The sequence below is a fragment of the Eschrichtius robustus genome, chromosome 12 (assembly GCF_028021215.1).
Source record: "Eschrichtius robustus isolate mEscRob2 chromosome 12, mEscRob2.pri, whole genome shotgun sequence".
NCBI lineage: Eukaryota > Metazoa > Chordata > Mammalia > Artiodactyla > Eschrichtiidae > Eschrichtius > Eschrichtius robustus.
The window spans coordinates 75,964,097-76,237,841 of record NC_090835.1 but is presented as its reverse complement, the minus strand read 5'-3'; the positions used below and the strand labels follow the sequence as shown (position 1 = coordinate 76,237,841).

Genomic DNA, 273,745 nt, shown 5'->3' with positions numbered 1-273,745 from the left:
TGCTTCCTCCCGTACCACTGAGTGTAGAGGCACTTTCCCACCAAGCCCCAAATCTGGCTGGCCAGGTCCCCGTCTCACACACAGGGCCACACGCCTTGCCCCACGCGGATAGACAGACACACAGCACACCAAGAGGGACCCAGTCTCCTGGCACTCCCCTCAAGGGTGGACCAGGCCCAACTATGCCAAGAGATCACAGATTAAAAAGAATAAGCCCCATTCCAGACTGACTCTGACCCAGCATGCCTCTCCCTGACACCTTGGTTTCCACTGGACTCTGGACTCACTGGTGGCTCCAGCCCAGGGCCCCTGTCCTGTCCCAGAAACTGCACCAACAGCCCCATCCCTCCCTGCACCATTTGGCTGGCACCAAGCAAAGGGAGATGATGGGGGGTGAGGGGCGGGGCGTTACAGTACGTTGGGCCAACGTTATAGGGGGCTGTATTGCATGATGGGGAGGGACAGGGTGTATGAGTGTGTGATTATTGCGTCCTGGGAAGGAACCACGGTCTCTGCCTGCTCCCCAGCCCCCCCCCCACCTGCCCCCTCCAGGAGGGGGGGGGCCCAGCCTAGGTCTTGTGCGTGAAGCGGGCCCACACCTGCTGCAGCTGTGACCGCGAGATGCGGAGCACCGAGGGCACGAGTCTGTGGTTGCCGGCGGCCAGGGGCGCGTGGCGCCGGTGGGGCGCCCGCACGGGGCTGCTCTCCGCCGAGCGGCTGCGCTGAATGAGGGAACCGGAGGAGCCGCCGCCGCCAGGGTGAGGGTAATGCTCGGTCTCCAGCGTGGAGGAGGAGAAAACGGAGGACGCCAGTCGTCGCAGGGGGCTGTACCGCGGGAGGGAGTGCCCCGAGAGTCTGTCCTCCTCCAACTGAAAGAGACCAAGAGAGTGGAGGGAAAAGAGGCGTCAGGCACAGACTCGACAGCTCCGTCTCGGGGGGCCACCCCACCGCTGACAGCCCCTGCGGCACCGGCGTCCCGGGCAGGTCGGCAGGGTCCAGCAGGGTGCAGAGGGGTGCAGACTGTAGTACTTTCCTGCCTCACAATCTAGGCTCCGGCCTCCAATGCCCTTTCCCGGCCTCCTCCTCACACCATGGTCTCCTTGCAGAGACCTTGGTCACTCACTTTCTCCAGGATGCCTTCCTGGCTTAGCTCTACATAGCTCGGGGTTCCCTCTGGGCTGGGGAAATCCTGCCCCCCAGGAAGGCCGCTCTAAAATGTATTAGCATCTGGGCACCATCTGTCTTCCCGGCTGGACTCCATGCCCTTCATGAAGTCTAGAGAACACCAGCTACAAGCCCTCTGGGGTGGCACTCCTGCCCCCATGACAGGGGCAATCAGGGTCTCAGTGGCAATGTAGCAGAGGGTAGGACTCTGAGGTCCGACTACTTATGTTTGAATCCCAACTCCACCACTTACTACCTGGGTGACCTCAAGCAAGTTACTTTACTTCTTCATGCCTCAGCTTCCTCATCTGTAAAATGGGGGTAACTATGGTTCCCACATCATAGGACCTTTGTAAGGATCAGATGTTATAGTATGCAAAGCCCTTAGAACAGTGCTGGCCATGGTGTAAATGCTGTGTCATGTGAACTGTTTTATTACCCTTTAAATCACTCTTGAGAATGAAGAAAGAGATAGAGGACTGGGGGGTGGAGGAGTCGATCGAAATCATTTCTCCAAGGTGGCTTTTTCCCTGTCCTCTGCAAGGTCAAGCGGCATGGCAGGGTGTGGCCGCCTCACTTGGCCACCGTTGGGAAGAATCCCGCCTGTGCCCTGCTGCCCTCGTGCCCTCAAAGGGAAAAGGGAAAGTGGGGCTCAGTGTCCCAGGCTTATGGGGATGGAAATGGTGACTTGGCTGTCATCAGATGTTTCCCATCCTGACCCCTAGCTCTTCCTGGGACTGAGGCCAGTTTACATAGCTTTAGGCGGGGCCAGTGAGGACTGGCTGGGCCAGCTGCTAGAGGGCTGAGGAGGAGGGGGCCCCTGAGGCCATTGAATGGGGGTCCAGGGACCCAGCATGGAACCTCCAGCAGAAAGGCGAGGAGACAGAATATTCTGTAGGATCGTCTTTGCCCTCACTCTGCTTTCCCTTCCAGCTTCTTTGTGGCCAAGTCTAGGATCCTTCTGAACCAGTCCTGTCTGCACTGAGGGTTAGGGGTCCCAGGCCCACCTGGGGATACTGAGGGCCAAAGGTATCCACAGTTGCCCACAGCCCCTCTCACAGCACAGGCGGGTGGCTCAAGTTCAGCATCTCAGCCAGAGTTTGGTCAGCTGCCAGAGGGATTTAATCCCAGCGTGCTCCTGCCCTTTCAGGCCAGGTACTTCTTGTGGCCACCTCCCTGTCCTCAGTGCCCCACTGAAGTGTCATGTCTCTGAGGCCACCCCAGCTTCCCAGGCAGGCTGGCTCCCTGTTCCTAGCAGAAGAAAGTTCTCTGTTATCTCCCTATGTCCCTTGACTGTAAACACCGTGTCTCCACGTTTGCATCCCCACCCCACCCCCTTGACTGTAAGCTCCGATTCATCTTTGTCCCCCAGCCCCTCGCACACGTGGCAGGGAAATGCTCTAGGGGCTGCCAAACAAATGTCCATGTACTCAGGGAATGTTGACCCACTGGGTTATCAGCCAGAGACAACCTGGAAGGAGGGTAAACATCCCTCCCCCAAATCACACACTCTGTCCGCTGCTCTCTCCTCTGCCCTGGCTTTCCCGGTCACTTCTAATTTGCACCGTAAATTCCGGAGAGAAGAAAACAAGGTGTGTGTAAGAAAAAAATTGAAGTATCATGCTCTGCACACCAAAGAACAATAGATGCTCTAAAACTGCCTGCTTCCACATTATCCTCGTCCCGGCTCCCCACGGGGGTAGGTGACAGAGTTGCAGGTGCTCCTATCTTAGGAGCTGTTAGGAGGAAGTTCACACATCAGACACCAAGCAGACGGAGCTGGGACTAGGAGGGGCTTCCTTGCAGAAAGGCGGCAGGGTGGGGTCCCTATAGAGACTTCCTGCCTGCCCTGAGCCGCTTAATCTAGTTACATTACAGGATGGGGGGAGTTCCACAAACTGGGATTCCAGTGTGCAGCCAGCTTTGGATCCCCCACCCAGGCTGGGCTCAGGACTCTTTCCAGACCAAAAGAAGGAGAACATGTGCCAGTCCATTCCTCCCTCTTCCCCTGCCCTTGGCGAAGGAAGGAGTCAGCTTCACCCTGCTGTACTGAAATACTCCAAGACATGTCCTGCCCCATGTGCTCACACCCAGACACACACAGAGACTGCACCACACACAATGACACGCCCACAGGCACACCTGCTGCCACAGTCCAGCCAGCAGGCGCACACACATGTGTGCATGCAACACACACACACCCCCCACAAAGGCTCTTTCTGATCCCGCACAAGTCATCTGCTCTCTCCGGCCTGTGTTTGCTCCTCTCTTAAACACACAGGCCTCAGACTGTGTGGCTCCGGGCACAGCCCTGGAGCCAGCTGCCTGGATTCAAATCCTGCTTCTACCACTTAGCAGCTGGTGACCCTGGGCTAAAGACTTAGCTACTCTGAGCCTCAGTTTCCTTACCTTGTAAATGGGGATGGCCTCTGCACAGTATTGTTGTGAGGAATACACGTGTAGAATATGGAATTTTGGGAGCAGTGCCAGCTGTTATATCCTCATTAGAACTATCATGTACTGTGATGATTACCCTGCCAGCTGTGACGTTCTAGGCTTCCATGGATCTCCACACACTCGCAGACCCACTACGCGCTCTACACAGACACTCCGACGTGCACCCACATGCATGCGTACACACACGGACACGCCCACACACCGCTGCACACTCTTGGGTAAGCTGACACTGACATTCTATGGCACACACGCAGCCATGGAATGCTGACCAACCTCCCTCTGTACAGTGTGGGGAAACCAAGGCCCGCACACACCTAACATCCCCTCCAGACTCACACGACTCATCAGCTCATCGCTCACTGAGACAGGCAATGCCCGCCCTTGTCACGAGCAGGACCTGAGCCCAAGACTGACTGTACGACAGGCCTGAGCCTGCTCCCCCAAATCTCTCCTCACCCCCTTGGCTGGAATTCCCCAGTGTGAGGCTGACTCCTAGGACAAGGGGGGTTGCATCTGAAGGCGAGAAAAACCTCCCAGATAGCTCAGCACCCCGATTCTGAGACCCACTTGGCCTACAGTCACCAGGAAGGGACTGGAAGAGCCCAGGTCCAGAACTTGGCCTCCTGATTTTAATTCTGGGCTTTCTCTCCACCCCACACCACCACCACCTGTCTCCTTTCCTCCACTCTGCACCTCCCAAGAGCACGACCGATTGTGTGTCTGATCTCTGATGCCTCCGGTCCCCGGCACAGAGTAGATGCGCGGTAAGTAGGGAATGACTAGGTGATGAATGAATGCGTGAATGAATGAGAGGGGAGCAAGGGAGCCCAAACAGATCTTGCTCCTTCTCCTGCTTCCCAGGGCTGGTTCTGGTGGGCACAGTGTCCAGGTCAGCAACACAGCCATGCTGCCCACATCCTGCCCCAGCTGAGCCTCCAACTCAGGCTGGCTAGGACCTCTCTGGGTGGAAGCTCATGGTCCCCACTTTTTGAGCCCCCAGTTTTCCAGTGTCCAGGGCAAGGCCAGAACGAACACTCCTCAGGATCTTGGGTCAGAGGTTGTCTCTTCTACACACAGGGATGGGGCCTAAAGACAGCCCTGCTTGGAGCTGCCTTCTCCAGAGCACCTGCGATCTCCCGGCCAGACCTCCCGATTCTGAGCACACAGCGGAACTGGCCCCGGCCCTGCACCTGGCATCTCCCAGAGCCTTGTGCGTGCATGCCCCCGACGTGGGACAGTCCAGTGGAACGCGGCACAGCCCCTGAGCCCTCTGGCATCACCTCCTTGGCTCTCCCCAGTCCTCTGAGGGAGCACAGACCCCATTCAGCACCCAGGGTGAGTGTTGGAGCCACTTCCTGGATCAGAGGTCAGCCTCTACCCCACACAGAGAAGCCAGGCCAGGCCAGCGGCCTTCTGCCCATTCTGACACCCCATGTTTGCCAGAAGAAAATAACCAAAATACCATGAGACATGCTGCGGACCCTCACCCTGGCATTTATGATGCAACCACCATCTGGCCCCTCCCTGCCCGTCCTGCCTTGTCCCCCAGTCCCTCCCACACAAGAAGGTGCCATGGCAGCCTGACCAGGTCCACCCAGGGCCCCCAACATGCCCGCCCCTGTGCCCAGTTTAGGGTCCCTGCTGCCCTGGCTCCTTTTCTCCCCATCACTGTCTGAGCGTCCTGGTCCTCAGGGCTCACCCCCCACATGGAGCCTACCCTGACCACAGGACATCCCCTGCTGCCCTCACCCCCTTTCAGCAGCTCCTTCGCTGACTTCCAGGAGCCCTCTCCCCAGGTGTTCCACGCTCTGACCCCTTCATCTCACTCTTTTTCAAGGGCTCCCTTTCCTTTCACCCCTCCCCTCCCAGGTGTGAATGTTTCCCAGCTCTGCCTTCACCCTTGGCTCTCCCCACCCTCTTGGGTGTCCTCTTGGGTGACATCATCCACTCCTGTGGACTACAAGACCCCCAAATCCATATCTCCTGCCGAGATCTCTCTCCTGAGCACTGATGCCTCCACAGTGGACATCCCACAGGTACCACGAGGTCATTGCATCCAAATCTGAGTTGATACTCCTTTTAAAACCACTCAGTGACGGCACCGCCACCCACCCAGAACACCGGCATCAGTGGAGAACCCCTCTGCTCCGTCACAGCTCCCTCAGTCCTCAGCCAACACCTCTCGGCTCCATCCACCTTGCCCCGAATCCAAAGTCCCCACCCTGGTCCAAGCCGCCAGGGCACTCTCCTGCTGGCGCCTGCCATGTGGCCTTCCTGCTGATAGTTTTGTGCCCCTTCAATCCATTTTCCACACAGCAGCCAGAGGGATCCTTCAAAAGTACCAATGTCATCATGTCGCACCCCTGTTTAAAAGCCTGCGGTGGCTCACCAAGCCTTCAGAATCCAGCCCCAACCCCAAGGCCCTCCCAGACAGGGCCCCAGGACCCACCTCGCAGCCTCATGTGCTGCAAAGTGCAAGCAGAGCAGTGCTTTCTGATTGCCACCTCTGGGCCTTTGCACACCCTGTCCTCTTGGCCTGGGAGGTCTTTCTCTTGCTTTGTCACCTGGCTGACACCACCCAGAATGCAAGACTCACCTCAGACCTGGGAGGGTACTTCCTCTGGGAAGTCTTGCTGCCCCCATAAGGTTGGTTTCAGACCCTTAAGCCTGTCTCCCTTCATCAGAGCTGCAACAGTTGGGTGATAGTCGGCAGCCCCCAGGGAGCACACAGGAGCACTCCCGGCTATGTGCCAGGACTCTGGGCGCCGGGGGTGGGGAGTGGGGTGCAAGCCCAACCTTACCTGCCTCTGCGGGCCCGTGGGATCCGACTCTCTCCGTCGAGGGCGGGGTCCGGAGTGCAGGGGCGAGTGGGAAGGGCTGCCGGGCGTGGGGGGCTGTGATGTCTCTGACCGGCCATCGGCCTGGTTCAGCTGGGGTGGCAGGGGCTGAGCCGGCGTGAGCCGCAGGTCCTCCTCGGCCAGCGCGTGCATGCCGCGTGCCCGGGGCCGGACGGCGGGCTCTGGCCCTGGCCGCCGACGCTCCTCGCCCTCCTCGGGCAGCGGCCGCAGCTCCTCGGGCTCCTCATCCGTGGTGCCCGACGTACTAGGCTCAGCCCCCGGGGGGAAGTCCTTCAGCTCTGTCTCCTTGTCAATGATGACCCACTCCTTGCTGTCGAAGTCCTCCTCCTCGGCCAGCGGCACCGAGCGGAAGGCATTGCTCAGGGCCTCCTGTTCCACGGAGGCTGACACGTCCATGCGGCCGCTAGCCTGCCGATCGGCGTGGCCTGTGTCCACTGACAGCATCTGGGCCGGCTGCGAGGAACAGGCCTGGCGCGAGGGTGAGCCAGGCAGATCCATCCGTGACCTGCAAAGCCACCCAACGTGGGGCTCAGTGCCCAGCCTCTCTGGACCCCCGAGGACCCCAAGGAGGTGGCAAGGTGGAGCCTGATGCCTGAGACCCCCCTGACCACTGCACTTCTCCCACCCTGGGCCAGGCTCAGCCACTTCCTGGGTTGCCACCCTCCAACCTCAGTCCCTGCAAAGATCTCATTCATTCATTTAGTCATTCATTCAACACACATTTTTGAATGCCTACTGTGTTCCAGGAATCTAAACAGGCAAAAAGTAAAATCTGGTTCTTGTGCCCAAGGAACACTGTCCTCCAAACCACCCCCAGGAAACTGGATCTTCTGATCTTCCTAAAGGCAATCTGATGCTTGCCCAGCCAGGGCTCCCACCCCACGCGGGCTCTCTCCCGCTGCACCCAGGGCAAACACACCCACCTGGCCCTCGAGTTTGCTGATGGTTTTCTAGCCTCTTTTACCACCACCCTTCAAGCCTACCTGGCTGGTTTCACCACCTCCAACAAACTCCAGTGACTCCCAGCCCAGGACAATGTCCACATGCCTTAGTTTGGCATTCAAGGCCCCTGACGGCCAGCCAAAGGCCCCATTTCCCCCTTCCCCTAGCCAGACCCATCTCAAATTCACTTGCTTTTCCCCAAATTGCTCACACCTCTGTGCCTTTACGAATGCCACTCCCCACACACAGCCTGTCCTCCCACCCTTTGCTGTCCACCCCAGCTCGATGTCACCTCCTGCAGGGAGCTGTTCCCTCCTGCATTGATGGGGGTTAGTTTGCCTTCCCAGCGCTGCCTGTGTCCCTTCTCGTCACAGAGAGGAGCACGTGTATGTTTACGAATCTCCCGCCCCAGTAGACTGCGAGTTCTGCCAGGCAGGGGCTGGGTCCCTTCTGACTTTTGCTTCTGGGACCCTGATCCTACCTGGGGACATCTCTTTCATCGTTATCTTAACCTGTGCTGTGAATCTCACGTTACTTGCAGAGGTTCTCAACTGGGGAGTACCAGCCCAAAGGTGAGGGTATTCCTGGTTGTAGGATGCTATACAAGGAAGAATTGTCCTCTCCCAGATGCCAGGGTGCCCCCCCTGAGAACCACGGAGGCCTCACTCACACTCAGGCTGTGGACAGGGGGTGGACTGCCATCCTCCCCCCCGCATCGAGCCTGTGAGGGGAGGGGTGCAAGATCAAAGCCTCCTGTGGGGCTTTCTCAACATCCTCCTACCCCAGCCTATGTGGGACCTGCCAACTCCAATCTGCACAACATTTTTATCAATTTGTTCATAAGGCTTAAAATAAAAACCCCGGAGGGAGGTCACCCAGGTCTTACATTCATACTCCCATGTAAGTGGCTAATGTCACTTCCTTTCCCAAGAGCATGGTTTGTTTAAATGGATGTGAAGGAGAGAGGAAGCCAGAGGAAGAGAGGGGCCGAAGATTGTGGGGGGAGTGGGAATTGAAGAAAGCAGGGAGGTGGGACCCCCTGATCCCACCAGCTTCATATGTTCTCCTGCTCCCAAGTGCCCCAGAGCACCCCAAACCCTTTTGCCCTGCCTGAGATCCTGAACCTTCCAGGAAATCTCTCCTCGGCCCTCTCCTCTCCCCAGCATCCCTGAAACAAGGGTTCAGTCTGAGCCAAACCAATGTGCTCTTCAGAACTGTCTTTGCTCAGGGCATTTCCCACCTCCCTTCTCCACTCGTATCCCTTCCAAACTGCCCCTCCTCATTCCTCCCTGTTTCCTGGACCCTCTGGGCGACCATGGATGAAAATGTGGTCTTCTGTCCCGGGTAGTTCAACCTGTGAGAGTGTGAGTGTGGTGAGGGTGTGTGTGTATGAGTGTGTGAGTGTGATGGGCATGTGAAAGTGAGTGTGTGTGAGTGTGTGGACATGAGCGTGAGAGTGTGCGTGTGAGTGTAGTGTGTGTGTGTATGAGTGTGTGAGTGTGGATGTGAGTGTGAGTATGAGTGTGGGAGTGGGAGTGTGTGTGGATATGAGTGTGTGTGTGAGGGCTGTCGGCTCCCTCGGGACAGGGCCTGCGTCTCTTTGTCCTGGGGTCACCACAGGGATTGGCACAGGGCTGCCCTGACTCGGGCGTCTCCACACCCCAGAGGGGCACTGTGCCCATCCCAGAGGTGGCGTGCAGTTTGGGGCAGAGTCCAGAGAGGGGTTCCCGGCTGAGGTGGGGCATGAGGAGTCAGGGACCTCCTACCCCAGGGCTGGGCCACAGGAAGAGAACTCTTTCCTGGTGCAGAGAAGGCCCCAGCCTTGCTGTGAGGTAAAGCCCCACCCAGAGCCAAGGGAGGTGGGGTCATGTCTCCCACCCGAGGTTGTCCCACCCATCAGATCTAAGGTGAGGATGGGGCCCTGGTCCCTAGCGGCCATCAGCCACCCAAGGTCAACCAGCCACCCTCTCATCCCCCATCCTAAAGGCTCACTTTGACTCTCAATTCTCCAACACTCCCACCCACCAACCAGGTCCCTGCCTGACGTTCAGATCCCTGAGGCCTGACCCCCAAAACTTGGTCTGTCTTCTCCTCAGGCACTCCCTGAATCCTTCTCCAGGCCCCTCCCCCAGAGCTGAAGGGAGCCTCACCAGCTGCTCTGAGGCATCTGTAATTAGTCCCCAGGGAAAGAGGTTCTGGAAGCACGCCCACCTACCATCTCAGCTCTCGCCTCCTCCTACACCTTCCTCCAGCCCCACGCCCCTCCGTGGTCTGAGCTGGGCCCTCTGCATCCCCCACCCCCTCTCCAGGCTGGTCACTGACTCAACTGAGTCTGACCCCAGGCCCAAGTAGAACCCTCTTAACGCTTCCAGGGTCCCCCCACCTCTGCCTGGAATCTGAACTTTCCTCCAGACCAGCCGTGTGAAGGTGGAGGGGACCAGGGGCCCCTGACCATCCCCCTGGCTCCAGACCCACCTCCTCTCATGCAGTTCCACCCGCCCATCCACCGTGGACAGCCTCTCCGACTCAGGGCTGTTGACCCTCCGGTAGTGCAGAGAACGGACTGGGGTTGTCGGTGAGTCTGGGGGGGCGCGCACCGGGGAGCTGGGGACCCCCGCAACTCGGCTCTGCTCCTCCTCCACCACACAGGGGGTCTGCAGGACAGGGGAGCTCCATGAGTGGGGCTGACAGGGCAGCTGTGGGCAGGTGATCTTCTGGGGTGAAGGAGAGAGAGGGAGGTCCGAGCACTGGGATGCCGGTGATCCTGGGATGGGGCCGGGCCAGGCAGGCAGGGCGAGCAGGCAGGCGGCTGGGGAGAGGGGCCCACGGGTGGGGAGCAAGGTGGGAGGGGGAAGGCCACCCGCGTCCCTCTCCGCAGCTGCAGTTACTTTGCCAATGTTGATCCGGAGTTTGTTCCGGTTGACATCTGTCTCCTCCCAGACTTCAGCCTCAGGACCCCCAGGGTGAGGGACGAGGTGGGGGCTGGAGCCCGGCCCCTCGGGGGGCCGCCCCAGCAGGATTGGAGGTGCGTTCTCCTGGTCACTCAGGTGCTCGCCCTGCAGCACATCCTCGGTGTTTTCCCGGAGCAGGTCGCCGGGCACCGGCGTCACGTTGACCACCCTGTGGAGGCCAGGAGGGGGCCGTGGGCAAGGCTGGCAGGGGTGCCCTCTCCTCTAGCACAGGCCCTGGAGACCACCCGCCACCCATGAGAGTGGGCACAGGCAAGGTCCGGCAGGGTCGGGGCGTCCGTAGGCCCATCTCCATCCCTGGCTCGCAAACCCTCTGGGACCAGACCACCCTCAGGTGGCTCAGGTGGTCAGAGGGCTGAAGGGCAAGTATGGCACCACCTGGCTCTGTTTATGTAGGAGATCTCGATGCTCTCCGGCCCTGCCAGCTCCCCACTACATTTCACTGGCTGGCTTCCTTGAGACTAGGAAATGGGTCTAAATAAAGAATCACTTTGGAGTTCCTGGACCAATGTCTTTACAGACCCGGCACCTCATGTGCTGGCAAGTCCTGTGGAGTCTCCGCAGTGTGTCCCCTGGCTCACCCCTGGGGCTGGGTGGGGAGCCCTTCTCACTCTGGCCCCTCCCTGGGCCACTCTATCTTTGTTCTTTTCAGTTAGATCTGAAATCGTTGACCCATCGATTACAAACATCCCAGACTCAGCTGAGAGCACTTGGAGGGCAGGGGCTGCACATCTCTTCTCGAGCCCCCACAGGGCCTGGTGCCAGGGCTCAAGACCTGTTTGCTGAATGGATGCGTGTGACCACCAAGAAACAGACAGACTGTGGCGCTGGGGGAATCTCACTCAGGGTTCTCTGCTCCCCAGTAAGGTCAAGAACTCCAAATAAGGGTGCCCCCTCCATCCCCAGATTGAAGGTAGAGATGCGGCAGAACTTCCTGGGATTCAAGAACCCCGCTTTTGAGCACCAAGAACAGGAGAGACAGCCAGGTGTGTCCAGGTAGGAAGAGGAGGAGAGGGTGGCTTCTCAGGTGACACCTCGGGGCAGGGGTCGTCTGCCCCCCCGTCACCCCTCCCAAGACTCACCCAAACATGGCTGCCGTCTGCCGGGTGTTCTGCTGGGGCGGGGTGGAGGTGCTCGTGGACAGGAGGGCGTCATTGCCCGCCTTCTCCCAGTCAAAGGCCTCGTTCTCGGCGATGCCCCGCTCCTTCATGCTGTTCTCAAACACTGACATGATCAACTGCAGGGATGGGGGTGGCGGGAGGACAGAGAGGTGACCCAGGGGCTAGCCAGGAGGAGGGGGCAGCTGCTGGGATTGCAGGGGGAAGAGAGGGGCCTTCCAGGACAGGGATGGGCCACGAGGGGGGTATTGAAAGAAGGGCACATTGATTTTAAATGAAAACATGCACAAAGTATGCAAATCAGCATGCAAATTATCGTCTTGACTTAAGCTCCACTGGCTGGACACAAGCCCTTGGAGATCTGTCCCCTGATTACCATCCCCAGCCTCCTCTGCCAGCTCCACCAACTCAGCAGAAGCAGCAGCAGTAGTTTCCCAAACCCACCACCTGGGGTCATGCCTCTGCACAGGCTGCTTCCTCTGCCCGCAGTGCCTTTCCCACTGTCCTCTCCACTCTGGAGCCTTCCCTGAACCCCCCGCCCACACGACTGGGCACAGAGCAGCGGTTTGAATTGTTCACAGGCCTATCTGCCACCTCTACACTTCTAGCAGCCAGCCCAGGGCCCAGCACAGGGTGTGCTCGAAGCTGTGTGGTCTGGGGGAACCCATGACGCTGAGCTAGGCCTGGGGGGCTTGGCCTCCCACTGCCCAAGTAAGGGATCTCTGCCAACAACCGGGTCCCTGGGTTCAGGAGGTGGCGGCCCCACAGACCTTTCCACTTCTGACTTAGCTTTCTCCAGAGGGTTCTCTCTGCTAGCAGGACCCCCTTCACTGCGAGCCCACTGTGTGCCTGACACTATCTGTGCTCCCACATAGTGGATCCTGGGCAGAACATTCTCTGATCAGTGGGTCCCATAGGGGTGTAGTGATGGCGCCTTGGAAAGAGCACTGGACTTGGAGTCAGATGTGCCTGAGCCCTGCCCTGCTCCTAACCAGGCTGTCAGGCCTCAGTTTCCTCATCTATGAAATGGGGATAATCATCCCACTTGGCCTCCTGCAGCGTTTCAGTGTAAAGTCCTTGAAAGCACTTGGCTTCATTAATTGTTAAGTGCTGGAATAATAACATAAAGAACACGCAATATCACCAAAGGCTTGTTTTAAAGCTTAAATGAGTTAATGCAGGAAAAGTACTGAGAACAGGGTGAGCTCTTGATAAATCTTAGCTGTGACTACTGTTTACAAGAGCACAGAACAGTTTCTTTCGTGCGGTTGGAAGACCGGGGAAGGTGCTCAGGGCCAAGCCGGCAGGGGCGCAGGGCCTCGGCAGGATGGGTGGCGCTGGAGACAGTCACCCATAGAGAGACGTCGGGGGTGCAGGAGCAGGCAGGCAGGCTCCCACCTGGTAATCGGGCTTGGTGAAATAGTCAAGGCTGGCGATGTGGTCCAGGAAAAGGTGGAACTCGGAGGGCATGTGCTTCAGCAGCATCCGGTGCTCGTACTTCTCCTTGATCATCCCTACCTGCTCCTGGAGACAAGAGGGCACTGGGAGATGGAGCCCCAGCTGCCCCACACCCCCTCCCTGCCCTCAGACCCAGCTGTACTGCCCTCACCTTGTCCTTGATCTTCCTCCAAGGTAGCTGACCCACTGCAAACTCCACAAGCATGTAGAAGAGGGACCACAGGTCATCGTGGCGGCCCATCTCCTGGGGGTGGGAGCAGGGAGGGGGTCACCCATGGCTCCCAGGTCCTTCCCCGGGAGTGGAAGCTGACCCTTCACTGAGGGACACCAGTCAGGGTGCCTATGGGCAGAGCTGGGGTCTCCCTGAAGCCACGGCTCCATTCCTGACCCGCCAACACACAGAATCCCATAGTCAAAAGTTCCGTGTGTGCTTTCTCATCCACAGAGGTTTGTGGTGGGGACAGAGAGGAGGGGATCCCCAAAACAAGGAAGAAGGTGACGTCAAGGGGAGACGCCCTCTGAGCCCTCTTCCAATCAGGGTCTCTGGACGGGCATCTTCCAGCCCCTGCCCTGCACTCCTCTCCCCACCTCCCATCACAGCTGCCTGCCCTGCCCTCTTCCTCAGCAGCATACTCTGCCCCTGACCTCTGCCCTTACTGTCCCCACATCCCTCAGTCCCGCCCTGCCACTCACCCGGTTCTTGTGAGCGTTGACCGAGGCATAACGAACAGTCCCGCGAAACCCGGCCACATTCCGAGGCTGCAGAGGGGAGAACACCACCAGGAACGTCACCCACTGCCCCTGACCTCGGCCACATCTCAACCCTGCTTACCAAGCCTAATTCTGCCTACTTTAGCCCTGACTGCCTCCTCCCCCATCACCGCCCCCCACCCCCCCCTCCCCCGCCACCCCGCACTGCCGAGTCAGCCTGGTCAGGAGCAACCTGACACACCAGGCCCAGTCCTAAACCCGTCTCGACCCTGCTCACTGTCGCTGCGTCTGCCCTTGACCAGGCAGACCACAGGGCGTGGAAGTGGCATCCACCCAGGCCAAGGGGGAGAGGGGGACAGGCCGAGTGTGGACCCAGCACTGGGTGACACTGAACACAAGGCCAGGCCTGTCTAGGCAGCTGCAGGGAAAACTGGTGAAGGGTCCCCAGATCAGGCGGTGGGGCGAGGATGCCAGGATTCCCGTGAGCGGCGGTACTCACGGGCCGAACGTCCCCCGTGGTGTTGGTGTACTGCCGGGCCAGCCCAAAATCCAACATGTAGCACTTTCTGTAGGTGGAGGGCAGCCTGCCCATGGCAAAGTTTGACTGGGGGAAGACAGTAGCTGTGAGTCTTGGGGCTCCAGGCCCACCTCAGGGGACACCAAGAAACAGCTCTGGTGAGGGGCCTTCCACCCCACATACACTCACATGAGAGTAAAACATCAACATGTACAGCAGGTCACGGACCTTATCTGAGGGGCAGGTGTGATTATGCTCATTTTAGAGAGGAGGAAACTGAGGGCAAACTGCAGGCTTCTCCAAGATCACACAGCAAGAGGTGACCCAGCCGAGGTCCGCCTGGCTCCGAATCCTCGGAACTCCCAGCGAGGCTGTGTGGCTTAGTGTAACTGTCCTGCCCTGAGGCATCAGGAGACCAGCACTGTTCTTGCTGTGTGACCTTGGGCCATTCAGCCAACCCTTCTGGGTCTCAGTTTTCACCACTTTAAATTGGGTCCAAGCACCAAGATCCAAGATGTTACAAAATCAGCTACTTGGAATCTCTTACCAAGCCCCAGCCCCTCGTCCCCCTTCCTTCAATCCTTCCATCCTTCCCCAACCCCTTCACCTTTCCACAGGTCAGGGGTGAGAAAAAGGAAGAGAAGAGAAAAGAGGGGAGGACACGGGCACGCCCAAGGGGCAGGCAGGGGTGCTCCTGAGAGGCAGGGGAGAGGAAGAGATGGAGCTTGGGATGGAGAACAGGAGGAGGGGACTGGTAGTAGAGGCTGTCCCCACCCAACCACTGTTCTGGAGAAGAAACCAGGGGACCCAGGGAAGGAGAGGAGGTGGGGTGTGTGCTTCAGAGGAGGGGGCAGCCCTCACCGGCTTGATGTCGCGGTGCAGGAAGCCCACGGAGTGGATGGCCTCGATGGACTCCAGGATCTGCTTGCCCAGCCGCAGAGTGGTGCTCAGCGTGAAGGTGCCTCGAGGCTGGCTGCGTCGCAGGTCAGCCAGGTTCCGGCCCTGGGGTGGGGGAGGGGGTGGGGACAGGCCCAGCTCAGCTGCCATTCCGACCACCACCGCCATGACACTCTTCCCAGTCTCGTCCCAAAGGCTTGCGCCCACTCCCCGTTCCTCCCAGGGCCACAGTCTCCAGCCCACCCCGGGAGTCACCACCAGAGCTCCTGGGGGAGAGTGAAGGGAGGATGGGCCACGGGGACTCACCTGGAGCTGCATCACTACATAGTTAAACTTCTCGTTCCGGCCACAGCCAATGAACCTGCACACGTGGTCTTTCCCTGAGGGATACAGACAGGGGTCTGCCAACTCCTACTCCTTCTTCCTCACTCCCAGCCCTAAGGTGGGCTTCCCGTGCACTCTTGATTCCTGGTTCCCCCAGCCCTGGCCCCATGGCCACTTCTCCCACCTCCCCCTGCCCTTAGGCCCATCATCACTCTTGGACTCTGTTCCCATATCCCCTTGCCCATCACCTCTCAGTCCCTGGCTCCATCACCTCTTCCCTCCCATCTTGCCCTGGACCCGCACCTTGCAGCTTTTTGAGCACAGCCACCTCCATCTTGAGGACCTGCTTGGGCTGCTGGGCCGACTCCACCTTCAGGGCCACATTCTCCCTGGTCAGCAGGTCCATGGCCTCGTAGATCTCACCAAAGCCCCCGCCCCCGATCTTTTTGAGCTACAGAGACGGGTGAAAGGGAAATAGGGGACCCAGGGATCAGGCTGAACAGCTCCTCACCCCACCCATTACTGGGTCACCTCCTTCACTGCTGGGGGCAGGGGCTGTCCTTGAAGGGGAGGACCCCATGGCTCCCTTCTTCACCCCACCCACCCGTGCTCCCACCGCCTCTCCTAGTGCTGGAGACAGAGAGCCCAGTCCATGGGTGTACAACTATTCACAGACACAGACACAGACACAGACACAGACACACAGACACAGACACACACACATGCATGGGGCTACACGTCAGAGTGGGCAGTGGGAAAGTTATGAGACCTGGGACTCCACAGAGACAAGGAGACAAGCCGATGCAGGATTCTGAAGAGATAATGGGCCGTCGTGAGCCTTTTAAGGACAATAAATATCACGCTCCCCCCATCCCCCACCTAGACTGAGCAGCCTCCATCCAGAAGCAAAACTAATTTCCAGAACCTTGCAGCTTCAGGTGGGTCCCTCCCCCAGGGAGGCCAGCCCTTCCTGGGGTTGGCAGTCTCCTGAAAGATGACACCAGGGGCAGAGAGCATTTAGAGAGGAGTGTTTGGGGGAGGGGACTCAGCAAAGGGTGTTCTCTGCCCAGGCCCCCTGCTGAAGCTCACATCACTCCCGAGGCCCCAGGTCAGATGCCCAAAACCAGGGTGAGCCTCCTGTCCAGGGGAACATGGTGGGGATGGAGGTTTGAAGAGAATCTGTGTGTTCCCAGGGAGCATTGCAGTGGAGCTCTGATGCTCTGGGCCCCCCCTCCCCTAGCATCTCTAGGCAGGCAGTGAGAAAAGGCAGAGGGGAGAACTGTGACAGAGGAAGAATTGGCCAGGGGAGATGAGCAAAGCTGAGTTATGGGGCGGGATTAAGTCAGGGGCCCAGGGGTCTTGGAGAGTGAGGGTGCTGCTGGCAATGATGGGGGGACAGGGGAGAAGATGCTGAGTTCTAGGTTGGGACTCATTTGGTTTAAGAAAGATGTACACCTCTTTCCGCCATCTTTCCGTGTCGCCATAATGGTGCGCACAAAGGTCCTGGCTGATGCTCTCAAGAGCATCAACAAAAGTGAGGCAAATGCCAGGTTCTTATTAGGCTGTGCTCCAAAGTCACCGTCCAGTTTCTAACTGGGATGCTGAAGCATGGTTACATTGGCGAGTTTGAAATCACTGATGCTCACAGAGCTGGGAAAATTATTGTGAACCTCACAGGCAGGCTAAACAAGTGTAGAGTGATCAGCCTCAGATTTGATGTGCAGCTCAAAGATCTAGAAAAATGGCAGAATAATCTGCTTCCATCCCGTCAGTGCGGTTTCACTGTACTGATAACCTCAGCTGGCATCATGAACCGTGAGGAAGCAAGATGAAAAAACACAGGAGGGAAAATCCTGGGATTCTTTTTCTAGGGATGTAACACATCTGTGCAAAGAAAATGCCTCAATAGAAAAAAAAAAAAAAAAAAGCTATACAGTTCAATTCTCACCTCCCCAGGGAGCCCCCCACCCATGGCTGGCCTGCCCTCTTCCAGAGTCCTCACTTGTGTCCTGTTGGCTTGTAACGTGCCAGCCGCAGCTGGGCTTGCTCACGATTGGATGGAGGCTGCTCTGAGCATCTGTAAACTCCTGACTCTAAGCCTCTTGCATCTCTGAGCCCTCCCCTTGGCATTTATTCAGCAAGCGGATGCCCAATAAATGTTTAATGGTGGTTGAAACATGGGAATGGTGAGAGAAAGGGGGCAGGGCAGAGCTGAGGACTGGGAGTTCCCAGCAGGTTACAGTTGTAAACACTCTAGAAAAAGAGAGAAGGATGAAGGGAAGATTTAGAAGACAAGTGGAAGGCTGGTTGGGTTCTTGTGCCCAGGAAAGAGGAGGGAGGAAGAACAGTGAGAAACCAGGGTTCCTCTCTACTTGAGATGAAAGTTAAGGTCAGACTTCTAGAAGAATTTCAGAACAGGAGGAGACAGATGCAGACTCAAGGGAAGCAATGGCATGTCTTCCTCTGGGAATGTGAAACTCAGGGGAGATTCTAGTATCTTCTAGATTCCTCTACGGTTTTCTCTGTGGGAACATGGAGGAAACACCTCGTTTTCTGTGCTCCAGACTCACAGATATCATCTCAGCTCATCCCCAGAGGCTCCCAGCAACACAGGTAAGGAAGGTCACAGGAGTTGTCATTTTGCACAAAAGGAAAACTAAGGCACAGAGAGTAAGTACCTTGCCCCAGTTCACACTGCCAGTAAGTTGCAAAGCCGGGTTTCACTTAAACCCAGGCAATCTGATGCAGAACCCACAGTCTTAACTGAAATAATGTAGGAACCGTTGACTATACTGTGATTAACAGTGTGAGTGCTGAGATTCAAGGCCAGATCCGCCAGGCTCCAAAATCCTTGCTGGAGATGGTAAGGAGGGCTCGGGGCACCCAAGACATTTCTGACACCTACTCTCCAATTTCCCAGGATGCCAAAGGGTATTTCTCTACCACCTCCACTTCCAAACAGAGTCTATTTCTCTTTCCTTAGTTCCTTCCTCACCCCCCACCCACCCATTACAGAACCTCTGGGGGCAGGGGAGTACAGCAGGCACCCTAATAATACTTTTAGGAGGACATGAAAATGTTTCCATTTCTTTTACAATCAGAAGGGGAAAATGAACTTTTAGATCAAAAAAATTTTATTATATAGTATTAATTTATTCCTCATTATAGCAATGCAGTCATACAATTGCAATCTTTAGTACTTTATTATGTTGGAAGGGGCCGGTAAGGGCAAAAGTGCCCACGAAAGTCACAAAACAGCTTTGCCCACAGCCCAGTGACAGGAATGTTCTCTCAACCTCCCTGCACCAGACCCTATTCCTCCCCTCCTAAATTTTTTCTGGACCCTCTCCCCTGCCGAAGGACCTCAAGAAACACGACACAATAGGACTAGCATTCACTTAGGAAAAAGGATACCAGGTTTCTTGGCCCAGCCCTGGGTGAACTGGGGTGAGTTTCCGCTTTTCCCTTTCTGTAAAATGAGAGTTGGACTAGAATATGTGTCACAACTCTCCCTCGGCTCTCTGATCCTGATTCTCAGATGGGCTAATTCTTAGGAAGCAACATAGTTCAGTGACTGTTGCCCCAGCAGTCAAACCTGGTTCCACCGACTAGTCATGGGAACTTGGCAAGTTAGCTAATCTCTGTGCCTCAGTTTCCACAACTGTGAAACGGGGATAATAACAGTATCTACTCCATAGGTTGGTGAGATAATGCATGTAAGGCAGTTTGCATAGCACCCAGCCACAGTAAGTGCTCAAAATAAATGCTAAGTTTTTATTGTTATTATAGTTTGACATTCTGATTCTAAGGGGCACCCCTCAAGAAGAAAAAAATGCTATTATTTTTAAATACTCCACCAAGTGCCATGGACACTCATTTTCTCCTGGCACAGCCCATCTGGGCAGTTTTCTTGGTTCCTGAGCTGTGCTTCACTCTCTGTCTGTTCCTCGTGGAGACTGGCTGAGGGGAGGCATCTGGCACCCCACCCTCTCTATTTCTCCAGGGTCCAGGGAGGGAGGGGAAAGCGAGGTCACCTGGCAAAGACTGAGGGCTTGCCCCTTTCCCCTCCACCCCTGCCACTTCTCTCCCCACTCTTCTCCCACCCCCTCCCTCAAAAAGCACAGGAAATTTCTAACCCAACTTCAGTATGTGCGTGAATACCCTCTTTTTCTCACCTCTTCAATGCAAAAGTCCTCCTGCCTCCAATCTGCCAGAAAGTACGCCCTGAGCAGGACCCGGAGGGGGTGAGGGTGGGGTCTTGGAGGAACACTCTTCACTTTGCCAGACCCTCATGCCTTTGATTACTGCCCTGGCTCCTCCTCTCCCAGTTTCTGTCCCCTTCCTCTGCCCTCAGAAGTCCCCCTCTGGGACATAGACAGCCCTTTCCCTCAGCTCTCTGGCTCCACCAGCTCCCTCCCTCACCTCCTCCAGTCCCAGAGACATCTCTGACAACGTTGCCACCTTTGCCCCTCTCCCTGGCCACTAGGAGACCTGCCCACTGGGTAGTTGTTGCCATGGAGACCTGCCCGCAGCCAGGCCCCACTCTCCTCTCAACCCCGCACCTCCGGTGAGCTGAGCACCCACCCTATGCAGACCCACAAGCTCACATAGTCACCCCAAATTCTGCCCCACATCATCCTGCCCCCATAAAAAGAGGACATCAGAGTGCCCTCAAGCATCGGAAAGAAAGGGGGGGCGGTGGGACAGGGATTGATTTACCATAGGTTCCGCTCAACATACACTACACTGCCTTTGCCTCGACCCTCACGTGTTGCCCTCCCATCCGAGAGGCAAAGCCCTGAAGAGGCTCGGACTACAACTCCCAGCAGACCGAGCAGCCCGAAGTCCTGGGCTGGAGGAGCAAGGCACGCTGGGAGATGGAGTCTCGGCATGTTGCACCTGCCGCAGGAAGCAGTGAAGGGAGGAGGGTGGATAGAGAAGATGGAGTGCGGATGCGGTGGGAGCCGCCTTCAGGGCCTCTTTCCCCGAACCCAAGCTTTTCTGTCCTCTGCGGAAGAGGAGGGGCTCACTCATTGCCCTTCTCCAAGGTCCAGCAGAGAAACGGCCCCCTCCCCCACCCCCGCCCTCCTCCCCTCTATGAGCTCTGCAGCTCCTGCTCCGACATCCAACCAGGAGTTGTTGCAGGCTGGGCCCGACCAACGTGATCTAGCGGGGAAAGGGGTGAGAGACGGCGGGGTTGGAGAGAGGGCACTGGGAGAAAGCGATTGTCCACAAGTGTAGGCAAAATAATGACCTGCAAGCCATATACAAATGAGCTTAGGGGCACCTCCCTCTTAGGGTAGGGGCGCCAAGGGCACCTGTTTTAACAGGTCTCTAGATCCTCTCCTCCCATCCTCCCCCACCCCTCCCTCTGCCCTGCTGGGTCACTCACTCACCACCTTCCAGCGATCCTTGACCACGTAGTTGGCCGGCAGGATGTCGGCCTGCTCCCCTCCCCCACTCATGTTGGTTTCGTCCTTAAGAGCGGCCGCTAGGCACTGCATCCGCCAGCCGGAGGGAGGGGTGTCCGCAGGGCCTGCCCTGAAGGGGCCATCTACCTGGGGGAGTGGGGAGGGACTGTGAGGGGGGCAGGTTAGGACCCGGGACCCACTTGCAGATATGGAGGAGGGGAGTTCCATTCTCCTGGCAGGCATCCTTCCCTGGCCCACTGGGTGGATGCCCTAGGGGTCAATGGGGGAAGCAATGTGTAAAAACCAAGGGGAGGTCAGAGGAGAAGACAGAAATGCCATTCACAGGAAGGGAGATACAAACTACAAACTGGAGATGTGAAAACCAGCAACGGGCACACACATGTGGTAGAAAAAGGAGAGGAAAATGATGTGTGAACAGGCTGTGGGGAAAGGGTTTCCCAAAGAGACATATGCTAACTAATGTGGGGAAGACTTGCTGACCGAGGGGCGCACCAGACTGGAATCAGTGCTTAGGCAGGGGAGACCTGAGCCAAGAAGGACCAGTCTGGGGATTCGATCTGTGGCCCCCACACCCGCACATTTCCCGTGCCACACCGTGCCCAAGGAACTGTGTATCTGAGGCTTATTGAAAGGGGAGACCTGCTGAACCAAAGGGTGGCCCAGGGAAGACACACACCAGAGTGACAAGAGACCTCCAATCAACCATGGGAGATGTGATTATCCGAAAATGAGGAGCTACCCAACAGCGCCTTGAGGATGGTGCTGAGTGAGGAGGCTGCAACCGTACTCAGAGCTGAGCCCAAACCACTGACACGGCCACGGCGGTGAGAAGCAAGGATGTGAGTGATGGGGTGAACATAAGGCGATGGATTCAAGACATGGATTTTAGAGGTATGGCAGCCCCGTGGCCACTCAGAGGGAGAGAGGCAGGCTGAGCTGGAGGGAGGTGAGGACAGCAGGGAAGTGGAAGCGGCCTAAGAGAAGGCAGATGTGCCAGGGAGCAGTGGGTCTGGATGGCCGGTGGGTGAGAGAGCCTCTGCCCACACTTTTCTGTGTCTGCTAAGGAAGAAACATAGCTCTTGTCGCATTCGGATGGGTAGAAGTTGGATATCAGGGGGAGTGTCCCAAGTGTGAGGGCTGGGAAAGCCAGCCAGTGTTACCCAGGGAAATGTCAGTGTGCGCATGTGTGTGTCTGTGTGTGTACCCTCTGTATGAGTGTGTATATGTCTTTGTGTGTCTTTTTGTGTGTGTCTATGTGTCTGTGTCTTTGTGTCTGTACATCTGTGTCCACGTGTGCTTATGTGTGGTTTTGTGTCTGTTGGTGTGTGATGTGCCCGTATGTGGGCAGGGGCCAGAAGAGATGGCTCTTTGAGATCTCTGCCACCCCGGTACAGGAATGGATCTTTTCCTCTCTCCTTTCCCCCTACACTTTTTATAAGTACACAGCTCTGGCCTCCCAGTGACCCTGGACAGTCACAGATGGAAGGAAGCTCCTCAGGCTGGGTATGGTGGGGGAGGTGGAGAGGAGGAAAGTGCCTAAGATACCAATGGATGGGGCGGGAACTCCATGAGCCTGTCTTTACTTGGGATGGACTCATTCCCCAGGGCTCCTGTGTCTGACCATCCTGGTACAGGGGCAGCGTGGGATAGCGAAGGCGTGGAAACAACCTTCCACAAGTCATGGTGTGCCGTGAGGGATCTTCAGGGAGAGGGACACTGTCACTCTTTTTCTGCCAAATGACTCAGCTGACTGTTTCCTCCAATCCACACAACTTCAGAGTATCAGGACTGTGAGGATATTAAATAGGCCTCTGACTTCCTTCTGCCAAGTGGCAAATGGGGCATCAGGAATTCAGAGGGCAGTGAGAGCAATGGCAGGATGAAGGGAGAGGGAGTGATGGGGGATTCTGGAATAAAGGTGGAGAGACAGAATGAGGACAAGATTGAAGAAGCAATTGAACCAGTAGGGAGGGAGCCTTAAGGAGTTAAACAGGGTGGCCTCTGGTGGGCCTTCCAGTCCTGTGATGGTGGATTCTATAGGTTGATGAGGAAGATGTGAGTCCTGCTCCCATTCTATAGATGGGCAAGCATAGAGGAACAGGTGAGGTGGGAAAAGGGGGAGTGGAGGCAAGAGGATAAATGAGGGTTCCCTGCCTCTCCCTGCCCACCATCCTTCCCACTCTCTGCCTCAGAGGACTGCACTCAGCCCAGGCTAGGGTTGGATGACACAGACACACGGAACCTGGCTGCCCCATGACCGCCCCCTCAGGACCCTTTAGTGTGTGGAGGGATGGGTGTGTGGAGAGAGAGGGCTTGTGGAGGAGGTTTTATATCTGTCAGCAAGTGTGTATGTATGAGAGTGTGGGACCGATGATGTGTGTGCGTGCGTGCAGGTGTGTGTGTTGGGGGTGTATATCTAGGTGGTTGCGAGCTCATCATGGCATGTGCATATAAGTGTTGGTGTGCACCTGTGCAAGGTGTAAGCCAGGTGTGTGTGGGAATCTGGGAGCCCAGGTGAGGAGAGGTGAGGAAGATCAGTGAGGGGTAATGGGAACAGGTGAAGAGAAGTGTGGAAGGGGGCACAGGGAATGCAAGGGACAAGGGTGACAGGATCAGAGGAAGGGGTTGCATAAGACAGAGACAGGTGAGGGATAATCATGACAGATGGAGAGGGGACAGGACCATGAGAAGGGCTTCTGGGCACAGTTGAAGGGATGAGGAAGTAGGCAAGGAGGCTGGTGGGAGGACAAGGGAGAGAGGTTATGGAGACAGCAGGGAACGACTGTCAGGGATGTCAGGAGAGTGAAGCCATAGGGATGGGGACAGAGATGAGAAGCGAGGAGCAAAACCCCCGGAGGACAGGCTGGAGAGGGTGGATGTGCTGGGGGGCAGGGCGCCGATCCAGGCCTCGGGATGCGGCCCAGGCTGTGTAGGCCAGCGTCCCACCTCGGGCGGAGCTGGAGACGGCACAGGGAGGGGGAACTGGAGAAGGCTGCGCTGGGAGGTGAGCCAGGGCGGAGGCCCGATGGGTTCACAGAAGGAGACCCCTCCCCGACCCCCGCCCGGCCGGCCGGCCCCGCCCCGCCTCGCCTCGGCTCGCCTCGCCTCACCTGCTCTGAGCCCGCTGCGGCTGCGGCTGCGGCTGCGGCGGCGGAGGCAGCGGCTCCGGGCGGCGCATCCCCCGGGGCCGGGGCGGAGAGGGGGCGGGGGCGGGGGCGGCTCAGTGCGGTGCTGGGCGGCCCGCTCCCTCCGGCGGCGGTGGCGGCGGCCTCCCGACCGGGACCATCCCGGCCCGGCCCGGCCCGGATCCTTCTCGGGCGACGGCGACGGCGGCGGCAGCGGCAGAGCGGGGAGCTGCCCACAATGCACTGCGCCGCCAGCATCAGCACCAGCCCTGACATCACCTCCTCACCGCCCCGGCTCTTACATCACCGCCCTTGCTCTGACATCACAGTCTACTCTGCTCCTTTCTCCACTCCTGCGGCCCTAGGACTCTCTCTCGTATGGACCTGTTTCTGCTCATAGATTCTCTTCACTGGTCTCTGCCATTCGCTTGACCCCCATCCCCCTGCAGGGCCCTGTCACTCTTTACCTGTCCCCACAAACCTCACCTGTCTCCATCCTGCTTTATCTTCACCACTCCCAGCATGTCTCTATCACTCCTCACCTGTTCCCATCAGCCTCAACTGATTTTCCCACATAATCTTCCATATGTTCATATTACTTTCCTCTAAACTCATTTCCCCTCACCTGTACCCATCCTCTCATAAGCCCCCCCCCATTTCTTCTAACACCATCCCTCACCTGTAACTCTCACCTCGCCGTATGTATATATATATACTCCTTACCTCCTGTCTCAACCTGGCCCTTTCTTTCTTTGATCCTTTCTCCCATCTGTTGACAAACTCTTGTTTCTCTTAGCAAATTAGATGCACACTCTTTACTGTGACATGAAACATTCTTCCCAATATGGGCCCAGAGAGGCTATTATTACCCTTCTGACAGATTGGATTACTCAACATTCCCTGAGCATACTTTTGCAGTTTGTCTCTCTCAGGTCCCTTCCTTCCATCCTTCTTGTCTTCAACAAATGCACACTGAGTAACTTCAACAACAACCACAACGACAACAACAATAATAATAGCAGTAACGATTTACTCCTGCCAGACACTGTTCTGACCTTTCATATATTAACTCATTTAACCCTCATAACAACCCTTTGAGGTAGCGTACTAGTGTTATACCCATTGTATAGATGAGGAAACTAAGATGCAGAGAGGTTGAATAATTTGCCTTAAGTTATGTACACAGCTAACAAGTGGCAGAGCTGGGATTCAAACCCTGGCCCCAGGGTGCATGCTTCTAACCTCTATGCTGGCAAGAAGGATCATTGAATCTGCAAAAGTAGCCAGAAGAGACTTCTTGGAGGAGGTGCACTCGACTGTAATTTGAAGGATTAGTAGGAGTTTTTCAACAGATGAGTGGGGCCAGAGGGTGGGACAGACTTCCAGGCTGAGAAGACAGTGTGTGGTGAGCTCGGGGTGACCTTGTGCAAGATCATGAAAGATGGGCCTTGTGTGCTGTGCTAAGGAGATTAGCTTCTCTCCATTTAGTTTTTGGAAACATAGTGGACAATGTGGTGAGCCATCCAGATCCTCCTTCAGAATCCAGGGACTCATTTCCCTGGCTGCCTGGGGTGCTGAAGACTGGCTCTCTCAGCTCACTCTCTGTCTGGAATTGCCCTTGACCAAGGGAGCTGCCATGCCCAAGATCATGTGCCCTTCCTGGGGCATCCCATAGCCAATCGATGATAGACCCGTGAGTACAAAGGCCTGGCACCATCACCCCAACTCAAGGCCGCTCTGAAGGAACATCCCATTTACGAACCCCCGATAGGGTGAGCCAAGGCTTCTGTTGAGGCTGCGTCAAAACTCAGCATCTACTCTGCCCAGTGCTGCTTCCTTCAGTCCTCCCCAGATGTTGATCCTCAGAGCACATCCCAATAAGCCTACTGCATGAGCATCTCTGTCGCAGAGTCAATGTACGGAGGACTCAGACTTTTAGACAGGAAATCACTGAAGAACTTTGAGCAGAGATAAGACACAGTCTGATCTGAGTATTAGGTTAGAATTCTAGGTTGACTTTTTTCTTTTTCAGTATTTTAGAAATGTTGCTGTACCGTCTTCTAGCTTGCATTGCTTCTGATGAAAAATCTGCAGTTATCCTTATCTTTGCTTCCTCTGTATGTAATGTTTTCTACTCTTCTGGCTACTTTTACGATTTTCTCTTTATCACTGTTTTTAAGCTACTTGATTATGATGTGCCTTGGTGTAGTTGTATGCATGTTTCTTTTTTTTTTAAGTTTTTAAAAAATATTTATTTATTTATTTGGCTGCGTCTGGTCTTAGTTGCAGCACATGGGATCTTTCGTTGCAGCGCGCGGGCTTTGTTGCCGTGCACGAGCTTCTCTCTAGTGTGGCATGCGGGCTTAGTTGCCTCTAGCTGTGGCATGGCATGTGGGATCTTAGTTCCCCGACCAGGGATCGAACCCGAGTCCCCTGCATTGGAAGGTGGATTCTTAACCACTGGACCACCAGGGAAGTCTCTGTATGTATGTTTCTTGTGCTTGGGGTTTGTTGAGCATCTTGTATCTGTGGATTTATAGTTTTCATCAAGTTCAGAATACTTTTGGCCACGATTTACTCAAATATTTTTTCTGCTCTTCTCTTTCCTTCAGGGACTCCAAATACTCTGTCTACTAGGCTGCTTGAAGTTGCCCTGCAGCTCACTGAGCTTTGTTCATTTTTTTCCCAGTCTTTTCTCTCACCGTGTTTCATTTTGGATAGTTTCTACTGCTATTTATTCAACTTTATTCATCTTTGCTTTTGCAGCATGTAATCTGGTATGAATCCCATTCAATGTATTTTTTTTTATTGTAGTTTACATTTCTAGAAGTTTGACCTGGGTCTTTTAAAAATCTTCCATATTTAATTTTCCTTCTAACTTCTTAAACACATGGAATAGTAATAACTCTTTTAACAAACTGTCTACTAATTTTATTATCGGAATCATTTCTGAAACCATTTCAGTTGGTTTATCTTTCCACTGTAGGTCATACATTTCTGCTTCTTTCCATACTGTAATTTTTTAAATTGGATGCCAAATATTGTTAATTTTACCTTGTGGTGTCCCGGATATTTTTGTGCTTCAGTAAATACTCTTGAGCTTTGATCTGGGATGCAATTAATTTACTTAGAAACAGTTTGATCCTTTCAAGGCTTACTTTTTAAGTCTTCATTAGGAGGGAACTGAGAAGCATCTAGTCTGGGCCTAATTTTCCCCACCACTGAGGCAAACCCTTTGGTATCATTTACCCAATGCCCCAAGAATTATGAGGTTTTACTCCTTCAGCTGGAGGGAAAGGCATGATTTGCATCTTGTGTGGGCTCCAAAGATTGTTCTCTCTGTTCATTCAGATGGTTCTTTTCCCACCTCAGATACTTTCCTCACACATGTGTGCTGATCAGTCCTCAGCTGACTGTCCCAGGGAACCCTCTGAAGATTCCAGAGCTCTCTGACCTATCCTGTGCTCTATCCTGCAAACTAGCTGCCTTGGCCTCCCCTTCCGTCTCCTCAGCTCAAGGAGACAGCCAGGCTCAGCCTGGATCCCTCCTGCCTGCAGCCTAGAAACCCTGCAGACAATACTCTCACCTGGCTTGTTTCGTCTTTCAGGAGTCACTGTCTTAGGCCGCCTGATGGCCAATGTTCAAACGTCATTGTTTCATGTATCCTCCCAGTTTTTTGGTTGTTAAACATGGGAAGGTATACAGCAAAGGAAACCATCAACAGGATGAAAAGGCAGCCTACGAAGTGGGAGAAAATATTACAAATCATATATCTGATGAGCAGCTAATATCTAAAAAATGTAAAGAATTCATACAACTCAAAAAAATCTGATTTAAAAATGGGTAGAGGATCTGAATAGACATTTTTCCAAAGAAGACGTACAAATGACCAACAGATACGTGAGAAGTTGCCTAACATCATTAATCATCAGGAAAATGTAAATCAAAACCACAATGAGGACTCCCCTGGTGGTGCAGTGGTTAAGAATCCACCTGCCAATGCATGGGACACGGGTTCGAGCCCTGGTCCGGGAAGATCCCACATGCCACGGAGCAACTAAGCCCGTGCGCCACACATACTGAGCCTGCGCTCTAGAGCCCACGAGCTACAACCACTGAGCCTGTGTGCCACGACTACTGAAGCCTGCGCGCCTAGAGCCCATGCTCCGAAACAAGAGAAGCCACCGCAATGAGAAGCCTGCACACTGCAAGGAAGAGTAGCTCCTGCTCTCCACAACCAGAGAAAAAAGCCCGCGCGCAGCAACGAAGACCCAACGCAGCAAAAAAAAAAAAAAAAAAAAAAAAAAAAATTTACAAATGAACTAATATGATCTTCAATTTGCTTTTTCTTACATAACTTCTCTTTAATTCATCTGTATTTGTTACAACTTTTAAAGGAGGATGTGACTTGAGCACTACATTTCTATTCACAAAACTTGCTCTCAGTTACTTTTCAAACGGCTTTACAACATGCCTAGGTAGGATTATAATCTTGCTACTCTAAACAAGACTTTTCTTTGGAAAACAAGCCCTATGTATGGATAGTGACTCCCATCAAGTTGGTTCAGTTTAACATACTAATTTCTAGAGGCCTGGCACATGCAGTTGATAACTACAGGGGATGGAAGTTTTAAAAAGTAGATCCCAGAAGATGAAAAGTTGCTTTAACGAATATTTTTCTTTTAATCATCAAGGTATATGCTTCAGAACACTTCAGTGACAAAAGATTTGGTCTACTAAAGAATCCGCTTGATAGCTAGACACTTCAGACCACGAAGTTAACATAGGTTACATACACCTTACAACAAACGCTACTTCCGTCTGTTAAAATAAAATTCCATCTGTTAAAATGCCAATATGAAACTAGGAAAGAAGAACTAGCTGTGCCTTAATGCCTAAAGTATCCCAGTATCACACTTAGTAGAAAGAAATCTTATCTTCCCCTTAAGTAGTTGTCAAGACATACAGATTTTTACATGTAACAACAAAAGAAATACTTGAAAAAATATTATCAGAGGGAATGGAGACAGTGTTGAACACGTAGCCAATTTGCATCGCAATAGGACAGCGGGAAGTTGAATATGCATATAGGTGAAACAAGATCATAAATTGGTCATAAATTGATAATTGTTGAATCTCATTATATTGATACTATTTTCAGTACTTTATTTTTGCCTTTTTAAAAACAGCTTTAGGGCTTCCCTGGTGGCGCAGTAGTTGGGAATCCGCCTGCCAATGCAGGGGACACAGGTTCGAGCCCTGGTCCGGGAAGATCCCACATGCCGCAGAGCAACTAAGCCCGTGCGCCGCAACTAAGCCCGTGTGCCACAACTACTGAGCCTGCGCTTTAGAGCCCGTGAGCCACAACTACTGAGCCCATGTGCCACAACTACTGAAGCCCGCACGCCTAGAGCCTGTGCTCCGCAACACGAGAGGCCACCACAATGAGAAGCCTGCGCATTGCAACGAAGAGGAGCCCCGCTCACCACAACCAGAGAAAAGCCCACGTGCAGCAATGAAGACCCAATGCAGCCAAAAATAAAATAAATAAAATAAAATAAGTTTATAAAAATAAATAAATAAATAAAAACAGCTTTATGAGGAATAACTTACATGTCAATAAAGTTTGCCGTTTGTAAGTGTACAATTTAATATTTTGTAAGTTTATAGACTTGTGCAATCTTCACTACAGTCCAGTTTTCGAACATCTCCATCACCCCAGAAGATTTCCTTGGGCCCTACCCTGCAGTCAGTTCCCACTCCCACCCCAGCCCTCCACTGCTCTGCTTTCTGTATCTCTAAATATGCCCTTTCTGGACATTTCACTTAAATACAATCATGCAATAGATAGTCTTCTGCTGCTCCCTTTACTGGTATATAAGTTGGATACACTGACCTGCCCACCACCCTTGGTCCCCCAACCCATCACTTAGTGCCCTGTCCCTCCAGCTCAGGCCTCTCTGCACTGAGCCGAGGATCTGAGCTGCCAGCCATGGCTGGCTCTGCATCCTCACCCCAACTCAACTATGGACACAGAACCAATCGCAGGGCTTTATATCCCATTTAGAGAAACAGACAAAATATCTCTCTCCTCTTTCTCCTTCAGCCTGAGGTGGGGATGCCAGGCACATCAGAAGTGCGGGAGCTAAGGAGATGGAGGCCGGCATATTTTCTTGAAGACACCGAGGCAGAAACAAGATGCTCTGTGTCTATATGTGAACATGTGTTCCTCACCTGTGGCGAGAACCAGAGGACGGCATGACTGAGGGTAGGGAGAGTGAAGGAGGTTGCCCCTCAAGGCCTCTGGCACCTGAGGCCAGCCTCCTAAGTATGCAGCTGTGGCTGTGTGTGCGAAGGTGCTGAGACCACTAGTGCACAGCTGTGCACACACGTTTGCCGCATGGTTCGTGTATCTTTGGAGCTGGGTCCATCAGAGGACAGAGATAGCCTAAGATGTCTTTGCCTTCTCTTTGTGTCTTTGCATTTTAAAAAAATGGTTATTGTGTCTGCTCCGTCACCCCATGCTTTGGTGTTTTATAGTTAATCAGGAAGAATTCAGAAGAAACCTCCGATGATGCGCTCCTCTGGGGAATGGGATTGGGGTCTCAGGACTCCCTTTCCACTGTGTACTCTCTCATTCCATTTGAAGTTTTTGTCCTATATTTGTGTAATTTTCAAAATAAAATGAGGGAGAAATCATTGTTATTACCAGTGAGCCATGGTGTGTTTGCCTGGCTCCCTGCAGACTCTGCTTCTATTAGCTTAGTCTAGGGCTGAGCAGATTACAAAGTGCTATCAAATGCAGCTGCTCATTTAATCCACTCGTTCATTCAACAAATATTTGATAAATGTTTCCTATATGCCAGGCACAGTTTTAGAAGCTGGGATAAAAAAATAGAGAAAAATGCCTGTCCTTCTGGGGACTTACATTCTACTGAGTGTAGAAAGACATACAACAAAATTAATCAGTTATATGGTAATGAGAGGAGAAAAGACAAGGCACAGGAGGGTGATAGAGATGGAAGGCTGCCATATTGAAGAGGGTGGTCAGGGAAGGTGACCTGAACAGACTTGGAGGAGGTAAGGGAGTGACCAGGGAGCTCTCTGGGAGAAAAGGGCTCCAGAGAACAGCAAATGCAAAGGATCTGAGGAAGAGCATGTCCAGCTTGCTTGAGGAAGAGCCAGAAAGGCAGCGTGGCTGCAAAACAGCCAGTGAGAGTAATGGAGCTGGGATGAGAGAGGTAAGAGGGTCACCAGATCCTGTGGGGCTGGTGGGCCACTGCAGGGGTTTGGGGTTTTACCCCAAGTGAGGTGGGAGCCATTGGAGGGTTTGGCTGAGGAGGACATGACCTAACGAATGTGTTCACAGGGTCCCCCTGCTGGAGACCAGACTGTGTAGCAGGAAAGTGAGGTGACTGTGAGGAGGCTGTTGAGAGAGGTGGTGGAGGCTTGGAGGAGGGAGTGGCAGCGGAGGTGGTGGAGGTGTAACCAAGCAGGACCTTATGGGGTCTTCCCGGGACAGACCCCTCTCCCATATCCTCTGCTTTAGCTGCTCTCTGAAGTACCTAGATAACACTATCTGCACATTTTCTGAGTTGTTTGGCAGATGCTCAAACCACCACCAAATGGAAGAAATTAACTACCTGATGACCATGCGCTCGTAGCCCCCAGACCTAAGGGAACCTGAGGATTGATAATGTTCACCCCTGTGACACGGCCCCGTTACCTCACCATCAACCAATCAGAGAATTGTGCTCGAGTTAATCTCCTACCCTGGGACTCCCCTCCCTCGCCTGGACTTTAAAAATGCTTTCCTGAACCCCAAGGGGGAGTTTGGGTTTTTTGAGCACTCCTGTCCTGAACTCCTTGCTTGGAACCCTGCAGTAATCGCTGCCCTTTCCTTCACCACAACCAGGTGTCTGCAGAGAGGCTTTGGGGGGGAGGGCGGGGGCGGCTGATCCAAGGTTGGTTCCCCAACAGGTGGGCGTCAGAGTCTGTATTTATTTGGAAAGGAGAAGCCACCCGTAGGGGTTGCCGATAGATTGGAGGTAGGGTTTGATGGAAAGAGAAGAGTCAAAACTGACTCCAAGCTTTGGGACCTGAGGAGCTGGGAGGATGAAGTTGCCTTTGGCAGAGATGCGGTGGCCTGGGGGCGGCGGGGAGCAGTGTATAAGATCGGGAGGACCCCGCCTTCTGCCTGGACGAGTTAAAGAAGTCCGGGAGGCGGTGGATTCCCACACGTGGGTACGGTTGACGTCTCCATTTCACAAGTGTGGACACTCCTGCACCGGAGCCCCGCGGGCGGGCCGGGTCACGTGCCGTAGGCGGGCGCCCCCTGGCGCGGGGAGGGAAGTGCGGCGGCGGCCGGAGCGCTGGGAGCCGCGCCGCCCCTCCTTGTACTTCGGCGGGAGCATCCCCGGCGGACGCGAGGACCGGGAGCTGTACGGGAGGATCGTGTCGCGGCTGCGGCGCTTTGGGGCGGAGCTCACCGAGCACGTGGCGACCGCCGATCAGGGCGCGCGCGGTGAGGCCGCCGGGGCGCGGGGCGCGGTCGGCCGGGAGGGCGAGGGCAGGTCCGGCCCCTCGACCCAGGCCCGCTCTCCTGCGGGGAAGCTCCCGGCAGGGCCCCTGCCCGATAAGGAAAGGCGGCCCGCGTGCGTCCTACCTGTGAGCCCACTCTCCGCATTCAGTTACTATCTTGACCTTTGGGTCCTTCTTGGAAAACTTTGTCGGGCTCTTCCCGGAGGCGTTTGTAGAGAGGAGCAGAACGGAGTGGGCCGGGCTGCTTCAGCGAGATGCCTCACCCGCTGGCATCTTCTCTCCCACCTAGGACTAACGCTTTCCCTCGTGCTACCCCTCTTTGGGCCGAGGTATCAGCCCTCCCTCAGACCCGACAGACCGCAGCTCCCGCGACCATCGTCTCTCTCAAGCCCTCTGATCAGACTGTTACCAGTATGTGCTGCTCCTGCGGCGTGATTGGCCCGGAATCTGGCTGACTTTCTACTTTGGAAACGGTGCCAGAACTCTCGTACTTCTCAGAAAACAAGTGTTTTCCCCTTTCCCCACCAGGGGCAGATCCAGGATCTGAGGGACCCAATGCAAGTCTGGGCGACCTCTTTCAAAAGAGGAAATCACAATTGCTGGGGCTTTGGGAAGGGCCTGTGCAAGCCAGGGACCCTGAAGCTTAAGTCTTTTTGGTTTCGGGGTCTGTGCCCCCCTGCCTGGTGGCTCTCCAACTTTACTGTGCTCAACAATCATCTGCGGGAGCATGTTGAAAATGCAGATTCTGGGATAAAGCCTTAGAGTCCACTTTTAACAAGTTCTCCAGTTATTCTGCTCTGATTTGGGGGGCTGTGAGCCTCGTGCTCCTAGTGGATTTTAATCAAGCTGGAAAGCTGGGCTCCTTGCCCTGTGACCCCAGCGCCTCGCCTGCCTTCCTTGCCAACACCCCTACTGGTTACATTCTGCATTCCGGCACTGGTCCTCAAACTTACCTGGCTATGAGAATCACCTGGAGAGCGGCCTGGGCTCACTGACACCTGGGTCTTTGTAGTTTGGTCAAGTTCTCGGGTGGTTCTCATACCCACCACAGCTTGAGAGTCTATGAGGCCCTAGTTTCCCTGCACGGGGCCAGCCTCTTGGTACTGCCTGCCTTTCCCCCACCTGGGATGCGATTCCTCATTCTCTCCACCCCGATCACTGACCCACGGTGAATTAGTTCTTCCTTCCCTTCATCTCATCTGTATCACTCCTCTGGCCCTAATCACACATCCCCTTGCACAGGAGTGAATTTTTCTTTCAGGCTGTTTCATTTCCTCACTCATTTTCATGGAATCTTAGTGTTGGGTGGGCCCCTGGAGGTCATCTCTTCTGTCTCCCTGCTTCCATGAGCAGGGTGGGCCTGGGAGGGTCGAGAGCAGAGGAGAGGAACTGAGGACCAGGGCGAGCCGTTGACCAGCTTTCCCTCAACCACAGGGGAAGAGGCTGCTGGGGGCGACAGGCTCATCCATGAGAGGGACCTGGCCTGGCTGCAGCAGGCAGAGGGTGAGTGGCGCTGCCCCCTGCCTGCAAACTCCCCTGGGGTCTTAGATCCCCTGGACACGCCTGGCCTCCCCACCTAGAAGGGACTTTCTAGAGCTCCCTCCCCACTACAGCTAGACTCTGTCATGTCTCCCTTACAAGCCCGAGTGAGCCTTGGTCTCCTCTGTCTTCCCAGTGGTTGTGTAGAAGTGGCCCAGCCCTCTCTGGGTGTAGGCTACGAGCTGGGCCGGGCCGTGGCCCGCAATAAACCAGTCCTGTGCCTGTTCTGCCCGCAGTCTGGCCGAGGTGAGCACCCCCAGCCCTGGATGGCCGCCCCTGCCTCCCTCCCCAGCTCTCTGAGGACCCCACCCTCCGCTCCTTCCTTGCGGGGGGTGGGGGGTCTGAGCACAGTGCCCACCCAAAAAGGGACAGGAAAGGGAGGGGAGGGGGGGAGTGTGGGAGGGAGCCACCTTCACCTCCCTCCTCCTTCTCAGGGCTCTCAGCCACAATCCGGGGAGCAGCCGAAGGCTCGCGGGTCCAAGTGTGGGGCTACGAGGCGGAAGAGGCAGCGGCGTGCTGGATGGATACTTTGCAGTGGATCCTCCCGAGCGGGAGGCTGCTCCCCTGACCCCCCCACTTGACCTCACCCCAGCTTATTAAATTCTCCTGACCCCAGACTTGCTCTAGTACCATTCCTACCCCTTAGCCCCAGTACCAGATTCATGGCATGTTTACAATTCTAACTTTCCGTCTGTGTGAGAGTGGGGTGGGGGCAGGTCCCCCATAATATCCTAACACCCCACTTCACTTCAAGATGTAGAGACCCTTTAAAGGTCCACAGGCCCCCAAGACGAGGATACTTCCTAACGCCCTCAAGCTCCCCTCAGGAACACTCAGGAGTGTGGAGGAAGCTGATCGATCGTGGGAGTGGCCATTCCTCTCTGTCTCTGATGCAGGGCTGGGTCTGAGGCAAGTGGGCCAGCCTGTCCCTGGCCCTGTACAACGTGGACCTTTATTTCCCTTTATCGGTGTAAGTCACACAGGTCTGCTGTGGACTTTCTCTTAGGATGGAAGTCTGGACGCCTAAAGAAAACAGTAAAGGAGGAGGAGGGTTGGGTGTGTGCAATGGAGGGGGAAGTTGAAGTGGCCCATTGAGGAAGCTGTCTGGTCTGCTTCCAGAGAAGTATATGAAAAAAAGTTTATTCAGTGAACAGAAGACGGTGCCGCAGACACTGGTAACCGCCTACCCTCAAGCCAGGGGGAAGGGTGCACTCCTGAGCCCGTGGCCCCAGGACTCTGGCGGCTCCAGCGCTCCCTGCATCCTACCCCTCAATCGTAGCCCTCGTCGTCTTCCTCCTCGTCGCCAAAGAAGAAAGTCTCTCGGTCCAGGTTCTCAGACTCCTCGTCATAGGAGAAGCTGTCATTGTCCAGCTCCTCTTCAAACTCATCCTGCTGCCACTCAGGCACATCGTCCTCGTCGTCGTCGTCGTCCTCCTCCTCCTCCCCCGCCTGCAGCCCCGAGGAGCCCTGGGGCCTGGGAGAGCGCCACGCTCAGCCCCAGAGGAAGCCTGGCGCCTCCCACGCCCCCTCCATGGCTCTGCCCCCTCCACTCACTGACTGCCGGGCACGTTGGATCCTTTCGCCTCCCGGGCCTCTGATGATGGGCTCTGGAGACCAACCCGGAAATCCTGGCAAGGAGACGGGAGGATGCGGGGAGCAGGAGAGTAGAGGACACGGGGCCTCTGTGCCCAGCCTCGCTTCACCCAGCGTCCCCTGAGGGCCGAGGGGGGCCCGGCCCCTGCCAGGAATGCCCCCCCCCTCAGCACTGCCCTCCACAAGCCACTGCCTCTGTGTAATGTGACTCAGAGGTGGTCTCCAGGGACCCAGGATACTGCGGTGAGGCACCACCCCTGCTTCCCATGTATGTTCACGCCTTTTCTGCCCAAGTTACTACCAGTCCGTAAGCTCTCTGAGGGTGGGATTCTTAGTTTAGACTCGACATCAGAGTATTAGAGCCAGAAAGAACCTCAGATCCCCTATTCCGGCGGATGCCAGTCCCCTGCCCCCAGTCCTAGGATTCTAAATCCACGTCTGCGAAGAATCTTCTGAAAAAGCTCCCCAAGTGATTCTGGGGAGCAAGCAACTGGCCAAATACCCTTGATCTGGGATAACCAACTCCATTTTGCAGGAAATGCCAGGTGGCTAAGGGGCAGGCCTGGGAGCTGGGATGCACGCCAGGTCCATTTGCCCTTGACGCCTTTCCTTCAGGATCCCCCAGGGCGGCCGGGCCGGCTGGGCGGCTACCTGGGTGGAGTGCTGCAGGATGGCCAGCAGCCGCTCCTGGATCCGCCGCAGCAGCTCCAGGCCCGTGCTGAGGTGCTCTGCCCGCAGGAGGCGCAGCGAGGAGGCCAGGTCTCTGCAGCGCAGCAGGGTCTCTTCTGCAGAGGGGGCAGGGTACGGGGGCTCCCTCCCTTCTTCCCGTCCTTCCACAGATGCATACTGGACGCCCACTATGTGCCACCCACATCTACCGGGGCCTAGTGCCTAGAGGTGGGGACAGGTCGTAACCAAAGCAAAGGTCGGGTGAAGGTCTGTGTACTGTGTACCTGAGGACTGGAACTTTATAACGGCGATAAGGCTATGAAGGGCAGGAAGGGGACAGAATGAAGGTGGGCAGCTGGCTCTGGTCACCCACCCGTTTGTGTGTCGGGGCTGGGTGCTGGGGGAGAGGGGGCAGGAGAAAGCACCGAGTGGGCAGGGGGCTCACCCAGGAGGATCTGCAGGGCGTTGGTGTGCAGCTCCAGGGCCTCGGTCTGCTGCTCCACCACGTCCATGTGCTCCGTGTCCTGATTGTAGAAGCTGTACACGCAGGCGTAGGCCAGCACCTGCGGAGCCCAGGCCGCCGCTCCCGCTGAGGCCGCCTCCCGCCAGCTTCTTCCTCCCTCCCTCCCTCCCTCTCCCAGCCCACCAGACCCCTGGGCACATCGCCCCCCTGCCCCGCCCCACACCTTTCGAGCCTGCTCGAGACCCCGGCAGGCGTCGCTGAGGAAGGTGAAGGATCTGGGCGGGGGCACCTCGTGGATGGCAGACGCGCGGTTCCGCAAGTTCACAGCAAAGTCCTGTGCAGGGAAGGCGGTCAGTGCCAGCACGCGCATCCCCACCCAGTCAGAAGAGCACTCGTCTCCCTGGGACCTCTAGCCTCTGCCCGGCCATCTGGCCCAGCCCTCTGACCTCCTCACCGACCCAGCCGTCTCCGCCCTGCTCACCCGGGCCTGGAGATGGAAAGTACACCTCTCATTATAGTCCTGGAACCGCTTCTCCTGGCGAGCTGCTTTGCTTACCTGGGAAAGACACGTCGAGAGGGCTGTCGGGTGCTTGGCAGGGCAGGATGAGGTTAATAATCAGACCAACTACCATTCATGGAGGCCTTCTGATGCTTTACCCAGGTTTTCTCATTCAGTTCTCATAACTGTGAGGTAGGTCAGACTATCATCCTCTTTTACAGATAAGGGCGCTGAGGCCTGGACAGGTTAACTGAGTACACAGCGGAGCCAGGCTCTGACTCAGAGTCCTTGCTCTGCTCTGCGCTGGTGCTTCCTGGGAGTGCCCAGCCCGCCCCGGCCTCTGTAGCCACCTCGGTGTGAGATGTCCGACTCTGGAGCTGAAGGTCTTCGTGTACAGACCTCCCAAGATAGAACTCTCAAGCACCTGTAGGCCCAGGTGGCTTCTGTCTTCTCCCCACTGAGCCTTCGTCCCAACAGCTGTTCGGCTGCTTGGGACACAGAGACATCTGTGCCCAGGCCCTGCGGCAGCATCTCATCCTCACTGCCCTTGGGCCTCTGCCCCCTCCTTCCGGCGCCAGCCCCTTACCATGGCGGAGCAGTTGTAATAGTCTTTGTGATTTGGCTTCCAGGACTTGAGGCAGCGCCAGCAGAATCCATGGTTGCATTTGGCACAAGTCATGCTGTGGAGGAAGCTAGCTGGTCAGAGGGCTCCTGCCTCTGGCCAGGGCCACACCAGGAATGCCCAGGGCCTGGACACACCACTGAAGATGCCCTGGTCCCTCTCATGCCCTCTTAGTCTCCTTAACCGTACCAATCCTTGCTGACCACACCCTGGCTTCTGAATTCCCCTATACAGCGTAGGCTTAAAAGTGGGGGAAGGAACACTCAGATCCAGGAATCACTCTGGAGGGTGCCGTGAAGGTGGCTGAGTAACTGCCCTTGTCTGCTGAGCTTTCGGGTAGGCCCACTGCCCCTTCCTTCCGCCAGGCCTCCCACCCTCTCCCATGCCCCCCGACCCTGCCGGTGCCCACAGTACCCCCTTCTTACTGCAGACACCCCTCGTTCTTCTCGATGGGAGCCTGACAGCTGGGACAGCGCTTGGAGATGAGCTTGGCCAGATGCTTGCTCTGGGCCTCCACGCTCATGCCATCGTAGTAGCCACCATCATCCACCCACTGAGACATGTGGCCACAGCTGGCAGGGTAGTGTGCCTAGAGCAGGAGGGGCAGTGAGGACGCAGCCCAGCCTTACTGCCGGGAGGGAGGGAGAGGTCAGGTCTGGAGGATGGCAGTGTGGGGAGGACAGGGAAGAGTCCTTGTGGGTGGCAGGGAGAAGGGTAGATCCCGGCTCCAGGGCAGAGCCAGGGTGGGCACCCACCTCAGGGAAGCTACAGTTGAAGCAGGAGGCCCAGCCACACTTGGAGCAGGTGGTCCCACAGCCCAGGCCCTGGCGGCACAGGATGCGGTCGCAGCCCTGGGGGTTGGTGCACCAGGTCAGGTTGGCACAGCTCTCCACGTAGCCACGCAGAAGGGCCTTTTCGTACTGTGGGGACGCAGGTGCCACGAGGTGAGGGCCTGTCTCTCCGGATGCCACACCTCCGGGCCCCCCGCACCCCGCGTGTCAGCCCACTCCCTGGGGCTGAGCACTGGAGCCTCTCCGAGGAGGCGGTACCTTGGAGATGACCTCTGGGGAGGAGACGATGGTGCGGATGAAGGCCCCCGTGGGCTGGGCGGGGCAGTCAGCAATGGGGCAGGTGCAGTTCAGCACAAGGTTCTGCTCAATTCGAGTTGTCAGGTACTCATTCCAGCAAGACTGGGAGGGACACAGGAGCAGCCGCTCAGGGGCGGCACGGGAGCAGCACAAGTGTGACTCACCTAGCACCCCTCCCCGACGGCGCACGAGGCCAGAGACAAGCCTGCTTCTACGTCAACCTCGAAACTGACCCTAAGCTTTCCGGCCTCCGTGAGTCTTCCTGAGATTGGTCCAAATTACAGTTCACTTTGAGGATGAGCGGGCCATGGTAATGTAATTATAATTATTGTTGGGATGGATGTGAAGGGAATGGGTAAAGAGAATCAAGAAAAAGGAGAAGATTGAAGTTCTAAGAAAGATTTGGAGACAGCAAGAAGGTCAGAGAGAAAGGAGGCCTGGGGGGCTGGCCAGGGTCACTGCGCTGCAGCTGCAGCCTCGCCTCCCGGCTCCACAGCTCACCTCAGTGCCTGTCTCGATGCTCCCGCTTCCCCAGACTCAGCCTCCTCCACAAAGCAGCCTCGCCAGCTGCACCCCCAAAGCCTAATCAGCCACCCCACCGCTCCCCCAGTCCCCAGTGCTGGAGCCGTCGCAACTCTTGAATCCTTTTCTTGCTTCCACGTCACTGCCCCCGCCAACCCAGGCCATCATCCCCTCAGCCCTCAACTGCCGCGGGAGCCGGTCCCATCAGTGCGCTTCCTTCTCCCATCGCTCCTGACACCATGAGCACCCGAGCCTCCAAAAGACTTCATTAATGACCCTTTCCCTCACACTGCCGATGGCCGAGTTTCCCCAAATGATGCATCCAACCCCTGGAGAGTCCCCCAGGTGGTTTCAAAGCTCCAGGATAAATAAGAAGCACTTCACCGGACTATTTTCACTCAAAGTACTAAACAAAACCAACCCCTTCTATAGTGAAACAAGCCCAGATAAACTGGGAAGTTGAATGCAAAATTCTTGCATTTTTGAGATCATACAGGGGAAATTTCTCCAAATTCAGACCCCCACGCTTGCAAGCACACAGGCCATGAGGGCCCCTCACCACCATGGGGTGGGAGCCCTGCCCTGTAGGACGAAGGCCAGCATCTCAGTTCAGAGCCCACTCCACTCCCACAAGGAGTCCCTCTGCTTTGGGTGTGCCCTTGGCTTTTGCTGCCCAGCCAAGTGGAATAGGGTCTCCAGCCTGGACTCCTCCTCCCGCTCTCTGCCCCTCAAGCCTCACCCTGGGAAGCCACCTCCAGCTGCTCCAGACCCCAGGATTTCCCGTCTGATCGCTCCTGCATTGCCACTGGCTCCCCTTTGGCTGGGACCTCTGCCATCAGCCTGCTTTTCCTCAGTCCCATTTTCTGGCTCCCCGTCTCTTCACCTCTACAGGATGGGGGTACAGTTTGGGCCTGCTCTTCTCTCCCTGGGTGTTGCCAGCCAGGCCTCTCCACTTAATTCCAAATTCAAAGATCCACTGTCCACTTGCCAGTCCCACACAGGTGTCCAACAAAGCAAAAGCAGCTCAAACTTCACTTGGCCAAAACAGACTGAATTTCCCCTCAAAAATCTGCCCTCCAGCCCAAACATTTCCCCCAACTCAGTAAAAGATGACACATCCCCTCCTCCCAGATGCTCAGGTCAAAAACCCAGGAATTGCCTTGATTCCCTTGTCCTAAGCCACCAAAACCTGTCAGCTCTATCTCCAAATGCGTCCCAATCCGTCCACTCCCCTCTTCACTGTCCCTAGGCCCAGCTGCCACCAACTCTTGCCTCTTTGTACAACAGTCTCCAAACCAGTGTCCCTACTTCCACTCTTGTTCTGTCCAAGTCTTTTCTCCACAAAAAGTGATCTTTTCAAAAATGGAAATCAGATCATATCATCTCCCTGCTTAAAACCCACCAGGGCTTCCCATAAATTAAAGGCCACTGTCCACCAACCCAACCCATCTGGGCCCCTGTCCACCTCCCAAATCGCCTCTCCTTCCGCTGTCCCACCAGCTTGCTCACCTACCTCACAGAACTATTTTGGGAATTAAGCAAGATGATGTGTGTAAAACAGCACAATGGCCCAGAGTGAGTCCCCCATAAATATTAGCTGTGGTTAGTATTAGCTCTCGGGTCCTTGCCAGTTGGGGTTTCCCCACTCCCTCACGCAGCACCCAGAGCTGTGCACGTAGTAAGTCCATGACAAGTATTAGTTGAATGAAAAAGTGAAAGTGTAAAGGAAATAATTAAGAACCTGGAAAAAGGGAGCAGAGGCAACTATGTGAGAAGAGTAACCTGAAGCCGAGCAAAAGGGAAGGAGAAAAAAGTACAACTACACACGCATGCAAACACACACGGCCCCGGTCACCCACCACTGGGGCAGCGCTGCTGAGAGAGGCGACTAGAATTCAGGGCAACAAGGGAGCTCATCCTGCTAAGTAGATGGGTTTGGGCACCGGTCCTACAAGCTGTGAGGCAGGGAAGATGAGGCACTCAGTACCCAGCTTCCTGCCTCAGCCCCTCCCCATCTGAGGACTACTCCCTCTCCATCTACAGCCTTCTCTGCCTCAACTTTACAGCAGCCTGACTTCTCATACTTCCCTCTGCTTTTGTGCTATTTTTTGGATTAAACCATTCCTTCTTATTTTTATATTAAATGAGAGTATATATGGTAAAAAAAAGTGATGATGTTCTGGGATAAAGAGCCTTGAACAGTGATAAGGAAACCATAAACTACAGTCATCACCAATTTCATAACACTTTTCATTTAGAAAGTACCTTGATTCTGTATATGTGTGTGTATCTACCTACCTACCTACCTACCTACCTACCTATAGTTCTCAAATTTGGCTGAACACTGGAATCACCTGAGGAACTTTTAAAACTCCAGATGCCTGGGTTTCACCTTCAGAGATTCTAATTGGTCTGGGGCATAGTTTGAGCATCGGGATTTTTCAAAGCTCCCAGTAATTATAATATGCAGCAAAATTTGAGAACCACTGACACATACCGCCAGATCCTAACAACCTGTAGAGTGTCAAGGCACCACTTACGATGACAAAACCAGTTTAAGGGAGACTAAGAGACTCGTTCAACATTGCCCAGGATGGGAAATGGCAGTGCTGGGGCTGGAGCCCAGAAGTTCCCAAGGAGTTGTGTTGTCGGGCGAGAGTCGGGAAAGGAGAGCAGCTGGCAGGGCCTTACCTTACAGCAGTAGTGCATGCAGCACAGGGAGGGCAAGTCGTCGTTGGGCTCCAGAGGGCTGACACACACAGGGCAGTGGGCCGGGCGTGCAGGGGCAGCCTGGGCCTGAGGGACGCACAGCCCGGCCGCCAGCAGCAATGGCTCGGGGTTATCGCTGTAGCGCTGCAGCAGCTGTTCGGCGCCCCAGTGGGAATGAGCCAGAAGGTGCTGAGCCACGTCTGGCTCTAGGTTCAGCATCTCCTGCACCTGCCGCACCGTGTGCTCCATCAACCCTTCCACCTCCTGGGGGCTCATGGTGCGGCCCGCAGGCAGCTGTAGGGATGCTAGGGCAGCCACAACTTCCGGGCTTGAGGGAGAGAAGAGTCAGCGGTCAGTCTCGCTGCCCTGCTTATCCAACCTGCTAGCTGAACCCCACCCTGGTCCCACAGCCCCCGCTTGCACATCTCCATCCACACTTGCTTAACCAACCTGAGGATAACCATCCAACCAACTGTCAGAGCACAGCCTCCACAGGAGCATTTGTAAGAGGGGGGGGGCTGGCAGTTGCAATGACTGGGGGCACTACAGGAATCTAGTGGGCAGGGGTCACGATGCTAATTGACCTACAGTGGATGGGACAATCCTACTGCAGGTCCCGCCCAAAATACTACCAGGGTGTCCGGTGAGAAACAATCTACAGCTTTACACCTCAAAGTGCGGTCTGTGGACCAGCAGCCTAAGTGTCACCGGGAGCTCAACTGAATTTGAACGTGTGTGCGTGTGAAAGCTGGAGAAAGATTACTCTAGAGAACTTGCTTTACACACAGTGTGAACAGCAGGCATAAAAGTAGAGCCGTAACAACTCCTGGTGAACTGGAGCTGATGTAAAAAGCTTTAGGGGTGCCAGCTACTTAGGGGAATCCTATGGCAAATTCCTCTGTAGAACAGACTTCCTGAAAGCTAGAATTTGTATATTTCACTGAGCAAAGTGCACGGTTAGTACTCAATACATATCTGCATAATATTTCAATTTTGCTTAGAACGAAAGACTTCCAGAAAGGAGTTTACATGTCTGGGTCCCTTGCCTAAGGGTTGGCTTTAGGAGGCTGGGGAGAGCAAGGGCCCTGCTTGGGAAGGAGGCAAAGAAGGGGATGACGGTGCTGGGAGGGGGAATGAAGACTAGCAAAATGGGGGAGATAACAGGGACAGGGAAAACGGGGTTAGACAAAGAAAGAAATGAAATATTTTTCCACTGGGAGCCTGACTTTGGCGCTACGACCCCTCCCATGTCACTGCAGTGCCATCCGTCCTGGGTGGCAGTAGGGGGACAGAGATAGGGGTGGCTACCTAGGCTTGGAGGTCTCGGAGGTCTGGCTGCCACATAAGGGGACCTCTGCCTGACCTCGGCAGGGCCCCATGGGCTCCGGACTGGCATACATCAGGATCTGGGGGCGGTCATCCCGTCGTTCCACGTAGCCCTGGCCCAGGAGGTGCAGGATGCAAGAGAGGACATCGGTGCTGGTAGAGGCCACGCCCCCGGCAACAGCGCGGCCCAGGCTTCCAGGGGGATTTGGACCCTTCTGCCAGGCCTCCAGCACCTGGACGGGAGGAGAGGAAACAGGTGGGATGCTTTTACCCAGAGAAGCCAGCTTGCCTGGGTTCAATGCCCGGCTCTGCCCTTACTAGCTGTGTGACTATGGATCAGTTACTAATTCATGCCTCATTTTTCTTATCTGTCAAATGAGAACAATCATAATAATAGTAATAATAATAATAACTCCACCACCACCTATCTCATAGTATTTTTGTGTGGATTAAATGACTTAATCATGTAAACTCTTAGAATAGAGCCTGGCACATGGTCAGCACTCATGTCTGGTCTCTACCTTCTGTCTAACTGCCCGTCGGGAACAGAAAACCCAAATGGAAATGTCATCCTACCAGGTCTCGGGCTGAGACAGTTCACCTTCCCTGTGATGACCCCTGCCTCCAACCCCACCCCCAAGCACGACTCCCTACCTCTCCCACCACCATCACAGTCTCCTCTGCCTACCAGACAAACCAGCTGGTCGATGTGGAGGCCCTTCTCTCCGTGGGCTTTCAGAATACGGACAAGAAGACAGCTCAAGAGGTTCCTCTTCTGCTCCAGGGTTCGGCCCTCATCCTCCTCTACGTTCAGGTACGTCTGGGGAGGTAGCAGCCACAGGGCCTCCCCATGGGGCCAGAGCCCAGGCTCACGGAGCTGCAGCACGCCTGGAACCCGCTCCCAGTCAGCGCCCGAGGAGGGGAAGGGACAGAGGAGTGGGGGCAAGGGGGACCCCATTCTCATTCCCTACACCACCCCCACCCGGAGAGCCCCGCCCCCTCGGAGCAGAGGCTCAGCCCAGCCCCCCTCGGACCTACCCCCATGTGGGAAGTCCTGACCCTCCTGCAGGGTCAAAGGGCCGCTGTCAGCGGTGAGGGGCAGGAGTGCCTGGAGCAGCAGCTTGGGGCTGAGGTCAGAATTCTTCAGCAAAGCCTCTACTGACACCTCCTGGTCAGGAGAAACAGGGCCAGTCAGGAGAAGACAGTCAAGGGAAAGGAAAATAAGAGGGAGGACAGAAGGAAGGAGGGAGAGACTTGAGAAGAACAGTGACAGACAAAGCAGAGAAGAAGACAGCTAGAGGCCAAGGAGCTGAGGCACCTCCGTCTGATTGAAATTCAACAGCAGCCACATCTGCACGGTGGACACATGGAGGGTCTGGTCCCCAAACTGCAGCTCAGCCCGGCCCAGCCACGTCCACTGCAGTCGCCGATGTGGTCCCACGTCCAGGACTGGATGGTTCTGACCTGGGAAAGTGTTGAGGGAAAATGTGGAGACAGGGTAGGGGAAACAAGGGGTCAGCGTTGAGGGGAGGGTGCACCATTTGCCAAACTTTGCTAGTCTCTGTGGGGATCAGGGCCCAGCATTCACAGACACAGAGGTGCCTCGTCCAGTGCCCAGAGCTCAGCCTCCTCTGTGTCTGCCACAGGGACCTGGGAGCCCACCCTGAGCCTAGCCCTGTGCCAGGCGAGCTCCACGGCAGAAACACCAGAGAGGAGAGCTGGGTTTTGCTCCCAGGGAGCTGACAGTTTTAAAGACCCGCTGGGCTGGGTCTCTTCCTTCTCCTGTGAGCCTGGGCTGTTTGTTCAGACTAGAAAATGAGGATGCTGTCAAAGGGAGAGGGTATCAAAAGGAGCCAGCCTGAGAGGTGCTCTCTGGCCAAAGATGGGACAATGTGAAGATCAAAAAAAACAACACCTGCGATGAATTGAAACACATGAAATGTTTTAAAAGCCATGAGTTCATAATGATATATTTTTTTAAAAGACCTCACCAGTCATCTTTGGAGGAAGCTAGAGAACCAACACATTATTTTGAAAACTGGTTAAAAATAAGGGGGAGGAGAAGAGAATCAAGCCTTTCCTGTATAAACAGTACTTCAGGGTAACCAAAAAGCTGATGAGAGGAAGTTTCTCTTTATAGAGGAAGCATTCTGGCTAACAGATGGAGAGGGAATGACAAAAGTAGAATGTCACTAGTTCCTAACCCTAATGGCAATGAGAATGAATGAGCGTCTAGCGAACAGCTAATGGGAAATTATACATAACGTATAGATTGGACAGACAACAGTGAAATCCACTGATCCACTTTAACATCACAGAGAGAGACAGCCTCCAGAAGGAAGTACACGATACTACCTATGAAGTGTCCTTGCCCGAGAAATCAACCCTGAATCTGAATAAGCTCCTACATCTAAATATCGGTCTTCGGGAAAGCAGACAGAGTACTGTGCCTAGAGAACACCGTGTAGACACAATCAGCAAAATTCAGCCAGTGGACAACTCTATTTGGACAACTACCCAGTTTACTCTACAAACAATTGCAAGGGGGAAGAAAACAGAGGCAGGAACCTATACATTAAGGGAGACAGGAGATATATAACTCATCAAATGTAATGTATGGGCTTTGTTTGGATCCTCAATAGGCAAAAAAAACACCTTAATTTTAAAAGCTCGAGATAATTAGGGAAATATGAATATTGACTGTATATTTGATAATATTAGGAACTGTTACTAATTTCTGTAAGTTTGATAATTGTAGTGTCCTTGCTTTTAAAAAGAGAGTCCTTACCTTAAATTTGAGGGCTAAGGAAAGCGGGTGGGGTACAAATGAAGCAAAATTGGCCATGAACTGATATATGTTGGTATACTGAAGTTTATCTATTCTGTCTACTTTTGCGTATGTCTAAAGTTTCTCATAAGGCTTCCCTTGTGGTGCAGTGGTTAAGAATCCGCCTGCCAAGGCAGGGGTCACAGGTTCCAGCCCTGGTCCGGGAAGATCCCACATGCCACGGAACAACTGAGCCCGTGTACCACAACTACTGAGCTTGCGCTGTAGAGCCCGCGAGCCACAACTACTGAAGCCCTCGTGCCTAGAGCCCGTGCTCCACAACAAGAGAAGCCACCAGAATGAGAAGCCCATGCACCACCATGAAGAGTAGCCCCCTCTTGCCGCAACTAGAGAAAGTCTGCGTGCAGCAACGAAGACCCAATGCAGCCAAAAATAAATTAATTAATTAAATAAAATTTCTCATAATAAACTGATTTTTTAAATGACGGTGAAAATAAGCCATTCTGAAATAAAAACTGATAAAAGTTTTCCAACAATATTCCATCAATTAAGAGACTTCTTCGTAAATGAAGCGACAAAGGATTAATCACCAAAATATACAAACAGTTCATGCAGCTCAATAACAAAGAAACAAACAACCCAATCAAAAAATGAGCAGAGGGGCTTCCCTGGTGGCGCAGTGGTTGAGAATCCGCCTGCCAGTGCAGGGAACACGGGTTCGATCCCTGGTCTGGGAAGACCCCACATGCCGCGGAGCAACTAAGCTCCTGTGCCACAACTACTGAGCCTGTGCTCTAGAGCCCGTGAGCCACAACTACTGAGACCACATGCTGCAACTACTGAAGCCCACACGCCTAGAGCCCGTGCTCTGCAGCAAGAGAAGCCACCGCAATGAGAAGCCCGCGCACTGCAATGAAGAGTAGCCCCTGCTTGCCGCAATTAGAGAAAGCCTGCTCGCAGCAACACAGACCCAACACAGCCAAAATAAATAAATAAAATAAACAAATAAATTTTAAAAAAAAATGAGCAGAACGATGCTTTGTGACCACCTAGAAGGGTGTGATAGGGAGGGTGGGAGGGGGACACAAGAGAGAGGGGATATGGGGGTATGTGTATATGTATGGCTGATTCACTTTGTTATACGGCAGAAGCTAACGCACCATTGTAGAGCAATTATACTCCAATAAAGATGTTGAAAAAAAAAATCATTATGATGTGACAGCCACCATCATCCATTTAAAAAGTACAAGACAAAAAAAAAAAAAGTACAAGACAAGCTCTTTATCAGACATTTTACATCATTCCTTTTACTCCTTGAAATTAATTTCCATTTCACTTCCCCCCCAAATTTTATCCTGATGTAATACATTGATATTTTTATGCTTGACAGTCTTTTACTGATCAGTCTCTCATGTATCACAGCAACAAAACATGGTATGCAAATTTGTTTAAAATTTGTTTCCCATAACCGTAAATAATAATTATTAAATTTAAAAAAATGAGTGGAAGATCTAAATAGACCTTTCTCCAAAGAAGACATACAGATGGCCAAAAAGCACATGAAAAGATGCTCAACATCACTATTACAGAAATGCAAATCAAAACTACAATGAGGTATCACCTCACACCAGTCAGAATGGCCATCATCAAAAAATCTACACACAGGGCTTCCCTGGTGGCAGAGTGGTTAAGAATCCGCCTGCCAATGCAGGGGTCACGGGTTCAAGCTCTGGTCTGGGAAGATCCCACATGCCATGGAGCAACTAAGCCTGTGCACCACAACTACTGAGCCTGCGCTCTAGAGCCCACGAGCCACAACTACTGAAGCCTGTGCTCCTAGAGCCCATGCTCTGCAACAAGAAAAGCCACCACGATGAGAAGCCTGCAAAACGCAACGAAGAGTAGCCCCCACCTGCTGCAACTAGAGAAAGCTCACACGTGGCAATGAAGACCCAACGCAGCCAAAAATAAAATAAAATAAAAATAAATAAATTTTTTTAAAAATCTACAAACAATAAATGCTGGAGAGGGTGTGGAGAAAAGGGAACCCCTTCTACAATGTTGGTGGGAATGTAAATTGGTACAGCCACTATGGGGAACAGCATGGAGGTTCCTTAAAAAACTAAAAACAGAGCTACCATATGATCCAGCAATCCCACTCCTGGGTATATACCCAGAGAAAACCATAATTCAAAAAGATACATGCACCCCAGTGTTCACTACAGCACTATTTACAATAGCCAGGACATGGAAACAACCTAAATGTCCACTGACAGAGGAATGGATAAAGAAAATGTGGTACATATATACAATGGAATATTACTCAGCCATAAAAAAGAACAAAATAATGCCATTTGCAGCAACATGAATAGACCTAGAGATTGTCATACTGAGTGAAGTAAGTCAGACAGAGAAGGACAAATACCGTATAATATCACTTATATGTGGAATCTAAAAAAATGGTACAAATGAACTTACTTACAAAACAGAAATAGAGTCACAGATGTAGAAAACAAACTTATGGTTACCAGGAGGGAAGGGGGGTAGGGATAAATTGGGAGATTGGGATTGACATCTACATACTACTTATATATAAAATAGATAACTAACAAGGACCTACTATACAGCACAGAGAACTCTACTCAATACTCTGTTATGACCTATATGGGAAAAGAGTCTAAAAAAGAGCGGATATATGTGTATGTATAACTGATTAACTGTGCTGTACAGCAGAAAGTAACACAACACTGTAAATCAACTATACTCCAATAAAAATTAAAAAAAAAAAAAACAACTTCTAAAGGATGTACTTTAGGAAGAAAATTGAACTCAGAAAGAAGGATCAAGATGCAAAAGGAGGGACTTCCCTGGTGGTCCAGTGGTAAAGAATCGGCTTTCCAACGCAGGGGACGTGGGTTCAATCCCTGGTTGGGGAACTAAGATCCCACACGCCACAGGGCAACTAAGCCAGTGCGCCACAACTACTGAGCTCGCACGCCTCAATGAGAAAGTCCATGTGCCGCAAACTACAGAACCCACGCGCTCTGGAGCCCATGCACCACAACTACAGAGCCCTCACGCCGCAACTAGAGAAAAGCCCACACGTTGCAACAAAGAGCCTGCATGCCACAACAAAAAAATCCTGCATGCCGCAACTAAGACCTGACGTAGCCAAAAAAATAGATAAAATAAATATTTTTTTTAAATGCAAGAGGAATGGTGACTAAAGCAATTGGTATGATGGCAAATCCAAACTGAATAAAACAATAATAATGATGACTAGTTGGGAGGTAAAAAAAGATACAAGATGGGAGTTAGAGCTGGAATTAAGATTTTCTATCGTCCTCTTATTGTTCAGAAAGATGGGAAGTGATAGTAACAAGTTAAGTTTACATTAAAAATATAAGGGCAATCAACTGTAGAAATAGAATGCATAACTTCCAAAACTGATAGAGACAAAAAAGGAATTTTTAAAATCCAAAATAATAAAATGCATAAAACCCCAGGGCAGAATCACATCTATAAAGGTGTTCCCTTTTTTTTTTTTTTTTGCTTTAACTGTACATTTTATATACTCTTTTGTGTATATGAAGTAACTAAAATTTAAAATAAGAAGGGTGAACTAAGAGGTTAAAAAATAAAAGCCAAATACGTCATTACTCATAATAATTATAAATAGACAAAAATTGACTGAATCAAAAAGAGATTATTAGGTTGATTAAAAAAACAAATTCTGGGGCTTCCCTGGTGGCGCAGTGGTTGAGAATCTGCCTGCCAATGCAGGGGACACGGGTTCGAGCCCTGGTCTGGAAAGATCCCACATGCCGCGGAGCAACTGGGCCCGTGAGCCACAACTACTGAGCCTGCGCATCTGGAGCCTGTGCTCCGCAACAAGAGAGGCCGCGATAGTGAGAGGCCCGCGCACCGCGATGAAGAGTGGCCCCTGCTTGCCACAACTAGAGAAGGCCCTCGCACAGAAACAAAGACCCAACACAGCCAAAAATAAATAAATTAATTAATTAATTAATTTTTAAAAATGTATATTAAAAAAACAAACAAACAAATTCTAGGTATTTATAAGACACATTCCTAAAATATAAGAGTATGGTAAAGTTAAAAGTTAAATGAGGGAATTCCCTGGCAGTCCAGTTAGGACTCTGCGCTCTCAGTGTGGGGGTCGGGGTTCAATCCCCAGGGAACTAAGATCCGCAAGCCACAGAGGCAGCCAACAACAACAACAACAAAAAAGTAAAATGCTACTGGGGGAAATTCTGATGAGAGTAGACTATTGGCATGTTTTAAAGTATACTGTCAACAGGTTGCTTATTTTTTTTTTACCTTTTTATTTTATATTGGAGTATAGCCGATTAACAATGTTGTGAATAGTTTCAGGTGCACAGCAAAGGGACTCAGCCATACACACACATGCATCCATTCTCTGCCAAATTCCTCTCCCATCCAGGCTGCCACATAACATTGAGCAGAGTTGCCTGTGCTATACAGCAGGACCTTCAGATTGCTTATTAATAGTAGCAAGGGGAAAAATATTAACTATACAGTGGAGAAATCAAACAAACTCTTGACCAGGTTGTCAAAATTAACATCACAAACAAGGGGCAGATGGTAATCCTGTGCTTCCAGTTGTAATACCCTGAGAAGTATATAATATCAGTTAGTACTCTGGCCAGGAATGCATAACTTGAATCTAATCATGAGGAAATATACCAACTTAAAATAGGAACTACTTAGAAAATTTTAAAGGACTATATTCTCCCAAAATGTCAACATCATAAAAGACAAAGAGAGGCCGAGGAATTGTTCGATTAAAGGAGACTAGAGACATGACAACTAAACATAACAGGTGATCCTCTCCTGGACTGGAAAAAAAAAAAAAAAGAGAGATTATGGAGTAATTGACAAAATTGGAATATGGAAAGTAGATTAAAAGTATTACATGAATGTTAAATATTTGAAAGTAATAAATGTACTGTGGTTTTATAAGAGAATATTTTATTCTGAGGAAATGTGTATTATTTAGGGGCAAAGAGCCAGCATATATGCAGCAGTTCATGAGAAAAAAGTATACACACACACACACCACATATACATACATATACACATTTATAGATATGTACATGTACACAAAGAACAAATGATAAAAGCAAATGGAGTGAAAGTTAACAAAAAGTAAACTTGGATAAGGAATATATGAGTGTTCTTTGTAGTATTCTTACAATTTTTCTGTAAATTTGAATTATTTCCAAATAAGAAAATTTTCAAGTAAAGGAATAACTGAATTTTATACTTAAAATGGTTAAAATGGCAAACTTTGCTATTCATATTTTACAATAAAAGAGACCTAAAAAAATGATGAATCCAAAAAAAAAAAAGTAAAAGGATAGAAAAAGATATACTAGAAAGATACTAATCAAAGAAAGCTGGTATAGGGACTTCCCTGGCAGTCCAGTGGTTAAGACTGCACGTTTCCACTGCAGGGGGCACGGGTTCCAACCCTGGTCGGTGAACTAAGATCCTGCATGCCGTGCGGCGCGGCCAAAAAATTTTTTTTAAAAAAGAAAGCTGGTATACTATTAATACCAGATAAAAACAGACCTTAAGAGAAAAAACTTTACTAGAAAGAAAGATGGTCATTTCACAATAATGAGGCTTAACTGACCATGAAGATTCTAAACATGCAAAGTCCATTATGGTAGCCACTAGCCATATGTGGCTATTTAACTTTAAACTGGTTAAAGTACATAAAATTAAACATCGAGCTCCTCAGTCACACTAGTCCCATTTCAAGTGCTCAACAGACATGAATGGCTGTCATATTGAACAGCACAGAAAAGAACTTTTCCATCATTGCAGAAAGCTCTATTGGACAGCACTGTTAAATGATTTTAAGCTTGTATCTGATAATACAGTCAAAAAATATATAAAGCAAAACTGACATGATTAGAAGTTTAAAAATTCACTATTATAATGGTAGATTTTAGCATACCTCTCTAAGTAATAGAGCAAACAGACAAAAATGAGTAAGGTCACAGATTTGAACAACACAATTAACAATGTCAATTTAGTGGAATATACAGAAATCTTATATCCAACAGTTGAAGAATACACATTCTTCTTTATCACACATAGAACACTTATAAAATCTGACCATCTACTAGGCCGTAAAGGAAGTCTCAATAAATTGCAAAGATTCAGAATCATAGAAATCATGTTCTTTGGCCACAAGGGAATGAAGGTTAAAATCTAAACCAGAAAGATAACTAAGCAAAATAAAAGTTTGAAAATTTAAAAATATACTTCCGGGACTTCCCTGGTGGTCCAGTGGTTGAGAATCCGCCTTCCAATGCAGGGGATGCGGGTTCGGTCCCTGGTCGGGGAACTAAGATCCCACATGCCACAGGGCAACTAAGCCCACGTGCCACAACTAAAGAGCCCACGTGCCGCAACTACGGAGTCCACCCGCTCTGGAGCCTGCATGCCACAACTAGAGATCCCGAGCGCTGCAACTACTGAGCCCGTGCGCCACAACTAAAGAGAAGCCCACCTGCCTCAAGGAAAGATCCTGCATGCCGCAACTAAGACCCAACACAGCCAAATAAATAAATAAATATTTTTAAATATACTTCAAAAAAACTAATAAAGAAATAAATATGGAAGTTAGAAAATTCTTAGAACTAAACAATAATAAGGTACTACATGATAAAAACATATGCAACATCCCAAATGTCCATCATTCATGCAGTGGAATATGACTAAACCATGCAAAAGAACAAAGTAATGACATAACTGACAACCTGAATAACTCCCACAGACGTTATGTTGAGTGAAAGATATCAGACACAGCAGAATACATACTCTATGATTCCACTTACCTGATGCTTAAAGGCAAAAATCTATGATGATAAAGGGAAAAAGAATAATTTCTCTTGGAAGAAGATACTGACTAGAAAGGGGACATGAAGGAGGAAGCCTTTTGGGGAGCTGGAAATGTTCTGCATCTTCATCTGGGGAGTGGTTATGGGAGGGCATATGGACATTAAATTCATTAAGCTTTAATTAAGATTTGTGCACTTCACTGAATACTAATCATACGTCAAAAAAAAAAAAACTCTAAAGAAAAACAAAACCAAAAAACTTACTGAATGCAGCTAAAGTAATGTTGAGAGGGAAATGAATAGCCTTAAATAGTTTCATTTGAAAATCAGAAGTCTGAAAGGACTAAAAATTAAGTAAGCATGCAACTTGAAGCTAAAAAAAGAAAAATAGAACAAATTCATATAAAGTTGAAGAAAATAAGAGAGAAATTAATGAAGATCTAACCCACACTTTTCCACCCTTCCTTAGGAGATGGTTCTCTCTAGAGATTATTTTTCTTCATATCTACACATTCCTGTCCAAAGATCCTCTCCTCTTCCTCTCTGAGATGCCACCCCAAATCTCACCCCAATCTCCAACTGCCTGTCCCTATCTCCTCACTCTGGTTGTAGAAATTGGAGAAGCGGTCAAGGGCATCACAGAATTCTGTGGGAAGGCACTTTCTGGGATGGTACAGGTAGCAGAGTGGAGAGACCGGCCAGCAGCGTGGTGACAGGACCAGTACAGAAACTGTTGGACTTGGATCTTCGATAAATAGTTCTTTCTCAGCCTCCTCTTCCTCCTCTTCCTCCTGAGAGACAGAAGGATTTCAAGGGCTCTTGGGCTCTTCTTTGGTCTAGTCTTCTCCTGCTCTCCCACTCTTTCCCTTGCTCTCACCTCCTCTTCTTCCAGGCCCTGTTCCTCCTCATCCTCCTGCTCCAAGAGCAGCTTGTCCAGCTGCTGCAGCTGGTGCACGTGGAACTGGCGCTGCAGCTCCTCCGAGGTGCTCAGGCTCCGCAACATCTGCTGGGGGAGGCGGTTGGGGAAGCAGGGGCCGATCTGCTCCAGCACGGCCCCCTCCAGCCAGCTCGAGCCCACGCTCAGGAGACGGTCCGCCATGTAGTGCCTGCAGCGCGCACAGCCCAGGCCGAGCCTCAGTGTGGGTGCTCAGCATGGGTTCCCGCTCCAGAACATAGGTACCTCTGTTGTAGCCTGCCTGGGTCACAGGCCATCCCTCACCTCATCCTTCCCACCAGTGCCACGGCCATCTCTGCATCTTAATCTCTCCTCCCTACTGCTCCTCCCTCACCTTTCCTCTAAGACTCAGGTTTCCCCCTTCTCTAGACTCTATGCCTCCCATGTCCTACTTCTCCAGCCCCGCACTCACTGGTAGAAGTGCTCAAAAGTCGTGGCCAGCTCCAGGCCAGAGAGGACCATGATGGGCTCCAGGTGCCACTGGAGCCGCCCCAGCATTTCCACTCCAGGGGTTCCACCCATCAGGCCACCCTGGATCTGCTGGTCGATGTGCCTGGCGAACTGCTCACTCATCTGGGGGCAACGGGAAGGGCAGCAGCAAACCATGAAGAGGGAGTGGAGTAGGAGGGTGGCGGGTGGAAGGAGGTGAAAAGGCAGAGCAGAAATGGACTGGGAAGCCAGCGGTCCCCAGCACTCACGTGGGCAGCGGTGAGGAAGGATTGCTGTAGCAAGGCACCCGAGAAGCCGCTGTGCAGGGCCAGCATGAACGCTGCTCGGGGCCCGAAGAGCTCCGAGCCTGCTCTCTGCAAGCGCTCGTAGAGTTTACAGTAGCGGGGCACGAAGTCTGGCGCCCTCCAGGCCGCAGCCAGGAACCTGCTGACCTGAGGAGAAAGGGGAAACTGCATCCAAGGGGCAGCCCAGCAGCCTCGGTCCCGCCCGGACCTCAGCTCCCTCTGCCCACCTGCTCCTGCACCACACTCAGCCAGCACTGGGTTATGTTCCTCAGGCTGCTGCTTGGAAGAACTGGTGAAGGCCCAGGGCTCCGGTCCTGACCCTTACTGTTCTTGCTGACTGTGGACACAGAGGTCAAAGGACGGGGTTCATCTCAGCCCCTGGGCGAGTCCCGGCATCCTGGGAACCGAACCCTTGGAAGGCCCATGGCAAAGCAGAAAGGATGAGTAAAACCCAGGAGAGAGAGGAGTCAGATATCACCGCTGCCCAGATTCTTAGTTCAACTGGCCATGACTGGGACTCACAGGGCCGAGTGGACGGCTCAGGAGAAGGCCCAGGAGGAGGCTCCACGTGCACCAGCAAGTGGCAAAGGCGACGGACTCGAGAGGCAAAGGCTGCTGCTCGACTCAGGGGGTTCCGAGAGCTCTCTCTTTGCTCTAAGTACTGATCCAGCAGCCACCCCAGGGAGCTCACACCTTCCACATCTAAAAGAAGATGGGTCAGGAACAGGTCTCCATGGGTGATGGGGAAGGGAGAGCCCAGGAGAAGGACAGAGAAGGAGTGACTGTACAAAAAGGATTTGGGGGCAGCAGGGCCTTCGTCCTCCCCTCACCAAGGTTTGCTTCAGCTGGAGTCTGGGGACATGGGAACAGGTTGGGGGGTGGGGGTGGGGGGGGTGGAGGGTGGAGAATTCAAATACCAGAGTCTCAGGGAGCAGTCCCTGGGGCAGGAAGGAGAGGAACACTGAGGTGACAAGCCTTCAGGGACAAAGACAGGAACCAAAAGAACCAAGAGCATTAACTCAAGTCAGCCCTGGGAATAATTACAAGGAGCGGGTTAGTTGGGCCAGGGGTGGGGACGGTTACCAGGGGAGGTGATGTTCTGCACCAGGGGGCTGACCAGGGCCTCCCAGCAGGTCTTGCCCAGTGCTTGGGCGGCCTCATCGTCAGGGAGGAATCGATCGGCAAAATTCTGCTCGTGGCGCAAAACCCTGTTCAGTCTGGGAACAAAGAGTGTCTGGTCAAGGATTAAAGACTCCCCTGAGGCCTCCACTCAAGCACGCTCAACTCCCAGTCACCCCGAGCCGAGCCAGTCCCTTACCCTGCTCCCCTTGCTCCCCCACCTCAGCACACACGTCTCATCTCTGCTCTGTCCCCGATCCCGGCCGGCCGCTGCTTTACCCTTCAGACTCCCCCGAAGCACAGCTCCTGCTCCCTTAACCATCCCCTCTCCTCCCTGCCTGCCTCCTGCCCACTCACCTGGGGCAGAGCTGGAGGAGGCGCTTGCGGTCCTCTGCAATGTCCCGGCTCCAGGCTTGCGCCCGAATTGTGTAGAAGAGACATGTACGGCGACACAGCTGCTCTCGGAATAGTGGCCAGAAAGTGGGCTTGGGGCCCAGGACCTCCACGCCCCGAACCCGGGTGTCGATGCCGCCCTGCAATGTGCACAGGCCTCACACCCTCGGCTCCCTGGAGACATTCCCACATCTCTGGAACTCAACAGGTTCCTGGGCCATCCACAAGCAGACCAAGGAGGACCCTTGGCCTGAGCCTGGCCTGAACGCTGGAGAATCCAGGCACTGCGGAGACCCTGTGCTTCCTCCTGGTCCCCAGCCCCCAGCCTTTGCCCTCGCCCCACCTGCTGGCAGCGCTTTATGCGGATCTGGATGACAGGCCAGAAACGGTTGAGGTTCTCCAGGAGGACCACCCGGCTGGCGGAAGGCATCACGTTCACCTGGTGGGGCAGGGGAGAAGAGGTAGAGAGAGAGCTGTCACCTGCAGAAGTGGAACGGGAAGGACTGTTGACAGCAACCAAGTCTGTGACAGTGTGTGCCCTTCACCTCACCCGCCCTGCGCCCGTGGATCTACACGCCTCCACAGCCCTAATTCTATTCTCGCTGCTTACGAGGCAGTGTCTGCCTGGGAGGAAGGGATGTGGGAGCTCCCCACGGACTGGGTCCTTCCGATAAGGCCCCGGGACCAACAGAAGGATGGAGAGTAAGGGGAAGCGGGTCACAGGGTCCCCACCGTATTGAGCTCCGTGCTGATGCAGCTGGCACTGTCACCCCCAAACACCACCACCCTGGCCGGCATGTAACTTGAGTCCTCACTGGCCACCAGCAGAGTCAGCTGCCTGGCAGAGGAAAAAGGAATCAGTCAGAACCAGGGCCCTGGTCTTGGTTCAGAACTTCAGCCCACCACTTCCTCTTCAGACTCCTGTCCTATGCTTAAGCGTCAGTTTTCCCCAGACCCCCGCTCTTCCCTTTATCCTCCCCCAAAGTGGCTTCATTTAAACCCATAGTTTTGGCTGAAAGTTCACACCCTAATGACTCCAAATCCACATCACTACCCTAGACCGCTCTCCTGAGCTTTCACGCCATGCATCCAACAGACATTTCTTCGTCGTGCCCACAGGCACCTCCAAGCCTACATGCCTACACGGACCGGTCGTCTGTCTGTAGAAACCTGCTCCTCTTCTTCTCCTCTCCTCTCTCCTGGGAAAGAAAACTGCCATCCACCTAGTTCTCCAACTAGAACACATGACTTCTCCCTCACGGCCACCCTCATCCAGTCAGTGGCAGGCGCTGTAGACGCCACCTCTCAAGCTCTCCCAGTCCACCGCCTCCTCGCCATCTATTCCCGTCCCCTCTGCCTCACTGAACGCTCATCACTCAGTAAGCCTTCCAACTCTCTCCCAGCCTGCCACCCAAACTCGCATAATTGCCAGAGTTCTCTAAATTAAAAAGTCTACTTTTGTCTCTTTCCCTCTTAAAATCCTTCAGTGGCTCCTCAAGTTTCAGAATAAAGCTCAAAGTTGTTAGATCACAGAACTCTGTGGTCCGGCTCTGCCTCCGTTTCTGGCTTCCTCTCCTGCCACTCCACTACACATACCCTTCGTTCCAGCCAAACACAATTACTTAAAGTTCCCCCAAATACATCATTGTTTCTTGCTTCCATTTTGCACATACGCTGTCCCTCGGCCTGGAGTATCCGTTGCCCTCTCTTTACCTCGTCAATTTCTACTGCAAACTTAACCCAGTCAGCCCCTCCTTCCGGCAGCCTCCTCTGAGCTCTCAGCTGGCATCAGGATCCAGTGCACACATCAACCGTAACTTTTTTCTTACTCTATTTCTTACTGATTTTCCAGCCTGGCTCCCCAACAAGACTGTAAGTTCCCTGAAGACAGGCCCCTTATCTTACTGTCCGCGCAGCTCCAGACCCTTGCAGGGTGCCTGGCACAAAGTACACAATAAACAAATGCCCAAGGGAGGAGTGGATAAGCGAGTCACTGCTCTCCCTCGACCAAAACCACAGGGCAGTGACATGTGACCTGTAGGGGGAGCACGGCACAGGCTTGGGGAGTAAGGGGAGGTCTACACTTAGCTCAGGGAGATTAGGCCAACGTGTCTATCTGTTCACTGCACAAAATGGGTTTCAGTGTGTCCCTCAGGCATAGGGGTTCGGTCGGGGTTGTGTGTACGTGGGCAATCCTCTGAGGATGTGTACTGGGGCATATCAGAATATTCGTGTGTGTGCACACGCGCGTGTGAGGGCACACATGCACACATGGACATGGGCACGCTCACACCTAACAAGAACACCGCGGTGCATGTGTAGGGTGATGTAGTGGGAGCCAGTGCTGCCGTTGGACTCCCAGTAGGTCTTGGGGTTTCGGTCTGTCAGCTTGCTGGCCCGGTGCGGGTTGGAGGACACCTCCACCTTCTCCCAGCACTTGTCCTCCTTCACCTCCACGCTGGAGCCTGCGGGCAAGCGGGAAGCCTGGTTAGTTGAGACAGAAGAAAGGAAGGGGACTAGGGAGCAGGAAGGGAAGGGGGGAACAGATGCTGGGGTGGCAGCAGGAGAAAGTAGATGGGGGCACGAACCCTGGCAGAGATGCCTGAGGAACACGTCAAAGAAGGGGATGTTGATGGGGCGGTAGGTTCGTCTGTGGTCTTCGATCTGGCCCAGCACCATCTGCAGCTCAGACATTGGAGAGAAGGGGTGTGAGGAGGGGGCAGAGACACGGAAACACATGTGGAGAAAGAATCAAGGGGCAACAGAACACTCAACCCCTTTCTTCCCAAATTTTGGCAGAACAGAACCATGTGGGGTAAAGGCTGGGGAACAAGTGCCCTAGATTTGCTACTACTTATGCCAAACAGGGACATGCACTGAACCACCTTCCCCTGCTTCTGGCTTACTTCTCAGCTCCGGACCCACACACCTCCTCACCTGAATGCAGCCAGCCAGGATGCTGGAGGTGAGGTTACTATAGAGCTGGGCGTGTTTCTCACACTCTGTCACCAAGTCCCGCAGCTCACAGGCCAGCAGCAGCTGAGCCGAGTGCTTGTCCAGGACTTTGGCGAGGGCCTCTTTGGCTCCCAGGCAGCAGAGCACCACTGCATAGTCTTTGTGCATGGAGGCCAGGCGATACAGGAAGCAGAGCAGCTCCTGAACAATCTGGCCCAGAGCCACAGAGATTAACGTAGGGAAACAAAGGGCAGGCTGTACAGGCTGAGGGGTGGGTTTAGAAATGGGGATGTGGTGGCTGAGATTTTGGAGAACGTGAAAGCAGAGTACCAAAGACAGGCTGGCACAGAACACTGGGGTGCCGGGACTCCAGAGTGAGTTGGCAGGGGCAGAGCTCGGGCACAGCTCCCCAGGCTTCTTCCTGCCAGGACCAAGCTATCTCAGGAGCCAACCTCGGTGTCTGAGCCTTGCTGCACAAGGCACAAACCCCAAAGGCGGAGAGCAAGGACTGTGTGGACTGGCGAACGTGGGCTTCTCCTAAACCCAGAATCTAAAATTCAGGTGCAGCCAGAAGGCCTCAGTTCTGGAGACACTCAGATGACGCTGGTCTCCTTCCTACACACCCCTCCCAGTTTCCAGACTCATCCAGGAAGGCTGTGCTGCACCCTCCAGAACCTCACTAGGTAGCTGGTGTCCAGAGGCTGCCTTTCCCTCCCCCACCCTTGCCAAGGCTCTGGTACCTCAAAGTCACTGCTAGGGCCACTCAGACAGTTGAGGCAGGGCTCCAAGACCTCGTGCCAGGGAAGGACCATGGCCTCCGGGTGATCCAGCAGCCGGGTCATGACCCTGGCGAGGGATGGAAATAAGTGAAGTCCCTGCAGTCTGCCAGCTGCCCTTGCCCCCGACGCACGGGTGCCCCCGAGCTGGCCTCTCACCTCAGCGCCGTCAGCAGCAGAGTTTTGTTGGGCCCGGGGGCGTCCAGAGTCCGCAGAAACAGGAGGAAGGGCTGGCTCTCCTGCTGGAGGCGCTTGAGGAGGGGTCTCATGGCACCCCCTGGGCTGCCCTCTCGGCACAGCACACGCTCCAAGTCCAGGAGGAGCTCTGCAGACGGGCCCCCCACCAGGGATCGGATCAGTAGCTCAGGGGACCCATCCTGGCCCTGGGCGCCAGGCGTCTCCAGTGCTGCTGCTCAGACACACAGGAGGCAAAAAACGGGTAGGAAGCAGAGTCATACAAATTGGTCAAACTCAGAAACTGGCAGATGCAGAAAATAACCGCCCACACCCCCCAATTTTCCTCCCGTTGTGAGGATGTCTGAAGTCTCTACTCAACTGTGGGGGATTTTCTTTTCTGGCACCAAATATATACCTAGCTACATCTGTAAAAAAAATTAGTATGGCAAAAACAGTCAAGTTAAACAGCACAGTTTTAATCTCATACGGTCCCACAACTACCTTTTATTATTAACTGTCAGCTTTGCTATTACAGAAGTCAATAACTATTAGCTACTACAGTCACATCCCTATACTACCTAGCATGGTGGCTTCAGATGTACAGACTAAAAGACACAGTGCTTATTCTGATTTGCCCCCATACTTCCAGGTTTCGCTTGTTTGTTAAATACAAAAGGTTTCTTCCCTATGGCATCAATATTTCACATTCTAGTCACCAACTTTCTGTACCATAAGCTACAATTCCTCTACAGAAGGCCTCTCTAGAAGTCATTTCAACCAACCTTCCAGTGTCCAATAAGAGCGGACCAAACCCAGCCCAGCCAGATGGGAACCCTTTTATGTTTAAAGCCATTCAGAGAAGGCAATTTCCTTGTACCTATTCTACAGTCCCCCTCTCCTCTTGGTCAGGAAGTTCTACTTGAGACCCAACTTGAGCACCAAAACCCTCACTCATTTCCTGAAGGTTCATCGTGTCTTTCCAGCACAGTACTAGGATGTAAACCTGAGCCCTCCTGGCCGCGGGCGGGGACCGATTCCTCAGCACAACCACCGCCTCCCCAATGGTACCTGCACGCTCGGGACTGCCCGGTGGCTCCGAGTAGCGATTGAGAAGCATCATGAGGATGGTGCGTGTGGTGGGCATGGCTTCTGTCCCCGGTGCTATCCCTGAGTGTCTAAACAAGGTGTCTCTCAGCTCTCGGGTTATGATCTGGTCTCCCAGAGTGTGGTGGTTACACAAAAGTAGGTTGAGGAGGAGCAGGCCGTTTCTCACCGCGGAGGAGCACCTGGGAGGAGGGAGGTGACCCAGGAAGAAGTTGAAAGAGAGTGAATGCAATGGAAGCAGGAAGCCAGCTTCCTGGAGGGAGGAGCCCTGCAGCTGGGGAGGGAGGGGCTCCGGGGGTCCCCCTAAGGCCAGGCATCTGGCCTCTTGACCTCAGGTCACTCCTCCCAACTCCAGGAAGGAAGAGCAGGTGTCTCTGATCTCTCTGGAATCTCCCTACCCTCAACCACTGGCCTCTCTTCTAACAACAGCCAGAGAGGGCCACCACATTTCATCCAGAGGCAACGACGTGAGAGGAATTTCTGTGGAATGCATGAGATCTGGGCAGGGGAGCAGCAGGGCTTGGGGCTTAGCAGGAGTTTGGAGTTTGGAAGGGGAGGTCCTGACCCCTCCGTGTTCAGCATCAGGATCACGGCAGCAGGGACGGCGAGGAGCAGGCTCTCAGCGCCCGGGCGTGTGGCCGAGTCAATGCTGGCGAAGATCTCCCTGGTCATCTGGGCATCAAACAAAGGGTGGATAGAATCTCGGCCGGTAACAAGAGTGGGGATCTCCGAGGAGCTGGCAATGGCCAGCATCTTCAGCGCCTGCGAGGGGATGTGAAGGCAGAGTCAGGAGTGGGCAAAGCCACCATGCAGAGGAGGGGAGAGCCGGGCCGTCATTCTAGGCCTCAACCTTCGGGGCAGCTGAGCTGTTTGCAAATAGAAATGAAAGAGGTAATGATGGGACGTCAAAAAGAAAGAAAAGAAAAGAAAGCCAACCAAAAAAACCTAAGGCTCCATGGTAACGTGAGCCTGCAAATTCTCTCTGCCAGCACCGAGGCTCACCGAGTGCTGGGGTGGCCGCCCCTCTGCAACTTCCCCTCAGGACGTAGCCCTTTCACAGCCTCTACTTGTCTTCAAGGCTTTCCTTTAAGCTGTCTTCCATCTCGCTTGGCCACTCCTCCCTTTGAAAAACCTCTCTTCCCTTGAGTTCCGTAACTTCTTGTCCTCCTGGTCGTCCTACCTCTCTGGAGTTTCTCTGCTGCCGGGTCCCAAATACGGAAGTTCCTTGTCCCCCTTCTCCTCGATCTCTGCACCCCCTCCCCACGCAACCTCGGCCATTCCCCCAACTGCCGCTAGCACCTGTGTGCCAACACTCCCACCCCTATGTCCCCTGGCCTCCAAAGGCAGTATCCAGCCTGCCTGGACGAGGCTACTGGGGTTGACTCACAGGCAGAGCAGCTGGAATTATAGGAAGAAATACTGGTAATATGCCAACTTGCTGCTGGTACTAAAGAGAATCTTAAATTAGGATGAACACTAAACCATCAGGGTGGAGAATGTCTTGGCTGGTGAAAGGGTTGACTCTTGAGAAGAAACCTTCTAAGGATGAAGTAAATTAGAAATAATTCTCAGGATGATCTCCCTTGTGAGGGCTGGATCCTTCAAGCAAATGCTACCTCATAATGAGGCTTTTTCCCTTTGGCTACCTCCCCCTCCCCCAAGCTGAATTCTGTAGACCTTGAGTTATAAACAAAAAGATGCAATTCTGTTATAGGGCAAGAGTTCAAATTTAGAGGCCAATGTCGTATTTTGGTCATGCAGTTTGAAAGGATCAGGGAATTTTTTGAGCAGACACGGCCTCAGCTAGGAGTGCTTGGCTGCTCTTGGGAGAAGCAGCATCAGGCTGGCCCCATACAGGACGAGCCTCCTGGCCTCTCCCTGGGAAGCCTGCCCTGGGAGCACCTGTGCTCCAGTCCATGCTGCTGCCGTTACACTGCTGGAATCCATTCTCAGAATGGACTCTGGACGAGGCCTACCTGTCCCCTGCCCATACCTCCCTACCAGCCAGCCCTTCTGTCTGGAGAACTCAGGAAGCCAATTCTTCCTCCCTGAACGAGGGCTTCCTCTCACCATTCTCTGGGCCCGGTAGGGGCAAGGCAATGGCAATGCTGGCTGGGCTTTACCCACGTCTGGTGAGGAGGTATTTTCTGTGTACCGGTACCGCTCAGACAAAAGGGTTAAAAAATACCCTGTCACATCTAGAAATTTAGTCTTTAATCAGACACCTAGTTGTAACTAAAAAGCCATGGGAAAGTCAGCATACCTAGAAATTCAACCTGACCTTCTCTCCACACCTCTTCCTCTTCCAACATTCTCCCCCTTGGCAAATGACCACCTCATCCACCCCTGCGGCTCAATTTTCAACCTGGGAGTCATTCTCAAAAACATTCTTCTCCCTTCCTCCAAATACGCATTCAATCACCAAGACTGTCCAGCTGGATCTCTTCCATCCACCTGCATCTTTCCATCCCAACGTCTCCCCCTTGTCCGAATCACCAGAGAACCTCCTTGAGATCAGCCACGCCCCCAACCTGGCCACCCTGCCCATCACTCTCTACCTGCAGGCCCGGTCCACTCACCGCCAGCCCTGCCTGCTGCACCAAGACAGAAGTCTTATATTCTTGCATGCAAACCAGCACAGCGTAGATGCCACCCTCCCTGGCGAAGAGTGGGCGCCACTCGTGCTTGGTCATGAGCAGGTAGAGGAGGCGCAGGGCCAGCACCACCACCATCTTCTCTCCCACCTGGTTGGTCAGCAGCTCCACCAGCGTCTTCACTAGCTTCTCTCTGAGACAGAAGAGACATCAGGGTTCCCCATCCCAAGAGTCATGTCTGGCTGCCCGCCCAACCCTGTCCACCAAGATCCAGTCCATCACCCCCCACCCGCCTCCATCCTACTCTCCCTGCCTCAGTCCCAGTCCTGCTGCCCTCTCCTCTGCAGTCTGTCTCAGGCTCTTCACCTCATCAAGTAGGGAGTACTGCAAAAAGGTTATGAACTCTGGTTCATCTTTTCAAATAAATCTATAAATTTAGTATAATGCTAATCAAAATGCCCAAAAGGTTTAAAAAAAAAAAAAATGACAGGCAGGTTTAGGTACAGGAAGAGAAAATATGCAAGAATTGTCAAGAAATGTTTGGAAAGAAATAAGTGTAGACTTGCTTACTACTTATCAAAATATAAACTTACAATAATTAAAACTCTGGAAACAATACAGGGTAGCCAAACAGATGAATAGATGAGAAGAGAGATAAGGGTAGCATCTCAGACAGTGAGGACAGGAAGGACCATACAAAACGTGAGGCAGAGACATGTGGCTATCTATCCGAAAAAACGAAGGCTGGAGCTCTGCTTCACTCCATTTGCAAAAATAAACCGCGAACAGATTTTAAAATAAACATGAAAGTAAAATCATAAATATTTTTAGAAAGTATAAGGAAATATTTTTATAATCTTAGAATGGAATAGACCCTCTTAAAACCCAGAAGCCATTTTTAAAAAGTTGAAAATATAGCAACATGAAAATCTGAAACTTCAGCATAATGAAAGATACTATCCACAAAATTAAGCGCCCAGCCACATAAGCTAGGGAAAGGGTCCAGTGAAAATGCTGATCTGAAGGGAAGGAAGAAGTGTCTCCAGAGTTCCTAGATCACAGTGAGCATCACAAGAGGAAAAAAGCTGGGACTGACATTTTTCTCCACAGTGACAGAGATGCATATTGAGGGGGTGGCCTGGGAAATAGGAAGGAAAGGAGGACAAAAAGAGAAATTCTGGGAAATAAGGCAAATAAAAGCACTGAGAAAGTTCTGTGTTTATCTCTGTCTTTTCTGTTGTCATTGTACTGGGGTCTCGAGGTCCAGAGGTCCTGGGGTCCATAGAGCCCTAACTCGACCAGGTGCCGATGGGGACCAGCGGTCAGAGTGCTAACAGCCCCTCCCCATGTAGAGACGCTTTCTGTCTTCTCTCATGAGCTTTATGATGACTACAACGTGAATCGAATGTGCTTTAAATATATATCCCTCTCTGTAGCCGTGATTTACTATAAACAAGTTAACATACATATGAATGCATATGAATATGAATAAATAAATATAAGTAAGGATGTTTACTAAAATGTTAAGTGACTACCTCTGCATAAAGGGTTTTCAGATGATTGTTATCCTCACAACTTTCTATTTTTCTTACAGTAAGCATGTATTATTTTATATTCAGAAAATTAAGCTAATATGATTTTGACAGAAAAAGACAAGCAAAATATTTGAAACGGAAGTAATGGATTAATATCCAGAATGTCTGTAAATTAAAAAAAAGGCTAAGACCAGGGACTTCCCAGGTGGCGCAGTGTTTAAGAATCCACCTGCCAATGCAGGGGACACAGGTTCGATCCCTGGTCCGGGAAGGTCCCAAATACCATGGAGCAACTAAGCCCGTGCACCACAACTACTGAGCCTGCGCGCCACAACTACTGAGGCCTGTGCGCCTAGAGCCCGTGCTCTGCACCAAGAGAAGCCACGGCAATGAGAAGCTCGTGCACCGCAACTAGAGAAAGCCCACAAGCAGCAACGAAGACATAACGCAGCCAAAAATAAATTAACTAATTAAGAAAAATACATTAAAAAAAAAAAAGACTAAGACCCAATAAGGAAGTGGGCAAAGGATAAGAATATTTATAGCAGAAGAAATACAATGCATGCAAATATGCCTAACTTCTCTAGAACTAAGAAATTAAAACAAGGAGATACCAATCACTTCAAATTTCCCCAACCTGATAGATTTTAAAAATGATTAACATCCAGTGCTGGCAGATGTGAGGAAAAACAGATCGATTAGAACACTATTTGAGAGAACAGACTTGTGGTTGCCAAGTGGAGGAGGAGAATGGGGGAGGGAAGGATTGGGAGTTTGGGATTAACAGAGGCAAACCATTATATATAGAATGGATAAACAACAAGGTCCTACTGTATAGCACAGGAAACTATATTCAATATCCTGTAATAAACCATAATAGAAAAGAATATGAAAAAGAATATATATATATATGCATAACTGAATCATTTTGCTGTACAGCAGAAATTAACACAACATTGTAAATCAACTATACTTCAGTAAAATAAAATTTTAAAAAAGAACGCTATATTTGAACTTGGATATAATCCTACTGCAGGGTCCGAGGCAGTATTGAAGAATGAGGCAGCGCCATGCGGACTGACATACTGAGTGTAGACATACTGCGTGCAGGGGGAAAGCTGCAGAAACAGGCAGAGTGTGATCACATATACGAAAACACAAACTCAGAAAACACACTAACCAATATCAATCTCTATAAGGTCTGAAGGATATGTGCTGGGACATGACAACAGCGGTAAAAACGGACCTTGGCTTTTCATTCTCTGTTCTTTCATACTCTTCAGATCTTTTAAAATAAGAATGCAGTTGTGTATTATTTGTATAACTAAGAAGTATTTAAAATTTTTTTAATAGATAGAAAGTAGGGAGGGAGGAAAAAGAGGGGAGAAAAAAGAAAAGAAAACTCAAGCTCAAAAGCCAAAAGGACCTAGATTTGAATCCTGACTCTGTTATCTGTCAAACTGGGCAAGTTACTTAAATTCTCTAAGCCTCAGTTCCTGACCCACACAATGGATAAGAACAGCATCAAGTTCTCCTCTGGAGATAGGAGGATTTAATGAGAGAATGCTTATAAAATTTTAAGCACAAGGCCTGGCACAGAACAAATGCTCCAAGAGTATTAACCATCGTTAATATTCCACCCTCCTGCTCAGCTACCCCTCAGGCTGACCCTTCTTTCCTCCCAGCCTTTCTAACTCTTGATCTCATAGCTCCTTCCCTCCCCCACCATCCTCCCCCACTGACAGCTTAAACCATAACCTCCTCCACCTCTCCATGGTTCTAACCTTAGGGATCTGTCGGGACTGACCAGAGGGTGGTCCCGTTCAGTGACTTCCTCCACAGCCTGAGAGAGGGCATAGAGTCCCGAAAGCTGCAGATTTGTGTCCAAGCTGGATATCTGCACAGTGGCCACGACCGCTGCCACATGCTGATCCAGGGAACTGCGTGGCCCAGGACCCCGCAAGGCTCTAGCCATTTCTGAAAGCGGTGAGGGAAAGGCAGTGCCTTAAAAAAACTGTGGCAACTTCACGCTGGAAGTCTTAAAAGGTCAAGTCCAGTTATCCTACTGACATTTTAACACACTGTTCACTATTGTAGCTTGCACCTAGAACTTTCCCAATTCTGTGTGAGGGATTTAATAGTCAAGCAATGAAGATGATAATACTCTGGAATACAGACCCTCCTTTTCCAGGGATACTGAAGAAAGGGAGCAGTGATCAATTACAGATAATCAAGGTCGAAGGAAGGAAAATGGATGCACGCTTCCAAAGCATTTTCCCATACAAAAGTGACCTCCCTCCACGGCTTGCCCTCTGCCCTGACTACCCAATTCTCTGGGGACCACCCGGGCCTTGCTCCAACCTCTTTGCCCTCCCCTCCCAGCACCTGACTCACCACTGGCTGCCTCCTTCATCTCGGCGGGCAGAGCCATCCCCTCAGTTACCAGAAGCTGGTTAAACAGCTGCGAATCACTCTGTGCCATGGGGGGCTCAGTTTTTCCCCTGGCAGGCTCTGCCTCTAACTTAAGGGGCTTTGCTTTGGGGGACTCAGCCTCTTCCTCTGAGAAGTTGGCCTCTGACTTGGACTCCTCTTCCAGATCTGGGGAACTGGAGTGACTTCGCGAAGAAGACGAGCTGCTCAGTGCCTTGGGTGGCAGCCCGTACTTGGTGTAGATCTGGGAGTTGAGCAGGTCGCTGAGGGCGCTGCCCTCAAACCGATTACTGAGAACCTGCAGTAGACCCTCAGCCATCGCTACGGGCACGGAGATTTCACCTAGGGCCTTCTCACCCAGGGTCTGGCAACAGAATGGTATGTATTTTTTAGGAAGGAGCAGACACAAAGGCCCTGGGGACAGGAACAGAAGGGCGGCCACCTCCCACCGTGCCTTGCACACCTGCTACATACTAGACCCTCCCGGCATTTGCCTCCTCCCCCAGCAGGACCCCTCGGGCTCTCTAACCTCTTGCTTCAGCCTTCCCCTAGGCAGTTCCATATGGCGAACTACCTTAGAGGATCCCGCCTCCAATGCCATTCCAAACCCCCCCAGGTATCGCAGGCCTGTAATACCTCATCCAGGTTCTCCCGAAGATTCTGGAAAATTGGCTGCTGCTCACATACATCCAACTTCTTGATGAAGAAGAGGAGCTCCCACCACTCAGCCTGGGTCAGGTATCCCAGTTCCTCGTTCTTCTGAGGCTCGGGCTGGAGGTACGGCAAAGAGTAGAGCCCATCCACCGGCTTCCAGTCCCAGGAGGGAAGTGCTGAGGAGACAGGCATGAGGGGCCTCAGCTCCGCCAGAAACAGATTGAATTTCTGAATCTCTGGGGCAGTTCCTGGTCAGGAAGGGCTTCATTCCAGCCACTCCTCCTCTGTTCAGAGACACGACGTCCATGTCCCCTCCATGGCTCACCTGTGCCCAACACAGTGGCCCCCGACCCCTTCTCCACAGCTGCTGAAGCCAGATCTTCAGCAGTTTCCTCGGGGCCCAGGATCTCCAGCATGTGCCAGTGCACCCAATAGGTACGGCCTGTCGACTGCCAAAAGACCTAGTATGGAGGGAGGAAGAAAGAGAGAAGAAGAAGACAGAAGGCTCAGCCCTGTGAACCCTGAGCTGTGCAGGCTGGAGAGGACACGGCTGGACCCAGACCTGGGGCACACAGTCCTCAGGGGCACACGTGGCTAGGCTTGGGAAACCTCCATACAGCAAAAGCCTCCCTTCCCCTACCAAGGTAGGCCCTGCCTCTCATCTCTTCCTAATCCGGATGGCCTCCGCGCCCACACTCCCTCCTAGCCAGCTCCACTGGTGGGGGTCAGGGTGTCTGAACATATCAGTTCTGCTTCCTGGGTGGGAAGGAAGAACTGTTTCCTTGACCTCACAGCCCACCCACTCCTGCCAGATTTTCTCAGCCCTACAAACAGCCCCCCTATCCATCACTGACCCCCTCTAAACCATTCCAATTTTCTTGGGGTTTTCTCCTTGGGTGGCCTGCAGAAGCCCCCTATGTGGATGCCCCACCTATGCCTCACCCAAGACAGACCCCCCAGTGGTGGCCCGCCACCGCACTCTTGCTCACCTGCACAGGGGGCACGCCATTGTTGCTCTGCCGGAACTCGCCCTCATCCCCGGCACTGATCTCCTCGTAATCGTCCAGCATCCGCACTCGCATGCCCGGCTGCAGGGTCTGCTGCACGTACTCACCGTAGCCACTACGGCTAGAGAATTCAGCGCGCTGGCGGAAGGCCCGCCCTTGCCTCCTGGGGGCGGCAACGTTGGTGGGGAGTAAAAGGCTGGGGCCTGAAATGCCGGGCTGAAAGATGGACCGGGTTGCCCGGGGTGGCGATGCGGCCTGTTCACTGAGGTTCCGGGCCCAGCCCATGCTCCGCACGAGCTCTGAGATGAGGTTGCCCACAGCCATACTGAACTCCAGCTCCCGCTGCCCCCGGCTTTTCTCCCGGCCAAAATCCTCCCTTGAGGATTGGGAGCCTCGGTCTCCAGCCCCTGGCTCTGGACTGTTATTCAGCTGATCCAGCAGGGAAGTGACACATAGGTAGCGTTTCACCAGGGAGAAGAGCAGCTTTCCTGGGATCTGGAAGACACAGTCCATGGGGTAGGCTCCCCTTCTCCCAGCTTTAGCCCCTCTCCTTTCCCCTCAATAACACCCTCTCCAGAAAAAGATAAAGGCCTCATCCCCATACCTGTAGTTCTCAAACTGTGATTTATAGAAGAAACACACAAGGAGTGCCCTAAAACAGAGATTCCTGATTCTCATCTCAGAGATTCTGAGTGGGGAGGGTAGCACGAACCTTCATTTTAATAAGCTCCCCAGGCTGACGCAGTCCTGAACCACATTTTCAGAAATGATGCCCTAGGCCTTGTACACAGCATTTCCCCCACAGCTGCCAGGGTACCTGAGGCAGATGAATGCCCTCAAAGGCCATGCAGTGCTCCTCAGAAGACGTGGTCTCTGCAAACAGCTCCAGCAAAGTATAGCGGCTGTCAAAATCCATGTGCTGCTCGATGCCATCTTGCTGGCTCAGTGACAGAAGGACATGAGCCCGACTCCCTGTAATCCACACCCAATCTGTATCTTCTCCTCAATCCCCACTACTTACCCGCTGCCTTCCGCCAGACTCTCTATCCCCTACCCCCAGAGGCTTTCAAACTTCTCTGTGACTGAGACTCACAGGAACACATACATTTTACATGGTAACCTAATACAAGTGTACACATATGGAACTGAAACATGTATTTCAGGTTACAAAACTTACATTACTAAGTGCCATGTGCTGATATTTTACATTTTAAAAAATGTTGGTTATAACCCACCAAACTGATTTCATAACCAACTAACAAATCTCAAACCAGTTTAAAAATATAAACTTATTCCCTTCTCTTCTCTGCCACTGCACTGAGAATGGACAGATAAACCAGGTGCTATCACTTTATCCTGTTTATGCAGGTGCTATCACTTTACCCTGTTTATGCACCTGTGATAGCTTATTTTATATTTTTCCCTTGGCAATGAAACTGATGTCCACCAAATACTAGGTATTCTTACAGAGATGGGAAATCCCTCCTCTTCCTGTTCTTACTCCTGTAGCCTCATTCTCCCCAGTGTTTACCTTCTTCCCCTGGCTGTCTCTTACCAGCATCATGGGCTGCCAGGGCCTGCAGCATCTTGCCCGCACTCCGACGGATCTGAGGCTCAGGGTTGCACAACATGTGCATGAGCAGGTCTAGGGCGCCTGTCTCTCTGAAGACACCAGTGAGGGGCCCGATGCTGGCGTAGGCGCTGAGCACGTGGATGGTGTGGAGCACAGCGGCTGTGAGGCTCGAGGTCGCACCTTCTGCCAGCTGCCTGGCAGCCCTGCGCACCAGCGCCCGCACATCAGCCTCCATCTCTCCCATTGCCACATCATCCAGGCCTCCTGGATCTCGGGGAAAGCTTCCGGAACCCCCAGCTGTTTCATGCTGAGGTCCCTTAGATAATGCCCGCTCACCTAACAACATGGGGCAGTTGGCGTAGACCTCGGGGGCTGACAGCCACATGAGGATGTGCTCTGCCTTGCCCTCTTCCACACCCACTCTGCCCACTTCCCCACACTTCAGGACACTCCATCGGATCAGGTATTCAGGACGCCCATCATGCCCAGGCCGCTGTCGGAGAAGTTCTTCAGGATATGCTTGCAGCCGGGGCCCCAAGGGCACCATGAGTTCCCCAGGGCGCCGCTCCCCCACCATCCTGACTTCCTGGGACACACAAGGAGAAAGACAGAGGCTGTGTTGGAAAGGGAAAAGGCTACATAAAGGGGGTGGAATCTTGAGGCGTAGACAGGGTGGGTGGTGATTGGTAGGTTGCATGGAATTTAGAAGCCAAAGAGAAAAGGCCAAGAATAGGATGGAATGACTAACTTGAACATACTTTGGGATTTATAAGAGAAGGAGAATGGAGTGAAAAACGGCAATAGAAGGAAATGAAAAGATTTAAGAAATAGAAGAAATTACAAAAGAGGATGAGAAGAATAAAACGCAAGGTAACAAAAAGAGTTGACAGTTAATCAGGACAATTTGGGCAGAACAGTAGGGTGGCTGAGGGGTACAGATCAGGACTTAGAAGGATGACATGGGTGAGCAGGTAGGACAGCAGCCTGTGAGATGGTGGGGCCAGAACAAGCCAGGAAAGGCAGGATGGGGAAGTGGTAGGACAAGGAGTATAAATGACAGGGTAAAACTGGACTGTGGATATAAAAGGGTGGGCCACGGCAGATACAGAGAACAGAGACGAAAGGAGGCCCCCACGTGCAGATGGCTGGATGGGAAAAGGGTATGAGAATATTGTGAAAGGAGGAGGGGACTAGGGGGCCAAGTAAAATCATGCGAGAAAAACACCAGGTCCCACCCTGCACTTATGCAGTAGGTACGGTGAGGCTGTAAGTCAGGTAGTTATAGACAGAGGTAGTAATCATGGAGTTGAAGGCTAGGGAATGAGGTCAGGAGACAGTAGAAATTCTAGAGAGGCAATATATCAATAGTACAGATTCAGAGTCAGATAAATGGGACTCTGAATTCTGGCTCTTTCACTTACTGTGTGCATGCTTTTGGACAAGTTACTTAACTTCTAAGCCTCAGTTTCCTACTCTGCAAGATGGTAATAATATTCATACCCAACTCACGAAGTTGTTGTAAAAAGTAAGATCACATATATAAAGCATTTATAACAGCCTCTAACATACAGTGAGCGCTTAGTAAACAGAATCTAATATTATTATTCTTAGAGAAGAAGGTAGGATCAGTCCCCAGATAAACGGAACGCTATTAAGTCAGAAAAGATTATAAACACGTGTGGAGTGATGACTATACTAGTGATCAAGGAACACTATGAAGCAGTGTGGGGGCAACAGGGAATGATGAGGATAAGAACGGACGATACACCAAGATGAAGAACTGGTGATCAGGGCAGGGATCATGTTGGGGTACAAGGATAGAAGATGAGAATAGAAGAAACGCGTGAAGAGGAGGGGAAACATGGGATGTGGACCTCGATGGGGGTAGGGGTCCAGTTAGCATGGGGGGCAGGACAGGGAGGTAACCAGAGATGTGCGATGGACAACTGATGAGCAGGGTGAAGTAACACCATCGGAAAGGCCTAAATGGGGGGAGAGGGAGGGCCTAGAACAGGAGCAATAAACTGAGGTGTGGAGGCGAGGTCTGGATGCGGGGATGAGACAGCAGGTAGGCGTAGGTGGCAAGATCAGGCCCGAGCTTGCAGGCCAGCAGGGGCCGTGGAGGAGGCCCGCATCGCCACAGGAACAGGCTTGGGGGGCGGGGTGAGGATGGAGAGGCGCGGTCGGAGGAGGCTGACTGGTCCGAGAATCTCAGCAAGACCTGGCTCCTGTCGTCAGCCCCACGGAGAGTGGGCAAGGGACCGGGGAGGGAACGAGGCAGGAACCGGGGAGGGAACGAGGCAGGGACCGGGGAGGGAACGAGGCAGGGACCGGGGAGGGAACGAGGCAGGGACCGGATCGGCGCAGAACCCTCCTCTCACCTCCCACCGCCCGGCTCGGCCCTCGCTGGGACACAGCGCTGGTCCCGCCGTCCTGGTCCCGCCGTCCTGGCCCCGCCGTCCTGGCCCCGCCTCCTCAGCAGCTCCCTTCCGGGTCACGTCGCGAGTGCACGCACGGCCGGGCGGCTACGGGTCCCACCGCGGCCCACAGCCGAGCGCGGCAGCAGTGCCGCGCGTAAACGGAGCATGCGTAGTACCCGAGGACTGCTGCGCTGGGGGCGAGCTGCCCCGGGAAGGGTGAGTGGGGCGCTGCCCGCGGAGCCCAGGGTCGTGGTCACGTTGCTCCTTTCTCAGCAGCCGTAGGCAGCCCTTTCCATCCAATATCAACTTTGAAGCCCTCCCTCCTCTTCACTAGGTCTGCCTTCCTCATCCCCCACCGAAACCCCCACTCCCACCCTAGGGCTTTCCTCTTATTTTGCACTAGGTCACGTGGCCCTGAGTTTCCCAAACCCGATGCTTTGGATTGGTTGCGTCAATTTTCCTATTAATTAAAATTGCTCCTCTCTGTGTTGACCTAAGCACCTAGCACAGCTGGGGCCAAAGATAAAGGCCCGAGCCCCGCCGGAAATGTTCCTCAGGTATAATCCTAGAATTTCAACAGCCCAAAGCACTCCTTAGCATTTCATCAAACAGCCAGGCTTGCTTCTCAGAGCAGCAACTTTTGGGGTTTGACTCACGTTCACACCTCCCTCCCTCCAATATGGGAAAACAAAGGCAAAGACCCCACAGTCTGTGCACAAAAATGATACATTTATTGAAAGAGTATTTTTTCTTAATACAAAAGAAAGCTCTGTACATAGGACTGTGACCATGTCCACTATTCCTGGGTCAGCATCCCAGGGAAGTAGAAACCACTAACATACACACCCCACATTCACACACACACATTCACTCAGGCACACACACACACCCCAGAGCCATCAAGGAAGGGAAACACCAAGGGTCGCTGCACATATAAATGCCACCTCGTCCCTGACACACACATGTTCTCCCAAGGCCACGCTCACACAACACACATTATAAGCACTTTGCCTGATTCACTCACTGGGTCTGTCTTTTGTGGGAAGGAGAGGAGGAATTCATCAAGGTCTCCTCCCCTGGGTGGGAGGGGGGAGTGAGTAAGTGATGGTGGAGTGAAAACAAGAGCAGAGAAAAGGGGCTGGGCAGTTACAGACCTGAGTCCCAAGCTCCCCCACTCTCTAGCCCCTGATTTGCCATGCCCCAATCTTGTAAGCCACCCATAAGCCCCCAGCTATCTCCAGGAGAAAGCCAGAAAGATGACTTCCATCTTGGCACCCCAAACTGGGGCAAGACAGCAACGGGGGGTTAGAGGTTCGGAGGTTCTCAAACATGTCGGCAAATCATCCCCTTGATAACTAGGCTGTGCGTAAAAATTTCCCCCACCCCTTCACCTAATCACAGAAGCAGGCTTGTTCCTACTGAAGGCAGTCCTAAGGGGTTAATAAAACTCCACTCCACCGCTGCCCTGTTCTGAAAAAGCTCCCTCTCTGGATACAGGTGGTAAAGGTAGGCTGTGACACAGGGTAAAAGACCCTCCCCCTATGTTGGCCCACCCTCAAGGTCTACCCCAAAGCGGGTAGAAGGGGTGGGGCACGGCCCCTGTACAAATTACATAAATACTGAGGTTACACTTAGAAAAATAAAGTCATTTTCTTCAAGGCTTTTTGTCTTAATTTTAAAAAGTTACAGTAGCTGCTCACTCCCTGGGAGAGCTGCCATTTCTGGCTCCCCTATCCCCACACTCAGCCCAAGAGCTGCTCCCATTTCTTCTGCCCCCCCATTCCTGCCTTCCGCCCCCTCCCAGACCCCACCCTGCTCACTGCAACTTGGGCCCCAGGCAGCTGCAGGCCTGGGGGCGCACAAGGCTGCAATGCCCATGCGTGTGGCACAAATGAAGTCGGTTGCCTCTGACACCCTCCCACCCCCATCCCCACATTTGGTCTCCCTTTTCCCTCTCCCTAGCAACAGCCCTGAAGGACAAAAAGAGGCCCAGAGCTGTGGGTCACCCTCCCCACCCCGTTGGGGCATGGCCTGAGGGCCCCTCCCCCGGTTTTCTCCTGGAAACAACCCAGGACCGGGCGATCCCAGAATCTCCCCCACACACTGGCGGGCCCCAAGCTCATGGGGCGGCTCTGTCCCCAGAAGCCCAGCCAGCTCCAGGGAGCCCCAGGGCTCCCCAGGGAAGGGGAGCTTGGGCAGGGAGGGGGACGAGAAAAACGCCATAAAAAAAAGTTAAATATTTTAAAAATATATATTTATAGATTTGTTTTCACTTCGTCTCCTCAAATAAAAAGTTCAGAATCAACTTTAAGTAAAGCAGCTGGGAGGAGGGGGGGAAGACAGGGGGAGAGGGAACACCGGTGGTTCCCTCCAACCCAGTAGCCCCCGGAGTTCCGAGGGGAGCGACAGGGCAGGGCAGGTCACCCCAGGAATCTGCTCTGTGCACAGGCCCCACTACTCAGGAGCTGCAGGGGCCATGGGCACGGGCAAGTCTTGAGGGAAGAAGCCCCATCTCCCCAGCTGGCTCCCTGAGGGGCAGGGTTAGGGCTCTTTTGACCCAGCCTGTGGCAGACGCAGAGCTGACGTGGAGTCAGCAAGGAGGCTGGGGAGAGGACCCCGACTGCTTCCTCAGGGGGACACAGTGCCTCGTCCCACAGAGACCTGTGTGTGGGAGGGGGAGCACGGTCCCATTGGGTAAGCTAATACTCATGGCAAACACGGAGCCAAGCTGGCAACGGGAGTCTGAGGAGGCAGGACAGCCCCACCATCAACAGAGATGGGAGGTGGAGCTAGAAGGAGGGGAGGGTGAGGGAGGGTGGGGTGGAGGGCAGGCTGGCCCATTTCTTTGGCTGGAGTGAGAGGGCTCAGTCCCGTGGCTGCCCACTGCTCCTCCCCGCCTCCCTCCTGCGGCCCGTCAACATGTGTGTAAAGAAAACGTGAAAAGGCAACAATAAATAAGTGGTGCCGTCCCTTGGGCCATCTGTCCAGGGCGGCAGGGCGGATCAGTCACTCTTGGTGCTGTGGGCGGCATCCAGGTTCACCACCTGTAATTCGGTGAGGTTGCTGCTGCTCCCGGCCTGCTGCCCTATCACAGCCATCTGGAGGGAAGGGGATGGGTAAGCAGGAGGTAGGGGGCTGGAACTGACCAGCCAGCTCAGGCTGCCCCCTGCTCACCTGCCTGCCTGCCCACCACACAGGCCTGACCAGGAAAATGGATAGGCCTCTCGGCTAAGGATCTTGGCTTGGACCACCCAGTAATGGAATCCCTGAGGTCAAGATAAAGAAGGGGCTGGCTGACTAGGGTGAAAGGTGCCCCCACCTACCTGGTGAAGCTGAACTGCAGAAACAGGGATCTGCACTGTCCCAGATGGCGCTGTCAGGAACACCTGGGGGACGCCACCTGCATTCAAAAACCACAGGAGAAACTCAAATCACTAGCTCAAGAGAAACTTCCAGATCTTGGAGGTGTGGTGATAAATGCACAAGTGACTGGGTGAGTCTCAGATGTAAGTGCCCAAAGGTAAGTGTCCAAATGTGTCTAAGTACGTATGTGGGTGTGGGTGTTCAAGTGTGCATGAGTGTCCAAGTGGACAGCCTGGATGCTGGAGTGTGTGTGCAAGCATCTGTATGTGTGTGTAAATGTGTAGGTATATGTGTGAGCACCTGGTTTAGGTATGTGAGTGTGTGTATCTGAGTTGGGGGAGGCATTTGAATGTGTGTGTGTGTGTGTGTGTGTGTGTGTGTGTAAGGGAGGAAATGGCCCTCCTTTCGGCAGCCCTGCCCCCCCCCAAACTCACCTTGCTCCTGGACCTGGCTGTGGGACACCTGCATGGTGGATGGTGCCTGGGAGAAGGCATTGAGCACGGTGAGGCTGCCATCAGCCAGGCCCGAGGTGGGTGCATACATCACCGCATGGGGGCTGGGGTACATCATGTGGCCTCCCACAGTTGTGGGCACAGATGACGTCATGATGGTGGCGGGCAACGTCACTGGCAAACACAGACACACGTCAGGGAGGTCGGCACTGGTCCATATTGACATCCCCCATCCCACCCCTAGGAACTACAGGCCTCCAGAGCCCTCTTGCCATTTCCCAGGTCAAAAGCTAGATAAAACTTATTCCTTGGTTGCCTGTCATCAACTAAGAATATCCATATTTTTTCTTGAACACAACCACACCAACCTTTAAGTGTATCCTATCACATCGTTCTATTCCATTATCTATCTGCTCTGTTCCAAGACCCCAAGGCCCTGGGAAAAACAAAGATTACAATGACTGACCCAACCCAAGCAAACTCAGATACTCTTTTAGAGAGCTCCCTCATCCCATTTTTTACTTGTTCTCACTCCTCTTCTCTCTTCCTCAACATGTGGCTAACAGATTCAGCTTTTAAATAAGCACTTCTCCAATGTTAATGTGCATACAGTCACCAGGGGAACTTGTTAAAAATGTGGATTCTGATTCAGTAGGTTTGGGGTGAGGCTTAAGAGTCTGCATTTCTATCAAGCTCCCAGGTGATGCTGTGATACTGGTCCTCCTTCCACAGACCAAACTTCGTGTAACAAGGTTGCAAATAACTTAAAGTACTTAAAAGTACTTCTATTTTGAAAGTGTCTCATCATTTCTGAAATGACTAGAGACACAGAGGGGAATTATGGTTACTCAAAAGCTAGGACACCCTCCCACGAGGAGACAACTACTCTATGTAAGTCCTTCCTGGTAACTGAGCAAACGTGTGTCTTTGGGCAAGTAACTTCTCCTTTCTGGGCCTCAGGCTTCTCGCCTAAGTAAGGAGTGTAGCTTCAATGGTCCCTAATTTCTTCCTGAAATCCACAGCCCTGCTGCAGGGCAGGAGTCAAAACCCAACCATCCTCACCTGACTTTCTCATAAGTATTAGGGTAAGGGTTAACCCAAAAGCCTCAGTCTCCACATTAAGAAATTCTCTGACCTTAGTTACGGGATGGATACTGCTGGGCACCTGCTGCTAGGCCTCATGAAGGAGGCAGAGCAGGGAGGTGACAGAGCTTCGAGCTATACCTGTCCCGCTGGAGGAGGTCTGCGTGAGGTCTGTGCTGCTGTCGCGAGAGGGAGACGCTTGCTGTGGGGCCTGGTGCACCTGAATGGCCTGCACTGGGACCTGCTGGGCCACTGCCCCACCTATGAGACACAGAGACTTACTCGTGCTCTGTCCTACCCAGCCACCACCTGCACCAAGCACCCTCAAACACCCCCAGGCCCAAGGTCTGGCATCCTATCCCCGACTCCCATCACCATCTTTCCTGGGAGCCAAAGAGGCCCTTCATGACCAGAATCTTGTCTCCAGGGGCTTCCACGCTCTGCTCTTGCCCTTCCCTCCTCCTCCTGCCCTAGGCCCTGACTCTACCCTCTTCGGTTGACACAGGAGCAGGCACTGACCCATCAAGGACATGATCTGCCTTCCAGTCAAGGTAGGGAAGTGGTAGAATGTCTGCTGTCCTTGTGGCAAAGGAGGCACAGGGCTGGGTTTGCTAGACAAGGCCAGAGCATACGGTTGAAACTTACTGACAAGGATAGTTCAAGTCCCAGTGGGGAGGGACCCAGTGCCTACCAATGGGACATAGAGGCTTCTCTCAGGCTCTGGCCCCTGTTCACCCTCTTTCTGAGTGAGGAAAGTCATTCTCCTTGTGCCAGCCCTAAACCCACTCTTAGCATGCTCAGTTTGCCCCTTGTGACTCACCAGGCATCAGGGTGAAGCTGGTAGGCAGCTGCATGAGGCCCCCGGAGGAAACAGGGCCACTGCCTGTACTCTTCAGCACAGTCCCGTTGGCACTGCTGACAGCGCTGGGGCTGACGCTAGCAGACACTGGTGCCAGGTAGTTGGTGATGGGAAAGGAGGGGCCGCTGCTGACTTGCATGGTGGTAGAGGTGCTGGGTGCTGTCTGGATGGTGGAGGTGGTACCCGGCAGGTTGGTGACAGTAAAGGCCGGTTTCAGTGTATCCTACACCCAGAGTAAAGATGGAGTGGTGAGCCTCTACCAGACCCTGCCCCTTCAAGAAACTGTGGATTGACAGCCCAGAATGGAACCAGTGTGCTTGCGTTCAAATCCCAAGTCCACCATTTACCTGCAGCCTGACTCTTAGACAAGTTATTGAGCTGCTGAGCTTTTTTCTTTAGTCTTCTGTCTGTAAAAGAAGGATAATACCTACCCCATAGGTGTTGTGAAGATTAAACAGGTTAACATATGTAAAACACTTAGAATAGTGCCTGGCTCATAAAAAAAGCAGTAAGTATTTGCTGCTGTTATAATGATGACGATGATAACGTCACCTGAGGTCTGTTCCCAGCTCTGGCAATGATAATCTGTGTGACCCTTGGAAAACCTCTTCTTTCTGAGCCTCAGTTTTCTTCTTCTGTAAACATGAGGGGGCTGGGCTACTATGTCATCCTTAAAAGGGTCCTTCCAGCTCTGAATTGCCAGGCTTCTGAGATAGGGACCGACAGTTTTTCAGGGAATTTAGGGTTTGAGAGCGATCTTGGGGGTTTGGCAATGAAGCACCAAAAGAATTTATTCATTCAGCAAAATTTCATGGGAATAAATTAGCCCTACTGCTAAAAGAGTGGGGAGCCTAGAGCACTGACTCTCCCCTCAGGGAGGCTTTGTTCTTCGAAGAGGAAGGAGGAAGCCAGGAGCTGAGAACCAAGCCCAGAGAACTGAGGGGGCTCCGATACTGGAGGTGGGTCAGCGCGGGATGTTTGCTAAGCAGTGGAGCTCGAAGCCCCTGATTGGCGGAGGCGTTGCTAAGGCAAACAGTGCCGCTTCCTCCGATTGGCCAGTTAGTGAAGGGCCACCCGGAAGGTGGCGCTCCCCAGAGCAGCAAGGGAGGAAGCTCCACCCCCTCTCCTTACCGGGAAAAGGAAGGGGGAGGCGTAACCACGGCCGGCATCCCTAGCAGCCGGGCGAATACACTCCCTAACGTGTGCAGACCCGGACATCCTGAAGAGGCAGGCGGCTGGCTAGTAAGGTAGTCTCCCGCCTAGTCAGCTAGCCTGCCTGCTGACAGTGCTGGCTTCCCAGGACCCTGGAACCCATGAGCACTCCCTTTCTACTCCCCGGCCACCCAGCCGGCCAGGAGGGCAGGGCTAAGCGACGCCCCCGCCCCCAGCAGGGAGACAGCTGGCGGGAGGAATGCAAGGGCCCTGCCAGGCGGGCGGGCTGCAGGCGGGAGGCCGGCGTGGAGCCGGAGCCGGCCTTATATGGGCACGGAGGCCGCCCGCTTATCTAGGGGGCCGGCCTCCTGTCAGGATAGAGAGGATGGACACCTGTACCCTAAGATGCGGGGCACTAACCCGGCTCCACTCCACATCAGTAGGCACCTACCCACCTGTCCTGGGCGAGGGTGAGAGACCCCTTCCCCTCTCTGCCGGTCAAGTCCCTCCCCTTCCTTCCCCTCAGACAGGGGACCCAAACACACCTTGGTCTCCCCACTGCTGTCGGACTCCGACACCTGGTAGGTGAGATCTGTTTCTTCAAAGCCCGTGGCACTCATTCTCTGGTCTGTGGTGGGGTCTGAGCGGGGTGGAGAGTCTGGCGAGTTGAGGCAGGTCTGAATCAGTGCCTTGCCAGTCTCACTGGTGATCATGGGCTGCAGTTTGCGGGTGGCAAAGGTATACACATGGCCTGTCTCACTGGCCACCAGCAACAGCACCTGTGTCCCTGTCAGCGTGGACAGCTCATAGGCCTGGGGGTAGGGGGGGAGATGGGTAGGTCAGCAAAACTTTTAATCTCTACCTTCCTTGGGCAGTGGGAAAGAGAGGGAAGTACACAGTGATCTCAAGCCCCCACTCCCATAATTACCTTCCTCTCCAGTGACTCTATAGGGGTCTTATCTGAAGGATATCTGAAGGTGAGCTGAAGAGTAGAAAAACCCCATGCTTCTCTTTTGAGGAACAGCCTCACTGACCTGCAGATACCCCAAGCAAATAGCCACAGCTCCCGGTGACAGAACATATAACACCTCAGCAGACACGGAGGGGCCCAGGTAGCTGCTCCTCACTACAGCTTGGTGCCCAGAGCCTCACGAAGAGATGGCTCCCACTACCTCCTCACCGTCACTGGGACCAGGATGAAGTCGCTACTACACTGGAAGTCACATAGATATTAGGGATAAGGGGCCACCTAAGCTCTAAAATGTCCCATGTTTCTTCCCAGAAACTGCACAGGCACTAACCTGTTGCCATTTTGTCCTGCTCTATAATACTCTGCTCCCCCTTTTCTCTTTCCTTGTCTTGATTCAACAGTGTCTGGAGTGAGGGGAGATGGCAGCTAGATTAGCGGCTACTACCCTGCCATAAACCCAGGAAGGGGACCTTCACAGACCTTCAAGGATGGCCCCATAGGTAGCATCCTCACTCCCAACAAAGTTCCACCACCCACTGGAAGCAGCCTTGGTTTCTATATGGGATAAATATAAACACCAGCCAATGTTCCCAGAGTTCTAGCTTCTTGTTTCCCAGTTCCTCTGCTTTCATCCCTTCCCATATCTTCTATACCCCAAGACAACTCCTTTCCTCATCCTTTTCACTGGATAATCAGCTAGAAGAGGAGGCATTTCTAGGTACCTCTGCAAACCTCCCCAAACTCCGTGCACAGATTTTTCCCTAGGGCTGGAAATCCCACTTGTTCCAGGGGCAAATGATTCTGAAGCCTGTCCTGCAGGGAGTGTGCTGGCTTCCAGTGGATGCACGGAAGACACATGGCCATCTCAGGACTTGGTTTCTGATGCTCAGGGCAGCATCAGTTCTCCTGCCCTGCTCCCTTACCTGGGGCTCTTGAGCCCCATTCGGTCATCAGCCCTGCCCATCCTTCCAGCCAGCACTACTCTAGTGATGCCCACCTTCCTCCCACACATGTTCGCTCATTGTTGTTATGCAGCTCCAACCTCCTCACCTCCATACCTTCTCTTCTCCCTGCTTTTCCGGCGCCTTCCCCCCCAACACCAGAGCGCACTGGACCTACTGACCCCCGGGTCTCGTTAACCACCTCCCGGGCAGCCCCGCAGTCTCCCATTACCACTCCTCACTCCTCCGCTCTACGAGGGCCCCGGTCCTCTGTGGCGCCCGTCACTCCCACCTCGGCGCCTTTCCTCTCTTTTCCGGACATTCCCGGCATCTCCCCTCTCCCCACATTTCCCTGGCGGCCCCTCCCCTTTCACCCTACTGGGGCAACAGCCATCCCCTCCCACACACCTCCTGCGGACTTGCCGCCTCTCACCTCCGCCTCGGCTCTGCCTCCTTCCCGGGCTCCCCTTGCGCGTCCCCACCCTCCCGGTCTCCCGTGGCCGGCCAGCCTCCCGGCCCGGTACCTTCTTCATGATGCCCGTCTTCCTCTTGCTGAAGGTCGTGTAGCGCCGCAGCTTGTTGTCGATGAACTCCATCTTGATCTTCACACGGCCCCGAGTCTTCTTACCCGGCTTGGCCCCGCTCACTGCGCCGCTCACCGGCCCGTAGCCCCCGGTGGCCGCCGCGGCCGCCTCGGGCCCACCGACCACCACGCCGAGCTCCATCTCGCTCAGGCTCCGCTTCAGGCCGCGCCGCTCCGCGCCCAGCTCCTCCTCCTCGCCAGACTCCGAGTCACCCTCGCTGCCGCTGTAGAGGGCCCCCGCGGTGGGCGCCGGGGTGGTTGTCGCTGCTGCTGCAGCCTCCCGCTCAAGGCGGCCCGGGCCGAGCCCCGCGCCGTTCCCGGGGACCCGGCCCCCGTTAGCCCCGCGAGTCCCGCCGCCGCCTCCACCGCCTGGCCGCCCCGTCGGGGTCCGGTTCAGGCTGCCCCCCAGGGCCGAGCCCCGGCCCAGCGCCGCCGCGGCCCCAGCTTGGCTCGGTAACATGGCGCTCAAAGTAGGAGGGCGGACGGGCAGTCAGCGAGGAATCGGAGCCGCCGCCGCCGCCATCGGCTTCCCGGCTCAACCCGGCGCTCCTGCTGCTGTTTAGTGCCGCTATCGCTGCCGCCGCTGCCGCTGCGAACCCGGGGCCCCTGCACGCCCGGGCCGACCTGGGCCCTCACTTTCCTGCCCCTGTGGCCCGGGTTGCCCCAGGCCGCGCGGAGCGCCCCCTGTCCGTACGCTAGGGCGGCGCGCCCGGCGGCCGTCAGTGTCCCCCGGGGGGCAGGGGCTGCTGGCCGCGGCCGAGACGGCGGGTGGAGGGGGCCGGGACCACGCGCTGGTGGCAAGGGATCCCCCGACCCTTCCCCCCATATAAAGAGATACAATGTTTCCTTTTATGGCGAGGCCGCTCCTTATATGGTGAGCCCCTGCACCCCCGCCCCATTGGTCCGCGGTTCCAGCACCTCCGCTCCCCATTGGCCCACAGGGGGCGCTTATTTGCATAGACATACCGAACTCGCTGCTGTCATCGCGCGTCAGACGGCAACTCCGAAAGGGGAGGAGCCGACGCCTCTTAAAGGAACAGGAGAGGAGGTACGACTCCGCCCCCCTGACCAGAGAATGGTAGAGAGAATTGGGAGGAACCTGCGGTAGAGGAAGTCTGGAAGAGCACTGGAGCACAGTCTTGCGGAGGAGAGGGAGCGGTACTGGGAACCCGGTGCTGGAAGGGCTGGAAGCTAACACTGGGATAGTCCCTGAGTGGATTGTGCGGATTGCAGTAAATGATGTGCAGCCCAAATTCCCAGGGACTGCAGGGATTAGAGCATTTCCCCACGCCTTCCCGAGGGAGTCAACGTTACTGGCGGAGCAAAGGGGGCTTGTGTCCCCGCTGTCTACACTCTTCGCCCTGCGGCCTCTCGGCTCCACCGCTTCCCCTCCCCCCCACCACTTCCTTTCCCTTTCCCTCTCTTTTCAAGGCGACGACACTTTCCCACCAGGCCGGCTCCCCGGTCCTCATTCATCATTCTCTATGCTGGTTTTGGGGGGGGGGGCGGGGATCTTTGGCAGACGTACATCTGGAAAAGACCGGGGGAGACAGTCGGCCTCCCGGTCCCCAATGGGGGCAGGGAGGAGAGACGATGATCTGTAAAGACTTCCAGCTGCGGCCTGGGCTGGGGGAGGGGGTGGTCGTGGGGATAAAGCCCACCCCTCAACCAGTGCAAAGGCCTGGGAAAAAGTGTAGCCGGACAGAAAGTTTAAGCAAGCAAGCAAGTGCATGCGTCACACACATACTCTCTCTCTCTCTCTCTCTCTCACACACACACACACACACACACACACACACACACACACACACACGCCCTTCTCTTGAAAGCCAAGAAAAGTCCATAGGAGGAAAAAAAAAAAGAGTGGAGTGCTGCAAAACCCAGGTTCAGGGTCTGGGTCTGGTTCTTAGCTCCAAGGCAGTGAAAATAGCTTGAGCTTTACTATTACAGAAATTATTAAAATCTGGAAGCTGCCTCTTCCTAGCCCTGTGCCTGGAAACAAGTTTTTGACCTCTCCAAACTCCACATTACTCATTGTTGGTATGAGGTCCTTAAAAAGATTAGATGAGATATAGATTAAAGTGCAGTGGGCTTCCCTGGTGGCGCAGTGGTTAAGAGTCTGCCTGCCAATGCAGGGGACACGGGTTCGAGCCCTTGTCTGGGAAGATCCCACATGCCGCAGAGCAACTGGGCCCGTGAGCCACAACTACTGAGCTTGCGCGTCTGGAGCCTGTGCTCCGCAACAAGAGGGGCCGCGACAGCGAAAGGCCCGCGCACCGCGATGAAGAGTGGCCCCCGCTCGCCGCAACTAGAGAAAGCCCTCGCACAGAAACGAAGACCCAACACAGCCAAAAATAAATAAAAAAAAAACAACAAAAAAAAAAGTGCAGTGGTGGTCTAAGTAAGTGGTTAGGGAGGTAATCACCTTGTCCCTAGGATAAACAGCCTCTTGTGTTTAAGGGGATGGCATAGGATGATGATTCCTGCCTTAAAAATTGTTATGGAGATTAAATAAAGCAGTCAGTTGTGAATAAAGTGGTAGTGATAGTGAAATCAATTTAGTATACTGCAACCAGCATTTAAATTAATAAAGTAATGGGTCTCACAAAAAAAAGAGACAAGAGTAAATATTGTTGCATAAAACTTTTCTTTGTATTATTTTTAGTTTGAACCATATGAAATTGCCATTTTATAGGTCAAGAGGGTAGGATACTGTCAGTTTCATATGATTCAATGTGTGTGTACTGGATGACAACGTCAACTGCATTTCTTACTGTGAATCGCAATCCAAAGACTTTCTTTTCCAAAGAAAATACTGAAATAAAGTATGTTCAAGTGATTTGTGAGATATCATGTGTGTATATATACATACATATACACATACATACTAAAAACATGGCTTGTTCATCAAACCCCTAAATACAGGAATTAAGAGCCCTCCTCTCCCCCCCTTTCCCAATAGTTTTTTAAAGAGTTTTTTTTTTTTTTCTCTTTTCCTAATTTACTCTGCACAACAGGTAGTTAAACATATGGAATGTGTTAGCTCAAGAGGAAGAACAGGTCAAATAGATAAATAGGTTCCAGACGGGCTTCAGGGGCCACAAATGTTTGCTTGGGATTTGTCTAAGCCGCACAGTCTTAAAATCACAGCCGTTGGGGTTCATTCTTGCCTGGCTTCTAAAGACTTTTACATTTGAAAAACCTACTTCAGACACGCAGGGTGGGCAGCCCTAAGCGGTGGCACCCCACTCAGCAGAGAACACAGCCGTCTGCCACGTCCACAGGGAAGGGGGTCCAGGATGACAAGAGTACTCAGCTTCACTTCCCAGAGGCTGCCACCTCTCCCATTTCACCGAACCCCAGGGCAATTGCACAGCAGCTTAGTGCCACAGCTCCTTCACAGCCCTTTATCACCAGCGGGGGAAGGGGGGCACCACTCCACCCACACCACATTACTGCAGGTTCAGGAAACAAAACTGCTGATGTGGATAAAGTTACAATCAAAAACTGGCTCATAGGTGTGTCTTCTTTGGACCATAGAATATTTTAAAATCAGGAGATTTTACATAGAAATCTGATTATCTGGCCTCTCTCAAAAAATTGGAATTTTTAGCAACCCCGGGCTTACGTGCCTGCAGGAGCACAATACTCTGGAGCAGAGTTGAATGGTGGCCAGAGAAGAGGCATCTGCTCCCGGGTTCACTATAGACTCTGCACAGCCCACTGAACTCAGATAAGTCCCCTGCCTGGCCTCCCTGGAATGTGAGTTTGGTGCTTCTCCGATAAGGCCTCAATCGCAGTAGCCCCCTGTCCATCCAGACCATGAAGGACCTCCAGAAGGGCATCAGGATTTCAGCCAGATCCCCTCATTCTACACCATTCCCACCCTGAACTTTCTTTCTCCTGATTTTTATCACCCAAATAAAATCGGAACAAAAATTTATTACTTTTTAAAAAAATTAATTTATTTATTTTTTGTCTGTGTTGGGTCTTTGTTGCTGCGTGCAGGCTTTCTCTAGTTGCAGCGAGCAGGGGCTACTCTTCGTTGCGGTGCGCAGGCTTCTCATTGCGGTGGCTTCTCTTGTTGTGGAGCACGGGCTCTAGGCGTGTGGGCTTCAGTAGTTGTGGCACATGGGCTTCAGTAGTTGTGGTTCTCGGGCTCTAGAGTGCAGGCTCAGTAGCTGTGGTGCACGGGCTTAGTTGCTCAGCGGCATGTGGGATCTTCCCGGACCAGGGCTCGAACCCGTGTCCCCTGCATTGGCAGGCGGATTCTTAACCACTGCGCCACCAGGGAAGTCCAAGATTGCTTTTAAAAGAATTGCTATCACCAAAAAAAAAAAAAAAATAGTAACACTCTAAAACTGTCTTCATTGGGAAATAACCAATTAACAACGTTGTGATAGTTTCAGGTGCACAGCAAAGCGACCCAGCCATACATATACACATATCCATTCTCCCCCAGACTCCCCTCCCATCCAGGCTGCCACATAAGATTGAGCAGAATTCTACACAGGGATTCTTAACTTCACATAGAAGAAAAGAGGTCTCAATGGTGATGGCAGCATTAGAGGGGATGGAAAGGTCATGAGTCAGTGTGCCCAGGAAATGTCAGGAAAAGCCACGCTGCAAACACTCATCGTGCTTTCCATCAGACGAGAGGAATGTGTTTTGTTTATTTTTTTAATTTTTACTGGCGTATAGGTGCTTTACGATGTCGTGTTAGTTTCTGCTGTACAGTAATGTGAATCAGTTATACGTAAAAATATATCCCTTCTTTTTTAAGAGTTCTTTCCCATTTAGGTTACCAGAGAGCATTGAGTAGAGTTCCCTGTGCTATACAGTAGGTTCTCATTAGTTATCTTTTTATACATAGTAGTGTATATATGTCAATCCCAATCTCCAAATTCATCCCACCCCCCTCTTCCACCCTTAGTATCCATGAGTTTGTTCTCTACATCTGTGTCTCTATTTCTGCTTTGCAAATAAGTTCATTTTTTGGATTCCTTTTATTTCTTTTTCTTCTCTGCCATGGCTAGGACTTCCAAAACTATGTTGAATAATAGTGGTGAGAGTGGACATTCTTGTCTTGTTCCTGATCTTAGAAGAAATGCTTTCAGTTTTTCACCTTTGAGAATGATGTTTGCTGTGGGTTTGTCATATATGGCCTTTATTATGTTGAGGTAGGTTCCCTCTGTATCCACTATCTGGAGAGTTTTTAATCATAAATCGGTGTTAAATTTTGTCAAAAGCTTTTTCTGCATCTATTGAGATGATCATATGGTTTTTATTCTTCAGTTGTTAATATGGTGTATCACATTGATTGATTTGCATATATTGAAGAATCTTTGCATCCCTTGGAGAAATCCCACTTGATCATGGTATATGATCCTTTTAATGTGCTGCTGGATTCTGTTTGCTAGTATTTTGTTGAGGATTTTTGTGTCTATGTTCATCAGTGATGTTGGCCTGTAATTTTCTTTTTTTGAGATGTCTTTGTCTGGTTTTGGTATCAGGGTGATGGTGGCCTTGTAGAATGAGCTTGGGTGTGTTCCTTCTAGAGGAATGTATTTTTTGCTTTATGCAAGTCTGTACCACTTGACTTCTTCCATGATCAGTATTACTTTTATGCAAAAAATTTTCCCTTAAAATTAAGCAAAGATAGAAACAGGGCAGAGGTAGAATAAATGGATCTTGGTGATGGCCTGCATGGGAAGGGGGTGCACAGAGAAGAGGGCTCATGACGGGTTGAGATTCTAAGTAAGGGTGACTATTCTCCACCAATAATGGAAACAGGGAACTTGGCTTAAAGAACAGGTTTGGGAGAGAGGTAAGTTCAGTTTGGGCCCAGGGAAACAGGTAGAGAGAAATGTCCTGTAGAAAAACGGGAGTGTGAGTCTGAAGCTTGAGGTAGAGGCTGGAACTGGAGCTAATGCTTTGGGAACTGTCCACACTGAAGGGCCAGTTAAAGTCACATGAGGTAAGATGAGATTCCTGAGGGTGAGAATGTAGAGAGAGGAAGGTCAAGGACAGAAGCCAGGAGAACAGCCATCTCTGGAGCAGGCAGAAGAAGGAAGCCACAACCAGGGCTGGAGAAGGCCTGGTCAGAGAAGGTGGATACGGCGTACCATCACCAAAGGCAAGAGAGGAGAATTTGAAAAGGCAGATGTGGCCAGCAGTGTTAGCCACTGCAGAGCGGTCAAGGAAGACCAGGCATCTTCCTTGACGCCTCTAAGAAGAGGCTTAGTGATAAATGACCTTCTACAGTACTGCCTTCCCAGTACTTCTGAGTGCATCCCACAGGAGGAAATAATTTTTACATCACAACATGGAGTGAATTCAATTAGTGTACCCCATTTTCACACCCTGTGTTGGAATAAGATATCCACATCCTTTGCAGTCACATCCTACTAGTGCTGATGTTGGGTTTTGACATGTGACTTGCTTTGGCTGATAAAATGTTAACAGACCGACGCTTTTAAATGTGCTGGCATGATCTGGCGGGACTTCTTGTGCTCCTGCTACTGCATGAGAGCATGCTCTGGGGGCCAGCAGAGTAGACCCAAACCAGACCTACCACCTGGTGCCAAGCCTGCCTGAACTCAGTTAAGTCCAGCCAAGATCAGCCAAACCTCACCAACTTGTAGATCTGTGAAAAAAATAAATTGTTGTTGTGAGATTTGGGGTTTTTATGCCGCAGCACCACCTCCATAGCTGACATAAGCTAACATACCCAAACACATATCAAATATAATAAACAAAATTTTGTAAAACAATACTTACCCATAAGGTATACAATGTACTCAGATAGTTTTTTATTGTTTCATATTTTTAAAATGATGGTTACAACCCACAATTTGAAAAGCACTGCTCTAGAGAAATTGTTCTTATGGTTTTTTTTTGTTTTTGTTTTTGTTTTTTTACACTCCAACACACCTGAGGGATGTACCACACTGTATATCTACAACAGTGGCTCACTTACCATTTGTGCAACCTTAGGGAAACTACCTGACCTCCCTGAGCCTTGGTTCCCTAATCTGTGAAATGGGAACAATAATATCTGGCTAACAGAGTGGTCACAGAAGTTCAGTAAGATAATGCATGTTAAGTGCTTAGCAAAGTGACTGGTACAGAGCAAGTATTTAATAAATATTAGCTGTTCTTTTCATTACTGAGAAATTTGGTGAGGAACAGAAGGAACTAGAGCAATTCCAGGGGTCAGGACTTATCTCTTTAGGATGGGGGACCATGCTGAAGTTACGATATGGTAGAGTGTAACTGATGACACAAGGTCTAGGTAATGAAGAGGCAGGAATCAAACCAGCTGAGGGCTGAAAGCCCTGGAGCAGTGAGGCATTAAGCGCATCTCTGCTCAGTCCTATCTCCTCCATCACCTTCCTAGAGTCTTAAAGGGATTCAGAGACCTGAATCTGTCACTAACTCCTTCTCCAATCCCACTCTAACTAGTTCCCTCCTCACACTCCTATGCTCAATACCTGAGCATGAGTACCAGGCCAGCCAGCAGAGAATAATTAGTTGGCCTCAAAGAGCAACACAGGGTCACATGAACAAGAGGTGGCCTCACCTCCTCTGAGCCCACATTCTCAACAGCCCCAGGAGGAAACTCCCTGGCAGTCCAGTGGTTAGGACTCCATGTTTTCACTGCTGTGGCCCGGATTCAATCCCTGGTTGGGGAACTAAGACCCTGCAAGCCACGCAGTGTGGCCAAAAAAAAAAAAGTATTCAACTGCTCCACAAACCAGAGAGAAGGACCAGTGTCTGCCAGTTATCCCTGCCGAAGCACCCCCCAAGACTCCGGGAAGGCACATGGCCCCTTCTGATAAGCGAGGGAAGAAGGCACATCATTTATGGGCAAAAAGTAGGGAATGAGCATCAGAAGCAGGTTGTAAAAAACGCTTCTTTATTGAGAGCAGCGAGTGTAAAAAAAAAACCAAAACAAACAAACAAACAACAACAACAACAATAAAGGTGTGAGGCAGGGGTGGCCCACTGTCCCATCTCCTCCAGGACCCACCCCTGCGTCCCATGCCCTCCCACCCCACGCTGCAATTACATACAAAAGCCGCCCACGGTGCATACAAAAAGGGCGGGTTATATAGTGTCAAAAGCTCCTGAAAACTCCTTCATCTGCCAGGCACTTAGGATGAGAAAAGGAGAGAAGGGTGGGGAGGAGGCGCAGGTCTGGGTCAGCGTGCACATGTCCATGGAGGGAGGGGGGGACTCGCTGGCTGGGTCCTCCATGATCCTAGTGCAGACCCCAAAGTGGTCCCCAGGGGCCAGAACAATCCAGGACTTGAGTATATTAAGGAACTCCCCTTGAAGCCAGCTCACCTCCAGCCTAGCCCTCCCCCAAGGAAGTTGGCAGGTGAGTGGCAGAACTGGACCTGGTGGAGGGGAGGAGACCCAGGCCAGAAATTGGGGTTACCTGAGGCACCCACACTGTCCCTGATGGGGGAAGGGGTGGCAGAGAAAGCTGCCCAGCCCAAAGCCCCAGTCACCCAGTCTGGGTCCAAATCAGCCTCCCCAAGGGCTGAGGGTGAGGAAGAGGAAGAAAGCCCAGGCCCTGCCTGACCTCAGCAGTGCCTGTGGTGCCCGGGTGGGGCCCCTAGGGCCCAAGAGGACCAGGATCTTGCCCATCATGCTGTGGGCACCCCTCAGGAGGTCCTCCCCTGCCCACGCCATCCTGAGGCACAGCCTGCCTGGGCTCCCTCCTCACGGCTTGTTATCCGCGGGGCTGTCTCCCAGGGTGTTGGCGATCTCGCTGAAGGAGGGCCGGTCCTTGGGGCTGAGGGCCCAGCAGCGCTGCATCAGCCGGTAGAGCTTGGAAGGGCAGCCCTCAGGCTGCGGGAGTCTGGCCTTCCCAGCCTGCAAGTCTGCAGAAAGACGGTGTGAAGAGGGTTAGTCAAAATATTTAACCGCCTGTCCAATACTCTGTGGAGCCTGCAGTTCCCACAGGCAACCACGTGGGGGAGACTCTGAGGGACGCTGGCCAGTGTGGGTGAGCAAGGATTCAAGGAGCTTATAGAAAGCATCTTGCAAGCAAAGGGGAGGACTCCCCTGGTCCCAGCTCTCTCTGGCTGGAGGGGGCAGGGTCCAAGCAGCACAAGAAGCAGCCAATGAACAGGGGCTGAAGTGGGATCAATAGGCAGGCACCAGAGTAGCTAGAGTGAACGCTGGGAACAAGGACTATTTACCAACCAGTATGAAGGTATTTCGGTAATCTAACAAGTGGAGTGGCCGTATCCATGTACGTGCTGATACCAGCCCTGAGAGGGGTGGGGGAGCTGAACTGGCCCCGGGACCCTGAGCAAGCTCTCCACCTAGAGAACATCTGGAATTGTCTCTCGGAAATAGAGCTGCCTACCTGCCAGCACTTCATCATCTGCCTGCCCACCATGGGGCATTTCCCCGTGGGTGAACACTTCCCACATCAGCACGCCGAAGGCCCAGACATCAGACTTGGTGGAGAAATCACCCTCTAGGATGGCCTCAGGGGACATCCAGCGCAGCGGCACCCAGGCCTGGCGGAAGTGGTAGTACTCACTGCGGGACAAGAGGACACACAGGCATGGGGGTGGGGGGATGAGGGGCACAGCCTGGGATCCCAACCTCACCCCAGGTCTGGGTCTCATGCCCAAGCTACAGCCCAGATTTTCTGTATCAAGGCATTCCGGGAAATTGGAAACATTTTTGCTTAGCAAGGGGTTGGGTGGGGGCGGGTTGTATACTGGATGAAATCTGGAGGCATCCACGTGGGGTCTGACAGTTAAAAAATTCCCTTAAGAATCAGACTTTGCCTAATGTCAATATTTAAAAGCTAATAATCATACATACTTTCTATACTAGTTTAAAAGTGTGAAAAATGAACACGTTAAATGGAAAGAAATCTTAAAGGGCTTTACTAGTGAGAAACCAATCATGAATAAAGCAACAGTCAGACAAACCAGGGTGAGTCAGAACTGGGATGACTCGAGGGGAAGTTCCCGGAGGCACTAGGTAATGTATATTCCAGCGCGATCTCTGGCTATGGGTGCTAAGCTTTAAGTCTTAGCCTTAAAAATAATAATTACTGAATTCAGGAAGTTACAGAGGGAACCATATGAATAGTTAAATTCTATATAAAACTATATAAAGTGTGACTAGTTACTTTTGAAAAAGGTTTATAATTTTTTTTTATCACTAGAGAAAATGTGTAAGATCAGGGAGCTGTGGTCCACTGGCTGGGATGCCTACTGCACCCTTGGGAGAGGGTGGGAAGGTTCTGCCCCTCCCGGGGCCTCCAGCTTTGGACTAAGCCCTTTCCCATCCCCCACCATCTGTGTCTGCCCTCTGCCCCTCGCCCACCCCACCTGTGCCCCCTACCTGTTGTACACGTCCTTGCTGAGCCCCAGGGCCGACACCTTCACCTGTCTCTGAGCGCTGACCAGGCAGTTTCGAGCGGCCAGGTCCTTGTGCACAAAGCGGTTGTTGGACAGGTGCTCCATTCCCAGGGCCACTTGGGTACACAGAGCCACCTGGAACGAGAAAGGGGGCTGTCAGAGCAGATCAGGACTGGGGTATCAGCGGACCGCCCTTGACACAGCTCTTGGTGGGGTCTCAGCACCATTAATGTGATGCTGAAGGAAGCCCCAAAACAAAGGCACAATAGCCTGTTCCCTTCTCTGTAAAATGGGAATAACAGGACCTGCCCTCCTGGGTTGTTGGAGAACTGAATTGAATGAAATAAAGTTTTCGGCCCCACTCCCATGCACAGCAGGTGCTAGATTAAGTGAGTGGCAGGTGGGGTGGGGAGAACACATAGTGACCACCTGCTGAGTGAAAAATAACTGGGCAGTAAGTATAGCTCACATCTTTAGGGGTTGCTCCTCTTTTTTTTTTTTTTTACTTCGAAGTTACATATTTTCTACTAGTTGCATTTCATAAAAAACAAAATAAACAATCATATATATCTATATATAAAATATATGTGTGAGCGAAAGTAGATAGATACACACACACACACACACACTGGTTGCCTCTGAGAAGGGTAGCTGGAGGCCAGAGAGAAAAGGTAGGGAAACTTTTGGTTTATATTTTTGGTGTGAACTACATATAGAAAAGCTCATAAAATATATGTCTACTTTCACGAATAACTATAACACCCACACCCAGGTAACAGTCACCAAGTTAAAAAAAACAAACCAATGATAGGCCCCCAGAAGCCCCCCACTGGCTCCTTCCCCATCACAAATTCTCCTCTCTCCTCAAGAGGTAATCACTATCCTGACTTCTATGAAAATAATGTCTTGTCTGTTCTTTACAGTTTTACTGCTTATGCATATGTTCCTAAACAAACAATACAATTCCATTTTGCCTGTTTTAGAACCAGATAAGGCTGCAAGCATACAAATATGTATATTCCTTTGTGCCTTGATTCTTTCACTTAACATTGCAAGGTTCATCCTTTTTATGGGATATCATTGTACTGAGTTCTTTTTCATCATAAACACATCATAATTTATTCCTTCTAATGTCGGTGGAAATTTGTTTCCCCCACCCCCCGCCAGATTTTCGCTATTAAGAACAGTGTGGGGGCTTCCCTGGTGGCGCAGTGGTTGAGAATCTGCCTGCTAATGCAGGGGACGCGGGTTCGAGCCCTGGGCTGGGAAGATCCCACATGCCGCGGAGCAACTGGGCCCGTGAGCCACAACTGCTGAGCCTGCGCGTCTGGAGCCTGTGCCCCCACAACGGGAGGGGCCGCGATAGTGAGAGGCCCGCGCACCGCGATGAAGAGTGGCCCCCGCTTGCCGCAACTAGAGAAAGCCCTCGCACGAAACGAAGACCCAACACAGCTAAAAATAAATAAATAAATAAAGTAGCTATTAATTTTTAAAAAAAAAAAGAACAGTGCTGGGCAACTACCGAGCCCACGTGCCACAACTACTGAAGCCCGCACGCCTAGAGCCCATGCTCCACAACAAGAGAACCCACCACAATGAGAAGCCCATGCACCGCAACGAAGAGTAGCCCCTGCTCGCCACAAACAGAGAAAAGCCTGCGTGCAGCAACGAAGACCCAATGCAGCCAAAAAGAAAATTAAAAAAAAAAAAAAAAAGAAAAAAGAACAGTGCTGGGTACTTCCCTGCTGACACAGTGGTTAGACTCTGAGCTCCCAATGCAGGGGGCCCGGGTTCGATCCCTGGTCAGGGAACTAGATCCTACATGCATGCCGCAACTAAGAGTTCGCATGCCACAACTAAGGAGCCCATGTGCCGCAACTAAGGAGCTGGCGAGCCGCAACTAAGGAGCCCACAAGCCACAATTAAGGAGCCCACCGGCCACAACTAAGACCCAGCAGTGTGGGGTCATGGACTGTGAGTAGCTCTAGCATTACAAAATAATGCAAAACTATTTTCCAAAGTGTAAGAGAGTTAGGGAGATTTTTCACTGATACCTTTTAAAAGTGTTTGAGCCATGTGAATGTATTACATATAATACATTATATAACATATTAAATGTAATTATAATTAAGAAATATTAACATTTTAAAAATATACACCAATGCACTGAACGAATATCAATTAAGCATCTACTATACACCACATACAACTGGGTGCTGACAGAATATAACAGGGATGGCAAGACTGGGCTCCTGGTGAGAGGGCAGTCTAGAAGGGAGGTCAGAATTGTACCTGCAGAAGGGTGCCACCAATTGGGGGAAGGTGAGCCATGCCAGACAGAGGTAAAATCAGAGCACCAGGAGAGTGCTTGTAAAAACCAATGGTCCCTATGCCTCTGTCACCTTATCCAAACCTTGGGAGCAACACCAAGGGACACAGGACATGTAGCATTTCCTTGTGTATAAAAACAAGACAAACAGAAATGCAAAGAGGTCCGCATGGAAGGTTATTTTTAACAAGTTCCTGGCCAGCTGTGTATTTCTTCCAGCACACAGACTCACTTTTCAGGATCCATAAGGGAGAAGCCACCCACCACATACGCAATCATGGAGAGACAAACGTGGACAATGACCAGTATCATGGGTGATTCACAGGAGAATACTAATCAAGACCCGACAAGGTATCATTTGCCACACATATGATTGCAAAAGGTCAAAAGTTGGCCTCTAACTTACCTCCAATGGTTCAGAAAAGTGCATAAAAATAATAATATACAGACACAGAGAATAATAAAGCAAATGGGGCAAAATGTAAACAATTGAATCTGGATAAAGGGTTTGTAGGAGCTCCTTGAACTATTCTTATAGTCTTTTAAGTTTGAAATATCAAAATGAAACAAACATACACACATACATACACACGCCAATAAACACATTAAAAAAATAACAATAACTAAGTAAAAGCAGCCTGTGTGTGGACCAATGACAGTATGTCACAGATTAACCAAGATTATGGTTTATCTGATTCTATGTCCCTGAAGTTCAAAAAGGAACAAAGGTGAATGTGAGTGGTAGAAGGGCTGCTCCCACATTACCCAGGGCAAGAAGGAGACCACCCAGTCAGAGAGAAGGGGGTGGGAACACTTGTTGTGCACCTACTGTGTGCCCGGGCCCTGAGCCAGGCTAGCTGCTCCCCTGCTTGCTCTCTGTGAGGTGGGCTCCTCCTCAGCTTTGCCCACAGTCCCAGCCAAATGCCAAAGCCTGGCTCTTTCCTCAACACTGCAGCCGCCTTTCCTGGGTCACCTCACTGTGGATGGGGGCACAGGAAGGGCTGTCTGCCATCAGTGACCCCAGGGGTGGGGTGCTGGCTGTGGACTGGCCCTTCGGCATCGCTGGCTGGCTCCGAGCAGCTTCACCAGCCTGGCTCCCAGGGTCACAGAAAGGCCAGGAGAGGAGCTGAGTCCAAACACTGGGAGAGGGGTCACTTCAAAGACAGATCTTCTCAGTCTGTGTGCTCTGACCAGTGAGATCCCTGCAGGCCCCACTGCCTCCACTGGAGGTTTGCTAATTGTGGTCACAACCTACTAGTATGGCATAAAACCCATTTAGTGAATCTTAACCAGCATTTTCTTTTTTTAAAGGAATAGAAAATATCAGAGTGTATCACACGTGGTAAGGATAACTATCATTCATGGAACTTTTTTCATTTTTTAAATATACATGTCTGGGACTTTCCTGGTGGCGCAGTGGTTAAGAATCCACCTGCTAATGCAGGGGACAACAGTTCAAGCCCTGCTCCAGGAAGATCCCACGTGCCGAGGAGCAACTAAGTCCGTGCGCCACAACTACTGAGCCTGCGCTCTAGAGCCCGCGAGCCACAACTACTGAGCCCACGTGCCACAACTACTGGAGCCTGCGCACCTACAGCCTGTGCTCTGCAACTAGAGAAGCCACCGCAATGAGAAGCCCGTGCACCGCAATGAAGAGCAGCCACCACTCGTCACAACTAGAGAAAGCCAGCGTGCAGCAACAAACACCCAACGCAGCCAAAAATAAATTAATTAATTTTTAAAAAGTGACACTTTAGAATATTTAAAATAAATAAATAAATATGCACGTCTGTGTTGCATTGTGATGTAAAATGTGCTTTTCTTTTTTTTTTGCTACTGTGTCTCAGTCAAAAAAAGTTTAAAAACAATGGTTTACACCTGCGCTGTCCAAAACAGTAGCCCCCTAGCCCCGTGTGGCTATTTAAGTTAATTAAAACTTAATAAAATAAAAAATTCAGCTTCTCCGTCTCTCTAGCCACATGCTAAGTACTCAGTAGCCACATGGGGCTGGTGACCACTGCACTGGACAGCACAGGTATGGAATGTTTCCACCACCTCGGGAAGTTCTATTAGGCAGCACTGATCCCAACCACGACCAGTCTGGACCCATTACATATCCAATATATCAACTGACACTGCATGTGCAGACAGGCTGAACACAGGCCACTACCAAGAGTTAGGAGAGGGCTTCCCTGGTGGCGCAGTGGTTGAGAGTCTGCCTGCTAATGCAGGGGACACGGGTTCAAGCCCTGGTCTGGGAAGATCCCACATGCCGCGGAGCAACTGGGCCCGTGAGCCACAATTACTGAGCCTGCGCGTCTGGAGTCTGTGCTCCGCAACAGGAGAGGCCGTGATGAGAGGCCCGCATACCGTGATGAAGAGTGGCCCCCACTTGCCGCAACTGGAGAAAGCCCTCGCACAGAAACGAAGACCCAACACAGCCATAAATAAATAAATAAGTAAATAAATAAATAAATAAAATTATTAAAAAAAAAGAGTTAGGGGAAATCTCATCTTCTTCGTGTATTTTCTTTATCAAAAGTGAAGCCACAAAATCTCCGGAGAGCTTCCAACCAAATGCATGAGCCAATGAGAACAGGTCCACCGGGATTACTGAGCCGTCCCTGGGTGCAGAGCCGGGTACTGGATCTCCAAGGAAAAGGAGAGGTCATGCTCCCAAAAGAGCTCCCAGGCTGCCATCCTCAGGAAGCCCCAAGTGACACTGGTGGTAAAAGGCATTATAAATGGACACACTCTACTTCAGGCTTCAAAACGCCAGGGCATTGTCCAGCCTTGCCCGGTTGTCTGTAAGGGGCAGACAAAGGCTTTTGTAACAAGCCCTCATCAGACTTGGCTTTCCCCTCAGCCTGCCCTCTCTGCTCTGGCTCACAAGCTAAACAATCTGTTGCTAGTCATGGGAACAGAAGACAGAGGTCTTGGCCCAGTGACTAACTTGCTATCTTTCCAGAGAAGCAGTGCTTCTGGAAATACTGGCTAAGCGAGGACAGTAAAAGGGAATTCTGTTAACCCAAGCCAGTTAAGTGTTTCCTTACTGCTGGGCAAGGCGCCATCAGATGGCAAGGGGATTAATTTTCAAATGCTGTTATAAACACCTGCACTTTGGTAAAGACCAGATCCACCCCTCCTTTCCAACTTTAACACCCTGGGGGCTCGCCCGAGTTCTGGCTAAGCCACCATGACACTTCCCTGCTCTTCCCAAACAGGCTGCTGCTTCCCATCCGGCATCTGACTGCTTAAAGCAAAGCGCTGTCCACCAGGTGTGCTAAGCTGCCCCTGCTCCTGGTCCCATCATTAGCTTGCAGGTGATCCATGGAGATATCACAGGATACAGTGCTGAAACTTCAAAATCTCCATCATCTTATCAGCTACTCTAACAAGCACCACCTACAATTATGCCAGCGCCCAGGGCGTGTGTCTTCGATTGCGATCACGATCCCACAGCTATCCTGGAATCCTCCCGAGGCTCCTCCCAGTCCAGGCATGGCACCCTCATTCCAGCTCTAGCTGGCCAGGGAGCAGCCTGCTTACCACTCCACCTCCCTTTAAAAACTGAACGTTTTCTCCTTCTATTCCCCCAGGACCCTAGGAATATAAAGTGGCACAGTAGCTCACTAAATTATTAGCGCAAGAAAGCATCTACAAATTTTAATATAGCTTTCCTAAGAATTTTCATTTTCATGGAATCCCCCAAAAGAAGTGTTTTTCAAACTACTGATCGAGACTCATATGGGTCTCAAAACTAATTTAGTGGGTTAAAAAACGAAAGGATAGGATAGGAAATATTAAGTGCATCAAATATAGGGTTGTGAAAGATTAATTTTAGTTGCGTGTGTGTGTGTGTGTGTGTTTGCTGGGCCATGATGTGAAATGCATTTTTTAAATAAATTTATTTATTTTATTTATTTATTATTTTTGGCTGCGTTGGAGTCTTGGTTACTGCGTGCGGGATTTCTCTAGTTGCGGTGAGCAGGGGCCACTCTTGGTTGCGGTGCTCGGGCTTCTCATTGTGGTGGCTTCTCTTGTCGCGGAGCACGGGCTCTAGGCACACGGGCTTCAGTAGTTGTGGCTCGCGGGCTCTAGAGCGCAGGCTCAGTAGTTGTGGTACACGGGCTTAGTTGCTCTGTGGCATGTGGGATCTTCCCGGATCAGGGCACAAACCCATGTCCCCTGCATTGGCAGGAGGATTCTTAACCACTGCGCCACCAGGGAAGCCCTAAAATGCATTTCTTGTAGGGGACTTTAACCAAAACCATTACAAAGCCACTATCCTACTCCTGGGCTCCTTGAACCTTAATGAGCTTAAGAATCAGCTGGAGAGCTTGTTTAAAGAATGCGGATCCTCAGACCCCACTCTCACGGATTCCGCCCTAAGTCTGAGGTACCATCCATAAATCTACAATTTTTTTTTAAAGCAATGCCCTTCCCCCCACCATCCAATGCAGAATATTGTCCTTGAAGAGTATGAAACCCAACTTACTGAATTTTCCCCGTCAAGTTCAAGACACTTGGGCAAAAAAGTGTGGAGAGATCTTCAGCAACAGTGGTGACGACTCTCAGCCAAAGAGAGTCCCTTGGGTCACGTGATGGAAATAACTTCCTGTCACCTGCCTACGCCCCTGTCCCAGCCAAAGCAACATACCTAAACTCCTCTTCTTCCCACCATTCACCTACTTCTCGTCCTTGAGACTTGAACTCGAATGGCTTTCTCTACCAGGAGACCTTCTTTGTTAACCACACTGTCTGTCCACCTAAAGGACATGGACGTCTTCAACGTCTCTTATTTTATGTCTCTCACTTGCTTTCTGTGTCTTACCTGAAGTCTGTAAGGCACACGCCATACTCACTTACCCAAGCTCTCCCACTAGATCCTAAGTGCCCCAAGGACATGCGGCAGTCTCAATTTTGCATCCCCAAGGGCCCATGATGCCAGATTCACTGGCTCCACACGTGTCCTGATTTGTTAGCTCTGGGGTCCTGACATCCCACCCAGCTGGAGAAGCACGTCCTGTCCTGTGGCTTTCCATATACAGCCATAGCAGACAATCCTGTGGATTCTCGGAGATGGAGGCAGGGGCACCATGTCAGGAGGCCAGTTCACACGCGGAGGATGAAGAAACACGCTCAGGGCCACGCCCAGCCCCGAAAGCCCCTAGACGCCCAGGCTGCCTGCTGCTCCTCCAGCTCAGCGTCCCAGGCAGGCGACAGGCGTCCTGCTCCAGCGGCCAAGGTGAAGGGCAGCTCTTCTCCCCGAAGGCAACGTGGCCACACAAAGCCACTCACAGGCTCCATGACTGGGACAAGTCACTTAATCTAACTAAACCTTGGCGTCTTCACCCACAACTCGGATAGCGACGTGTATCGCAGAGGATCACCGTGATCACTGAGGTAGGTACTTACACGGGGCCTGGCCCACAGGCTGCATTCAATCAGTGCACTCCTGTTAGGTAACTGTCCCGGGCCCTGGCCCACCTTGGGGGACTCGACCCCACCCCCCGTCCTCACCTTCTGCTTCGTGCTGAGGGGCTGCGACTTCAACTTTTCATCCTTGCTCTTGGAAATCCTCAGGAACTGTTTGAGGTCTCCCTGAGGAAAAGCCAAGCGTCTCTGTCAAGTCAGAGTACAGCCGGTATCTCCAAAACATCCAACCCAGCAGGTGCTCACAAGGTACCCGCCCTGGGGGGATGGGGGGGCGGGGTGAGGAGCCCCGACCTGAATGCCCAATCCCCACCCCAGACCCCCTCCAATGGGGAGAGTCCAGTGGGAATTAAAAACTATAGGAAGTGCCTCCTAGAAGCTCTCAGTCGGAAAGGGAGGAGGACGGTCATTGCGACCCTCAGGGGAGGCCCTAGATGGGCAGGTGAGGAAGCCCCTGCCCTGAGGGAGCCAAGAGAGGAAAACCCCACAGCCCCCAACCCTCTGTCTTCACAGGGTCTTCACGGACCCCAGACAGGAAGGCCGTGCCCTCCAGACATAACAAAGAGGGGACACCAGCGGCAGAAACATGCACAAAGCGCTCATCAGCACTCACTAACGGAAAGACGAGGGTCACTCCGCCCCCTTCCTGCCCCCGAGCTGGGGAGTTTGACAAGCAGCAGTTTGAGAACCAAGGGGATTAGGCCTAGATGGGCCAGGGAATGAAGAGCAAGGGGTGGAGCTGGGCATGACAAGCAGGGTGGAAAGAGAAGGTTAGTGGCGGGGTTAACACTGTCCCTCAAGTGGTACGGGCTGCAGGGAAAGAAGGAAAGCCAGTTTCTGACGTGTTTATTCTCAAGGGCTGACAAGCCCTGGGGAGGGAAAAAAAAAAACCAAAGAAAACGAGAGTCAGAGAAGAGGACCTGGAAGGCAACCAGGCAGTGGGCAGAGGGAGAAGCCGGAAGAACCTGGGCCCCACCCCCAGACCTGGGGCTGGCAGACGGGGTGCGGGTCAACGAAAGGCGGGTGTCGGAGAGCTGGGGGGACAGGAGGCTGAGCATCTCAAGGTGGTGACAGCAGGTTCCCACGGTGCCCCCCGCCCCCCAGGTCAGAGCACTGCCCAGCCCGAGACAAGCAGGGCCCCGGCCAGCAGCATACCAGGTCCACATACTCCAGCACCATGTAGTGGGGCTCGGCCTCCCGGCACAGCCCCAACAGCCGCACCACGTTGGCGTGGTTCAGCTTCCCAAACATCTCGAACTCCCTCCGGAAGTCCAGCTGCTGCTGCTCGTCCCGGCTCTGCAGGCTCTTCACAAGCACCAGGGTCTCTGGCACCCCCTCCTCCAAGCCCTGCGCCTTTGCCAGGAACACCTCCCCAAACTCGCTCTTCCCTGCGGGCACACGTCTGAGTCGGCCAGCAGCCTTCCCCCAAGCAGAGAAAAGCCCCTGACTTGGGAGGCACCTGGCCTGTGTCACACAGCAGGGAGTCTCTCTGCTCCACCCACCTGGACTGGGCGGTGGCCCCAGCTGTGTGGGTGACCCTGAGCAAACCACTTCCCCTTCTGCCCTGGGCTTGGCAGTCGCTAACAGTGAAATAAAGGGGTCAGATTAATAGTATTTTCTAGAGGGTGGTCTGTATGAGAATTTTAGGTCGTTCACCATAAACAGATCTTAGTTCTACATTCTAACCTATGCTCAGAAAACATTTAACTAGCACAGATCCGTAACTTCTCACAGTTCTTCCTAAAACAAAGCTAACTTTAGTTAGATTTTTTTTTTAAAAGGTGAGGGAGAGTCAATCTAAAGGAAATATCAAGTGAATAATACACAGGAATGACAAAATCTGTGGAGGTGGGGTGTGGACAACAGGCGGGGGACACACTGGACCGGGCCTCCCCAAAGCTCCCTCCATTTCTGATGTTCTGGGCCTCAGGGGCTCCAGAGCCACCAGCCCTAGCGCAGCCCCAAGACAGACCAGAGCCTGTAGTTAAGCAGGGGTGATGATGGCCAAGGCAACACACCCAGTGTGGTGATGGGCTGCAGGCTGGCCCGAGGGAAGTGCATCTTGTCACTTGTGCTGTGGCGTTTGTTGGTGGCCGCGGAGCCGGAGCCCAAGCTGGTCAAGGCCACTTCCTCTTGGATCTCTGCTGAGGGCTGTCCGTTCTGCAGAGGCCCGCCTGGGAAGAAGGAGCAGGGAGGGTGTCAAGATAAGACCTGACACTCTGGCCACCACGGGGACAGCAGTTCTTTCCCACAATCTCCCACTTCTACCAAAGGGGTCCAATCCTGGGGTCCACACAAAATCCACACACAATCCAACCGATGAACTGATGGGGCTGGGGCGAGGGAGACAGGCATCCCTTAGGGTATGACCACTTATTGACACAGCCGATTACAACTTCTGAAATGGAACAAACTGCACAAGTTTCATCTGAGTCACTGGTCCCTGGACAGCATGGTGACATAAGGGTTTTTGCTTTCATAGGGTCTCCTACAGGCACAAAGGGAAAATCACAACAAGGGAAACCCAGGCCCTGCTCCTGAACTCCTGAACTGAGAGGGGAGACTCAGCAATGTCCGCAGGGGGCCCCCAGTCGGAGGAGAGAATGGCAGGAGGAGGGAAACAGGCAGACAGATCGCCCCTGGGGAAATTCAAAGACTAATAGGGGGAGACAAGGTGTACAAAGAAACATGAACACATATACTTAAATTATGTCTGTGGTTTAGAACTGCAGGGAGAAGGCAGGGAAACGTAGGAGGCTGGCCCAAGAGGCTCCAATGAGCAAGATGTAAGCCAGGTTGCACAGAAGCCAAGGCCCAGGGAATCGGCCAACTCCAGGCTTCCAGCTGGGATTGGGGCAGGCGGTGTGGCTCTGCTCTGGCTCCAGCTGTTCCCTCCAGCGCCACAGCGCTGTCCTCCGTGGCCACGGGAGGGCGCTCAGCACCCGCGCACAGCACCGCCTCCCTCTTCCTCGGCCTCCCTCCTCCAGGGCCCCTCACCATTGAGGCACTCCATCTCTGGCTCTTCGCCCTCCGGCTGCTTCTGAAGCCGCTTGGCCTTGCAGCGCTTCTTGCAGTAGAACATGAGGCCCAGCACGGCAATGATGTAGGCCACGGCGGCACCCACCGACAGCCCGATAGTCTGGATCATCTTGTAAGGTGGAGGGCTGCCCAGGCCCTCCGACTCCTCCAGCACCGGTTTGTCTGAGAGACATACAGATAGGTGTGAGCAGGGACTGCTGAAGCAAGCCCAGCACTACTTCTCTACTGGCCGCTCCCTACTGCACACATACGACAACCTCCCAGACAGACACTTGATAGCCTGACCAAGCCAGAGCGACCCAGGGAGGGTCACCACCATCAGTGGCGTCAACAAGGGCCAGGTCCTCAGGGCCCCACCAAGGCCAGAGGGAGCTCTGCAGGAGTTGAGGCCAGTGATTCCCAAGCTGGCTCTGCATCCGGACACGAGGCCGGGGACACACGTAAGAAGCACACCTGTTGGCCCCACCACAAACCCACACTTTGTTAACAAGCTTCCTTAGTGACTTGACATCATGAGTCAGGCTCTGAAGAGCTGCATCTGGGAACTTTTGGTTTAGAATCCCAGCCATCGCCCAGCACAGAGTGGTTCTTCAAGAAATGTATTGGTAGGGACTTCCCTGGCGGTCCAGTGGTTAGGGCTCTGCAATTCCACTGCAGGGGGCATGGGTTCAATCCCTGGTCAGGGAACTAAGATCTTTCATGTGCGGCACGGCCAAAAAAAAAAAAAAAAAATTAAAAAAAAGAGAAACGTATTTGCAGAAGGGATCTTCTAGTCTAGGGGCTTTCAGTGGCCTCAGGTCCCATGGAGAAAGAGGTGCCAGGAGGAAGAGAGGCCCAAGGGGGAGGCCATGCAGGATCCCCCAACTCTCACACACACCCAGTGGCTTCAACCAAGGAGGCTGTCACTTCACCTTACCCATTTAAAGTTCCACATAAAACTTTGTCTAGAAAACCAGTTCCGCTGCTAAACCAAAAAAAGTTTGAAACCTCTCATATAAACCACTCCCACCTTACAGAGAAAAAAGCCCCTGGGGAGGAAATAACACCTGCAAGGGCACAGAGATGGTTAGCAAGAGAGGCCAGACCCAAACCCCAAGTCCCTGACCCTAGTCAGGGTGTTTCACCTGACACATCATCCTCTCTGGGCCTCCAGGGTAAAGGAAACTCGTGCTGCTGCATCCTGGCCTGATCCCCTCCCCGCCCACCCAGGGACCTGTAGGGAGACCTGGGAGGAAGCATTTTAGGACAAGGGCACCATCCCCCTGACTCCCCCGGAACAGACACACACCCACTAGCCATGGAATGTTTAAGGGAGAGCCCAGGTCCAGGCAAGGAACCTGAGACTGACTGTGAGGTGGCCCGGTGGAGGGGACACAGCTGAATGCCCGCGCCCACCGCAAAAATGGTTTCGTGCCTTCTGTGTACAGGGGCCAATGAGTACAAGGATGAGAAAGAAGTGAGGTGCCCCCACTTCCTGTGCAGGACACCCCTCCGGGTCCCATACCCACGACATAGAGGGGGGCCTCCGTGTGCTTGATGTTGCAGCTGTTGCCCGCGATGCAGGTGTAGCGGCCCGAGTCCTCGGGGGCAACATCGTGGATCACCAGGGAGCCGTTCTGGAAGATGTGCATCCTGCCAGGAGAGAAGTCACAGCGTTGCCCACCAGGCCAGCTCCAGGGAGACTGGGCTGCAGGAGAGGCGGGGTGGGTATGGGAAGGAGACAGCCTACCTGGGTCCCAGCTTGGTGGGGTCCAGGATACGGTCTTTGCCCTTCCACTGAATGAGTGGCTTGGGGTCCCCCTGGGCCTCGCACCGCAGCAGGGCCGTGTGGCCCTGGTACACGGTCGTGCGCTCCGGCTCCACCTTGAAGGTGATGAACACTGGATGGGAAGAACCCGGTGAGGGGCAGGGAGCACTGAGCAAAGGGGCTGGCGGGGTGCAGGCAGCTGCCCCACAGGGCCCGCCAGCCCCAGCCCCAGCACCCTGCACGGTCGCACCTGCCACGGTGAGCTGGACGTGGGCACGGATCTGGCCCTGCAGCCCGTTGGAGGCTATGCAAGTGTAGTTGCCAGCATCATTGCGGGTCACCCTGGAGAAGTGCAAGGTCCCGGCGTTGTCTGTCACCCACTCTGGAAGGCTGCTCCCATCTACAGGGGCAACATTGGGGAATGATGGGATGGACCAGAGTCCCATGGGTGGCCAGCAATGCCCTCAGTCACTCACCTCTACTGAAAAACACGCCACCGCTCCTGGCAATTCACAGACAAGATCCAAACGCCTGAGCCAGGCATTGGGAGTCCCTATTACTTACTCCTTTTCTGATTTTTCAGTCTCACGTCCTTCTACTGCCCTGTAAAACGTTCCACTTCCACCAAACTGGACTTCTGCTTGGGCTTGGAATTTGCCTTGCTCTCACCCTCACTGCCTGCCACTCTCCACTCCTAGAACCCATTCCTGCTCTTTGCCATCGTCCCACCCATTCTGAGCCCCACCCCCCACAGACAGCTCCCCCAGACACCTGAGCAGAGACAGCCCACTTGCTGCTCAGAATCTACAACCCCACTCTCTCTCACTGTTAATGGGAATGTAAAAACCTTTTAAAAAACAATTTGGCCATTCGCATCAAGGGTTGTAAAAATGTGCATACCCTTTTATACATAATTATTCCATTTCTGGGAATCTTTCCCAAAGGAAATAAACCCAAGTCCAGAAAAAACTCTGCCTCAAGATGTTTACTGCAGCAATAAAAAGACAGAGAGAGAGAGAGAGAGAGAGGCAGAGAGAGAGAGACAGAGAAAGGGAGGGAGGAAGGGAGGGTGGTTAACAACCCAAATGTCCAACATTTAGGGGATATTTAAGTAAATTACAGTGAATCCAATCATTGGAATATTATTGCAATCATCAAAACCAATGTTTATGTACAAAACCACGGGGAAATGCTTGATAATGTTAAGTAAAAATAGATAAAATTACATACAGTTATCTGCATCTTCCATTTCTATAGTAAGCATGACTTACTCATGGAAGTATAATAAGTGAAAATTATATGTACAGTAAAACTGCTATGTAAAAACAAAAAGACGTACACAGAAAAAGGTACACACCCAGAGATGACTGATGGTGGGATTATGCATTATTTTCTGCCAAAATTTTCTAAAGGATTACTTTTACGTTGGAAAGGATGACTATTTTGAAAAGCGGGAAAGGACTTTACGGCCCTGTCTGGACCAATCCAATCATTTGTTGCCTTGAGTCGTCTTATACGTTGTCTAACGCTGTAACCTGACCTCTTTTGTGTCTGGCTTTTTTTTTCTAACTGGACCAGAAATCGGCCCCTACATTTCTTGTCTATCCCAAAGTTTCGGGCACTCAGCTGGTCCTCAGACAGGCATACATCTGACCGGTGGACTGCCTGCTGCCCCCCACCCCATGCTCACACAGTACCCACCTGCCCGGACCCACTTAATAGTGGGCTTCTCTCGGCCTGTAGCTGAGCAGGGAACCGTGGCCTCCTTGTCAAACTCCATGCACTGCTGCGGCCGGGGCGGTGGTGTGAACTTGAGCTTTTCTGTTTCAGTAGCGGAAAAGGGGAGGAATTGAGGCGGCAGGCCTGAAGATTCTGGACCCTGCTGCTCCCTCCCTGGTCCTCTCCTGCCCAGGAGGCCAGGCGCCAGCTCACCCAGCACTTGGACGCGGGCCTGGGCCTCGATGCTGCCAGCGGGGGTGCCGCTCACGCAGCGGTACCACGTCCCGTCGTACACCTCCACGCTGTTGATGCGCAAGGTCCCGTTCTTGAAGACCTCGAACCGCGAGTCCTGCAGCACAGGAGATGTGCCTGAGAGCGGGTCTCGGCCTGCCCCCCACCATCATCGCCCTGGGGGCAGCCTCGGGGTTGGGGGGAAGCGGGCCTTGGAGGTGAGCACAGAGGACTCTGTGTCCCCGCCCCCCCCAGCAGTAATCCCCGTTCTCACCTCAGAGATGAGCATCTGGTTTCTGTACCAGGAGACTGTGGGTTTGGGTGTGGCCTGGGTCAGGCAATGCAAATAGCCTGGCTTGCCCTCCTCCAGCTGGCTGTCTTGGGGCTTCTCCAGCCACGTGGGCACAGCTTAGAGGGACAGGGAGGAAACAGAAGGTTGACCAACACAACTGCAAAACCAACAGATCCAATCCCAAGAAATTCTAATACCCTCCCCGCCAACCCCGGCCCTGAGTTTAGAAACCCTTGTCTGCTCCGGTGATAACTGCAGCCATTACCCCTTAGTGAAGGCCCATGTGCCAGCACCTTTTGAACATTATCCTAGTTAATGATCACAATATACCCCCAAGGTATTTATTTTTATACCCATTTTATAGATAAGACAACAGAGGTTCAAAGAAGTAATGGTGATTTATTAATCCATGATAGAGAGAGGATTGAAAACTCTGGTCTGCATGACTCCAAAATCCTTGCTTTCTTTATTACACCATAACGTTCCAAGGCTCGGTCCTTGAATCTCTGTTCCGTTTTAGCCATGCTCATCCCCTGAATGATCTCATCCAGTCCACGGCCTTCAGTACTATCCAAGTGGATAAGTCCCAAATACACAGCCTGGCTCCTGACCTCCCCCCAGTGAACTTCAGACCTGCAAATAGTACCAGCATTTCCAACTGGATATCTAATAGGCACTTCAGGCTTTATACGTGCAAAAGAGAATGCTCAATTTCTCCCCAAACCTGCTCATCTCAGTTTTCTCTATCTCAGTAAATAGCACCACTATCCAGCCAACTGTATAAGCCAAAAACTTAGTTGACTTCTCTACGGCTTCCCCCGCCATCACATTCAATCTACACAAACCTCATCTACCTCAGCTCTAAAATGTATCCTAAATTTCACCACCTCCCACCTCCACCGCTACCACCTCTGTTCAAGCCCCTTAAACACCTCCCCTAGATGATTACAGTCATCTATTAACTGGTTTCCTGTTTAGACTCTTGCCCCTAACAGTCTAGTCTTCTCAGAATAGCCAGAGTCACCTTTTGAAAATGTCACTCTCACACTCAATCCCTGCAAGGACTTCTCATCCTCTGACTTGGTGGGGCAGACTTTGCAAAGATGGCTTTAAACACTCCTCCCATCTCTTGCTTCTCTTTGTAATGTGACGTTGCCACTTTCCCATCAAGAGGCATGGTCTATTTCTCTACTGCCTGGAATCTGGGTGGCCTGTGACTTGCCCTGTCCAATGGAATATAGTGGACAATGTCTAAGCTAATGCCTTGAGAAGGCTTGCAGCATCCACTTTTGCACTCTTGGAACCCAGCCTCCACGTGAGAAGCCTGAGCTAGTCTGTTGGAGCGGCCGTGTGGAAGGGAACCAAGGCACCCTGGTCGATATCCTCCCTCAACTGCCAGACTGAGCGAGGCACCTGAGGGGGGACATCAGGGAACAGCCAGCCACCAGCTGATGTATCAGCTGCCGCCAACAGCACATGGAGCTGAACCATACCCACAGAATCAATCATGAGCAAATCAGTGGCTATTGTTTCAAGTTTTGGACTGGTTTGTTACACAGCAGTAGATAACTGGTACACTTGTATTACAAGCCAAAGTCCTTACCATGATCTTACAAAGCTTCATATGATCTAATCTCTGCCTCTCAGACAACCTCAACCACACTCACCATCACTTATTCAACACAAGCCACACAGGCTACTGCTGTCCCTTCAATTTACAAGCCCATTTTTTGCTCAGGGCCCGTCCACGTGGTTCCCTCTTTAATTTAAGCATCAGCTCAAATACCACCTTCTAAAGAAATCTTCTCTAAACTCCCCTTGGCCCTCATGCCGTCTCTCTGCCACTTACCCTATTTTATTTTTCTTCATGGCTCTGCTGCCACCTAAAATCATGTATTTGTTCATTCAACTGTTTTCCTTGTTTGCTGTGTTGCTCCTATTAGACTACGAACTCCACAAGGGGAAGGATTTTTGTCTGCTTTGTTTATTGCTGCATTCCCAGTACTGGGAGCAGTGCCTAGCACAAAGAAGGCACTCGATAAATCTGTTGATGGAATGCAGGGATGGAGTCCTCCCTCCTCCGGACTGTACCCCCTACCCCTTCGCACCAGTCCAGCCCTGCGTGCGTCACGTACTCTAACTCCACAGGCCTTCTTCTCAGGGAGCAGTGCAGGCACAGGGCACTGTTGGTACCTGTCAAAAGACTGATCAAAGCCAGCACTCCCACCTCCAGCACGCATATGCCTCACTTGGAGCATTTGTTAAACACTCTTTGGGCCCACCCCCAGAGAGGATGGGGGCAGGAGATGTGGAGTGTGGTCCCAGATTCTGCATTTTTAAAAGCATCCCCAATAAAACAGGTGAACAACAGACCCCGACTGGAGAAAGGCTGATCGTGGCTGCTTGCATTTGTCTGCGTGTCGCTGTGGAAGTGTCCTGAGCGCGTGTTACCTGGGTGCTGCAGCTTCCCACCTGAACCAGGTACCTGAGCACGAAAGCGCATGTCTCCTAGGTTTTAGTATCTTAATGGGAATAATACCATCACAATTTACAAGTGTACAAAGCTCTTTTCATGTTTGAAATCTTTCTGAATTTTTGCAATTTACCTACTTGGAAAGATGTAGAGGTAAATGGAAGAAGCAGGTTGCAAAATAGTATGGGTGTGTGTATGACTTTGTCTCAGATATCCTTTTAAATTATCACAAACGTTTGACACAGGCATGGTGTAAATAAGTGTATCTCTATGCCTGTAGCAAGGGTATATAGGTCTTTATCATTTATTTCACAAGTCATATGTTCACTGTAGAAATCTGGAAAGTATAACAACAAATAAAATAATTACTACATATAACTCCGACACATCACCTTCCCAAAAAAGAAAAGGAAAAATCTTTTTTATCTACTTCACTGATCTTTCTGGCCATCTAGTAGGGAAGGTAGTGAGTTATTAAGCCCTATTTTATGGATGAGGAAACTGACCCCTGGCAAGGCAGGTGACTTTCTACCCATGGTCATTCCATGCACTGGGGACAGAGTGGGACCTGGGTCTCAAGACTCCCACTCCGTTGCTTTGTCCTCTGCAGCCAGAGGACCACTTTTCTGGCACTCCAACCTCTGTGCCTGGCTTGCCACTGTCCACTCCAATATCACCTCCCAGCGGCTGACTGGTTCCTAAGCCGGCAGGGCTCAGAGCTGAGGCGGGGCCTCAGGTGAGCACCAGGGAAGCCTCTATCCATCACACCCAGAGCCTAAGACCTCCTGGGACCTGGGCTCCCCTCCTCGCCTCGCCCTTCAGGGCAAAGGTGCTCACTGGCCACGGTGACGTTGACATCCTGTCTCCGCCCACCAGCCAGATTGGCCGCATGGCAGGTATAGACACCAGCATCGCTCTCAGCAGTGCTGGCAAACACCAGCTCATGGCCCTGCTGGTAGACTCTGCCGTGGGCAGGCAGACGGGCTCCCGCGTGCTCCCACCACACACTGGGCTCCGGCAGACCCTGGGGGGGCGGGCAGGCCACACGCTCCTCGCTGCCAGCCGTGAACACCCGTGGCTCAAATGGTGGCATATCTTCAATCTCTGCAGGGATGGGAGCAGACAGCCTGGTTATTGTGGGGCCCAGGGTACCTGATGTTCTCCCGCAGCAAGCCTTGCCCTTTCCAGCACGAGCCCTCCCCGTGACCTTCAGCATTTCCTCTTCCAACCCCAGCATCCTCTTCCTCCCTCTGCCCTCCAAGCTGCTCTGAGTGGAAACAGGAGCCTAAATCTCTACATGCCCACAACGTTGAAGGCGGCTCCCACCTTGGCACCCCAGACCCAGGAACCCACCTGCCAGGTGGAGAGTGGCCTCCAGGATGACAGGAGGGCCCCTCTGGCCCTGGCCTACGCAGCGGTAGACCCCTGCATTGCGCGGCCGGACCTGGGTCAGCAGCAGGGACCCGTTGGCAAACACGGTGGCTCTGCGAACGTGCGGGGGGCTGTGGAGGGGAGAGAGTGCTCTTTGAAAGGAGTGGCCCACAGGCCTCCTTCTGGAGAGCAGCCAGTGGAACCCCATCCTGCACAGGTCAGATATGCAGGAAGGAATCAACCAGGAACAGGGCAGAGAGAAGGAAGCCAACACGCCACGCTGGTGTGTGCGTGTGTGCCTGTGTGTGCACGTGTGTGCGTGCGCTTGTTCGTGTGTATGTGGAGGTGTGTATTCTAATTACAAGAGACGCAGCTTTGGGGCAGCCAGGCGAGCAGCAGTGCAAGTGGGAGGCAGCAAGCAATCTATGTGGAGACACAGGGGCCACCTTCCCGCTGAGTCAAGATACGCCTGCTGGTAAAGCAGCAGCTCCAGCACCACAAGTCCCTCAGACGCACCAGATGGACTACTGATGATGTATGTCCTCAGGGCTGCAGCCAGGCGGGATCCCAGCCCACAGCCTAGGGAGCCACACCTCCAAAGGACCATGGCCACACCTGGCACCACACAGTTGCTCTCTGCTCTCATAGGGCCTGGATGAGGACAGAAGTCCCTATAGAGGGCCTGACACCTCCCAGAACCTTCTGGTAATGTTTGCGTCTTCCAAAATATGTGCGTGTGCGTGCATGTGTGTAAGTAAGGTATCCTTGCCCTCCGGGACCTTCCTGTCCAGGCTGTGATCCCCCAGGTCCCCTGTGTCCCTCCATCCTTGGGTCTCTACACCCCCATCCCAGAAGACCCATGTGGGCAGAAGGGGAGGGGAGAAAGTAGCAGAGCCATCGCTGGCTCACACAGTGTGTCTGTGGGACCTGGAAAAAGATGCCCTTCCTGGAGACCCTTCCCTTTGTTGGACTCATTTTGTAACAGGAAGACATTCTACTGCCATCTGCTGGAAAGTCGAAGTAATACACGTATAGATCTATGATATCTGTGATAAGAACTTCATTCCCTTTTAGAGAACCATATACAACTTTTATCACCATACTGGAAAGCTGCTGCCAGATGCCTTACCGGCTGCGGTTAGTGATGGGAGTGTCATCCTCAAAGACCCACTGCAGGCTTGGGGGCGGGTGGGCTGAGAACTGACAGTGGAACATGGCCTCCTCATTCCTTGCCACTACCATGTCCTGGGGAGCCAGTACCACCCTGGCAAAGCTCTCATCTGGGGTGAGGGAGGCACAGACACATGAGCAGGCAAGGTGGGGAGGCCCCTCCCCCATCCCCAACTCACCTTCTCCATCCCTGCCCCATGCTCACCAGCAATGCTCAAGGTGAAGTTCTGGCTGCTGCAGGCCTGGCCAAAGGCATTGTGGGCACAGCAGGAGTAGATGCCACTGTGCTCAGGGCCGGCCGGCCGGAGGGTCAGGTTCTTCTCCTTACTGCTGATGGTGTGGTTGCTCTGACCATCAGACAGGGCGCTCCCATCTTGGAACCACTGGTAGGTGGGCCTGAGGGGCCGAGGGGGTCAGCAGCAGGGGGGCAGGGGGTTCTCAGGTGGCCGGTAGGGAGGGCCAGAATCAGAGGGTCAGGGCTGGACCCCTCAGTTTACAAATGGGGAAACTGAGGCCTGGAGAGGGACCATGACTTGCACAAAGGCACACAATTCAGGGGCAGAATCTGGCTGAGATTCTAGATTTCCCAGCTCCCAGAATCCAGGATCGCTCCACAGCACAACGCTGCCCCTTCTCTGGTGACCAGGGCCCAGTGTGGAGCAGCATGGGGCAGGGGCGGTGGCAGAGTCCACAGTTTGGGGAGACAGCTCTGTCAGTCCAGAATAACCCTTTCCCTCCCCATCCTCAACGTCTCCTTACCGAGGGTGCCCATCAATGTGACAACGCAACATGACCTGGGTCTGTGGCTGGATCTCGGCTTCCGAGGCTGGATGCTTCAGGACCACGGGACCGGACTCAATCCCTGGAGCAGAGGCCATGGTTGCAGAGTGAGGGGCGGGGCAGAGCAAGGGTGAGAAAGCAGAGGAGAAGGAGGACAAGCAGGAAATGATGGAACCTGGAGGCTCTGGAGCCAAGAGACACTGGACCACACTGCCTCACTGCTCCTGCCATTTGCAAAAGCATCCGGCAGATCAATGGGTTCAAGACTTGAAGGGGAAAAGAAATAAATTCTGGAAAAATTAAAACTTTTTAACTTCCTCTTATCCACACAAGCAGAGAGCTGACCCCAATTGCATTCTCCCTGCCCCATTCAACTGGAAATGGGAGAAGCTGAGGCAAAGGAGGAGTCCCGCAGGGCTCAGGAGTTGAGGGTCTAGAGGGAGGGGGCGGGCACAGCCCCCGGCTCTCACATTTGATGTTGAAGGAGGCATTGGCACTGTGGGCCTCCTCTCCGGTGGCATCATCCCGAGCCACGCACTGGAAGGCTCCCGAGTCCTGCAGCCGGTCCACAGCTGCAAAGCTCAGGCTGCTGCCCTGGGCGAAGCGCCGCTCGGTGTCCTGGACAGGGGCCCCATCCAGCAGCCAGTACACGTGCACTGGGCCTGGGGCCTCGACCTCACAGCGGAGCAGCGCCCGGCGCCCCTGCAGCGCATCCTGGGAGGATGGCTCCTTGATGAAGACAATGGTTGCCTGGGCACCTGCAGATGGGGAACACGGGAGAGGCAGGGTCAGGGGGAGCTGCAGCCACTGTTCTAACACAGGACACCCACTGTCCTGTGCACAGGAGACGTCCAATAAGTGCAAGTGAGAAGGATCATGAGACCACAATTGCCAAGTGTCCACTGAGGAACGTTTACACTGTGCTGGGCGCTCCGCAGGATACAAAGATGCAGTACCCTCCAGGACGCTAGTCTGGAGGCGGACACAGGATAAGGCAAAGCTCGTGCCAAATGAATGATGTGGGCAGTCAGTGCCTCTAGAACACCGAAGAGGGAGGGAGCCCCAAGGACTAGGGGAAGGAGGGGATTAATGCCACATGGGACACTCCCTAGAGGAAGAGGGCCTTGGAGCTGCGGGACCAGATCATAGGAAATGCCAGACCAAGGAGCAGAGAACATTAGCAAGCAACCCTCCCACCATCTTCAGAATGCAGGACACTGAGCAAAGTTAAATCATGATCCAAAGAACTTCTTGGAAGGATTACTGGCATTCACATACCCGCTGAGGGTCCAGCATCAGAGATGGCCACAGGTCAGGGAGGCGGCTTTGAATCCCATCCACAGACCACTCTGCAGCCCAGCATTCCCCAGGGGCGTCTTTGGGAGAACCCGTCCCATCACAGGAGAAGCCAATATTCTCTTGAACTGGCATTATTCCCAAAGACATGCCAGGGCCACCCCCACGTCCTTCTCTCCATCCCTAAGGATCCGTCTGTGGCCAAGGCTGGCTCTTCTGTGCTAGGTGAGAGGTGAGCTAAGTGGTCCCAGGTTTTCACCTGAATCCACTCCCCCTCCTGCATGGCTACAGTTCAGCTCTGGCAGGGGTCAGGGGGGCACCCTCGGAGGAAGGGGCCCTGCAATCAAAGGTGGAACTGTAGCCAAACAAAGGGGAGAGTGAAGAGCCTGTGCAGAGCGGCAGATGGGCTGGGGAGGCGGAGGGCAGGGCCAGACAGGTGGCATAGTTACCAAGCAGGAATGATACACTGGGCTTTGCTCCTGGTCCGCGTGGGCGCCCTGCAGAGGCCCGGAGCTGCGGAGCCCGGGACACCAGCCGCCTGGGGAGTTTGGGGTGGGGGGGGCCGGTGATGGCACAGAGGAGGATGTGCTGTCCCTCCAGGAAGAAGCAACAAGCCACCTGGGGCTGCTATGTGAAGAAGCAGGCTCTGCCTCTGGCCAAACTGGGCCTAGCAAGGGCAGGAAGGAAGAGGCTAATGGGGTCCTGCCCATCCCATCCCAAACCACTGGAGACTGATCTTGGCCCAAAGAGCACTCTTCCAAGTCCCTGGGCGGAGCGGGGGGAGGGGGGTTTGGTTCTTTAGGGCACAGGAACCTGTCTCCTCATAAAGTCAGTTTCAAGACAAGTTCAGGATCCCCCAGGGCTGGGCCCAGAGGAGGGGCTGACCCGATGTTGGTCCGCTTCCCAGCATTCCAGAGGGGCCGGCCCGCAAGACACAAAGAGCTGAAAGGGGCTGGGAGCTCCTGCATTACTTCTCATTGGGTTCCTGCTGGCTCTCTGGATGGAACAATTCTCCACCACGCTGGGCTACCCCACCCACTGTGCAAGTTAGCAAATCTGCACCCAGTCACCCTAACAACCCAAACACCCCTGCTCGCTTCCAATCTCTGCACAGGAGTGTGGTCCTGACCCCGCTGAGCAACTTGGTACAACCCCTGTGTAGTACAGATGGGTGGGTCAACTGAGGTCCAGAGAGATGAAGGGATTTGCCCGAGATCAAACAGCTAATTTGTGGCAGAGCCAGGACCATGACCCAAGGAGGCCAACTCCACACCCCACGCTCTTCCAAGCCCCGCCCAGGAACTCAAAACCAATCCTGGAAGTATCTGATCTCAGAATGGGACCTCACTCCCCGCAGCCAGGTAGTGAGATAGACACACCTCCTGCAGACAACGCCAGGCTCACAAAGGCACTCAGCGAACACTAGCTGAACTGAGGTGACCTCAGAGGAAGTGTGGGGCAAGAGCTGGCGGACACAGGCACGTCTGGAACACTTCCCGACCCCCACTCCTGACACAGATGGGCAGCCTCGTGCCGAGGCCTCAGCGGGCCTCTGCAAACGTGACTCACCCAAATCTTGGGACCCTCGACCCAGAACCAAAGATGCTCATCAAAGACCAGAGAGAGATCATCCGCCTCAAAGTGTAGATGACTCCCCACTTCGCAGCTCAGCTTCTCCAGACACAGTGGGGGCCAGGAGTCTCGTCCACACACAGGAGCGTTAGTTAAGCGTTTGCAGTCAGGTCCGACTCGATCCTGACCATCACACTCAGTGTGCCTGACCTTGCGTAAGGAACACAGACCGTGCCCCAGCTTCCTCTGTCTCTCCCATGAGGCTGTCGTGACCCGAAAACGCAGTAACACGTGTGAAGTGCCTTGGATGAGCTCGCTCGGCGGGCGGCTACCGTGATCCTTACCACTATCACCCATCCTGCCCAAGGACTCGAGTTTTAGGGATATTAGAAAGCTCCCCCCATGCAAGGCCCAGCACCATCTCAGACCCCAGATGGGAAGGGATAATCAGGTGGGGGGTAGGATGGAAGGAAAGGGGCTGTGGGGTTGCAGGAACCACAGACCACTTGCCACAGAAACCTGAGCTGGGAGAAGAGATGGCATGACTCAGAGGGACCCCAGCTCAGCCTCCAGCATCCCGTCCGGTCCCGGGGCTGGAGCTGCAGGAGCTGTGGTGAAACGCTGCATTCCCAGACTGCCACTCAGAGCCCCCACCGCACCCCCAAGACAGGGCCTGGGAAACATCAAAGCCGGCCCCGCGGGGCCCTCTGTCCTGACGTCAGCTCACAGCAGGTCCTGGTTAGTGCTTGGCTGGGGCAGACTTTAGATGTTACAAAAGGCAGGGAGGGCGGCCACCAGGCCTCCTCTAAGACCCCAGCCCCTGCTCTGAGCCCACACCCCTGGCCAGCAGGCTTCTCACGCAGGAGCCTGGCCCAGTGCTGTGGCACCCACGTTTACTGTGCCCAGTCTGGCCGTCTGCATGGTCTGCAGGAGAGGCTGGTCTGTTGTTTTGTTTGAGGGGAAACGGGCAGACCGAGGAGCCCCTGGCAGAAATGCCAGACTCCAGACAGGGAGGGGCTGGGAAGTGAGGGACTCTTCAGAAGCTTCGGCTGAATGACAGAGAAAGAGGAAGGCTCTGGGGATCGAGGTGGTACCTGCCTCGAGGCGGCACAGTCCCCTGCACTTCCCTGTCCCTGCACCACCTGACTTGAGGATGCCCCCCAGGGCTGTGGTCCGGGGAAGGCCCGCTCTGGAAGCACACCCGTCCTGGGCTTCCCAAAGCCGCCCCCCTTTCAGAGTCTGGTCCTCCGTGCATCACACCTTCTACACCCAGGCCCTCACGGAACACCTGGCCCACGTGCCCCTCAAGGAAGCCGCTCAGCATAGCAGCAGCCAGTGGCCCTGCCGCTCCCTAGCAATGCCACCTCCGCTGGCCTCTCCCTTGACGTGAAATGAGGACCCCAAGCCTACCACTCAGGCTGTGTGAGGCTAAGTGGGTTCATAAACGCAAAGCCTATAGCACAGCCCGGAGCACACGGAGGGCATGGTGGGCTCAAGAAGCACTGCACCATGACCGGCAGGCAGAGTCATCTGCCCACATCAGGAACGACCCCAACAGAGCTGGCGCTGCAAATACCCAATAAGGACATTTTCCAAGCCATTTCCTTGGCTCCTCAACAGCCATCTCTATGCAGACACTCACTCTGCCTGCGCCCTGGCCCCTGGCCCCAGCCCCCTGAGAAAGGGCTGTGTGGGCAGCAGCCCAACTCCCGCTCCCCACCCGCCAGCAAGCGTCTGGTCTGGTGCCTGCCTTCCTTGATGCTCTCTGGGCTCCAGGCCCAGTCGACCCACGTGTATATACGTGTGCATCTGCACACACACATGTGTAAACATGATTTTATGGAGAGCAGAGAGCAGCAGGAAGTTTTTCTGCTCTGATAATTTCAGCTACTTCGGTCCAAGTAACCATCTGGGCCACTCAACTACCTGTCTCCCAGAGACTAGTCCTCTTGGTCTTGGAAAGACAACCCCTGAATCTGTACAGGTCCCAGAACCTGCCAAACCTGACCAGTTGATTCCATCTACCTTCTCTCCCTCCTCCTAAAGAAATTCTATCCTTCGGACAGCTGCCTTGGGACCAGGCAGAGGTACCAAGATGACCCTGGGTGGCCCTGGCATGGGCATTCTGCACAGATGTGTGTAATCACAAGTGACTGGGACCTTTCTCACGCATGAGGCCAACCAGCCACAGGCGGGAAGTTGACTCCTCCATACCCAAGACTCAGTCCCTGGTTCCAGGACCCACGTCCCTGTGGGGACATCCTGCCTCCCAGATGACCTCGAGAGCACAGGCCAAGACAGCTCCTATTGGGCATATGGTCCCCTGAGGGAGAGGTTTGCCAACTTCCTGTGCCCCATCTGGGGCGACAGCATCAGGACACAGGCCAGGAGAGACAGCCCTCAACCCGAGAGGCACAAATGCTCTGTTCCAGGAAAGAGAGCAGCCCGAGGCCTCCTCACCCACACGAGGATGGCCCTGCTCACAGGTCCCCTCCATGTGGAAACTCTAAGGACACCAAATGAGAGGCCCCAGGGGTACCAGGGTCCCTGCCCCACTTCTCCTCCCCAAGGGGCCAATGCACCACAGGCCCTTGGCCTTCAGGGTCTAACTGGTACACTTTCAGTTGCTCTGGGACACTCCAAGGGTCCATGACTCATAGGCATGCGTCATTTTTTTGAGGAACAAATCTCAGTCTCTGTAAGAACAAGTCGTTTGCATGAACAGCAAGCCCAGTCATCTCCCCAGTTCACCTGGGCCGGCAGGAACACAAAAGGCTGCAGTGGGGTTTGTGAATCTGGGGATCTGGAATGTCCCCCCCCACCACCACCAGTCCATCACCAATATACCACATGTGGTTTTAGCACCAACAACCCTGTGTGATGATAAGCCCCAGAAAATCAGGGTTCAGAGGGTTGCTGAAAATCCACCACAGCTGACTCAGAGACCCAGAGGCAGAGCACAAAGTTCTAGCTGCCCCCCTCCTCGGCCCCATCTCCCGAGTGTCTACAGAAGGCCCCAGGTTCGCTGACAGCAGCCCCGCATCCCTCCACAAGCCATCACAGCCCTCGCTTGGAGCCATGCGGGAGGGAACAGAGCCAGGGACCCAGCTGAGTTTTCCTGTCCTGGGATTTAACTGTAAATATCTGGAGAGGCTCCCACATCCGGATTAGAGAAACAGAACAAAATCACCAGGGATTAGCACAGAAACAACCTAGCGGGCCAGCTCTTCTACCTTAGATGAAAACCACAACTCAGCCCTGCCCGGCCCACTCCTGGGAGGCCCTGGAGGGGGAAGATCAACCTCTGACGGCAGAAGCGGGTCCTCGTGTCCAGTATCATGCGGCACCCGAGCCCAGAGGGGCAGATACACCGGTTGGGAGATGTGCTTTAAGAAGCTCCTCAGCCAGCAGCCACACCACCTGACCCTCCCTCCAGCTGGTCTTCTGCTGGGGCTCAGAGGGCCATACCCAGGACACATCTCTCGCCCTTAGTAACCCTCAGATGGCTGAGATGTCTCCAAGGAAGCGGCAATAAATTAAAAGCTCAGCCAGAGTGAGGTGGTGTGATCAGGCAGAAGGAACATGGGGTAGAGAGACCTGGGTTCTAGTCTCGATACAATCCCTAACAAGTAGGGTGACCCTGACCAACCACCACCCGCCACCAGGTAGTTTTATTATATGTAAAATTAGAGAACTGAAAGGATGTGACTGGACAGTCACCAAGACCTAGTCCTGGATTCGCTGGCACTGAGCCTGAGAGGCAGTTACAGAAACAAAGGGCTCCCTCCCCAGAGTCCCCTTCCTGCCCCCCAGCCTCCAGCTGCACAGCCGGCCCCTAAAGCCCACACACCACATGTAGGGCCAGCCCCGGGAGGGATTAAAAGTGATGCTATAAATGGCAGGTGTGCAGTTAGAGGCAGCTGGGAGTTGCAAACTGGGACCCAGCATCACTGCAGAAGAGCTACTCCCATTCCCGCAGCTCAGCTTGCATCCTGCCTCCCCAGGAGATCCCGCCTCTGCCTCGGCCACACACTTGCACTGACAGCTCACTGCCCGTGACACCCCTGATATGCCCGCCTGTGCTGTGACCAAGAGCCGTATCTTCGAAGCTAGACTGCAAGCTCAAGGTGAGCTTGAATGGGCACCTTCTATGCCCATTCTCAGCTCCAAGGAGAGAGAGAGACAGCAGCCAGCTGTCTCCTGAAGACGCCAGTGAGCGGCCTGCAGAAATAATCTACATTGCGGGGAAGGCAATGGGGCTGCTGGACCACGAGACTGGGAAATGAGCCAGGAGCTCAGGCCCAGGAAGACTTTATGGATGCTCAGATGGTGTGCTCAGGGACCCCAGAGGGGTCAAAGAGTCCGCCCCTCATCATCCAGAGAAGATGGAAAGGGACTCGCTGCAGGTTCCACAGCCATTCGTTAGGGGGGCCCAGACCCAGGCCCCAACCAGGTCTTCCTCCCAGGTGCAGTGGGGAGGGGCCCAGGGACACCACAGCAAGAACAGTGCCAGGGTGAGCCTGGGGGTGAGCGTCCTACGGTCTTTCTTGTGCAAGCAGAAGGCAAACTAAATGACAGTCTGGAGACTGGTTGGACCTGACTTCATCTATTAATTTTCAAGACAGGCTCAGAAAACTCTGGGAGACTCCGTTTTCTGAGCTCTTTTTACTCATCTCTGAGGCACACACCCTAAACTCCCTATGCAGGGAGAACATGATTCCCTGTCCTTTAGGTGGAGTGGCCTCAACTCCACTCAATGAGGGAAAATCCTCCCTGGCTCCTAAAGACGGTAAAATATCCCTTCGGCCTGTTCTGTCCAATATGGCAGCCACTAGCCACATGGGGCTATTCAAATGTAACTTAATTAAAATGAAACAAAACTGAAAACTCATTGCCTCTGTTCCACTGGCCATATTTTTAGTGCTCGGGAGCCGCATGTGGCTAGCGGCCACCGTACTTAACCGCGCCGATGTAGAACTGTTCTGTCCCCACAAAAAGTTCCATCAGTCAGCGCTGCCTTAGCTACTCTGACCGTCTGCTTCTTGCCGGCCCTTATTACATGGACGCGTTATTTCTCATCCAAAGAACCCTCCACACGGACCAGCCTCGTTTCACAGAGGAGGAAACTGGGGTCAAGGCTATCCCAGTAATGGCAGGGTCGGGAACTGCCCCTGGATCTGTCTGGCTCCCACATCTGTGTTCTTTCCACGCTGCCACCCTGGCTGCTCTTCATTTCCTTCACTTTATTCCCTTTTATCCAAGTCCCCCCAACAACCATTCTGTCCTGTTAGAGGTAGATCCTCTCTTTGTATGTGCTCTGGTCAAATGTGATTGCTGTTTCGTGTGCGGCTATTTTTAGCCCATATAAATGGTCTTGCATTATCTTTCATTCTGCCTCTCACTTTATTCCATTTAGCACTATGTTTTGAAGTGCCTTCCCTGTGGCCATCACCTACATCCTGCTGTTTCTCCCAGTAGAAGAACATACTGTTGGGTCTGGGGAAGCAAGAAGAAAATGAAATTTTTGAAAACAAGTCAAGTGGCTGAACATAGCTGCCCACAGTTTGAAAATCAGTCTTTGAGCCTACACCCTCCTCTCTGTCTGCCCCAGCACCCTGCCCGGGCCTCCAGCACTGCACCTAGCCTCATGCTGTGCCCCCGCACGCATATGGATATCAGCAGAGCCTGGGGAAACACGCATGCAGGCGCACACCCCCAGCTTCTCCCGTGCCCCTTCCTCCTCCCACCAAACCCCAAAAGTGACTAAAGAGGTTGGCCCTCAGCTGGTTCCAAAGGGATAAGAGAAAGAGGCAGTCTCATACTTTTATATTTAGAAGTGCTCTGCAAACCACTTCCTGGAGCAGACAAGAGTGGGGAATGTGAGGACATCGCTTTGCTATGTGTGATGTGGAAAGCACGAGCCACCCAGGGCCTGCAGCAATGGGCTGCATGTACCACACACCCGATGACACGCAGCGATGCCGAACACATGTGCAGATGAACGCGGCCCTCGGCAGCCTGGCCATCCCCGCGGGGCCAGGGCACAAGGCAGGGCCCAGGAGTCGGAGCCGGACACCGTCCTCCAAGTGCCCCTCTCCCAGCCTTCCTTTCTTTCCTTCTCCACCTGTCTGACCAACAGCTGCTTCTGGAAACCAACCCTTCTCTCCAGGGAAAGGGTTGCTCCAGGCTTTAAGCCTCAATCTGAAACACAAAGAGAAGAATCCAGACTGAAGGAGGCGGGTTTGGAAGAGCCAGTGTCTTCAAGAGGCAAGGGTGCCCTCCTCGCCTCTAGGCTGCTGGGGAGGGGTGTGGGGGGCAGGATTTTGCACAGTGCCCACTGCCTTCTTCTGAAGGTAGATCTGCTGCTGCCATCAAAAGCCCTCCCCTCGGCCACCTCTGCTACCATGTGTGGCTGGAAAAATGTCGGAGGGGGGAGCTATCTGGAGGTGGGGATCGACTATTGTGGCCATGGTCACTGCTCCAACATCACTCAGATGTAACTGATGCTTGCCCAGTTGGGGGAGGGCGTGGTCAGGGGACAGAGAGGGGGAGGGGAAGGCAGGACAGCTGCTTAATTAGAGTCAAAGCATCAGACATTTCCTAGACTCCTTATAAACTTCACTTTACAGCTTAAAATATAAACTCTCTAGTAAGACAAAACCAATTTTATTGTTTTATTTCTTAACTGCATCACTGATGATTTGCTCCTTTATTTTTTAAAAGAAAATAACCAAAAAAGAGTCGTTTTTGAAAAATCAGCTGTTCTGAAAAAGCATTCTGGCTAAAGATGGCAAAATATGTATTGCAATCTCCAAATCAGTAACAACAGATGAAAAAAATACAATCTGATGAATAACAGACAGAAACAATTCCTTGTAAGTTATTTTTAAAAGCACCAAAAACTTGCAACACATTACCAGATGCTTAAAGCCTAGGGATAACTGACTTTTGGGGGCCGGGGGGCGGGGTGGTGTTATAAAACATAAAGCACACACAAATAGCTAAAGAAAAAAAAAGCCCCTAAGAGTGGCTGATGCCAAAACTGAATAGCCAAAAAAAATGACAAAGACCTAAAGTTTATTTTATGCCTACTCTGTCGATCTTGAAGTCAGGGTCTGGAAGGTACCAAGATCTGGCTTCACTTAAGTCTGGAACTGGCTGTCCCTCCATCCCAGGAGGTGCCTCTTACAGGCCTCTAAAGTCACGCAGAGAGAAAGAGAGAGAAGCAGACACTGATGGAGAAAGACAGAGGGAGACAGGAAGATGAGAAAAAGGGGGCTGGAGGGAGATTGATGGTGTGGGCGGGGGAAGGGAGGGAGGAGCAGAGGAAGGGAGGGAGGGGGGAGGGAGGGGGACAGAGAGACACAGAGAGACCCAGATCAACAGCCAGACACGGACAGAGACAAACTGAGACACAGAGAGTAACATACAGTCCTAGAGAGACCCAGAGAAAGGGACAAGAAAAACAAAGACCCAGAGCACACATATGTGCACACACACACGTAAGCACACAAAAGGCTCCCCATGCCTGTAGAGCAGCCCCCAGCCCCACACTGACCCCAGCTTCACCCCCCGCCCCTGGCCAAGTAAACCCCCCACAGGGCTTTCCCTGCATCTCTAGTAGGGAGGGTCCTCCCCACTCCCTCCTGACACCCAACCCAGTGGCCACAGGGACTCCAAACTCAGAGAGTCCCTGGCTACAGGCCACGGGGCTGCCCAGTGTAACACTAGACACGGAAGGTTACAGCGAACCTGTAGCTGGGAGACCGGGGGAGTGAGAGGAGTCGGGAGGGACTCTAGATACACCCAATTCAGACCAGATTCAGACCACTCATCGTGGAGAGCCTCAAATGAGAGGCTCCTGGTAAATAATTCACCAGGAAAAATACAGTACCTTCCCTGGGCTCATCCATTATTCACCAAGATAAATGTACCATACTGTTACACTTCCTGACATCTAAAAATGGTCTGAGCCATTAGGCCAGGAGCAAGAAGACAGCAGGGCACTTTCTACCCAACTCTTCCAGAACCCCTAACCCAGCAGTCCTGGTGCTCCTGGAACACACTCTGCTGCTCCTCACACAAGGGCAAAGTCAACTTCCAGAAACGGCCAGCCTGGGCTCAGACCATGAGATCCCGAGGGCAGGCCCGCCTCCACAGCCCTCAGGAGCCCAGGCAAGTCCTAAGTAAGACCCCCTCTGTTCACCAGACCCCGGAGGGGTCAGCCCTCTCAAAGGGAAAAGGCAACCACTGTCTGTACCTGTCTAAGAGCAATTCTGCTCCTAGGAGGTTCAAAGAGTTTGACTTTGATGCCAAATGAGTGTCACCTACAGAAAGACCTGCATCTGACTTGCACAGACGGCTCTGAGCAAATCACTCTGTCCTTCAGGCCTCAGTTTCCCCATCTGTAAAGCCAGCTGCTCCTTATCCTGCAGGGACGAAATGCCCCCTGGGAAGTCTGAAGAGCTGCACCACTTTAAGGCCCTGGCTCACAGTGTACAGGCAGGACGGAGATGCGACAAGAGCTCAGAGTCTGGAGTCAGACTGTCTGCACTTCAATTCTCCTCTCCCACTTACCGAGCATATGACCTTGGGCAAGCTGTTTATCCTCTCGGTGTCTCCGTTTCTGCAGCTATAAAATGGTGTTAATAACAGTATCTACCTCCTAGGCTTGCGAAAAGTAAATTCACATGTTAACCAATGTAGCGTGTTTGGAACAGTGCCTGGCACGTATTAAGTATCTTGTGAGTTTGGGCTCTTAGCCATTCTTGCTCATCATTATTATGTTCGAGATTTTTTTTTTTAATCTTTTAAGGGCCTCCGTCCCATGACAACCACCTCTTACCCAGTGTAGGCCTTGGTCGGCATCCCTCTCACGCAGACCATTTGGAGATGCCTACTGCCCTGTTTGACTCGCCACCCACTCAATCTCTGCCATGTGGGTGTATAGGTTCTGAACAGACCCTGGGGTCCAAAACTTTGTCCCACGGCTGCCCCATGGAGCCTTGGAGCCGGCGGGTCACTTAAGTGGGGCTCCACAGGGAAGCAGCTGACTGCTGGGACCTCTGTGCTCTCTGGCCCACTGCCCCGGGAACCTCCAGGCAGTGCCCAGATTAGCAGTTGCTCATCGTTTCAGTCACTCCCCCACCTTCAATATGAAGAAGAGTCAGAGCGAGTCTGTCTGGGTGAAAATGGATCCAGACCATGTTGGAATGAGGCAGGCCTCTAGCCTCAAGGGACCCAACGGTAGTTAGGTGAGGACAGCACAGTGAATGTTTAGGTGCCAACTAATGCCTGGAGATAACTCTTAGGGTTCAGCTTTCTGACCCCGTAAGTCCCCAATGAGAGAGGACTGGAAAATTCTTTGCTTTATAAAGGAAAATATCTGACTACATAAAATAGAAGTTGTAAACAACTCTCAATGGCAAACAACCAATTAGGAAAATGGTTTCTAGCAACTGACAGAAGAGGGGCTGCTGGCCTTAATACACAGTTACAAATCAATCATAATAACTACTAAAATTCTAATAGTAACGTGGTCAAAACAGCATGTCTTCTCAAAACAAATATAAATGATTAATAAATATAAGAAAACATTCCAATGCACCAGTAACCTAATGAATGCAAATTAGAACATAAATGCAAATAAGAAATGCAAATCATTCTGCCCTATCAAATGAACGCCAAGTTTTTAAAATAACACTCAACACTGGTTGAGTATATGGAGAAAATGGTCCTCATGCTTTGCAGATGGGAGTGTAAATGATAATAATGTCCTTCTGGAAAGTGGTTTGGTAATATTGTACCAATATCCTAAAAAATTCATGCCCTTCTTCCTTGGAGAAGTACCTGATTCCAGGTCTGGGCAGGAAATGTGCCAGACGAACCTGGAACATCTTATCATACAAGGAAATGAGCAAAGGGTCACATCAAAAGGTTCAGGGCCAGCTTGAAGAGGCTCCCACGAGGCCAAGAAGGGACCTTTTAAGCTTCATAAGGGTAAGAACCACATGGCCTTAACACACTGGTAAGTTTAAAATCTGTGAGTTCATAATGATGTTTAAAACAAAAGAGCCCAGAGGGGAGGGATAAATTGGGAGACTGGGATTGACATATACACACTACTATATATAAAATAGATAACTAATGAGAACCTACTGTATAGCACAGAGAAGTCTACTCAGTACTCTGTAATAGCCTACATGGGAAAAGAATCTAAAAAAAGAGTGGATATATGTATATGTATAACTGATTCACTTTGCTGTACTCCTAAATCTAACACAACATTGTAAATCAACTATACTCCAATAAAAATTTTTTAAAAAGACACCGGTAATGCCAAAGCATAAGATTTAAAAAATTAAAAATTAAAAAAATGTTTTTAAAATTAAAAAAAAAAAGAGCCCAAAGCCCTCCATTGGTCACTTTTGAAGGATGCTAGAAAACCAACTCATTATTTTATTTTACTTTATTTTATTTTTTGGTAAGAGACGTAAGCCGCCTTTATTTCCTTGTTTCACAAATAAAGCCATCTGAGTTGCCTGCTTTTTGGTGATTAGTCAGAGACCAAATCCCATATACTCGTCCGACTCCTCCGACTCTTCCTTTGCTTCAACCTTGGCTGGGGCTGCAGCTGCAGCAGCAGGAGCAACAGTGGTGGCAGCAGCCACAAATGCAGATGGATCAGCCAAGAAGGCCTTGACCTTTTCAGCAAGTGGGAAGGTGTAATCAGTCTCCACAGACAAAGCCAGAACCCACTTGTACCCACTGATGATAGAATGGGGTACAGATGCAACAGTCGGGTAACCAATCTGCAGACATACGCTGGCAACATTGCGGACACCCTCCAGGAAGCGAGAATGTAGAGTTTCCTCTGTGATGTCAAGCACTTCAGGGTTACAGATGCTGCCATTGTCAAACACCTGCTGGATGACCCGCCCAAAGGAGAAGGGGGAGATGTTCAGCAACGTGGCTTCACTGGCTCCCAATTTGTCTCCAGTCTTAATCAGCTGCACATCACTCAGGATTTCGATGGTGCCCCTGGAGATTTTAGTGTGATGCCTAAAGCCTGGAAGAAGGAGGTCTTCTCGGGGCCCAGACCAGTGTTCTGGACCAGCACAGTGACTTTGCAGGGCGGCAGCCGGCACGTCATTGGCCAGCAGCATGTCCCTGATCTCAGTGAGGTCCTCCTTGGTGAACACAAAGCCCACGTTCCCCCGGATGTGAGGCAACGGTTTCTCCAAAGCTGGGTTGTTTCCCAGATGCCCTCGGATCACCTTGTGCATCATCGTGTTCTTGCCCATCAGCACCACAGCCTTCCCACAGAGGGACATGCGCATCTGCTGCATCTGCTTGGAGCCCACATTGTCTGCCCCCACAATGAAGCACTTCGGATAATCATCCAGAAGTTGGATAATCTTAAGGAAGTAGTTGGACTTCCAGGTTGCCCTGTCTTCCCTGGGCATCACGGCGGTGCGTCAGGGATTGCCACGCAGGGTTTAAAGACGACGTCACTCACTCGAGGACGCCTGGCGAGAGGCTCATTATTTTAAAAACTGGTCAAGAAGCATTTACTTTCCCTTTCGTGAACAGCTATACCTCAGGGTAACCAAACAGTTAATAAGGGGCGGTTTATCTTTATAGAAGTTTCCAGCTGATAAGTAAAATATCACCACTTTATAGCCCCTAATGAAATACTGGATCTAGCAATGATTATTGACGGCTGCTAATTCCAGAGAGACAACCAGATGTTATGTGCCTACTGAGAAAGTATACCTCGAAAAAAAAAAAAATCAAATCTGACCCTGACGAAGCCTCCAGATCTATGTTTCATTATTAAAAAGAAGCTCTCTATGGGACTTCCCTGGTGGCGCAGTGGTTAAGAATCCGCCTGCTAATGCAGGGGACAAGGTTTCAAGCCCTGCTCCGGGAAGATCCCACATGTCACGGAGCAACTAAACCCGTGCACCACAACTATTGAGCCTGCGCTCTAGAGCCCGCAAGCCACAACTACCAGGCCCGCGTGCTGCAGCTACTGAAGACTGCGCGGCTAGAGCCCACGCTCCGCAACAAGGGAAGCCACCGCGATGAGAAGCCCATGCACCACAACGAAGAGTAGCCTACGCTCGCCCCAACTGGAGAAAGCCCACACGCAGCAACGAAGACCCAAAGTAGCCAAAAATAAATAAATAAATTTACTTTTAAAAAAAGAAGCTCTCTAGAAGGAATTTGGAAAACAAGGGCTGAAATAGTTAACTGTGAATGCACATTCTTCTGTTGCTCCCACAAACGGTTATTAAGACCTAATATTGTTGTTGTTAACGTTTCGTGCGCTTCCACCATCTTCTCCACCAGATTCTCAGCTCCCTGAGGTCAGGGACCGGACGTGCACTCTTCCATCCCCTCCACTGTGGACGCCTTGCCCATTGGAGGAGCTTGGGAAATACCAGCTGATCTGTGGTGGGTTCACTGGCCCCTGCAGGATGTGGATCCAGACAGAGTTGAGCCCAATATGGGATCCTGGTCGGCAATTACATTAATTATCATTATTAATTCAACAAACATTTAATGCCTACCATGTGCCAAGTACTCTGCAAGACACTGGGGACAGAGAGAGAAAAATACAATTACTGCCTTTAAGTATCTCTGTTTAGTGGGGGAGTCAGACAAGTAAACATATAATTACAATAGCAAAGGCTTACTGACCGCTTACTTCGTACCAGCCACTATTGCGAGAACTTTAACCCCACTGTTAATGCTTACAACCAGCCAGTGAGGTAGGTACTATGACCCCCGTTATGCAGATGAGGAAACTGAGGCACAGAAAGGTAAAGCCACTTGCTCAAGGTAACACAGCTAGTAAGTGACAAATGCAGGATTCAAATCTCCAGTCCTCTGGCTCCAAAGGAAAACCTATCATCATCACTAGGCTTTACCGCATTATCACACAGCATGATGGGTGGGTGCACGATGGGTGGGTGCACAAGGCAGGCTTTTAACTCAGAGTGAGGGTATAAGGGGGCAGAGAAGCATCCTGGAAGAAGGCTCTTCAAAACAAGATTTTAAGAAGGAACGGGGCTTGGGGACTTCCCTGGAAGTCCAGTGGTTAAGACTCTGCAATTCCAATGCAGGGGGCACGAGTTCAATCCCTGGTCAAGGAACTAATATCCCACATGCCACACGCGTGGCCAAAAAATAAAAAAATTAAAAAAAAAAAAAAAAAGAAGGAACGGGGCTTGGCAAATAGAAAAAGCAGCACAAAAACAAAACACGAACTCAGGGTAATTCCGGATGCTCAGAGTTTAAGGGATGATGAGGGGGAACACAGCAAAAGGCCATGAGGACACTGGTTTGTGAGGGGTGGAGCAGGCAAAGGAGGTGAAATCCAAGTTTACCCAGCTTAGGCTGTCCCTGGACAAAAATAAATCACCAACACAGTGAGTCCCTGTTTCCAAGGAGGTGGTTGTTAGAAAATGGCCTGAAGAAGCTCTTTGTCACGGAGAGAGCAGCAGGTACATTCACAGAAGGCATGATTATGGGATAATGTCATACCTGGTCTATTAGTTTCCTAGGGCTGCTGTAACAAATCACCACAGCTGGGTGGCTTAAAGCAACAGAAGCTTATTCTCTCATAATTAAGGAGGCCAGAGTCCAAAATCAAGGTGTCGGCAGGGCTGGTTCCTTCTGGAGGCTCTGGGAAGAGTCTGTTCCACGCCTCTCTCCCAGCTTCTGGTGGTTGCAGGCAATCCTTGGTGCTCCTTGGCTTGTGGCTGTATCACTCCAAGCTCTGCCTCCATCATCACGTGACCTTCTTCCCTCTGTGCGCAACTGTGTCTCTTCTCTTCTTGTAAGGACATCACCAGTCACATAGGATTAGAGCCCACCTTAATGACGTCTCTTTACTTGATTACATCTGCAAAGGCCCTATTTCCAAATAAGGTCATGGTCACAGGTCCCAAGGCTTAGGACTTGAACATATCCTTTTAGGAGACACCATTCAACCTATTAACACCTGCTATTCTGCAAACTGCTTTTTTGCCCTACAGCTAACCACAGGTATTTTTCCGTGTCTGTTCACATGGTTCTGGCCCATTCATTTCAACCACTGTATATTATTTCACTGTATCGGTGACCCGAAATCTATTTGTCTAACACCCTAATCATGGACATTCAGATGGTTTTCAATTTTTCGCCATTACAAACAATGCCCCAACTGAATCTCTCTGTACAGGCACCTATGCACATTGGTAATGGGAATGTTTCTTGTAGTATGACTTCCTAGAAACAGGACTCCCCCTGGACCAAAGAGAATACAATTTCAGGGCTTTGATAAATGACAAATTGCTCTTTAAAAAGGCTGTACCAATTTATGCTTCCTTACCAACGTTGATACTTATTAATCTTTGCCAATTTGAGAGACATAAAATAATCCTTTGTTTTATTCTGCAACTCATTTAAGACACTTAGTCTGTTCTTAACAACATAAAGCTATCTTTTGTATGTTCACTGGTTAGCTGAATTTTCTATTCAACTTCTTTGTCTACCTTTTTCCTTGTTTATTTTTACTGTTATCTTTTTCTTATTAATTTGTAATCAATAAGATCACTAATATAAGGCCTTTTCTGCATTACATGTCACACTTTTCCCCCCTGAGAACGGTCATTAAGTTACCGAATGCCTACTAAGTGCCAGGCATTGTTCTAAGTGTTGGGAATACAGCAGTGAACAGGGCAGTGAGGGTTCCTGTTCTCAAATGTTACTTAACTACTCAGAAGAAAATGTATTTGCACATGATTTGGGCTTGGAAATAGATAGGAGGTGAATTTTCACCCTTGGGTGCAAAGCTGTCTTGGAATTCATTTAAATACTGTCCTGTTTTGCTTCGAGAGCCTTTTAGGGGGAAATCTACTCTGTTCTCCAGGTGTCCTGGAAGCACCCACAAAGGAGCAGTGTGGTTAGTGAAGGTGGAAGCAGGAATAGCTGACAGCTGTGCCCTTTCCTTGAAAGGAAGAGCCACACCCCAGGCACCCACACCCCCTAGAAGTCCAGGGCCTTCAACAATTAAGCCCCGGTGAGCTCAGAGAGCAAAGGAATTTTTAAGGAGGAATAACTCTTCCCCATTTCAGTGGAGGGGGTACCACTGGAGTCTCACTCCACCTCCACCTGCTCCCAGAAGTTCCAGGGAGGTGTGATGTCTCACTGAGTATGTTTGGCTCTGATCCTTCCTCTCCTGCCCACTTGGGGGAGGGGGAATATACCCCCTGCACACACACACACACACACACACACACACACACACACACACACACACACACACACACACACACACACACACACACACACACACACACACACACACACACACACACACACACACACACACACACACACACACCCCTAATTCAGGGATGAATCAGACAAGCTTATCCTGTTCAGATTACAACCTTGTTCCTCAACCTAGCCTTTATCTATAATAAAGGTGATACACTAATTTCCATCTGTCTAATTCCTGTCTGTCTTTCTTTCTTTCCTCCCTGCAATTCAGAGAGAAGGGTGTAATTCACTGACTCCTTCAACATACAGTTTCCATTCTATTGATTAACGCCTGCGTATTTTATGGGTTTTCTTGTTGTTGTTGATTTTGTGAATGGGATAAACGTTTCCATTGTATTTTCTAAAAGGTTACTTGTTGATAACTAGTGAAACTTCTGGGTTTTGTGTAGTTTTGTATTTGGCCAAGTGACTCAGCTCTCTTACTGATGCTAATGGTTTTCAGTTGATACTTGGGTTTCACATGTAAAAAAAATGGCACCACCTGCAAAGAGCATTAACTTTATTTTGACTTTCGTTTCCTTACAGTATTATTTCAGCTACAATTTCCAGAATAATGTTAAATAGTAGAGACTTTATTATTTTAATGTAGTGACTTCTTTAAAGACAACAGCATTATAATTTCATTTTTTAAAATTTGTTTATTATTTCTTTATTTTTTGGCTGCGTTGGGTCTTCGCTGCTGCACGCGGGCTTTCCCTAGTTGCGGCGAGCGGGGGCTACTCTTCATTTCGGTGCGCAGGCTTCTCATTGCGGTGATTTCCCTTGTTTCGGAGTACAGGCTCTAGGCGCGTGGGCTTCAGTAGCTGCAGCATGCGGGCTCAGTAGTTGTAGCTTGCGGGCTCTTGAGTGCAGGCTCAATAGTTGTGGCGCACGGGCTTAGTTGCTCCGCCGCACGTGGGATCTTCCCGGACCAGGGCTCGAACCCGTGTCCCCTGCATTGGCAGGCGGATTCTTAACCACTGTGCCACCAGGGAAGTCCCTATAATTTCATTTTAAAATACGTTAGCTGTTGTTTAAGATTTTAAAAAAACAGGAATGGATGTTAATTCATATCTAATATCATTTTCATATCTACTGAGATAACTGTGTGACTCCTTGACTTCGTATTTTGATGAATTACATTAAATTAAACCATCCATGCCATTTTTGGAGTAAATCCTAATTATTTATGGTACATTATCTTTAACATAGTATTTGCCAGTATTTTCTTTAGACTTTCATACCAATATTTCTAAGTAGTGTATTTTCCTCTTCCGCACTGTCAGTCAGCATTTGGGATCAAGGTCATATCAACTTTGTGACATGCACAGGGTGGCCATCCATCTGTTCCTTGGCTCTGTGACTGCCTATAAAGCACTACAAGGCTCTATTTTCTACATTTTTCAAAATTTCCCCTCAAGGCCCTCTGATACAACAGTTTGGTGGGGGGTGTTTTGTTTGTTTTCTCACTATCTTTCAATTGTTTTTAATAGTTACTGGTCTAGTTGGTCATCCTAATGGCTCATTACATTTCAATAATTTATACTCTCCTAGCATCGATTTCTCAGCACAGCATTGAACATGGTAACCCTTGATAACTTAAAAAATCTTTCCCATGGCAATTACCACAACTGTAATTATTAGTACACATTTTCATAAGCCCTCCATCTCATTCCCTGCTCTAAGTCCCCGAAATCTACCAGGTACCTAGTATGTTGAAATTGGCCTCAAGAAATTGTTGTGAGGCCAGGAATGAGGTTAAAGCTTCTTTTTCCTTTCTTGCTTTGCTTATTGACCATTTCTCTCCTTTTCTTGACTGCATTTGCCAAAGTTTTGTTTCTTTTATTGTTTTCTGAAGCAATGGAACTTACCAATTCTATATTTTTTCATTTCAAATTTATTAATTTCAAAGCTGTACTCAGAAGAAAATTAATAACCTTAAAATTCTTTCCTAAATAAAAGGTGAAATAAATTAAGCTATTGGTCTAAAGTTAAAAAAAGAATAAAATGAACTCTGTCCGTATTTTAGGTCTGTCTCATGTAAAGAACATGAAACTTTTCTAACTCAATCTTAATTTTGTCTTACCTCTGTGGGAGACATATTCCACTGAAGTTTATCATACTAACTGATATATTTATCTCTGCTTTTATTTGGTTTACGTTTTAATACTACAATTCTTCCTTTGTTATATGTATTGTGTTTTATTTGCCTCTTAGGATCTGCTTTTTAATTCTACTTGTATATCCTTTGTTTATTCCTTTTTAACATCTTGAATCTATTTCTCTAATTATCACATTTTTTCATCATTTTCATCTCACTGTACATTTTCCTCTGGATTCTGAGAGCTCCTCAACTGCATGACATTGATTAGATTAACTGCAGTGCTGATTCAGCTCCTTAAAGTGTATACTGGAAACTGAATTCTGCTATTGCATTTTTTGTCTCCTCATAATCCTTCATTATCTCAACCAGTCCTCTTATTACTTCTTCACCCTTCTCGGTCAGCTCCTTTTTTATCTCAGTCTGTTGCGACTCACCGGATGTTTTTATCTTAGGTTTCATGAAGTACATGTCTTCCTGACATTTTTGAGGGGGAAAAAAAGATGCTGCCTTCAAAAATTCACTTCTTTTTTCCAGCAGTATTCCAAGGGAGAAACGGCAAAGCCACAGACAATAGGATAAAAGGGGAGGGAATAGATACGAGAGCAATTAAAGGGATGGTAATAACTGGAGAAGTGGAAAACACAAATCTACAGCTAGCAATGCTCAAGGGCTCCCAAGTCTATGTCAATAAGGAGTGACAACACGTGTCAATATGCGTGTCCCTGAAGCCTGCCTCCCACAAACAAAGGCCACGCCACAACACCCCTGCACAAAAGTTCCTTCATTAGACCCTCACCATAGCTCTATGAGGTGGATATTATCATTGTCATCCTGCAGATTAAGAAATGGAATTCAGGGACTTCCCTGGTGGCACAGTGGCTAAGACTCCACGCTCCCAATGCCGGGGCCCCGGGTTCGATCCCTGGTCAGGGAACTAGATCCCACATGCATGCCGCAACTAAGGAGACTGCCTGCTGCAACTAAGACCTGGTGCAACCAAATAAATAAATAAATATTTTTTTAAAAAAGAAAAGAAGAGAAATGGAATTCAGAAGTTACAGTGCTTCCAGGACTCAAATTCTGGTCTTGGGAATCCAAGAACAACTTGAACAACCACTGAGCATCTGGGAAAACAAAGGTCAGGAACTGGACCCACCCTACCAAGCTCATCATCAAGTTGGGAGCAACAAAAAGAAAACAGCTGCTAGAATGGAAAAGAAAATGGAGCAGGTAATTCAGAGCTCCATGGTGTAGAAGAGAGAACATACATGGTCCCAGAGATCAGGGGAAAAGATCTTGGTGGGCACTGGGCTACCATCCTCCCAAGTTACCTGGAACAACCCTGGCTTATGCTGGTTGTCTTGGCGTAATTATTAACAATGCCCCAGGTTGGATGATAAATTCTCCAGTCACCCCAGCAATGCCTCACATTTGAATCATGCTTACTAGTTTTCACACTTTAACCCGTGCGATTTTCACAGGCCCACTGTACAGCAGGGATTCAGAAATTTGATGAGAAAGCTATAAACACCTTCCCCAGAAAAATAACATAAATACAGAATGTTGTACCCAGTTGTGATATATTCCTATCCTTTGACAGAGCAGCTCCACTTCTGGGAATTTACCCTTCAGGTACACAAGCGCAAGGGTACAGATAGATAAAAGGATATTTGTGGTGGCATTGTTTACAAGAGCAAACCCTCAGAGACAGCCTAAAGTCCATCAGCAGGGAACAGGGGGTGGGTGGGGTGAATGTAGACAGCACTTGCTTTAGGCTAAGCTTCCCCTTAAAATACGTAGGAGCCTTCCTGCCCCCGCTTGCGCCCCCAACTCAGCAAGGTCCCAGGGGAGGAAGAGACACGAGCAAACTCGCAGGAGGAGGCTAAATAATGAATTGTAAGTGTATGTTTTCTTTGGCCAGGGCAGTCTGGCCAAGCTCTGGGGGCTTCTGGGCAGACATTTTTCATATTTTAGCAGCTGGCCTATGCCCAAGGCAGTCAGAAGTTAAGTAAGCTTTGAATGAGCTACGCCCATCCTTTCCCCGGCCCCAAGAATTCTTAATGAGGCTCTAAGGCAGCAGCCTCCAGCAAACCCATGGTGTTGCCTTAAATATCGCTCACCCTTCCCTACTTTTAATGAATGCAAATGATTCAGCAACAAAACACTTAGCCTGCAGTGAAATCCATCTCTGTACACCTGGTTTCTCCAGCTTATAGCCCAGCTCAGGCAGGGCCCTACCGGGAGGGCAGCCCAGCAGAGCCCGGGATGCCCAGGCTAGCCCAGGCAGACCCCTGCACACCAGGACAGTGGGAGCAGGATGCAGGAAGCGCACAGTGGGAGGGAAGACCCCCCCCCGCCCCGCCTCCACCTACCACCCCAACTACCAGATGCAGACCCTCACAACTCCACCTCTTTACGACTCTGGCTCCAGGGCAGAGGAAAGTGTGAGCAGAAAAACAAAAGGTATTTCTTTGATCTAATGAAAGAGGCTGGTCCCAGGCACCTCAAAGGCCTGTCCAGTCACCACACTTCCTGCATTCAAGGGCACTTCACCTCCACATGCCCACCCCCTCCTCCTCTTTACCTGATGTCAGGTACCAGAGGAACCTGAAAAGCTCCCTTGGACTGGCGCCCTCCTCCACCAACCTCATGGAAGCAACAAAAACAGAGACAGTGTCAATAACCCAATTTACACCCTGTTTTCAGAGTTCTCTTTTGGCAGCAAAAACTGAAAGCAATTTGTCAGGAGTCTAAGAGCAACATTTAACTAATATACTTCCAAGCTGGGGCTCAGGGGGATTTGTTGCCCTATCAGCCTGATCAACACCTCTCCCCAAGGCTGAGGCAGCGGCCTGGCCCAGAACAGACGGCTGTTAATTCAGCTGCCACAGCCGTCACCCTCAAGGCCAGCAGCTGGCAGGAGCCCCACAGAGGTCCAGGCAAGTCCTCTCAAGGCTTCTCAAACTGGACAACTAGTTAGTTACACTCAGGACAATGGATGGCCCGCAGGTAGTGCTCTGGGTGCTTGAGATACAAAAAGGGCTTCAAAGAATTTGTTGACCTGGTTTGAAAAGAACCCCTGCCTCCCAGGACAGACGATGGGAAGATCAGCTTCCCCAGAAGTTTCAGAGTTTTATCAAAATACATTTTTATATCATCAGAAACGCCCTGAAAAGAGCACTGGAATTTTCTTAACCTCAATGCCCTTCTTCCTGATTGTTCAAGGCACATCATCTGCAACACTTTATTCTCCTTCAAAACATTCCCAAAGGAAGTAAAGAAGAGCACTGACTCTGTGGAGGGGCTGGATCTCTAGACCCTGGGACTTCTGAGTTCTTGCCCTCCAGGAGAGCCCTTAATCAGCCCCTTTCCTAGCTGGGCACACCTACCAAGGGTTAAAGTTTTGGGCAACCACACAGAAAGAATGCATTCTGAAACCCCTGTAAGGTGAGGTGCCTAAAACACATATCTACACAGCAATCTACTAAAAAAGAAAAAAAGCTTTGCTCTCGATATCCACTAACACATACAAAAGGGACATATTTTTGTCTTTACATGTGCCATCCAAATCCCAACCTGACAGCCAATCCATCCCACCATCAGATGAACCAAAACTCAAGCAAAGGAAGAACTCCCCAGCCTTTGGGCCACTTGTGTCCTGAGGGGGAACGGCACCACCCAGCCAATGCTCGGGTAGCACCAAGCAGAATGATTAGCACCAGCTGTCTCCACAAAGCTTAGATCAACCCCACGCAACTGTGCTGCTGTGAGCAGAAGCCCACGCTACCACGCCCTGTGGGTCTCCCGCATGCCCCCCTCAGGTCTTCATCCTCTGAGCACCTGGCATTTACTGTGTCCCCCCTCTTTGGTGCTTCTCTGTGTCCTTGCCTTGTTCATTACCCTCTTCTGGTTCTACTCAATTTGCCTACCAGACAATCCATTCCTGGAGGGAGTCTCCAGTCTCCCCCTGGAATAGCTCAGCCTTTTCATGTCTTTTTTTTTTTTTTTTTTGGCCGCATGGCTTGTGGGATCTTAGTTCCCTGACCAGGGATCAAACCCTGGCGCCAGCAGTAAAAGCAGCAAGTCCTAACCACTGGACCGCCAGGGAATTCCCTGCTCAGCCTTTTTATTTTTTTTTAATATTTTATTTATTTATTTATTCGGCTGTGCTGGGTCTTAGCTGCGGCATGCGGGATCTTTTTTTTTTTTTTAGTTGCAGCATGCAGACTCTTAATTGCAGCATGCATGCGGGATCTATTCCTCAACCAGGGATGGAACCCAGGCCCCCCTGCACTGGGAGCATGGAGTCTTACCCACTGGACCACCAGGGAAGTCCCTCAACTTAGCCTTTTTAAATGGAGACTCTAGGGGAATTCCCCGCCGGGGCCCAGGTTCAATCCCTGATTGGGGAACTGGGATCTCGTATGCCAGGTGGTGTGGCTAAATAAATAAATAAATAACTGGAGACTCTACCATAAGAGAGGTATTTTCTTTCCACAAGAGACCGTTTGCCCTCTTAGGGACAGCTACCTCCTCTTCTGGATATCGCTTGCTTTTTACGGATTTAGAAGTTCCCCGACCTCCCCTCCTACATTACCTAGCATGAGGCCTTCTGCCTTAAACATCCTTTGTTATTTATGTGCCAGACTAAAAGGAAGACAGTTTCTGTTGGAAGTTACTAATAGATAGGAAGCAAAAACAGGTCTGTAACTAAATCACATTCTAACTACCTTTTATCAAGTATTCACAATAGGACAAACGAAGTCCTTTGCATACACTGAATTTCAAAGATGTCACTGATTTTAAGATACACCATTATTTATGTTCCACCAAAAGGAAATGGTACCAGTTAAACTAAGACACAACATCACATAATTATCTCACAACCCAATTTGAAAGAAGTGAAACTGGGGAGGGGGAGAGAGAGCATCTTAGAGTTCGTGAAATAACAGTACTAGCTCATTTAATTCTCACGAGACCTCTAATGGGATGGGTATTACCATCCCCATCTTACAAAAGAAGAAACTGAGGCTCAGAGAGGCGAAGTGAACTAAGGTCTCTCGGGGAGCAAGCTGCAAAGCCAGAACTCAGTTCCTGAACAGATTTCTGAATTTCCGGGGTTGGGGGGGGGCATGGGGGCCGGCGCAGGGCAGCCAGGCCTCAGACAGACCAGCCTTGGTTAAGCTGCCCCGCCCCTTCAAGGGCAAACAACACTTGCTTGCTGATTCCTGAAATTAGGGTCTTTTTGCAATTGCACCTTCACAGATCCTACTTCCAAAAACAACAAAAGGAAAACAGGTTTCCCTAGCTCCTTCCTCACAAAACTGGCTGGAAATGAAGGCGGGAAGCTCTCAGCCAACTTGTTATACATAAAGCACATTTAATGAGCCTTTCAAGCTCTGGGAGTGGGAGAAGGAAGGGTTCATTGGAAATCTGATACTTTGGCAGCCAAGTGAGAGGGGCAAGGCCCTGAGCTTCAACCCTGGGGGTTAAACACCATCCCAAACCCCTTTGTCTGCCAGAAGGAGATACTTCCTGGGGGGCAGGAGGCAGCAATGCTTTTTATGGCAAAGCCCACCTAACAACAACCCTCCACCGGAGACCTGGCTGGGGCCTTTGTACAACCCACCTAACCATAAACCCTCTGTCCTCTCCCAAACCTGCTGGGGTTCCTCTTCCCACAAATACCTGTGACCGTCATAAACGCCCTTAAACAGCCCCCGTTTACTGCCCAGCCTGCCTGCTGCTAAATGAGGGCATTTGTTTCAAATTTGCAAATACCAAGAGCGCTGGAAACCTAAGTCCACTCCTAAAATGAAATGTTCTGCATTCCTCTGGGCCGAAGCACCGCGCTTCAAAAGCTGCAAGAGGCCCTGGCTGTTTACTCACTGGTGGGGCTATTGGGAGAGGCATTTCCCTGCTCCCTGAGGAGGCTGCTTTGATCCCGGCCGGGTGGGAAGGGGACCGAGGGAGGTGCCACCCAAGCCCAGGCCCAGCTGGGCCCAGGCTCTCCTGCCCCCTTTCTGGGTCGCCGGTGGCGGATTCGGGGGGCCTGGGAAAGTGAGTCTCATGGGGAGGCTCAAGTAGAGACTCACCGGAGACAGAGCAGGCCAGCTCAGCGGACCTCTCAGACCATCTTCAAAAGGCCCTCGAAACAAAGGCAAAGAGAGTAAGGGAAGGCACAGAGGCTGAGAAGCAGCTGACAACACCCCAACCTCTTACACAGAAATAGAGGCGAACTCCCCACCCATCCCCCTTGCGGCACCAAGCAACTTAGGACACTGCATTGGGCTGGGTGCCATACGTGTGTTTACTAAATAAAAGCCTTTTGTTTTAAGGAGGTTTTTTTTGGGGGGGGGGGTAAAGAAAAGACAGAGATCCTCCTCCAGGCCCCCAGGGCTGTTCCAAGGCACAGCATTCCCCGCCCCCTCAAGCTCCTCCTGCTGGAGGCCCGAAACCCCTAGGGTAGAGGAGGAGCCCAGATCACAGGCTGCAAAACTGCTGGCAAGTTGGGCATTTTTTAAATTGGTCAGTTTAACAATTGGTTTAATCTGCTAAATTAACCAAACAGAATGATTTGCTCTTTGTAGCTGCAGCTCCAAGACCAACAGCATTTCCTTTCCCCGCCCCACCCCCCCCAAGACTGTAAGACAACCGTTTTCTTTGTCTGTGATTTGTTTTGTTATTCAGGTGGCTGGAAGTGAACTTGGGATCGCAAATGCCATCCCAGCACACCACCTCTCTATGGAGCTGCCGGCCTGAAGGAGCCTCTACTCTTTCTTCTCCCAGCTGGGAAACAGCTCATGTTGGTGGTTTTTTTAATAGATGAGCTACAAAAGAATCAGAACACTGAAGTGTCGCCTTGCACCCTCCATGATAGAGCGTAAGTTCCCGTGTTGCAACCTGAGAACTTCAGAAGCGGAAGAACAAACTTAGCAGGATTGCCAAGCCCCGTCAATGGCTGAGCCAAAGGGAGATACACCTGGCACCAAAGAACTTAACGTCTCTCAGGATGTCGAGGTCATTGTTCAACCTCTTCCGAAACCTCCTGAGAATTAAGACTTGCCTCCAAAGTCAGAAATGGAAGGAAACCTACATCCATCATGCCCCTACTATGTGCCAGGGCACGGGCACATCTATACAAAAGACGTTAGAGGTGGTACAAAAGACGTTAGAGGCGGTAAACTGAGAGCAGAGATGATTCTGTTACCACCTACGTGGTCTCCACCGCAGCATAACCCAGTATGCAACTCTCAGCAGGCACACCGGTCTGGAATGTGGCAGCACACCTGCAAGCCGGGGCCTGTAACTACCCATGACCTTCCAGAAGCACCAGGCGGAAGAGACTCAGGACTCATGGGTTCATGAGAAAAGCTCAGATCTTGGGGATGCAGGCACAGTGTTCTGGACTTCTAGATTACATATAGTCTGACCATAACACTAAAAACTTTAAGACGTATACAAACTTCTGAATGGGCCATTGAAAACTTTAACCTGACTGTTGGAACCAAAAGGGGGGGGAGAAAAATGAGCAATCCTGAATACTGTGGCCCAAAAGATCTCTCCAGGTTTAAGTTATGGACACACTCCCTCTGACTCTAGCAGGATTGCCTCTAAGCCCACCCAGAGAGTTATCTCGGCTGCAAAATCCACTCCCCAATATTTACCTGGTTCCAAGGCGTGTGTGCAACATTTCATAGCCTCTAGTGATGACATACATACAAGGACATATGAGAGCACGGAAACAGCTCTATTAACTTACCAGCTCTGCAGTCCTGAGCGGATCGTATTTTGTGCCTCAGTTTCTTTACCTGTCAAATGCCTCCCACCCCCCACTCCTCCAGAAACAAACAAACAAAACCCAACCACCCTCATCCTGCCTCTGTGGCTTCTTGATAGGATGGAAAGTCAGTGCGAGTGAAAGCATTCTGTAAACTGCAGAGCTGGGTACAGCTGTCGGTTATCACGGACGAGGCTCTCCCAAAGCACACCCAACCCCTCTTCCCAACTCCAAGCCTCCCTCCAGTTGTCCTCCCTTCTGTGCAAAAGAAGAAAAGGGGTTCCCCACCCGGACACTGGTTCCTCAAATACTGAGACTGAAACGAACCAGGTAAAGATTGCTGCTTTCCCATACTCAGATAAAAACTCTCGTGTTTTTTTTTTTTTCCTCATAAGAACTCCCTCCCCAAACTCTCCAAACCTTTCATTCCCTTTGGCATCCAGGGAATGACACCCTAATTCCAGCTGATCGAGTCCAGACGCATCTGTGCCCATGCACTAGACACTCCAGAATAAAACGCAGTCCTCAGATGCAAGTGCTCTCCCAACACTGAGGGCGAGGAGGACAACCTTACAAGGTGTGGCAGCACAGCTGGGGGTTGTGGATGGTAAGGCTGCGCTGGCCTCAACGGTCACCACAGGCAAGGTCCTCCAAGGGCTTCTCAAGTTGAGGCCCGAGAGGCAAGTGGCATTTGCCCAAGGTCACACCAGCCATCTGGGGCAAATGTGGAAGCAGGGTCCACACCTCCCAAGTCCCAACCCGGTGCTCCTCACAATGTCTCCTCAGGCTAAGAGGGAGGAACACCCGTAGGGTACCCAGAACGAAAGTCCAGCAAGACATAGGACCCATCCTTTCCACTGAAGTGACACCACTTCTACTGCAGGAATTCCTCTGAATCAGGAATGCCCACACACTTTACCTGGGGCTGTGGGAGGCCCCGGGGTCCCAAGGGAGAGAGGACACAGGAGAGAGGTAAGCATGAAGCTCCTTAATGAAATGGGAAATAAACCCTGAGCAGCATTTCTTCCCTGAAGACAGCCAGCCTTCTACATCAGTGATCACATCAGGCTAGAAGCCTGAATCTGCAAGGCAGCAAAATCCTCTGGCGGGGAAAGGAGCCCAGAAACAGGCCGAGACCTCAGCAGCCACAGACATATACTGTGGAGTGGGTACAGCACTGGGGGCCCAGCCTCCCAGGCTTCTCCTAGTATACGTTATGAGCAGTAGTGCCCCACGCCCCCACCACAGGAGGCAGGAGAACAGTAGTGAAAAGGGCTCCAGTGAAACATATTATTAGAATAGAGGTCGCCAAAATCATCTTGGCCTACCAACTGGGAAGCAAAGAGCAACTAGTTGCAAGGCTCTCATTCCAATGGGACAGCCATGTACGACTGTACACGTTGTACACTGCTCAAGTGCCCGGCCAAGGGGGTAATACTGAAATACTGCCTGTGCTCCACTAGCCAAAGCCCTGTGTCCTGGTGCAGGGCTGCAGTCACTTGGAGGAAGGGTGCCTATGTCTAACTTGCACAAAGGCACCTTATGAGCTAGCTGCTAGGACATCCCAGAAGTCCCAAGAGCAGACAAGCATTCTCCTCGTTGCCCCACCACCACCACCACCACCAACCCAAGAAGGGGACAAAAGAGTCAGTGTGTCTCCTGGAGGAGAAGTGGTGCATGCCAGCGCCCACTCTGGCCACCTTAACCCCCTCATAGGGAGACCACACCGCACCTCGGGAACCTCCCCATGGTTCTCATAGGAGTTCCTGCAAGTTATACAGAGTAACTGACGGGGGAGACCCCCACAGCCATCCTGTGATGATAAACACCCTCCCTTGGGTATTATAAAAGTCCGCCTCGGCTGCAAGAAGCACACTTTCCTACTCACTCCCTGGAAGAACCTCAGCAGGCCGAGGGAGGTGGCCCTGAACCAGCATTCATCACCCTGGGGAGAATCTGCCACCGGGATAGAGGGAGGAAGAGTTCCTACCAGGAAATGCGAAGTGGCTGTGCCCACATTTCCGAGCTGCTGTTGGAATACTGAGACCCATTTAGAAAATCTGTGCTTTAGAATGAGAAAACCTTTTCTAAAGCTATCGGTCAAGAGTGACCAGGTTGAGCCCTCGCAAACCATCCTAGAGAGACGGGACTGGAACGAAAGGCTGACACCTTCAAGGGAGACAGAAGGTCAGGACCGTCTCTGGGAAGAGACAGCAGGGCTGGCCAGAGGGGCTGCTTCCCCGGGTCAACCACCTTCACAGCTGCGACTGCTACACCCTAACTTCCCGGAGGCGGGCAAGGCAGGGGTCAGCATCATTTGCATTTTGCAGATGAGGAAACTGAGGCTCGGAAAGGTTAATTAACCAGTTCAGGGTCGTGTGACCAGCAGCAGTGAGCCAACAGATGTCACTTCTCTTCCTTTATCGTGTGTGGTATCAGCAGAGAACCACCCAAGTTTTCAGACTCTTGATCCAATGCCTTTCCATCATTCTGATCAGTCACCACAGACTACAGCTACTAGCAAAGTCAATCCTTTCTCCTCTCTGAAGCCCTCCCACTGCCCCCAGTTGCTCCCGCATCATGGACTCACCTTCCTACACATCCTGGAATGTTATTCCACCTATTTAGCACTTTACCAAGTGTTGCCTCCCATTATACTTCATCTGATTCTCATCATCCTGTCTCCTTCCTGCCTCCTGCACCACCTGAAACAGCTTCACCCAAAGAAGACACCCAAAAGCTTTGAATTGAGCCCATCCTAAACCCCTCAGCGTTAACACCTCTTTCTCATCACCACACCGCCACTTTAGACAGACAAATTCTCCTTATGGCTACACAGTGGTTCTCAAACTTGAGAGTAGATAGGAATCTCCTGGGAAGCTCTTTTAAAATGCAGTTTCCTTTTGAGACTTGAACTATGTGACAGGATTGGCTATTCAAACAATACAATGCAATCTAACAAACGGGAAAATAAACTACACGTTCTGGTTCCTCCCCCAACGATTCTGATGGGCAGGCCTACAGTTAAGGCTCAGGAGACTCAAATTTTAACCAGTACCTCTGGTTACCTGCCCTCCCACTATATTCCCCAATGGTCTCTGGACCACATATTTGAGAAACACAAATCCACGTCTTCTTAACGTGTGACTCACAAACCCTACCCCAAAGACTCAGGACCCAGTTATCAGAAGTTACATACACACCTAAGCCAGCCAGTTCATGTCCTGCACATCAGGGTCTAAGTTTCTGGCAGGGAAGGTAGGATATGCAGGACAGACGGTAGATTGCATTCCACTCACCTGTGCATTCACTCAGAGTTAAGGCACTCAGGGACACAAGAGCTCCGGGACCCCAAACCAAGCTGTGAGACGGGGAAGGCGCCCGCATAGGTCAGCCCTTCCAGCACAGCTTCCTCCCTGCCCCACTGCCGCTGTGTAGCATTACTGGGAGGGAAGTGGCCTGAACTCAGAGAAGAAAAGAGGATGGAAAAAGTGACAGACTACAGAGGGCTTCCTCAAACCACTGATTAGCTGTAGCAGCTCCTGGGCCAGCTCCACCAAAGCGCCAGGGGGCTCGGCGGGGCTGAATGTGCACTGAGCAGTGAACGCCAAGAACCCCAAGGTGGGACTCTACCCCAGCCACATGGCAGAACCCCCATACCCTCGGGACAAGGGACCAGACAGCTGCGGGGTGGGGGGCAGTGCAGGACTCAAGGAGAGAGGCAGGCCGGCAGCCCGCGGGCAAGGCCAAGAGCCCGCGCCAGCAACCGTGGTCCCACCACGTGGCTCTGCCGGGCCACAGAGCAGAGAGGCATGTACTGAGGTTAGGGAGAGCCGAGGGAGGCTAAGGGACACAGGCCAAGGATACCCAGCCCGGTTTAATGACCCTTTCGTCCATCAGGAACACACCAAAGACTGAATCCCTGGTCGCACACTGCTCTTGGCTCAAACGTTAGAGTCTGAACTGGCCACCCTCCCTCCCAGATGAGTCTCACAGAAGCTGTACTGGCTTAAAAACACACAACTCACCCAAACCCGCCCCACTCCAAAATATGAAATCCTCCAAAACTTTAACAACTACAATTGTTGCAGCCCAGTGGAGACATTGCCTCCCTTTATGAACCAAACGTATTCCTGAAAAGTCATCCACAGACCAAACTTCTTCCTAACAAATCCAATTTCTCCACTGGCTCTCTTTATAAATTGAGACACACGCTCCTCTAGGAAAAGCTAAGGCTCCCAGAGGAACAGAGCTCCACCCTTAGTGTTGCAAATCCTCTGGAGTCACACCTTTAATGGACAAGTTTCCTGACAAAATCTAATTCAAATTCAACCCAAAGTGAGGTCATTTTTAAGTGTATAATATCACACCGGAGAGTGTTCACATGAACTAAAAGTTATTTAAGCTAAGTCTTCAAACACTGTGCAAGATCTAGGGTTCCTGATTCGTACTGTTGCAACGGGAAAGCTCTGTACCTCGAGTTTCTATATAAGGAAGGATGCTTAGAGCAGGACTTCTGCAACCTTGAGTGCAGTCACCTGGGGAGCTTGTTAAAATGCAGTCTGGATATCCGATTCATGCTCTCAGGGAATGCTGATGACACTGGTCTTTGGCCCTTGGGGTTTTTTTTTTAAATTATTTATTTATTTTATATTTACTTTTGGCTGCGTTGGGTCTTCGTTGCTGTGCGGGCTTTCTCTAGTTGCGGTGAGCGGGGGCTACTCTTCGTTGCGGTGCGCGGGCTTCTCATTGCAGTGGCTTCTCTTGTTGCGGAGCACTGGCTCTAAGCACGTGGGCTCAGTAGTTGTGGCTCGCGGGCTCTAGAGCACAGGCTCAGTAGTTGTGGCGCATGGGCTTAGTTGCTCCACGGCATGTGGGATCTTCCCGGAGCAGGGCTCAAACCTGTGTCTCCTGCATTGGCAGGCGGATTCTTAACCACTGCGCCACCAGGGAAGTCCCTGGCCCTTGTTTTGAGTGTCAAAGTTGTAGATAATCTAGGTCCCTATATAGCTCATGGTGGTTAAGCTGTGGCCTTTCCAGGCAGGTCAGCTCCATATGCACAGGTGGATGCCCATGCCCAGCACTCTTAGAGAAAGCCAGAAGCCCTGCCACATCAAAACTCAGAAAACCCCCACAGAGAACAGACAGCCCAGACACAGGGAAGGAAGATCTGGTCCCTTGACTGGGTCACAGTAGAACAGGCACAAGGAGAGGGGACAGGCAACCCCAACCCAGAGAAGTGGGAAAGGGCACAAACCCCCCCCCCCACTGCCTAGCAGGCAAAGGGGCTGTTTACCTTTGCCATTGGTCACTCTGCCCTGTACCCAAATGCGTCATTCACTTTTTAATAAACCTAGATAAGGATCTACTACTATAAATAAGATACCACCGCAATGAATTCTACAGTAAGTTAAATCCCTTCAGTAAGTTAAAACCCAAGTGGGGCAAAAATATTGAAGATGGCCTAAGAGTCCAGAAGTTCTCCAGGCATCCACCTTCTGGTAGGAGAGATGGGACAGCTTCAGGAAGGAAGTGGAGGTGGGGTTGGCAAAAGAGATGGGGAAGGCGGCACATACCAGGAGACCGGCCAGAGAGAAAAGAAAGGTCTTCGAAACCCCGTATGTTTTAGGGGATGGGAAAGAGACTAGTTGGGCTGGAATGGAGGGTTCCAGTGAGTGGAACATGTTTATTGTTGGGGGTGATTGTAAAGCTGGAAAGGTATGCTGGCAGCACACCACCAGAGAGGAAAGAACAAGAAAGGGGCCCTTTATATACTTCATTACATTTAATCCTCAGCACAACTTCAGGAAGTAAGTCCCTTTACAGAGGAGGCAAACTGTGAGGTGAAGAAATCTGCCAGGGCCACAGGGCCTGTCAAAGAACCTTGAGTTGCTGTTTGGGCAAACACTTCATCCCGATGGCCTGGGCTCTCTCCACCACTCAGCCCTGCTCTGAACGCCAGGAGTCTGACTAGATCCTTTGGCAGGTGATGAGCAGAAATTACTCTAGCCCTCCCGCCATACTTCCCAACAACTGAGAAAGCCCATCACTGATAAAAGGCCTGAATTACAGGCTGCATAAGCCATCTCAGGACGTGACAATTCAATTTCCCCAAAGAAACAAGATCCTGGAGGAAAGAACCCAGAGATGGGGGTGGGAAGAGGGATGGGTAGTGACCCCAACCAACCATTCCAGCGGTGAGGCGAAGAATCCCAGGTTTCAAACGTCAAGCCCTCTCCTCCTCCTCCACCACGTTTATCACAACGGGGATCTCAAAGTTCGGAAAGTTCCTCAGCCATTTACAGCATAATTACCCAAACTTCAAAATGGCCTAATCCACAAACCTAGCCAGCCTAGGTCCCCTACTCCTGCCTTATTAGCAGCGGGGTCTCACTACAAATCCAGCTAATTACACAATGAGATGGAAAAATCTACTGTTATCTATTGAAAAATCATTGCCCCCTGAAGTCATGCCGTCCAGGGGTGGGCTGAGCCCCCGGATTTCACCAGAAGACAGACAGCAGGCGCCTCAGCCTCGACTGAAACTGTTTACAGCGCATGGGCAGGTTCCACACTAAGACACATTTGATGGAACTGATTTAAGGCTCTCGTTAAAATGTTCCTTTGTTGAGCACAAGACATCTCCCCACCCCCAGAGGAGATTCCAGACCTCCAGTCCCCAGCCCTCAGCCTGCCCTAACTCCCCTCACCAGAACCCACCCCTTCGCTAAACACCAGTCACCGGATTAACATCGCTTAACGTCAGAGTCCTCTTCTCATGGAAGGAATTTAGCATTTGTTGAACAAGAGCCCCGTCTCCACCAGAATCCTCCCCAGAACTCTAAACGTCAGCAGTGAAGGTAGCCATGTCTGGCACCCCATACACCAAAACCCAAACAGCCTGCAGACCTAGGAAGCCTGTGAGCTTGGGCCACCGGCCCATATGGCTGGGCCCCCTATGCTGGCTGTGCAAAAAACTTCCACACTGCCTCCGGGAGCAGATGTGGGTTCTGCCGTGAGCATTACCACCCCACACATCAGAAGGAACACAGGGCAGCTCCAGAAACACCTCCTCCGAATCCTGGGAACTTGGTCTTACCTCTCGGTCCTGGGTTACAATTACCTCTCCTTTTACAACTAGGGGTGGGGGAGATGTTCCATTCCATCAGCACCAAACCCCTCAACAGCTGGCAGGCCAGGGAGATGTCAGAAAAGGCAATTCTCTACCCCCACCCTCCCCATGGCCACTCTTCAAAAGAGGAGGAAAGTGATAAGTTCGGACCAGGTCTCTTGGGCACAGTTCCCCCAGAGAGGGCTGCTGCCAGAATCATCACCAAAGATCTTGGGTTTTGGAAGGGGGCACGGGGTGGGAGGGGCATACTTCCAGTCCAGAGTGTTTGGGGTGTGCGGGTAGCTTGGCGCTTTCCTCTAAAGCACTTCAACACCTCGGTGGTGACTCTCAGGTGTGACCAAGCCAGGAAATAAAGCGGGGGGAGGGTTCGGGTCCAGTCTGCCCTAGAGATAGGGGCCACACCCTCATCAAAATGCTGAGGCCCTCCAAGAAGACAGAATGAACTCCTTTTGCCTTTTTGTCCGTAGAAAGAGAGATTTTCTTTCCTTGCTGGGGAGAGAGAGCATGGAAATCCAGGAAGGAGCAGAACCAACCCCGTCCGCACCTTTGCAGGCCGGCCATGCCCGATTTTGGCAGCGGCCCTCACACATGAGTCACCGAGACAGCCTGGGACTCTCAGCTCCCAGATCCGACCCTGGGAGGGAGTGGGCTCAGGGCTCGGGCCGGGAGCTGGAGGAGATGGGACGGACCCTCACTCTTCTTTCCCTTCTTCCGCCCTCACCAGCAGGGCCGTCTGGGTCCGCAGCCTGGCCCAGGAACTTGGAGGAGGGAAGCCGGGAGCGTCGAGCCGGCATAGGTAACAAAGCTCCGCGCCCCGCGCGCCGGTCGGTCCCGCATCCGGCCACAGGCCGGCCTCCCTCACCTAGGCTGAGCCTGCCGGGGGGACTCCATCTCCCCCACCCTCAGCCACCGCGCTGCACCCCCTAAGTGGCGGGGGGCGCCGTTTCTCCCCCGCAAAGAAGCGCCCCACTGGAGCCCGGGAGCCGGCAACTCCCGTCAGTTCCCGAGCAAACTCTCGGCTCGGGCCGGAAAAACTCCCGGGAGGCTGGAAACGCGTCCTCGCGGGCGCGGGGGCGAGAGGGGCCAGGCCGAGTAAGCGGGGGCTTCGCCATCTCCCGGCCGCCGGGACCTCGTCCCCCGCCCAGCGAGCCCCTGCCCCACGCCCGGGTGTCTCCCCCGCTCCAGTTGTCCAAGCCCACCTCCACGGCGCCCCCTTTGGCCCTAGGGGCTCCCGCGCTCCCCCAGCTCGCCGGGACTCACCGCCCAGTAGCGGCAGCAGCAGGACGCTGAGCAGGGGCAGCCAGCGAGGGCTGCTCGGAGTTCCGCGCGCGGCTCCCATCCCAGCGGGCCCGGGGAAGGGGGGGGGGGGGGGCGGGCGCACGGCGGGCTCGCGGTCAGCGCTCCCCGGCGGGCCCAGGAGGCCGAGCGCACCGGAGCGCGGGTGCCGCTGCAGCAGCCGCAGCCAGAGTCAGAGCCCGAGGCGTCCCGAGCCGGAGCCGCGCGCGCCCGGTACCGCCGAGCCGTCGCGCGCCGCCGCCGCCGCCGCCGCCAAGCCCCGCCCCGCGACGCCCCCTCGACGCCCCCCTCCCCGCCGTTGTGGGGAGGAGCTCCTAGTTGGGGGAGGGGTCTGGAGACGGATGGGGGACAGAGAGGAGACCCCGGGGGAGTGTGGGGAACCTGAGCGAGATAGGGGAGCGGATGCTGTGCCTACCACCTAGTGTGCAGGGACCTAAAGTGACTTTTGTGATTTCGTGGCTTCTGGGGAAGACCGTGGTTTCTGGGCTTTCCTGAGGGCTGTGACCAACGGTTCCCCCCAAATTCTCCGGGCGGGAGGGGAAAGGGTGGGCTCTGGCTCACTTCTCAGCAACCTGAAATCCGGAGGGAGATCCAGAACAGAAGGGTGTCCTTGGTGTCCCCAAGCAAGGTAACCTGGAGATACTGTGGAGCCCCAGGAGAGAAGTAGCCTGGAGAAGAGGAGGACCAGTGCATGGCTAGGGTCTGGTTTGGCTCTGGACCAATCTGAACCCAAAGGTAGAGAGAGACTGGGCTCTCTGAACACCAGGCTGAAGGCTGTTAAACTGACAAATTCATCCCAAGTCCATCACCAGGCAGTCTGGGCTGTGTCAGGGCATGGCCAAGTCTCCAGCTGTGGGGAGGCCCAGTACAGCCCTTGTTCCAGGCGCCCCCCACCCCCAGCGCCACCACCCCCACATTCTTTCTTTGTTGTGAAAGCAGCAAGGGGTGTAGGAGGCGGGTCAGGAGGAGTCAAGCTTTGGAAGATGGGCCCCAGCTGCTGCTGGGCCTCCAGGATATGCCGAGAGGGTATGGATAGTAAGTGCCTCATCCCCCTCTGGCTGCGGAGGGCCCCCCAGGCCTGCTTAGACCTCCCTTCCCCCAAGCAGCTGGGAGGAGGAGGGGCCACCACAGAGGGCCTCACAGGCCAGGAGCAGTGGCGCCAGGACTCCAGGGTCCTGCCACATGGCCGCCACATGTCCCTGACAACCCAGTCCACAGCACCTTCTCCTTGGGTTGTGGGCCTCCCCCCATCCCCCAGACGCTTGCCTGCAGGCCCTGCTGGAGAGGATACGAACAGGGGAAGGAAGAGAGGAGAGATCCAAGAAGCAACATTCCTCCTATTGCCCCATCCATCACTGCCCCTCACCCTTCTGTGAGGGGCCCCAACACCACCCTTGCTTCCTACCCTCTTCAGTTAGGACTCAAGTGGCTGAATGGTTACCTGATTCTTTTATTTAGGAAAAGTGAAATACATGGACCTGAAGTGAGGCAGCAGAGGGAACAAGAGAGGCCAGGGCAAGGCAGGTTGGCTGGCCAGCCCCAAACCCTCTGACAGAAAAGCCAGCAGCAGGCTGCATCTCTGAGGTGCATACCTGCTCCTTACCCACTCTGGGGGCCCTAGCAGTAGAGCTAGCTACTCTAGAGGACCACAGGGTGGGGAGAGGATGTCCTGAGGGTCCTTCCTGAGGGGGATTCCTGAGGAGGGAGCTGAGACCCTAAGGGCAGCAGCAATCTTCTGGTTAACCGCTCCCCCTTCACTGTCCCACCTTGGGGCTGGAAGAGCCAGGAGCAATAGGGAATGCTGTGAGGGCTGTGTGGGGGACCCAGCAGACCTGGGGGGGTGGGTTGAATGTCAGCTGCTTGAAGAGAGGTCCATACTGCTGGCACTGAGGCCTCGGGAGACCTGAAATAGACAATAGCATGCCATCAGCCCAGGGACCTCAGCCTCCCAAAGACTGTCCCCTGGAGTCTTATCCATCTCACGGCTGCAGTCTCTCTCTGGACCTAGGATGGAGCCTGTAACCTCAACCCCAAGCTCTGGGCTTTGTTTAGTCTTTGCTATGATTTCCCAGAAGGCCACAATCTGGTGGAGAAAATACCTGGAAGAACCACATGAATATTGGCATACACTTTGAATGTGTTGATACAGGTGGTCGTTTCCCATTAAAATGTCATTGCTACTTCTTTAACAGAGACTCATTTCTTGTTATATAACTTGTACAGTCTTTATACGATCTCTACAATATCATGATGTAAAAGTGCTTTGGGGTAACCTTATAGAGACTAATTCTCATCAATACATCCTTTGCATAATTTCTCACTGACATCGCTAATGAAATAAAGCAGAGAACTCTTCTCCAAAAAAAAAAAAAAATGTCATTGCTGTTTTCTCAAATGGAGATGAGTTAATGCTTTTTTTTTCTTTTTCCCTTCTCATCTACTGCTGAGTCCCCAAGGTGAGGAGTATGGTGGCTACAGGGGGAGAGCAATTAGTATCCCCAAATCATTCCTGAATTATTCATAATTCCAAAGTACCCATTTAGAGAACATTCATTCCTGTTCCCCTCCTGATTAATTTATTTGCTACTATCTCTGGCCCGAAACTGTCCCTTGGCGGTCACCACCCCCAACAAGCTGCTTGATTCCTGTCTGCCCACCTCCAATTCCCTGGCAGAGCCTTCATCCCAGATGACTCTCCCCTCTCCCCACTGGGCTTATCCTTTCTTTCTCACCCACCGATACACTCACGAGCACTGCTCTCACCTGGAGGGGTGCTGCACTGGGTTGGTTCAGATAGTTCAAGGAGGCCGCCCGCTTCATGTTGCCGCTACAATGGAAAAGAAAGAATCGAGGCCTCTTCTCGTCCCATGGGTGGCCCTAACGCTTGGGACCCTTGGGCACCACCACACACCCTCAGATCACTGCCTCCCCACCATCTGACCCCGCCCCACAAACACATACACGCACTCTCTTGTCTTCATCAGTTACCAGCATCTGCTCAGGTACTGTTGTCCCCACGCTGGGGCACCCATTTTTCCCACACTCTCTCTCCACAGCCACCCCAGTGACCTCCTCCACGTTTCTCTCCAAGATTCTTCTCCTCCAGAGATGAGGGGCCAAGCGGAGTTGGAGGCCAGGGTTCACCTGCCTACTCTGCCATATCTCAGTCTCAGGGTGTACCTGGAGGGCCGGGGCTCGGTCCCCTGGAGCTTCCTCACCAGGAGTTCGCTGCTTCTACGAAGCACATCTCGGATCTTGCCCAGAGAGCCGCTCCTCTGCAGGGCCCCGCTGCCATCCTGGCAGAGAGGGATGGGGAACAGAAGCTAAAGGGATCCCAGGCAGACTGGCCTCTGAGTCTACTCCTGCCATTTATTCTGCACACCTCCCCCTCCCCCCCAAAGCCCAGCGACTGAAAACAAGAGCCTGGTCAACAGCTGGCTTGCAGAGAGGCCCCTGAGAGGGAAAGGCTAACTAAACTGGGATGGGGACAACGCCCCCTCCGACACGCACATCCTACACGCATCCTACAGGCTCAGAGCCTCTCACCACCACCAGCAGGAGAGGCAGGAGAGATCAAGGGGCGACGATCAGACTTACCCCTGACCACTCCACAGCCACTGAGGCATCTTCACCTCCCTCGAATTTCACACTGCCCCCAAGGCCCTCCTGGGAGGTCCTTCCACTGTCACCCTCCCCAAGCAGCTCAGCCACCTTGGTCTGGCTGATAGGGTCAGTGCCCTGGAAGGAAAAGGAAGGAGCTGGGACTTCCCACTTCTGAACTCCTCAGGATGGGGCTTCCAAACTTTTTCTCACCATCAGCCGCAACAGAGAACACATTTTTCTTTGAGACTTCCCAGTACACACATACTGGAAAGGAGACACTCACCTTTTCTATTTGCAATGCGTTCCTACATATAGATACACATCGATCTTTAGCCGAGGCCCACACTGAATTGATTTCAGGACCCACTGAGTCAAGACCCTCAATTTGAGAAACTCTGATTCCCCTCAACCACAACCCTCTCACCCACACTGCCCGTGCCCCACCTCAGAAGATTCTTCACGTTATCAAAAGGCAGGGCTTCCCATAATAGTCCCATTTAGTGAAGTGAACCTTGAACTTGGAGTCCTGACCACAAAGGGCAGGTAGGGGGTAAGAACACACTTAAAAAACAACCACAGTCACAAAAGAGTCTCACCTGCCTGTCCTGTCTTCCTCCTCAGCCTCTCCTCTTACCCTTCAGAGAGTCACAAGCAGCCTCAGTGGTCCTCCATCCTGTCCCCAGGGCCCTACCTTGCAGACCTCCTTCCCCTCCTGGTCTCTGACCTGTTTCCGGGAACGCAGGGCACATTCCTCCAGGGTCTCAGCTGCCTCCAGCTTTCCCTGGCGCCTGTACAGAGCTCCGAGGTTTCTCAGGGTTGTGTTTACCGTGGGGCTGTGACGGGGGAGACCAGGGAAGGAAAAGAAGACGGACTCAGAAAACAAGCAGGAGAGAGGAAGCAGAGCTAAGGCCGAGGGAAGGTCCAAGTGAAGAAGGGGAAGGTCCAGGAAGCTGGAAGCCAGGCTTGGATGGAGGGCATCGGAGGCCAAGCCGGCTGCTCACCCGCAGCTCACCTGCTCACTTTGCAGGCCTTGTACCAGCCTCCATACTCGGCGTAGGGCGTGCTGCCCTCACGGTGCCGGCTCTGCAGGAGGACAGAGCGGGAGGTGAAGCCAGAGATGAGAGTACCGAGATGCTGGGGTACAAGCTGGCGCAGGGCTGGGGTGCAGGCTGGGCTGGGGAAGGCACCATGCACCTGGGGCTGGTGCTTGGATGGGAAATGAGGAGCTGGGCTGGGGCAGGAGTAAGTCAGAGGCCCTGGTAGCCTCGGGCTCCCCAGGCTGGGCCCCCCACTCACTTTGCTCATTTCCTCCCGCTCCTCTGCATGCATCCAGATGGGCTTGTGGTCGTCTGAGAGTGATACATGGGATGGGGTGGCGAGGTTAGAGAACGGAGCTGGACAGTACGGGGGGAGCCAGGACCCAGAGGCCGACAGGGCTGGACTAAAGGGGTCTGGCTCCCCCTTGGGAACCACTGTGGTCAACCCCCCAACCTTTGGTCTGCATTTCCTTTCCTCCCTGCAGCTCCCTGCCCAGGCCCTCACCACTCACCATCCACAGACCCAAACTCCTGCACATGGGCACGGGTCAGGATCTCTTTGTAGAGTGTCTCAGCCTCAGCATACTTCCCTTGTTTCAGGTAACAGGAAGCCTGGGGGCAGGAAGGCAAAAACACAGGAGCAAGATGTAGAGATAAGGTCTCGGCCAGGCCTGGGATTTCCACTTCTTGGTCTCTTTATGACTTTTCCCAGAGATCCACCTCACACCTCTTTGTCTAGCTGCAGGGTCCAGGGTGTTCCCACTCCACTCAACTCCCAAGAGGCTACGGAACTTCTGCCTTCCCACGGGAAGGAAGCAGACCCCTCAGCCCCAAAGGCAGCCCCAGAGCTGGGCACAAAGGCGATGAGGTCAGTGTACCAGACTATGATGCTTCCCCTTCCCTCCTCCCACCACCTTTGCCCTCACCAGGTTGTTCTTGGTCCGGGCTACATTAGGGTTGTCCGGCCCCAGCTGCCCCTCATAGATGGCCAGTGCCCGCCGGTAATAGCGCTCCACAGCCTCATACTTGCCCTGGTTTTGGCACAACAGGGCCAGGTTGTTCAGCTGCTTTGCCACATCTGGGTGGTTGGTGCCCAGGACCTGGAGGAGTACAAAGGACAGACAGATGGCTGTGATTATGCATGTGCTTGTGTGTGTGTGCGTGTGCGTGTGTGTGTGTGTGCACGTGCCCATGCAGGGAGCAGGGGGAAGGGAATGATAGAACAGGGGATAAGGCAGAGATGGGGGGTGAGACGAAAAGAAGTGAGGGACAACGGTAGATCAGAAGAGAGATAGTGGAGGAGGGGTCACCACAACAGGGAAGAACAGGCAGAGGGCACAGGCACCTTTTCTCGAATCTCCAGGGCCCTCTGGCACAGCGGCTCCGCCTCCTTGTATTTGCCCCTCTTGCCATAGAGCACAGCCAGATTGTTGAGTGTGGCAGCCACCTAGGAAGACAGGCCTGCCCCCATCAGAAACTGGTGCTGCAAAGGACCTTGAACAGCAGGGTGCCACGCTGCACAACGCCCAGACAAATGGACTCTGCCACCCGAACCAGAGGCGGCGGAGGGGAAAGTACTGACCCCCGTGGCTCTGAGGTTCTCCATGGGGGTGGTATCACCCTCTAAATAGATTTGTGGACATTTCTGGAGGCAGGGTTTTTTTTGGTTGCCATAAATATTAGGAGCCTTTGGGGAGGCAAGGATGCTACAGATGTACTGCCTGTGTGGGACAGCTCAGGCAACTTTTGAATGTCCTGCCAGACTTTCAAACACTGAATATAAGCTTTGATACTTGGTGGGATATCAAGACAGGAGTTATGTTTTCTGAGTTACATCATCCCTCCCTGTCTATCGTGCATCATAACACAGGGAATTCTTTTTCCACAGTCAGCTCATTTTCAAAAATATCTTATTTCTCATTGTCTCCACTTTGACAAATCTAGCATTTGTCTTGGCATGCTATCCCTACTTAAGGTTATTTCTCTCCCTCTTATCACAGACAAGTAAATCTGGTCCATTATCACTTATTCTAACACTGGATTTTAATCTTGCACGCGCCAATTCTTCTGCTCTGTCATTTTTCTAATACGTACTTTTATGTAGAATGACTTACTGGTTTTACTTCTTCTAAATCGAAAGTTATTCAGTCATTATATATCAGACTACTATATTATGTCTTCTAGCATTGTTGTACTCAACACAACTGTTATTGTTTTGCATTTTCATTTTACTGTAATGTATTATACATATTATTTTATTATAAATTACTTCCTTCGTTTCTCTTTTATATTAATAGGGTACCATTTAACTTTTGAGGAAATTATACGGGTAGGTTGGTTACATTATCTACGAGTTAAGTTTTAGGAAAATATTCATTATAAGAAGGATTCATTGGGTCTCAGAGAGTTGAGAACCACTGGGATCAGCAGACAGTGCCTGGGAGAAATGAGTCTTCATGCCTCCCTCCTGAGAACCCCCAGGGAGCAGGCTGAGGGAAGCAGATGAACAAGCTGAGAGAGCACAGGGGAAGGAGGGCAAGGAATACTGACAGCAGGGTGGTCCCGGCCCAAGGTGCTCTCCCGGATGCTGAGGGCATCATTCAGCAGGAGGGCAGCTTCCTTATACTTATTCTGGTCCCTGTAAGAGGACAAAAGGGGCAAGGGGTTAGCCCGAACTCTGGCCCTAAGCCATCTCCTTACTTCCTTCCCTTTGGGACAACTGAGATACATTTAGGGATTGGGCCCCCCCATGAGGAGACAGGAAGCCTGGTGGGAGCAGTGAGAGGGGTTCACTGACACACGCTGAGAGTTGCCATGCCCAGAGAAGGCCATAAGGCATAAGATGCAAGAGGCAGAAACAGAGAAGGAGACCCTCCCCAGAGGAGAGATGAGAGAAGCAAAAAACCTGAGGGATGAGTATTCTCTGAGGTCAGGGGCTCAGGTATGAAAGAATAAGAGTCTGGTATAGAAGAAAGCCCCCAGGTGGGAGGGAGAAGAGGTTCCCTGTGGAGAGGAGGCATGAGAGCCAAAGGCGGATCAAGGCGGGAACGTGGAGGCAGGTTCGTGCGAGGAGGAGGCAGTACTTACCGATACACCAGAGCTAGGATGTTGAGCATGGTGGCCACGTCGGGGTGGCCGCGGCCGGACGTGCGCTCCAGGTCCTCCAGTGCCTGCTTGCAGAGTGGCACAGCTACCTCATAGCGACCCTGGGCTGCATACTGGATCACCAGGTTGTGCAGTGTCCGCAACCTCGCCGGGATCTCATAGCCGCTGTGCTGGGCACCCGGGCCACGGGACACTACGCCATCGCAGAAAAAGACAGGAGACTTCCTCAGATGACGCTGCCTCTCCCTTTGCTGTCTGCCCTCCCCACCCCACTCTAAGACTTGTTCCGTGCCTGTGCCTACCCCCCACCAGGCTCCCTACATAGACCTGCCTCAACTGCTACTCTTTTGCCCACTCCCTTGCCCCGTGCCCATCACAATCCCATTTGTTCACCCAGTCATTCGTTCATTCAACAAACTACTCAATAAGCATGAGGCACGGGCTGTGCCAGGGATACAAAGATAAGAAAGACCTGGTCCTTTCCCTTGAGGAGCTCATGCTCTTCCCCTCTGGGGTCACTCTTCCACTCGACTGTGAGCTCCTTACTGGCGAGACCTGTGTCGTGCTCATCTTCGTCTCCCTGGTGCCCAGCACAGTGCCTGACACAGGCTAAGTGCTTAATACATGTTGATGAAAAAGGGGGAAGCTGAGGAAATCAAAGTTCTGGTCCCTGGCCCATCTCCAGAGGAAGTGGAAAACCTATTCCTGGATGGTGAGCATCCTGTGTTCAGGGTGGGCCACAGCTGCGACCAGCCCCCTGATGCCCCCCTTCACCTTCCAACTCCAGAGGCAGACTCACAGCCATTGCTGGGGTCCTCTTCCTCCTCATTGGGGAAGAGGTCATCCAGGGAATCCTTGGAGGCATCACCTTCCTTCTCCTCCTGGAAGGGAAGAAGCAGCATGTCTGGGCCAAGATAGCCTCAGTAGCCTCTTCAAGCCCCCTCTAAACCATGAAATCATTGACAGGTGGGGCCTAGGACAAGTCCCTTGTTCATGTCCCTGCCCCTGGGAAGGCCAGCATCTGTCCCGCCAAGCTTAGGCCTCTCTTGTTCATAAAAAATGAGAGATGGGGACTTTCCTGGCGGTCCAGTGTTTACGACGCCATGCTTCCACTGCAGGGGGCACAGGTTCGATCCCTGGTCCGGGAACTAAGATCCCGCATGCCGCACGGCACGGCCAAAAAAACAAAAAATAACAACAACAAAACAAAAACAAGAGATGCTTCAGCCAAAATCTCATGACTTTCCCTTCCTTCACATCCAGAGGGCTTCCTTCCTTCCTTCCTAAGCACCCTCACCCTCCACCTCTCTCCCCCTCAACTCTTGTAATTATAGTCCCGTGTTGATCCCTGTGTGTTTACACTGATTACACGTCTGTCCTGTCTCTCCTGAGGGCAGAGGTATGTCCTATCTTATTGACACGTACCCAAAGTGTCTAGCTCAGCCTGACACCCTTCATCTGCCACCACTCACTCTGAATGTAGTGCCCAATCCTCACTGAATAACCTACTTTCACACCAGGCAAAAATGCTTCACCCCACCAGGCACTGCAGCCTTGTACAAACACTTTCAACTCTCCCGCCCAGATTCACCAGTGTGTCCCATACAAATCATCCCACTTTCCCTGGGTCAGACAACCTTTCCAGCCCTGGAGCCTTATCTATGAATCTATCTCACACACACACACACACACACACACACACACACACACACACACACCCGGTCTAGAAAGCTCCTCCCTCTCCCTCATAGACAACCGAAATCCATCCCAATTCCTAAACCAAAGAAAAAAATAAATAAAATAAAAATTTAAAAATCCAACCTAAATCTTGCCCATCCCTGCTTCCCACCTCCTCTGTGAATCTTTCAGACCATTCCAGCCCCCAGGAACCTATCTCCTTGGGATCCCTCCCACACTGACTGAACCACTCCTCCAGCACTGGGCACTTGCTGTTTGTGTTGTCACATACGTGTTCTCACATGTAAGCCTTGTTCCTACAGCTACACGATAAGCTCAAGAAGGCAGAAACTCTCTTTTGTAGTTCCTTACATCTGCCTGCCACACATCTTCTTGCATTGCCTAAGGCACAGAGATATATAAATGCCTGTTGAGTGAGGGTTAAATTCCACACATTTTGAGAGCAAATTTTAGGACTTGCTCAACGGGGCTGTGCTTTCCCTAATTGCAGAGCTTAGGATTCTGAATTGGAATTGTCCAAATGCTTATCTGTCCCCCGCAATAAAACCTATTATTGTCAGAGCAGGAACTCTGCCTTGTTTACTTTGCATCCCCAGCAGAGTGCACTGCGCCTGACATATAGTAGTCATTTGATCAAATGTTGACTGAATGAGTGACTCTTGTTTCTCCCTTGCTGCCATCTGGAGTTGGTGTCAGGACCTGAATTCTGCCAGGTGGGGGCAGGCTGGGCAGGGCTGCTGGCCCTTGTGGATGATGGAGCAATTGCCCCCACGTTTGTGGTGACTCCCAGCTGTCCGCCCCCCAGCCAGCCTCGCCTGCACATGCTCACCGCGGTGTGCCCATCCTCGTCATACTGACGCAGCTGTCCCAGGAACTCTAGGTGCTTCTTTTCCTCCTCCAGCTGAGCCACGGCCTGTTCGCTGCGCTGCAGCCGCTGCTGGGTGCCTGCCAGCTCGTCCCGGAGCCACTGGTTCTCCTGGCACAGCCGCCGGACCTGAGCCCGCAGCTTCTGTTTCTCCGACTCCACTGTGCTCAGGTGGTTGGCCAAAGCCAGCATCACCTAGGTGGGCAATCCTGTGAGCGCTGGGCTCTGGATAGGAGTGTTGAGGGATAGGCGGGAGAGAAGCCGGCAAGACTGGCAGGGGCCAGGAGGAAGGGTTGGGTAGTGATGACTCTACCTTCAAAACATACCCTGAATCCAATTTCTCACCACCTCTAGAGCTACCGCCCTGGGCCAAGCCACCATCAAGTCCCACCTGGATTATGAGAATTGCCTCCTCACTGGCCTCCCTGTTTCTGCCCTTGTTCCCCTAGAGTCTGGTCTCAACTCCGCAGCCAAATGATCCTTTTAAAATGTTAAACCACATCACTTCTCCACTCAAAACATTCCAATAGCTTCCGTCTCACTCAAAGTAGAAGCCAAGTCCTTACGATGGCCTACGGTTTCACAGGATCTGTCCCCTGCCTCCACCACCTCTCCAACTTCATTTTCTATTTTGCTTGTCCTCATTCACTGTCCTGTAGCCACACTGGCCCCTCAGTGAACTCATCGGGAAGGCTCCAGGTCGGGGCCTTTGCACTTGCTGTCCACTCTGTTTAGGATGCTCTTCCCCCGTTTACTGTATGACTCATTCCCTCATCTTCAAATCTTTGCTCAAATGGCGCCTTTTCAATGAGGCTTTTATTGACCACCCTATCTCAAACTGTATCCTCTCCCCATACGCCCCAGTCCCCTTCCTTGCTTTATTTTTATCCTTTCATCCTTAACAGTTATCACTGCGGCATACTGAATCACTTATTTATTCGTGTATTGTCTGCCTCCCCCAGCTAGAATGTAAGCTCCAAGATGGCAAGGTTTATGGCTGTTCTTGTTCAGTGATGTGTCTCTAGTGTCCAGGAGAGTAGTGCCTAGCACATGGTAGAGGCTTAATACATATTTACTGGGTGAATGAATGCAAGCAATTAGGACAAGGGGATCCCAAGTGACCTCAAAGCCCTAATCAGACAACTGCTCCTCCATCTACCCTGGGCCACTTGGCACCACCTCCTCCCCCTCACCTGGGCCTCACTCAGCCCCAGCTCGATGTTTTCCATGGAACGGCGCAGCTGCCGGGCCTTCTCATGCACCAGCCCTTCTTCATGGCCTCCCTGCTGCAGACACTCGATGGTTTGGGAGAGGCTTTGCAGCACAGCCTGGTGTTCACTGTGGAGGGCCTCCAGCCCTTGGCTCACCAGACGAGTGCTCCCCAGGATCTCCTCCTGGCTGAGCCGGTGCCCTGCAGGCTCATCCCGCTGTCCCAATACCAGGCCCGACATCCTGGCTGGGGGACCTTGCCTGGGCTACAGAGAAACAACAGAGCTCAGGCGGGGTAAAGATTGGAAAGAGTGGCTGAGCGCCTTGGGCGGGAGGGATCCAAATGAAGGGACGAAAACCAGTAGGGGGGGACCCTGTGGTTTAATTGGAGAGAGAGAGTGACCAGTGGGGGGGTAGCCTGTGATGACACCAGACACAAAGCTAAGGTCGTGAGACAGAGAGAGGGAGGCAAATTGACGTGAATGAAAAACTGTAGAAAGAACAAAGGTGCTGAGAAGTAGCAGAGGGATTTAGAACTAAGGAACACAATAGAAAAGGAGCTGGAGAGAGAGCTTGGGTTAGCAAAAGGAATCAGGAAAGACAGCACTATAGGGAACACAGAGGGTGTCCGAGAGAGCTGCAAAGGGAATGGAGTTAAAGCAGACCAGAGGTATGCAGAAAATAGTGCAAAGTTTTCAAAACAGGGGAAGGAATAGGTTTCAAAGTTAAACCAAGAAAGAGAGGGACAGAAAAAGAGAGGAGCCTTCATTACAAGACCCAGATAAGAGGGGCCTAGAGGCTCAAAGTCTTCAGGTTGCTTCACCCATGGGGCTAACTAAGCCTAGCATCTCCAAACCTGGTCAGCTCTGCCTCTTTCCCCACTAGCCTGAAACCCCAGGTCTCAGGCTGTCTTCCTGCGCTTCCTCAAAAGGGCCTTGTTTCTCATCTTTGAAGTTTTCTTACCTGTATATAGCCCTTGGTTGTGGTGTTCAGGCGGGAGCTCAGAAGAAACTCTGTTCAAACAGCCAGGAACTCAGAAGGATCTGCCCTGCACAAAGTCCAGAAGCCCAGAGTCCCCACCCCTTCTCTCACCACTTCACAGCCACCCAGAGGACCTGGCATGGAGCCCCACCCAGGACAAACGCCCTCCCTCCCCTGCCTACAGGTCTTCAAAGACGACCAATGTCCCTCCTCCTTCCCCAAGCCAACCTCCCACCCCAAGCCTGGGGAGCTATTTTCTCCCAAGAAGGGAGTGAGATTTGATCTGAGACCTGCGGCAAGGGGCGTGTCTGGGAAAGGGTGAGGAGGAAGACCTGGTCACTCCTAGCCCAGTCATTTCTATGGTTTTGTGTCTATCACGATCACATACTAACTGTCTCTGAGAGGAGTCACCTTAGGGTGCCTCCCAGACGCCCGATGATGCAGGGAAGAATGGCAAGTCTTCTGAGCGGCTGCGGGATCACAGGGAAACGCGGCGCTGGGAGCTGGTCTCCCGGGCCTGGGAATGCGGTGGAGAAGTGTCCCAGGCTGTCGACCTGCCCTGAGGCCCAGGGTGGGGATAGAGTGAGATGGGCAGGGATGACGGGAGGTGGTGCGGGTGGACGGCCGAGGTCCGCGTCACGGACGAGGACCCGAGCCTGACAATCCCGAGGTCACTGAGTCAGTCTGTAGCGCAGGGGGCGGGGCAGGCCGTCTGTCCCTCTGTCTGGACGCCGAGGGGCGGGAAGAATCGCGGGGAGGGGTGGAGTTTTTAAGGCTGACTGGAGTTGTGTAAGTTCGGTCGGAGGGGCTCATTTGTTCGTTTGTCTGGGAGTGCAGGAAAGAAGTAGCGGGACTTCAACTCAGCCCCAGAGGTACCCTCAAAGACTCACCCGCAGTCCGTCGGTCTGGCTGCCGCTCTTGCCGGTACTGCGCCTTTAAATCCATCATGGCTGCCGCTCGAGGCAATTGTTTTGACGGCTCCAAGGGGCGGGGCCTGTTCCACAGTCACGCGACCTAAGAGCCACCCGGGGATTGGCTCTACCACGAGCAGGGAGCATAAGAGGTGTGTGTCCCGCTTTGTCTCGGGTTCTTTGACCGTCTCTTTCTACGTCATGAAGGAGCGACGGAACGGGTACCTGTTAGCGTCATCCAGTAGCACCAGGCGGCCTGGCTAAAGGTAATGGTGGCGTGCTGAGCCCACTCGAGCCTGGCCCAACTCATGGCCTTGCGGGCACTGACCCGCGCTCTTGGCTCTCTGAGCCTGACGCCCCGGATTGCCGCCGTCCCCGGCCCAAGCCTGCTCCTGGCCGCCCAGGTAATCCACCTTACCCGGGAATGTGGCTGTTTCCGTTCGGGCAGCCGGAGAGGGGGCTCCAGGAGAAGCGAGGTGGGGGATGCGAGTCTGGTTAGGAGTCACGCCGGCCTGTGACCTTGGATAAGTCACTCTCAGCCTCAGCTTTCTCCTCTGTAAGTGTTGCTATCTCACAGGGTCCTTGGATTCCTCAGACAAGATACTGGAGGTGAAAGTACTTTATAGACAAATGTACAGGTTTCAATAATAACTAACATTTATTGTCTCTCATAAGCCAAGCATAAGTAATAGACGTTTTAAATAAATGAATTCCTTTTAATCACTTTATAAATTAGTTATTATATTCCCATTTTACATATGAGAAAACATAAGTAGTCGAAGGTCATACACCAACCATTGGAGCTAGGTAATCTGGCTTCAAAGCCTGGGCTCTTAACCATTATTATAACCATTAAGGATGAGTTACTACTGAGATTAGAGAATTCAGGGCAAGATACCAAGAATAGGAGCCTAACATGAAGATATCTCAAGGTTCCTAGTGGGCGACTGGTGAGTTACAGAAAAGAGAAGTTAAGTCTTACCTCCCCTGGACCTTTCAGACTTACGGTAGAGTTTGGCAGATGCATACTTAAAATTCAAAACCAAACCAGCCTACTTTGTGAAGTGCTGGGAATTCAGCAGGGAACAAGACATAAATGATCTCTCCCCTCCATTCATATCTGAAAAACTCTCAGAAACATGCAGCAAAATGGGCAAAAGGTGCTGATGCCAATGGTGGTACATGGGTGTATGGAAGTTACCAGCCCTGGAGAAGGGAGTTGTTTAGGGAAGGAAAAGTTTCTTGGAGAAGGAGAGTTTTGAGCCAAATTTGGAAGAAGATGCACCAAGGGGAGAACATTCCATTGAAGAAATACTTCAGAGGTGAGAGGATCAGATGAGGAGAGGTAATCAACACACATACACCTGGATAAACATTCCGAACTGGTATTTGTGCAAGCTGTGATGGGTGGAGTTTTTGGATAGCTGGTCTGGGACTTCCAGGAGGAAGGAGGTTACAAGCTAAACTTTGTGCCCTCTCCCTTGGTTCTGTGAAGCTTTTCTTTCAATTAGCTTTCAAGTGAAAGAGATTTCTGTTTATCTCTAGGTGACAAACAATGTCCTCCTTCCGCTGCCCTCTCCCTCGATGTTGCTTCCCTGCCGCCCAGTCCTTACCTCTGTGGCCCTTAGTGCTAAGTTTGTGTCCTGGAAGAGTCGTACCAAGTATACCGTTATGCCAGTGAAGATGAGGAAGTCCGGGGGCCGAAACCACACAGGTGGGAGCAAGGACAAGAAGATTTCAGCAGTAAAGGGCAAAAACATGGTAGGATCCTAGGCCTGTATTTTAATACAGGCAGAGGAATGTAATTAAAAAGCATTTATTGGACTCCTTCTGCATGTAGTATGTGTGTAAGAGTGAGAGAGTAGAATACAAAGCAACAAACAAGTGGTCTGTGCTCCTAAAGATAATCTAGGTAGTTGAAGAAAACTGGACGTACTCAGGAAGTTATATGACATTCCTCTTCACACCCTTCAAAAATTGACAATAGTTGAAATTGAACACGAGTTACATGGCTCTCAGTAAACTTACTGAATTCAGTAATTTGTAGAGATTTTATCTGGATGTTTTATACAATTTCAATATCATAATTATGTTTTTACCAAGCTCCATGTAGGTGTTCACCCTCACCCCCCATTGTGCTGTGCAAATTTTTATCATTTTCTGCTTGTGTCATAATGTTGGGGAGCGCTGCTCTCTGCCTAGGATGGGTCTGTTCTCAATGCTGGGAACTGACTCGTCTGACCAGGGTCATGTCCCTGCACTGTCCTGACCACAGGCCGAATCCAAGTGCACGGTATCGGTGGGGGCCACAAGCAACGTTATCGAATGATTGACTTTCTGAGGTTCCGGCCCGAGCAGGAATCCAAGCCAGGACCCTTTGAGGAGAAGGTCATCACTGTCCGCTATGATCCCTGTAGGCAAGTTTGGGATGTGAGGTGGTGGTATGGCTGAATGACTACTCTGTGGCTTTTCAGGAGATGTGAGGCTGCCTAGATGGTCTGCTTACCTGTGCCTCACTCTGAACAGGTCAGCAGACATAGCTCTGGTTGCTGGGGGCAACCGGAAACGCTGGATCATTGCCACAGAAAACATGCAAGCTGGAGATACAATCCTGAACTCTGACCACATAGGCCGAATGGCAGGTGAGAGATGGCCGCCAGATGTGTGTGGGCTGGGAGGCTGCAGGGGTTCTGGTGCTGATGAAATACTGTCTTTTAGTTGCTGCTCGGGAAGGGGATGCACACCCTCTTGGGGCCTTGCCAGTGGGGACCCTCATCAACAATGTGGAGAGTGAGCCAGGCCGGGGGGCCCAGTATATCCGAGCCGCAGGTATGAAGAAAGGAGCTGCTTGGGATCTTACAGTTTGGAAGGCCAAGGGGTACCTGAGGTTGCAACCCTCTGAACCCATGGGCCCACATCTGGTCCACTGGCAGAGGAAAAGAAGGAAAAACAAGGCTGAAGAGGTGCTTGTGTTTTGACCTAAAACCTTACATGCATCCCGCTTCAGTGTTTCTCCTCCTCGAAGTGTGTGGAGTGTGGTCCCTTGGAAATCTGCCCCCCACCTCCTGCTCTGTGGAGGGTCGCAAAGCTGTTTCTCCCTTTCCCAGGGACCTGTGGTGTGCTGCTACGGAAGGTGAATGGGACAGCCATCATCCAGCTGCCCTCTAAGAGGCAGATGCAGGTGTGTGTGTGGGGTGCAGGTTCGAGGGATCAGCGAGGGAGGAATTTTTGGAATGTACCTAACCTGTGCAGGATAGCTCCCAGGTGTTTTATGTTGAGAACTGCCTCGAGCTGGGTCTGTCCTTTTCTGCCATGTGACTAGGCGTGCCTTTTCAGGCTGGCACCATGATGGAGTAGGGAACAGTGCCTTTTGTTTTCAACTACGGTAGGACCTGCACTCAGGTTCAATTATGTTGTGCTTTCCCCCTCTCCTTTCCCTTCTCTCCTTGAGTGTAAGAAGTCTCCCAAGAGTCCATGCCCTCAACAATGTCAGGCTCTTTCCCCCCATGGTGCATTCGTCTCCATCTGCTTTCTCTGTCAGGTGCTGGAAACGTGCATAGCAACAGTGGGCCGAGTATCCAACGTTGATCATAACAAACGGGTCATCGGCAAGGCCGGGCGGAACCGCTGGCTGGGAAAGAGGCCCAACAGTGGGCGATGGCACCGCAAGGGGGGCTGGGCTGGCCGAAAGATCCGGCCACTGCCCCCCATGAAGAGTTACGTGAAGCTGCCCTCAGCTGCTGCCCAAAGCTGATATCCCTGGACTCTAATAAAATGGCCCCCATTTTTATCTGTTTCTGGGTGTTTTTCAAGGGAGGAGGTACTTACTGGATGGGGGGGGGCGCGGGGACAGAAGCAAACAACCGTTGGCGGGAGGAGAAAGAAAAGAAAAGTATGGGGCAAAAACGGGCCGTTCCCCTCTCATTTCCAGTCGCCCCCCACTCCCCCCCGTTGCTCCGCGCCTTTATGTGTAATGGAGGAGGGGGTAATAAATGACCTCCAAAGTCTTTTCCAATTCTGACTTTGGGAAGCGGGGAAGGCGCTTCCGGTGACAGGAGGAGGGGGATGAAAAGGAAAAGGAAAGGGCGGAGGAGGAGGTGCCGCGCGTCGCCGAGGTGGCACCGGCGGCTCCGCCCCGGCGCTCTCGCAGGGCCCCTAGCTTTCCGCTTGGCCTGGCGGAAATGAGCGGCGGCTCCGGGCGACGGGCCCCCAGCGCTAGGCGGGCGGCGCCGCTGGTTGGGGACAGGCCCCGCCCTGCCAGGCCCCGGAGGCCGCAGACCTGCGCGCAGGCCGGGAGCAGACAGCGCCACGCCCCCAGGGCGTTCGATCCCGCGCGCCACGCCCCCTGCGGCCGCCTGTCCTGCGGAAACACGCCCCCTTTCGCCTCTCCGCCTAGACCCCTTCGGGGGGCCCAGGCGGGGCCCAAATCTCCGTCAGCGCCGCCGCCATAGTCTGCGCCGCGTCCTTAGCTCGGCGAAGGACAGGCCTCACGCCGGGACCCCCATCGACTTCTGAGGTGGCCACAGCCCCGCCGCGGCCCCCCGCCCCGACCCCGGGTTTTCCTCCGCCCACTCGTCCACCGGGCCTCGCGCCCTCGATTCTGCCGCGCCTCGGGATTCTTGTTTATCTGGCCTAGCCCCCTCCCCCGCACCTTGCCGCGCGCCCCTGGCTTCTCCGGTCTTCGACCCCGGTCCTACAAGCCTCGCGCCCCTCACCTATCGGGTCTCCTGTGCACCCTGTTCGGAGCCTCACGTCGCCCCCATTGGCCTTGCTGCTTAAGCGCCTCCAATCTCCGGCGCCTCCAGCCTACCAGCCCCTTCTCCCAGCCCGTCGCGCCCTGCGCCCTCACTCCACCACCAGGTCTCTGGGTCTTTTGCCCCTGCATACTCACTCTCTGATGCTTCAATCATTGGAGCTAGCACCCCTTCCCATACTCACTCGGGGTCTCGATCCCCAACTCCCCAAAACACACACCCCTCTGGGCTTCGCATACACCCTTCTCAGGTCTGCTGCCGCCTGTCCCAGGGCCCTGGGATTCACTTTAATTCTAAGGCTGCCCTGCCTCCACTGTCCCCTTTCCTCTGCTCCAAACCAACTCGCTCCATGCTGCACGCAGGGCCTCGGACCCTCCTTTTAGCCCCCAAATTTTGAGTTCCTTCAGAACAAACACCCCAGTGTTCCTTTGCTTAGGCCTGGCCCCACCCAGCCTGCAGCAGGCAACTCCTGGGCCCTGCTTTACCCCACCCAGCCCGACAGCTGTTGCCACATTTGCTGTCCCAACTTCTGGGTGTCCTTGATTTTCTGACCTCTCCTCTCACTCTAGCTTGCCTATTCTCTTTTCCTTGTGTTGCCAGGTGCCAGGATGGTGGGGGAGCTCCACTACAGGGAATTCAGGGTGCCCCTGGGGCCCGGCTTGCACGCCTATCCTGATGAGCTGATACGCCAGCGAGTGGGCCATGATGGGCATCCTGAGTACCAGATCCGCTGGCTCATCCTCCGGCGTGGGGATGACGGGGAAGGCAGTTCTAACCAAGTGGACTGCAAGGCTGAGCACATCCTGCTGTGGATGTCCAATGACGAGATCTATGCCAACTGCCACAAGATGCTGGGCGAAGATGGCCAGGTCATCGGGCCCTCCCAGGAGACAGCAGGGGAGGCTGGAGCCCTGGACAAATCTGTGCTGGGGGAGATGGAAACCGATGTGAAGTCTCTGATTCAGAGGGCCCTTCGGCAGCTGGAGGAATGTGAGGGCACCATCCCTCCCGCCCCTCTGCTTCACACTGTCCATGTGCTCAGCGCCTACGCAAGCATTGAGCCCCTCACGGGGGTCTTCAAAGACCCAAGGGTCCTGGACTTGCTCATGCACATGCTCAGTAGTCCCGATTATCAAATTCGCTGGAGCGCAGGCCGGATGATACAAGCCCTGGCTTCCCATGATGCTGGTGAGGGGCAGTGTGGGGAGGAAAGGGGAGCAGGAGAGGGACTGGGTCAGCTTAGCGTCTCACAGGTCCCTGTGACAGAAGCCTCTGATCTCATCAGTACGTAAATGATTCTGTTGCCCTTGTCTTAGGATTGGAAGAAAAGGAGGCGGGAAGGTGAGTGTGGGCATCTCGGCAGAGAGGGGAGACTGAATCCTCAAGAACTTCCTATTAACTGTCTTTCTATGCAGAGGAAGAGTTTAGACTATTAGACTATTGCACATGAGACAGTGATAGCACAGGATAAGATAGTAAGTTTTGGCTTTTGAAGCAAATCAGCAAATCATGTCATTCTTAGTGTGTGGCAGCAAAAGGAGTGAGAGAGTAGAGCATCTAAGAGAGATGCCTGGGAAGGGCAAGGTTAGGGAGCCGTTACTGATTGGGGTGTGGGTTACAGGGACCCGGACCCAGATCCTTCTGTCACTGAGCCAGCAGGAGGCCATTGAGAAACACCTGGATTTTGACAGCCGCTGTGCTCTGCTGGCACTGTTTGCACAGGCCACACTCTCTGAACATGCCATGTCTTTCGAGGGCATTCAGCTGCCACAGGTATTCTGTGGGGAGTGTTGGGAGGGAGCTGTGGACAAAATCTAGGGATCAGGCCTTTGCACCTGTCCACAGAGGACAGTGTGGAGAGAGGCACTAAAGCTGGAGCAAGGGGGACATAGGCCAAAGATTGTGTCCTACAGGTCCCAGGAAGGCTGCTCTTCTCCCTGGTGAAGCGCTATTTGCACGTCGCCTCCCTCCTGGATCAGTTGAATGACAGTGCTGTGGAACCAGGAGCCCAGAGCTCCACTCCCGAGGAGTTGAGTGGGGAGAGGGGTCGGCTGGAGCTGGAGTTCAGCATGGCCATGGGCACCCTGATCTCGGAGCTGGTACAGGCCATGCGCTGGGACTGGGCCTCGAGCAGACAGGGGCCCTCGGCACGGCCCTCCTGTTCCATCTTCCAGCCCCAGCTGGCAGATGCAGGCCCAGGGCACCCACCCGCCCAGGCCCTGCCCTCCCTTAGGAGGTCAAGGCGGTTTCGCCCTCGCTCTGAGTTCGCAAGTGGCAATACCTACGCCTTGTACGTGCGGGACGCACTGCAGCCAGGGATGCGAGTGCGGATGCTGGACGATTACGAGGAGATCAGTGCCGGGGACGAGGGCGAGTTCCGGCAGAGCAACAATGGCGTGCCCCCTGTGCAGGTGAGCAAGAGTGCGGTGGTGGGCCACCGTTGGGGGTCTGTCTTGGGTGGGGCATAGCTGGGGCTTCAAGCTGGGGCCTCTGGCAGGCCATTCAAAGCGAAAACCCTCAGTAAGCTGGGTATGGTAAAAGGGGGTCAGCAATTGAGAGGGGGGCCGTTTGGAGGGCTGAGAAAAATCTGCCTTTAGGAGACTCTGAGGTCAGGAGGACTCACTCCCAGGAAGAAGACTGATACAGCAAGACCATCCCAAAGGTCAAGTTCAGGAATGCAGTGTGGTTAAGGCCAGGAGGAAGTGTGGGGGCATAAGCCACCAAGGATAGGTGAGAGGAGAGAGCCTGTTCTCATTTGGGGAAGGCATCCTTTGTGTGCGTGTACGTGTTCTCCATATACCACAGGTTTTGTTCTTTAGAGGTTTTTCCAAACCTGGCCAGGTGGTCAGCCTGAGGGCTGTGAGGGCTGTGTGTCCTCATCATTGGGCCACAGCCGGTCATTAGGTGAGCTCTCTTCCCCTTCCCTCTCTTTTTTCCCATATGCCCCAGGTGTTGTGGGAGTCGACAGGCCGCACCTATTGGGTACACTGGCACATGCTGGAGATTCTGGGCTTTGAAGAAGACATCGAGGACGTGGTTGAGGCTGATGAGTACCAGGGGGCAGCGGTCAGTGGAGCTGTGGGTGTAGGTGAGCCCAGAGGGGAAGCAGGGATCAGCTCTGAGCAGAGGAGCAGTGGTCTGGCTGGGCGGGCAGTGACGTCCCTGTGCCCCTCTCATTTCCACAGCCCTGCCCTCCTGGCGGTGGAAGCCCATGGCAGAGCTCTACACCGTGCCCTACGTGCTGCCTGAGGATGAGGATGCTGAGGAGAGTGAACACCTGAGCCAGGCCGAGTGGTGGGAGCTCCTCTTCTTCATCAAGAAGCTGGATGGACCTGACCATCAGGAGGTTCTCCAGATCCTCCAGGAGAACCTGGATGGGGAGGTAGAGCCGCCCAGAGACACACAGAGGTTGGAGGGCTGGACTGTGATAGAGCATTTGGAAGGCTCGGGACGGGAAGTGGAGGGTGATAGCATAAGGGCTGCAGGGGAGGGGTCTAGGATGTTTGGAGATGTTGGCGAGCTGTTTGGGAGGAGCCCCCATGAGAGATTTGGGGTGGAGAAGGCGTATGCAGAACTCCTTTCCCCTGGCAAGTACCTCTGGAGCCTCTGCACCAACAGAGCCGCCTGCAGTGAGAGCTTCTCCCCGATGACAGATTCTGGATGACGAGATCCTGGCTGAGCTGGCCGTGCCCATGGAGTTGGCCCAGGACCTGCTGCTGGCTCTGCCACAGCGACTCGATGACAGCACTCTCAGGGACCTGCTCAACTGCCGTGTCTACAGGAAATACGGGCCCGAGGCCCTGGCAGGGCAGCTGGCCTACCCATCCCTGCTGGAAGCCCAGGCCCAGCCTCAGGAATCAGCAGACGCAGCCACAGTGGAAGGTGGGGTGCCAAACAGACAGCAGCTCTGCACACTGGCCTCTGGGAGGGCATTAGCCCGGGAGGGATGTCTGTGCTGGTTTTTGTGCAATTCTCTCTGGAAAAGATGGCACTTTAGGGAAGAATCTGAAATTTCGAGATAAGCAGTGAATGGAGAAGCAGACATTGTCCTCCCTCCAAAGTATGAAGGAGAGTGTCAAGTTAGAACATTGCAAGAAATTTGAAGCCTTGAAAGCCCTCACATTGAATTTTTTCTATTGTAGAGAGAAACAGATTATTACATGCTTCCAGATATAGGGAAATGCTCTGCTATTTGCAGATAGGAAGCTCCTTTGCTATTTTAAGAATAACAAAGTAAAAAGTTTGTCATGAAGCTGTCTTAAAAGTACATTAAGAGATGCTATGAGATCCCCAAAACCTAGCGTTTAGGGGGAAAAAAATTTAAAATATTTTTAGGAGAAATGAGGAAACAAGAGTTGAGAGTTATGAATGTCTCTCCTTTTCTGATCCTTCACGTCACAAACAATGGCCAACTCTTGTGACTTCTTTCCTGTAGCAAAAGAAGCCCCGACTCAGTGCCCCAACACTCCCCTGCAGCGTCTGGTGGAGGGTTACGGTCTGGCTGGGAAAATCTTCCTGGATCTGGAGCGAGCCCTCAGCTCAGAGGGGCCCCGGGAAAGCGAGGTCAAGCCACTCCTGCTGCAACTGCAGCGGCAGCCCCAGCCCTTCCTCACGCTGATGCGGAGCCTCGATACTCCCGTGGCCAACAAGGCCCTGCACCTGGCCGTTCTGAGGTGAGGGGGTGGTGAGCGGCGGGGCTGGGCAGAGGGGTCTCTGAGGCTGGCTGCATATCTCTCTCCTCCTGCCCCCTGCTCCCCAGAATCCTGATGCGGCTGGTGGACTTTCCCGAGGCATTGCTGCTCCCCTGGCATGAGGCCATGGACGCCTGCATGGCCTGCCTGCGGTCCCCAGACACTGACCGAGAGGTACCCCTGCCCTGCCCTGGGGAGATGCTGAGAGGGGGAGGACGCCAGGCAGCTTCTGGCAAGGCAGACCCCCTGGGCGCGGCTCGAGAGGGCACCATGGAGCCTTTGTGCTCTTGGTTTGGGTTTCGTTTTTAAAATTGAATTGTATTTTTAAAAATAGGTCGTACGTTCACACAGTTCACAAATCAAAACAATATAACAAGGTAGAAACAAAATTCTCACTCCCACCTGAGTCCCTGTCCTCCCAATGCTACCCACATGCCCCTTATTGGTAACCATTTGTATTAATTTATGTATTTTTCCTGTGTTTCATTATGCAAATATAAGCCAAATGTGTGATCCTATTTGCCATCTCCTTTGTTACGTAAAGGATATCTATGTTACATTAAGAGCCTCAGTGGCTCCTGTTTGGCTGGGCCTGTGAAGGGAAGGGGGGTGAAGGAGGCAGAGGGGACCATCACATCCCAGAGTCCCCTGCCACAGAGCCCTCCTGGGCACAGAAGACTTGGGAAGCGGTCAGAGAACTAGGGTCATGGAGGCAGCGGGTGTCTGCAGCACACACCTTTGGCGGCTACCCAGATTTTAGCTCTGTGGTGGGCTTACTGAGTGTCCACATATATATCTGGTCCTTCTCGGCCCCCTCTTTGCCGTTAGGTGTCTGTGCTTGGGGGCTGAGCATGTCATAACACAGCCCTACAGCTGGTTCTTGGGACAGCTGGGCCTGAAAAGAAACAACCGGGATGCCCCCTGCGCCTATTGCCAGTGTAATCAGTAGTCAAGAACCCCAGGGTCCAGGGCACCTCTTGGCTTTTCCATTGCAGTTTGTTTGGTTCTTTAATTCCACCGAGCCCTCATGTCTCCTCATCCTTGTCTTTTTACTTCCTCACTCTGTTAACTGCAGTAGCCCTGGCACCCAGCACACAGTAGGTGTGTAGTCAGTACTACTGAAGACGCTTGTGGTCTGTCCCCTTTATTCACCTCCCCCTGCCTCCTTCCCAGGTGCTCCAGGAGCTGATCCTCTTTCTGCACCACCTGGCCTCGGTGAGCAGGGACTATGCCGTGGTGCTGAATCAGCTGGGAGCCCGAGATGCCATCTCCAAAGCCCTGGAAAAGCACCTGGGAAAGCTGGAGCTGGCTCAGGAGCTGCGGGACATGGTATTCAAGTGTGAGAAGCATGCCCACCTCTACCGGAAACTCACCACCAACATCCTAGGAGGCTGTATCCAGGTCAGGAGGAAGGGCAGGGGGAAGCCTGTGGGTTCACAGCTGGGTAAGCGTATGAAACCCAAGCAGTGGCAGGGGAAGGGGGTGTGTTCCTGAAGTTGGAAGGCAGGTGAATCTAAGGAATCTGGGGCCGTTTGTTCCTGGCCCCGCCTTCCCAGCTGGTCCTGCTCTGCCAGTGTTACGGAGTTAGTCCCGCTGCTGCTGGGGTTTTTCCTCCACGTGTGTTTCCATGTCCCTGCCCCCTCCCCGTACCTCTTCTCTCCGATGTCTGGGCTGCAGATGGTGCTGGGCCAGATCGAAGACCACAGACGAACGCACCGCCCCATCAACATCCCCTTCTTTGACGTGTTCCTCAGATACCTGTGCCAGGGTTCGTGCCTGTCCCCCCGACACCCCGCGTCCCCACACCTCAGTCTGTTTTCCCTCCACACCTGCCAGGGCTGTGACCACCACCCCTTCCCGCTTGCCCGCAGGCTCCAGCGTGGAGGTGAAGGAGGACAAGTGCTGGGAGAAGGTGGAGGTGTCCTCCAACCCGCACCGGGCCAGCAAACTGACGGACCGCAACCCCAAGACCTACTGGGAGTCCAGCGGCAGTGCCGGCTCCCACTACATCACCCTGCACATGCACCAGGGCGTCCTCGTCAGGTAACGTGCTCCATGCCTGTGCCTAGACACACACCCACGCTGTCCCGTGACTTCCCTGCCGTTTGTCTTGGGGAAGCACCCACATCCCCCTGAAGGTGACCAGCGTCCCCTTGGCTGTGTCTGTGAGGACACGACTGGATCCGGTTCCGATTGGTCCCTCTGCCCCGCTCCCAGGCAGCTGGCTCTGCTGGTGGCTGGCGAAGACTCAAGCTACATGCCGGCCAGGGTGGTGGTGTTCGGGGGCGACAGCGCCACCTCCCTTAACACGGAACTCAACTCGGTAGGGACCCCTGTGCCATTAGGCCACCCCTCAAGGGATCCACCCTCCTGCCCAGACCCCTAAATGCCTATATTCCTCCCTGCTTTGAGCCCCATAGTAGATGAAGTCCATCCCTGTGCCCGTGTGACAGCATCAGGCCCTGAGCAGTGAGGGTGGCATTAGGACCCCTCGGTCAGGACCCCGCACACCCCAGAGCTGGGGGAGGGAGGGACACAGCAGGCAACGGGAGCAGACTAGGGTTCTTTCAGCACTCCCATCCACACACGTGACGGCGCTCTCTGCCTGCCACCCCCTTGCCACCAGGTGAACGTGATGCCCTCTGCCAGCCGGGTGGTCCTCCTGGAGAACCTGAACCGCTTCTGGCCAGTCATCCAGATCCGCATAAAGCGCTGCCAACAGGTGGGGCCGGGGGAGAGGGGCAGCCGTGGGCACGAGGCTCTGCGGCCTATAACTGTTGCAGGTCTTGGGCCGCCTCTCCAGCCCCTCCTGAGGAGGGTATGGGGCCGGTGGAAATGGGCCTTTGCACGTTGCAGGGCGGCATCGACACGCGCATTCGGGGATTAGAGGTCCTGGGCCCCAAACCCACGTTCTGGCCGGTGTTCCGGGAGCAGCTGTGTCGCCACACACGCCTCTTCTACATGATCAGGGCACAGGCTTGGAGCCAGGACATCGCGGAGGACCGCAGGAGCCTCCTGTCCCTGAGCTCTAGGTGTGTGTGAGTGCGTGTGTACCTGTGTGCATGAGAGGGGTAGCTGGCGATCTTGGGCTGGTGGACACGGGAGTCACTTAGGCCTCCAGCCCCCAACACCTTCCTCCCCACTCTTCTCCCCAGACTCAATGGGGCTCTATGTCAGGAGCAGAATTTTGCCGATCGCTTCCTCCCAGACAGTGAAGCTGCCCGAGCCCTGGGCAAGACCTGCTGGGAGGCCCTGGTCAGCCCCCTGGTGCAGAACATCACCTCCCCCGGTAACTGTCCCTGCCCTTGGCCCCTTTACTGTCCCGTTGCTCGGCCCTGCTCATCAGCCCCTTCTTGCTCTAACCTAGAGCCACCTGGGTTATGCTCTTGGCCCTTTGGATACCTGCGTTCATTCAGTACCCCCAAGCCCCCTTTTCACAGCCCAGGGGCCGCCTCGTTTCCCGTGTCTCCTGGCTGCCAGCTGACACCACATGGTCAGGCGGGACCTTGCTACCTCCCTTGCCGTATCGTTCTGTCCTGCTGCTCTTTCTTGGCACTCCTGTCCAGCCCAGCTTCCCCACTGCCCTGGAGACATGCCCTGCCTTGGCTTGTTTTTCCCCTGCCTCCAGATGAGGATGGTGTCAGCCCGCTGGGCTGGTTGCTGGACCAGTACCTGGAGTGTCGGGAGGCTGCCCACAACCCGCAGAGCCGCGCAGCAGCTTTCTCCTCACGGGTGCGCCGCCTCACCCACCTGCTGGTGCACGTGGAGCCCTGCGAGGCAGCCCCTCCAGTGGTGGCCGCTCCTCGGCCCAGTGAGTGCTGGGGGCTCAGGCGGGAGCTCGGTTGGGGGCCTTCCCTCCCCCAACTCACATACTACAGGCGTCTTTCCCTCCTCAGTCTCCCCTCCCTGCATGCTCAGCCTGTTCATCTTCTGGTTTGTGTCACCCCCACCTGGGAGCATCATTTTGGGTGGCAGAATGTCAAGAAAGAACCCCAGGCTCACCCTCGAATGGGGACCCAGGAGCTGAGGGCTGCCACTGCCTTGTCTCTGCCCCTTCCCCTGTCTCCACAGAGGGCAGAAACAGAAGCCATGACTGGAGCTCCCTGGCCACCCGGGGGCTTCCCAGCAGCATCATGAGAAACCTGACCCGCTGCTGGCGGGCAGTGGTGGAGGAGCAGGTGGGCAGGAGTGGTGGAGGGGGGGCGGGGAGGGAGGGCAGAACTGTGCCGTTGGTTTGTTGGGTTGCCCTTCACACTGCCGCCCCTTCCCACCCTCCAGGTCAACAGTTTTCTGACCTCACACTGGCGGGATGATGACTTTGTGCCCCGCTACTGTGAACACTTTAGTAATCTGCAGAAGTCAAGCTCCGAGCTGTTTGGGCCACGGGCAGCCTTCTTGCTGGCACTGCAGAACGGCTGTGCCAGTGCCCTGCTGAAGCTCCCTTTCCTCAGAGCTGCCCACGTAAGCCTCCCATCCTCTCCTCCCCTGGGGCCTCTCCCCCTAAACTCTCCCTTTCCCTCCTCAGAATGGCCCACCCTTCCATTCCCATTCAACAAGGAGCATGTACAATACTAATATAGAACCATGTTATCAAAAATTCAAAAAAACAGGAATACCCTGGTGGTCCAGTGGTTAGGACTCTGCGCTTTCACTGCTGTGGGCCCAGGTTCCATCCCTGGTCGGGGAACTAAGATCCCATAAGCCATGCCCACAGCCCCACCCCCCAAAAAAAAAATAAAAGGTAAGATAAAAGAAAGAAATGACCCACTTTGTACCATCCTAATATATCTCAGCATACTTTCTTCTACTTGTGTGCTTCATTTCACATAGTTTACTCACAAGTAGCTAAAATGCTTTATTCTGTTTTCTTTTGACCCTTACATGAAAAGCCATTTTCAGTGTTGCTGTTTGTCTTCAAACTTTTGTATAAATTCCATCCAATAGATGTATCGATACTATAATTTACTCCACCATTCCTATCATTCCACAAATATTTAATAAGCACTTAAAATGTGTCAGGCACTGAGATAAGAGCTGAAGATAGACGAAATCCCTTCCCTCAAAGTTTACAGTCTGCTAGAGAAGATGGACAATTAAGCTGAGTGCCCTGGTAAGCAGAGAACAGCGAAGTGGGAGCCAGAAGCATGGCTGTAACAACGTGGTGTGACCATCTTTGTGCACATAACTTACAGGCATACCTCCTTTTATTGCTCTTTGCTTTACTGTGCTTCGCAAATAATGCATTTTTTGCAAACTGAAGGTTTGTGGCAACCCTGTGTTGTCAGGTGATGGTCAGCATTTCTTAGCAATAAAGTATTGTTTAATTAAGGTATGTACACTGTTTTTTAGGCATAATGCTATTGCACACTTAATAGACTATGGTATAACGTAAACATCCTTTTGTATGCGCTGGGAAACCAGAAAATTTGCGTGACTTGCTTTATTATGATGGCAAACCCGCCATATCTCTGAGGTGTGCTTGTGTCTCCTTGCATTGAGTTACTATTGTTAGTTTGATTCTAGACATGATAAATGTGAAAAAAACAGTTTTCATCATTTTAGTATTGTTAACGTACACAGTTAATGATTTTATAAGAGTTTTATAAAATCCCTGACCAGTTGATGAACCTGCTGGCCATTCATATCTCCTTCCTCAGACCCTCCCCCTGCTCCCACTCACCTCCTCCGTTCTCTCCTTCATAGTTTTCCTGTGCTCTCCCCACTTCCCAGGTAAGCGAGCAGTTTGCACGGCACATCGACCAGCGGATCCAGGGCAGCCGGATCGGTGGGGCCCGGGGGATGGAGATGCTGGCCCAACTGCAGCGATGCCTGGAAACCGTCCTGATCTTCTCTGGCCTGGAGATTGCCACCACTTTCGAGCATTACTACCAGTGAGTGTGGACCAAGGGAGTGGGAGGTGGGGGGAGGCAGGATGACGGGCAGGGCCAGCCCTCGGGGCTGGAAGGCCGGGGTCCCGGCAGGCTGGAGTCCCGGAGCGGCGGGGGGGGGGCCATGCCGAGCACCCACACTGAGGCTCCGCCTGGGCTGTGCGCGCTGCAGGCACTACATGGCGGACCGTCTCCTGAGCGTGGGCTCGAGCTGGCTGGAGGGGGCCGTGCTGGAGCAGATCGGCCCCTGCTTCCCCAACCGCCTCCCCCAGCAGATGTTGCGGAGCCTGAGCACCTCGGAGGAGCTGCAGCGCCAGTTCCACGTGTACCAGCTCCAGCGGCTTGATCAGGAACTCCTGAAGCTGGAGGACACAGAGAAGAAAATACAGGTGGGCGCTGGGGAAGGGAATTAGCAAGTGGGAGGGTGGGAGGCACAGAGAGAGGCATGGGGCAGACCAGAGGAGCCGCTGGCTTTGGGGCGCCCTGTGTTCCGTCGTCTTCAGGTGAGCCACGAGGCCAGGGGCAGGGGGCACGAGAGAGGGACCGGAGAGGAAGCTGAGCTGGAAGCTGGGGCGGCATCGGCGGCCGGCGGGGCGGGAGAGGAGGCGGCTGAGGAGGAGGATGAGAACGAGGACCTTTACTATGAAGGGGCGATGCCAGAAGTGTCTGTGCTCGTCCTGTCACCACGCTGCTGGCCCACTGCCTCCATCTGCCACACGCTCAACCCCAGAACCTGCCTGCCTGCCTACCTGAGGGGCACCTTGAACCGATACTCCAACTTCTACAACAAGAGTGAGCAGCTGGCTGAGAGAACTGGGGGCTGGGACACTGGGAAAGAACCTGAGCTTGGGGGTGGCCCCTGGGGCTGGCAGCCTTCACGGGGTAGATTTGAGGAAAAGGGCAGGAGCTTAGGTTTGGGGTGGGGCTACAGGTGCCAGATCCCCAGCCTGTTGTCTTTTCTGTCTTTAAAATAAGACCCAGGACTCCCTTTGTGGGTGGTGGGGAGGATGGAGGCAGGAGGCACCTGAGACCACCAGAGAGTGGTGGGTGTCTCGTTCCTGGTCAGTCATCGTAACCTAAGCTCCCCAGTGGGGGCTGATCCTGGGCTGGGCAGCGACAAAGGAGGTGGGGTGAGACTTAGACCCTGCCCTCAGGGAGCTCCTACACTACTGGGGGAGACGTTTCTAGTTTGATGAGAGCCCCAATCCTTCCTCACTTCGTGGTTTTGTCTCCCTTAAAAATTGGGGAACTCCTCGAAGGCACTGATCACAGCCTGCCTGACACAGGTGGGCTCCCCTTACCCAGGAGGCAGACACAGAGAGGACCGAGCTCTGGAAGCTCAGACCAGGAACCACAGTGTCCAGAAACACTGGGCCCCAGACTCTGCAGAGATTAACGGGGACAAAGCTCCACCGATGGTGCGTCCTCACCAGCCCCCCTGACTCCCTCCTCCTCCCTGACACTCAGGTCAGAGCTACCCTGCCCTAGAGCAGGCCCCGCAGAGGCGACTGCAGTGGACATGGCTGGGCCGGGCTGAACTGCAGTTTGGGGACCAGACGCTGCATGTGTCCACCGTGCAGATGTGGCTGCTGCTGCATCTCAACGAGCTGAAGGTGGCCCAGCCCCTCACGCCTCCCTGCGCTCTCCCACCTGTCCCTCCTTTTCCTTCCCTCCACCCTCTCTGCTCCACCTCCTGGGGAGGCCCTGACGCTTCCCTCCTCTTCCTAAGGCGGTCTCCGTGGAGAGTTTGCTGGCGCTCTCGGGGCTCTCTCCAGATGTGCTGAATCAGGCAGTTGGGCCTCTTACCTCTTCAAGGGGCCCCCTGGACCTTCACGAGACAAAGGATGCCCCAGGAGGTCTGTACTTAGGGCCCCGGGGCCTCTGCCCTGAGCTGGGGCCAGCCTCCTCGAGGGCCCCCCACAAGTGACCAGCGCTTATTTCAGGAGTGCTCAAGATTCGAGATGGTAGCGAGGAACCCAGGCCTCGGAGGGGCAACGTGTGGCTCATCCCAGCTCAGACATACCTGAAAGCTGAGGACGAAGAGGGCCGGAACTTGGAGAAGAGACGGAACCTTCTCAACTGCCTCATTGTCCGAATCCTCAAGGCCCACGGGGACGAGGGCCTGCACATTGACCAGCTTGTCTGCCGGGTAGGCGGGGTTGGGCGTTGGGTGAGGAGGCTTTGCCGGGGGCAGAGGGCAGTCCACAGGAGGAGATGGATCCACATTTGACGTTTCTGGCTCACTGTAGAGCCTGTAGTGGGTGAGGAGTGGGGTTGGGGTGCCCCTCATGGCTTCACTGTCCTGGGGCTGGGAGCTAGAGGTGCGGTAAGCTGGGCGTCTCTGACGTATCGTTTCCCCTCCCCGCTCCATACCAGGTGCTGGAGGCTTGGCAGAAGGGCCCATGTCCTCCCAGGGGCTTGGTCAGCAGCCTTGGCAGGGGGTCCACCTGCAGCAGTGCTGATGTCCTCTCCTGTGTCTTGCACCTCCTGGGCAAGGGCACAGTGAGACGCCAGGATGACCGGCCCCAGATGCTGTCCTATGCCGTCCCCGTGACTGTGATGGAGCCTCACACCGAGTCCCTGAACCCCGGCTCCTCAGGCCCAAACCCACCCCTCACCTTCCACACCCTGCAGATTCGCTCCCGGGGCGTGCCCTATGCCTCCTGCACAAGCACCCAGAGCTTCTCTACCTTCCGGTAGCCCTGGACACGGGCTCAGGGTTATGTAGGGTGGCGCTTTCTACAGAATAAAATGCAGCAGTTTGATTACTTGACGTGTGTGGTGACTGCTAGGGAGCTGACAGGGACGGGCTTTCCTGGCTGAAAGGGGAGAAGAGCCCTCCGCTCTGAGGCAGTCTTATGCTGTGCCAGGAGTCTCTCTTTGGGTGAAGATGGCAGGCTGGGGAGAGGGGTAGAGGGAGTCGGGTGTGACTGAGCATCCCCCTCCTGGCCGGGGGACTAAGTGGACTCCGGAGATGGGTCTTCTCGGAGGGTATGTGGTCCGAAGTGCTTTCACCTTGGCAGGGTGGAGATTCAAGCCCATATTGCCACGTGCTGGATGGCTTGCAACTTCGGCAGATCATCCAGCAGGGCTCCATTTCACTTGTTTGTGGAATTGGACAGTCACTGTGGGACTCTTGATGTGTGGGAGCCTTTGACACGGTGAAGGCTTTGCCACCAAGTCCCTCTTCTGGCCACCACACTCAGCAGTGTGGTGCACGGCGCCATCCCGAGGTAAGGCTGACAAGGGGACTGTGAGGTAAAGAACCCTTGTGGCCACTACAGGCACCCAGGACCTTAATGTGTTCCCCACGGACCCTCTAGGGTCTGGGTTAGAAGCCAACCTAGAAGGATCTGCAGCTCCCACGGGCTCCTCCTCTTTGCCCCTCTCTACTCCCCTGCCTCTGCCCTCCTCTGGCTGTGCAGAGCTGCACACTGTCGCCAGAGCTGGACCCCAGCTAGCTCCAGAGGCAGGCCCGTTGCTCTGTGCTGCGGGGTGGAGCTGTGTGTCTGGGCAGGGCTCTTAGCGCAGGAGGGAAGGAGTGACCCAGGCATCCTGAATCCATGACTAGGTGACTAGGAGAAAGCTACAGAAGAGTCAGGTGGTGGGAGAGGGCACAGAGGCCGGAGGGAACTGGGTGCCACCCGGGACTGACATTTGGAATAGAATCTGTAAGGGAAAAAGCAGCCAGGGCTTGGGAGTCAGGATGCCCAGGATGAGGCAGCAAAGTAAAGTGTGGACACAGCGGGCCCCTGCTTGCTTTGCACTGTGGTGGCCCTATGGTGCCGTTCGTGGTTCTCACAGCAGAACCGTCCTGTTGGTCCGTGCTATTCTGAGGCAGCATACAGACAGGCGGCAGCAGGCTGGGGCAGCAGTGGGCACACTGGGGTTGCTGCACTTTGTCACTTGGTTGCTCCTCCACCTTTGTGCCAGAGATCATGGCCTGTCTCTCTTTCACTGGCCCAGGCCATGTCCTCCTTTTTGAGCAAGCTCTGTGGGGCCAGCGCCTTTTGCCTCTCTGGGTTCTCATGCTCTTTATGAGCCTATCCTTTCCCACAGAAACCCAGAGAGCCCCCGGACTCTAGTAGCCAGGCCAGCATGCACCACATGCGGGGACCAGATGGGACTTTCTCCCACTACCACCTCCTGTGCTGCTGCTGCCCCCACGGGCTCTGGTGTGGGCTGAGCTCCAGGCCACTAGTCTCATCCACGGCGTTCACTCAACCCCCTTATTCGTCCCACTCAGTCACCCTGCCCCAAAGTCTCCCACAGGGTACCCACCTGCTCATCTGCAATGGACAAACCTCCAACAGTCCTTAAAGGAAGAGCGCACCAGCCATGACGCCAAAACCCTGCACATTCCTGTCTGCAGTCCAGCTCCTACATTGCCCACTGTCCTCCACAGAGTCTAACCCCACTTTGACTCTGATCTGCCTGATCTGGTACCCAAATCCAGCCACCCAGGCGAGCAGTCCTGATTGCCCCTCTCTCACCAGCACCAGTAAAGATCTGAGCCTCCTTCCCTGCCCTCAGGACTTTCCATCTCTACAAGGGCAAACACTTCCTGGCTGACTCGGGATCAAAGTTTGCTTCCCTGATCCCCTTGTGATACCATCCTCACAGCCTCAATTCCTTATATCCCTTTAGCTGGTTTGCACACCAAGGACCACATAATGATCCCATTTATATGAAATGTCCCCAAATTGGCAAATCTAGAGACGGAATGTGGTTTAGTGGTTGCCTAGAGTTGGGGGGATTGGGAAGAACTGAGGAGTGACTGCTAGAAGGTACGGGGTTTCTTTTTGGGGTGTCACAAATGTTACAAAATTGTGGTGATGGTCACACAATTCTGTGAATATACTAAAAACCACTGAATTGTACACTTTAAACGGATACATCGTATGGTATGTGAATGATATCTCAACAAAGCTGTTAACAATAAAAACCAAAACCAACCAGACCAACCCACAGCTGAAGCTCAGAGCTCTCCATCTCCTCTGGCTCCTCGTTGAAGGGGAAAAGTTGCAGTTTGGAGGCTTGGGGACCAATACAGCTGTGTGGTGTACATTACGGTTTCTTGACTGCCCTTCACCTGAACCCCCTTCTTGTGCTTAGAAACTCCCTACCACAAACCTAGGGAGAAGGTAGGGCCCACCTCCCACCATATGAAAGACCAGACACTTGACTTTCCCAGCATCGCCTTTGCAGCCAGGTGACTCGATGCCTCTGCCAGGAATGCCTCAGTCTAGAGCAGAGCAGGGGGAAGTGGAGCACCTTTGATGTCGGCACTGACATCTTCACGTCAACACTGGTTCCCAGGTAGGACTTAAAGTGCTTTTAACTGCTCTGACTTTATCCCCAACTCCTTTTTTGGAGCTTCTCTCCAGCCGCCTTAGTGTTTCTGTGAGCCCAGTAGTTCAATAGTCTATTTCTGCTTTTATCAGCCAGAATCGGTCTTTTGGCTTTCAACTAGGCTTGACACACGTGACACTGGGGACCCTGTAGCACTGGCTCCTTCACTCCCCCTGGGACAGGCGAACTATCCTGGTAGCTAGAGCCCTCATCTAACAATCATTGGGAGAAGCGCATTTTATGCATTTCTGTCATCAGAACTACATCTTTTCCCCCATCCCAGAAGCATCAAGCAATAACAGATGTCTTAGCTTCTAATTCTACCTCTTCCTTTCCCTTACAGCTGCTTTTTGTTTTTTAAATTATTATTTTTTTGGCTGCGCCACACAGCACACAGGATTTTAGTTCCCCAACCAGGGGGCCCCCTGCAGCGGAAGCTGGGTCCTAAACATTGGACTGCCAGGGAATTCCCTATAGCTGCTTTTTAGATGTTAATCTTTCTAATGTTCTGTAGTTTTTGTGATTTATCTAGGTCCCCAACCCCACTGTCTGTGATTAACTGGTGTTCCTGATTCTTAGGGTTTATAAATTATTAATTATAATTCTCATCCCCTTTAACATACTCTCTCCTTCTGGAACTCTGATTTGTCTCACATCTCCTCACTCTATCCTCCGTGTTGTTTAACCTCTTTTCCTCAGTTTCCATTTCTATCTCTGGGCTCCATCTGTGTAACTTCTTCACATCTACTTCCAGTTCATTCTCCTTCTAGGTGTGTCTAATCTGCAGCTTAACCATAAAGTTTCTAACTTCAAATAGTATATTTTTCATTAAAAAAATTTTTTTTATCAATCTGGTGCTTTTTGATATTTTTTCATCAGTCATAGCTTTTCTTTAAACGTTAAGTAAGAAATTTTATATTTTGTATTTTATACTTCTAACATCTCAGTCTTTGCTGGTCTGATTCTCTTGCCTGTTGTTCCTAATGACTCTTGCTTATGGGTTTTTTTTTTTTCCTTGTTTGCTTTGTTTTCACTGTAAGCTTAGATTCCTTGAAATTTTATCTGAAGGAATTCCTTGAGGCCTGGGTTTAAAGTACAATCCTCAAGAGAGGAATGCATTTGCTTCTGCCAGGTGCCTAAAGGCACTATCAACCTGAGATCACTTTAAACTGAATTGTCAGCTTGAGGATTTTCCAGTCCACACAGGCAATATGAATTCTCCACCCAAACAGTACTGAGGGCCAGCTGTGCTTACATATTATCATATTTTTGTCCCCACCTTCTACCTCCCCTTGCATCCAAGACCAAAGCTAAGTAGATGAGTTGTGGGATTGGTTCCCTCTTTGAATGATCGTGTCATCTGTTCAGTTTAAATAGGAAGGGTCTCTGATCTGACTTCCCACTTTGTAGGAGCATTAGGTTTATTGCCCACCCAACACGTGGCCCCTGAAATGGTAATTCTAGGCCACCCACAAAAGCAGCAGAATAAAAAGATGAGTGACACGAGTGTTTATGAACTGGCTCCTACATAAAGTCCCAGTCCCGGGAGCCACTCAGACTCTATGGCCTTCAACTGGCCTCAAGGTCACTCACCAGTCATTTTCCTTCTATACCAGAATCATTACTTTAAGGCAAGAATGGGAGAAGGACTTGAGGACATGATGACCCAGACCCAAGCAGAAGAAGTGTGGAATGGCAGAAGGCTGAGCTGCTCTTCGTGTCCAGCCCTCAGGCAGTCCAAGAGCCCTCTAGTCATCTCTGAGCCAGTCGGGTTCCCAGGCAGCTGTGACCCTTGCCCTTGAATGGGAAAGACCAGAACGGGCCAAGCCCAAATGTGTCCCCACAGATGCATTTCTCACTGGGGCAGTGGCAGAGCTGAGGACAGCTCCTTACTACTCTTTGCTCAAAGGGAGATGTCTTCTGTCCTTGCCTGCATTTCGGCGCCTCTTTCGACTCAAGAAGCTCTCTAGCTTCTTGCTTCGTTTCAGCTCCTTGAACTTCTCAGCAAGGACCAACTGGCGCTGCTCAGCTAGAGGACAAGGAGAAAGAAAGCCGGTAAGCAAAGGAGGAAGCCCGCCTCTTTCCCTTTCCCCAGGTCAGTAATTCTCAACCACTATGCAGGGATATGTGACTCATCTGGAGTTCACTGGTGTGTGTAAGCAAGCTGACTTCTATGATTCTACTCTTTCTCAATTCAACCAACTATGAGCTCCTTCTCTGTGCCCTACCCACATATGTGGGGGTGGGACAGAGATAAAAACGACACTCCTTGCCCACAGTCATTAGGGATACAAGAATGGTTACAAACAACAACTCCCTACTATTTCTACTTTCCTCCAACTTACCATGGGATCCAGCCTTCATGCCTCCCTTAGGGAGCTCATGGACCCCCAACACAGTATCCTGCCTCTATGGCCACCCAACCCCTGTTCCTGTAACTAGCCTGTCATAGCTGTGCCCCACTCACACTTCTTCAGGAAGTATGGCCGATGGCCCTGCTGGGCCTGAGCCCGCTGCTCCTGCTTCAGGGCCAGGTGCAGCTCCTGCTGCCGCTTCCGTTCCTGCTGTGCCATTTCTTGCTGCTCCTGAGGAGCAAAGATGAGATCGGTGAGACAGGTGAATAGTAGGGACTGTGAATCACCTCCTGCCTCGACCTGCTCTCACCTCCCTCCCCCGTATTCTGACTTACTCACCATTTGCTGAAGCAGCTGCTGCAGTTTCTCACGCTCCTCCCCTGAACGGCGCTTCTTCAGCTGCTTTTTCACAAGCTCCACATTGGAAAATGAGTATGACAGTTAGCATTCTGTAAATGTTAGGGGAAACTCTGTGCCAAGCATTATTCTAAGAGGTTCGCATTTGTTAACTCACATAAACACTATGAGATAGGAATTATTCTCTTTCTGTGATAAGGACACTGAAGCAAAAAGAGGTTAAGTAACTTGTCAGTGATCACACAGCCAGTAAATTGACGCACCCTGCTCCCCTCTGCCCGACTCTCTGACCTGTGCTCTTGTCTCACCACTCGGAATCCCCACAGACCAATCTCATGTTACTCACATCTTTCTCTCTGGCTCGGATGTCATTTAGGAATTGATACGTTTTATCAAACACCTCAGGATTATATTCCCCTGACAGATCGTCAAAGCGGGGGTCCCGGGCTACCTTTGGAGCAAACAGAGAGAATATAAAAGAACTGTTCAGTCTCCTTTCACTGAGAAAGAGCTTACTGCCTCCTCCTCACCTTCTTACTGATGGGAACAACTTGACGCAAAAATGGCACCCGGGCCTTGGCTGACATTTCCAGAGGCCTATGGAGAAATTAAACAGGTCAAGGGAACTCCAGTCTTGTCAAAGGCCTCCCACCTGCCACCCAAGAAAGCAGACACCTACTCAAGGGACCAGCTATCCTCCAACTCCTGGGGCAGGCCTTGCTCCTCACCTGTGCTTATCTGCAACGCATGCTTTTTGGACAGGTGGTCTGGAACTTTGCTTCTTAGTGCTGTTTCCAGTTACCAATTGTTTGTACGTCTTAGTCCCCACTTGGCTCTGCAATTCCAACAGCTCCTCAAATGACATGTGAGATGTGCCTGTGAAAGGTAGGTGGGGGTGGGAGGGAACCGCAACTCAGCTCAGCATCTGCCATTGCTGCAAAGACGCCATCCCATCTTCATTCCTTAGGTAACTGATCCTTTCCAACATCCCCTTCAGACCGATCACTGCAGGTCCTGGGCAGCACAGGTTGTAATGGCGCTACACTGACACCTAACTCCCCATCGGTTCCAGCTACCTGGGGCCTCACCTTGCTAAAGAAGGTGTATATGTAAGGTTCTTTTAAATCACTCCTTCACAGGTTTCCCCATAAGGACCTCTGTCTCCCTTGCTCAGCTACCATCGCCATTATTCTGGTTCAGGATACGCTCAGCACCTCTCACCTCAATCAGTACTCTAGCCTCCTCACTGCTCTCCCAACCTCCAGTCTCACTCCTCTCAAAGCTATGCTCCCCGCTTCAGCCTGGGAGAGGCATCTAAAAAGCAAAACCTGGGGAGGGGGTAAATTGGGAGATTGGGATTGACATATACACACTACTATTGATATATATAAAATAGATTAACTAATAAGGACCTACTGTAGCACAGGGAACTCTACTCAATACTCTATAATGACCTATATGGGAAAATAATCTAAAAAAGAGTGGATAGGACTTCCCTGGTGGCACAGTGGTTAAGAATCCGCCTGCCAATGCAGGGAACACGGGTTTGATCCTGGTCTGGGAAGATCCCACATGCCGCGGAGCAACTAAGTCCGTGTGCCATAACTACTGAAGCCCGCGCCTGGAGCCCGTGCTCCGCAACAAGAGAAGCCACTGCTGGTGGTGTGTTGAATTGGGCGATTGGGATTGACGTGTATACACTGATGTGTATAAAATTGATGACTGATTAAAAAAAAAAAAGAGAGAAGCCACCGCAATGAGAAGCCCGCGCACCGTAACGAAGAGTAGCCCCCACTCACTGCAACTAGAGAAAAGCCCACGTACAGCAACGAAGATCCAACACAGCCAAAAATAATATAAAATTAAAAAATAAGAGTGGATATATTATATGTATAACTGATTCACTTTGCTGTACACTTGAAACTAACACATTGTAAATCAACCATACTCCAATAAAAATTTTTTTAAAAAAGGAAACTACTTCAGACCTGAAGTTTTCACTTTCAGTTCTTTAATAAAATAACTTTCTCTTTCCAAAACAAAAGGCAAACCTGATCTTATCACTCCCACCTCATTTCCACATACATATCCTACACATCACGTCACTCCAGAACTCACAACTCCCCAATGGCTTCCATCTTGCTCAGAGGAAAAGCTCTAGGCTTTGTAATAGCCTGAAGACCCCATGTGATCTAGCCCGGGTTTTGGCTCTAATCTCATCTCCTACCATCTCCTCCTTCCTACTACTCTCCAGTCAACTGGCCTCCAAGCAGTTCCTAAGCAGGAAGGTATGCTCCCACCTCAGTTCCTTTGCACCTGACTTTGCTTGGAACACTTCCTCCCGCTGTACTGCTTGCTCCCTCACCTCCTTCAAACGGTTTCTCAAATGTCACCTACCCAGTGAGGCCTTCTGTGATTACTTAAAACTGTTAACTCCTCCCCTGCTTTCTCTTCAAAGCTCTTATCACCTTTTTCAAAAAATTTACCCTTTAAAAATCTGCAATTCCGTGTTTTATTGGCTTTTATTAATTTGCTTGGTTTTTTTTAACCCCTAAAAGGTAAGCTTCATGAGGACAGTGTTGTGCTGCTTTATTCACTACTGTATCTCCAGCATCTAGAACTGTGCCTGCACACAACAGATGCTCAATAATGTTGGCAAAATTTGTTGAATCCTCACCTACTAAGCCTTCCCCAACAATCCATCCCCTTTCCTGACTCTGCTTTTGAACATAACGTTTCCTCCCTGCGAAAAACCCTCTTCGCCCTCTAAAAAACTGCTCAGGATGTCCTAATCCAGGAAGCATCCTCTCTCACTCCCCACTTTCCAGTGCGTTGAGGGGCGCTCCCGGTGTTTGCATCTTTCAGATAACTTAAGTCTCACGGTCACGGCGTCTCCAGGCTCCGAGCCCGCACCACACGCGGTGCCACTGGCCCCTCACCCCGCCTCCACGGCTGCCCCTCAGCCCGGCGCCGTCCCCTCACCCTTCTGCAGGTCCCCGGGCCCCAGGCCCCCGCCGTCCCGAGCCCCGCGACGAGACCCGAAGGCCGCCCATTCCCGGGAGTTTACTCTCAGCATCGGCTCGCGCGGCCCGCCGAAGACTAATGGCGCTACTTCCGCTCCGGCGGCCTCCGCCCCGCCCCTTCCGGCATCTTCGGCAGGCCGAGTCCGCGAGGCTTGATGACAATAGAGCAGATCCCGCCCACCGCCGCACGGGCCGCTGGTGGGCGGCCGGGGAGCCCTCCCTGGGCGGAGAAGGGCGCCCGCTGTAAATAACGTTACCCCCTCCCTTTTGTCGCTTGGCGCTGCACTCCGCGCCGAAGAGAAACTCCGGCCAGGCCGTGGTGGTATTTGGTTTCCTAATGCTCTTGGCTGAGAAGCCAGAACCTCAGCACCCTGGCCCCACTGCAAACTCCTGCCGTCCCTTGCCTATTCCACACAAAAGAGATGACACGTTTGGAGACTTTCAAATCATTTTTATAAAATCTGAGCTGGCTGAGAGCGTCAGGGTACAGCAACAGCTCAAGGAAGGGTGGGATTATCTGCTGGTCCTCCCCTCCCCAGGTCAGGGAGAAGGAGATTTCATGCCAACAGCTGCAACTCCTCTCAGCTCCCAATCAATGCTCAGGGCTCAAGCAGCGGGAAGAGGTGGAAAGAACGGTGGGGAGGGGAAGCTCCTGAGGCTGACACTGCTTGCTTCTCCCTCCTCCCCATTCCCTTCGCTTCCCAGCAGAGCATGGCTGACCTGGGGCAGAGCAGAGGCCCAGGAGCAGTTGGAGGGAGGTGAATGGGACAGAGCACCAAGGGGAAGGGGCCCTCGGCCCAAGGAGGAAGGGACCTAGCCCTCCCCCCTGCAGCTCCCCACTAAGTTCACAGCACAGAAAACACCTCTAGTCCAACAACTCCATGTGGAGGTATACCAAGTCCAGGGTCCAAAGGGGCAGGCGGGGGAGAGATGGGCAAGGGCAGTGAAGACACCAGCAGGCTCAGGAAGGGAGGCGGCAGAAACTTCCTCCTACCCATGGGAGGAGACAATGGGGCGACTGATATTGCTGTTGGTGGTCATGGCATTCAGCTCCCACCTGGAAGGCCAAAAATGACAGGCAGAAAGGACAGAAGGGGGAGCCTCTGCCCCCAAGTCCAGAATTGCTCAAACAAAGCAATGAACACACCAGTGCCTTCAACTTCCTAAAGCTCAACCACCCACGGCCACCTCTTCCTTACAGCCCTATGAGGGTTAACAATCAGGGCTCCACCCACCACCAAATCCACTACCACCCACTAGTCCACCTGCAAGCTCATGTGGACTTCCTGTTTATGTTTACATATTGATATTCTTGTGCCCAACACCTGCAAAAAAACATCTGTGTATACATCTCAATAAACTTCCCAACCTACCTTTCCTCCTATGCTCAGATCCAACCAGGATGCCCCTCCCCCCACCAGGAATGTCAGTTTTTGCTCTCAACTCCCATCCTTTTAAGGCCCTGATTCAGCTCTCCTATCCTCCCTGAGGCCTTCCCCAGCCATCCCACCATATTAAAATTAAATTCCTCTCTTTTTGACAACTGTCATTCTACAAAGTACCTCCTTATGCCAAGGCTCTACTCTACTTGGTACTAGGCACTTGCACATGTGTTCATCTTGGGCCAGCCTGGGATCCATCTGTTCAGCCTTGTATACTCTATCACCAAATACTGAACACACAGACCCTCAGCAAGTAAGAATTAAGCTGAACTGGATCAAGGAGAGGAAAGTGTCGCAGAATGACCCAGAAGGGCACAATTATATACAAGATAACTTTCAGTGCTTGATTTAGACCTAAGAATGGAATTCAAAGGGAAGGAGCTAGGAAGGACCTCCCTTAATTCTGGAATTAATGTGATCCAGAGGCTCCAAAACTTGTTTTTCCTCTGCAGCTAGGTTCTAGATTTAATCAAACTTTCTCAGCATATTAACAAAAATAACTGTATCAGCTCAGGAATTAGGAAGTGATGCCTCTGAGCTTGGTTTGAAAACTGGACATTTTTTCCATAAAACTCACCCAGATGACAGTTTTATATTTCCTTCTTGCTCCCTCTCCACAAGTACGCTACAGAACAAAATCTTCTCTCTCCTGCACACTGAGACCAAGCCAATCAGGTCATGCCTGTGCTGCCCACTCACCCTCAACCAGTCCCTCCTTTCCAACCATTCACTGTACCTGATGTCATGGGGCAAACAGGACTGGTCCAGGTTATACTGAATCACAGCCAGTTTGCACAGAGTCTTCAGACTAGGGCCTTTAAAGGAGGAGTTGGGGAGAGGGAGATGGTCAAAGCCGAGGAAAGGGTCCAGTCCTGGATATCACCACCCAAAGACAGGGACCCTGATGGCAAAAGCACTTAGGGAATAAGTGTACTTACTAAAGTCCAAAATGTGTAAGTCAGAATGATCTATGAGGTCAAATTCATCTCCCAGGCCTTCCTCAGGAGATGGACTATAGGGATCAAAAGAGAGATGAAGGAAGGAGTGAAGACTACCCACGAGACCCTCTTGCTCAAATGTCTCCCATGTTAGTCACAGGCTTAGGCCCTTCCTGGAGCCCTCCCCGCTCTCCTCCTAACCTGGTACCCCCAAAGAGGACAATCTTGTCACCAACAATACAGCAGCACTGGCGCCGGCGGGGACATGGCCCCTTCCCCTTCGGTTCAATCTTTTTCCAGGTAAACGACACTAAAGAGAAGTTTAAATGGAGGTTCAACACCTGCCTAGCCCAGATATCCTCTCCACCCCCGTCCCTCACCCACTCAGGATTATTCTTTTCTTTTCCACGCCCCCTCAATTGCTCCCTGTTCCTCCCTTAAAGGCAGTGCTCTTTACCAGGGTTAAACTTCCAGAGATCATGGAAGTGCCGGTTCAGCCTTGCATTATAGCCACCAAAAATGTACAGCTCCCCATTGTAGCCAACTGGAAGGAGAGAGGAATGTCAAGAATGTAGGGGCAATAGGGGGACGGGGACTTGGCAGGGACCTAACAGACACTCACAGGCTGAGTGGCTCCGGCGCCCCTCGGGCAGCACTGGGGTGGGTGGACAGTCCAGCCAGGCCTCAGTCCTCGTGTCAAAGACACGGATGCGGTTGCAGTAAATCTCATTGTTGGAATGGAATGGCCCAAAACGGTCTGCACGGCCCCCAAAGACATACATGTGACTGCCCAGCATTGTGGCCGAGTGGAAGTCTCTCCAGCGTGCAGGGTTGCCCTGGGCAGGAGCAGAGATGGGAGGGGGAGGGGTCAGCTTTCACTGTTTGAGCTCCCTATGGTTCCTTAAATTGAGGGTGGGGATCTGGGAGAGAGGAAGAAGGGCCAACCTTTGTACAGATCAGGGTCCATGTCATGGTGCTGGTATCCAGCTTGTGAATATCATTGGAAAAGCAGTCCGCCTGACAAGAAAGAGAAAGGAAGTGAAGGAAGGAATAAAAGAGAGGAGCAGGGGTCACTCTCCGACCCTCCGTCCCTCCCACCTCAGAACCTGCAAGCAAACCAAAGCCTCCCATTCCACTACTTTCAATTCCCCTTCCTCCTTCTCATTCCCACCCTAGGGAAACCTCTAGTTTCTTCCCAGACCTACCAGCTGCTCGTAGCCCCCGAAAATGTACATGGTCTTGCCCAGGACACAAGCCGAATGTCCATCCCGGGCCCCAGGAACTGTTCCTGCCACTCGGGGTGTGGACCATTTGTGAGTATCTGAAGGAGGGGAGAGGGTGGGCCCAGTAAGCAAGCTGGCGCTCCCTCCTCGACTCAGGGGCGCCTTATTCCCAGCCCCCCTCAGCCCACACCTTCCCTGGCCCCGCGAGGCACCATTTGGCAGAACACAGCCTCCAGAGACTCATACTCACTGACGTCAAAGGCATACAGCACATTGCAGGCCCCTTCGGTGTCATTCCGCCCGCCCCAAAGGAAGACTGTGTCGTCGATGAGGACGGTGGAGTGTCCATACCGCATGTAGGGTACCACGGGAGCCTGCCCGCGGGTGGCGGGCCTCACTGGGGGCAGCTTTGTCCAACGCAAGGACACTGTGGGCACAGCTCTGCTCAGCCCTGGGAACCTCCCTTCAGGCCATCCACATTCTCCCAAACCACATGTTAGTTTCCTCCACCCCCTCTGGCCATGGGGGCCACCAACAAAGCTCACTCAGCCACCCACTGCCCTCCCTGATGTGGGCACCCAGGGATGGTCCCCGAGTTAGCTTACCTGCATTGAAAATGTGCACATCAATCTGACGCAGCGTCTCATAGTCTTCACCAGAGCAGTAACCCCCAAAGGAGTACACCCGGTGCCCGACAGCCACTGCAGCATGGTTCACCCTGCGGGGCCCGCCCTCCAGGTGCACCGTCCACCGTAACATCCCCTGGGCCACTGGTTACAGCAACATGCCCCCCCGGCACGGCCTGCTGCCTCTGCTATACCTGCACACAAGTTAGGGCCACGGGCTCCTCAGGCAAAGCCTTTGCCTGGGTCACCGTGACTCTGCCCAGGACTAGCCTTGCCTCTAAGTGTCACCTGGTGGCCCTCCCACACCACCCCTCCACAGCTCAGGTGGCTGGCTCTGCTCCAGGGGAGCTGCTGAGGTCAGGAAGCTAGCCCTGGCCCTGTGTTCTCCAACAGCAAAGGGTGGGGCCACTCTGACCTGACTGCCAGCTCAGACTGCTGATTAAGGGCTCAACGTGTTCGTCCCCTACTCATGGCGGCTGCACCCTGTCACTGGCCTGGCCCAAGCTCCAAGCCCCCTTCAAAGGTCAGTGAGTTCTCTTGTCTTTCTGGCTCTGCTCTGCCGACTGCCACCTCTCTAAGAATCTCCGTGCTCTTTGAGGTGGGGAGAGGGATCTCAAAATACTCAGAGCTATTAATAGCCCAGCCAACCCCAGACAGTCCACTGAAAGCTGGCATGAGTGCCTCCAAGCAGAAAAGCTTTTAGGTTTTTAGAGTGGAACAGTTCCTCTATCCAGGATGGGGTGGGATTGACCCCTGACAGGAACATCCATGGATGATTAGCCCCTCACAGGGGGCTCTTGTCAAGCAGAGCTGTTGTCATCGGGGTCACCCAGGGCCCCTCACGGGCATGAGGAGTTCCTCTGACAGCTGTGCCTGGCATGCTGCCAAGAACTTAAGCCAGAAAGGTATGTGTGTGCTGGGGATTGAGGGGGTAGGGTTTTCTCCTCTTGCCACTTGCCCAACCTAGCCATTGTGGTAGAGAACAAGCTATTTCCAGCAGCTCTTCTCCCACTTGGGTCTCTGAAAGGGGACAGGGGTGGGGGTGTGCACTGGAAAGGGAAAGGAAAGCAAAATACCCTTGGGCAGGACAAGAAAAAGACCCAGGCATGAGAGATCATGGTCTCTTAAAGACAACCTGCTAACCTAGTGATAACGGGTACATCTCAAGGCTCTGTCAGGCAAATCCTGCAGCTGGCACTGCCTGCTCTGGCAGGCACCTGCTGGGTTTGGGTAGATCATCTGCTCCCTGTTCAAGAAGCCCTGGCAGAACGGAAAAAAAAAAAAGCAGCCCTGGCAGAGGGAAGAGCCAGGCAGAATCTCAGGCAAAGAAAAAGCTCAAGTAAGGGAGGCCCCTCGCAAGAAAGACACACAGGTTTCAGCTGGCTTGCCAGCCCTCCTGCCCCTGCCCAACCTCCCTCAACCCCCAACCCCATGCTTTAAATAGCCACTCTGCCAAACCTGAAATAGCCCCTCAGGAAACCACTCTCACTTCATTACTCCTGTCCTCAATCCAAAAGCTCTTGGATCTGGGCTTGTAAGGACAGATAGGAAGGAGGTTGAAGAGCTTAAGAACCGGAGTCCTTCATCTTCCCTCATAGCTTCCACTCCCCACTTCAGCTATATCAAGGTAAAGCAAAGAATTCAGAGGACAAGAGAGAAGCAATTCCATCCAAAGGTGGAGGAAAAAACCTTAGCTTCTCCTCCAAAAAAAAACACAACTCAAGCTCGTGGAGAACAAGCCCCCAGGGTCTCAGAGTCTCCTCTTATCCCTGGGTCTCTCCCATCCTCTATCACTGCCGCATTCTCAAGCTTCTTCAATTCCCTTCATGTACCTACCCCCCCTTCCTATTCTCTTGCAATTTTCACTCCCCGTTTCTGGCCCTTCTTGGTCTCCTGAGAGCTTTGCCGTTTTCTCCTTCTTCCTTCTCCCACGACTCCAAGCTCCACCCCGACAGCCCTCCATTTTCCCTCTTCCACTAAGGGGAAAAAAGCTAATATCCATTGACCCCCTCTCCGCCAGAGATATTCCTCCTTGTATATGACGCTATCCCTGTCGTCTCCCAGTCATCCCAACCTCCCCTCCCGCACAACTCCAGACACCCCCGCCCTTTTCTTCCATTATCCTCAGCTTCCCTGTTCTCCTCATAACCCGGTCTTCTTTCCAATTTTCTTTAGTGCCTCCTCCGGCTGCCTACCAGGTCTCTCCCACTGGTTTCCTCACCATCCTCCCGGAGCCCTTCTTTCCCCATTAACACTTTCCTTTCCCATCATCATCCCCCTAGCTCCCTCCCCACCCCCACCTCTTCACTCTCAGGCCCCTCCCCCACGACTCCAGCGCTAAGCATGGGCGTCCCCAGCCCCTATAATTCTCCTTGTCCCTCAACCCACCCCGGGCTACCTGCCAGGCCGGGCCGGGGCGGGGCCGCGGGTCCTCGCGCTGCCTGCAGCCTAGAAACCGTTGCACGCCAACCGATAACTCGGTGCCCAACGAGATAAACACAACCAGGCTCTGTCCTTCCGGCGGGCAGCTGTCTGCGCACGTGCAGTCAGAGCTAAGTGCCCGAAGCCTACCGGGACTTGTAGTTCACGGAGTTCCGGAGGGACGTCAGGGGCTCAAGAGTGGGTAGGAGCCTGAGGAGATTCTGCGCATGTGCAGATACGTGTCAAAAAAATCGCGGGAGTTACTGGGTAATGTAGTCCTTGGTTGTCGGGGAAAAAAGACGGTGGAGGCGGGGCAAGGGGCGGACTCTTCGTCCTCGCTCGCGTCAATCATGAGCGCGCGGCAGGGTTGGAGGACTAGGCACCCCGGCCCGTCCTGCCGCGCCGGAAGTGAAGGTGCGAGTTTGGCAGCGGGCTCTGAGCGGGTAAGGCGCGCGGAAACGCCAGCGCCGAGAATCGGTGGGGCGGCTGGGGACGCCGCAGCTGGGGCCATTTGAAGGACGCCTCTGGGACCCGAAGGGTGTTCGTCAGGCGGTACAGAGGGGAACCCCTTGGAGAGAAGGGGGCGGGTACGCCTTGTCTAGGGGAGCTTATTTGGCGACCCGGAGTTCCTAAATGGACGGGGGGGGAGGGGCGTTCTCGAAGGGGTGTCTTTTGGGAGGTGGCATGGCCTCCGGCTGGGCTGTTAAGAATTGGCGGCGTAAGGCGGGTGGGCTTCCGTTGGAGATAAGTCGGCTTAAGAGGTGAAGGGCCCGGGAGAGGCTGGATGGTGGGGAGAGGGGCAGGAAACGGGGCGTTTAAATGTTTCGTGACGTAGGAGGAGACCACAAGGAGCTGGATGAGAAGCTGAAGGTGGACTTAATTTCATCCGATCACTATTCTCCTGCCGCCCTGTTCTTGCAGCCCCTGCCCGATGGCAGCAGTAGTTCTAGGGGGAGACACCATGGGTCCTGAACGTATCTTCCCCAATCAGACTGAGGAACTCGGGCCACACCAGGGCCCTACAGAAGGCACTGGGGATTGGAGCAGTGAGGAACCAGAAGAAGAGCAGGAGGAAACGGGGGCAGGACCAGCTGGCTACTCCTACCAGCCCCTGAACCAAGATCCTGAACAAGAGGAGGTGGAGCTGGCACCAGTGGGGGATGGAGAAGATGTAGTTGCTGATATCCAGGATCGGATCCAGGTATGGTGGAGGAGGCATTGTTCCTGAGCAGGTGAAGCTGGAGTCCTTGAAGGACTGGCCCTGAACTGTCGTCTCTGGCTCTGCAGGCCCTGGGGCTTCATTTGCCAGACCCACCGTTAGAAAGCGAGGATGAAGATGAGGAGGGAGCTACAGCATCGAGCAACCACAGCTCTATTCCCATGGACCCAGGTAAAAGAGATCATTCTTTTATTTTGGAATAATTATGGAGGAAGGGAACTGGTTAGTGCCAGTAGAGGGAAGTCACAGGAACACCCTGTTCCTAAAACAAGTTTGTAATCTAAGATTTTGCAGACTTCAGAATCCAGGTGAAATGCTATTCTTCTAGGCTGGGGGGGTGGGATGGGCAGGCTTGCCTAGGAATAACAGGACAGATTCAGTGACCTCACTAGCCCAAAAGCTCTGGGTTAATTCAACGAACGGGGAGGGGAGCTGGTCTTATTGTTTCTACCCCCTAACTGGTCTGCCTGTGATTTCAGAACACGTGGAGCTGGTGAAAAGGACGATGGCTGGTGTAAGCCTGCCTGCGCCAGGGGTTCCTGCCTGGGCTCGGGAGATATCAGATGCCCAGTGGGAAGATGTGGTACAGAAGGCCCTCCAAGCCCGGCAGGCTGCCCCTTCCTGGAAGTGATCACCCTGAGAGGTGCCTTATCTCTCTGCATTCCAGGCCAGAACCAGCACAGGACTGAACACATCCTTGTTGTAATGGCCATCTCCATCCTCCCCGTCTCCCTTCCACGTCAAGGCAAATCAGATTTCTTCTCAGAGACCCACTTTATTCAGTTCTGTACATATGGGGACAACGGTCCAAGCCCAACCCACCTTAGCATGTATCACTCTGTGGAGAATAAAGCACCCTATGTACACAGCCAAAAGCTGCACTGCCTGTGCCCCTGGAACCTGGGTCCGGCCCCCCCCCCCAGCCCCTCGCCCCTCCAAGGTTCCTGAAAGGGACAAGTGAGAGCCTGCCCAGCATCAGCACAAACAGGGAAATAAATAGGTGTTGGGGGGAGCCATGCTTAGGGCACTGCCCCCTGCTTCCTTCTTCCTAGCTTTGGGGACCAACAGCACAGGAAAGCAGTCAGCCCCAGGATGGTCCCTTCCATGTCAGTGATCCCAGGGCTGCTGCTCACCAAAGAGGGGGTACAGGGTAGGGTGTTTGTTTGTCCCCTTCTCTTGGTCCATCTGGGCCCTATATTCATCACCTACTGTCCAAAGCCTATGCTTTTCTCCTTTTGCTCTCCCATGTTGTCTTGATCAGGCAGGGGTAAGAGGAAATAATGCAACCCCATCAGCCTGCACACTGCTGGGGCTGGGGGCCTATTTGTGCTGTTGGGGGTTGGCTCCCCTCCAGCTAATTCACTCCAGGGGCCAATGGGGTTTGACATAACTTTGGTGAGAATCATCTCCTGCTGCTCCCTATATGCCTGCAGGGGAGGGAGACAAGGAGGAGACACCTGGAGTTCAAATGGGGCTGAAGGGGAGAGGAGAGGAGCATATTATTCCCGTGTGTATTTCTCAGAGCAGCCTCAGGTAGCTGTGGGATAAGGAGCAGGAGGGGGCCAGGCATCCCCAAGTTGTCTGAGCGCTGAGCATTGCTGCGCTCAGCCTGTCTGTACTAGCCGCAGGGAGGCATGAACACATCGGGGGGGGGGGGGGGAGAAGAGGGACCACTCTGTGGGTGTCCCCGTTTCAAGTGCCTCATCCCCCTCCCTAGAGCAGAGAGGCCCTGCCTTGCCCCAAGTCAGCCAGTGGGGAGCAGAAGGTGGAGGGCTGGGGCAGTGTCCCAGGGCTGAGTGGGCTGTGGCCCTGTGGTGGGAGGGTGAGGAGGTCAGAGAGCCTCCTGGCTGGCAGTTAGAAACTCTTCTGCCCGCTTGTGCGCCTCCAGTGCCTTGATGGTGTACACGTCCTGAGGCAGCTCTGACTTCCGCCGAAGCAGCACTTTCTCCTTCTTGATGTCCTTTAGCATCTGTGTGTGGATGTGCAGAAGGTGAGGAATGGTGACCAAGTCCCGAGAAATCCCATTGTTTCCTGCCCTGATTCCTTGGCTCTGCGGCTCCTGTCTCCTCTCCCTCCCAGGGCTGTCTTGTCTTTCTGCTCCCCGTGCCCTCCCACCTGCACGGCCTCTGTCTCCACCGTCCTCTTCAGAAGCTGGATGTCCTCTGCCGTGGGGGTCTCCGTCTCCATCGAGTACACAGGAGGCAGTGGTGGAGGCGCTCGGAACATGGGATACTGAGAGGAAAGGAGGCAGACAAGTGGCGAGAGCCACTTGGGAAGTCTGGGGACCCTGTTTGCTTCTTGCCCCTCTTCAGACAAACCCTCCCCCCACCCAGGCTGGACCTCTCAGTTCAGGGCAAGGGCAGAAGCACCTCACCTGGGGGTTAAGGCGAGCCAGCTCCTCAATCCTTTGCCACATCTCTTCTCTCTCCTTCATTCGGAACCGGCCCCTGAGGGAGCAAAGACAGGATTGGGGTGGGCTTGAGAGAGAAGCACAGGGGGCTGGTGTGGAAGAGGAACACCCCCAAGGAGAGAGAGACTCACTTCTGCTTCTCTGCCTTGTATTGTTGTGTACAGTCATCAAACAGCTTCTGATTCATCTCCATAAACAGCTTCAGGGCATTGTAGATCAGGCCGTGGATTGTCCTGCCACCAGGAAGAAAGACGAGGTGTAAGAGGCCAGAGCCTGCCCTCAGTGCCGGGACCTCAATTTGCTCTCTCCCACAAGGTGTCTCTGCTAAGAGCTTTCTCATGTACTACTCCCATCCCACCAGCCTCTGTACAGTGTAAGCTCATCGCTCTGGCCAAATCATGTGACTTGAGATTGGCAGTTCAGGCCCTTTACAAATACAAGTCTGCCTGTCCATCCTTTCCGCACCCCGTGCTCCAAGAGCTCCCTTTTCCCCACTACTTCCTACTCTTCTAGCCCACACTAATGGCCTCCCAGCGCACTTGCTTTTAGCAGGAAAGCCTTTTTACAACGCTGGGATTTAATACATACTAAGAGGATCACATCAGCTTCTCACAACATGGAATTACATCTCCAAAGCTGCAGAATATCTGACCTCAAGAAGAGATGTGACAGAGGCCACTGCTCTGCTGCTGGGTAGCACAGATCTCTCACATGGGTATCTTTTCTCCCCGGTCAGTCCCTCAAGGCCCTATTAATATGCAGTGGGCACCAGCCCCGCTTGCTGAGGGACCAGATGAGACCACTGGCTGTTGAGTCCATCCACACCCTCCCACGTTCCAAAACCAGATCCTCAGTGCCCAGTGCCACCCCAGTTCCCTACTTGTTCCAGTGGCTCTTGGAGTTCCTGTAGAGTGCAGGGAACATGATGGGAAGGACTCGGGCAGCATTGTCACTTATCAGGCTCATGATGTACTCATTGTTCCAGTAATAGAGGGCACGCTCTGCCACCTGGTGGGGACAGGCGAGACTCTGGGGATATGGCTCGCTATGCTGAAGACCCTCCTCAGTTTTCTGGGAGGCAGGGGCTGGGATGTTCTGGGTCTGGGTCTCACCTGGAAATGGGGGCTGGAGACGCACTTGGCAAGCTGGCGGAAGAGTGGTTCCATCACTTTGCTGAACTCTGAAGGTTCAATGACATCCAGAATCTCCTCTAGCTCATTCAGGAACATCACCTCCTTGGGGCTGTGGGTCTTGGGCCAGAACTTGAGAAGGCCCACGATCACCTGCGAGAAGAGGAGGACACAGGAATAAAATTCTCACTCAACACCTGTCTGGGTCTCCAGGAAGCCATCCTGCCCTCTCCCCCCCAACCCTGGTGGGCACAGCTTGGGTGGCCTCAGCTAAGTGTTCATGTTTCTCCGGCTTGGATGCTTCCTAGGTGTACAAAGGCTTTACTTCTCCTTTAGAGAGGAAACCATGTCACCTGTCGGGTTACATCCCCCCTGAGTGCTTACGGCACTGCTCGATAGGTACCAACTGGCAAGTGCTGCTGACAGGGAGAGGTGGACCCTGGGGCCCAGCAGGGGAGTTACCGGCTCAGTGAGGCTGCTTTCCTTCTCCAGGAACTGTACCACGCAGTACGCCAGCTGCAGAAGGTTGAGACAGAAAGGAGGTGAGGTGCAGGGCTCAGAAGATCGCAGAGAGGTCGGTGACAGAAACCAGACCCCAGAACAGAAGGGGAGGCGTAGAGAGTAATTCCGCCCCCTCCTCCCTCTGCCACCCCATCACGGCTGGAATGCTTCCCCTTCCCTCTTTTCTCTGCAGCCAGGGCCGGGGATCATCAGGAGGAAGGCAGCTCACCTGAGGGTGGTAGACACTCAGAGACTTGACCTTGTGAAGGGGAAGCAGGACACGGATGAGGAACATCTTGTGCTCTTCTTTCAGGGGCAAGGCAAAGCCATTGATGATGCTGGGAGTTAAGGGAGGGTTGTCAGGACCAAAGGGCCAGGTCCAAGCTCAATGCATCAACCCCCCCGGCCTTTTCTAGGCATGTGTGCCCCCGCCCCACCTCTCACCTGCCCAGGATCTCCAGGAGCTCGGCAATCCCATTGTGATGCTCTGTCTCATAGATGAACCTGAGGGAAGAACAAAGACTCTATTGATAACCCCTAATGCCCCTCCAGCATTCTGTGGAGTCCCGCCTACCACCCTTCTCCCACCCCACCTTAGTGAGGGGCTTGCTTTGCTCCGGAGCCCAGGCTCCTGGCCTCACCTGTAGAAGATGTGGTTGATCTGCCTACGGATATAAGCCCGGAGCCCCAAAAACTTGCCATAGATGCGATGCAAGATGGTCTTGAGGAAGTCCCGCTCTCGAGGGTCCTCACTGTCAAACAGGTCCAGGAGCTGGGAGCAAGCGGGAGGAGAGGCGGCAGTGAGGCAGGAGCCGGGGAAGGCCAGGGCTGGGGTGACTTGGGTCCTGGCCAGGGGAAGCCCTCTGACGAGGGTGCGTGGAGACGAGTCTCTGGGAAGAGTGATTCTATTGTACTGCTCTACCCCAGGTGATGTCTGGGAATACATGCTGCATTCCCCATTGGGTGGGGGGGGCGGGGAGGGTAACAGTGTTGCTTTTTTGTTTCCTTCCATTATGCTGGAAGCTTCTTATGGACAGAGTAGGTTTGTTTAACCCCCATGGTCAATTTGCACCAGACACAGCTGAAACCCAATACAGTACCTATATTCAGCAGAAGCAAAAAGAGCAGCTTGGACTGGAGTCAGGGGACGTGGGGCTAGAGTTCATGGATTGGAAGGAGGGGACTCACAGCAAGGACAAACTTCTGGTCAATGTACTTCTTGGCTATGTTTGGCTGGAAATCGGGAGACTCAAGGAAACGTAAGAAGAACTCGTACACGAGCTGCGGGGGGAAAGGAGCATCACTTAGGGGCATTCCCCAAGGACTGGGAGAGCCCCCTTGCTGCAGGGCTCAGAGTGCCCCACTGCCCATGGCCAGGCCCCTGCCCCCTTTGCTCTGGTACCTGGAGATGCGGCCAGGCGGCCTCCAGGGTGGGCTCATCTTCCTCGGGGTCAAACTCAGCCCCAGTGGGATTTGATGAAGGTGGCAGCGTCCGGAAGAGGTTCACTGAAAACTGAGGGGTAGGGAGGGCCCAGGTGAGAGCTCTCTGGGCAGGTCCGGGCTTTTCCGGGGCCCCCATCCCTGCCCACTTTCCCCTTTCCCTGTGCCTACCATAGTGACGGCCTCAGGGTAAATGGCCTCGGTGACAACATCGCGGCTGTGGGTGATGTACTCCACCATTTCGTTGAGCCCCGCCCGCTTCACCTCCTTGAATTTGAGATCACTGAGTGGGTCTGACACAAAGTCAAAGAGGACGCAGCACTGGCGTAGCTTCTGGATAAACAGCTCCTCCCGCTCCTGGGTTGGTGAGTCTAGGGGCGGATGGGCCATGGTCAGGTCTCCTCTGTGGTCCTTCACTGCTATGCCCTGCTCACCTCGCAGGGTGTTCCCCGATCCCTTCCTGCCACCATCCTGCTCCCCTGACGCCAACCCCCAGCCCCAGCGCAACTCCCCCTCACGTCCTCTAGAGCTTCCACCCTCCCCCAAACACCCCCAAACCGCCATTCCGCCAACACCCACTGTCCCCTAGGTCTGATGCCCCAGCCCCCTTGACCTTTCCCAAGTACCTTTCAGGGCAGGAAGCTTCTGCAGCTCCCGGTTCTTGCTGAGGTTGAAGCGGGAGGAGCTTTGCCGTCGCTCCTTCTTGACAATCTGGGGCCCCCCTGAGTACTTGATTTTGCTGAGCTGTGTGGGGGGCGGCGTGCTGTTGCTGGGACGCTTGTTGGATGACGGCGGCTGCGGTGGCGGCTGCGGCTGCGGCTGGGCCTGGTCAAAGGAGCGCGTCACTGGAGTGCACTCGCCAAACTACGCTTCCCACCCCAGGCCTGGCCCACCGCCCAGCCCCCGGTCCGTTTATGCCTCTATGGGCCTGGGCAGCAAGCAGCTGCCTCCTGCCCTGAAGGAGCCAAGACCAGGGTCAGACATAACTGCGGGATGTGGCCCTGGAAGGGAGCGGTCTAGAAGGCGTGTCTCCCAAAGTGATGCCTGCTGCCTGTGCATCAAGAGCCTTCAAAATGCTCACTCCCATCCCTGAACAGGCAAAGCTAACTGATGGACTGATGGTGACAGAAGTCAGACAAGTGGCTCTCCTGCCGGGGAGGGGGTGGCAGCGGTGTGGGTTGGGGAAATGCGGGTGGTGACTGAGAAGGGGCACGAGGACCTTTCTGACTAATGGAAACATTCCGTATCTTGACTGGGTCTGGGAGGTGGTTCATAGCATAAACATATGTAAAAATTCATCGAGCAGTACACCGAAGATTACTCTATTTTATCATTTACTGAACGTGTGACAGTCTTCAGTTAAAAGAAAGAAATTCCTTCCCATATCTCAGCAGTTTAACTACTAGAAATATAGATTAAGAAAAATCCTAAATATAAAAAAAGGCTTTGTGCAAAAACACTTTTTATGGTCTTATTTATAATGGCAAATATATAAATACAAGGAAATCATGGAGTTAAAATTATGTTTATGAAAACTATGTACTAAATGTAATCATACGTGGTTCAGCTGTGAAAAATATTTACACAGTCATAGTAATTTACCCAAAACGGGTGATAAGTATTCTGAGAGGAGGGGAAAAGTCTGCACGGAGGAATAAGACACTGGGGCCTTAATTTTCCACGTTAGGAAGTCAAGAGACATCTAAAGCTCACAAATTAAAGGGAAAAAAAAAAGCAGGAAAAGGATCTTATTTGGAGGTATAAAAGTCAATCTGCAAGGAAAGAGTTAGGAGTTGAATGTGGTTGCCACGAAACAGGAGAAGAGTGGCCAGCGACAGGGGCTGCCCTGCTCATTACAAGCCCAAGAGTATTATCTGACCTTCTGAACAATGCACCTATTACCACGCTGATAAAAATTAAAAACAAAACGAAAAGCCTAAAACTATGGAATGAGAGAAAATTGCTTCCTATATGCTAAGTTAAATAAGGATAACACAAACCTGTATATACAAAATGAGCTCACCCACATTAAAACAGGCACAGAACCCAAAATACAGTTAAGAAAAAGAAAGAACAAGTGCATTGTGTTCATGACTATCTCCTGTAATGGCAGAATGAGACATGACTTTTTCCTATTTTTCCTAAATTTTTTACAAGCTGACACTGCTTTTATAATGGAGAAAGAGGGAATGTCCTGGCGGTCCAGTGGTTAGGACTCTGTGCTTCCACTGCATGGGGCCTGGGTTCGATCCCTGGTCAGGGAACTAAGATCCTGCAAGCCACGCAGCATGGCCAAAAAAAAAAAAAAAAAAAAGACAATATAATGGGAGAAATACAGCTAATTTCCAAAAGTTATTTCTTTAATTCCTCCCAGACACGGGTGTCAGAGCCCCACGAAGCCCATTTTCAGAAGCACACAAACAGGTGTTTGCAGGGCTGTCCACTCATAGGTACTGTCCAGGTAACCCCTTGCTGGGAGAGGGGAGAGGCTGAGCCACAGGACAGCCCTTCCCCACAACCAGAGAAGAGACTGCAGCAGGACCAGAGGAGTGAGGTCACGTCCAGCTGGGTCCCCACGCCACAGGAAAACTCCTCCTGTGCTCACACCTGCCAACCCCGCCTCCTCTCCAGCCCCCTCCACAAACTCTTACTTCATAAAATAAGAATGGGAGAATATGAAACTCTCTGGGATAAGGGGCAAGGAGGAAGACAAATGTTATGCTTTGTATGCTCTTGAATTTTTCATAGAAACAATTATGTCAAGCTTGTGACCTATCTGGGGGTCAGAGGCAGGAGAGGAGAGCTTGGTCCAGCCCAGGGCAGGCCTTGGGTCCAACGTAGCTCATTACTGCTTTGGCCATCTGGCCCTCTCCTCCTCCTGAAATGAGCCCCAGACACCAATTTGACTAGGGGAATGCAAAGGAGTGGGGCAAGAGCAGTCATCACACCTCGCTTGCCATGACTACACTCAACCAGTGTGATTTTTTTGCTTAGACAGTGCAAGGCACCCTGAAGTCTGGGGTCTCTCTTCCTGTACACGGAGGACGGATCACACCTTGGTAGAGGATGAAGGAGAGAGGCAAAAGGCCAGGGGACCAGAGCCTGGTGTGCATCAGACTCTCCCCATTTCCCTGTCGCAGGAACAACCCAGTCCTTATCTGTGGAGCTTAACAGTCAAGGGCACAGACTTGAGCCTGACTGCCTGGGTTTGACTGCTGGCTCTGCCATTTATTAGCTGAGTAACCTCCAGGAGGTCATATAGCCTCTCTGTGCCTCATTTGTAAAGTGGGGATGGCAATAGTACCTACCTCACAGGGTTGTAATAAGGATTTAAATGAACAGTATATGGCACACAGAAGTGTCTTATAAGCAGTATCTTCTACTATTGTTGTTATTATTATTATTATTTCCCATCCCTGGATTTTAGGAATACAGCCTGGAAATTCCTGAAACTAGCACACCTCAAATGTTCCTTAGAGTTCATTATCCTTCTTGTTTTAAAATGGGGGAACCCAGGGAATCCCCTGGCAGTCCAGTGGTTAGGACTCCATGCTTTCACTGCTGTGGGCCCGGGTTCAATCCCTGGGTGGGGAACTAAGATCTCACAAGCCACGTGGCGTGGCCAAAAAAATAATAAAATAAAATGGGAGAACCCAAGAAGGCATTGCATCTTTCAAGACCCACCTTCTTCCAAAAAGCCTTCTCCAATCATTCCAGGCCTTGCATGTCCACCCTCCACCCTCAACCTTCTGACACTGCTTATCTGTTCCATTGGCTCTGTGATCATCCCCAGTGACACCTCTTGATCACTTTGCTCATGTGTCATCTCCCCACTAGAAAGCAAGTCCCTTTAAAGCCAGGACCCTGGTTTGTGCCCCTCTGGGTCTCCTCAGCACTGACACTGGCACCTAACAGGCACTCAGCGAATGACTGGTCATTTGATTGATGGGGGGGGTGGTGGGAGGGGATGCCAAGCCCAGGCCCATCCCCATAGGTCCCTCCTGTCCCGACCGGGGACCTTCAGAACAAAGCCCTGCACAGTGGTGGGAGCAGACTGGGAAGAAGAAACATCAGAGATACTAGGCTGAGGGGCTCAGTGGCAACTGAGGAACAAGACTCGGGAAGAATATGTCTCTCTTCATCCTCCCAGATAAGATGCAGAAACCCTGCATCTCCATGAACCTCGCACTGAGGGGACATCCAGAGAAAGGAGGCCTTCTTCTCAAAAAGGGAAAAGCAAGACCTCAATTTTCTCTGCTAACGAGCAGAGGGTTGGACTATATCAGTAGTCCAAACACTCTCCAAGTAAGGTTTTAAGAAAACAGAGATTGCATGGCTGAAAATCATAGTTTAAAAAGCCACCCAATGAGTTGATGCCTAAGGTCCCTTCCCCATCAGGATGGCATTATTGAAGGCTGGGGTGGCCGGAGAGCAGCTGAGCTGGCTTAGTCTGCCCCGCCCCCAGCCCACTGGGCCACCCTGGTTTTATAAGGACCATTGGCTCCCAGGCGCCAGATACAAGGAGCAGCTGAGAGACAGCTGGGCCGGCCAGCAAAGCCCTGGAAACATACTTGTCAGAAGCGAGTATAGGTGTGGGCCAGCAACTCACCTCACGTTCAACCCTTTCTCCTAAAAGCTCTAGCTTCCAACTTCTCCTTTATTGACCTGGGCTGGAGATGAAAGGCAGCTGCATCCCCAGGAGAACCTTCTGCAGCCATCAGAGCATGGGTGGACACGGCCCAAAGGCAAGCTGGTGACCTGCCTGCTCCCACTTCTGAGACTCCATAGTGGCTGTCTCCTCTGCCTGAACAACTGTCTCCTCCCACTTCTAAACTTGCAACAGGATGCAAACTCCAAGAAGCCTTCCTAGATTCTGGCCTCCTGCAATCCAGTGGGGCTTTTTTTAAAATATAAATTTACTTATTTATTTTTGGCTGCATTGGGTCTTAGCTGCTGCACGCAGGCTTTTCTCTAGTTGCGGTGAGTGGGGGCTACTCTTCGTTGTGGCTCGTGGGCTCTAGAGTGCAAGCTCTGTAGTTGTGGCGCACGGGCTTAGTTGCTCCGCCACATGTGGGATCTTCCCGGACCAGGGCTTGAACCTGTGTCCCCTGCACTGGCAGGCGGATTCTCAACCACTGCGCCACCAGGGAAGCCCCTCCAGTGGGGCTTTGAATTTATACACCACCCTCACACTCAGGAGACTGCAACTATACTTGCCCACTCTGAACCAATTCCATTCCAACCTGACCCTAACACAGACACCGGTAATCATTAAACCCATATATTTAAACATAAAGTAGGACGTAGAAATATAATTTAAGCACTATAGAAGGTACTGTAGTATAAAGACGAAAGATAAAATTATCAGTGAAAAACGCAAAGATTAATGTTATAGCTTTTGCATAATGAATTAACTAGCTGAGTGAAGATCATTTTAGTTTCAAACCCTGAAAATCAGAGAGGCATTCTCTCCTGTATTGACACCTAGAGCGCTGTTGGGTTGGCCAAAAAGTTCGTTTGGGTTTTTCGTAACAGCTTACAAAAAACCCAAACGAACTTTTTGGCCAACCCAATACCCGTTCTTAATTCATTTATTCAATAAACGTCATGCTACACATTAGAGATTAAAAGGTGACTAAGACATGGCCCTTGCCCTCGAAGAGCTCACAGTCCAGTGGGGTGGGCAAGACAGACACGAAAGTGGCCATTAGTACAGGGCAATGCAAAACCAGAGCGCCGCAAAGGATTCAGGAACTCAGAGGGCTGAGTGACAAACTCTGCCTGAAGAATTAGGGAAGCCCTCCCTGAAGAGGTGACTTTTGATTTGGCTCTTAAAGGATAAACACGGGTTTAGGCAAAGAATGAAAAGAGAGAGATAAAGCAGTCCAGGCCAATGGGATGACATCAATAAGAGCCCTGAGCCATAAAAGGCTTGTCGGGTTGGAAGATGGAAAGTCCAGAGGGGCTGGAAGAACAGGGCGGGGCCAGCCCAGGAGGCCTGAGGCTGAGTATTTGAATTTGTGAGCAATGAGATGCCAAGAGGGGCTTTTAAGTAAAGGACTGATAGGACCAAAAATGTTTTTAGGGTAACAACTCTGGCTACAGTGATGTCAGGCTGAAGTGGGGGAGACCAGGATCATTTCTTCCTCCCTCTGTCCCTGCTCCCAGAACTCAGGACAGGGCACAGCACATAGAAAAGTCCACAGCACTGAAATGCTTTTTCCAAAGACAGGCCAGGAAAGACCCCTGCCTTGCAGCAGAGTCTGACCTAATCTCTCAAGGCTCCTTTCCATTCTAAGACTCTTCTAGAATCTTAGAACCAGCCTATTAGGTCATTAAGAACAAGGGAGGACTGGCCACAGACCTGGGCTGAATTCCAGCTCTGCTGTTTTACTGCCGAGTAAAAGCTACTTAACATCACTAAGCCTCAGTTCCGTCTGTAAAATGGGGCTGATGATGATAACAGATGACCTCAGGGACTGCTGTAGAGATTAAATGAGAAGATTATAAGATTAAATGCATGCGAAGTACTTAGCACAGTGCCTGGGACAGAGTGTACTGGGTTGAACAGTGTCCCCCCAAAATTCACATTAACCCAACATCTATGAATGTGATCGTTATTTGGAAACAGGGTCTTTGCAGATGTAATCAAGTTAAAATGAGGTCATACTGGATTAGGGTGGGCCCTAAATCCAACATGACTGGTGTTCTTATAAGAAGAGGGAAATTTGGACACAGAGACAGAGGCACAGGGGAGAACGCTGAGTGAAGACGGAGGCAGAGATTGGAACGATGCTTCTACAAGCCAAGGAGCAGATCGCAGAAAGCCACCGAAGCTGGGAGAGAGGCGTGGAAGAGATTCTTCCCTAGAACCTCAGAGGAACATGGCCTGCTGACACCTTGATTTCAGACTTCTGACCTCCACAGCTGTGAGAGAATAAATTTCTGGTATTTTAAGCCACCCAATTCATGGTAATTGGTTATGGCTGTCCTAGGAAACTAATACACAAGTAACTGCTCAATAAAATAAATGTTGGCTGCTATAAATTATTAAGATCAGTTGGAAAGACTGGCAAATGCTTGACACGGGGTAAGTTTGGCTGTAAGAACCCAAAATTCTGGACTAGAAAAAGGGTAAGGGAGGGATTTCCTTGGCGGTCCAGTGGTTAAGACTTTGCCTTCCAATGCAGGGGGTGCGAGTTCGATCCCTGGTTGGGAGCTCAGATCCCACATGCTTCGCAGCCAAAAAAAAAAAAAAACATAAAACAGAAGCAACATTGTAACAAATTCAATAAAGACTTTAAAAATGGTCCACATCAAAAAAAAAAAAACACTTAAAAACAAAAAGAAAGAAAGAAAAAGGGCAAGAGAAGGACTGTGACAAACAGCTTTTGATGACCTGGGCCTCACAGCCTGGCCCCCAACTATTCCATGTCCCACTGCCTGGGGCCACCTGGGTGCATTTCTGCAAAATCATGGAGCAGAATTCCTGCAGCTGCCTCAGACAGGTGAGCCCTGAGCGGCATTTCATAAAACAGAGCCCAAGGTGAACACGACACTCTCCTTTTCCAGAGGGCGGTGGAGAAATCACAGCAGCTGGTCTCAGCTTATTTCTTAAGCTGCTTGAGCCTTTGTTTTCCTACCTATGAAAGGAGAGGGTTCCTTCCAGGTCTAATTTGAAGTTGGTTTGTTTGCTCATCCATTGACTAATGCATTCAAATGCTGGTGCTTCCGGTGGGCCACGCCCTTCGGTGTGAGCGAGAGCCTCTCAGGAGCTAAGTGTTAACACAGGAGACAACTGACACACAATGAATTCCCACGGAATTGTTTCATTACAGCTGTGGTTAAGCACTGGCGTGGAGTGATGCTGGGTACCAGGGGCCCTGACTGCGTCCTGGGCATGGGGATGGGGGCAGGTGGTCAACGAGGGCTGCTTCCAGGAAATGACAGCCAATCTGTCTAGTAACTGAACAAGGAGGAGGGAGTCAGGCAGAAGGCAGGAGTGGCCCCCCACGCTATTCCTTTCTGTCCCTTTAAATCCTGTTTCCAAGTCTCTTGCTGCTTTGAGTATCAGTTGCCGGCTCCCGACCACCTTCCCTGTGGGTCCCACACATGTCACGGCTCCTGAAGGGGAGACTGAGCCCAGAGGGTGTGCCCTCCAGAAGCGTCTCCTGGTGATCTCCTGTGAACCAAGGGTGTCAGCACACAGGTGTGGGGAAGAAGCAAGCTCCTTCCCTCAGAGTTCACAGTCTGGTGGGGAGAAACACATCTGGGAACCAACAGTGCCAGCACTGAGTGACAAGGACTGGCCTAGAGACATGTTCAGATGCCAGTGTACGTGCAGAGGAAGGAGGAATTTCTCTTCTGTGGTCCTCAACTCGCAGGTCTGTAAGATGGAGAAAACCTACCCTGCTTCGTCCCATCACTCAAGTGAGGGCAAAATGATGGTCACAGGTGTGGAAAGTGCTTGGCTCTCTTTGGAGGTGATAGGGACCAGAAGTATCCAGAAAAATCCAAATCCAGACTTAACCCCAACCAAACACTTTTTAATCGATCTCCTCTCCATGACCCACCCCCAACCCACAAGACCTGCCCAGAATTAGACAGCTCCATTTCCTGTTCACCTCCGTCCCTCTGAACAGTTTAGCACAGGAGGGAGGAAGCACAGAAACCAAGGAGCACCAGCTTCCGGGTAACACAGGCGCTTGCTCAGCGTGCTCCCAGGACCGTTCAGAATCCAAGCATCCCACTGAGCACACTCCCAAACTTCCATGGACACACTCTGGACTTCCTTAAGTCCCTCCACCCTCCTGTGTGCTCTCTGCTTGCCATTTATTGCTTTACAGCCCTAGATTGCCAAGCTGCGCTGACCTCTGCTCATGCCTGTCCTTCAGCAGCTCCCATCTGATCGGGACCAAGAGAGGTGGGCCCAGCCCTGCCTGACTCAGGGACATCAGCCACTCCCCACCCCTGCCCCACCCAGAGCTACACTGAAGTCACCCCACTGAGCACCCATGTGCACCCGTGTACTTTTCCCTCCTCCCCAGGACTCCACCCCTAGCTTTTTGCCCTAAGAGAAAAGGAATTCTCAACACCTTGATAGACAGAGAGTTGACTTTCACAGGAATCCCTGCGGAATCGGAAAAACTGGAGGGCTTATTTGGTCCATAGCCGCCAAAGGGAAAGCCTGCCTGAGGGCAGTCTGGATGGGCTGTCCAGGCCCCTCCCGGGCTATGAAAGTCTCCTTCCCTTCTGCCCCAATAATCTCCGGCCCCCTGAGATCCCTCACCCCACTGGCCATCAAGCAGGTGGAACTGGCGCCTGCACCATAACTAGGGCTGTGCCCACGTTCATTACCTCCTCAGTGCTCTCGCCTCCACCATCCTTGCTCGAGCTGCTGGGCTTGGCTGCGCCTTTGGCAAGCTTGGGGGGCTCCTGAAGGGAGAAGACGGAGGTAGAGTTAACAGATGCCGAGGAAGGGAGAGGCCTCATCCTCATCCCTCAGGTCTCTGTTGTAATTCTCCTCTGTCCAATTGAATCAATCAGTCAATCATTACCACTGAGCACCTACCTTAAACCTGGGGCGGTGGGGTGGCAGGTTGGGGTACACAAAGGGAGATTCAGTCCCTCAAAGGCACCAACGAGTTCAGAATCTGGTTAGGAAGACAACTCTAACACACAATAATTCAGCATGACCATGCCCCTTCACCTCACAAGGCTGTTGTATGAGTTAGGGCCTCTGTCAAGTAAGAACCAGGGTGACGAGGCTCAAGGGAAAAGCAACATGGAAGAAGCTGCTCAGACTGGCTACCAGCTAAAGCAGGCAGAGGGGGCCTGAGGCTCTCAAGCTGGAGAGAAGGGAGTCACCACTCTACCCCCGAGGCCATCTGGAAAGACCTGGAAGCCTTTTTTGGATATCACAAACAGCACCCAGACTAGAAACCGCTTCTGGCATAATCAGTGGGGCCCAGGGATGCTAACAGGTATAGGAATCGTCCCAAGAACGCCTCGGTAGACAAGCACAAGGACAGGGATGGGGATAAGGCCCAGAACTGCTACAAAGAATGAGCACTAGTCCAAAGTCTTCCTTGGGAACCTAGCTGCTGGCTCAGAGCCCTGGCCTGCCCAGCATCTCTTCCTATGCTTTGGGCCAAAAAAAAGCAACTGCCCAGGGACAGGATGAGGAAAATGTGAAAAAGACTTGGGGATTTAGGTCTGACTGCAAGCTCAACACAAATCATCCATGTGCTGTGGCTGCCACGGCAGCTCATGTGACCTGCCATCCAGTTAACAGACCTGTGCAGGGTGCCTGGCACCGGGGGACGTGGAAGCGCCCCGTCCTTGGCACTGATGGGGCCATTCTGGAGGATCTGGTTCAGTTGAGAGCATCACACTTTGGAAGGGACAAAGAAAAATGCTAGGTTTTCTTCGGGGAAAATACAACCCACACTGGGAGTAGATTCAAAAGCAGGTCCTGAGAGCAACAGCTGCAGGAACTGGGATAGCTAACAATGGAAGGGAGGAGTCATGGCGGGTGGGGGAGCAAGAGGGATCTTTACGAATAAATGAAGGGCTGCCATGTGGACTAAAGATGCAACTTGTTCTATGTGGATCCAGAGGCCCATGAGCCACGGGCAGAAGTGGCAGGAAGACAGGCTGAGGCTCCAAACAAGGAAGACTTTTCTCCTGGAGCAGCTGCACAGAAACCGGCTGCCTAGTGAGGCTGTAAGCTCCCAAATCCAAGAGCATTCAAGCAGAGGTGCATTCATGCCTCCTCCAAGGCATGATGCAACAGGGTCCCGAGCCTTAAATGCAGATCGGATTGGAGGACCTTGGAAATCACTTCTAGCTCTGAGATTCTGCGACTTGATAGCACCTGAGCCCCTTCAGTGAGAAGTGTTAAATCAGTGATTATGCCCACGGGGGCAAAAGGATTTCAGGGAGAAGAGAGCTCCGCGTAGGCTGGAGCAGGGGGAAGGCTTCGTGGGGGTGGGGAGGCAGGAAGCCGTTCCCAGGTGTGGAGCAGCTCCTGGTATGACTATACCAGTGGGAAGGAGCCCTGTGCTCTGGGTGGCTAGGCGCTCTCCCAGTGCCCACTGACCAGGCGGGGCACACTCACCCCTTGCCGAGGGGCCAGGGAGTGGTGCAGAGCATGAGGTGGCGAGGGAAAGGATGAGGGGGGTGCAGGCAGGACGCAACACTGAGGTGACCGTCTGCACACAGCCCAGACGTGGGCCTCTCGGACAAAGCTGGCCCATCTGCACCCACGTCTCACCTCTCTCCTTGATCGTGAGCTCCTTGTTCCTTTTTGTACCCCTCCACCCACCCTGCAGCACTCAGACATATCTCTCAGGGAATGTGCGGAAGAAAGATCCCGGCTGCCTGGGGGGTGGTGTTGGGGGTTGGGCATGGGAACCAGGCCACCACCCTTGCTCCCTGGCTCCCGCAGAGCAGGTGAAATGCACACACTTCAGCCCAGTCCAGCTGTCCAGTGCTGCATGGCAATGTGGTTTAGAGCCAACCCTGTGTTCCAGGCCCAGCTCTTACTGGCTATACAATCATGGGCAAGTTAACTAGCCTCGCTGAGCCTGTTTCCTCACCTATTAAGTGCTGACAATCAAAGTACCTAATTCCCTTTATTTTTTTTTTAAATTTTTAAATTTTTAATTTTTTTCTTTTTTGTCTGTGCCGCACAGCATGCGGGATCTTAGTTCCCCGACCAGGGATCGAACCCGTGCCCCCTGCAGCGGAAGCACGGGACGACTGGACCGCCAGGGAAGTACCCCTAATCCCCTTTATCACAGTGTCTGGCACATGAAAAATGAAATGTTAGTCAATGTTATTACGATTATTATGAACAAGAAGAAAGTGGGAGGGAGCAGAGGCACGCCACCACCCAGGAACCTAAAACAGAAAAGTCCTAGATCAGAACATGAGGGAAGAGGAAGAACGCAAATCTCCCCAAGGACTGACTCAGCACTCATCCATTGAGCACCTACTGTATACAAGGAGATGCCAAACCAAAATGGAGCTTAGTTATTCTCTCAAGGGGGAAGAAAAGACTTGTCTACAATTAATTCCAGTCCAAGGGAACACAAAAGGGCCATAAGTGACCTACTGAGTACTCTGCAAATCCAGGGGAGGAGGGAGAGCTCACCCCCAACTAAGGGTTCAGGACGGGCTTCAGGGAGGAGGCCGTGAGGTTAGGCCAGGCATGGGACCAGCAGAGATGAAGGAGAAAGGGGAGAGGTGATGGATGAGCAATACAGACCCTCCATCCCCCCCCTCCTCTCTGCCCCCACCCCTTTTAGGCAAACCCCAGTGACATTGTCAGGACTTGTCAACCATTGAAGGAGGCCAAATGCAACTAGAAATCAAAAGTGGAAAGTTAAACCTTAAAGGGGATCAGAGATGCCTGGCCCCATGCACACCAATCCTTCCCATACTCTTTCCCAACCAAACACTTAACACCTGTGGTCCTAGCAAGTCTTAAGAATTTTTCTTCTTCTTCTCAATCCTCTAGTAGATAAAGGCTTTCTGTGGATGGGGCAGTATCTGTTCCATCAGACTAACAACTACAGATCAGTGAGGACCTCACCAGCTTCCCCTGAATTGCACTGCTCTCCACACCCCTTGCAGGAGCCCTTCAGCCCCTGGTGTGGCTGACTTTTGTGTGCATCACCTACAGCTAAGCTGCCCAAACCACCTCAGCATGCCTGCTCCCCAAGGACACAGGGCCTGGGTGGGGAACCCAAACCTGCCCAGCTCAGCACCCAAGGAGGTTCAATGCCTGCTATACCATCACCAACTCAACACTCAGAATCTCAGGTCCTGAGAGGTTATGGGGACAATCCAGAATCAGAGCTGCCTGGCAAATCTCCAACAGCCCCAGGATAGGGAGTTTAACTGATAAGGTCAGAGATGGCAGCCCAGCAACCCAGCCAATCAGAGGGCAAATGAAAGCAAGACACCTCTGGGGTCATAAAGTGGGTGAGCAGAACACCAGGCCAGAGCTAGCGCCCACCATGAAGGGCCAGCCCCAGGAAAGAAGAAGCTGGGGGAGGCTGGAACTGGTATCCTAGCATCCTCTGTGTGAGTCTGTACCTCAAAGGAACCACACCTCTGAGTCAGACATCAGCAACAGCAGGAAACAGAGGGTAGGGAAAGACAGGGATGAAGAAGAGGGGAAGGCAGTTCGGAGGTAGAAGAGGAAGGTGAAAGAAGGCAGGATCAAGAAACGGTCTGTGTCAAGACACCAAGACAAAGGCAAGGGTGTCCAGAGGTGGCTGCCCTGTGGAGTAAGAAGGATAGCTAATCTGATACTGAGGGCAGATTCCCAATTTGAGGACAGTGTGGCCCAGGAAAGACAGAAACCCAGCACTGGTACAAAAAAGGAAAAATGCAAAGGTTATCTTCAATTAGGAATAAGGGGAGTAGCCTGCCCAGATTAGGAAAGGTGACTGGTTGAGGATGAACCTGGGAGTGTGTTGATGCCTGTTAGAGGGGCTTTGGTACAGAGGAAGCCTTTAAGTCAGGAGACCTGATATTACAGCTGGGCCTCCAGCAGGCTGTGTGACCTTGGCCAAGTCCCTTCCCCTGTCCCCCTGTCGGGGCCTCAGTCTCCTCATCTGTATCACTAGGGATTGCACTGAATGCGCTCAGACACCCTGACGTTCCGAGGTTCCATCGGCAGAAGGGCTCAGTCCTGGTTTACAAGTTTGTGTGTGAAGGAAGAACTAGAGGGAGGGGCCTAGGCCAGATTCGGTGGAGGAGAGAGAAAGCAGAGCCGTTCTAGGTCAAGGAGCCTGGCAGGGAGGGAGAAGGGGCTGTAGGGGACGGTGGAGAAGGCAGGCCCAGGCCCAGGTCCAGGCCCAGGCGGGTGGGAAGAGGAGGGAAGAGAAGGGGTTGCGCGGGGTTGGAGAGGGGGGTTAGTTCTGGAGGGAGGTGCGGTCTCAGATAAGCGGCTGTCCCAAACGGCAAACGGGTGGGGGATGGGGAGGGGATGGGGATGTGATGGGGGCAGAAAAGGCAGGGGAGTAACCTGGGAGTGGGGCAGGATCTGGAGGGAGGAGGTTACCCTGGGCCGGGGGTCGGTGGAGGGAGGTGCATGTGGGGGGACTCTACCCCGGACAAGGGAGGGAGCTTTCTCAGCTGCGGCACAGGCTGGGGGTGCGACCAGCAGCAGGGGCGGAGGGCCGGCCCCGGGAGTCCTGCGGGGGCCGGACGGGAGGGTCAGTCTGGGGCTGTCCCGGGCCTGGCTCGGGCCCCTCCCAGAGCTCCGCGCAGGCCCCGAGGCGGAGGCGCGGAGAAAAGGGCCACGCTCACCTTCTCCTTCTTCAGTTTATAGGGCATCTCGGCCCGTCCGGACCCGGTCCGGCTCTTGCGGCCCCGCTCCGGCTCCGGCTTTGCTCGGCCGCACTCGGCCCGCTCGGCTTCTCTTCGCCACCGCCTGCGCGCTGCGCCCGGGTCGAGAGGTGTCTGTGCCTCCAATTGGCCCGAACTCTTACAAACCTGCCTGACAACCAGGCGCCGTCTTCTCCGATTGGTCATTGGAACCAAGCGGCTTCCTTTTTTTCTCATTGGAAAGGAAGAGTACAAACCGCCAGGGTTCGGCTCCCAGAATTGGCTGAAATGGGAGGTCCCGCCCTAAAGGGGGTTGAGCTTAGCGTGAGAGGCGCGGGTCAGGGGATGCCCGGGCTTTGCACCCAGTGCTGCACTTCGGCATCTGTTGTGCCTCGGCCTCGGCCGTACTTCGCGGCCCGTTCAATTCTAAAGTGGTTCTCACTCTTTCCCCACTGCGACTCCGCCCAGTCCGAATTGAAGGAAAGAAGCCCTAAAATGAAGGGTGCCTTTCTTCGTCAGGGTAACGTAACGCTAATTGCCTACGCAAAATTGGTGGAGAGAGCTACCAGGAGCCCTCGAGGGCATCCTTTCCAAGACAAGGCTTGAGGAGGATCAAAGGGGAAGCCTGGCAGGCCGGGACCGGGGTGAAATGAGTTGAGAATCTAGGGTTTGTTGCAACTTTGGGAAGAGGATCCCCGTTCCTATTGCATATGCCCTAGGGTTGGGGAACCGGCTAGACCTGAGCACTTGGGAATGCAGTGGAAATGCTACCTCGTTGTTGAGTGTCTCGGAAATACATCCCTTACTCCCCACCCTGCCAAAGCCAGTGTCCTAATGGATAAGACCAGTTCCTGCCCTCAAGGAGTTCAGAGTCTGGTGAAGTTCACAGCCGTGTATAAATAGGTGATTAAGAAACAATGTAGCAGGGCTTCCCTGGTGGCGCAGTGGTTAAGAATCCACCTGCCAATGCAGGGGACACGGGTTAGAGCTCTGGTCCAGGCAGATTCCACGTGCCGTGGAGCAGCTAAGCCCATGGGCCACAACTACTGAGGCTGCGTGCGCTCTAGAGCCCATGCTCTGCAGCAAGAGAAGCCACGTCAATGAGAAGCTCGCGCACTGCAACGAAGAGTAGCCCCCGCTCACCGCAACTAGAGAAAGCCCGCCAGCAGCAACAAAGACCCAACGCAAACAAAAATAAATAAATTTATTTTTAAAAAGATACAAGGTAATAAATTACACAAACCTAGAGGTGGCTGGAGGAATATGTTTCAGAAAGTCAACTCCAGTAGCAGGTTGACTACTGGAGAAGGCTTAAGAATAAGCCTGTGGTTGCTCAGGATTTGTTGATTCACAGGACTGTGGAGGGGATGGTAAGGGAAAGGGAGGAGTTGAGGACGAATTCTGGAAGCCATCAGAGATGTAGGAGATAAACTGGTGTCATAATGGCAAAGGAAGTATAAGAGGATTGGTCAATAGTGTCAGATTCCAGAGAAAGGTTGAGTAAGATCAAGATCAAACAGCATGTCAAGAGCCTGAAATTCTCAAGGGTCCTGAGGGAGAAGTTTCCACTAAGAGTGGATACAGAAGAGGTTCTCCGAGGAGTCTAAGATGTTTCAAATGGAAACAGGCCAACAGTCCCACTTCCCAAGAAGTGCGTCAGGAAGAAGCCACATCTTTGGACAAAGGAGTAGTCTCAGGACAACTTGGGTCCCGTTGTGTTGGTTCACCTAGCACAGTGGGACCAACCAGTCTTCCCAAGGGAAAAGAAGCCTGGGGATGGGCACCCTGTGAATATGGTATGCAAGAAGAGATTTCCTTATCCATCTCAGCTTACCCTTCACCAGAGGATACACACGGGAGAGAGACCCTTTAAATGAAATATCTGTTCCAAAGGGCTTATGCAGCCTTTGGACCTGTGGGTTCACCAGCGAATCCACACAGGAGAGAAGCCATACTGCTGTGATCTCTGCCCCAAGAAGTTCACCCACGACTCCATGCTGCATGCTCACAAGAGGACCCACACCAAGGAGAAGCCTTTCCAATGTGAGCACTGTGACAAAGTCTTTAGCCACAGCGGGAACCTCAACATTCACTGACACACTCACTCTGTGCTCAAACCCTACTTGTGTCCCGAGTGCCACAGTGCCTTCCGTCAGCTGGGGACTTTCAAACGCCACCAGAAAACACATTCCAAATGACTTTCCCAGGACCCCGCACTCAGGTCCAAGTCCCTTCTGCTCCAAGAAGGGAATTCAGGATGATTTGTCACCTCCGTGATACAAAGGATGGATGACATGTGAAGAACTTAGGAGGATACTGGAACCCAATGGTGTTCCATCCACGTGTATTAAATGGATCTTTGAGTGATAACTTATCTTTCCCTTTGGATTTTGTTTTCTACTTTAGTATAGCCTATGTTTTTTAAAATAAGTTTTTGTTTGTGTTCTTCTTTCAACAGTGCATGTCGTAGTGGTTTTAAGTACTTCATCATGAAACTTAGGCTGCTGCTGATTGTCTTCCTTTTAGGCATGATTTCATTGTAAAATAGAATGCTCCTGGCATGGCAGCCAGATAAAATATAGGAAAACCAGTGAAATTTAAATTTCAAATAAACAAATACATTTTTTGTCAAAAAAAAAAAAAAGATCAAACAACCTCACCTATAGTCTGCAGTTAAGAGGTTACAGATGATCTTTGCAGGAAAGTTTCAGAAGAATGGAAGGAATATTATAGCAGGTTGAAGAGCGAGCAAGAGGTATGGAAGTAAAGGCAACAAATCTAGGCTCCTGGCTATCTTACAGAAGTAATATTTGGTGTTCAATGACAAATGACGATTTCAAGGTAATGCAGAGTGGACGGCATGCCAACCATTATTTGCTAGGGGAAAAGCCTAGGAGGAAAGCACGTTTATTTGTGGATGGATATTTGTGTCTGTATGGATGCTGACCCAGGCAGGATACCAGATGTATTTACCCATTCCCAAGACCTCAAGGAGCACGATAGCCCTGAGGCCTGGAGCTTGCCTGCTACTGTGTAAAGGAGGCATATCCTCTTTGGACTCACCCCACCATCCTCCCAGTCCTTGGTTCCTCTGAGAGGCAGGGGACAGAGCCACATAATAATTTAGAACTATCAAATGGGAACTTCAATCCTTGTGAATTCAGGTACCTAGTACATTCTTTTCTTTTTTTTTTTTGGCTGTGTTAGGTCTTCGTTGCTGCGCGCAGGCTTTCTCTAGTTGCAGCGAGTGGGGACTACCTTCATTGCGGTGCTCGGACTTCTCATTGCGGTGGCTTCTCTTGTTGCAGAGCAGGGGTTCTTTGCGCAGTCTCAGTAGTTGTGGTGCACGGGCTTAGTTGCAGCATGTGGGAACTTCCTGGACCAGGGCTCAAACCTGTGTCCCCTGCCATTGGCAGGCGGATTCTTAACCACTGCACCACCAGGGAAGTCCGTCTTTTTTTTTTTTTTTAATATTTATTTATTTGGCTGTGCCAGGTCTTAGTTGCGGCACACGGGATCTTCGTTGCCACGTGCAGGATCTCTAGTTGTGGCATGCGAACTAGCATGTGAACTCTTAGTTGCAGCATGTGGGATATATTTCCCCAACCAGGGATCGAACCCGATCCCCCTGCATTGGGAGCATGGAGTCTTAGCCATTGGACCACCAGGGAAGTTACCCTAGTACACTCTTGCAAGCTGTTTTAAAGATGTAGAACTGGGCAATTTCAGGTTTAGGACTAGGAAGTATAATCAAACATTTAAAAAATATTTTCTTGTCTCTCTAGGGAATAGAAATACCTTATAAGGACTTCCTTGGCGGTCCAGTGGTTAAGACTTCACTTTCCAGTGCAGGGGGTATGGGTTCGATCCCTGGTCAGGAAGCTAGGATCCCACATGCCTCACGGCCAAAAACCAAAGCATAAAACAGGAGCAATATTTTAACAAATTCAATAAAGACTTTAAAAATGGTCCATATCAGACTTACCTAGTGGCTCAGTGGTTAAGAATCCGCCTGCCAATGCAGGGGACATGGGTTCAAGCCCTGGTCCAGGAAGATCCCACATGCTGCGGAGCAACTAAGCCCATGCGCCACAACTACTGAGCCCACGCTCTAGAACCTGTGAGCCACAACTACTGAAGCCCGCATGCCTAGAGCCCATGCTCCGCAGCAAGAGAAGCCACCACAATGAGAAGCCCGCACACCGCAACGAAGAGTAGCCCCCGCTGGCCACAGCTAGAGAAAGCCTGCACACAGCAATGAAGACCCAACGCAGCCAAACATAAATAAATTAATTAATTAATTTAAAAACAATGGTCCACATCAAAAAAAAAAATACCTTATAACATGTAAATCTAATAGTCACCGCTCAGATTTTCAGGAATGTAGAATGTACAAAGTAGAAGACTGCCTCAAGATGAAGGAAAGGAGAAAGTTAGGCAGGGAATGCAAGGAAGAGAATGTAAGGTCCAGAAAGAGGAGATTGCCACCAACCAATTCACTGATTCTTTTTTTTTTTTTCTTTTTTCTTTTTTTCTTTTTGGCCACACCGCATGGCATGTGGGATCTTAGTTCGCCAACCAGGGATCAAACCTGTGCCCCCTGCAGTGGAAGCATGGAGTCTTAACCACTGAACCACCAGAGAATTCCCCAATCCATTGATTCTAAATGCAAGAATATTGTTAATAACTGGAAGTGTGGCAAGCCAGTGTCCAAGTGTTTTATGCACAGCAGTGGGGGTGGAGACAAGGATGAACTCTAAGTAACAGCATATGGGAAGCAAGCTGTTGGTTTGGTACTCATGACTGAAGCCTTGAACCTCTCTCTTCTGTCTGCTCTGCTGCCCACTCCTCTGTAGGGTGAAAGTAGGAATGGATCTCCAGTCTGCAAGGATTGGTGGGGGGGAGAGCATCTGGTTTCGGAGAGATGAGAAAGTGAGGCTACTTTGTCGTTGCTTCAAGCTTGGTGGGACTAGAACGAACAGGACAATAAACAGGACAAAAAACAATGGAACGTGGGTTTTGTATAGGATGTGTTGGAACAGGTGTGGCAGCACCAAGCACTCCAGCGCTACATGAATCACATGTAGTAATTCAGCCAGCAGCCACTACATATCCCCATAAGCCCGTCTGAGACAGTTTTATAATCCTACCACTCCCTCCTGCAACCTTCCCCACAACCCTCAAACCTCAGTGCCTACAGTTTCACAGAGTGGACTCCTTCCTAAACACTCCACCCACAGCTCCCAGTAGTGGGCCGAGTTTGGTGCAGAACACAATGACCATTCATTGATCATTCAATAAACTGTTAAGTACATGCTATGGGGAGGGTAATTGACAGGATGTTACTCCGCAAGCAGGCGCGGAAGGTAAATCCCTGTAAACACTTCTCAAGTGGTGCTTGCGTAGACTATTCGACCACAGTGACTATGTTACTGCCACCGAGGCACCACCCGGACCGATCCAAGGCGCAGCTCGCCCTCCTGGAGCAAGCGCCTGCACCCGACGCCCCGCCCACTTCCCTCGCACCTCCCCTGACGGAAGCGGAAGCGGCGTGTGAGCCGCCTGGACGTCTGGCTCTCCGGCTCCGGAAGGCGCCTTCCTTCGCTGTGCTCTGTGCTTGTTGGTTTCCTGTCACCATGGCCCTGGCAGTCTTGCGGGTCCTGGAGCCCTTCCCGACGGAGACACCCCCGTTGGCGGTGCTGCTGCCGCCCGGGGGCCCGTGGCCTGCGGCGGGGCTGGGCCTGGTGCTGGCGCTGCGGCCTGCTGGGGAGAGCCCGGCAGGGCCGGCGCTGCTAGTGGCCGCCCTGGAGGGACCGGGCGCGGGCACCGAAGAGCAGGGGCCGGGGCCTCCGCAGCTGCTGGTTAGCCGCGCGCTGCTGCGGCTCCTGGCCCTGGGCTCCGGGGCATGGGTGCGGGCGCGGCCGGTGCGGCGGCCCCCGGCGCTGGGCTGGGCGCTGCTCGGCACCTCGTCTGGGCCCGGGCTCGGACCGAGAGTCGGGCCGTTGCTGGTGAGGCGCGGAGAGACCCTGCCAGTACCCGGACCGCGGGTGCTGGAGACGCGGCCGGCGTTACAAGGGCTACTGGGCCCAGGGACGCGACTAGCTGTGACTGAGCTCCGTGGGCGGGCCAAACTGGGTCCGGAGACTGAGGACAGCAGCCGGCCCCCACCCCCGCCGGTGGTGTCCTCCTTCGCGGCCTCTGGCACAGTCCGGCGACTCCGGGGAGTTCTGGGAGGGACTGGAGATGCACTGGGGGTGAGCCGGAGCTGTCTCCGTAACCTCAGCCTCTTCCAGGGCGAATGGGTGTGGGTGACCCGGGCTGGAGAGTCATCGAACACTTCCCAGCCACACTTGGCCACGGTGCAGGTCCTAGAGCCTCGCTGGGACCTCTGTGAAAGGCTGGGACCCAGCTCTGGGCAGCTGGGAGAGCCCCTCGCTGACGGACTGGCCCTCGTGCCTGCTACTCTGGTTTTTAATCTCGGCTGTGATCCCCTGGAGGTGGGAGAGCTTAAAATTCAGGTAGGATACCAGACTGAGGTCAGGAATTCTTCCTCATCTTTATCCCCTCTTCTTTGTCCTAACTTAATTGGAAGATCAGAGCTGTAGAATTTAGGTCCCTTACTCCTTAGATCTTGGACTTTTCACTTAATGCCTCTTAGCCTTGTTTAACCATTCTCTACAATTAAAACATGTTGGTGGTGCATGGGAAGGGCTTTCACGATTTGGGTGAAAGGTGAAAATTATGGTCAAATTACCACATGTATATATTAATCTACTAAATCTACTCAGTTGTTTGTTGAATTGCTGCAGTGTATCCAGTATTGTACTGGGTAGTATGGAGGATGATACCTCCAGCTTTTGCTCATGCTATCCTTGACTTCAAGTTCCTTCCTATTCTTTTAGCCTCCTCGGTTAAAATCCTACCATCCTTTCCTTGAAGGCCCATCTAAAGGTGGCACTATCTTCTCAAAGCCTTATATAATCTCACCACCACAAATTTAACATTACTTCTTCTTACTATAGCATTTCGTATTGTACTTTTCAGAGAGCATTTATTTTATTGTTTTGTTATGATCATGTAATCTGTCTAATCCTCAGTTGTACATTGTAAATTCCTTGAAGGAAAGGGCTCTTTATTATCTTTAGTGCTTGGTGTTTAAGTTTAATATTTTATTAAATATATCCAGGAGGAGTTTTTGGTTTCTGCCTTTAAGAAGTTTACTTCAAGAAGGTAATTATTTTTGGGGTACAAATATAGTCTACTGTTTAATTAAGCACCTGGATGTATGGTTTAGGCCTGCGCTGTCCAGTATGGAACCCACTAGCCCCTTGGTGGCGCTTTAAATCAACTGAAAGTAAATGAAGTAAAAAATTCAGTTCGTTGATTGCTTTAGTCATATGTTGAGTGTTCAACAGCCACATGTTAATATAGAACATTTCTATCACTGTAGAAAGTTATATTAGGTAATGCTGACATAGCCAGTTAGTGCTATGGGATGTCAAGAAGAGATATAAGATATGCACGAATGGGAGTCAGATGTGGATTTCCTTCTGAATGGAGGAAAAATACTGGAGTACTCAGACTGGAGCTCATTCAGCTAATGCAGCCCTTTCAGCTTCATTGTGATCACATCCTTTAACTACAGCCTGAATTCAGAGTGTCCCCACTAATGTCCAATTCATATTCCCAGTGGCTGCCTGGTGTCACTCAAATGACTTGTGGGCATTAAATGTCTTTACTATTTCACTGGCTCTGGGCCAGTATAAAGGTATTACAGAATGGTTATCTTTCCTGGTGAACTTTTTGGAGGGAGACTCAGAAAAGTCAGAGTCAGAAATCTCTTCCTGGTGCCCATTAGAAGGAGAGGTTTCTGTTTTCTCAGGAAGATATAGGTATTCAGCTCTGCTACCTTAGGTCTCCTCTCCCACAAGCCTTATGGTTATGGGAAGGATAAAGGATGGAAGCAGAAATATTAATTGCTAAGGGATTGGGTAGAGCCTGACTCCTTGGGAGAAGGTTATAAGGTGGTGGTTATTTCTCTAATAGAGATACTTGGAGGGCTCCAGCACCCCTGAAGACAAAGGAAGCTGCTCAGTGCTGCCTGGGCCTCCGTTTGCCAAAGAGTTACACATCGAAATTGTGTCCTCTCCTCACTACAGCACTAATGGAACTTATGACCATGTTCTTTACCGGCACTTTCAGACACCCAGGTTAGCTGCGTCCCCCTTTCAGGAGGATAGAACCTTATCCTCATTGCTCTCCTCCTATCCCATGCCTTAGATTCAGGTACCACAGAGCATCTGATTTTAAAAAGCCACAGTTTAAGGCAATATTGTGGCTAGAAGCCTCTTGCTGTGTCAGGCGGACAATAGAAGAGTAATCTGGACCAGGAGGTGAATCCAGACCTCCTAAACTGAGAAACCACTTTGATTTGGGAGGACCCCAAAGCAGCCGGGATCCTGCTTTGCCCTTCTCTGGTCTCTGATCCCCTCTCTAGCCTCTCTGCCATTTCCTGCAGCTCTTTCTAGGTCAGACTTGTTCTCTGTACAACTGCTTGGGATCTCTGGCTGGGCAGTAGGCCCCTAAGAAATAGTCTGCATGTTGGGGTTGGCTGTGCGGGCATGTGTCACGCCCATGCTGTTGACTCCCATCGTGAGCTGACCAGGGCCACTGCTGTGTTACAGGGCAGTCCAGGAAGGGGATGTTCTGTGTGTGCCAACAGTCGGGCAAGTAGAGATCCTGGAAGGAAGCCCAGAGAAACTGCCCAGGTACGCAGCTGCCTCCTTTCCTACAGCTGGGATTCTTAACCTGGGTGCAGGAGTCCTCAAGTTGAATGGAATAATTTTGTGCATAAGAACATTTTGTTGTTGTCACACATATTTCTGGACAGAAGGCACATACCTTCTTCAGGTTCTCAAATAGGCGTGTGACTGAAAAAAGAATTAAGAACCACAGCCTACTAGCTTTTGGGGGTGTTTATCCTCAAATCGATTGGTGGTCCTAGATAAAGTAAAGCATTTAGAACAGTTTCATGGCCTAGACCAAGGTGGGATTCCTTGCTTTCCATTCTTAACCAGTGTTGTTTAGGCCACACCTCCCATACACTCAGCAGGATGAGACCCAGGCCCTGATTTCTACCCTAATGGATGGAATGTGCACATGCTGCTTTCAATCCTGTCTCCCAAAGCAGGGGAGGGAGGGATTTCTGCTCTCCTTGAGGCCTTCCCTCTTTCCTTATCCTCAACAGAATGAGAAATAGAGCATAACTGAGCTAGGGACGCAAAACAAGGAGTCCAACCTTTCTCCTCCTCCTGTTGACTCTGACTACAGAGGTTGCATGTAAAATGGTGAGGCGAAGAATTCAGAGACCACTTGGCCTTATGTGAAGGGGGAAGAATGTGTAGCTCAACACCCCAGGACTGATTTCCTGTAGAGATTTACTAGAAGGAGAAGACAGCTGGTAGGCACACTAACCCAACCTTCCAGGAAATGTCATTGAGGTGGTGGGACCGGCCTGCAGGAACTTGGGCATAAGAGCCATAGTGCCCAAGGTCCCGGGCCAAGTCAGCCTGGGCCCTCTGCCAAGAGAGGGACGCCTTGTCTGGAGCGCCTGATTCATCCTTGGTCAGTATTCAGAGCTGGGTTCTGGCCAGCACTCTGTCTCCCCAGTCTCAGGGCTATGGTACCCAGAGGAAGGGGCTGGTAGTGCCCCATGTAATCCCACTTGGCGCTGCAGGACACCTCTTTGAGCTTTCCCAGTTCAAATCTGCAACTGGGGCCTGGTGGAGAATGCCAGGCTGCTATCCGTCACTTCCTCCTCTGTATCCCATCTTAAATATAGCAAATGTCTGTGAGCTAGCTTTCTGTAGGAAAACTGCAGAATGCCCACCCTTTGTACTTTGAAAGGAAAACAGGCACTAGGCCCTCCTGAGACAGACTGGCAAGCCCGTCCTGTTCCTGGACCTCTGCCTTTCCAGCCCCCTGGAGACCTGTCTTCCTCCTCTGGGTGCTGAGCACACGGTTCTTCCCCCCTGAGCAGGTCCTAGAAAGCAGGGTTGGGGTGGACAGGTGGGTCCAAGGACAGAGGTGAGTGCTTTAGCCCCACTTCTTGGACTTGGTAAGGGAAGCCCTGCAGGGAGGCTTCTGTGATCCCTGGCAAGGAAGTCCACTATAGCCCCTTCAGACTCCCCAGCGTTCCGCTTTCCCACACCAGGCCTATGGGTTCCAGCTCCACTGTTTCCCGTCTGGCTCTCGGGAACGCAACCCGGTGTTCCCCAGCAGTGTCCAGATATGTTCCAGAGGTCTGGCCTGTGTACTCACTGAGATGGTCCCTCCACTCTCCGTGGAAGGGGGGTGAGCATGTCTCCCTCCCCCGTCCCCTCCCCAGTGCTGTTCCTCCTTGGATTCCACTGCCTGCCATATGCACTCTGACTCAGGATGTTCAGCTTGATTGAGAGTCTAGGTTATGGACCCACCCATCATTTATTTATTTATTTATTTCCATCATTTATTTATAATAACAGTAGGACAGTTTTCCTTATGTTCTAGTTTTTACCACAATCACTGCCTATGGTTATAGTTACAAGAGTTTCATAATACTAACCTGGTATGCTTCCCCCTCCACCTGAAAGCATTCCCACCCCCACCCTCCTCTGCTGCCAGAGGGAGCAGTTTTGTGACTGTGCGACACTGAGCAAAGGAATCTGCACCCTGATTGGACCTTAAAGAGGCCCAGGTTCTGTCATTGCTCTGCTGCCTGAGGATTAAAGATGGGAGTAGTTCATTTCTTTATCTGGAAAACTGGACTAGTGACTGCTATCTGCTACCCACCCCGTTAGTAGGCTGAGTAACCCTAACTCACTCTGACACTAGCCAGTGACTGCACAGCCCTGGTTATAGCTGGGAGCTTTCGAAAAATACAAATGCGTGAGTCCCACCCCAGACCTATTGGAGCAGCAGGGTGAGGCTGGGACCTGTGCAGTCTTTATTTTTTTCCAAAGGAAGGAAAATGTTAATTTTTAAATTGAGATATAATTCACATACCATAAAATTCATGCTTTTAAAGTGTACAATTCTGTGGCTTTTAGTATATTCTCAAGGTTGTGCCATCAACATCACTAATTCCAGAACATGTTCATCACCCCAGAAAGAAACCCCTCCCCATTAGCAGTCACTCCCTGTTCCCTCCTTCCCTCAGCTCCTGGCAGCCACTAATCTCCTAAATGGAATCATACAATATTTGAGAGATGTTGATTTTTTTTTTTCAGTTTCACAGATAATTCTAATGTGCAGCCAAAATACAGAATCATTAATCATTAAATGTCATTATGAAGGAATCTGCCTGCAATTAGATTTTGTGGATGCTTGAATAAGAGCCAAGGGACTCTTTCCTCTGAGGTTTTGGGTGGCCTTGGTGGGTATGTATTTGAGGGAGAGACTGTGTTCTGAAGCCAGTGAAAACAGTCAGATGGTCACTGCTTGGTGCAGGGGTGGCTTCTCCCATTGGAGTGGGTGGGCAGGCCATTTACCTGAAGAGACACACCCTCAGGTGATGTTGTCATGAGGGATGCGGAGGACAAGCACGGTTCCTGCTCTCAAAATGCATATGATCCAGTCAGGGAGATAAGAAAGACCATCTGCTTTCCTTTTCCTCCACGTCCCCCCCTTCCTCCCCACCTCCGCCATGTCTAGGGACATTTATTTGTGCTGCTCTTGAGTTTGCCCCTGCAGTGGACCTCTGACTGAGACAGCCACCTTGCCCTTGGGGAGGGGTGTGTGTGGGCTCTGGGTCTGGGGTTCATTGGGCCTCTTTCCTGCAGGTGGCGGGAGATGTTTTTTAAAGTGAAGAAAACAGTTGGGGAAGCTCCGGATGGGCCAACCAGGGCCTACGTAGCTGACACCACCCACACCTCCTTGTACTTGGTGAGGCCCTAGCGGTGGGGGTAGACCTGGGGAAAGGAGCAGAAAGAACTTCTAGAGAACAGACTTGTGGTTGCCAAGGGGGAAGGAGAGTGGGGGAGGAACGGACTGGGAGTTTGGGATTAGCAGATGCAAACTATTATATATAGAATGGATAAACAACAAAGTCCTACTATATAGCATAGGGAACTATATTCAGTATCCTGGGATAAACCATAATGGAAAAGAATATGAAAAATAATGTATATGTTTATATAACTGAATCACTTTGCTGTACAGTAGAAATTAACACAACATTGTAAATTAACCATAAAATAAATTAAAAAAAAAAAAAAAACTTCTAGAAACTAAAGCTTCCTCCCACCTTTCACAGGTGGGTTCTACCCTGAGCCTTGTTCCAAGGCTCCCTTCAGGTGAATCCACTCCCTGGAGCAACTTGTCTCCTCCAGGCCTGGAGGGCTTGGTGACCGAGCTCTGTGCTGCCCTGAAGCCTCGCCTCCAGCCAGGGTGAGTGAGGCCTCGGTGTGAGAAAAGCCTGCTCAGAACAACCCTGGAGGAGCGGCAGGCCAGACAAGTAGTTCCTAATGCCCTGTTCAGAGTGGAATTAGGTGGTCCTCCCTCCAACTGTTAGGCCCAGGCCACTAGCCCATGTCCTTTCTGTAAGCAAATTCCCAGGCTCCTTTCCTGGGATAACCACTGTCCTCCAATGTCAGCTATGGAGGAAGAATCTCCACCGGGGACAACTGTCTCTGAGACTGCCATTCCCCTTGGGGAGCCCACTAGCCATCCTGACCTTCACCATCCATCCTGACCTTCACCATCCTGTACCTGAAAGACACAGGTCCTCATACCACTGGCCTAAGTGTAGCCACACACGCCTCCCTAATTACACGCCTCCCTAATTCCGCCTAGTACAATCCAAACCAGACAGAATAGCCAAGGCTTTCTTGATGACAAAAAGAGAATTAGTCTCAGCTGCTGGATAGGCTCCATGCTCCTGCCAGGGTACCAAGGTGGTGTGGGAAATATGGCCTCACCATGTGGCAACAGCCCCGGGGGTTGGGGAGGGGGTTTGCTTCAAGGACGGTGTCTGCTTTCTGGATCCAAGGGGCCCTGTGTCACTGGGGACTCTCACATTTGGGCAGAGTGGAGGAAACAAACGTCTCTTCTCTGGTTGCAGGGGTGCCCTGCTGACAGGAACAGGCAGTGTCCTTCTACGGGGCCCCCCAGGCAGTGGGAAGACCACTGCAGTCGCTGCCGCCTGCAACTGCCTCGGGCTCCACTTACTGAAGGTGAGGGTCCCTGGAGAGTGGATCCCAACCAAGTCTCCTCCCCAGCCCGGATTCTCCCTCTCCCCCTGGCTACAAGCCTGACCCCGCCACCTCAGCCTAGTGGGCCAGTGGGTCAGGCATAGTCCCATGATGCTGAGCTACTGAGAGATGCTTTCAAGAAGGAGGATGCGCCAAGGTTTTGGTGGACAGTCCGGGAAATTAGGTTAGGGTAAAGAAGTGTTAGGGCTCGGCCAGTGTTACCTTCCTCCCCCATCCCTGCCCTCCAAAAAGAGATGGCCTGTACCTTCTTGTGGCTCCTCCCCCCATTCTTCTGCCCCAGTCACCCCTGCCCCCTTGCTCACAGGCCCATCGGGACCCCCTCCCCAGGTGCCCTGCTCCAGCCTCTGTGCAGACAGTAGTGGGGCTGTGGAGACAAAACTGCAGGCCACTTTCTCGCGGGCCGGGCGCTGCCGGCCTGTGGTTCTGTTGCTGACAGCCGTGGACCTGCTGGGCCGGGACCGTGATGGGCTAGGCGAGGACGCCCGTGTGGTGGCCACACTGCGTCGCCTCCTCCTGGATGAAGACCCCCTCACCAGGTATCATCCAGCGCTGGGCCTGGAAGGGGCGTCCAGCCCTCTCTTCCCCACCCTCTCAGTGGCTTCTTAGACGTCTACCGCCCATCTGGCTGCTCTCCAGGCAGCCCTGAGCTCAGGGGCACGGGGTTACCCAGAGGGAGGAGAATGCAGTCCCTGGTATTTCTTGGGGGACACTAAAGCACAGCCTCTGCCCTCACTGAGCGCCCTGTGTGGGGGGGATGCCCCATCCAGGAGACTTTGGGGCGCCCATCTCCCTGTCCCATCCCAGCCCTACCCTCCTCCCTGACCTCCTGCACCAGCCTCAGGACGAGGCAGTGCTCAGGGGCTGCCGGCCACCTTCTTGCCCTGAGTGCTGCCCACTCCCTGTCTGCAGCTGCCCTCCCCTGATGGTCGTGGCCACCACAAGCCGGGCCCAGGACCTGCCTGTGGATGTGCAGACAGCGTTTACTCACGAGCTGGAGGTACCTGTGCTGTCAGAGGGGCAGCGGTTCAGCATCCTGCGGGCCCTCACTGCCCACCTCCCGCTGGGCCAAGAGGTGAACCTGGCGCAGCTGGCACGGCGGTGTGCAGTGAGTACCCAGGCAGGATACGGGCCGCCCTGCACTCTTTGCCGGGGGGGACTCAGTCCTGCTGCCATGCAAGTGTGCAAGTGAGGGTAGAAAACCCGAGGCATCAGTGATGGGCCTCTGCTCCAGCCAGGGGTCCAGCCCCGCAAGGGTTCCTGCCTACTGTGCCCTGCTCACGTGTCCTCTCCTGTGGTTCCCCAGGGCTTTGTGGTAGGGGATCTCTATGCCCTTTTGACCCACAGCAGCCGGGCAGCCTGCACCAGGATCAAGAACTTGGGGTAAAGAAATTGGGCACAGGAGGGGCAAGGTGGCAAGAGGCGGTATGGGTGGGTAGGGGCTGGTGAGGAAGGGAGGAGGGTGAGGGCCCTGATGGGGAGGAGGCCTCAGGTTAGGTCCTCCAGAGGCCTCCCTGGATTTTCCTTTGCAGCTGGGCAGGTGGCTTGAGTGAGGAGGATGAGGGGGAGCTGTGTGCTGCTGGCTTTCCTCTCCTGGCTGAGGACTTCGGGCAGGCGCTGGAGCAGCTGCAGTCAGCTCACTCCCAGGCCGTCGGAGCCCCCAAGGTAGACACTCCAGGTCCTTGGAGGTGGGACCGGAGCTCCCTCCACCAGCACGTGCCCAACTGTGCCCTTTCCATCTCCTAGATCCCCCTGGTGTCCTGGCACGATGTGGGTGGGCTGCAGGAGGTGAAGAAGGAGATTCTGGAGACTATTCAGCTCCCTCTAGAGCACCCTGAGCTGCTGAGCCTGGGCCTGAGGCGCTCCGGCCTTCTGCTCCACGGGCCCCCTGGCACGGGCAAGACCCTCCTGGCCAAGGCAGTAGCCACTGAGTGCAGCCTTACCTTCCTCAGGTGGCGAGGGGGCCTGGCAGGGAGGGCGGGTGGATTGGGGGCAGCGGCAGGAGGTGTGTTGTGTGTTTCTGCGTCTGAGGAGTCTCACCCTCTCCCATCCCCTCCCTCAGCGTGAAGGGGCCTGAGCTGATCAACATGTACGTGGGCCAAAGCGAGGAGAATGTACGGGAAGGTGAGTGGGGGGTGGGGGCAGGGCTTCTGGCCCCTGAGCCGCCCCTACCCTCAGGCTGCTCGCGGTCACTGCTAGTCTTCCTCTCCCCAGGTCAGGTTCCTGCTGGGTGGGGCCTCTTACCTGAAGTGCTAGTGATGAATTGTCAACATGGTTTTCCCTCCCCGTCTCCTGACTTCAAATCCCCCTGGGCTTCCCCGTCCTGTGGGCCCTTCTCTCTCCTAAGTGTTTGCCAGGGCCAGGGCCGCAGCTCCATGCATCATCTTCTTTGATGAACTGGACTCCTTGGCCCCAAGCCGGGGGCGAAGTGGAGACTCTGGAGGTGTGATGGACAGGTGGGGTTCTGAGCCAGAATGGAGTCTGGGGTCCAGGACAGAGGGATGTGAGACAGGTTGCACTAGTCTTTGGAGCCCAAAGAGTTCCTGCCCTTCTGGTTCTGCGATAGTATAACGGAAGCTAAAAGGGGCCGTGGAATTGGGTGTGGGGCATTGAGGAGATGGGGGCCTGTGTGGAGGAGTACACAGGGCACAACCGGGCAGGGGCCCTGTGGAGACAGCCTGCAAGGAGCACCACAAGCAGGGCAGAGGCTGAGGATGCCCCCAGCACTCTCTCACCTTCACTTCCTCCTTCACAGGGTGGTGTCTCAGCTCCTGGCCGAGCTGGATGGGCTTCACAGCACTCAGGATGTGTTTGTGATTGGAGCCACCAACAGACCAGACCTCCTGGACCCTGCCCTTCTGAGGCCCGGCAGGTGTGCACCCCGTACCTTTCACCTCCGCCAGGCCCATTTGGGCCTGTCCCTTGACCCCCATCCGGTGCCTCTCCACCCTCATGCCAGGCACCCTGGCACTCACGCCCACCTGTCTCCCTAAAGGTTTGACAAGCTGGTGTTTGTGGGAGTGAGCGAGGACCGCGCCTCCCAGCTGCGTGTTCTGAGCGCCATCACGCGCAAGTATGCCCTGTTAGAGGGAGACCCCCACAGGGCTTGGGCCTTGGGATGGTTAGGGGATAAGTGCAGAGTGCACAATAAGCTGGTCAGGGATGCCTTCTGACAGAGTAGGGGATGCCAGGTAAGTCTCTTTCTTTCCTGTATCCCCACAACAGATTCAGGCTCGAGCCCTCTGTGAGCCTGGTGGACGTGCTGGACCACTGCCCACCCCAGCTGACGGGCGCAGACCTCTACTCCCTATGCTCCGATGCCATGACAGCTGCCCTCAAACGCAGGGTTCGGGACCTGGAGGAAGGTGAGCCACTCACCAGCCCCAGAGGTCAGCCAAGGACCTAGTGGGCACCAGGCCTGGTTCTGGATTTCAGAGGAGGGACTGTTGACCACTGGGGGACTCTGGGCAAGAAGGTGCCTACCAGGGTGCTCCCCTGCTTGGGCAGAGACCGCAGCCTCTGTGCCCCAGCTGGCCTCACCTCCCCTTGTCACCCCCAGGCCTAGAGCCTGGGAGCTCGGCACTGCTGCTCACCATGGAGGACCTGCTGCAGGCTGCGGCCCGGCTACAGCCCTCGGTCAGCGAGCACGAGCTGCTCCGGTACAAGAGCATCCAGCGCAAGTTTGCTGCCTGCTAGGAGCCTCCTGCAGCCTGGGACCCTGCCCGCAGGGGCTAAAGGTATCTCCACAGAGACCTGAGAGAGCAAAGGCTCTTTCTCAGGCCAGTGCCACCGACCCGCCTGAACGCTGCCTACCTCCAGGCACTCCCTTGAGTGCCGAGTGGCATCAGGAGCCCCAAGAGAGCTCAGGAGGCATCCTCTTCCCACCTGTCCGCCCTCCAGGCCAGCTCCAAGACTAAGGCCCCTCTGCTCAGGAGGAAGGATCAGGTCCTGAGGGAGCCCCATCTGTGGCTGAAAATAAAGCGTATGCCGCCCCCTGCTGGTGTTGTGGTCTAAAAGGTTGGCGTGGAGAAGAGCAAGCCGGTGGCGGAGTAAACTCAGGGGAGGGCAGGGTGGGCACCGCAGGAGCCTGATCCTTCTGATACAAACACAAGGTGTACAGGACCTGAGAAAGGCATAAACTATATTGTTCAGCCTTCCATCTGCCTGAACCCAAATCCCTGCCCCCCAGCTGCAGTCTGCCCCTCCCCACACCCCCGAGATCTGCACTGGACGGGGCTGGGCTTGGTGTGGGGCTACTGGTCCCCTCCTCCCCAGACGGAGCCTGGCAGCGCCTGGGCAGAGGGCTGTGGGAGCTGAGGGCTTGTTCAGTCCGTCTTCTTGAGCACGTGGATGAAATAGCAGGGAATGTAGGCCTGGCCCATCTTGTAAGGCTTGAAGTCACCCAGGACGCTGTGCTGGCACTTGCCCCCGAAGGCTGTTTGAAGCAACTCCGTAAAGGATGCCAGACAGTGAGGGTAGTAGGAGAGCCGGAACTTACTGCAACAGAGCCCCCGACCAACCGTGAGGACTGGTGGTCTCAGCACCCTCACCCCGCCCCCCCCACCCCCCCACCCCCCCACCCCCGCCTTGCCAAGTGGGTACCTCAAGTCAGGAGAACCTCTCTGGCCAGTCCCTGGCACCTGCACTGTGTAATCCAGGGTCACCATGTGGGCCTTGTTGTTCACCGTCAGCACTGACGTTGTAATGTCCTTGGTCAGGTCACTCTGCAGGTGGTGGTGCCAGCTGCGTTAGCCTTTGCAACTACCCATGGGACCTGGACCCCAGTACCACACCTCCCTCTCTGGGCGCCCCCTCCCCCAGGTGCCCCACCTTATAGTAGATGTTCTTTCCTGGGGGTGCGCAGCCTGTGCTGAGGATGTGGTCGTAGTTGCGATGATCGATGATCAGCACGCCCCCTGACCTCACCATGCTCGCGATGTTCTTCAGGGCCAGCCGGTGCTCGCTCTGGTCCCCTGAACTCCACCGGCCAGGGACAGAGAGGCTGTGTCTGCTCAGGGACCCCAGCACCAGTCTCCCTCCCATCTTTATCCTCCCCAGGGGCTTGGAAAGGATATAGTTCAAAGCAGTGTCCATGCCCAAGGCCACATCCTCTCTCACCTTTGCAGTCTGGCAAGTGGGCAAAACTGTTTCCAAGGCAGATGACGGCATCGAAGCCACCCCCTGGTGGCTGAGGCACATCTTTGTCCAGAGTCATCCAGTTGGCTTCTTCAATGACTGAGGGCCGGGAAGGGGAAGAGGGATCAGGGTGGCACCGTGGTACCAGCAGTACCCACCTCCACCAAGTGGAGTCCTGCCTCAGTTTCCCCTTCAAGACACACACAGGGACTCCCCATCCAGTCAGGGGGAGGGGATCATTATGGACATGGAGGGTGAAGGGGAAGAGGGGCCCAGGGAGGGGGAAGCCATGGTTGGGAAGGAAGGCTCTGTGCTTATGGGGTTTTATTTGGGGGAAAGACAAGACACTATAAACATAATTAAAACTAGCCCCTCATACTCAATACCTCATTCTGGTGCCTAAGCCTTCCTTTTCAGGGAAATTACAGTGGTTTTACTGTCTCCCTTGAGGAAAACAAAACACCCCACCACAGGAGCTAAAGGAGCCCAGGGCAGAGAGAACCGTGTCCTTGGTGGCTGGGCTGAGGGCACCTGGCTGGACCCACGTACCCCACTTGTCAAAGGCAGGCTCGTGCCGCCGGTTCCAGCGCTCTTTAAGCGCATACTTCAGCATCTTGTCACTGGCATCCACGCTTGTCACATTGAAGCCCTCTTCCACCAGCATGATGGAGTCCACCCTGGGCAGGACCAGGGATGACAGGCAGAGAGGGGCAGTCAGGGGGGCCTGGGAAGGCAAGGAGGAGACCCTGTGCTGGACACTTCTGTCTCCTCTATATCCTGTCCCCAGCCTCTCTCCACTGAGCTCAATTGACCTGGCAAATCTGTTTCTGAGAACCTGGTAGCAACTTTTCTTTTTTGTTTTAGCACCGAGTCAGGTATTCTACAAATGTGCATTAATCCTCATGGCAATCCAGTAAGGTAGATGGTGTTATCCCCATTTGAGAGATGGGGCAAACTGAGGCTCCTGGAAGTTAAGTAACTTGAACACAGGAGGTAGTATAGCATGATGTTTTTGTTTTTGTTTTTGGCCGCACCACGAGGCTTGTGAGATCTTAGTTCCCCCAGCAGGGGTTGAACCCCCGGCCCTCGGCAGTGAAAGTGCAAAATCCTAACCACTAGGCCACCAGGGAACTCCCAGCATGGTGGTTCAGAGCACAGGCCAGACCCTAAACAACCTGGGTCCACATCTTCTCTCCACCTTTACCTCTCTGAGGCCAAATTTCTACAGCTGTAAATGGATATCACTTCTTACCTCATGGGGTTTTGTGAGGATTTTAAAAACTGATGTATCAAAAGCACCTGGCACAGTACTTTGGCCGAGGCACATGTCAAACAAGTGTTAACGCTGCCGCGCTGGAGCCTGAACAGAGCTTACGTCGGTGTGGCCCCAAAGCCTGGCCCTTGCGCCGCCCTCCGGAACCCGCCTTCCCCACCCGATGTGCCCACACCCTCGCTCTCACCCTGGGTCTTCTGGGCCCCGTCCTGCCATCGTCGGCCTCGCCCTGCCTGTTCTGCCTGGGCAAACACTCATTCCTGGCCTTGGCGTCGCGCCCCCGCCCGGCTCAGGGTCGGCGGAGGAGGCTGCCCTGACGTGCCCGGCCGTGGTCCTGCGATCAAGCTGCCCGGGCCGAGCCGACTCCGTCGCCCCAATGCCCCGGGTCCCCACTCACCCCGATCCCCCGGCGCCCGCTCAGCCGGGTCCCCACCCGCCACCCGCTCCCCGCTCCCGCTCACTCCGGTCCCCTGGCCCCTGCCCAGGCTCACCCAGTGCCGCAGGCCACGTCGAGCACCCGCTGGCAGCCGTGCTGGCGCAGCAGCCCGAGCAGCCAGGCCTTGTACTCGTCGGTGCGGCTGCGGGTGTCCCCGATGTAGAGCTGCCACACGCGCGCCGCCTCTCCGTCCGCGTACTGGTCCGGGAGCCCTTCAGCCGCCACCCCCAGGGAGCGGGTCCGGTACACGCTGTCCACCATCCTGCGACTTGCCTGGCTCCGCTGCCACCGGCTCCGCGTTTATAATACTGCCCCTGCCAAAGCGCCGGCTGCCCCACCTGCCCAATGGCAGGTGAGCACGGGGACACGCCCCTGCTGGGCTCCTGGGCCGGGGCCGAGGCTGCCCGGGCCGCGGGGAGGGCGCTGCCTGGCAATCCTGGACAAGCCCTTCTCGCCCGCCTGAAGAACCGGCCCTCTGACCGATCCCACGGCGGGAAGGACCCTCCCAGACCCCTGCCCACTTAACCCAGGTCGCAGGAGGGCCCAGGAAGGGCCAGGAGAAAGGGGAGAAGTGAGAGTGCCCGCTCCACCCCCGCCCCAAGCTGGAAAGAAACTTTCAGTCTACAGAGATGGGCGCCCAGGGCTGGACCCTCCCTAGCAGGGAAAAAAAGGTATTCGAGTATCTAAAGAAGGACTGTCCAGGGACTTCCCTGGTGGCCCAGTGGTGAAGAATCCCCCTTACAATTCAGGGGACGCGGGTTCGATCCCTGGTCAGGGAAATAAGATCCCACATGCTGCGGGGCAACTAAGCCCACGACTACTGAGCTCGCGGGCCTCAACTAGAGACCGCTTGCCGCAAACTACAGAGCCCACACGTTCTGGAACCCGCGCGCCACAGTTAGAGAAGAGAAAAGCCGCACGCCACAACCAGAGAGAAGCCCGCACGCCACAATGAAAGACCCTGCATACCTCAACAAAGATCCCGCGTGCTGCAACTAAGACCGGAAGCAGACAAAAAAATTTAAAAAATAAATAAATAATAAATAAATCTTAAAAAAAAAACCTGTCCAGCTGAAGGAGGGCCTGGTCAGCCAGGGAAGGAAGGAATGGGGAGTATCTGGGTAAATGCTGTGGCCATTCAAGTACAGGAGCAGTTCTGGCCCAAGGAATCATTCCACCCACCTGGGGGCAAGTGTTGCTCTGTCCTGTAGGTGAGGCATCAAGCTTTTTTTTGAGCTGCCTAAGGTGAAGTCTGGTTCCAATTCCTCTCCAACCAAGCGCCCTTCTAAAGATCAACTGCTTTCCATGGAGGTGCCCACAGAGTGCGAAGTCCAGGGTCAGGGCTGGGAGTGCTTGGTGCTCTTGCTGTCATATTGCTCACTGTCACTTCATAAATTGGTCGTTTGGTTTGGTTAGTGTACATCCATCCTTCCTCCCCAAAGCAGAAGGTCTCTTCCTGGGACAAGACCCTGACTGAGGTGGATTCAGGAAAATGATGCCTCCCAGGGAAGCCCAAGACAGCAAGAACAGCCTTCCCCACCTGCCTTTGTTCTTCTGGCTTCAGAAAAAGCGGAGGTATGGAATTTAGAACAAAAGAGCCTCCCCATCCCCTCCTCCTTTTACCATCTATAGAATGCGGGAGCTGGAGGAACCCCAAAGATATGTAATCATTCTTACCTTTCTATTTTTAGCACACAGACGACCTCAAACGGGCCTGCCCATGCCCAAGCAGTGGAGTCTGTGCTCACACTGACCCTACAGACAGGTCTTTGGCTACAGGCTTAGAAAGACACTGTACTGGGGAGTTTATAATATGATTTTTTTAAATAATATGAATGCTGATGGTAAACTTGGCTTTTTAAAAAAATATATAGGTTGTGAATAGCTTCTAAACGTACTTTTCATTTCAAAGACAAGATTTTTGTCCCGAAGTTAGTAATTATTTGATTTCTTTCTCATTCAGAGGCATTTAAAAAAAAAGTCGAGATCACAGTACACATGGAATTGCATGGACCTTTTTTTTTTTTTTTTTGCTTTTAACTATCAAAAGCATATTTTCTTCTCTTGACCATAAATTACTTGCCTTAAGCATTTTTTGGCTACACTGAGAGGATGTGCTGCAACTTGTTTACTCACTCCCCAAGCTCTGAACATTTAAAATGCTCTCAGAATTTTTCAAAAGAGTGAACATGTGGATGGTTATGATGAAATTATTTTCCAAATGAAATTTTTCTATTAATTGATGCTGTCACCCAAAACAAATGTTTGTTTCAACCTTCTCTACATGAAGATATTATTCATTGATACTTCATTGGGTAGAAAATTGTATTTAATTGTTTTAATCTTCTTTAATTACCACCAAAATGTACCAAATAATTGCAGTCCTTCATTGCTAAATTGTTTGTCCATGTCTTCTACCCACTGAAATATATCAAAACCACCTTTTGTTTCACTTGGTTACTCTATGTGAATTTTAGATAACCCAAACCCAAATTTAGATAACCCTGGGCCATGGAAGAGAAGGTCACAGAATATAAATCAATTTACAGTTTGACTTAGCTGAAAATAAGAACAGGTGATATTTTTAATATGCAATGCTTATTATTTGCAACTGGCTGAAAAGACTAAATTCTTCATCCCCAAATGTATAATATGTTTGCAAAGAGATTTTAGGTTGGGAACATGGCTGCAACTGGACAAACTCCAAGGCTATACCTATTTGAGGACACATTAAAATCTTAGAATTGTGAATTATGTATATACAGAAACTACAAATGGAAGACATTCTGGCTGGTTTTGTTTTGATTCAGAACAGGTGTTCTGAATACATTGCTCAGAGGAGGGATGCCAATTTCCAAACTCTAGTCCAAGCCGCTGGAAAAAACTCTTCTCTGCTGACTATCTGTCCAGATTGACCATTGGGATGCCACCCACCCACATGAACTCTGCTAGCAGATTTATTACAATGGATCCTTTTTTAGCCTTTTCAATATACGATATGACTCACTCTGCTTTAATAAAGCCCCATCAACTGAGTATAAAATTGGTCCCTATATTGGTGGGTTATAACACTAATTAATGGTGGCTACATTACTTTCTTTCTTTTTTTTTTTTTTTTTACATTTTTGGCCACGTGGCATGTGGGATCTTAGTTCCTGGACCAGGGATGGAACCCGCGCCCCCTGTGGTGGAAGCACGGAGTCTTAACCACTGGACCGCCAGGGAATTCCCACACCTGGCTTTTTGAGTGTCTTGTTTTGTTTTGTTTTTTGGACTGAGAACCTTTTCTATTTTAGAAAAGTAATGATGGTAGGAGATGTTGCCACCCCTGGAGCTGGTGATGGGGTTGGCCCACTTCTCCCATGTCAATGTGCAGCTACACCTCCTGTAGAGAATCGCACCCATTTTAGCGGAAGTTTAAGCTCTGTTGGCCTGTATAAACTTGATAGATGAAGAGTACACTTTTAAAGAAAGAATGAGTAAAATCGGATTCCTCTTAAAGAAACTGTAAAGAGAAGCCAGCTCTGGAGGGCAGCGTTAAAGGTCAAGCTGCCTTTAAGCTATACACAACTGTAAACTTTGAAAAGGGAGAAAAACTTGAAGGTTAATTCACTCCTTACTGCATGTCCAACCTTAAACTCTGAAGACATAAATAGACTAGGGGACAGAAGCTGGTCTGCTTTCTAGAAGAGAGAGCCATGTCTAAGGGGAGGATGGTGGACGAGCCAACCAGCTATGGCTGCAAGAGTCTATGGCATGGAGGCTATGCCCCGCGACACTGAAGCCATTCCATCTGGGTTCAAAACCTGACTGGGCCACTTCCTAAATGTGTGACCTGGGCAAGTTATGTAACCTTTCTGTGCTCCGTTCATTCAACAGATATTTATTAAGCAGCTACTCTTGGAATTCCCTGGCGGTCCAGGGGTTAGGACTCTGAGCTTTCACTGCCGAGGGCCCGGGTTCAATCCCTGGTCTGGGAACTAAGATCCCACAAGCCCTGTGGTGCGGCTGGCGGGGGTGGGGGGAAAGCAGCTACTCTGTGCCAGGCACCGCTGTACTAAGCACTGGGAATATAGCAGTGAACAAAGTAGACAAAAATCCCTGTTCTTTTTGTAGGGTGTGTGTGGGACGTTTCTGGAGTGATGGTAATAATGTTTCACAATCTGCATGCTGGTGACTTTGGTGTTCAGCTTGTAAAAATTAATTGAGCTTACACTTATATGTGTACTTTTCTGTATGTGTATTTACTTTGATAACGTGTTCAAAAATCCATGGCCTCGTGTGGATCACAGCTGTATTAAATGAGTTAATTAAAGCATGTAGAGCTGTGCTTGCCACATAGTAATATGCACTCAAAAAACAGTGGCTACTATTATTATTCCAGTGAAATTTCTTAATAGTGCAAACCAGGCCATCAGGGGATGTTCACGAGGGATTCAGCTGGCTCTGCTGCTAGGATTAGTACACAGAGTCCTTCCACAAACCAGTTAGGCATGGACCGTGCATCTGTCACGAAAAAATGTGTTTTTCCTTCAAGATCAAAGATATGAAGAAGAATTTTGTTCATACTTGTGAACTAAAGTGATTTAGGGCTGCTGTGAACATGTGGACAAGTTGTGAACTGTACAAGGTGTCCTTATTTAAAGGGCTTCCATTCAAACTGCAAACCTCATGGGCTTATATATTTATTATTTTCTGGCAGGAATTCTGGCAGTCAAGTGTCTTATTCTAACAAAACTTTTATTAAAACAACTTTCTGACAGATGGGAGTCAAAGGTGTGAAAAGCACCACTTTCTAACTTGCGAAAAGATGTTGCATGAAGATACCACCCAGGAACTTGGAAATAAAGAGAGGAGCCTGCCTCCTAGGAGCTGTTCCTTAAAACGAATACACAGAGGTCCCGATGCAGCCACTTCTGAGACTACAGAACCCCAAACCCTGAGACTTGACTGTCATTGAACCGGAACTGGCCTTGTGGTTTGTCCATCAGCCTTTGTGGTTCTGGATGATGAAAGTCTCCAACAGAGAGACAGATCCTCTCTGGGGTTCTGATAATTCATGTTTCTGAGGACAAGACTTCCTTCCAATGTGGCTTCATTGAGGTCTTGGCCCCTCTTAGCACAACACCCAAATTTCTCCTGGTGGAGTGGGTTCCAGCTGGCCTCATCTTAGGACCTACACAGACTCCTAGATCCCCAACCCAGCAAGTCTGAGGGGGGCCCATCTGTATGTTTAACAAGCATCCAAGTGACTCTCATGTCCAGGTGAGGGTAGGAGACCCCGTTCTAATTGGGTTTCTAACAAGGGGACTGAAATCAGGTTCGCTTGAGCTCAGCCAGACCCCTCACCTTATGGAGGCAAGGGGTGTGGGAAAGTGGGAGGCAGTACTCCAGTTCAGAAAGGCTTGTGTGTGTGGTGGGGAGAGGAAAAGAAAAACCTGGGAAGCCAGATCCTGCCTTCTTTCTTTTCTAGGCTGGGCCAGGGAGAAAACTGCCTGCTGGGGTGAGTGCGTGGAGAGCTAGTGAGTGTGCAACACGCCTGGCCTTGTGGGGAATGGGGGGCAGGTGAGGGCACTCATCCTGCAGCAGCCACAGGTCAAAGAGCAAAGCAGTCACAGCGCTGCCCTCCCTCTGGTCTGGGCCTGGGATTGGGCCCCTGGGCCAACACCCCAGTAAGGGGATAGGTCTTTGTCTCATCCTATTCTAAGGACAATGAAGCTCTGGGGACAGACCTAAGCCAAGTACTGAAGTGCTGTGGGTTAGTGACAGGATGGGGGTGGTCAGAGACTGGCCACCAAATCCTAGACAGTCCAGGGGCCTGCAAATGGTTCCCCAGCCCTGGGTTCCAATCCCGGACCCCCGCAGTCACCTCCTATGCTCAGACCAGAGTCCAGGATGGGATCACAGTCTAGGCTGGAATCTCTGCCCATAGCCCCCTTCAACAGGCGCCAGTATCAGCGCTGGAGATGGGGAGGGGGACGCTAGACCAAAAAGTATCATCCTCCAAGGGCCTGTTCTAAGCCTCATGGGCCAGAGGAGAAGCAGCTTCCAATTTGCTCCACTCTCTATGGCCTTGGTGTTCCCAGGCCTGGGGAGCGGGGAGGGGCTGAGCCCGAGTTGGGGGGACCCCAGAGCCTTTTTGCCAGAAGCTGGGAAAATCCTTCTGGGGCACCTCAGCAGCGGCCCCTCCTACCTGCTGGGCCCAGCCTGGAGTGTGAGGGAGCCTGGGTGCGGGTGCTCAGGGGATCCGGTGTGGGCGCGGTGCTGGCAGGACCTTCCACCCTCTCTCCTTTCTAGAAGCAGGGGCTGCGTCCTATTTTCCTTCTAAAAGAGACTTGTTGGTGGGCGTGGGTTACGGGCAAGAAACCAAACCAGTTCAATGCAAATCACATGGCCAGTGCCAGGTGTTGGGAGAGGGGCCCTGCGCCTGCGGGAATACAGTGGGCTGGGGTCTCAAAGCCAGAGTCCGTGTGCCGCTGTGCCACTGCCAACAGGACTTCGGGCGCGTCCTGTGACTTGAGCCTCAGTTCCTTCTTCTACAAAATAGGGCTAACAGCAGCCACCCGAGTGCACTGTAGGGTTAAAGCACTGACTACTCGCAGCTGTCACCACTATTGCTTCTGAGCCGCCACAGATCTCTGCCTTCAGGACAGACAGGGAGGTGCCGGAGCCGCCCACCCCTTCTCCCCAGAGGCCAGCCTTCCTGTTTCTCCCCTACTCCCAGAGAACACGGTGCAACCAGCTGTTTTGGGGGGACTGGGGTGTCCTCCCCTGCGGGCTCCGGGCACAACAGCTAGGAAGCATGGAGTGGTCAGGTGTGGTCATCAGGGAACAAGGTTCAAGACCAACAGGCAGGGCCAGGCGGAGGTGGAGACGAGGGGCGGGAGCTGGTGGGGTCACTGGCATACACTTTACACAACCAACAGGAAGGCCTTGGTGGCGGGGAGAGGAGAGGTGGGAGGGAGGGAAAGAATGAGGGCAGCCAGGTGCCAGGGCACAAGTGAGGCCCCTCCCGGCCTGGGGCGGGTTCGGGGAGACCAAGAGCAGCTGAGGAGTGGCACCGGAGCACTGTGCCTGGCCCCACCGCATACCCAAGGCCCACCCCTCGCCCCAGCCCCCCCGGGGCCCTCCCTGCACTTGCTTTCCCCACAGTCAGCAGGTTCGGCCTCAGTGATGGGAGGATGGGAACAGCCTCCCATCCTCAGCCCCCAAGGCTGGCAGGTGAAGGGCAGGGAAGAGCCACAGGGGGCTCCAGGCCCCTCTGAGGGGCTGAAAAGGACTCAGAAATCCAAACGAAAAAGGCCGAAAGGTTTTTACTCTGTGAGCCCTGGGGAGGGCCAGGCAGAGTACAAGGTGTCCACAGGAGGGGTGGGTACAGAGAGGAGGAGCTGCGGCCTCAGTCTTGCTTCCCGGTGTCAGTGCCGGAGGAGCGAGGGGGTGCGGGGCTCTGGAGCCCCAGTCCCAGGGCCCAGCTCGACACCTGCCTGCCCGAGTTCACACCGGAGTCCTTGGGCAGTCCTGAGAGCGCAGAGCCCGCCTGAAGTCTGGGTCAGGAGAGGAACGCTGGGCAGAGGGAAAAGGCCGGCCTGGGCTGCCCGCAGCTGATCTGAGCTCTTCCAGGGCTGGAGTCTGTCTGCGGCAGGAAGAGGCACAGCCCAAGCAGGCACAGCTGAAGCCCGGTGCCGCTCTGTCTGCCAGAGCTGGGGCCCAGATCCTTCAGCTCCCAGGTCAGGGCTGTGGGTCAGCAGGAGCGCTGGGTTAGGCTCAGAGCTCCTCAGGGGGGCCGCGGGTGAGGGGGGAAGCCTTCTGGATGCCCTCGTCCTCCTCGGGGCTGGGGTCTCCCTCGAGGCCACCCAGCTCCTTCCTCTGTTTGCTGCCACTGCTGCCGCCACCCGAGGCCTTGGCCCTGCCGCTCTTCTTCTTGGATTTCTTCCCCCCCAGGGCGGCTGTGTCCCCCTTCTTGCCAGACCACCGCTCTGCCAGGCAGCCTGGGGCAAGGAGGAGAGACACGGTCAACAGACTGCTTTGCTGGGTGAGGAGCACTGGCTGCGGAGCCACGGGGGGTGGCGACTGGAACGGGTCCCAGCTCTGCCTCGCTGTGGCCCCAGGCCCGTCCTGGGGCATCTGAGGCATCTGAACGGTTACTCTGCACCTGGTGCGTCAGGCCTTGACCCCACCCTGTCCCATCCAGCGCCCTGAGGACAGATGCTACGATGCCCCCATTTCTTATTTCTTTTCCGTCCTCCCCCTACCCACCTCCCCTGAGGGGGAGGCAAACAACACAATCTAGGGCCGACGTGCCCTCAGACTCACTGGTATCCTTGCCCTTCAGCACGTGATTGGCGCAGAGGAACTGAGTCAGGTCCTCTTCCTGGTGGTTCCTGTACCAGTCCTCGATCACCTCCTCAAACTCCTCCACCAGCACGTCGCACTGTTAACCACAACGCCTCGCGTTGGCAAAGCCCAGCGCTGACTTCTCCCAGAGGAGCCCCGCCGAGCCCCGCCGCCCACCAGGCTGGTGGCTGATTCCCGAGGAGGCTGAAGCCAGAGGGGTGAAACGACTTGACCACAGTCCCCCCGGCTCCTCGTGGCCTTCCTCGGCCGAGGCCCCGCCCCCACCCAGCTCTGTGGGGCACAGCCGCCTCTGAGGGCCGAGGGGCCCGTACCTGCTTCTTGAGGTCAGCCACCTCTGCAGAGGTCTCGTTCCACAGCTCGTAGGGGATGTCCATCACCACCTTGACCCCTTTGTGCACCAGGTTGTGTAGCGTCTCAAAGGTCTCCGACATGCCCTGGAAGAGGCGACCGGACATGAGAGGCAGAGACCCTTCCTCTCCCTGCCCCCTCCTCTCCCGGTGGAGCTGGAGGCCCAAGGACCCAGCTGGAAGTCAAGACCCCCTATAGCTTCTCATACTTGTCCTCATCTTCCCCTCCCCTCTTTGAGGCCTGCATCCCACAACCCCTCCACACACACGCCCTGTCCTGCCTCCCCACACTCCTTTCCAAAAGGTCTGCTGGGGCTTCCCTGGTGGCGCAGTGGTTGGGAATCTGCCTGCCAATGCAGGGGACATGGGTTCGAGTCCTGGTCTGGGAAGATCCCACATGCCGCGGAGCAACTAAGCCCACGTGCCACAACTACTGAGCCTGCGCTCTAGAGCCTGTGCTCCGCAACAAGAGAAGCCACCGCAATGAGAAGCCGCAACGAAGAGTAGCCCCCGCTCACTGCAACTAAAGAAAGCCCGTGCGCATCAACGAAGACCCAACACAGACAAAAATAAATAAATTTATAAAAAAACCCAAAAAACAAAAAAGTCTGCTGTTGCCCTCAGGCCCTTTGGACAAATACTCCTTTTCCAGGAAGTAAGTTGGTCTTGGCTCTTTCCCCTCACTGTGGCCTCCCCCATATCCAGGCCCACTCCCTGCTTCGGGTTCTTCCTATGGCTTGTGTCTTTCCTTGAGGGGAAGAGGCACAGGCGAAGCGGGGAGGACTCTTGGTTGTGTAAAAAATATTCTTCTCCATGGAGACAACACACTGTCTCTTTCTCCTCTATCTTTCCAGAGATCACGCACGCGACTAGAAGCAAATATACACACAACTATATCCTCTCTTCCACCCCCACTTTTTTTTTTTTTTTTTTTAAATTTATTTATTTATCTATTTATGGCTGTGTTGGGTCTCGCTTCTGTGCGAGGGCCTTCTCCAGTTGCGGCAAGCTGGGGCCACTCCTCATCGCGGTGCGCGGGCCTCTCACTATCGCGGCCTCTCTTGTTGCGGAGCACAGGCTCCAGATGCGCAGGCTCAGTAATTGTGGCTCACGGGCCTAGTTGCTCCGCGGCATGTGGGATCTTCCCAGACCAGGGCTCAAACCCGTGTCTCCCGCATTGGCAGGCAGATTCTCAACCACTGCGCCACCAGGGAAGCCCCACCCCCACTTTTTACACAAGCAGCAGTATGTATCATACACACCATTCGGCACCTTGCCTTTTTTACTTAATAATATACTTTGGAGATGATTTTAGTTCAGTTCATAAAAAGCTATCTCATTCTTCGTTTTACACTTTGCAAAATGGTCTACTGAATGGCCACACTGATTTATTTAACCACTCCCCTACTGGTGAATGGTTAGGTTGGTTCTAATTTTTTTGCTATGGAAAATAATGTTAAACATTTTTACATTAAACATGGATTTATTACCAAGCACAACATTAACACAAATTACAAAGATAAAACCTAAGACTTCTGTGGTTTGATACTATTCCTCTAGGTTTCCCAGGGGTTTCTGATGGATCTCCTTTGCTATAAGGGTACTTAGGTGGAGAAATGTGGGAGACAACTCTCCTACCAAACATGGAAGATGCAGAGACAAAGAAACATGGGCCTTGTTGCAAGAAAGCTCATTCTCCAGGGAGAGAAGCATTCGTGTATGCCGCAAGTACAATAAATGTCACAAAGGCACCATGATGGAGGTCCAGGTAGGGGCCCTGTGGGCCCAGAGGAAGGACGTGGCAGTCACCGCCCCCCAAGAGTCTTCTGACATCTCCTCTAAACCCTCACAATTTGGCACAGCCTGAGTTCTCCCTGCGCAAGTGCTTAGGCCTCCGAGGGGGCTGCCACCCGGGAGCATTTCTGTCTGGGGCTGAGGCAGGACCCCAGTGGGCAGGCCCAGACCATCAGGGATGTGCCCACTGCCACTGAAAAGTCAGGCCGCTCAGGAGCGGAGGGGTGCCAACAGCAACGGATGAAGAACGGGGAGAGACCAAGGAGGGATGCTCCCAGGGCACGATCTTCCAGTGGCACCCAGACCAGCAGACACACTTAAACATGCAGCCCGGCCCCGGTGGGGATGAAGGGCCAGCACAAACCCAACCTTGGCAAATCGGTTGCTGCCGGTCCTCTCCTTGTGTAGGCTGTAGTCCAGGAGCCGCTTGCAAATGGTCTCAGTGACTTCGATTAACCGTAAGTCCCTGCCGAGACAGCAGCACGAGAGGGCCTGAGTTCCCCTCCTCACCCCCGTGGATTAGTGGTCCGTCCCTCCAGCCCTGCTACCCCAACACCTGCACATCTCACCAACGGAAAGGCAGAGCTGGAAGGAAGATAGGTCATCTGGGGGGCTCTGAAATGCTGGAACACAGACCAGAGAGACACAATTTTAACAGCTCTACGGGAAGGAAGTTTTGTTTTGTTTTGTTTTTTTAATAAAGCTAAATGATTCAGTAGATTTTTAAAAAATAAAAGCAAAATGTATTGAAGTTTGATGTTAAGATATCACTTCATTTTGCAAGGATGATCATAGTTGATGGAAGTGTTTTTTGGTTTGGTTTTAATATTTATACCTGGCAAAATTAAAAGTTGTTAATCTTGTTGTTTTTCTTAGGCCACGCTGCAAGGCTTGCGGGATCTTAGTTCCCTGACCAGGGACTGAACCTGGGCCATGGTAGTGAAAGCGCCCAGTCCTAACCACTGGACTGCCAGGGAATTCCCCAGTAACCCTATATTTTAAAAAATTAATCCATAAAATCCAAGAGCCTGGGAATCACTGATAAGGTCCAACAGTCTTGCTTTTACAGATGAGGCATGTGAAGCCCAGAGGCATTCAGGGATTTATGAAGGCCACACAATTAGTTGGGGATAGAACCAGTGGGCAAACTTAGGTCTCAGTTAGAGCTGCCTCCCTTTGGTGGGTCTGCCTAGCCAGAAGGGAGAAGGGAACTTCAAGCTGCTGATGCCTCGAGGAACAAAGCAGACCAGGCCAGTGCCCCACTCCCTACCACTTCACTTACGACTTGGTGTATTTGACTCCTGAGGTCTTCCGGTCCAGGATGCCATAGCCCATGTCAATCACCTCCTTGGTCTTGCCAGTTTCCTCAAAGGCTGACTTCAGCTCCACTGCGACGTATTTACACACTGGGGGAAGGAGACACAGCACAAACTACTGAGTGCATCTGAGCCTTTGACAGGAGCTGGCTCCCAGCAAAACAGACCCAAGTGGACGCCTCTCCCGGACTGGGTTGAGTCAGTGCTTGGGGCAGAGAAAGGAGTTAGCACCAGACCACCAAATGGAGCTCAGTAGGTGAAAGTGGGCTCCAAGATCCACTGCCTCCTGTCCACTCTTGGCCCTTATTCCTACTGGCTTCACTTCTCCCAGCTCCCTCCTGCTCCCCACCCCCACAATCATTTATTTTACTTTAAAAATTTTCAAACATATAGAAAAGGGTACAATATACGTTCCAGTCACGGTCAACAGTTGTTAGTAAAAACAAACAAAAAAACAGTCGTTAGTGATTTATCACACTCGCTCCCCAACATATAATATAAAGCAATGTGATAATAATAGATATCAACAATATACACATTGTTTTTGCTAAACCATTTTGAAAGTAAGTAGACTTACTTCACTCCTAAACAAGTCATCATGCATCTCTTGAGAACAAGGACCGTCTCCTACCTAACCATAAAAATCACCATACTCGGAAGATTAACAACAATTCCAATATCATCCAATACTCAGTCCATATTCAAATTTCCCCAGTTGTTCCCCAAATGTCTTTTTAAAATTTTTTATTTATTAAAAATTTTTTCAATTTTATTTATTTATTTTTGGCTGTGTTGGGTCTTCTTTGCTGCGCGTGGGCTTTCTCTAGCTGCGGTGAGCAGGGGCTACTCTTCGTTGCGGTGCGCGGGCTTCTCATTGCGGCGGCTTCTCTTGTTGCAGAGCACGGGCTCTAGGCTCACGGGCTTCAGTAGTTGTGGCATGCGGGCTCAGTAGTTGTGGCTCGCAGGCTGTAGAGCACAGGCTCAGTAGTTGCAGTGCACAGGTTTAGTTGCTCCTCGGCGTGCGGGACCTTCCTGGACCAGGGCTCAAACCCGTGTCCCCTGCATTGGCAGGCGGATTCTTAACCACTGCGCCACCAGGGAAGCCCCCCAAAATGTCTTTCATGGCTGTTTTATTTCTTGATTTCATATGTTGTTCCAACACCAGCTCTCTATTCCTACCAAGTTAATTTGCTCCATTCCCCCCACAGGCCTGTTTCTACTGTTTTTGTTCATTTATTTTCTCATTTCCTCTTACGCTTCCTCGAACAGTTATTAAGCAACTCCTGTGTGTCAGGCACTGCCTGGGGATACACAGACGGAAACAAGGTCCCTCCCTTCCAGATACTCAGTCTAATGGAGCAGAGAGAAGTGTAAACAAATAATTACCATTGCATAAGGAGTGCTACCACTGAAAGTGAGCAGTGCCTGGGGCTTCAGGAAAGTGCATGATGCCCCCCTTCAGGGGTTGTCTGTCCATTCTCTTAACCTCACCTTAAAAACCTCCTCCCCCAGGAAGCCCTTCTGGATGAATCCCACCTGCTCTTGATTTCATTCTGAGAGTCTGCAGGATCCATGCTCTCACTAAGGGCCTCCGTCATCTCATGTGTCTCTCTGATTCGACTACAAGGGCATTCAAAAGGAGGATCATGTACTGGATTTTTTTCTTTATTGCTCTAGTCTTGGACTTTGTATGTGTTGGATACTTGATAAATATTGCTCAGAGAGACTGTGCTGGTGCTCGAGCAGCTTCTGATGTCTCCGAGTGGAACATGGTCTGCAGGTTAAATGCCATCAGTGTTGTTATAACACCAACAGCAGAGTTGGGTAGAAAACCAACTTACTACTGAAACAAATAAATCCCCTGCAGGCTTGTTTGGTGAAATTTTATAACATATGCATTAATAGATGGCTTGGAGAACTTGGAACACATGAAAATTCCAAAATGTAAGCCAGTGACCTCAGAGTCTGCAATGAATTGAGGGTGTCTCTCCTCCCTGGCTCTCCATCCAGGACCATCTGGGCTCCCTCCCCTCTTCTGTCCTGAACTCTGTGCAAGTTCATCATTTTTCTGGCTCCTGTGCCCCCCTCTTCCACACCCTCAACATGCAGTATGCCAGGCCCCAGAGGTTGGAACCCATCAACTCATCTCTCTTGTACCCATCAACCACAACCTTGCTTCCCAACTCTTCCAAACCTTGCCTCTTCAAGACCCCCTCTGCGGGTCCCACCCAGAGCCAGACTTGGAGGAGACTCATGGCACAGACCCCAGATCCTCATGGACATCCACCCACTTTTTTCTGGGCAGGTTCTCCTTCCTCTGTGCCAAGGCCTCTTCCACTCAGGCTACTGAGCCAGGAGGCAGGATTTGTTGGCCAGATAGTCAGCATTTAATACCAAAGATGTCACAGTGATAAGTAAAGGTAAATATACATGATTAAGAGGAGCCTAAGGGTTGGAGTTTACCAAGCCATCCTATGACTGAAAATCCCTTTAAAATTATTTTTATTAATTACCTACAAAATCAGGTTGGACTAGAATGATCTAAAGATCTTTGCCAGCTCTGTGCTATTACGAGTCTAAGGAAAAGAAATGTGAGCTTCTTAGGCTATGAGAATAATAAGAGAAACAGTAAGGGCTCTTTGGTATTAGAATAAGATAGGAAATGAGAAGGGGAACTGAAACCCCCAAAAGATGTTGGCTATGACTAAAAGAAGAGTGAAAGGAAGGCATCATAACCCTCTGACTGTCTATTCAAGGCAGTGAGGGAGAAAGTAGAGGCTAGAATCCATATTGGGAGGCCGACCAGTGGGGTCAGCTCATCTCTGAAGCATCTCACCTTTAATCTCTCAAACAAAAAGATGATGCCTTCCAAACTACCCCCACTTCCCAGTGCTTGGGGAACCTCTGGCCGACTGTACGCTTTGTATTAGGATGCAACAGATTTATAGTCAACTTTCGTGGGGGGCTGGGGTTAGGGAGGGGAGAAGGAAGGAGTGGTGTAAAGGCCTGAGGAGGAAACTGAGAAATGGAGGGGAGGAAAAAAAAGGTAGGCCCTTCCCAGTCCTGAATCGCTGGTTTGTGTGCTGGTGCTCTTTTCTCTCCTTCCCACTCCCTCTCCTTCTCTCTCTCTCAAGTGCCACACCTCCACCTTCGGAGGCCTTTGGGATTCACTCTTTTCTCATATTCCTAAAATCTTCCTCCCTCACGAAGTTCCCCCAGGCTCTCTTCTCCTAAAGTGACCCCTTCGGCCTCAGACCCTCCTCCCCCCTCCACACACACCCACAGCGCCCCCTCCCCCCTTCACTCATACTTATTCCAAATACAACTACTGGGTGCCTACTAGGCACTGTGTGAATAGCTATCTGAGTCAAGGTCGCTGCCCTCAAGGAGCTCACAGCTAGTGGGGGAGACTGCCAATGACACAAAGTAGGTTGCGGTGAGGGCACAAGGGGAGCGTCTCAAGCTCTTCTTCCCCCAAGACCAGTCATATGGATCTTTTCAGTTCCTCAAACCTGTCCTTTGCTTGTAGACCTCTGCATCTGTGGCTTCACTTCTCTTCACCTGGCTAACTCCTAATCATTCAGGGCTTCCTGGACGAAGCCCTTACCCCCCATCTCTGGGCTAGATTTAGATGCTCCTCAACCAGCCCCCAAAGTTCTGTGCCCCCCTATCACGGCATCTACTACCCCGATTATAAGTGCTTGTTTTCACCGATTTCTGAGCTCCAAGTGCACCGAGACCTGAACTCTCGCCCGCCTCTGTGTCCCCAAAGTCCAGCACAGGGCCAGGCACATAGCAGGTTCAGGGAGTGGAGACCCGCTGGAGAGCCCAGGACCTTCGATCCCCCGACGCTTCTCCGCAAGCCCCGCCCCCTCACCTTCGCATTTGCTGGGCAGTCGAACCCAGTCGGTCTCCTCTGCTTGGGCCTGCCTCGGGCCCAGCTCCGGTGCCGCCAGGAGAAGCAGCAGCAGCAATAGCAAGGGGAGAAGCAGAAGACAGCGGGGCCTGGGCCCGGGCCGGGGCCGGGACGCGGGCTCAGGTAACAGCTCCATGGCCCAGCCGGACCCGACCCGAGCGGACCCGGCTGCGCTTCCTCCGGCTGCGCGAGCTAGGCAGCTTCCCGGAGCCGCTTCCGGGACTGCACACGTGCCTCGGCGTAACCAGGGCAACGGGGAGCCCCACACCCCCCCCCCCCCCCCGCCTGCTCCCGCTTCAGGCCGCCTCGTCCGGCCCCCAGAGCCGACGGAGGCCCGCGGACTAGGCAGCCAATGGGCTTTTCGGGGTTTGCTTCTAGCTAAAGGGAGGACGATCTTTTTTCGTCCTCGGCCAATGAGAGAGCGGATGGTGCCCTCAGTGACCTATGGCAACACCTTTTCCCATCCCATAACGGAGGCTCTGGGAGGGGCTGGAGGACCAGGGCTAGGGGAGAGGAAGCAGCGCCCTGGTCCTGAAAGGTATGGGAAGGACAGTCTTCACTGCCTTCTCCGTCTCCTTGCACGTCGCTTCTCCCCTGGGGTCATTATGAAGTTAGTACTTACTGAGCACCAGTGTTAAAATTTTATTATTATTATTGCTGCTGTTGTTATTGTTCTAATCGCCAGTCACTCTAGTAGGCGCTGTGGATGAGACCTGGACGATTCAAAGAGTCCCCAGCCTTCAAGCAGCTTTCTTAGGGCCCAGGAACCCTAGATTTGTCCCAGTGAGAACTAGAACAAATCATTTCCTCTGAGCCTCGATTTTTATCTGTATGATGACAAAGTGATCCTCCTAGCTGCTGTTCAAGACTTGCCTGTTCCTGCGACGCTCAAACGGGTTAATAGAATTAAACTTATTGAGCAGATTGTAAAAAGTTCATGCAATAATTTTCTTTTTAGTGTGTAATCTGGCTCCCTTTTCTGGCCTATTGTTTATTTCTTTGGATTCTGAGCTCCCACAAGGCAGGGACTTGGCTAATGAATGATTGATTTCCCTTCTACCTCCCCAGCAACAGGGCGCCTAGCACAAGGAGTTGCTCAGTGAAACCCCCTTGTGCTGTGTCATCAAGAGGAGGACTCTCTGGGTCTTTGGGGCTGCTTCAGGCTGCCCCTGAGCTCAGTGTCCTATGGACACGCACAGACCACGGCTGCTTCTCTGGGAGGTTGTCTGCAAATTCCATTTTTGTCCATAAATCCGTGTTTCCCAGTGCCTCATGTTTGCTTCCTAGAGGTTGGATATTTATGCTATTTTATAAAGACTTTAAAGGACTGATGCTCAGTCCATTGACTTGTCATTTCCTGATCTTAGTTTCTTTTTTTAAAATTTATTTATTTTATTTATTTATTTTTGGCTGCGTGTGGGCTTTCTCTAGTTGTGGCGAGCCGGGGCTACTCTTTGTTGTGGTGCACGGGCTTCTCATTGCGCTGGCTTCTCTTGTTGCGGAGAACAGGCTCTCGGCGCGCGGGCTTCAGTAGTTGTGGCTCGCGGGCTCTAGAGCACAGGCTCAGTAGTTGTGGCACACGGGCTTAGTTGCTTCCAGGCATGTGGGATCTTCCCGGACCAGGGCTCGAACCCGTGTCCCCTACATTGGCAGGAGGATTCTTAACCACTGTGCCACCAGGGAAGCCCCTGATCTTAGTTTCTTGCTCAAAACAGTTGTGTGGGTGACAAGGCACTTTGGATAGGCAGGAGCTGTGGTATGTAGAATTCCACAGTGTAGAGGGTCAGGACATTGTCCTGAGGTCCTCCATGCTCTCTAGGCTTCAAAAGACTTGAGGAGGCTCAAGAGTCTGGCCAGGAACCCTCTTGGGAAATAACATTAAGCCAGCCACAGTGGGGATTCAGAGTCTGGGGCAGGGCAGGATTGGGGGAAGGGGGGCAAGATGGGTAGGAGCACTGAAGCTAAGGGAAGCCTGCTTCCAGAATAAACAAAAGGGCCTCTGAGAGGACATTTACTGAGACACAGATTAGTTTAGCAGGAGCCCTGGGCTCAACATCTGGGCTGAGAGCTGGGAAGGGACAGTGGCTGGAGAAATTCTGAGATTATGGCTGGATACACCCCCACCCCCACCCAGCCTACCCCTCCCTCATTCTGTGTGTTAGGGAAGGAGCTGGCTCTGTGGGGATGGTAGACAGGTTGATTCCCCAGAAGTTGTGCCCTCTCCCTCCTTGAAGGATCCAAAAAAGAGCTGGGAGAATCTCCTTACAGGCTGGTGAGAGATGAACAGTGGAGGAGAGGTCAGGGTTTTCGTGGAAGAGTAGCTAAAAGGGCAAAGGGGCTCTGGCAAGCTAGGAGTCACTGACGCCATGTGTGTGGGGAGTGTTAGAGTACAGTTCCTCACCGCCACCTTGGGGGAAGGAAGACTGAAGTAGGGCCATTGATCCAGGGAACTGTCCTGCACTGCCCCAGGGGACATCTGGATTCACATGAATGCACCCAGAGATTCTTGGGGTGATTACTGGAGAGGAAACTCTGGAAAAGGCTGGGTTTCCTGCAAGAGCTGGACTAACGGAGGACACACAGGTTGCACTCCATTGTGGGAGCCTCATATTCTATCAGTGCAAGAACCCTCTTTAGGAAAGAAAACAAAACGAAACAAAAACCTCTTTAGTGACTGGCTCAGAGTTGAAGCTCAGTGAATATTTGTCACATGAATAATGACCCTTAATTGATTAATAATGTGTAAGTTTGGAATTACTATCTGTGCTCTTGGCATTGGTTATGATCCTGTTACTCTGGAATCCTGGCCCTATTCTTTTCGGTCAAGTCTGTGCAAGACTTCAGGCCCAGCGCCCCATCATCCTGGGTTCCTGGGCTCCTCACCCTGACCTCTCAGAGAGATTGGGCGAGGGTGAGGAGACAGAGAGGCGGCCTTGCCCCATGCCTGGTGATGAGGAAAGGAGACAGAGTTGGGACCACATCCACCCCAACCCCCAGCTCCACTCTGCAGTTTCCAGGCTCTCACCCTCAGGAAGCCTTCCCAGATTTCTGCCTCCTGTAAATCTGCCAAATTCCCTCCTCCCAGAGCAGACAGGTGTTAAAATATTTTTCATTTGCTTGTGTCATATAAGTTCTCCTTTAATTGTTCTCAGTTATCAGCACCTCAAATGTCCCAGTGTCTGGGTCGATCACCACCCTCAAGGGGCTTCCAGTCTGATGGGAGAGACAAAGCCTTTTCCCTCAGAAAGCCGTCAGTCCGAGGAGGGGAGACGGAGCCTAGCCCCCGGGGAAGCTCGGGTCAGCTGGAGGAGGCAGACCGCAGAGAAATGCTCCAAGGCTGGAGGCAGGAATACTGAGGGCGGGTCCCGAGCGCCACGCCCTGAGCACCAGCGGCCCCTCCTCCCAGACAGGGCTCCTGGGATCCCGACCCGGATGGCGGGTGTGAACCCAGCGGCCGTCCCGGGGCTGCAGCGCCGGCGGGGTGGACAGGCTGAGCCCTCGGCCTGTGGTCCACCCATCACTGCGGCGAATCCAGTCGGTGGGGGCTGCGGGCGATCCTCCCGGTGGCGGAGGCTGCGGGAGGAGAAGGTGGTCCTCCAGCGGGGTCGCGGGGAGCCCGGGGTCCCCAGGGCGAGGCGCCCGGGCCGGGTCCCCCCGCGCGGCGGGCGGGGCGCGGAAGCGGCTGCAGGTCAGAAGCACATCCAACAGCAGCAGCTTGAAGAGCAGCAGCCGCAGCGCCCCGAGCCGCAGCGCCTGGCCCCGGGTCCCTGCGGGAGAGAAGGAGCCGGTGAGCTGCCTAGAGGCTGGCGCTCAGCCCCAGGCACGCGAGAAGGTTCACCAGAGGAGAGGGAACCCAGGGGACGTCCTTCCTGGTGTCTAACCTCAGCTCTGACTGGTGATAATAACAAACACCTTCCTAGCCTTCATTTAATTTTATTCCCCAGCAACCAAGGGGATGCAAGCCAGGCAGGAATTAGCATTTGGTGCGGAGGAGAGACACCAGCTCAGGTTTCTCTGTTTGGTAGGGAAGTAGAACCTGGCTCATGACTGCATCCAGCGGCGGGTGGGACTTTCCTCCACTCAGTCTCCCGAGGCTCCCTAGACTCCCAAGAGTCTCCCAAGGCTCTGATGCTGAGACCATCCCTCTGGGCTGCCCAAGGAGAGCTTCAAGGACCCTTCTGCTAGCTCTCACCTGTGCTTCTCAGCTGGCGTCCAGGAATTATGCTGGGGTCAGAGGATCTATCCCCACCTGACCCAGGGGTAGACAGAGGCCCAGGCTAGCCAGTGCCCCAACCCAGCAAGGCAGCCTCTTGAGGGGACCCATCAGGCCCAGAGCCCAACAGGGCCTGAGGTCCTGGTTCCTGGTACTCACCCCTGAGAGGCTCCCAGAGGCAGGTCCTGGTTGAGGAAGCCTCTCCTGCCAGTCAAGGAGAAAGGAGCAAGTCATTGGGATGGGCTGTGCCCTCCACCCCAGTGCTATGCCCTGGCCCTGCTCAGGGCAGCTCTTCTTGGAGCACTGGATAAATGGACAAATGAACCAGTAGTGGGAACCCTGAGCCCATCTGCAGCAAATCCTCTGAGGGGCCCAGATCTCCCTCTCTCCTGGCTGTCCTCCTGCCCCTAGAGATGCCTCAGCACTTTTAGACAAGGAATCAATTTTCTTAGTAGCCTTCTATGGAAGGCAGTACATTTATTCAACAAACATTCCTATTTGGAGGATGAGAAAACAAACATAATTCAAAAAGAGGAAGTAAGTCATCTGGTCAATAATAATAATAGCTGGCTTTGGACATGTTACTTAACCTTTCTGTGCCTATAAAATGAGGAGAATAATATGACCTACTTCAGAAGTGTAAAGTGTTTACAACAGTGCCTGGCACAGAATAAACAATAAGTAAGTGATAGCAACTTAATATTTAATTATTGTTTGATTCTAATAGGTAGGGTGTCATATTTAGGGTGATAATAGATATAGATATTAACCCTGGGTATACATAGAAAGATATTAAGCTAGAAGGGAGGAGACATTATTACCTCTTGGAAGTCATGCATCAGAGCCTGGATTTGAATGAGATATCACTGTTTCAAATCCCAGAACTCAGGGCCCTGAGGCCACCCTCCTTTGACCCCAGACATCTCATCACCTAGATGGTTGGCACTTAGATGCCCTTCATGCCCCCATGGCCTGGATTCTGCCCTCCCTGCCACCATATCCTGGTTTCAGGGTGTGTGAAAGGGGCAGGGAGCAACCACAGGGGCCCAGGCTCTGTCCCCACCTGACAGCTGTAGAGGTTGTGTGCTCTGGCTGTGGTCCCCAGTCCCAGGCCCAGTGTGGCAGACCAAGGTCTCCCAGGCTGCCAGGTCCTCAGAGGGCAGGGAAAGCTGAGCCAAGCTAGTCCAGGTGCCATCAGCTGCTGGGGAAGGGCCATAGGTGAAGGCATCCAGTGAGCTGCCATTCCCAGCTGAGAACCATATGGGACTCTCAAGGCCAGGGGGTGCAACGTCGAGGACCAGGCAAACCACCAGAGTCTGCTGCTTCCCATCCACCAGCAGTGTGATTGGTGGGGCCAGAGAGGGGAAGGGTGTGCTGCCCACACCTGCAAGAGAGCACGCACTTGTAGGGGGCTAGATCTGTCCATACCCTCCCAGGTCAGCATCTCATATCCTTCCCTCTGGATTTCTCTCCTTCCATCTATCCTTCCACCAACCATCAATCTATCCTTCTACACACTCATCCATCCCTCTCTCCTTGCATTTACCTATCTAACCACCATCCTTCCCTCCATCCTTTCATTTTCCCATCTATTCATCCATCCTTTCTTTTTTTTTTAAATTAATTAATTATTTATTTTTGGCTGCGTTGGGTCTTCCTTGCTGTGCGCGGGCTTTCTCTAGTTGCGGCGAGCAGGGGCTACTCTTTGTTGCGGTGTGCGGGCTTCTCATTGCAGTGGCTTCTCTTTGTTGCGGAGCACAAGCTCTAGGCATGCGGGCTGCAGTAGTTGTGGCACGCGGGCTCAGTAGTTGTGGCACACGGACTTAGTTGCTCCGCGGCATGTGGGATCTTCCCGGACCAGGGCTCGAACCTGTGTCCCCTGCACTGGTAAGCGGATTCTTCACCACTGCGCCACCAGGGAAGTCCCTCATCCATCCTTTCTTCCATCATCCATCTTCCCTACATCTCTTCTTTCTACTTTCCATCTATATGTCTATCCATCCATCCATCCATCCATCCATCCATCCATTTATCCATCTTTCCTTCCTTCCATTCATCCATCCATTCTTCCATCCTTCTGTCACCTACCTATCATACGTGAATCTCTCTGTGCCAGGCACTGGGGATACAACATTAATTAAAATATTGTCCCTGCTCTCAATGATCTCAGTCCCATGAGAAAGACAGCAGATGCAAACAAATATTTATAGTACCTTGTTGTGCCAGCCTCAGGAGAGTGGTTACCTCTGAGGAGGAAGGGAAGGAAATAGAATCTGGAATGAGATCAAAAGGGGCCTCAAATGTATCTGTGTGTTTTTGTTTCTTTTAAAAAATATTTGATTCAAATATGGCAACATTTTAACTATTTGCTAATCTGAGTGGATTATGCGTGGGTGTTTGTTGTATTATTCTTCCTTCTTTTCTCTGGTCTGTAGTATTTTTTAACAGCTTTGTTTAGATATAATTCACATACCATACAATTCACCCATTTAAAGTGTATGTCTGGGGACTTCCCTGGTGGTCCAGTGGCTAAGAGTCTGCGCTCCCAATTCAGGGGGCCGGGGTTTGATCCCTGGTCAGGGATCTAGAGCCCACATGCCGCAACTAAGAGTTGACATGCGGCAACTAAAGATCCCGCATGCCACAACGGAGATCCAAGTGCCGCAACTAAGACCCGACACAGCCAAATAAATAAATAAAATAAAGTGTATATCTGTATTATTTTATAATTAAAAAAACAAAAATAAGTCATGTGGGTACTGCAAACATTTGTCCTATATTTTTCAGAATAGTCTTGATTTTCCAAAAACTTATTCTTTTTGGTAAAGATGACTCATTTAATATATAACAAAATCTTATTTTTGAATAGTTGGATATCGGGAATTCCCTGGCAGGCTAGTGGTTAGGACTCGGTGTTTTCACTGACATGGCCTGGGCTCACTTCCTGGTAGGGAAACTGAGATACCACAAGCCACTTGGTGCGGCCAAAAAAAAAAGAACAGTTGGATATCTTTTCATATAAATAAAATCTCAAAGGATAAAACCTACAAATTCATACCATGAGTTAGGTGCAGCCAGGGTAAAGAAATGCCCCAGGGTGCCGGGAAGGGAGGCCAGAGAATCTCATGGGGACTTAGAGGTGGGGGGGTGCTCACAAAAGATTTCTTTTTTTTGGCTGCATCACGTGGCATGTGGGATCTTAGTTCCCCGACCAGGGATCGAAACTGTGCCCCCTGCAGAGGAATCCTAACCACTGGACTGCCAGGGAATTCCCTCACAAAAGATTTCTTGAAGGTCAAATAACTGACCTAGAAGCAGGAGTATGGTAAGTAGCCCGCTCAGGATTTGAATTCAGACCTCTGTGACTCCAAATGCCACAGACCACCCCACTTGGAAGGATGACTAAGATTTGCTACATGACGCAGTGGATCAAGCCTGGGACATGGCCTCAGACAGAGTTGGTTTGACTCCTGACTTGTCCACTTAATTTAGAGTCTTAATTGTCCCATTGATAGAATGGGGTTAATAACACCAGCCCAGTAAAATTGCTGTGAAGAATAAAAATCTTGAATATAAAACACCTTGGCAGATAAGTATCATCAATACTAATATTGATAAGGCATCACAAACAAAGGGAGGAGAGAAGGCTGGCAGTGAGCTCCAGGACCCTCAACCTCCTGAGCCTTTTCAGCTGTACAGAGAGACACACACCCCTAGCTGAGTTCAGCATCTACCTCCTCCGTGAAGCCTCCCAGGATTGCTCCTCCTCACCCTAGCTGCTTCTTTCCCAGAGCTCAGGCCTCCCGACATGGGCTCTCCCCGATCCACATGGGTGTGGTTTATCTCCCTAGTGAGGGTGAGCTGGTGACATACTGGGGGCCAGCTTTAGAACAAGGAGATGCCCCAACTCAAAGTCAAGGACCTGTCCCCACCACACACATGCGAACATGCACAAGCTTCTAGATGAAGCTGGAATTCTCAGAATTTGACTCCTTTGTCTCCAGCCTTGATCTTTGGAGGACTGGGATCGGGGTTGGGGGTCAATACACTGGGAAGTCGCTGAGGCCTTGAGACTTCTGAGAGCCCATTTGTAGGGGAAGCTGGGAGTGAACGTGAGACACCCTGAGCCCTGAGGGTAGGAGACTGGACAGTAAGGAGGGTGGGACCTCACCATGTTGCCCGTGCCCCATCACCCCATATAACACAACACAGCCAGGGTACCCCCCCCCATCATACACACCTGTCCAGCTTGCTCTGAGAGGTGAGTACCCTTCCTCCCAACACTGTGGACTCCAGGGGAGCAGGACTTGGGGGCCCCAGAGCAAGGTAGCTGGGAGGTAGAATATAATGGGGAAGGGGATGATGGGCTTCTGGTGAGACCCTCCCCAGGGGACCCAGGTACCTCTGTCCTACCTCCCTGCATCCCTCCCACACCTAGGGATGCCCAGAGTGAGGGAGTAGGCTTGGGCAGACTAATGGGGCACAGAGAGGGATGCAGGCAGGGCGCTCACCTGTGGGCAGGGCTGGACACCCGAAGGCCAGGAGAAGCAGCAGCCAAGTCCCAGGCATGGCCCACCTGAGAAGAGGCAGGACCCAACTGCAGACCTGGGCTGTGGGCTGGGGGAGGAGGCAGCCACAGGACTGCCTCGCAGGCCACAGGCCCAGCTGCATCTCAGCTGCTCCACCGCGGAGCCGTTTCCCCAGGTGAGGGGCCCCTCCCACCCTCACCCTGGCCCCCAAACCCAGCCTTCTCTCACTCTCTCACGGGTCCAGGGAACTCAGAGTGCCACTACCACACCAGGAGTCAGATGCCACACCCCCTCCCATCTGAAGAGCACTTCACAGTGTGCAAAGCCTTTTCCCAGTCACTGCCCCTGCCATCTACAGGATCCAGAGCACTTGATGGTAGGTCAGGGGCTTAACATACAGCACTTCATTCCATCCAGCCAACAACTGTGAGTTCCATTTCACAGGTGAGGCAACTGAGGCTGAGAGAGATTGAGTGACCTTCCCAAGGCCACACAGCTGGCAGGTGGCAGAGCCAGGGCTTGAACTGTTTTCTGATGGCTGGCCTTACTATAGCCAAAAAGCCCAATAAACTTATTTCCATGTAGTTACAACCCTTTTAAATAGAATTTATTTTTTAGTGCCATTTCAGGTTTATAGCAAAAGTGACCAGAAATTTCAGAGATTTCCCACATACTCCCTGCCCCGTCATATCAAACCTCTTCTTAAAAATAAACTTTTTAGGGAATTCCCTGGTGGTCCAGTGGTTAGGACTTGGCGCTTTCACTGCCGTGGGTCTGGGTTTAGTCCCTGGTCGGGGAACTAAGTTCCCGCCCCCTCCCCGCAAAAAACTTTATAAATTTTATTTTCAGTGACTCCACTAAATTTTATCTGTAGCTGTTATTTTGACCCTGAAACTTTACATCTAAGTATATACCCTAAGGGAATAATAAGAGATTCAGTCATTATAAGACAAAGATTTATGCACAAAAATATTCTTTGAAGTATTATATTAAAAAACAAGAGATGGGCTTCCCTGGTGGCGCAGTGGTTGAGAGTCTGCCTGCCAATGCAGGGGACACGGGTTCGAACCCTGGTCTGGGAAGATCCCACATGCCGCGGAGCGGCTGGGCCCGTGAGCCACAACTACTGAGCCTGCGCGTTTGGAGCCTGTGCTCCGCAAGAAGAGAGGCCGCGATAGTGAGAGGTCCGCGCACCGCGATGAAGAGTGGCCCCCGCTTGCCGCAACTGGAGAACGCCCTCGCACAGAAACGAAGACCCAACACAGCCATAAATAAATAAATAAATAAATAAAAATTAAAAAAACAAAAAAAGAGAGCACAGGAACCCTGACCTCTTGTTTAAAAAAAAAAAAAAAAACAAGAGAAATTGGAAACAACCTAATTGTTCAATGCTAGGAGAGGGTTCAATGATGTTTGGTGTACTTATATTAGTGAATATTACGCAGCAGCTTTTTAAAATAATTAATTAATTAATTAATTAATTTTTGGCTGTGTTGGTCTATGTTGCGGTACTCTGGCTTTCTCTTGTTGCGGTGAGTGGGGCCTACTCTTTGTTGCAGTGCGAATGCTTCTCATTGCAGTGGCTTCTCTTGTTGCAGAGCACTGGCTCTAGGCGTGCAGGCTTCAGTAGTTGTGGCACACAGGCTTAGTTGCTCCAAGGCATGTGGGATCTTCCTGGATCAGGGCTCGAACCCGTGTCACCTGCATTGGCAGGCGGATTCTTAACCCCTGTGCCACCAGGGAAGTCCCCATGCAGCAGCTTTTAAAAAAAATATTTATTTGGCTGCGTGGGCTCTTAGTTGCGGCATGCGGGATCTAGCTCCTTGACCAGGGATCAAACCTGGGCCCCCTGTATTGGGAGTGCAGTCTTAACCACTGGATCACCAGGGAAGTCCCTATGCAGCAGCTTTTAAAAACGTGTTTTCAAAAGAATGTTTAATGACATGGGATGTAGAAGAGAGTTTGGTTCAGAGTGTGGGCTGTGAAGCCAGAATACCTGGCTTTCAATCCTGACTATATCATTCAGGAGTTGTGTGACTTTCACCAAATTACTTACTTCCCTAATCCTCCATTTCCTCATCTGTAAAACGGGAATGATAATACCTCAAAGGGGTTCTGTGATATTTAACAAGATCATCCATGAAGCGGCTCTAGCATTATTCTCTATACATAGTAAGAAGTCAATAAATGTTCTCCCTTTCTTTATATATGTGTATACATAATTACATACACAGAAAGTCTAAACAAACAGGATGCAAATTTAAATGCACAATATATACCCAATTTTGTATAAGAAATATATAACTATTCCTAGAAGGATGAAGACCAAACGTTAACAATGGTTATCTCTGCATGTTAGGCTTTTGGATAGTTTTTATTTTCATCTTTATAATTGTTCATTTATTAAATTTTCTATGATGAATCTGTATTATTTTTAAAATCAGGAAAATAAACATTATTAAAACATAAAACTACAGATGTACCATAGTTTATTTAGCCATTCCTTTACTTTCAGACATTTGGGTTTTCCAGTTTGGGGCAATAAATATCTTTGGTCATAAAGTATTTTCCAAATTCATACTTATTTCCTTAAAATTGGCTTAAAGGCCTCTGTGATTTTGGGAGGGGATTTGTTTAACTTAAAAAATTTTTAATTGTAGTAAAGCACATATAACAAAATTTACCATCTTAACCATTTCAAGTTCAGTGGCATTAAGTACATTCCGATTCTTGTGCAACCACCACCATCATCCATCTCCAGAAGTCTTGCAAAACTAAACACTCCATTCCTCCTCCCTTCAGCCCCAGGCAACCACAATTCTATTTTCTGTTTCTGTAATTTTGACTACATCATTAAAGTGGAATCATACAGTATTTGTCTTCTTGTGCTTGGCTTATTTCATTTAGCACTATATCCTCAAAGTTCATCATCCATGTTGTAACTTGTGAGAAACTCCTTCCTTTTTAAAGGCTGTATAGGGACCTCCCTGATGGCGCAGTGGTTAAGAATCCCCCTGCCAATGCACGGCACACGGGTTTGAGCCCTGGTCCAGGAAGATCTCACATGCTGCGGAGTAATTAAGCCCATGCACCACAACTACTGAGCCCTGTCACCTAGAGCCGGTGCTCCACAACAAGAGAAGCCACCACAATGAGAAGCCTGCGCACCACAGCGAAGACCCAACGCAGCCAAAAATAAAATAAAATAAAAATACATTAAAAAAAAAAGGCTGGGGCTTCCCTGGTGGTGCAGTGGTTAAGAATCTACCTGCCAATGCAGGGGACATGGGTTCGAGCCCTGGTCCGAGAAGATCGCACATGCCGCGGAGCAACTAAGGCCGTGCACCACAACTACTGAGCCTGCGCTCTAGAGCTCGTGCTCCACAACAAGAGAAACCATCGCAATGAGAAGCCCGCGCACCGCAACGAAGAGTAGCCCCAGCTCACGGCAACTAAAGTCCGCACGCATCAACGAAGACCCAACGCAGCCCAAAATAAATAAATTAAAAAAATTTTTAAAGTCTGAATAATATTCCACTGTATGTACATTCTACATTTTGCTTCTTATCCATTCATCTCTCAGTGGACATCCTTCAACGTTTGTTTCCCTGTTTTAACTGTTGTGAACATGGGCATACAAATCTCTCTTCAAGATCCTACTTTCAGGGAATTCCCTGGCAGTGCAGTGGTTAGGACTCCGTGCTTTCACTCACTGGACCCAGGTTCAATCCCTGGTCAGGGAACTAAGATCCCAGCAAGCCACATGGCATGGCCAAAAACAAACAAACAAAAAGATCCTACTTTCAGTTCTTTTGTGTATATACCCAAAAGTGACATTGCTGGATCATATGGTAATTTATTTTAATTTTAATTTTGATAGTGGCCATCATAATTGATAGTGTGAAGTGTTATCTCATGGTGGATTCAATTTGCATTTCCCTAATGATTAGTGATGTTGAGCATCAGAGGCCTCTGTGTTTTAAGTCTCCCTGATACACCTGTTGTACTAATTTATGTTAGTATAAAACCACCACAATGTATGAAAGGTCCACTTCATCCCCATCAGCATTTAACATTTCTTTAAAAAATAAAATAAAATAAAAAATTAAAAATCTTAATTTCTTCAGTTAAAATGGTATTCATTTCTCTGATAACATTATTTTCCCATCTTAATTGTTTCCTTCACTGTATTGTCTATTTGTTGTCTGCTTGTAGTCTTAGTGTCTTACTAGTTGTTTTTTTTTTTTAATTTATTTATTTACTTATTTTTGGCTGTGTTGGGTCTTCGTTGCTGTGCGCCGGCTTTCTCTAGTTGCAGCAAGGCAGGGAGGAGGGGGCTACTCTTCGTTGCGGTGCGCGGGCTTCTCATTGTGGTGGCTTCTCTTGTTGTGGAGCACGGCCTCTAGGTGCACGGGCTTCAGTAGTTGTGACACGTGGGCTCACTAGTTGTGGCTCGTGGGCTCTAGAGCACAGGCTCAGTAGTTGTGGCGCACGGGCTTAGTTGCTCTGCAGCATGTGGGATCTTCCTGGACCAGGGCTTGAACCCGTGTCCCCTGCATTGGCAGGCGGATTCTTAACCACTGTGCCACCAGGGAAGCCCCATTCTTTTTTTTTTTAATGTATTTTTTAAAATTTAATTTGATTTTTGGCTGCGTTGGGTATTCGCTGTGGTGCCAGGCTTCTCATTGCGGTGGCTTCTCTTGTTGTGGAGCACCGGCTCTAGGTGACAGGGCTCAGTAGTTGTGGTGCATGGGCTTAATTACTCCACAGCATGTGAGATCTTCCTGGACCAGGGCTCGAACCCATCCCCTGCTTTGGCAGGCGGATTCTTAACCACTGCGCCACCAGGGAAGCTCCTCACTGACTACTTCTAATTTCACTTTTTTTTTTAAGTCTACGGTTTTTTTGTTTTTGTTTTGTTTTGTATGAACCAACATATCCATCTTGCCTACTGGGATTGATCTCATTCCTTCAAGCCTAGAAAGTCCTCTCTCCTCCAAAGGATGGATACATTCCTACTTCTATTGTCTTTTTGTGCACTTGTAGTTTAATCTCCCGCTCCCAATTTGACTCCATCAGGAATTGAATTAATTTTGGTATATTATGGAAGATGTGCATCTAAATTTCTTTTTTTTTCCCCAAAGAGCTAATCAGTTATCCCAGGATTATTCATAAGTAATCCTTTCTGTCCCCACTATTTGCAAAACATTCTCTATTACGTGTTAATGTCTTTTACATTGGCGGGTTTACTTCCTGGCTCCCGGATTTCTTTATTTTGGTGCCAGCCTCACTCCATTTCCTTCTGGATGGTTATTTTAATAATCATGTCAATAGCACTCTCCGGTGTCCTAAGGGACTCCCTGCAGCCAGGGCTGCGCTCCCGCCCCTTTTCCCGCAGGGTAGCCTGGCGGCCTTCGGCGCCAAGTGTTCCCAGGCGCAGCGGGTGCCCAGGTGCGCGCAGTCTCGGTGGGTTCCCGCCGGGCGGGGGAGGGAGAGAGGCAGGTGTCCCTAACGACTCTCCCGCCTTCCATCCTGGGGAGGTGCTAGCTCGGGCTCAGTTACCACAATACAGATGGGGAAGAGCCCTCGGGCTTGCTTCGTTTTTTTGAGTTTCAAGATCTTCCCAGGACGAGAAAGCCGAAGACCCCCACCCCGCGCAGCCAGCCTCCTGCCTCGCTGGCTGCCCGCTTGGGCCCACTTGCGCTGAGACAGCTACCCTTCCCCTGGCCCACTCCCAGCTCCCTGGACACAGGTCGGCCTGGAAGCTTTCTTTGCCCTCTCTTGCATCGGTTCCCTCCTTCCAGGAGCCCCAGGAATCTCCCCCTGACCCCACAGTCTTGCTGGTCCTAAAGATGCCCTACCCCAGGGCAGTGAGGATGCCCCGACATGCTGGCTTTAGATCCGCGAGCTGAAACCCTGCTCTGAGCTCCTCACTTGGGACTGAACCTGCCATTTGCAGACCCACTACCTAGAACCAGGCCCTGTTCGCAGACATCTCATTTAATCCTCACAACCACGCATCAGGTATTTTCATCCCAGTTTTGCAGTCGAGGAAACTGAGGCTCTGAAAAACGAAGTTACTTCGAGGAAGATTCTCTAGCAGGCAAGTGGTGGAACTGTGCGTTCATTACAAGGTTGTGTCTACGGGTCTGTCTCTCCAAAACTCTTTTCACAAGGTTTTGGAGAGAATTCAATTAAATATGAGGACACACCTGAGTACCTGGTACACAGCAGATTATCCCTCTCCTCTCTTTTTTCACATGCACAGGTAGAAAACCAGGGCTGTGGTTAAACTGAGATGAGCCACATAGAATGTGAAAAAGAAAATTAAGGACAAGTAGCAGGGCTTCTTAGAGAAGATTGCTGATATTACCAGATAATTACTGAGTGTAAATCTGCCCTATCTGATTAGACTGTAGCCAGAGGGGCAAACAGGGCGTCAGCATGTGTGTGTCTGATGAAATAGCAAGTATAAGTCTCTTCCAGGGACACATATTCCATTGATCAAATGAAAATCCTACAATAATCTTTAAAATGAAAAATTAAAATCACCTAAATGTTCAATGTTAAAGTAATAAAGGAATAATCTAGGGTGAGTCTACATGATGAAATATTATGTAGGCCTTAAAATGTCCTTTCATTCAGACCCATTTATTGGTCTCTGTTTTATGCCAGAGATTGGGGTTGGAGATAATAAGACAAAAAGAGAAGCTCCCTGCAGTCAAGGAAGGAGACAGACTCATAAACAGAGGGACTCTAGTGTGACAGATGCCGTGACTGAAGCGTGTGTGTGTGTGTTTAGGGGTAGAGACTGGGGTTCTGAGACAGGGAGATTATTCTTCTAGAGCTGGAATGAGCATCAGGACAAGTGCTTTAGACGATGGTACTTGAGCCAAGTCTTGATTCTTTCTAAAGAGTTTGTAATGCTATGGAAAACTTTTGTTATGATGTTAATTTTAAAAGGATGCAAAAAATAGTATGATCTGATGTTCATGGAGCCACCATACCAGCTTTGGGTTGCTTAACACCAAGTTTAATTTATATAAGAAAGAAGTAAACTTTTATCTTGCGTACACTATTGTTATTTTAGGTTTTCTGTTGCTCATTGCCAAAACTAATCCTAATTAAAATACATGCTGTATGTGCCAGGGTCCTAGCAGGAACACTGATGGGTAATTCTGAAGAGAGTTTAATAAAGTGATTGTTTATAAAGGTGTGGGCGGGGTATGGAGAAATCGCTGGGGCTGCTACAGTACCTCATGGTTAGTAACAGTGGGGTGTCAGCACCTGAGGTCTGAAGAGGGGAGGGAGCAATTGACAGGAACCCAGAGCCAGAGAGAGCTGTGTGGAGAGGGTGCCTGACAATAGCTGTGATCTTCAATCATTGTAGGTAGTGTTGATTCTTCAGGGAAGGAAACAGGAGAATAAATTCCCTGACTTCGCTATCCTCCCATCTTCAGACGCCTGACTGGTCCCTCACTGGCTGAATCCAAGTGGGGGGGTGTGGGAGTCCTCTGATGCCGCTCAGCTTTCCAGGGCACAGGGCTGGTGGGGTGAGGAGGGGGAGGGGGAATCTGGAGCATCCGCAGGAAGCTCCTCTTAGCCTTTTCCAGAAGAAAAACCCATGTCCCCAGCACAGGGGACACACTGGGTCACATTGGCTACTATATCATTGGGAGGTGATGTCATATGTCCACTGAAACCTAAAATATTAGCTCCCATAAGTTAGCAGGGGACAATGGGGGTTATGAGGCCTAAGTTCATATTCAGAGCTGCCTACTTTTTCCTCCAATGATGTATTCTTCTTATCCTTTACCAGCACCTTGGCTGGGCAGTTTTTATTTTTTAATCAATCAATTAATTAATTTTTTGGCTGCATTGGGTCTTTGTTGCTGCATGCGAGCTTTCTCTAGTTGCAGTGAGTGGGTGCGAGGGCTTCTCATTGTGGTGGCTTCTCTTGTTGCAGAGCACGGGCTCTAGGCGTGTGGTCTTCAGTAGTTGTGGCTCACGCGCTCTAGAGCGCAGGCTCAGTAGTTGTGGCGCACGGGCTTAGTTGCTCTGCAGCATGTGGGATCTTCCCAGACCAGGGCTCGAACCTGTGTCCCCTGCATTGGTGGGCGGATTCTCAACCATTGCGCCACCAGAGACTGGGTTCTTTACCTGCTGGTGACTCAAAGCTTTATTCCTGTGGGGTCTGAGTCCTTGGTAGTCTTGACACTGTGGGTTGCTGAAGTTTTCTGCTAACCAGGACAACCGAGCAGAGAATTATTAAGAGGCACTTTGTGAATCCCCTGGATTCCAGTTCTAGTGCCTACCTCTGTTACATGGTAGCAAGCTAATTTTCTCTGATAATTGGGATTAGTCAACCCAGGCATTACAGTAACCCCTTTCTCTGCCTGTTGGTTCAGTAGCATGAGAAACCAAAATGGCCAGGGGCCATCTCAGCTTCCAAGTCATCAATACTGTGATCATTCCACAGTGCAAATGTTCCTCCCTTGAATGCTAAGGATCGCCAAATTCCCTGAGGGCAAGGTTCTGGGGATGGGTAGCAAAAGTTCTTCCAGTAGGTTATAGACTTTAGCTATAATAGTGAAAAGGCTACTGCTACCCCCACCTCTCAGTTACATATAATACGATTCTGGTTTTGGTTTAAAGAATACACCGCATCCTGCAGGAAAGCACTTCCTCTTTGTAGGGTGTAGTTTCTTAGCTCTGTTCTAACTGTGCCTTCAGCTGGCCAATCCTCCGTTCTGTCAAGCCAGCTGCTCCTGGGTCATGGGGCACATGGTAAGACCAGTGGACGCCTTGGGTGTGAGCTCATTTGTACATTTCCTTGGCTATAAAATGTGTGCCCACGTTGGAGGCCATGTTATGTGGCATGCCATGGTGATGGATAAGGTATTCTGTACGTCCATAAATGGTGGCACTGACAGAAGTACTGTAGGCAGTGGTGAATTCATACCTAGAATATGTGTCTGTTCTCTCTTTTTTTAATATACGTTACTTTATTTATTTATTTATGTATTGGCTGCACCTAGCGGCATGTGGGATCTTAGTTCCCTGACCGGGAACCAATCCCGTGCCCTGTGCATTGGAAGCGTGGAGTCTTAACCACTGGACCGCCAGGGAAGTCCCCTGTGTCTGTTCTCTTGAGGATAAAGCACAGTCCATCCACACTGGGTGGGGGGGGGGCTCCCAATCTAATCAGTCTACACCAGGTGAGAATGGTACCCAATCAGGCTGTAAGTAGGATGGTCACTCAGCACTGGCTACAGCCAGATTAGCCTCAGAGAGGGGAAGACCATGTTATTAAGCCAAAGCATAGCTTCCATCCCTGCCATCATGGGTCCACTGAACAAGCCCTGGAGTGCCTGGGGGAAACGGCTGACCGCGGTCCAGCGCCTGTCACTTTGTCCACCTGATGACCATTCTTTCCCACGCTTTATTCTGGGTCATTGTAGTTACCTTGCCTTTGGCTGTTAAGCACTGCCATCTGCTCTTTACCGCACCAGGATACCATTATTCTCATCAAGATCAAGGAATTAAGTTTCACAATCCAGCATCCCCCATTAGCATCTCCAGCCTACAGAGGACAGCCGTCAGACCTAGCCAAGGATGCTGGTGGCCCTTACCAATGCATTTCTTTTCTTTTTTTTTTTTTTTTAAATCTGTATTTTAATCGCTACTCTTTTTTTTTTTTTTTTAATTATTTATTTAATTATTTTTGGCTGTGTTGGGTCTTCGTTTCTGTGCGAGGGCTTTCTCTAGTTGCGGCGAGCAGGGGCCACTCTTCATCGCGGTGCGCGGGCCTCTCACCATCGTGGCCTCTCCCGTTGCGGAGCATAGGCTCCAGACGCGCAGGCTCAGTAGTTGTGGCTCACAGGCCCAGTTGCTCCGCGGCATGTGGGATCTTCCCAGACCAGGGCTCGAACCCGTGTCCCCTGCATTGGCAGGCAGATTCTCAACCACTGCGCCACCAGGGAAGCCCACCAATGCATTTCTTAATGCGTTGGTGAAGGGAGTGTTTTCCAGACTCCCTTAAAATACATGGCTAGGGGTGGCTAAGCAGATTGCACATAATAAATCCAATCCAGCATTCCCATCTCTCTGAGATTTTGGATTCCTTCCTCTATAGTATGCCAGGGAAATTATGGCATTTCAAGTTGATTAACTCTAGGTTACCATTAAGTCCAGGCTTTAGTTAAGCAAGCTAGCAGATTATGAATTCCTCTCCCAGGTGCTCGAGCCAATACATGAAGTCCCAAATCCTGGATGAGCATCCATGGCCATGAGTTTGGCCAAACTGGATCTTACATTCCACGCTCCTGGGTCTGTTTCCCTTCGAACCCTCTTCCACACATGCTCCCGTGGCTCTTGCCAAGGCAGTTTGCCAGGGCCTGTGACTCTTTCTGTCTGGGGGCATTCTCTTAGCGTGGGCCTTGTGCTTCTCCACCCAGGCTGTGCTGGGATCTAACTCATGAAGGGCCTGGGGCCAGGAGGGATGGAGGCAGGAAGGGTTCTGAGGCTGATGTCCCAGGAAACAGGATCACGACAAGAGGAGATTGTCTCTACAGATAAGACACTTCAAAAGAATTTAGGCGTTCCGAATTAGCCTTATCCATGTCTGTCCAAATGTCCCCATCTCAGGGTCCCACCCCTTCCCCATCAATGCCTTCACCTTAGCATAAGAGACCTAGAGGGCTGAGGTTTTTTTGTTTTGTTTTGTTTTGTTTGGCTGGGCCGTGTGGCTTGTGGGGTCTTAGTTCCCTGATCGGCAGAGAAAGCTCGGAGTCCCAACCACTGGACCGTCAGGAATTCCCTAGAGGGCTGAGTATTGAGTCAGCCATATGAACCCTCTCTGTAGGAGGTGAGGGACTCCTTCAAGGTCCCGTCAAGGAGTCCTAATTGCTCACTCACATTCCTCATCAGGCACTGGTAACTCCCAGTTCTCCTTTCCCCTGCACATATTCCCGGAGGCCATCAGAAGCCAAATGACTCCCCACCATAGTGAAGAAGGGCCACAGCCATTCCATCTCCCATCTCCCCACCCCAGCAATGCAGTACCCTACACTTCATCCCATGCCACCCCCAATGATAATTTTTGTTTTTCTTTTTTTTTCCCAGTGATAATTT

The 273,745-nt window shown here is 52.3% G+C and overlaps 15 protein-coding genes and 3 pseudogenes across 31 annotated transcripts in view; 7 read left to right on the top strand and 11 right to left on the bottom strand.

Annotated features, from left to right (window-relative positions):
* Positions 1 to 20,919, bottom strand: part of TTBK1 (tau tubulin kinase 1) — a 35,346-nt gene extending 14,427 nt beyond the window's left edge. The window contains exons 1-12 of the mRNA XM_068558292.1: positions 20,812 to 20,919; positions 15,719 to 15,866; positions 15,398 to 15,471; positions 15,056 to 15,196; positions 14,177 to 14,281; positions 13,660 to 13,725; positions 13,118 to 13,210; positions 12,907 to 13,032; positions 11,473 to 11,627; positions 10,310 to 10,541; positions 9,897 to 10,075; positions 6,423 to 6,984 (exon numbers count right to left, since the gene is read on the bottom strand). Of these exons, the coding sequence (XP_068414393.1) occupies positions 6,423 to 6,984; positions 9,897 to 10,075; positions 10,310 to 10,541; positions 11,473 to 11,627; positions 12,907 to 13,032; positions 13,118 to 13,210; positions 13,660 to 13,725; positions 14,177 to 14,281; positions 15,056 to 15,196; positions 15,398 to 15,471; positions 15,719 to 15,866; positions 20,812 to 20,919 (1,989 nt within the window). The remainder of the gene's footprint in view (positions 1 to 6,422; positions 6,985 to 9,896; positions 10,076 to 10,309; positions 10,542 to 11,472; positions 11,628 to 12,906; positions 13,033 to 13,117; positions 13,211 to 13,659; positions 13,726 to 14,176; positions 14,282 to 15,055; positions 15,197 to 15,397; positions 15,472 to 15,718; positions 15,867 to 20,811) is intronic.
* Positions 16,901 to 17,286, top strand: LOC137773656 (small ribosomal subunit protein uS8-like; annotated as a pseudogene).
* Positions 20,920 to 32,108: 11,189 nt separating the features above from the next.
* DNPH1 (2'-deoxynucleoside 5'-phosphate N-hydrolase 1) lies at positions 32,109 to 34,620 on the top strand. The gene is made up of 4 exons (XM_068559190.1): positions 32,109 to 32,496; positions 33,948 to 34,016; positions 34,200 to 34,298; positions 34,487 to 34,620. Exons 1-4 carry the CDS (start codon positions 32,109 to 32,111, stop codon positions 34,618 to 34,620), a joined length of 690 nt encoding a protein of 229 aa, XP_068415291.1.
* A 556-nt stretch (positions 34,621 to 35,176) lies between these two features.
* CUL9 (cullin 9) lies at positions 35,177 to 73,694 on the bottom strand. 2 transcript variants are annotated; one of them, XM_068559565.1, is made up of 41 exons: positions 73,612 to 73,694; positions 71,213 to 71,816; positions 70,475 to 70,629; positions 69,640 to 70,152; positions 68,976 to 69,111; positions 68,633 to 68,826; positions 67,961 to 68,360; positions 67,351 to 67,543; positions 64,017 to 64,224; positions 62,003 to 62,199; positions 61,402 to 61,619; positions 60,316 to 60,565; positions 60,121 to 60,226; positions 59,363 to 59,590; positions 59,014 to 59,104; positions 58,719 to 58,890; positions 57,158 to 57,263; positions 56,769 to 56,864; positions 56,390 to 56,565; positions 55,997 to 56,130; positions 55,436 to 55,615; positions 55,141 to 55,250; positions 54,878 to 55,060; positions 54,592 to 54,752; positions 54,102 to 54,330; positions 53,826 to 54,015; positions 44,862 to 45,007; positions 44,582 to 44,711; positions 44,232 to 44,431; positions 43,526 to 43,776; positions 42,200 to 42,545; positions 38,948 to 39,088; positions 38,654 to 38,818; positions 38,324 to 38,487; positions 37,863 to 37,956; positions 37,259 to 37,333; positions 37,001 to 37,111; positions 36,760 to 36,877; positions 36,297 to 36,430; positions 35,607 to 35,680; positions 35,177 to 35,526 (listed from the first exon to the last, which is right to left on the bottom strand). In XM_068559565.1, the coding sequence occupies exons 2-41, from the start codon at positions 71,805 to 71,807 to the stop codon at positions 35,322 to 35,324; spliced, it is 7,575 nt and encodes a 2,524-aa protein (XP_068415666.1). In that variant the 5' UTR covers positions 71,808 to 71,816; positions 73,612 to 73,694; the 3' UTR covers positions 35,177 to 35,321. The 2 variants fall into 2 exon arrangements, with proteins under 2 accessions (XP_068415666.1, XP_068415665.1); XM_068559564.1 differs by having other exon boundaries at positions 35,611 to 35,680.
* Positions 73,695 to 75,887: 2,193 nt separating this feature from the next.
* Positions 75,888 to 83,872, bottom strand: SRF (serum response factor). 3 transcript variants are annotated; one of them, XM_068557868.1, is made up of 8 exons: positions 82,995 to 83,872; positions 82,010 to 82,084; positions 81,105 to 81,371; positions 79,369 to 79,630; positions 78,690 to 78,809; positions 77,448 to 77,639; positions 76,974 to 77,050; positions 75,888 to 76,748 (listed from the first exon to the last, which is right to left on the bottom strand). In XM_068557868.1, exons 1-8 carry the CDS (start codon positions 83,511 to 83,513, stop codon positions 76,653 to 76,655), a joined length of 1,608 nt encoding a protein of 535 aa, XP_068413969.1. In that variant the 5' UTR covers positions 83,514 to 83,872; the 3' UTR covers positions 75,888 to 76,652. The 3 variants fall into 3 exon arrangements, with proteins under 3 accessions (XP_068413969.1, XP_068413967.1, XP_068413968.1); XM_068557866.1 differs by lacking the exon at positions 82,010 to 82,084 and having other exon boundaries at positions 82,995 to 83,870; XM_068557867.1 differs by lacking the exons at positions 78,690 to 78,809; positions 82,010 to 82,084.
* A 7,082-nt stretch (positions 83,873 to 90,954) lies between these two features.
* On the bottom strand, positions 90,955 to 150,738 carry PTK7 (protein tyrosine kinase 7 (inactive)). Its single transcript, XM_068557105.1, has 20 exons — positions 150,494 to 150,738; positions 114,508 to 114,795; positions 114,017 to 114,119; positions 113,463 to 113,653; positions 113,217 to 113,367; positions 112,070 to 112,218; positions 111,554 to 111,820; positions 108,226 to 108,359; positions 107,934 to 108,069; positions 107,703 to 107,822; positions 106,252 to 106,401; positions 105,984 to 106,134; positions 105,759 to 105,886; positions 104,213 to 104,416; positions 103,234 to 103,389; positions 102,371 to 102,603; positions 101,303 to 101,383; positions 93,434 to 93,585; positions 92,436 to 92,614; positions 90,955 to 91,944 (listed from the first exon to the last, which is right to left on the bottom strand). The coding sequence occupies exons 1-20, from the start codon at positions 150,570 to 150,572 to the stop codon at positions 91,784 to 91,786; spliced, it is 3,213 nt and encodes a 1,070-aa protein (XP_068413206.1). The 5' UTR covers positions 150,573 to 150,738; the 3' UTR covers positions 90,955 to 91,783.
* On the bottom strand, positions 127,359 to 128,509 carry LOC137773343 (large ribosomal subunit protein uL10 pseudogene; annotated as a pseudogene).
* Positions 150,739 to 151,959: 1,221 nt separating the features above from the next.
* On the bottom strand, positions 151,960 to 164,030 carry KLC4 (kinesin light chain 4). 6 transcript variants are annotated; one of them, XM_068557327.1, is made up of 18 exons: positions 163,918 to 164,027; positions 163,439 to 163,544; positions 163,010 to 163,094; positions 162,031 to 162,312; positions 160,802 to 161,032; positions 159,074 to 159,155; positions 158,257 to 158,467; positions 157,720 to 157,807; positions 156,515 to 156,616; positions 156,096 to 156,269; positions 155,682 to 155,781; positions 155,429 to 155,481; positions 155,145 to 155,215; positions 154,857 to 154,965; positions 154,127 to 154,267; positions 153,710 to 153,825; positions 153,293 to 153,356; positions 151,960 to 152,432 (listed from the first exon to the last, which is right to left on the bottom strand). In XM_068557327.1, the coding sequence occupies exons 4-18, from the start codon at positions 162,286 to 162,288 to the stop codon at positions 152,382 to 152,384; spliced, it is 1,851 nt and encodes a 616-aa protein (XP_068413428.1). In that variant the 5' UTR covers positions 162,289 to 162,312; positions 163,010 to 163,094; positions 163,439 to 163,544; positions 163,918 to 164,027; the 3' UTR covers positions 151,960 to 152,381. The 6 variants fall into 6 exon arrangements, with proteins under 6 accessions (XP_068413428.1, XP_068413429.1, XP_068413427.1 ...); XM_068557328.1 differs by having other exon boundaries at positions 162,031 to 162,683; positions 163,439 to 164,027; XM_068557326.1 differs by having other exon boundaries at positions 163,439 to 164,027.
* A 77-nt stretch (positions 164,031 to 164,107) lies between these two features.
* MRPL2 (mitochondrial ribosomal protein L2) lies at positions 164,108 to 167,728 on the top strand. 2 transcript variants are annotated; one of them, XM_068557333.1, is made up of 7 exons: positions 164,108 to 164,204; positions 165,484 to 165,652; positions 166,214 to 166,355; positions 166,465 to 166,580; positions 166,657 to 166,767; positions 167,046 to 167,119; positions 167,480 to 167,728. In XM_068557333.1, exons 2-7 carry the CDS (start codon positions 165,523 to 165,525, stop codon positions 167,690 to 167,692), a joined length of 786 nt encoding a protein of 261 aa, XP_068413434.1. In that variant the 5' UTR covers positions 164,108 to 164,204; positions 165,484 to 165,522; the 3' UTR covers positions 167,693 to 167,728. The 2 variants fall into 2 exon arrangements, with proteins under 2 accessions (XP_068413434.1, XP_068413433.1); XM_068557332.1 differs by having other exon boundaries at positions 164,117 to 164,342.
* Positions 167,729 to 168,167: 439 nt separating this feature from the next.
* Positions 168,168 to 182,039, top strand: CUL7 (cullin 7). Of its 2 annotated transcripts, XM_068557323.1 has the most exons (26): positions 168,169 to 168,454; positions 169,293 to 169,880; positions 170,314 to 170,465; positions 170,606 to 171,103; positions 171,642 to 171,780; positions 171,878 to 172,074; positions 172,346 to 172,574; positions 173,128 to 173,365; positions 173,452 to 173,557; positions 174,557 to 174,784; positions 175,061 to 175,151; positions 175,255 to 175,426; positions 175,601 to 175,706; positions 176,010 to 176,105; positions 176,240 to 176,415; positions 176,539 to 176,672; positions 177,012 to 177,194; positions 177,455 to 177,561; positions 177,662 to 177,844; positions 179,114 to 179,274; positions 179,444 to 179,660; positions 179,775 to 180,063; positions 180,739 to 180,884; positions 181,001 to 181,127; positions 181,215 to 181,420; positions 181,648 to 182,039. In XM_068557323.1, the coding sequence occupies exons 2-26, from the start codon at positions 169,301 to 169,303 to the stop codon at positions 181,969 to 181,971; spliced, it is 5,085 nt and encodes a 1,694-aa protein (XP_068413424.1). In that variant the 5' UTR covers positions 168,169 to 168,454; positions 169,293 to 169,300; the 3' UTR covers positions 181,972 to 182,039. The 2 variants fall into 2 exon arrangements, with proteins under 2 accessions (XP_068413425.1, XP_068413424.1); XM_068557324.1 differs by lacking the exons at positions 181,001 to 181,127; positions 181,215 to 181,420; positions 181,648 to 182,039 and having other exon boundaries at positions 168,168 to 168,454; positions 179,920 to 180,063.
* Positions 182,040 to 186,026: 3,987 nt separating this feature from the next.
* LOC137773151 (kelch domain-containing protein 3) lies at positions 186,027 to 197,125 on the bottom strand. 3 transcript variants are annotated; one of them, XM_068557615.1, is made up of 15 exons: positions 196,985 to 197,125; positions 194,566 to 194,780; positions 194,211 to 194,387; positions 193,943 to 194,058; positions 193,683 to 193,754; positions 193,360 to 193,573; positions 193,195 to 193,281; positions 192,939 to 193,047; positions 192,738 to 192,811; positions 188,063 to 188,210; positions 187,865 to 187,931; positions 187,681 to 187,785; positions 187,317 to 187,391; positions 187,091 to 187,208; positions 186,027 to 186,652 (listed from the first exon to the last, which is right to left on the bottom strand). In XM_068557615.1, exons 2-15 carry the CDS (start codon positions 194,717 to 194,719, stop codon positions 186,516 to 186,518), a joined length of 1,653 nt encoding a protein of 550 aa, XP_068413716.1. In that variant the 5' UTR covers positions 194,720 to 194,780; positions 196,985 to 197,125; the 3' UTR covers positions 186,027 to 186,515. The 3 variants fall into 3 exon arrangements, with proteins under 3 accessions (XP_068413716.1, XP_068413714.1, XP_068413715.1); XM_068557613.1 differs by lacking the exons at positions 186,027 to 186,652; positions 187,091 to 187,208; positions 187,317 to 187,391; ... (1 more) ...; positions 187,865 to 187,931; positions 188,063 to 188,210 and adding exons at positions 190,794 to 191,414; positions 192,536 to 192,614; XM_068557614.1 differs by lacking the exons at positions 186,027 to 186,652; positions 187,091 to 187,208; positions 187,317 to 187,391; ... (2 more) ...; positions 188,063 to 188,210; positions 196,985 to 197,125 and adding exons at positions 190,794 to 191,414; positions 192,536 to 192,614; positions 195,730 to 195,990.
* Positions 197,126 to 197,374: 249 nt separating this feature from the next.
* MEA1 (male-enhanced antigen 1) lies at positions 197,375 to 199,101 on the top strand. 3 transcript variants are annotated; one of them, XM_068557617.1, is made up of 4 exons: positions 197,375 to 197,450; positions 197,929 to 198,208; positions 198,295 to 198,397; positions 198,706 to 199,101. In XM_068557617.1, exons 2-4 carry the CDS (start codon positions 197,939 to 197,941, stop codon positions 198,855 to 198,857), a joined length of 525 nt encoding a protein of 174 aa, XP_068413718.1. In that variant the 5' UTR covers positions 197,375 to 197,450; positions 197,929 to 197,938; the 3' UTR covers positions 198,858 to 199,101. The 3 variants fall into 3 exon arrangements, with proteins under 3 accessions (XP_068413718.1, XP_068413719.1, XP_068413717.1); XM_068557618.1 differs by having other exon boundaries at positions 197,446 to 197,594; XM_068557616.1 differs by lacking the exon at positions 197,375 to 197,450 and adding an exon at positions 197,451 to 197,559.
* Positions 198,982 to 218,155, bottom strand: PPP2R5D (protein phosphatase 2 regulatory subunit B'delta). The gene is made up of 16 exons (XM_068557611.1): positions 218,033 to 218,155; positions 213,065 to 213,142; positions 204,334 to 204,532; positions 203,879 to 204,078; positions 203,670 to 203,780; positions 203,456 to 203,548; positions 202,909 to 203,039; positions 202,712 to 202,771; positions 202,497 to 202,605; positions 202,229 to 202,282; positions 201,749 to 201,919; positions 201,517 to 201,644; positions 200,768 to 200,869; positions 200,601 to 200,673; positions 200,342 to 200,458; positions 198,982 to 200,195 (listed from the first exon to the last, which is right to left on the bottom strand). The coding sequence occupies exons 1-16, from the start codon at positions 218,057 to 218,059 to the stop codon at positions 200,058 to 200,060; spliced, it is 1,791 nt and encodes a 596-aa protein (XP_068413712.1). The 5' UTR covers positions 218,060 to 218,155; the 3' UTR covers positions 198,982 to 200,057.
* A 1,262-nt stretch (positions 218,156 to 219,417) lies between these two features.
* LOC137774065 (zinc finger and SCAN domain-containing protein 5B-like) lies at positions 219,418 to 220,248 on the top strand (annotated as a pseudogene).
* Positions 220,249 to 223,607: 3,359 nt separating this feature from the next.
* On the top strand, positions 223,608 to 235,294 carry PEX6 (peroxisomal biogenesis factor 6). Of its 2 annotated transcripts, XM_068558396.1 has the most exons (18): positions 223,608 to 224,568; positions 226,097 to 226,260; positions 226,735 to 226,818; positions 229,870 to 229,972; positions 230,343 to 230,476; positions 231,150 to 231,261; positions 231,628 to 231,836; positions 232,210 to 232,405; positions 232,604 to 232,680; positions 232,830 to 232,962; positions 233,044 to 233,249; positions 233,360 to 233,421; positions 233,645 to 233,753; positions 234,053 to 234,169; positions 234,293 to 234,370; positions 234,523 to 234,662; positions 234,857 to 235,034; positions 235,198 to 235,294. In XM_068558396.1, the coding sequence occupies exons 1-17, from the start codon at positions 223,687 to 223,689 to the stop codon at positions 234,991 to 234,993; spliced, it is 2,943 nt and encodes a 980-aa protein (XP_068414497.1). In that variant the 5' UTR covers positions 223,608 to 223,686; the 3' UTR covers positions 234,994 to 235,034; positions 235,198 to 235,294. The 2 variants fall into 2 exon arrangements, with proteins under 2 accessions (XP_068414497.1, XP_068414496.1); XM_068558395.1 differs by having other exon boundaries at positions 234,857 to 235,294.
* A 162-nt stretch (positions 235,295 to 235,456) lies between these two features.
* Positions 235,457 to 238,433, bottom strand: GNMT (glycine N-methyltransferase). The gene is made up of 6 exons (XM_068558097.1): positions 238,198 to 238,433; positions 236,983 to 237,110; positions 236,416 to 236,532; positions 236,128 to 236,270; positions 235,900 to 236,021; positions 235,457 to 235,794 (listed from the first exon to the last, which is right to left on the bottom strand). Exons 1-6 carry the CDS (start codon positions 238,401 to 238,403, stop codon positions 235,623 to 235,625), a joined length of 888 nt encoding a protein of 295 aa, XP_068414198.1. The 5' UTR covers positions 238,404 to 238,433; the 3' UTR covers positions 235,457 to 235,622.
* Positions 238,434 to 245,437: 7,004 nt separating this feature from the next.
* Positions 245,438 to 254,102, bottom strand: CNPY3 (canopy FGF signaling regulator 3). Of its 2 annotated transcripts, none has more exons than XM_068558096.1 (6): positions 253,832 to 254,102; positions 249,921 to 250,044; positions 249,008 to 249,104; positions 246,809 to 246,931; positions 246,456 to 246,573; positions 245,438 to 245,876 (listed from the first exon to the last, which is right to left on the bottom strand). In XM_068558096.1, exons 1-6 carry the CDS (start codon positions 254,004 to 254,006, stop codon positions 245,692 to 245,694), a joined length of 822 nt encoding a protein of 273 aa, XP_068414197.1. In that variant the 5' UTR covers positions 254,007 to 254,102; the 3' UTR covers positions 245,438 to 245,691. The 2 variants fall into 2 exon arrangements, with proteins under 2 accessions (XP_068414197.1, XP_068414196.1); XM_068558095.1 differs by having other exon boundaries at positions 245,661 to 246,130; positions 253,832 to 254,098.
* A 3,044-nt stretch (positions 254,103 to 257,146) lies between these two features.
* PTCRA (pre T cell antigen receptor alpha) lies at positions 257,147 to 262,652 on the bottom strand. The gene is made up of 5 exons (XM_068558767.1): positions 262,595 to 262,652; positions 260,297 to 260,329; positions 259,147 to 259,467; positions 258,243 to 258,287; positions 257,147 to 257,637 (listed from the first exon to the last, which is right to left on the bottom strand). The coding sequence occupies exons 1-5, from the start codon at positions 262,650 to 262,652 to the stop codon at positions 257,147 to 257,149; spliced, it is 948 nt and encodes a 315-aa protein (XP_068414868.1).
* Positions 262,653 to 273,745: the final 11,093 nt, after the last annotated feature.

Excerpts from the sequence above, each read along its gene's own strand:
- DNPH1 (XM_068559190.1), top strand. The coding sequence starts at position 32,109 with ATGCGGTGGCCTGGGGGCGGCGGGGAGCAGTGTATAAGATCGGGAGGA. Across the intron at positions 34,017-34,199 it reads CTGGCTGCAGCAGGCAGAGG|AAGTGGCCCAGCCCTCTCTG; the intron begins GTGAGTGGCGCT and ends GTGGTTGTGTAG. Across the intron at positions 34,299-34,486 it reads CTGCCCGCAGTCTGGCCGAG|GGCTCTCAGCCACAATCCGG; the intron begins GTGAGCACCCCC and ends CCTCCTTCTCAG.
- CUL9 (XM_068559564.1), bottom strand. The coding sequence starts at position 71,807 with ATGGTGGGGGAGCGGCGCCCTGGGGAACTCATGGTGCCCTTGGGGCCC. Across the intron at positions 61,620-62,002 it reads CTGATGCTGAACACGGAGGG|GTGCTCCTCCGCGGTGAGAA; the intron begins GTCAGGACCTCC and ends CCCTCCTCCCAG. Across the intron at positions 59,105-59,362 it reads TCCTGGCTGGCTGCATTCAG|ATGGTGCTGGGCCAGATCGA; the intron begins GTGAGGAGGTGT and ends TCTGAGCTGCAG.
- SRF (XM_068557868.1), bottom strand. The coding sequence starts at position 83,513 with ATGTTACCGAGCCAAGCTGGGGCCGCGGCGGCGCTGGGCCGGGGCTCG. Across the intron at positions 78,810-79,368 it reads CAGCTTCACCCTGATGCCTG|GTGGGGCAGTGGCCCAGCAG; the intron begins GTGAGTCACAAG and ends TGTGTCTCATAG. Across the intron at positions 77,051-77,447 it reads CAGCCAGGTCCAGGAGCAAG|GTGGCGTCCCCCAGGTGTTC; the intron begins GTGAGTTTGGGG and ends TTTTGAATGCAG.
- PTK7 (XM_068557105.1), bottom strand. The coding sequence starts at position 150,572 with ATGGGAGCCGCGCGCGGAACTCCGAGCAGCCCTCGCTGGCTGCCCCTG. Across the intron at positions 112,219-113,216 it reads CCCATCACTAACCGCAGCCG|CCCCCCGCACGTTCGCAGAG; the intron begins GTAAGGCATCTG and ends TCCCCTCCACAG. Across the intron at positions 106,402-107,702 it reads TATTAAGTGGGTCCGGGCAG|ATGGGAGCAGCCTTCCAGAG; the intron begins GTGGGTACTGTG and ends TTGCCCCTGTAG.
- KLC4 (XM_068557328.1), bottom strand. The coding sequence starts at position 162,288 with ATGTCGGGCCTGGTATTGGGACAGCGGGATGAGCCTGCAGGGCACCGG. Across the intron at positions 159,156-160,801 it reads ACGAGGATGGGCACACCGCG|GAGGAGAAGGAAGGTGATGC; the intron begins GTGAGCATGTGC and ends CTTCCCTTCCAG. Across the intron at positions 154,966-155,144 it reads AAGGCCTGCAAAGTGAGCAG|CCCCACGGTAAACACAACCC; the intron begins GTGAGCTGCGGG and ends CCCCCGTCACAG.
- MRPL2 (XM_068557332.1), top strand. The coding sequence starts at position 164,247 with ATGGCCTTGCGGGCACTGACCCGCGCTCTTGGCTCTCTGAGCCTGACG. Across the intron at positions 166,356-166,464 it reads GTCCGCTATGATCCCTGTAG|GTCAGCAGACATAGCTCTGG; the intron begins GCAAGTTTGGGA and ends CACTCTGAACAG. Across the intron at positions 167,120-167,479 it reads CCTCTAAGAGGCAGATGCAG|GTGCTGGAAACGTGCATAGC; the intron begins GTGTGTGTGTGG and ends TTTCTCTGTCAG.
- CUL7 (XM_068557323.1), top strand. The coding sequence starts at position 169,301 with ATGGTGGGGGAGCTCCACTACAGGGAATTCAGGGTGCCCCTGGGGCCC. Across the intron at positions 169,881-170,313 it reads CCTGGCTTCCCATGATGCTG|GGACCCGGACCCAGATCCTT; the intron begins GTGAGGGGCAGT and ends TGTGGGTTACAG. Across the intron at positions 179,661-179,774 it reads ACACAGAGAAGAAAATACAG|GTGAGCCACGAGGCCAGGGG; the intron begins GTGGGCGCTGGG and ends CGTCGTCTTCAG.
- LOC137773151 (XM_068557615.1), bottom strand. The coding sequence starts at position 194,719 with ATGTTACGGTGGACGGTGCACCTGGAGGGCGGGCCCCGCAGGGTGAAC. Across the intron at positions 194,388-194,565 it reads TGTGCACATTTTCAATGCAG|TGTCCTTGCGTTGGACAAAG; the intron begins GTAAGCTAACTC and ends CTGTGCCCACAG. Across the intron at positions 187,786-187,864 it reads TTGTTCCCATCAGTAAGAAG|GTAGCCCGGGACCCCCGCTT; the intron begins GTGAGGAGGAGG and ends TTTGCTCCAAAG.
- MEA1 (XM_068557617.1), top strand. The coding sequence starts at position 197,939 with ATGGCAGCAGTAGTTCTAGGGGGAGACACCATGGGTCCTGAACGTATC. Across the intron at positions 198,209-198,294 it reads ATATCCAGGATCGGATCCAG|GCCCTGGGGCTTCATTTGCC; the intron begins GTATGGTGGAGG and ends CTGGCTCTGCAG. Across the intron at positions 198,398-198,705 it reads CTCTATTCCCATGGACCCAG|AACACGTGGAGCTGGTGAAA; the intron begins GTAAAAGAGATC and ends CTGTGATTTCAG.
- PPP2R5D (XM_068557611.1), bottom strand. The coding sequence starts at position 218,059 with ATGCCCTATAAACTGAAGAAGGAGAAG. Across the intron at positions 202,772-202,908 it reads ATCAACCACATCTTCTACAG|GTTCATCTATGAGACAGAGC; the intron begins GTGAGGCCAGGA and ends TTCTTCCCTCAG. Across the intron at positions 201,645-201,748 it reads TCTCCAGCCCCCATTTCCAG|GTGGCAGAGCGTGCCCTCTA; the intron begins GTGAGACCCAGA and ends TGTCCCCACCAG.
- PEX6 (XM_068558396.1), top strand. The coding sequence starts at position 223,687 with ATGGCCCTGGCAGTCTTGCGGGTCCTGGAGCCCTTCCCGACGGAGACA. Across the intron at positions 232,406-232,603 it reads AGCTGGCACGGCGGTGTGCA|GGCTTTGTGGTAGGGGATCT; the intron begins GTGAGTACCCAG and ends GTGGTTCCCCAG. Across the intron at positions 234,663-234,856 it reads GGTTCGGGACCTGGAGGAAG|GCCTAGAGCCTGGGAGCTCG; the intron begins GTGAGCCACTCA and ends TGTCACCCCCAG.
- GNMT (XM_068558097.1), bottom strand. The coding sequence starts at position 238,403 with ATGGTGGACAGCGTGTACCGGACCCGCTCCCTGGGGGTGGCGGCTGAA. Across the intron at positions 237,111-238,197 it reads GACGTGGCCTGCGGCACTGG|GGTGGACTCCATCATGCTGG; the intron begins GTGAGCCTGGGC and ends GGTCCTGCCCAG. Across the intron at positions 236,271-236,415 it reads CCACTTGCCAGACTGCAAAG|GGGACCAGAGCGAGCACCGG; the intron begins GTGAGAGAGGAT and ends GGTGGAGTTCAG.
- CNPY3 (XM_068558095.1), bottom strand. The coding sequence starts at position 254,006 with ATGGAGCTGTTACCTGAGCCCGCGTCCCGGCCCCGGCCCGGGCCCAGG. Across the intron at positions 249,105-249,920 it reads GGAGTCAAATACACCAAGTC|GGACTTACGGTTAATCGAAG; the intron begins GTAAGTGAAGTG and ends CTGTCTCGGCAG. Across the intron at positions 246,574-246,808 it reads TGGCTGACCTCAAGAAGCAG|TGCGACGTGCTGGTGGAGGA; the intron begins GTACGGGCCCCT and ends TGTGGTTAACAG.
- PTCRA (XM_068558767.1), bottom strand. The coding sequence starts at position 262,652 with ATGCCTGGGACTTGGCTGCTGCTTCTCCTGGCCTTCGGGTGTCCAGCC. Across the intron at positions 258,288-259,146 it reads ACAACCTCTACAGCTGTCAG|GAGAGGCTTCCTCAACCAGG; the intron begins GTGGGGACAGAG and ends CTTGACTGGCAG. Across the intron at positions 257,638-258,242 it reads CCTCTGGGAGCCTCTCAGGG|GGACCCGGGGCCAGGCGCTG; the intron begins GTGAGTACCAGG and ends TCTCTCCCGCAG.